Source organism: Channa argus, chromosome 10 (assembly GCF_033026475.1).
Source record: "Channa argus isolate prfri chromosome 10, Channa argus male v1.0, whole genome shotgun sequence".
In the NCBI taxonomy this organism is placed as follows: Eukaryota; Metazoa; Chordata; class Actinopteri; order Anabantiformes; family Channidae; genus Channa; species Channa argus.
In genome coordinates, this window is record NC_090206.1 from 24,594,863 (window position 1) to 24,878,080 (window position 283,218).

At 40.4% G+C, this 283,218-nt stretch overlaps 6 protein-coding genes across 13 annotated transcripts; 5 read left to right on the plus strand and 1 right to left on the minus strand.

Moving 5' to 3' along the window:
* The first annotated feature begins 1,492 nt into the window (after positions 1-1,492).
* slc26a2 (solute carrier family 26 member 2) lies at positions 1,493-10,124 on the plus strand. The gene is made up of 5 exons (XM_067519065.1): positions 1,493-1,627; positions 3,070-3,690; positions 3,871-4,161; positions 4,413-4,861; positions 5,840-10,124. Exons 2-5 carry the CDS (start codon positions 3,079-3,081, stop codon positions 6,672-6,674), a joined length of 2,187 nt encoding a protein of 728 aa, XP_067375166.1. The 5' UTR covers positions 1,493-1,627; positions 3,070-3,078; the 3' UTR covers positions 6,675-10,124.
* A 30,564-nt stretch (positions 10,125-40,688) lies between these two features.
* On the minus strand, positions 40,689-180,276 carry htr4 (5-hydroxytryptamine receptor 4). 7 transcript variants are annotated; one of them, XM_067519284.1, is made up of 9 exons: positions 179,773-180,276; positions 141,909-141,987; positions 139,605-139,697; positions 114,212-114,325; positions 108,355-108,555; positions 95,481-95,634; positions 87,523-88,130; positions 71,937-72,036; positions 40,689-48,438 (listed from the first exon to the last, which is right to left on the minus strand). In XM_067519284.1, exons 2-8 carry the CDS (start codon positions 141,962-141,964, stop codon positions 71,973-71,975), a joined length of 1,290 nt encoding a protein of 429 aa, XP_067375385.1. In that variant the 5' UTR covers positions 141,965-141,987; positions 179,773-180,276; the 3' UTR covers positions 40,689-48,438; positions 71,937-71,972. The 7 variants fall into 7 exon arrangements, with proteins under 7 accessions (XP_067375385.1, XP_067375392.1, XP_067375391.1 ...); XM_067519291.1 differs by lacking the exon at positions 71,937-72,036 and having other exon boundaries at positions 40,690-48,438; positions 179,773-179,864; XM_067519290.1 differs by lacking the exons at positions 71,937-72,036; positions 179,773-180,276 and adding an exon at positions 153,746-153,860 and having other exon boundaries at positions 40,690-48,438.
* A 60,221-nt stretch (positions 180,277-240,497) lies between these two features.
* lman2 (lectin, mannose-binding 2) lies at positions 240,498-249,061 on the plus strand. 2 transcript variants are annotated; one of them, XM_067518959.1, is made up of 8 exons: positions 240,498-240,904; positions 242,509-242,627; positions 244,006-244,123; positions 244,772-244,851; positions 245,540-245,701; positions 245,905-246,019; positions 246,684-246,803; positions 246,959-249,061. In XM_067518959.1, exons 1-8 carry the CDS (start codon positions 240,736-240,738, stop codon positions 247,117-247,119), a joined length of 1,044 nt encoding a protein of 347 aa, XP_067375060.1. In that variant the 5' UTR covers positions 240,498-240,735; the 3' UTR covers positions 247,120-249,061. The 2 variants fall into 2 exon arrangements, with proteins under 2 accessions (XP_067375060.1, XP_067375059.1); XM_067518958.1 differs by lacking the exon at positions 244,772-244,851 and adding an exon at positions 244,637-244,719 and having other exon boundaries at positions 240,499-240,904.
* A 6,248-nt stretch (positions 249,062-255,309) lies between these two features.
* LOC137134567 (kelch-like protein 10) lies at positions 255,310-257,494 on the plus strand. Its single transcript, XM_067519492.1, has 4 exons — positions 255,310-255,741; positions 255,863-256,480; positions 256,740-256,889; positions 257,066-257,494. Exons 1-4 carry the CDS (start codon positions 255,313-255,315, stop codon positions 257,492-257,494), a joined length of 1,626 nt encoding a protein of 541 aa, XP_067375593.1. The 5' UTR covers positions 255,310-255,312.
* Positions 257,495-266,208: 8,714 nt separating this feature from the next.
* Positions 266,209-270,794, plus strand: LOC137134213 (kelch-like protein 10). Its single transcript, XM_067518810.1, has 6 exons — positions 266,209-266,222; positions 267,112-267,234; positions 267,554-268,037; positions 268,971-269,588; positions 270,091-270,240; positions 270,417-270,794. Exons 1-6 carry the CDS (start codon positions 266,209-266,211, stop codon positions 270,792-270,794), a joined length of 1,767 nt encoding a protein of 588 aa, XP_067374911.1.
* Positions 270,795-277,097: 6,303 nt separating this feature from the next.
* On the plus strand, positions 277,098-280,230 carry LOC137134568 (kelch-like protein 10). Its single transcript, XM_067519493.1, has 5 exons — positions 277,098-277,237; positions 277,512-277,995; positions 278,578-279,195; positions 279,422-279,571; positions 279,862-280,230. Exons 1-5 carry the CDS (start codon positions 277,098-277,100, stop codon positions 280,228-280,230), a joined length of 1,761 nt encoding a protein of 586 aa, XP_067375594.1.
* The last annotated feature ends 2,988 nt before the right edge of the window (positions 280,231-283,218 follow it).

Sequence of the window (283,218 nt, forward strand, 5' to 3'; positions counted from 1 at the left end):
ACCGACATGCTTTTTTCTTCAAAAGGTATTTTGTCATGGCCTATAAATCTATACTACTTTAGCTTTAAAATGTTTATCAAGCCATGCGTATGACCTGACTGAAATCTGCCTTTGTTTCTGGCCATTAATTCGGCCTGCTGGTAGTGATAACTGCAGATTAGCGAGAATATATTTTTCCAATGCCAAAAGCCCTACTTTACATAAGAATTCATCACCGCTGTTCCAGATGACATCCAACCCCCACTGACCTAATGATTATTGTAATTAAAGGTGAGTGAGTTTACCTGTTTATGTTCTTGTATTGTCACCGGCCAAGCGTTCAATCCTTCTATCTTGCTAACCAACTCGGCAGGTGTCTGTGAAAAGAGAAGGGATTACCAGGATGGTTTTAAATGGTCATGTGTGGACATAAGCCTGCATCCAATTACAATACTGAGATTACAATCCCTCCCATTGTTCAGCGACACAACCACTGTCTCGCTCTAAGATATAATTAACATTTAAGAGGTTTACTGCAAAGTCGTGAAATTAATATGTATATGTAATACAACCCCAATTCCAAAAAAGTTGGGACAATGTGTAAAACATAAGTGCAGCTGGCCAACACTCACATTTTCCAGTGTCAGACTGGAAATTAATAGATAATATTTAGAAAAGTCTAAATATACTTTTTTTTTTTTTTTCAATTGTGACCATGGCAGCTTGTATTGTCAACAGGTCTTCATGTGGGACAACTTACATTCACCTTAGATGCTCTGAAACATCATCATATCTTGAGGATCTTTATTATAGGTTATCCACAGCTCTTCCCACTTGAATTTTCTATAGCTCATTCTATGTCATATGTCTACATATTCTGGTGATGAACCTTTACACAACTTTTAAGGAATCTCAGAGAGAATAACAAACTGTATACCACTGCTGCAAATATCATAAAATACCGTACAGCTGATCTTAACAGTTTATGTTTTCACGTGTGGTGTCATTTTTTTAAACGCCAATCACCGGCATGAAGCATATCAGCATGGGCAATGTGGATGCTCCACAATAGGATATAATTTTTTATCTTTTGGACAGTTATTGTGGTTATTAATTATAAATTAAATGATTAACTTAGACTTTAATACATGGGGGTTGAGAATAGCTAGTTATTCACTAGCTGTGAATTGTAAACTAAAGAAAACTGTAAAATAAACACATATGGATGTTTTCCATAGTTCTGCTTTTCAAGTGTTGCAAAGGTTTAGGAGTTTAGGCTTTTAGTTTTGGATTCAGTCAGTCATGAATATGGAAAACTGTGATATTTAGCTGTTGCACAGCTTGGACTCAAATATGACACTGTAAATAATCCCCTTGTTGTGTTACTGTAATAGTCTTATTTCTATAGATATCATTTTCATAATTAGTGTCATCATCATAAGTCCTATTTTTGCTACAACGTGATACATTTTCCTACACAGCTCAGCTTTGTTTCGACAGATCATGTGACGTGGCCGCACGTTTCGTGAAACGTCATCACGCACGGAACAACAGGCTTGTGTAAAAGAAATATGAAGCGGAAAGAAAGTTCACTATCGGAAGACGAGCTCGGATCGGATGTTTTTAACAGCGACTGCTTGGCGCTCAGGTCAGTAACTTAAGTTGTTAAATTTACATTTGGTGGTTTGTACGTCTGCGACAGACACAACTTAACTTACGGAACTAAAGTGTCAAGTCGTGTCCACGTTGACACTTCGGTACAATGTTTCCCATTCACAGCTCCCCGGAGAGAGTTAGCTGGTCGGACTGTTCTGGACACATTTACTGAAATAAGAATTTGTTATCGCTAAAATGTTTCCAAGCAGAAGTTGTTGTTTTTTTTTGACCCCCTCACACGAATGGGACGCTTGACACCAACTGCGCTTCCAGTTACCGGCATATTGCGTGTCTGCATAACCAATAATCTCGTTAACTCGTTGAGAAAAAGAACAAGGTTCCCGTAATCCCATTAACGCTGTTATTTGGAGAATGCATAAATACCACTAATTGGTTTGCAGGGAAGTAATTGTTAATGCCAGAGCCACATGACGCGTTCTCAGTTGGTGTCCCATTATAAACTTTTTTTTTTTTTTTAATGTCCTGAGTATAAGATCTATAGCGTTAAACATGATCAACCCGGTTAAAAAAGTATGATAAAACGTTTGTTTTGGCTTTGGTTGTTAAAAATGATTTAACAACCAAAGCATGATTAATTTAAAAGGTGTCAGAAATTCACTATAAGTAAAGATCCAGTCAGTCAGCAGCTCAAACCTGGTCACAGTATATATATTGACCTGAGTGGTCAAAGGTGCGCATGTGGTAATAACTTTTATTTTAGTACTGATACTTACTAAAGGAACAGAGCTAGTGTCTCCTTAATTGTCACAGTGAATTGCAGAATTAAAAAGTCTTCATCTTTTTTTGTGATGTAAGATGAGGATGAGGAACTTTGGCTCAGCAAAAAGTCACGAATATGAACATTAATCATTCAGTAGTTCTTCACAGCCACACTACAAGTGTTATATGTAGTGAGCTGCCAATTTTAAAGTTTCGCAAGAAAAAGTATATTCACTTTTAAATCCCACGGGCTGCTTTTTTTATGGATAATAATGAGAGAATAATATAAGTAAACAATAACAGGATTTTCTGCATGATCTTAGATAAAAATCAGATCAGATCACATTTTAAGTCACAAGTACAAACCGTGTTTAATTGGTGTGTTCAGTTAAGGCAGTGATAAAATTGCGTGTTAACATTCAAAGGGTTGGTGGAAAAAAAAAAAGGGAAACCTTTTATTTAATAACTAGTTGAATAACCTTTGGCAGCAATAAGCTCAAACGTTGTAGCTGCAGATTAGCTGCAGATTAGACCTGCACAACGTTCAGGAGGTATGATTCTTCCTGTCAGATCCTGTCAGATCAATGCCTTTTTCCAGCAGTACTTTAAATGTTTATTGGCTTTGACTGAATAAAGCACCAAACCTAGTACCTGGGTTAATATACTGTACATTTTAGATTATGTAAACTTAATTTTTGTTCTACCACACCACAGGTCTCAACCATGAATCATGGCAATGACTGCTATGGAGCGACTGAAGAAGGAGCAGAGAGTGGCCAGCAGCAGCCACTCATTCTGGAAAGAGTTCCAAAAGACGCAGGAAAAAGCTGGCAGACTGTGGCGTCACATCGGCTGAAGAAACACTGCTTGTGCACACCGGCGGAGGCAAAATCCAGAATACTAGGCTTCTTTCCAATCCTTAAATGGCTACCACACTACAGGCTCAGGGACTGGCTTCTAGGCGACGCAATGTCAGGACTGATTGTTGGAACACTGTTGGTCCCCCAGTCCATAGCCTACTCCTTATTAGCTAGCCAGGACCCCATTTATGGTCTCTATACGTCGTTCTTCTCCTCTATTATTTATGCCTTGCTAGGCACTTCCAGACACATCTCAGTGGGAATTTTTGGGGTGCTCTGTCTGCTTGTGGGCCAAGTTGTGGACAGGGAATTAGCTTTGGCAGGGTTCCTCACAGAAAGCAGTAGCGTCGGAAGTGACAACAGCACTGTCCTGTTTGCTGGCCAGGGGAACGGCAGTCTCGGGCTGGAGTGTGACAGAAGCTGCTATGCGATCACGGTGGCGGCTACACTTACCTTTACTGCCGGAGTTTACCAGGTAAGAGAACAGGAGCAATCTTATGCACTGGACACGCATTATTACTTGCTAGTGTAACCAAGTGCTTTGATTTTTCTCCCCGATGTCAAGTTAAGTATGAGGGCTACTACTTAGGTAGAAAAACACTATAAACTTAATTTGAAACCTGCCAACTTATGCCTGTGTATCTCTTTCTCTCAGGTGCTAATGGGCCTTTTCCAGGTAGGCTTCATCTCAGTCTACCTCTCCGACTCCCTTCTCAGTGGCTTCGCTACAGGAGCCTCCCTGACAATCCTCACTTCCCAGATCAAGTACCTTCTGGGTCTGAAGATCCCCAGGCCCCAGGGCTGGTTTACTCTATTCAAGACCTGGTCCAGCCTGCTCATCAACCTGGCAGATACTAACATTTGTGACTTGGTGACCAGTTTGGTGTGTTTGCTGATACTAATTCCTACCAAGGAATTTAACGAGCGCTTCAAAGCCAAGCTGAAGGTAAATAACGCTAAATTAGTGATGGAACGTTCACAACATTTCACAAAATATAATGGTTCTGGGGTCATGGTTTTTGGTTTGGTTCAGTAGGCTTCCTCAAGTCACATTGGCCTCTAAATTCTATTCTACCCTGAAGTCCATGGACTTTGTGCCCTTTTTGTATGTCAAACATTTGAATTGTATACATGAACAGATGACCTAAACTATGCAGTCCTTCTGTGTAATGTGTGTTTGGTCTTGTCCTTACCTAGGCACCAATTCCCTTTGAGCTCTTTGTGGTGATAATTGCAACTCTGGCTTCTCACTTCGGCCACTTCAACACCGAGTATGGATCAGGTGTGGCTGGTGACATCCCCACAGGCTTTCTCCCTCCCCGGTTGCCCGCGTGGTCCCTTATCCCCAACGTGGCTGTTGACGCCTTCTCCATCGCTATTGTGGGATTTGCCATCACGGTCTCGCTGTCTGAATTGTTTGCCAAGAAGCATGGCTACACAGTGGATGCAAACCAGGAGATGTATGCCATTGGCTTCTGCAACATCTTGCCGTCTTTTTTCCTTTGTTTCTCCACCAGCGCAGCTTTAACTAAGACTCTTGTTAAGGAGTCAACAGGGTGCCACACTCAGATGTCCGGGCTGGTCAGTGCCGTCGTCCTGCTGCTGGTGCTTCTGGTCATCTCTCCACTCTTCTATTCCCTTCAGAAGTAAGCATACCAGAATTTTGATTAGCAATCAATGTAATAAACCTTGTCACTCACTTCAACTGCATATTAATCTTGAAATTAGTGAGCAATTTCTCAATTCTGATCGCTGGAACAACAACCTACATGCTCTCCAAAGATGATTGTTCGTATTTTCTAACTAATATCAACTTTCCAACATAACAGAGTCTTTATTCAGTCCCAACCAAGGCTAACTCTAGGTCAACATTTAAGGCTAACCAAAAATCAAGATTAGAATTCCACCACACAACCAGCTTACCCACTTACACATCAACACATTATTATGGCAACTCGATTTAATTTAGTTTCAAGTAGAACTTTATCCATTTAAGGCTTAAAATAAGGTTCAAACATATACAACTTGAAAGATTTAAGAAATTTCATTGTGGTTTATAGTTTAACATCTGCTTGTTGTTCTTGTGATTGAGCATGAAAAGAAATTTCAAGGGTAGACAAACAATGACAGATAACCTTATGGTTATAGTTCAGGGTTAATGCTGACCAGGCTGGACTAGTTTGAATACCTTTAGACAAAAACATTTAATGAAAAAAAAAAATAAAAAAAAAAGAGCTTTGATTTCCATTCTGTTTTTAAGAATAAATTATGGAATGAGAACTCACCAAATACAAACATTTTATGATAAAAAAGGATTTTTAAAAACAAACTCAATGTCAAGCCACAAAGATTGGGAGACGTTTGAAGACTTGAGTAAACCTTGATAACGGTTCATTGATTAGCATTTGAGCTGACGACTGGTAATGATTTGCATCTGGACTGTTGGTGTCCTCAGTTCTTCAATGATCATATAGTATGTCATCAATACAGTCAATCATCAGCCAGGGACAGATTTTTTTTCTTTGCTCCTTATTGTGTAATTATTTCTCCTTCTTTTCGCTCAGTCTCTTTTCCTCAGGAAGCATGTTTGACCCTTGACCCCTTTCCCCTTTTTTTTGTTCCAGGTGTGTGCTGGCCGCCATCATCGTGGTCAACCTCCGTGGTGCTCTACGAAAGTTCACAGACATTCCCAGAATGTGGCGTGTCAGTCGTGTTGATACCTCCATCTGGTTGATAACCATGGCAAGCTCAGCAATGGTCAACACAGAGCTAGGTCTCCTTGTAGGGGTTTTGGTGTCAGTCTTCTGCATCCTGGGGCGAACCCAGCAAGTCCAGGTCCTGGAGCTGGGTCGGGCCACAACGAGGGAGCATTACGAAGACCTGTTGTCTTACCACGGACTTGAAACACATCCTGGGTTGGCTGTTTTCAGGTATGAGGCTCCAATTTATTACGCCAATCAGAGCTTGTTCAAAAAATCTCTCTACAAGTGTGTAGGACTTGACCCTGTGAAGGAGAAATCAATGCGCATAAAGTTCAAGAAGAAGAGCAAACAACAGAAAGAGGTCACTGGATGCTCAAATATGAATTCAGATAAAGAGGATGCACATAAAGAAGAAGAAATTGAAGCTACTGCCAATGTCACTTTGATGCTCAATGAAAAAGCCTCCCGCAGCTTGCACAGCATAGTGATAGACTGCAGTGCTGTCGTGTTTCTAGATACCGCTGGAGTGAACGCTCTGAAAGAGGTTCGAAGAGATTATGAAGAACTTGGGGTCAGGGTTGTTCTGGCTCACTGTAATATCTCAGTACTGGACATTCTGGACAGAGGGGGATATTACCCAGACAAAAAACAAGGGGGTACAGTAGACAACAAAATGATATTCTTTACCATTGCAGACGCTGTCCACTACACCCAAAGCCTCTCTGCTCCCAATGGAGATTGTGACACCAAACAATAAAAAAGCCCATTTGTCTATCTATCTATATTATGTAGTGCTTTGATCCCATGTACGTGGAAGTGTTACAGTAATCAAGAAGTTGCTGTATGTATGATAGCTGTAGAACAGTTAGCAAATGACTTTTTAAAAAGGTGAAATTGGTTACATTTCAGGATGTATTTAAGTAGTGTCAATTATTTTTTTTATAATTAATAGATAAGCTTTGATCGATCAAACACCAGTAGATATGCTGTATACATTTTGCAGCCTTCAGATATCCAAACGGCAGTGCCTTTGTCAATGTAGTGCCTATACTGTACACATTTATATGCTGTGAATCTTTTTATACTGCATCAGGTATTTTGACATTTGAATGTCACCTTTTACTATTGCAACGGGATTAAGAACCATTAACTCATACAATCTTCTCATTAACAATGGTTTTTAAGTTACGACCAAGATTATGTTGTTGTTGTTTTTTCCCATTCAAATAACCTGGTGGGCCAGTACTGAATGTAGTACTTTATTGGAATAGTTCAGGGTATTCCAAGCTGGTCTTGACTTTTTTTTTAAATACATCTGACTGAGACTCTTGGTTGCTTAAAGTTTTCCAGCTTTTCACAGTTTCCTAAAGTTTCCACCGAAAACAAGACCACACTGTACGAAATGAGGACCACATTGCACAGCCCTCGATCTGTGGAAGTAATGCACTTCAAAGTTCATCTAAGACTTATAACACTTCATTGATCACACTAGTTAAATAGAGTCTGCTTATTTAAAAATGTATCTTTTAAAAGATACATTTAACTTTTTTTTTTTTCTCCTTTTCTTCAGCCTGATAGTCCTTTGACTGCTATGGCGCAAGGATATTGGAAGTTGTGCTTTGGGATTACTGGTTACGCATTTGTGTTTAGAATATTTTCCTTATAATCTGCCGTTTTCATGTAGGTGTACTTTGGTTCATGCATTGTGTGCCTCCTCATGTGAAGTCCAACAAAACTTGCCTTGGACTGCAATTCTTATTCATTCTGTAACAGCAAGAAAGAGAGGGGGAAAAAAAAGCCAGTAGATCATGTGACTGCTGCAGTTCAGGAGAACAATTCATAATTGTTGTAGGTAAGTGCTGTCACTGAAGTCTCATGAGTCTTAGATGGACTTTAAAAGTGTAAACACATGTCCCTGGCATCAGTTTGGGTAGAAAACATTCTGGTACACGATGTAATGCAGGAAAACATCTAGTAACCCAGAGGCAAAGTCATTGGCATAAAAATTACTCAAGTTTCTCGGAAAATCCTAAACCTTCCTTTACAGTTGCACTTTGTGCTCACTTCACATTTGCCAAGTGGCCACTGGATCTATACACTTCCTTTTATAAGAATTTCCAACCATTCACTTTTTGTACGTGGGTTGTAGATTTAATTTTAAAACTGATAAAACTGGTATTCTTGCAGTGCAAGTTATTAGATTTCTTTCCTAATTTATTAAAAATCAAAACCTGAAATGTCATTTACAAAAGTATTCAGTTGTTCTCTACGCATATAAATTTGTTTATCATAACTGAATGTTAAGCATATCCAGGTGAACTTCGGTTGGACTCCAGATGAATCCTAATAATAGACCAACAGGATGCATCTGACCACAGTAAAGTGGAACCAAATTTGAAAGTCTGAATACATTTGTTGAGTTTTAATAAATTAGCAAAACTGCACTCGCATTGTGAACAACTTTGAGTATAGAATGTTGTGCAAACATGACCATTTTATCTTTTTTTTTTTTTTGTGGTGACATACTGACAGTTTAATTAAGTCAAAGAAAATGTCTAATCAAAACAGGAAACTCAGGGTTGACAATATTCAGAAGCCAAAGTGTGATTGCTGTCAGCAGAAAAGACAGACGCTTTTTGTCTAAGGTAGCATTCGCCTTTGCTGGAGGGTGTATGAGGTTTGGGAGGGGTGGTCTTGAAATCAGGTTGATGGTATTCACCAGAATGAATTGCAGATTATTTGGAGTGAATTTAGTATTTTAGTGCCGGGCAAATACTATCACAGGGGATTGAACCAAGTCGTCTGAGTCAAGGACGGTTCAGATATACTGCATCGCACAGTCCTCACTAAAGTCATTGATATTCTAATGAAGAGTGGAAGAAACGTGCGTTAAAAAGAGAACAGTCATTACAAGGCATTGAGGCGAAACTTAAGTTTGTCTTCACACAAAAATGATAGATGTGGGGGATAAACTAGCTGGATTCTGACGTGTTGTTTCTGTTACCAAACTTCAAATATCCAATATTATTAGCCTATTTAGAGACGATAGCACTTATCAAAACAGTTAGTTCCCTGCTGCTACTATAATACTGTAGTTTTTTGCAATATAGCTTTTTTTTTCCTTTTACCAAAAGTTTAACCAGTGCTTAGTTATATTATAAACAATGATACTTGAAGATTGGAGGGTTTTTTATCGTGAAGTTAAACTGAATGCTACTGTTCATGGGACCTGAACAGTTTGTCCACTTGATACTGTCCCAGACATCCCCCAGCTTATTAAGCACTACTTGCTGGTTGGAGCCTTTCTAATTTAATTATCCTATAATTAATACAGTGCATCCAGAAACGTTGCATATCAACGTACTTCCATATATAAAATTTACCTGCCAAATGTGCAGGTATGTTTTATGTTACTGCTGAATATTTGCTTGTGTTTTTATGTTCTTCAACAAACACAGTTTTTTTGGTTTACTATCACACAATGTCCTGTAGAAACATTATTCTGTGCAACAGAAAGTTATCACTTTCTGTAAGTTTTGTTTTTCCATAAACAGTCATTTAATCCTATACACACACACAAGGTTTGTACTCCAGTGAACCTAATCTGAACCTTATCTGGATCATTGCTAAACCTGGGATTGTTGTGGGTTAAAGATCGTTCTTTCAGACCCATTTCCCTTTCACTCTTGCCCAATCCCAATGAAATTGTTGATTTAAGGGTAAAATTGGCAAAATGAGCATCCGACGTACATTCAGTCATTATGACAGCAACTCTCTTCATGTGTAATCAATCCATAGTACAAAAGGTGAAGCAGACTTGTTGCTAATTATTAACACATTTTGCAAGTGTGTCATATTTATTTAACAGGTGTCAGAAATGAATGAATTGGTCTTTAAGACTTGTTTTTGGGACACAATAGAACTTGTTTTAGGTTAGCAGTTAAAAAAAAAAATCCTTAAATCTTCGCTGATATAAAACAGCTAACAGACATATTTTTATTTGCATTTATTTTCAGTTTGGAACTTAATCTTTTGTAGTTTAATAGTCTTTAACGGAGACAGCGGCCGTCCATGTTTCTGATATGAAATGTATAATGCTTTAAATTTAAAAAAAGACTTTATTGAAGGAAAAGTGAATACTTTTCTGTGCATGTTTTACATTGTATCAGTGCCTTCTCATGTCATTCTTATTAAACTCTTTACTCTACACAGCACAGAATTGAATTCATTTTTCTCTTGGCTCTTTTTTATATCTTACTTATCTTTTTGTGAAAAAGTTCTTTCACTGTCTTCCCATTTCAGTACTTGTGTTGTCCTCTACTTAACAAACATGTTTTCACACTGTAATAAAAGCTCTGCAGTACAAAAGGGATCAAACAACAAGTGACAATTTATCCACAAGAAAATTGTAAATGTGGGCGTAACGTTTCCTCTGTTGTAACCCATCTGTGTCACAGTTAAGGCTACACAGGGCTTATGTTAGTCAGTTTAGACACTGCCATACGTGATCAGTTTCTAGACCAAACGAATACAATAATCCATGCATGCATCCAGTATCTTTCACCACTTATCCTGTTTATAAGTGGTGAAAGATCCATCTCACATAGGGACCCTGCCAAACTACGATGAAGAGATTCCTAACCCTGTTGATGATACACGAAGATGCCACAATCCATTACACTATACGAGCAAAACAGCCTATAGTCATAACCTTTTTTAAAAATGAAAACAGTGTGTTTCTAAAATTCGATGCAAAACTAAGAATTAATTTGAAATTCTTTAGAGTTGGCATACGTTCTTTTCTAATACAACCACAGCAGTTAAGACAAGATCTTATCAACAGTGATTATACAGGGAGTGAACAGGCATGTCTTGGTTTGCTGTCCTGCTTAAGGACACTTGATGGATGCAGTCTGCCTGTTAAGCGGTCGGTCCTACCCATCAGTCTGATAGCACAGGCTCAGGACCAGCGGTATGCTACCCAAGCCATGACGTTGCTTACGAAGGTATTTAACAATAATGTTAAGTTATCTAGCTACTAAACAGCCCTGTATCTTGAAAATATGTCTCTGCTGTGTTTCAACTGACTGACATTGTGACTCAAACAGGGCTTAAAAAACGCTTCAACTTCAGCAGCAGAAGCAGCACTTTATATGGGGTCCAAAACGATACAAGTTGCAGGAGATAATAACCATAATAATATAGATTGTGATCGTACTTGGTTAGTTGTGATTGGCCTATTGGAGATGGGTATGTGAATGTTGGCCTATGACATCAGTGCAGTCAAAGTTGGAGCAATGTCAGAAATCTGATGATAAAAACACTCATTCACACATTCACCCACACACATATTTAGGGACATGCAAACAGAGAAATGAAAGACGGAGCAAAAATCCCACATACCTCCACAGTCTCACATGGGCTAATGCGCAGCAAGTGATCAATCAACAGAACAAATCCTAGAATAATTCAGTTTATTACGCTTATAGCTCTTCCCCTTTTACTTTATTTTTCTTTTTATTAGATTTTCTTTTCTGCTCAATCTGTGGACAAAAAAAGTGGGCAACACATACAAAGTCCTATTCAGTCTATTTGAACTGAAGCGACAAACAGGAAAAGCTTTTGTCATAGCATAGAAATGTTTCAGAAGACTTAGCCATTTTCATTTTGTTGGTGCTTCCATTTATAGTGACATCAGTAACAAAACACTGTATTGTTTATATCAACTTTGACCATTTTCATTAAAAGTTCAGCACTCTAAGAGTTGGATGCAACTTCAACCTATGACCATTTTCCTGGCCTTAACCCCACAATCTGTTCGCAATGGGGCAGTGAAAATAGAGCCACTAAAACAGTTGGAATTAGCCCTTTTGGATGCTGTCAATGACAGTGGTTACTTAAGCTACTATGGCTCAGCACCCAAAATAAGTCACAGTCTGCGTTTTGCTGGTTGGTCACCATGTGACAACTGCAGCCGAGGTCTCATTTATGTCCTGAGCAGAAAGAAACCTTGATGTGGAGTCTTTATATCGTCTGAATGCCATTAACTACAGCCACTAAGTCCTGAAAATGTGCAAGTGGTAGGATATTTGAGAAGATGTGAAAGAAATTTCACATCAGAAGTATCAGGGAGGCCAAGTGAACACCACGCTTTTAGTGTTGGTAAAAGTATCAGCCAGGGGTGATACACCACAGGTCCTGTCTGTGTGTGAGAGTAAGGCAGTATTTCAATGTCCTTTTCAGCTGTGATGGTAAACAAAAGCGATCCAGGTACGATATGAAAATGAAACATCTTAAGTTGAGACACTTGAGCAATTTAAACTAAAAATAATAATACACGGAAAACAACAATCTCTATGTGTCAGTAAACAAAACAGTGTTTAAAATTTTTTGATTTAAATTTTGAGAGCATCAACACAACTCAAGTTATTAGAGCCACACAAATTCTCACAACCCAAATAAATATACCTAAATAAATAATGTGGGCCAAGCCCAAGATCAGCACAAAGTAAATTAGACTATTACATACAGTAAAATAATACTAATAACTTACAATAATATTGGCGTTCAGAACTTTGTTTGGCCATTGCACATGATAAACAGTAATCAACATGCATTGTTGCCTGGAATAAAAAAGTAAACCAGCATCTATTTTAAAGTGCAACAACTAAAACAGACCAACAGTAAAAGGGCAGAAGTAACAGTCATATATAACATAGTTTACATTACACTTACTTTGTGATATTATGGGTCTTTGGAATAAAACAAAGTACTCCATCAAAAACCTAACTCAGCTGTAGAAATGGAGGCAGGATTGTTCAAATTAGCAAATGATTGTCACAATAAATATTCTAATAAATGTGGCAAAGAGGGAGACTGCAAGTAACACAGGTGAGTTAGCAATAAACGACTCAGATCCATAATCCACTTCCACAGTAGTCCAACATAATTACCAATGTGCCTTAATAACTAATGTTATTTATAAAGCAGTAACACACTAATTAGAGGCCTATAAAATACACACTAAACTTAACAAATGGAAACCTAACATCATTTAGCAGATCTCTGCACAACAACAACACACCTCCCTCCCTGCTATAATCAGACAAAACGGGTCTGGTGTAACAGAGGAGGATGTTTCAATAGATATATTTTGTTCTCATATTGATAGAGAACATCTGATTTATCTACCCAATAGTTGTATATTATTGGCACGGCTACTTCTATTTTTTTATGTGTATGCAGAAGTCACATGCTTCTCAAAACACTTATATCAGTGGGCTTTCTGTTATACTCCTCTTCAAACTATAAAACCCTGCTACAATTCAAAGTAGTAACTAATTTTATTACAAACATTACTAGCAGAAACATTTCTGTGCAGAACAGGGATTTTTGACTGGAAAAGATGGAAGAAAAAATGTTTGTGGAATTGATCATCCTACATTCTGTGAGACAGCAGCTTGAAACAGCACGACTTTTCTTTACCCGCCAAAACAAAACCTAGGCCAGGCTTAAGTGGTGATCTGTGTTTTACAGACTAATATAAAGTCTCTCCACAATATCATTAACGCAAGAGCTTGTTCCATTCAAGTTAGAGGAATGTGGAGCAACCTACATTTAGCAATTCAACTGCAAAATAAGTAACACAATTAGCAGAGCTCCCAGCTCAGCACCATGATCGTGGTCGAGGTTTTGTCACTGGCTCATCAGTGGGTACAGTTATCATACTTCCTACTAGCTGGGACGCATTGACGTATAAACAAGGAAATTCAATTCAATTCAACTTTATTTATATAGCGCCAATTTACAACAAAGTCATCTCAAGGCACTTTACAGAATAAAGTCCAGACTACACAAGTATGTAGAAGCAACCCAACAAATCCCCCTTGAGCAAGCCCTAGGCAACAGTGGAGAGGAAAAACTCCCTTTAATGGGAGAAACCTCCAGCAGAACCAGGCTCAGGGTGGGCGGCCATCTGCCTTGACCGGTTGGGGTGAGTGGAAAGTGGAGAAAGAAAAGAAAAGAGCAACGAAAAGCAACAACGAAAAGCAACAACAAAACAACAAAAAAGCAACAACAAAACAACAAAAAGCAACAACAAAAAGCAACAACAAAACAACAAGAAAAGCAACAACAAAACAACAAAAAAGCAACAACAAAGCATCGTGCAGGTTGTAGGATATAGAATTAATGGTATACAGTAGTGACAAGTAAATGTATAGAGAAAAGCTAGTTCAGGTTGAGTGAGCAGTTTAACTATAAGCTTTATCAAAAAGGAAGGTTTTAAGCCTAGTCTTAAAAGTAGAGAGGGTGTCTGCTCCCCGAATTTGGATTGGAAGCTGGTTCCACAGGAGAGGAGCTTGATAGCTAAAGGCTCTGCCTCCCATTCTACTTTTGCAAACTCTGGGAACCACAAGTAGGCCTGTATTTTGGGATCTAAGTGGTCTAATCGGGCGATACAGAACTATGAGATCTTTTAAATATGATGGAGCTTGACCATTAAGAGCTTTGTATGTAAGGAGGAGGGTTTTGAACTCTATTCTAGATTTTATGGGAAGCCAATGAAGAGAAGCTAGTGAAGGTGAAATATGATCTCTCTTTCCTAATCCAGTCAGCACTCTTGCTGCAGCATTTTGGATTAATTGAAGGCTTTTTAGAGAGTTATTAGGACACCCCAGAAGTAGGGAATTACAGTAGTCCAACCTAGAAGTAACAAATGCATGGACCAGTTTTTCGGCATCACTTTGAGACAGGATGCTTCTAATTTTAGCAATGTTCCGTAGGTGGAAGAAGGCTGTTCTAGAGATTTGTCTTATATGTGACGTAAATGCCAAATCCTGGTCAAAAATAACTCCAAGGTTCCTCACCGCAGTACTGGAGGCCAAAGTTATGTCATCTAAAGTAACTATATTGTTAGACAGCATATTTCTCATGTTTTTAGGCCCAAAGAGAATAATTTCAGTTTTGTCTGAATTTAGAAGTAGGAAATTGTAGGACATCCAGGTCTTTATGTCTTTTAGACATGCTTCAAGTTTGACTAATTGGTTAGTATCTTCTGGTTTCACAGATAAATAGAGCTGGGTATCATCTGCATAGCAGTGGAAGTTTATGGAATGTTTCCTAATAATTTTGCCTAAAGGTGACATGTACAGATTAAAAAGTATTGGTCCTAACACAGAGCCCTGTGGAACTCCATAGCTAACTTTGGTGCATAAAGAAGAGTCATCATTAACATGAACAAGTTGGAATCTGTCTGACAGATAAGATTTAAACCAATGTAATGTGGTTCCTTTAATCCCAAATCTATGTTCTAGTCTCTGTAATAAAATGTTGTGGTCAATGGTGTCAAATGCGGCACTAAGGTCTAGTAAGACGAGTACGGACACAAGTCCATTATCTGAAGCGAGGAGAAGATCATTGGAGACTTTTACCAGTGCTGTTTCTGTACTGTGATGAACTCTAAATCCTGACTGAAAGTCTTCATACAAATTATTCCTGTAAAGGTGATCACATAATTGTTTTGCAACTACTTTTTCCAGGATTTTAGAAATAAACGGGAGATTTGATATTGGTCTATAGTTGGCTAAATCACCTGGATCAAGACAGGGTTTTTTAAGTAATGGTTTGATTACAGCAACTTTATAAGCCTTTGGTACATAGCCAGTTTCTAAAGATAGGTTAATCAAATCTAATATGAATGTGTCTATTAAAGGTAGAACATCTTTAAGCAATTTGGTTGGAACAGGGTCTAAAAGACATGTTGTTAGTTTTGAGGAGGCGATAGTTGAACTTAGCTCAGTGAGATCTATGGGTGAAAAACAGTCTAAGATGGATTGGGGCCTTATTGAGGATTCTAGAGCTGTTGTACATGAAGATCTATCTGTAATATTTGTAGGGAGGATCTGGTGAACCTTTTCCCTAATGGCTGCAATTTTATCAGTAAAGAAAGTCATAAAGTCATTGCTGCTCAAAGTTAAGGGAATAGTAGGCTCAACAGAACTATGGCTCTTAGTCAGCCTGGCTACAGTGCTGAACAGAAACCGGGGGTTGTTCTTGTTTTCCTCTATTAGTGCGGAATAATATGCTGTTCTGGCATCACGGAGAGCTTTTTTGTACACTTTTAAACTGTTTTTCCAGGCTAACCGGGATTCTTCTAAATTAGTGGAACCACTTCCTCTCTAATTTTCGTGACGCCTGCTTTAAGCTGTGCATTTGTGAATTGTACCATGGAGGTCGCCTCCTCTGATTCACTGCCTTCTTTTTCAGAGGGGCAACTGTATCTAGTATCATACGCAATGAGGCTGCAGAATCGTCAACTAAGTAATCAATTTGTACAGGAGTAAGATGGCTACTCACCATAGTATTGACACATGGTGGTGAAAAAGATGAAGAAATAATTTCTTTAAATGTATTCACAGCATTTTCAGATAAACATCTGCTGTAGTGGAATTTTTTCCTAACTGCTGTATAGTCCGTTATTGTAAATTCAAATGTTATTAGAAAATGGTCAGACAAAAGAGAGTTATGAGGAAATACTATTAAATTATCAGTTTCAATGCCATATGTAAGTACAAGGTCTAATGTGTGACTAAAACAGTGAGTGGGTTTATTTACATTTTGGGAAAAACCAATTGAATCTAGTAATGAATTAAACGCAGTGCTCAGGCAATTACTGTCAGCATCTACATGGATGTTAAAGTCACCCACTATAATGACTTTATCTGTACTAAGCACTAAATCAGATAGAAAATCAGAAAATTCAATCAAAAACTCTGAATAAGGGACTGGAGGACGGTACACGAGAACAAATAATAGTGGTTTTTGAGTTTTCCAGTTTGCGTGTGAAAGGCTAAGAGTAAGACTCTCAAATGAGTTATAACTATGTTTAGGTCTAGGAATTATTGATAAGCTAGAGTGAAATATTGCTGCTACTCCTCCACCTCGGCCTGTGCATCTAGGAACATGATAATTAATATGACTTGGGGGGGTTGACTCATTTAAACTGACATATTCTTCCTGCTGCAACCAGGTTTCAGTGAGACAAAATAAATCAATTTGATGATCATTTATTAAGTCATTTACTAACAGAGATTTAGAAGAGAGAGATCTAATATTTAATAATCCACATTTAATAGTTTTGGGTTTTGGTTCAGTATGAGCATTAGTCTTAACTTGTATTAGATTTTTATGATTAACTCCCCTTGTGTTCATTTTTGGTTTAAAAAGTTTAATTGGTCGTGGAGCAGACATAGTCTCTATAGGGCAAATAGCAGTGTGGTTAAGATCATAACATTCAGCAAAATAATAATATTCCCTGTGTGAAAAATTAGAGTCCATAAGAGCTGCATTTTGTCTGTTGGTAACGTCAGATTCTATAAATATCTCGGACTGTTTATACCTGTGGATGTTGTCGGGTGTTGGAGCGGAGGATGCAGGAGAGGTCAGCACATCAGAGCCACAGGTGTTTTCAATGGTCAGTCAGTCTCCGGAGACTGAGATGCTGTGGACAATGTTCTCAGTCAACATCCGTGATCCCAGAAAGTTCGGGTGCAGTCCATCTTGCTTGAAGTACTGAGGACGATCCCAGAAAAGATTGAAATTGTCTACGTAGAAGACTCCGTGTGCGGAGACTTGTGGTTGAAGCCATGTGTGCAGGCTGAGGAGTCTGGAGAACCAGCCAACACCGCGACCCAGCGTGGGAATTGGGCCGGAAATGAAGAACCGTCTGTCGTGGAAACTCTCCAGTGAGTTGAAAAATGACACGAAGTCACGTTTCAGCAACTCAGACTGTTGGCGTTTGGTGTCATTTGTGCCAACGTGTATCACTACTTTTGTTGCTGTAGGATGTCTTTCAATCAGGTTTGAAATGTGCGTAAACACGTCGATTTCCGTACTTGAATGCGATTACTGATGAACATTACAAGGTGAAGCACAGTCTTTAAATGTCCTGTCTGCTGTGTGACGCTTGGTAAATGTGTGGAGGAGATTAGAGTTTAGCTCCTCATCCTCGTACCACTTTCACACTGATTAAATAATAAAGAAACAACTGTGTTATGTTTATATTGTGTTTCCTTATGTGCACATATCATAAAGAGATAAAGATTCACAGGCATCTCTGTAGGCAGGGAGGGAATGTCTCAGTCATACAACAGGTTTCAAACATGCCATAAGGCAAGTTAACTAAATTAGATGAAATGAAGAAAAACTAATATTGAAGAAAATCTAAGATTTTACTGGATTTTTGTTATGTCTGTGTTTCAGCTGCCTCATTTATTGTCGCGCTGCACACTAACTAAAGCAGGGACTTTATTTTGCCACCAGGGGACAGCATTGACCAGGAAACTGGAGAGTAGAGCACTTTCTAAATCGGGCACATACATTGAGAGACATTCTGATAACGCATGCAGTGTTAAGTGTTCCCACACAGGGACGACTACATCCACAGAAACACTGCAGGGTGGCTGTTTTAATTAAAATCTTAGATCATGTTTGAACATTGTTAATGGTTTTTTTTATCCTAATCCGTTTTAACGCAATTTGCACAGCCCTTTGTGTCTTGTTTAAGAAATGAGATTAAGTGATCCACAGCTTTTAAGGTGGGCTTTGAGGAGATAAATTGCATGATTAGGGTTTTTTTTGAGACAATATATCTGCTCACCTTTTCATTGAGAAAATCAGCAGAACCAGTGTAACGTGTCAGACGTTTTGCTCTCAATTGTTCTCTGTTTGGGTGCATGTAAAGTTATTTAGGTAAGAAAACAGATGGAGGGGGGGAGAAGACCCTGTTGCACGCAAGCAGTTAGGAAAAAGCGAGGTGATTATAGTCTGTTTCATGTTGCCTCTTACAAATTACGTTTGCTGGAGAATGGCACCTGTGCTGATTGGTACCGGGTGGAAAACTCCTGTCCCGGATGGGGGGGGAGCAAAATTGCACTTGAGCTCACATCCAGTTTGCATATATTATTGCCATTTGCATTATTATTGTCATATCCCAGGTTGACCTGCTTAATCAATACTGGGGGAAAAAAAAGTCTATAAATAAATAAAGATAAATCAATCACTGTTCCGGAGGTGATATGAAAATTATTCTAGTGTGATGCAAACTTAAAAATAAATAATAATAATAATAAAAAAGGACAAACTGCTCATTCCACTACTGCTCAACAGCTGTTCCGAGATTGATAGTCATTTGCTGTGAGAACAAAATGTTTCATCTTATCACAGAGCCTCCATTGTCTGTACTAAAAGGCAAACAAGGCGGACAGAGACAGAGGAGGAAAGAAAGACAAGCTCATGGATAAACCATTTGTCATCCTGAGGGATACGGTTTCAAGTTGTCAAAATCCCAATGTTCTGTGAAGGGACAATTCTATGTTTTGCTGAGGTTTTGACAAGGGAAACCAACAAGCATTTTATGTTTGCTGTTAAAAAACTGGGCTCTCAGATGTAGCTGACAGCATTGTCTATATACCCTGGAACAAAGCATCTGTCTTCAATGATGACATGATAAAATATACATATGAAAATTCTCTCTCTGTCTCGCTTTCTATATATCTATAGATATCTCTTTAAATCACTGAAAGTGTGGTAACATAATGTTGATCAGCTCAGAATATGATTTTTGTGAAGGTGAGTTTCTGATCTAACATTGCTTGACTTAATGCAGTAGAGGAAAATAACTGAAAGGGGAGTTCTAACCCAATTTATATGCAAATAATTGTTACTGCCTGGATTGACCTACTCAGAACACCAGACAAGTGGGTTTGCTTTCACAGCATCAGCACAGTTCACTTGATGTCAGACAATGTAAGAAAAGCTGTCAATCACTGACGTGTGCACCGATTTGCCTTTCAAAAACTTTGCTGTTATTCTGTTTATGTTCTGGGAAAAACTGTCGTGTCCTAACTGGGTCACGTTGGTTTGATAATGGGTCGGTTACCCAAACCCCACAACAGTGGCCAAGAGCAATAAATATGTGCCAGTGTTTTGAGATTTTAGGTATTGTATGTGCTACTACCACAGTACAGTGGAAGCAAATTAGTTTTCATTTGTGCAGCTTGTCTTTAAAAAAGCAAACAAAAAAAAGAACCTCTTGATCTGAACAATCTGCCATTTTTATGGAGACAGGAAATAATCCCAAGTGCTCACAAAGAGAAGCTTGTGGATCATCCAGACAAACAGGGGCACTGCTTTTGCAAAGAAATGCTTAATTTGAAATTGAATTTTAAAAGTCTCAGAAAAGCAAGACATGGTGACCAACATGAGTAGTTTGCAAACTGAAACTAACTGTATGTACCAGTGTGATAGTTTAAGTGCACTGTGCAGATTCTTCTGCAGATATGCAAACCGCTCAGCGGACAAGTAAAAAGTGTATACTATTCAAAGGGGTGTTGGCGGAATACGTTAAGGATATTTGAGCTTCTAAGACAAAGAAAAGGTGGCAGCTGACCTTAGGAGACCACTCCAGTCGCCAGGATCATTATCTGACAAAGCTACTTTCTTTGCCCTCAGCAATCTGCTTTTATAATCAGCATAAATCTTTTGCTCCCTAATAACACATCTTACTCTAATCGTTCTGACACACACACACCTCAAAATGAAGGTCCTCCACTGTTAATTTTATTCATTGGGTGGCACGCTCAACTTTTTCTTCGATTCTTTTTGTGCAAACACCTCAACTGAAGTGGATGAAAAAGGATTCAAAGTGTTTTCTTTTTGCTGGAGTCAAAGCAAAAGCAAAAAGCAGAGGACTATTACCACAACACTACTGAAGGAAAAGAGGGCAGAAGCAGCAAGGACCATAAGGATAAGAGTGGCCTAAAGTACTGATTAGTTTTATGCTACACTACTTTGCATAGACAAACATTGTCTTCTTATAAAATTGTATTGCTGGACTCTTAACATGGCTTCAGTGTTTTGCTGGGTCAACTTTAATGCAATTGCTGATCTGCAGCACAACATTTTTTTCCTAATTTTCCTTCATCCATCTTTGAACGGTTTGATAGAGACATACTGTTTAGTTTCATTGTCCTGCCTGAAATAATATTAACAGAAGCTTGGCTGTCTGTCATTTGTCCAACTATGCAATTTTAGTGTAGAATTCAAGTTTGTGTGCTGACTATTAGATTATCTACCAACTGATAATTGACCTGTTAACTAATAGCTTCATTTAAAATAGAAAAGAACCGGGGACTTTGACAGAATGTTGTAATAGGCAGGAGTCAAGGGAAGGAAAAACCATTTACAGTAAATCCTCACTTATTATCTGTGCTTATCAGATTCCATTTGCTGCCATCCAGCACAACACATTTCTCTTATAGAACTGAATATTTCAAGCATTATTTCAGCATTCACTTTCTCCTGGCATTACTGAGGCCAACCACACTAGACTAACTGACTGTGCTGTGCCTAGTGTTTTGCATCCCTCTGATGTCCAACTAAAAAATGTGCTAATACAACTTGACCACTTTTCATGCATTGAGCCCTCATTTGTGAGGACAATCTCCCAATAATTAACATCGCAAATCAAGAGGTGTCCACTGTGCCCATTATTAATTCTGAGCCATGAACGGGCTCGCTGAAGTTGCCTACAGGGAGCTGCTAGGGACACTCGGTACTGCAGCAAGCAGATGGCATGGGGGAGGCTGAGGGCAGCGACACACACTTGCATGCCCGATGACCCCACTGACACCCATTGTGACACAAAAACGCTTTGCTTCATCCACCGACTGAAAATTAATGGATGAGTGGATAGACAAGAGATATCACACAGACGCACACACGCTATCAGTTGGCCAGCTGAGGCTCAGAGCACATATCAGCCAAAGAATGATGGGCAGTGTGTGTCAGCTTGGCTTTCTGTAGATGCCTGTGGGACACCACAGAGGTAGTAAAAAGGGCCCAACTTCATTTATTGCACTCATTAGACCAGCCAGGGAATGTGTTGTGTTTGCTGATTAAAGATCCACTCATCTCACGCAGGTATCCATGGAGATGTGACTGATGTGGTTTTACTTTAAATAATAAAACAGAAAGTCATACTTGTCCAGAATAAGTAATTCATAGTGAAGAGACCCTGTGTTCTCCTGAGAATAAAGTCTAAATCATCTAAATGGAGATAAATGTGTTTCATTATTATGCAATCAAATAATAAGACATTCAAGAGCAAAACTTTAAACAGGTGCAATGAAAAAACTGTTAGAAAATAACAAATTGAGACCAAAACTAATTGAAATCAAATCTTCTTTCAGTTCACGTTACCACTCAGTGGGAGGGCTGGGGGGTAATACTGCGTCTCCATTGGCCACTCAAGGCTGCGATGACCGCTACGCCGATCCAATTGCTTTGGCTGGAGCTGTCCGACCGCTAAGGTTTCCAATTCCTCCGTGTTCCAGGGCGTCATCAACGCTAACAAATAGACCCAGACACGGCAAGGTGAACATATCTTTAGGAGAGTTCATAGAAAATACATCAATTGCTTGTGAAAACCACATCTAAAGCAGTAAAAGCAGAGTCTGTCAAAGAGGTAAAAGGTCATTGATCAAGAGGTCTGCTGTTCACTTTCTACATGTAGTGTCTCAATTACATGTGGATAATAAAAAGTTTTAACCTGATCTTATTTGTTCTTACTTGTTAGGACTCTGGATTTAGAGTTCGTCAAGTCTGGCTGTCATCTGATGTGTCATCATAAATGCACATGCCTTATATTGTCCACATGTAATTGAGACACTACATGTAGAAATTGAACAGCAGACATATTGATCGACGCAGTAATAACCCCCAGCCCTCCCACTGAGTTGTAACTTGAACTGCAAAAGTTTTTGGATCGCAAACGAGAAAACTGTGAACAGAGAGAGGAAAGCTTGGAGGAGAGAGCGCAAAAGTGGGAAACCACAGACAAAAGAAAATGTTTTATATGACTTTGTTTACAAAAAGGTTTATTTTAATTAGTTTTAGTTTCGATTGGTCATTTTGTTTTTTGATTGCAGTACTAAAGTTTTGCTCTCAACTGTCTGTTATTTGATTAAATAATACATTTTCTGCACTGTTTGTTTTCTGAATGCCTATATTAAAGAAAAACAAAAAACGTATCTTGCGTTCCATCTATCCATCGCCAGCCTGCTTCTCTTGTCTAGGGTTGCAGGGTGTTGTAGCCAGTCCCAGCAGTCATTATCCAAAAAGGCAGGATACGCTCACGACAAGCCGACAGTTGATCACAGGGCTGACACATACAGACACTCACAGCCATTCAATATTGCAGGTTTATTACTCATATAAATTATTTTTAACTGATTTAACTGAAGTTTTTAATTCTGTATAACGGACATGGGGGCATCTCACTATCAGAAATCACTGGGACCACTGTGGGCTGAGTGGGATTTTTTTAAACTTGGCAAACATCTACAAAGCTCAGTATTTGTTTGCTACAATTCCCTTTTCCTTGATAATTGACAGTAAAGAAAATATGACGTGGACGTCACACAGTGTGAACTGTTAGGGGACGTAGCTCTGGCTTTCTGCTGGTGACTTTGAGTGACAGCATTACAACTGTAGGTCAGCAATAATAAAGATATACAGGTGACGCATTTCAACCACTGCAGCCGGCAATGGGAAACAGACCACACTGATCACAAGGTGGCCCTGCGTCCGCCAGCAGTTAACATGGTGTGATGTCATTTCACATTCCCTGGTACTTACCTGGACCCCAGGTAAGGTCAGCACAAAAACACTGCAGCTCACCTTTTTAGTCTTCTACCACCGGGTTTGTCCACCAGCGCACATCACACAGCCATAAAGCTGAACGTCTACATTGTCCTCTGAGTTCACTGTGAAGGAAAAGGATGTTTTAAGACGGGAAAAGGTTCAATCATTTCATTGTCATATTGAGAGAACATCGGATTAATCTATTCCCAGTTGTTTTATATGATTAATATGGCTACTAATTAGTTTTTAAGTGTATACAGACATCACACGCTTCTCAAAACTCATGTATCGGTGGACTTTCTCTTATGCTCCTCTTGAAAATATATAACACCTGCTGCACTTTAAAGTAGAAACTCATTTTATCACAAACATTACTAGCAGAACCATTTGTGTGCAGAACAGGAATTTGGGGGAAAAACGTTCCAATGACTGGAGAAGATGGTAGACAGCAAAAAACCCCAAAAACCTTATGGGTTATAGGCACCATAGTGTTAGCTTCAATAAAACTCAATTTTGAAGTTATGTCAATAGCGGAAGTTAGCGCCCACAATAGTCCGTGACAGGTGACGTTGGTCCTCAGGAGTCGTCCTGGGTCAAGGCTAACGTTAGCTAGCATTAGCCGTTAGCCTTCGTTAACGTGAACCTGCAGGCATCTACAATAAAAGCACAGTCATCTTACTTCTTACTTGTTGTAGCATTAAGGTGGAGCAGCTCAGCCGCTGCTGAGCCTCCAGCTCCGTGCAGGACGGACTCTCTCCGCAAATCCAGAATCCACAGCAGACTTTGTGCCCCAAACAAAAACTAGTCCCGTCTTAACTGCTGATGTGTGTTTTACAGACTAGCTCCATTCAAGTTAAAGAATTGTGGAGCAGCCGACAATTAGCAATTCAACAGCAAAATAAGTCAAACAATTAGCAGAGCGCCATGTTGTTGGGTCACTGATTGAAGTACTGACACACTTTAGATGATCGCGGGTCGGATTTTAATTTTTTTTTTTTTCTCTCGCTCGCTCATCAGTGGAGTCTGTAGACGCAGTCATCTTACGTCCTACAAGCTGGAACGCAACACGCAATGCGTCGTTTACGTAAAGTGTGTTATTTTACGGAAATTCGTATTTAAATGCGCGCGCGCACGATTTACGTTGATGCGCCTCGATGCACAGACAAAGACAGAAGGCCACACAAGATCAAACGCGTTCACCTGCTCAAAGATCTGACAAAGTGGCGCGAACAATTTTTACAGTTTGACGAGAAGGACGCTGTCAACTCATCCCAACGTAACAACGCTGACCAAACAGCTGAACACCTGTCTTCATGTCACACCATGAAGGGAAACAACAGGTACTGATGCTGGGGCCTGGGCAGCTCTTACAGTGGCAAATGCCAAATAACAAACCACACACCAAACAAATAATCACACAAAGATAAAAAAAAAAAAAAAAAAGTAAATCCACCACAAGATCACTGGTGATCTGTAAGTAAAAATGCATTACTGTACAATATGCTTCCCGATATTAGACAAGACAAGATGGAAATGTGTTCGTGGTTGAAAAGGGGGGCAAAAAAAAGACAAAAATAAAAGGATCAGGGAGCGAACCTGAGTCTCTTTGACCATCAGTAGTGATGAGAATGAATTGGGAAGAGAGGTACTGTAAGCTGTCGGCCATTCATATAATACAGTAAAAGGAAAACTCAGTCCATAAATACTACAATGGAAAATGCTGTTTCTTCCATCTTTGGCCAAATGAGAAAAACTGAAGCTTACGTCTAATTGCCAGTAACAGGAATCAGTAGTTTCACTTCCTAAACGTAAGAACACCTGCTGTAATTAAACTTCCTGCAACTGCTTTTCATTTGAAGCAGTCAAAAGGTAAAACTGTTTCACAGGAATGGCTAAAAAGTAAAAGCATCAGGAACTGAATCTGACTAACTGAATCGTTATTTTCAGTGTCTCCTCTCCCCCCTGTTTTCATTGGGTTACCTTCATTCTATTTTCTCGACTCAGCAGGAAAAGCACATTTACGACACAACCGCTTTCATAACAACATCAAAAAAGAGTTTTACCGGGGGGGGGGGGGGGGGGGGGGTGGCACATTTCCAAATGTCCAAGTGCATCTTATATTTTCCCAGTAAAGTTCTAAAAGCTGGAGTTATGGAGGCTGCCTCGGAGGTGAGTCAAGTGTTTTTTTACTTTTTTACTCTCCATCTGCAGGCTGAATCAGTGACTGTCACACCCAGTGGCAAAAGCTCCCTCTTCCAGCGGTGGCTTCAGGAGGACTGAGGTGTGAAGTGTGACTGCTCCTATTCTTGAGGATGTAAACAAAACAGGTTAAAAAACAGACAGCGGGAACATTTGATCCGACTGTGGCTCAGTTGGTAGAGTGATAGTCTATGAACCACAGGGTCAGGGGTTGCTCGCTGGTCCCTCCTGGCTACATGAGTAGAGTAAATAGAGTAAATTTAGTCATAGAGTTAGATAAATAGCTAGCAGGCAAACAAGATGGGCTTTTACTGAAGAGGTTACAAAGAGGACAAGAAGTCAGAGGGTGTGTCATGTTTAACGGTCTGCTTAAGATCACTGTAGGCACTTTGTTGTTATAAGGCCCAAAAGAATGTACTAGATAGTGGGTCCTGGGGTCACAAGATCTACAAGATGGTGCAATAAAAGGATTTTATGCTTCACAGCTGGCATGAACAGAACCTGAAAAGGTGCAAAAATAGTGACTGTCAACTGCGTGCACCTGGTTCCTTCATTCGTGATTTGTGAGGGTGGCTCCTTTCTTGGGTTTGAGTATAAATAGACGGGGTCAGAAGAAGACACCCACATCCAAATACAAAAATAAAAATACAATTCTTCTGATATTAAATGTTTAAGCATACTATCTTCACAAAGATAAAAAACTTTACATTTCTGAATTAATAAAACAAATTTTCCAAAATCTTTTTTCTGAAAACCTTTGACTTGATGAAATCAAAGAGTTGACTCCTGGGTAAACTGTGAAGTGTCCTTGGGCAGGACATTAAACCCCAAGGTGCCCTGGTGGGTCAGGAGAGCAATTTCATCATCAGTGTGTGTGTGTGTGTGTGTGTGTGTGTGTGTGTTTGAGAGAGGGAAGCAACATTGTAAAGCGTTACATAAGTAGACGATTTGCCATTAAACATCAGTGGGTATTTAATTCCAGGACAAATATCACACTACATTCTGGGGGACTATACTCATGTGCTGTACATGATTGGTCCTTTTCTCCCGTTGGGTTTTCAGATTAATGACACTTCCATCAACACGGACACAAGGGCAGGTGGGAATACACTGACTTTTTAATTTGATGAGTGGTCCGAGCGAGCGGGTAGAATATTAGAGCAGTAAGGACGGCAAAATTAATTTATCAAACAAGTGCCGAGTGAGGAAACTGAGGCTATTTGTTGTACTTCACATATGTCCCCGCTGAACAAAAACCTGAGGGAAGTGGAGTGTTTACTGTACAGAAATCCACTTCACTGGCCACACAGCTGACAAAGAGCTGGTGCGTGGTTCATTTCCAACAATTTATAAAATTCAGTATTGCCAATAAACCCCAGTCATGTGCTCACAGGGCATCAAGAACTGATTTTTCATGAAGAGGTAGCTGCAGTTCTTTATTTGCTCTCATAGTAAAAGGTCAGCAATAACTCAACGGCAAATTCTATACAATATTACCTAAACCAATAAATGTAACAGTCCAGATATATTTTGAGGAAATATCCGTTCTATATTTTTAAACATGACACAAAATATTAGGAGGAATGTTGAGAGGAATGAGAAATTGATTTTTACCAAACAGTTTAAGTTCTAGTGTTCACTGATGATGATGACAATCACAGAAGGCAAATGTAGGTACAAAGCCTATAAAAAATATTCAACAATTTGAGATTTTTTTTTGTTTATTTGTTTTACAACATTAAATCTTGGTCAAATTGTCTTTTGAAAACCAATAACCAAAGAGTTTTTAATGACAAAGTGAAAACAAATCTCTTCAAATTAATCTAAATGAAATAAAAATGTAAAACAAAAATTTGTATTCGCCCCATTTTCACTTAAATCAAGGTGTTAGCTCCAGGCCAACTCTAAAAAATATACTTACAATAAATCTTTTGTTGTTCACCCTTCAGAGCAAACCTGGTGGGGAAAAAGATATATACGACCTCCTCATATGTCTTTGCATTGTTCCTACAAGAACACATTACACCATAAGTCTCTTATAAATGGAGTTACTGTCAGAAAAAAGAAAAACAGACCAAAAAGAAAGACAAAGCAAAGATTTAGGATGAAACCCTGGATGGAGAGTCACAGACACCACAGTGGTTAAAATAAGATTGAGAAATATTTATGTTGGCAAGAGAATCTTTAACTTTAGCAGAACAGAGCTTTGAGCCTGCTTTACTGTTGTCATCACGTATCCTAAAAGACGTCCAGACCACAGCCATCGTTTCACCTCCACCTCTCTACTCAACCAACGTGGGGTCAAACGCAGGATCGAGTGCAGTATCTGAGAAGTTTTCCAAGTGTGAGTACACAAGGGCATAATCAGACTCAATACCCAGTGCTGGTATGGGTATTAGGATAATCTGTGAAACTTCATCATTGCAGCATATTCTGCACTTAAGATAAAGCTCACTGTGTAATGCTTTAATGATTTAAATTTGAAATCTCAAATTCTCATGAGCTAAGCCTCCACAGACACTGGTACCAATGTCCAGGGAAAAAAAAAAAAACCAACCAACATCACAAGTCAAACTAAGCAGAGAGGAGCATTCACACGTAGTGATGCCCGAACTCATTTCTACACATTTATAAACTCACTCCTGACACACATTACCAATCAGGCACACAGACACATTCTTCTGCACTGAGACGAGCGCCAATGTCTTCTCCTGTCAACGTGAATGACAAGGACGCTAAGCGTGTGGATGAAAACAGCGACAGCTGCACTCAGCAATTACCTGAAACATCGACAAGAACCCATTTACTGAGACGTCCCACTGGAATGTCCTATTATTCCCCCTGTCAGAGTATGTGCTACTGGGACTCCCCGTTACTGTATGTGTTCAGGCATCAGGGGAAGACACACACACACACACACACACACACACACACTGGCCTAAGATGAAAACAGTAAATTACAACGTGTCATCAGTGGCTACAGAATGTGACCTATCATCAGAAACACACATACCTGCACACACAGTCTGGTGGCAGGAATATCTGAACCTGACATCACCTGCAGAAACTTTCGTCCGTGTGACAAAATCAAGGCAAAAACTTTTTGTATCGTGAGACCAAAACTTTGCAAAAGAGCTAATTCTAAGAAATATTGATGTTATACACCGGGAGGGACTCAGGCATAAGCAATACAGATGCATCACAATGTCATCTCCATTTTAAAAAAAAAAGAATGTGATACGTCTTTGTGAGCGATTGAGCGAGCAAGTAATTAGCTGTGGGCTATTTATTAAAGCATGGATTTACACCATGAGAAGTGGATCCCGGATCTGCACACGTTGCACAATAATTCCTATGAAAGTTGCTAAGTGACACAGCTAACTCCTTCTTCTGGATTCTTCCAGCCATAAAACTACTCTCACAATCCTCAACCCTCAGTTTTTTGGGGCTCATGAAGCGAAGGTTCGCAGTCCTGGCCCTCAAAGACCCCTGTCCTGCTTGTCTTCCAACTATTCCTGCACTACTGCGGATCATATGGATCAGCCCTTCAGTCAGGAGCTGGAATATACCAATTCACTTTGTCTTCTCTCAGTCCATCGTCATCAAAAATGGTTCCTTATAGCTTCCAATTGACTGAACACTCCTGATCCAGGTAATCAGCAGTGGGTGTTGGGGGAAAAAAAAAAATTGCCTTTTCTTCTGAAATAACTCATCACATTTTTTTTTGTCTGTAACTCCTGTCATATGGTCCGATTATAGCCGGTGCATAGCTCACCCATCCACTGTACATTCATGAAAAGCAGCGATATGAAGAATGGCAACTAGCGAGGCTTTTATGGGGAAACTGTGAAATCACAAACATTGATTTAGGCCACGTGAGCTCCTCTCGACGTGAGAAGCGAAGAGACCAAAACTCGATGACAAGCTGACTTTGATCTAGTTTAAGTGAACATAATGCTCACCAGGGAGAACTCATACAAAGTACACACAGTCAAAGGAGCTCATTCAAACCACTGGTGTTCTTAAAAACATGTCATACCCTCCTGTAAAATGACTGAACTAAATGGCGGCCGTGCTCTTAAGTCCTTTTCCTTTCATTTGTGCTGACTGTGTAAGATCAACGCCACTCGCGGTGGCTTTGTGTTGGGATATTCATCAGGAAATCAAATGAGCCCAAGCTCCGTATAGAAGACACATTTAATCGGTTATTATTTGGTCAGGAGAGAAGTGAGACAGCAAAAGCACAAGTGCTAATTACCATAAACAATAAAGGAAAAAACCCCTCACTCTTTTTTTTTTTTAGTTTCTGCTTGTGTTTGGGCCGACTGAGGATGCTCCCTTACAATTTCCAGTTAACACAATATCGTTGAAGGACCACAGAAGACAGTAGCCTGACACCCTGTTAGAGTGTGACCTGAGGACACTTCACCTCCACCTCTGCTGTGCTGTGGACTTCTGAGATAATCTGCCGAAATGCAGCACAGAATTGAGATGGCAGCGAGCAAAGGAAGCCCCACTGCCCGCTTAATAGTGACCAACATCCTCTTTTATGCGGAGGAATGTGATTACACGCTCCTCTGGCGTTTGCTTCCGTTCAGCTTGTGCAGACTTACACATCTTGCAGATTGCCACCTCTCAAATTCTACTTTTACTTATGCAGCATTTCTGAAGTTGCTAACCGAAAACCGAACCCAGAAACCTACGGAATCTGCTGCACCTTCATGAGCACAGTAACGAAAACAGCCAGGGTTAATATTGCTCAGACAATGACAAGTGATGGCTCGACGTCCCTCTACTCAACTCATGTAAACACCACAGAAAAATTAGGTTAAGTCTAATATGCAAAACGACAAGATCCAGAGACTGGCTTCGGTACGACTCCAAAACCTCTAACCTGGCAAGATGTCAGGTAACCAAAACTCCCCACAGTAAACAAGCTACTTTAAATGTCAATGTTAGTTCTGTTTACAAGCCCCAGGATGATTGTAATTAGACAATTTAAACTGTAACAAACCAAAAACATGCAACAAAGTAAACCTTTCCACTGTTCCACAATTGGAGGAACTGGGATTGCATGCTGGGAAACATTTGACATTAGAGGACAATAACTTCAAATGCCTAATACAGAGGATTCAATTTTCAGTTCACCCTTGTGCGTCATCAGCTTTAATCTAGCAGGGGGCAACAGCTATCTCAGTCTGACAACCACCCCTCACCCCTTCCTGTCTTTCTATCTGCGCTGCATTCATCTTCTCTCTTTCTGATTCGTCCTCCCGTTCCCGTCTTCCACCTCTGGCCTTTCAGATCTAGCAGATTTTCTCCTCCCCTCTATGTCATCCCTTTCCTCTCCTCTTACTGACTGACAGATTCTTTTTTTTCTATTTTCCTCCGAAAATGTGAAGTTGGGGAGGCTTCTCTACTGTGTGGCACAGCATGCCCACAAAATAATCACAAATACATGTTAATTTTAAACCGGCAAGTCCCATCTGAGCTAATCTCCTGGCATTTTGTTTTAATCGCCCTGTTTTCTTCCTGTCACTTCAGCTCTAGACTCGTTTTTCTGCTGAGGACTCAGGGTTTTTTGCAACCCTATTCTAGTGATGTAGCTACTGTGAGTGAGTCTGGATTAACGCCCAAAATACAGATGAATCTTGCTCAAATGAAATGCAAGGTTGAAAACGGAGCTGTACACAAACAGTTTGTCTGGAAAAAAAGTGACAACAACAGTACAAGTTGTACTGGTGTTAATACCCTGGTCTCTACCGGTGAAATGAGCCACAGCCAATCCAAATGGTTTCTCTCAGAGCTGGGCAGACGTCAACCAGCGCCAATTCAACATGAAGCAGGGTTTTAAATTCTATTCTAGATTTAATGTAAAGAGAAGTGAAGGTGAAATATGATCTCTCTTGCTAATTCCAGTCATTTTGGATTACTTGCAGACTTTTTTCAGGTAGTTACTGGGGCATCCTGAAAGTAGGGAATTACAGTAGTCCAACCTAGAGGTAAATGCATGGACTAGTTTTTCGGCATCACTTTGAGACAGGATGCTCCTAACTTTGGCAATGTTCCGTAGTTGGAAGGAGGCTGTTCTAGAGATTTGTTTTATATGTAATTCAAAGGACAGATCCTGGTCAAAAATCACTCAAAGGTTCCTTGCAGTAGTAATTGAGGCCAGACTTATGCCATCTAGAGTAACAATATGGTTGGACATCATATTAAACACACAAACTAAACCCAAAATATGATGATATGATGGCCAGGTGTTGCAGTTGATCATGATGTGATTCACTCTACTGGTACCTGCATTGTCCGCTATGTAAAAGGTCAAGATTACAGCCACATAATTAGAAGAGCTAGAACTTGAAACTGTAAAGTATCTTCTTTCTTCCTTCAAGCACAAATTTTAAAAGTTGTTTGCCTGAAAAAAAGCTACAGTGGATTTGAGTTCACTGTGTTTTGGGTGTAGAAACTTTTAGAGCTATGGTTTATAGTTTATGGATGTGGAGTGTGGAGATGTCTTACTGAAAAGTTATGGATGCAAATGTTTCACCAACTACGTTATGATCTTCAGTTTACCTCCATGGTTTCTTAAAAACATAGTATCTAATATAGTTTATGTGCTCACGCAGTCACGTCAGAACTGCTAGGCTGCTCCTAATGTGTACTGATCCCCAAACACATTTGATAATTTAATGTGCTTAAGGACTACGCTATGATTTAGAGAGAAAAATATATGCTCTTCATTTTTGCCCAAATGCTGTCGGCTTGTGAGTTACTGTCTTTTCTCTCCTGTGTAACTGCGACTGCAAAATAAAACCAGTGGAAAAAAATACCAGACATTTCTGAAATCTCTACACGGCAGATCATCCACAAGACTGCAGAGTGGCTGAAGCACTTGTGTTCATTCTCAGGAGAGCGAATTCAGGCGTTTTGGCAACTCCCGCACAGAGAAAACATTGGTCTTTTCAGTCAAACCGGACGAATGCCACCAGAGGAAAGCAATGCACCTTGTAAGGTTTTTAATATTTGTGAATGCACCATAATAAAAACCTTAAAAACAACCATTGACTCCGTAAAAGTTAATTAACCAACACTATTCTGACCATTTGAAGAAAAGTCTTTTCTCTGCTGCTCGACAACACTGCAAACAGTACAGAATGAAAATGTGTGAGGGTTAAAAAAAAAATAATACTAAAAGACAATAATCGTGATTTTGTTAACAGCTTATGTGATGAAAAAGCAGGTAAGGAACTTCATTAAACTACTCATCTCAAAGTGTTTTCAGTCGAGACGATAGAAAATACAGAAAAGCCTCCTAAGTCAAAGCATCGTCAGTGCTGAATAGTAAAGTGGAGGTGACGGATGGTTTGTGGTGGGGGTGACACACACCTGACAACTGTCATGCTTGAGAAAAGAGGCCTTTTTACCCGACGTGGGTTCTCATTCCGAGAGATGAAGCGCTAACCCCACCTCTCGTAGGTGGGGTTATTGGGTAGGAATTCTGTACTGCTGCTACTATTCTCACTTCACTGGTGTAGTTAGCCGATGCTCAGCAGGAAACGTTTTCAGACCTTTACTTACCGCCACACCCTTCTTCGGCTGTTTGACGCCGCAGGGGATGTGTTTTTGTGTGCAGAAAACATTGGAGAAATGGAGCACTGACGTTGCACACTCTCCTATTAGTCACCACGTCACACGGTGCTTTGTTTTCCCCGTTTGCCAATCGCGACCAGCAGCCCTTCAATGTCTGACATGCAGTGCATGGAACAATAGTGTGAGTCTCTCCTTTTTTTTCCCCTCAGTATCTATTATTAAATGTTCCCCTGCCTCCTCAAACGAGGACAATTACGGAGGAGCTGAAAATGGACATTGTGAGTGAAAATCTATTTAACTTGCTGGGCAAGAAATGAAAAGACTTCATGCAGATGAAGGAATAATGGCCCACTGTCAGTCTGTGTGAGTGATTAGCAGAAAATGGGAGGCAGAGTATGAAAAATGCCTCTGCTGCTAGCGCTCACGTGAAGCTGTGGTAGCTGCTTCCATGCATTGTTTTGTTAGGGGAAACGGAGGATGTTTGCATCTCCTTGAAAAGGACTTTACACGTGGTCCGATCAGCAGCTGAGTGTGTCTGTACAAGTTTTCGTCCTGTCTTGCTGCCTGCTTGTGCACGACTCCGATACCAGAGACTGGCAATCGAAAACCACATTAGTCTGCGTAATTGATTTCAGCCACTACACACCTGTTGCGGAAGAGCCATCGCATTTTAGCCCAGACAGAGATGATAATCACTTCCAAAGCTGATTTGGTCCAGTTTACGCTGGTGGACTAATCTGTTTGTCTCAATGTGTGTCTGACTGGTTGTTTGGCTCAATGTGCGTCAGGATTTCTCTTTTTTTTCCTCATTAAACACGGTGGATGGTCAGAGGTCGATGTGTTTGGAGAAAATAAATACATTGTGGAATTGATTCCTATTCACTGCCACCGATTTAAAGAGGTGATATTACTTTAAATGTACATAGAGTTGGATTTAAAGTCTAAGCATGTGATTTGAGGAGCCATCGAGCCGTAAAATGAACCAGTGTCTGTTTACGGAAAACTTTGAGCTAAGTTCACTGTGAGTGCAAACTCACACCATGTTTCTTCCGTTACTGTCGCCACTTCACTGCTACTAGAACCTGTACGTTCAGGTAAGTGAAAGTGGAATCTGTTTAGTGGCTTGTCCTCTTTCCCTGCATCCCAACTTCTCTTTGAATTCAAAAAGCCGTTTACCATTTGTAAATTCTTTTTTTTTTTACCGTGAATTCTTTTCCATTGTAAAAAAGATTGTGGACTCTCCTTTTATTGAATGATTGTAACTGATGATTGTAAATGTGGCTCGGCTTAAAAAGATAATAGGGATAATCTCTGGGTGTTTGAGTGCAACAAGGTAGATTTTTACTGCACATCTAATTAATTTCAATTCTTGTCATCCAACTGGAGTTTTAACGTCTCATGAGCATATTCTACTAATAATATTCTAGCTTTGGTTTATTTAAGGCATTTTTACTCTCACTATTCTCCCATGGGATCAGTGAAGTCTTCTCTTTTTGTATTTATGATATTTTTTCTTATTCCTTTAGGATGTGGATGCAAAATGAAACACACTACTTTTCCTGACATTACTCGATGATGAGGTAGATTTCAAGACAATAAAAGGATCACACACTTACTGACCACTTAGTTTAAGGGAAAACACGGAACTAGAGCAGGTTCTTTTCATCACCGTGGCTATTTAAGCAGAAATACATAAATTCCACTCAAACTAATAGTTTTCCAATCTGGTCTCAATAGAAATTTGAATATTTATTCACTGGTTGCACATTATTCAGAGTCACATTCCTTTTGAGGCCAATTTGACTTTTTATTCCCCCCAATAGTCCTTTTACTGCTGCAGCACAGGCACATAAACGTTGTGCAAGGGTCTGTTGTTGTTGTTCTGGGAACCAACTTCCTTCACACTATACAGAGTTACACAAATAAGATTAAATTATATTTGTGACGACGGCAGAGAAATATTCCGTTTCTGTCGTTTTTCCCTCGGCCTTGTACAGACAAATGTTAGTTTATGTCAGGGTGTGTGTTATGGTGGCCAAGAGAAATTAGGATACTGGTTGTGCAGCTATCTTTATTCATTTACCATGATTCTACTTTTATTGTGTGTTCTGCACTTTTCATTCACAGCGGAGAGGTGAAGGGGCGAGTGCAAGCCGGTTGGAACGGGTGGAGAAAAGTGTGAGGTGTGTGTTCAGAGACCAGAGATGGTCGGCTGAAAGGAAAAGAAGCGGCTACACAAAGGCTAAATGATACCTAGGAAGATCCTTAGACTAAAGCCAGAACAGCATGAACACACTGTGCCACTGACGGCTCCTGTTCCAAGGGTCGAGTTTCTGGATGGCATCTGGAAACGCCACACAACTAACACAAATCCGGAGAAGTGAGCTTTTATTAACCTTCTGTCAGACTTTCGGTGCCGTGCATGACGTCAGAGTCAGTTACTGATTCAATTCCACGTGGAGACACACAGGTCAAGATCTGCTAAACTATTGTTAAAGTTTCCACCAGCTGCTGCAAAGTATCTTCAGCTGCATTTGTCATCAGTTCGCATTTGGCGTCAGAGAGAAGTCTCCTGAAAGTCTCCCGGATCCCGTCATTGGGAGATTATTTCATATTGTACCCAAATTATTCCAAATATTTCAATAGATAATGACAAGTTCGGGCCTTAAAACCCCACATTCTCTTTACTCGGTGTGAAAGCTTCATGCTGTGGCTTAACTTCAAGCTGGGATGTTGGAGCATCACGAATTAGCTCGACGTCTGTTCCCCTGACAGATTGTCACGCCACAGACAGGGAACCGTCAGAGAGCTGTTCTCAAAGTAGACGGATTTTCTCTCCCTAATTGAATTGACTCGATGTGTGGGCTGACTGCTTCGCTAATTTCATTATCTTTGTCTGCCCATTTTGTCTTTATGCGTCTGTTTTTCTTTCTTTATCAGTTATGCCACTTTGTCTTTTGAATTTCCAGGTGCTGCACTGCTTTGGAATACAGACATGCTGGCAAAAGGAAAAACAACACATTTCAATTAGCAAAAGATTTAGTTAGCAAACAGGAAAAAAGAGCAGTAAAGCAATTCATTGTATCAGTGAACTTATATACAGTAGATACATACATATGCATATAGATTGAATTATTTTGAGACATTTTCCAATTTGAAACATTCATTTCTAAATCAGGTTTTCTGAAAATCAGCTTGCAAAGACTGGAACTTCTCTGATGTCACTTCTCAGCAGCCTCAGATCTCCAGGTTTTCTCTTCTGATGTGATTAATGGGATTTATTTGGTTAGATTCAATAATTGCATTATTTTGTATTTTACACATTTTGGTCTGGCACATGTATAAAATAATTTAAATATTTCCAGTTATGATGATGCTGAAACATGTCTAGACCTCTACTCGTATCTTTTTGCCTTTTCTTTATGGCTATTTTGTGGACAGGGGTTTTTAGGGATCATATCAGAGGAATTCAGTAACTTTTTCTCTTTTGGCATCAGTCAATCAAAGTCAGATTAATCAGAAGCTGAGCTGCTGTTTGCCCCGATAGGAAACATTAGAAGTACATTTAATTCTTAAGCGTTAAAAATCCCACACCTGTGCAATGAAAGATACTTTATGTTTGTCAGCACATGTCTGGGAGCCACAGCACAATACCTGTGTATCTATGCTTTGAAAAGTGATAGATGCTGGTGCCTGGATGATTTGTATTTCTCTTGAGGATATTTATCCTACGGGTCTGACTCTCTGCTGATGCTCGGCAGAAATGATGGACTGAGCTGAATCCACAACATGCTGCCAAAGCAAAGTGAACCGAACTCTCTAAGCCATAAATTTACAGCTGAGGTTCAGTCAGGAGTCGCATGACACAAGTCAAATGATGAGGAATATTTGTACGTGGTCATTGTTTGTGAGTCAATTTGAACACAGTTACCAATAACTTTTAATTTCTCCTTTTCTCGCTCCACCGTCCCTGCTGGCCTGCAGTCTGCAGCCTCACATCGACTCTCAATGACAAACAGAAAAACAGGAAGAAGAAGTCGAACCAAATTCATTTCACAGAGCTGCCGGCTGTGTGTGTGTGTGTGTGTGTGTGTGTGTGTGTGTCTGTGCTGTAGTTCTCAGATGCTTTCGGCTGGCTGGCAGTCGCTCTGGCATGAAACTGCAAAAACTAACATGCAAAAATGAATCTCAGTATTATTTTGTGTATCTTAACTCAACGTTTGTATAACAGACATTTTACTTTTGTCAATTTCAACATATTGTAATGCAGCCTGCTGTCAGGAGATCTTGGTGGATTTGTTCTGTTTTCCTGAAATGAAAAGATGCTTCCAAGAGTCGTTTCATTTTTCTCTCTTTATTTTATTCCAACCAACACACTGTCAGGGACATCTAGATGCCAATTTGCAATCAGGGATTTATCTTAAGACAGTAAAGACTTCACCAGTGAAAAGTAAAGTCACCTGACTCGAGTCTATTGCGTAAAATCTCCAGCTGTTAGGGAAACTGGTTTTGATACTTACCACATGGTGGACACAGTAGTTCAAAGCATTGCTCAGTGTTTTGTGTGTTTATTAGGAAGAAGAACTGCTTAGTCCTGCAGTTTGGACTGATTTACATCCATAGAAGTGCAGCCTGGTCGGCTCTGATTGTTTCATTTCTTTATGTGACTGGGGACTGAACTGGATGCAAAACTGGGACGATGAGTATTTGCATATTTTAAGAATCAGGGATAATGTTGCAGTTTCTTTTTCATCGCTGCCAGACTTACTAATATGCTAATATACTCTGAATAGTAAGTAAACAGATATTTTATATTACAATACTTTATCTCTGTGATTGCAATGTGTAATGTGTGTTGTTCCGACATTTTTCGGCTTAAAATGTTTCCACTGGACACATTCGGCTGCATATTTTCACCCTTCAATCTAAAGAAGTGATACGTTTCTCTTCAAACCAATGCAGCCATCTTGACCAACCCGCTTTGTCTTACTTTTCAGGTCTGCTTTATGAGACGTATAACTCCTAATCGAGGCCTATGATTGTGCATGTGCTAAATCTATTTTCTGTCCACATGGCACCACCTTCATTGGGCTCATCTGCCCGGACTATGACTCTGCACACTGGTGGGAATTTGACCTTGTGGTGACCTGGTGTGGACAAAACAACAAGGTTTATTCATATAAAACAGTGAAAATGCTTGTGTATTTTGATGCCCATCCCCCTGTGTGTCTCCCCTGTTGAGTCCCTCAACATCCTGGGCACCACAATCACCCAGGACCCCCGATGGGAGCAGACCATCAACTCCCTAACAAGGGAGGCACAGCAGAGGATGCAATTTCTGAGGCCGTTCAAGTTCAACCTGCCATCACTGGGTCAAACGTGACCTGCTCCATCACCATCTGGTACAAAGGCTTCATTGCCAAGAATAGAAATGGACTTGCACCCCTGACCCTTCTTATCCTGGACAGAAACCCACAGAATAAAGCCAAAAAATGTCCCATCACACAAAACGTTTCCTCCCAACTGCTTGAACAATGGCCCAGATCCCCCACTGTCAGACATTCTGGCCCCAGAGGCCACCTGATCAGAGGCGCTCTGTGTCAGCAGGCAAGGCAGAGAGATGCTTGGGGCCCCAAGGCAAGGAAAGGGGCCCCCGAGGGCTGACAAATGTTTACCAATGTACAGCACTGACTGCACGCAAAGTCCGCAATGACACTACAGGTCACAGAACTTCCACTGGTATCACATGGTTTCTTTTGTTTACTTTGACAGATACCTGAACTCATGTTAGATAAGTAAGTTAGTGTGTAATAAGCTTTACTGGAGTCCGAGTCGGGACAGAAGAAGTCCGCTTGTTAGCTTAGCACGCAGGCTGCAAGTAATCAGCGAACTCAGACAATACTTTTTCTGTTGGTAACTGATGAAAGCTGTGTCCGACTAAGCTGACTGTCAAGCTATGAACTCTAAGTTATGAAATTTAGATGCAAAGAAGTTTGGACAGTGTGAAATAAATCACTGTTACTGTGCTATGTGCAGTGTTGTGTGGTGTGTATTTCATTGTATTTTCCATATCTTAAGCATAACGTTTTTTTGATTCATACATTTTTGCCTAAGGCCCAAAAAGACTAAGAACGCTAAGACCACCTCTGCACCTGATGTACCATGCTTTTTTTTTCCCAATGTAAGTCCCAGGGCACATCTCTATACTCTATATTTGACTTTCTTTTTTAATTTGTAAATTATCACTGATTTTTGCCTTTAGTCACCAAGAAAACATCTCTGTATGTGTAAACCTACCTGGCAAAACTAGTATAATGAAACCAGAAATTAGCCATAACTCAACATAATCAACAGATTACCCAATGTTTAGTGGGAGGAAGAAACCTTCCTCCTTCAGACTATTGGACACCTTGTGGATTAGCTTTGGCCCACTGTTGCTCAGTTAGCCAAAAAAACCTATTACTCTAATATCAATTTTACTCACCATGCAATCATAGATACAGTAATGAGGCTGGGAGGCTACTCACACTTGTGAAATATGAAACAAACCTTGGAGTTCTGGCGGCGTGGGGCAGACACTGTATTGAACTGCTCACCTTTGAGTCATTTCAGCTTCATCGCTTGCCGGTCGGCCTCGTTAATCACCTGAATGTTCGGTCTTTCAGATATGTTTGACGGCCGTTTGCAGTTTGAGCAACGTCAGTGTCCCACACGGCCGCTGTCCATTATAGATCCATTATAAACTATACTGAGCTAGTTTTCAGCACTGAAGGAGTATTTTAGTATTTGTGGCCAGACGTCTCAACAGAGCCACTGCAGAATATTTGAATATGACTCGTTTTTTTCTTGCCTTTTTTTAGAAATGGATTGCAGGAAGTAACGCTCCCGTTATCTATTTTGAGGATGTGGTTGTTTGAATAAACTTCATTGAATAGACAAATCCAACCAGACTGTGGGAGCTTCACTCTGTAGCTGGTTCAATGCATTTAGTATGAGTTAACACACACACACAAAAACAAGATTAATAAAAATGCACAGTGACAACTTGCAACATCCAACCAGGGACTTTAGTTGCATGCTGTCCTTCGTCTCTATCTGCCAGTTATTAGTCATCTCACTACACCCTCTTGTCTAATGAAGTATATAAAAACATTTAATCTGATTCATCTGATCTGACATTTTCTGTATTTTATTTGCAGCCCTAAACATAAACTGTGTTCACAGAGCAAGTATCCAAAGTGGTCAGAATGTAATACTCTCTACGTTCATCGCGTTATCATCATGTTGTTTCTATTTCTGAAGGCCTCCAAGTTGTCAATGCTTCAGATACGAAAGAGCTCAGTGCGAACGCAGACGTCGTTTGTTGAAGTGAGCTCTTTATCTCACTCCTCGGGTTTTCAGGCCAAACTGACATGTGCCCTGTTATCCAAGTCGCAGAGAAAGTCAACACCGGGATTATCAACATCTCTTTAATCTTTAATTAGCCTTTATCAGAACTGTCACATAGCAACAGAAAAAAGTCGTAGACATTTCAGCTCCCCGAAAGAGAAGCTTTTATGTTCTTTAATACATGAAAATACCCATTTTGTTCTGTCAAAATAAATACTGAAGAGTTTTATAAAAGTTCTTTTTTTGTCTCCTTTGGACAGCTTGTGGGACTTTTCTCTATATATGCACATTCATGCTGTAAGCCGCAAACGTAAATGAGATGGGAGGGATACAGAGCAGATGTGACGAGAAAATTCAGGAAGTTGCATAAAGCAGCCATTGTCTAAATCCTGCTTTTTTTATGGTAACACAGTTCGTTCTTTAACGATAAGGAGCCAAACTGGTGCTGGATCACGGAACGACCCTCTCCACCATAAGTCACCACACTATTCATTGCAACTTTTGACAGCTGGAAATGCAGCAAAATCCCTTTTCTGCACTTATCTACAAAGCTGCAAAGTAAGGCTCAGACAGTGGCTGCATCAGACATTTAATAAGGCAGGTAAGATGTTTAAAGTATGTCCAAGGGACATTTTCATTGCAAATGAAAAGGCAAAGAGGCTGCGCTGAGAACCGAAATATTACCTTTGAGGGTACATGACTTATATAATCCAGCATTTGAAAAAAAAACTAAACAAAGAACAAACAAAACTCAAAACTATTTGTTCACAAATAAACAGGAACTGGAACTTGTGATTTGGTGGATAAACTCTGACTTTCGACTCTTTTGGACATTTGACACAGGCTGTGTGGTTTGTGTGGAGGAGGTTTTTTTTAAAGGCTACAATTCCTGTTCAAGGTGAAGAGGAAATGAACAGATTCTTAATGGAATAAAATGAAACCATAATTACTGACTTCTGCAGGAGGATGGAAGATAACCTTCATCAATTACCGTGTGACCCTGGTGCTGAAGAAGCTCCGTGGGCTTCTAGAAAGTTAGTAAATTACATACTGTAAATACGGCAGTGATGTTTTCTAGCTCTAAATGATGCAGAGAGTTTGCTTTCTTCAGTGTGACGCTTATCTTCTTCCTCCTGTACCCATAAGAAGTTATATTGTCTGATTTGCTGATTTCTTTCAAGTTTCAAGTTTGGGTGTGAGGAAAAGCTTCATTTCAGTTTCTGTTTTGATTTGTTTCTGATACGTTTCTGCTAAAATTCTCTAGGACAAACGGACAGACAAAGGCCGAATTTTAGAAATTGCACAATTCTTTTTCTCTACTCAAAAATCCGACACCACGCTGAACATTATCATTTCAATGAATGGAAGGATCTATTGCAGGATGGCTGTATCATACTACGTTAGGTTTACATGCAACTAATGTATCTACCTTGTTATCTTGTTACATCTCAGGGACGACCTGTCGCACCTCTTTCTCCTGGCTAGTTTTAGGATTAACATATCAGACAAAACAGAAGCCAAAATGAGGCTGAAATGAGAATCACAAAAGATCAGTAACATTTTCCTCTGGGTTCAGTCACTAACGTAAAAGTGCAGTTGCAGTCCTGAGGCACTGCTTTCTGGTCTTTTACAGATGTAGAAAGATGAAGAATTTGGTCTCTGTGTGTCTCTTTGATGATTAGTTAGCGTAATAAAAAAAGTACGGCTTTGAAATTTTGATTGTGAGGGACTGTCACCACAACCTGATGTTCTTTTCAGCCATATTATTTAATGGTTAAAGCATTTTTTTTATGTGGGAAAGACCACCCAGTAAGGTTTTTATGGTCTCGAAAAGCTGACCAGGTGCCGGACGGAGACCTTTTTTGTTGGCCACAGCTCAACTTCAACACTCTGAGTTCACCACCACATGGAAATATCGGGCTCGAATGAACTAATGAGATTGGGGCAGTGTGTTCACCGACTCTGTCTCCTAAAAATTACACAAAAATTTTTTAGATGCGATGTAGTTTTTGAATACGAAAACTTTGAATAATAATAACAAAAATTTGGAAACTGTACTTATACTAATGGAAAGTGAGTTGCAAGGAGATTGTTGCATTTTCTTAAATTACACCAGCCCTCAACGCACCTCTGACTCTGACCAGCTGCTTCAACCTACGACCCTGTAGTGACACAAACTGGACATTGTACTGCAGGATCACATATTATGGCAGAAAACAAAACTGGATATTTTGCTAAAGATCGGATATTGTGACGAACATAAACGGTGACATTTTAATCAAAAAATTCAGTATCAAGTCAGCATTTATGTTACATGTCAACATAATCTCATTATGTTCACGGGAAACGTAATTGCGTTTGAAGTTTAGTTGTTGTAGGAATCTACTTTTTAGGAGACTCTGTTGGTTTTAACTCTAATCCAAATTCATGCAGGACAAATCCTCTATCTGAAGAATAGTTTCTCTTTTTTTACGTCTCCTTGATTCCATTTACTTGAAATAGCTACGACCTCAACAATCTCTCAAATGGACTCCGACTTGAACTTATTGTGTCCTTTTTTTCCCCCCCGTGATGTGTTTGGTGCGCCTCCAAAAATAGTCATCCCTGCATTCTTTGGCTCGTTAAATTTCATGGTATGGAGAGATTGAGTTTTCTAAATGTGGACTGTTGAGGAGCATCCCACACAGCACACACACACACACGCACACACATCACAATGGACACACACACACACTGCCTGACATTAAGCTTCCACAGATGTCATGGAAACTGCAGTAATGAAAGTGGGCAGTATTGAACAGCAATCAAAAGAACAAATAGGTAGAATATAGAAAAAAAAACAACAACACAGCACCACAAAGTTGATCATGGACAAACCTTAAACAGATGTTTACTTACTTTTAAGGAAAGTTGTGGGTTTAAAGATCCTAAGAAGATTGATGTGAATCCACAAGCTGTCAGGACTCAAAATGCCTCTGTGGAATTGTGCATTATTTAGTTTATACTCTGCAGTCTTTGTTCCCAGCCTCGTGTGGCCTCACGCTGCAGAATAAGCTAATGTTAGGGAAAGACAGTGCCAGGACACGTGAACCGCAAAGATCTGGTTTTTGTATTCCGAAAAATACCCGATTATTCTGCTCCGTTAATGATGCCAGAAAAAAACTAAAAAGGAAAGTTGACAATGTGAGTTTGAGTAATTGATCCAACTGGAAATGAAGAAACAGACCAGTGGTGTGTTTGTGTCATTTGTTGAGGAAGGAAAATCTAATTAACTCTCATCAGTAAATTTTACTTTTTAAGTTTCAGATCCGTTTGTTAGAAATCCCACAAATATTTGAAAGGAGCCAATAAAATAAAACAATACAATTTAGGTTAAACCTCTGTTAAATCCAAATGAACGTGTTCCGGTCCAAATGACACGCAATAAAAATTTTAAAGTTTATTTTCTTAGAATAATAAATTACATTGTTTTTCCACTCATCGTACTTTTCCAACAAAGTTAAATCTTGAAGCGGCCAAATAGATAATTTCAGGTTTTTAGTTTTAGTTCTGTGGCTTTAATGAAATCATAATGAAGAACTTAGAGCCGATGAATATCTACAGCATAAAGGTCATTTTTAAGAAAAATAAGCAGGTTTTTTTTTGGATTCTGTGAGTTTTAGCTCCTGCCTCTTTAAGTATGCCCCTCCCACCTAAGTCCACTGTGCTGTATAGACATGTTTTTGGCAATTAAATATTCTAAATTAACAATTAATATTCAAAAAATGAACTGTTGACCTTTTTAAGGGATTCTTCCTTAAATCACTAAAAAGTGCCACTGCTTTAGTTATGGAAGATGTCACATGAGCAAACAAACAAACAAAACTAATCAAAAAGAAAGTGATGCTTGGAAATGTCTCTAATTTCAACACAACACGGAAAATGCATTCCTAAAGCGATGTTTCCCATCATGCATTTCTCCCGCAGCACAGACAACTCGTCACTTGGCTGCCATCATATCCTCAAATAAATAATGCAGCAGTACCACACAGTATGGTGTGTGTGTGCTGGGGTCTCCTCTGCACCAACACACCTCCTCTGTTCTGTGTCCTCAACACTTCCAAAAGTGCAGAGGAGAAGAAAATCATCAGAACCAATAAATGGTGCCTCGTGCGCTTTTCTACCTATTGTGACCCAAAGCTCTTTACACTGCTTCTCATTCAGCCATTCACACTCACACCGATGGGGGAGCTGCTATGCAGCTGGCCAACAGTCACCAGGAGCAACTAAGTTGGGGTTCAGTGTCTTGTTCATGGACATTTTGACTCTACCTCCTATGCCACAGTCGCCCATAACAGCACATGACACTGGGAAAATGGGACCTTGGGATTTTGATCAACTGAGGAGTGACCCCAGTCTGTGCTCAAAGTGGCCGTTTCCTCATGTGACAAGAAAGTAAATTGTACCGTTGCCCTTCTACTGCCTCAAACCTGGTGGGATTTCTGGGAACAGAACCACCGTTCCGTCCTCTCACACTGCTTACAGGGCCAGTTGCGATCCTTCCCCCCCATGCGCAAATCTCCATGAGCATCTGCCATCGTCTAATCTGTGCCCATTGCTTCACTGTGTCTATGGCCACATTTTGGCAAAGCGAAATGATTGTTTGGAACATACTGACGGACAGCAGAGGAGTGGATTATGCGGCAGGAGTGGTTGGAGAAAATTCTGTTGACATTTTGATGCTCATAATCCACCGCCAATCACCATTAAAATCAACATAATCCAAACTGACCCCAGCGACTGTTGATCATCAAGTATGAAACAATACAAACTTTCTTTTTTTTTTTTTTTTAACTGTACAGCAGGAGGGTGATACTCTACAGATTTCAGATACACTATCAACTAAAACCTTATGCATTTTCATTGTTAGGTCAAGGACACGGTAAGCAGTTGGCTGCGGATGAAAAATGTGACCTTGACTGAGATTTTTTAAGCATTTTTAATTCGCTGACTCAGATGCTTTTTGACTTTAGATTTTGATGCCAGCGAATCGGTGCCCAGCAGTGATTTCATCTGATTTTTTTTTTTTTAAGAAGATTTGCTCCCGTTTCTCTCCCTGCTTCAGGTCTGGAAAACTTGTCTCCTGTTTATCTACACTTTGTAGCTGTTCTCTAGTATTTATGTTGGTCATTTGTCAAACTTTCAGAAAAACACCATTGTTTTACGCTGAATTGATAATGCACTGTTGATCATATTATAGTTGTTTACTAAGGTCTAAAAAGTGAGTTTATTATAAAGGATAAAATGTCCTCGGGTTTATTTTGACACTGAAAATTGCCAAAAGTTTGAGATGCATGGTTTCTGCATATTATTGTTTGTACAGTGCTGTGAAACTGTCCGAACCTACTTTTAAACGAAAATGATTTTTTTTTTTTGCAAAGTGGTGATAAGCCTGTGAAAAAAAAAAGGATTCAACACTTTTGTTATATCCAAAAAAACCCCAAAAAACCCAAAACTACCACACTGAGTTTGTATGATGTTAAAAACATCATAAAAACACTGCAACACGCGTCACAAAATCTGGAGCCTAAAATCAGACATGTTAAGCTGCAACAATCACAAAAATGTCAGATGTATTAAGGAGGGTCTGACTATTATACACCGATTCGGTTTGTACCAACTCCCCAGAAATAATGTGGTTTATTCCAATATCATCACTAGCTACAGTATCATTGTGCCTGTGCCTGATAACAAAAAGTGCTGTAATCCCAAAACAATTAGATAAAAAAGGCTAAAAAGGCTTGAGGTGATGCAGTATTGGTGATAATTATTGAATAGGAATAAACCACACATTTATAAGCGTCCTGCCTCTGTCCTATAATGTGATGTGTTGTACAACCACCCTTATGGTTTTTGTAGCGTTTTCATCGGGGTTTTTTTGCTTTTATCCTCAATCAAATGTTTTTCTTCACTGCTATGCGATCAAATAACAAAAGAACGTTTAGAAAGACAGAAATCCCAATCAACCCACTTTTCTTCCCTACTTCTGACATCTAACAGAGCAAACTTCCACCAGTCAGGCAGTAAAATGTCAGGCGTGATAAGTATCATATGATTCTCTTTCACTTGTCCTCACAACACAGTGTAGAAGCGGCAGAAGCGTTAATTAATACTTTGTAGCGTTTGACTAGTAGTCAATCATGCAGCGAGACTGAGCCTTTGGGGACCAGTCAGTGGCTTTTATGCTGTGAGTCAAAAGTACTGGAGGATTCATTGTGGGAGTGTTTGGAAAAAGAACGAAAAAGCATTATGAGTAGAAAAACAGTTGCAGCGTTTTCACAAATCTAAAAAAAAAACTGTGGTACCTTATTTAGTGTGGTCTGTGAAGTGCGTGCAGAAGATGCTGGATGGCGTATTGATATGCAGTGGAACCAACGTAGCATGAGATGAAGGGAAAGAGGAGGCTTTACACAAGATCACACAAGACGGCAGGCACACACACACACACACACACACACTTCCATGGAAACACATGCAGACACTCACAACAAAAACCTTCACGTGTTATGACACGTACTCACACACATACTGCCCCAACACCAACTCAGTGCCTGTGCAGCTTTCACATACTGAGATTCTCTCCCCTCCTCATTGCAGGGGAACTTGAAAAAGGAAACGATAATTCAGTCTGAGCCTCTCCGGGTGATGAACACAGTGTGTGAGCGAGCAGCCACTGCAATGAAGCACTTTGACACGTTCAAGGATTGAACAAAAGCTGCCTTGCAGCCCCATTTTCCTTTCGGCTTAGGGAGGATTTAGCAAAGCAGGGAAGTTTGAACCTGGGAGACAAACAGGTTCCTCTGCTTGGCATCAAGGCTAAGATGGATGATGCTTAATAGGTGATGCTTAGCAAAGAAATATTGTTCTGAACTCGGACTCTTTTAATGTATAACACTTGAAAGCTCATTTTTTCCAGCCTATTATTCTTTGAAACTCTTTCAGTTTGTGTACTGGAAAACAACGGGGAGCATCATTTAATAATCAGAAATATACCCACGTATAACAAATAGCTTTGGCAACATATTTCACTTCCACGATTGCCTCAACACAGTCATTGATCACACGTTGTGCTGTGACAATCTCTTGCAGCTCGACTGAAGCCGCCGGTTTCCCACAAGACGACCTGGACTTAACACAGAGCGACTAGTGGGCCTGCTGGTGGGATCACCGCCGCATTCTGGCTCTAGTTCAGCGCAGGTGAGCCAGCTCAGTGTTATGTGGCCCTGCAGAATGGAGAACTTGCAGGAATTCGAGACAGAACGGCGGATTCATTCCACTGCCCGCCACCTTAAGGGACCCCAGGTGAAGTTTTGGCTGAACACCAGATACACCCCTGGCATTGTCGCGCTCCTCGCCCTGCATCCCTAAATGGGGCTCTGGATGTTTGGAGCTCTGTCAGATTTGTAGCAGATCTGTGCTGGATTTCAGTTCAGGCTGTGTGAAGGCGGCTCCTTCTGTGACGGTGGGAGGGCCGAGGCCATTGGTGGTGGGACTGAGGAGCCGCTGTTGGTCACAAACACGACTCGTGGGACTCTATGTCTGTGTGCAGAGACTTCTTCTCTTGCGTAGTGTGGTTCCCGTTCTGAAGCACAGAATACCTGAGACACAGACAGAGATTATTTCACATTTTATAGATGCATTGCACGAGTTTTCACTTTCACTACTGACAAAGTATTGAGGCTAAAGGCACAGAGGGGGATGAACGGAAGAAAACACTACCTAATTGGAGGGTTAAGCCATTTTCAGAAGAGTACCAAAACTTTTGGGATGCATCGTCTACAGTGGTAGCAGGAAAGCAACACAACTCTTGGAGGATCCGCAGGATAAGACTGAGATTGGAACATTTGGCTACAACCTTCAAAATGTTCGTATTATCCTGCTGTGACTCCTTCTTCTTATTCTTCTTTATAAAACTAGTGTTTAAACCAGTGTATGAATCTCATATTGAACTCTGATTTCTCTGGACAGGTCCTCCTCAGATTTCTTTGGCCCAGGAGATCAGAACTGCAGCTGCTGTAATACTGTGCGGTAGATCCAGGTCTCACCAGACACCAGACACTTGCACACAGAGACAAAGCTCGAAAGGTTCGACATGGTCAAAGCCGCTGTGGTAGGACAATCTGGGCTCCGCCTACCTGTCCCCCGATGCAGATGGTGACACAGTTTCCACCAGACTCTCGTCCAAACAACAAAGCTGGGAAGTTGTTGCAGTTGCCCTAAACTGACGGAACCACGAGCAGCAAATGAGCCACAAGTCTAATGAAGTATTTACTACTACAATCAGCAAATCAAAAGCTCCACGATGGCCGTAACTACAAATCAGACCTTGTGCTCTCCTCCCGATCTAGTCTTTGCCAAACTGTTTATAAGGGATATTTTAACAAAGTCTCTTCACTTTCTCCTGATGGAAAGCGAGTCATTTCTCAACATAGCCTGATCCCTGTTTACTGGAAAAGTGGTCATGCAGTCTGGGGGTCTGGAGAGGTTGTCAAAGCTGCCTGTAGTTTGACTCCCTTAGGAGACATCTGACTAAACATGCTCAAATTAGAAATACATATGTTCACTAAACTGATCCTGTCTTGAATTCTAATCCAAGACACTTTTTACGATGTGATGAGAATCCGAAAAGGCCTGTGTTCATATTTTCATTTTAAGGCCGTTGTGTGGTTTAGTCATCAGCTAAAGTTACAGATCTGACTATAACAGAAGATTACGCATAATTGAGAGCTTAATAATATTATCTATGATGGAGATACTGCAAATTAACAGCTGTGTTGCATTTTCTCTCCGAGGAACCATCTGCATTTACACTAATTTAAAGGTCTGTGGTGTAATAGAATAACATTTGTGGCAAAACAATCTCAACTCCAAGGGGCCACTTACTAACAAGGTGTTTAAGCTGTACCCCATGAGGAAGTGGATGGATGGGCACAGGCTCTGGGGGCAAAGAGATCAGGGGGCCCTGTGGCCTGAGACGTGTCCCAAACAAACTGGCAAACAAGAAATGACCACACAGTTAAAAAAACAACCTAAATACACAGAAAAAACAAAAGAGTAAAGATGAAAACAATAAATAAAAAAATAATAATAATAAAAAAAAATTGATATAATTTCTTGGAGCTGTAATGGAGCAATACAGCTGTTGATTTAATTTCCCTCTGACTTCACATTTAAAATGACCGTGTGTTACGTGACCTGATGACTGAGAAGGTCTGCGAAGGTCAGTGTGTTTCACACAGGAAAAACCATTCAGGTCCAAACTTTTGCAATTTTAGGAGAATATGATTTTCCTCAAGGGATTTACAAAATTCTCATACAGTACTTGAACCCAATAAAACATTTATAAAGCAAAGACCTCCATCATAGTCATTGAACTTTTGGAGATTTTGGGGGGAAACTGAACATAAAAACTCGAATGCCAATAATCAATATGTATCTGCAGAGCAACAGCCGGCACAGCTGCTTTACAGAACATGAGACACATTTGTTAAAGGCAACTGTGCTGACATCCACAACTGGTCTCACTCGTGTTGACTCTAGGCCTCACTGCGTACGAAGGATGAGAATGTGCTGGTTTAAACGTCTACATGCCTGTGCATGAGTGATGTGCACATCTCGAGTAGACGCCACACAAAGGCTTCTCCGTGGGCTAAAACCATTACAAGCTGTTTACACAAACACCCTGACCAGACACATCCTGCTGCCAAACTGGCCGTGAAATCCGACTTCCAGATGGCCTCAAACATTCAGGGCTATTTCAGAAGGAAGTGGGCTACAGATTATTGCCTGGAGCAGAATCCACAACTGCTGCCACGGTGTGACGTAAAACCCTCAGACGACCTCGCTGCATCGCTGCTCGGCTGTTTGGTGTCTGGAGGCCTGCTGCTGGGGGTAGTTATGCACAACTTTTAACTGAGCTTGCGTTGAGCCCGGTGATGTTATCAGTCATGGACAGTAAGTCTCTAAAGGGTTTGAGCTAATTAAATATCAGTTTGACTCAGATCTACTGTTTCATATGATTTGCAGTCTTACATTCTTGTTGCTTTGCTGTCTTAATCTGTATTGTGTTACTGTCACTGTGTTGTCACATAAGGTGAAGGAATAAATGCTCAGTGGGTTCACCGGGACATTTTAGTGGCACCTTAGGTTTTAAAAAGTGCAGCAATGAGCATTCACCACAGTTTGTTTCAGCTATACGATTCTGAAAACATTTATTTAATAAAAGGTTATTTATTTAATAACCTTTTATTTGATTTTTTTTGGAAAACCAGCTCCACCTCCTGAGCCACAGCCACCCCCTGTGCTGCTGCTTTGGATCCTTAGTATTCTCATTAACTTGCTATTTAAACTTTTTTTTATTCATTTGTGCTGTTAAACATAAAGGCAAAAACGATAACAGAGCCCTAAACTTTAAGTTGTGAATTAACATCTACTTGACTCTTTCAAATACATAATATTGTAGGACAAATTATTTACTCAAGCGTATTACTCATGTGTTAAGTAAATGTTATTTAAAAAAAACAATACATTTTACTATGTATTGTTTATTTATGCTTCTTTAATTCAATTTGTAAGCCTGGTTCGAAATCATCCACATAAATACGATGTCACTTACTTAACATACAGTATATACAGGTTAAGCCTGGAAATCATCTAGAAATTAATAAAAGATTATTTTAATACATCAGAGCTTATTTATTGAGTGCATATTTTTACAAATATGTATTAATAAAAATTAAACATGAAAAATGTTAAAGTACATGGAGCCAGACCATCAGCATCAGAATGCATTCCTGTATAACCTTTAGTAAGTACATCAGAATAAATATGAAATGTGATAAGCTGTGAACATGCAGTATAAAAGTGTAAGAGCATCATTATACAAACTATAAAGAGCCAGCTGAAGTTGTGTACGAGAGAAAAGGATGTAACTAATGATCTTAGTTGAAGTCTCATTAAAAGCCCAACATCATGCATATGCATCTTTAGTGACGGAAACAAAGAACAGGGCGACAACTGGAAGACTCGCTGATGCATGAGCGACGTTATCGCACAGAAAGTTGCACAGAAATCTGCCAACCGTTCGTTCTGTGTTCATTCAGAGCATTTTTATATTTGGATCAAATGAAATTTTGGAGCTGGACATGTGGCTGTATCCATCCTGTGTTTATTTCTGGTTTTGTTTGCACACAGCTGAGCCAACAGACCAACTGGCAGGGCGGGATGCAGGATGGAGATTTGTTTAATGAGGCCAGGGGAGAGAGAGAGACAGAAGGCTCGGATTACAAGCAGACTAAACATTTCTACATATTTTGGGCAGCAATGTGGCGAACATCCATCCTAACGAGGTGCCCTTTAGTAAGATTTTGAATGTGCTGTTGCTCTTCTGATGGAGAGGCGGTGGTCACGGTTGGGGTCCGATTCTCGAACACAGCTCATGTGGAGCTTTTCTGCAGAACGATTTCAAATGTTGGACACATCTAGCAGAATGTGAACGTAGGCTTCTAAAGAAAGATAAACACCACAAATGGTTGAAATGCTGAATCCACATGGTCTGGAAATAGATGAAGACTCACAAACATCACACGAGCATCTGACTGAAAACAGCGTGTCACTCCAAATGTAGCCATCTGGGGTAAAACGCTGAAATTACGAGTCCGGGTTTAAAGTTACTCCTCAAAGATTATGGGCTAGAATAGTATTAAAAGAGCTTTGTTCCTAAAAAAACAATGTAAACTTGATTAGAAAATGCTTAGTGTGAGTCATGCCTGGATTACTGAAGAGGCCTAAGGGGCCCCAGCTCGGGGGCCCCAGCTCGGGGGCCCCGGCACTACACCGTCTGAAGTTATTGTTCATATTTGTTACTGTTCAAAGTGCTCAGTGAAAAGATACAGAATTATTATACCGAGATGAACAACCACCAAAATTGACTCATAAATGACAAGCAATCAGAAAATGTGTCCCAAAACTGATACTGAAGGACTAAAGTAGACACACACAATGCAAATGCCCTAAATCAGACACATCACCAAATCACACACAACCTCGAAAAACAGGTGAAAAACAGATGCATAAAAACAAAGTTTACCCTGAAACTTTAACGACACTGACTTTACTGTACTCTGACTAAACTGCATCACCACGACAATTAACCTCCGCAAATGAGCACCGTTCTGATGCAGTCTGCAGTTTGTCCTCTGCTTCGTTTAGCAAGTGTACGGATGAGATTTACATTGAGTGGGAACAAAATAAGATGCCAAAGCCCCACAAAGGTTAATGCACAGGTTAATACAGTGGACAGAGAACAACGGGAGACAACCTTTGTGATTAACTCCACACAGAATACAGAGTATAGTGCAGAGAAAGTTGGCCTTCAAAGGGCTGAACTGAAGAAAGAAAAACTGCTTTGGATTTTTAAGGCAATGAGGCTTGTTTTCACTCTGATCGTGTACAATTTCTTAAACGCCTCAAATGCCTAAGAATACTTTTTTTTTTGCTCAAAGCAAATTTTTAAGTGTCAAAATTTATTTATTTTTTTACTTATTGTGGTTTTGCACTTTGACAAATATTCTTTGAGGCGCATTTGAGTGTTTTATCCCAACACGAGTACACAACTTAAAAATGATGGTCACCTGCTGGATCAGGAAAACTATTTGTTTTTAACTTATTTTTAATTAAACACCAACATGTGGCTGTATTTGACATATCTGTCTTATGTCAATGTGATATACTTCTACTAAAGGGGCATTTTAATGCTACAGCATATTGACGATGATAATTTAAATAACAGCATTTGGTGTGAAGGAACTTGGCTGATTTCCAGACCTCATCCCCCATCCCCAACACCGTCAGGATGAAGTGGAACCCCGACCTCAGTGTTGGCCCTCGCTAATGCCTTGTGGCCGAATGGGTGCAAATCTCTGGATCTGGGATCTGAAATCTGACAAAGATTTCTCTTGTACGGTGGCCTGTAGTTGACAAGTACAACGTTTTTGTACAAGATTTTTTAGTTTTGCACCTACGAGCTGCCATAGATTAACAGTGGGTAAGATTTTTGTTTGGAAAAGAGATTCTCCCCTGATGATATGTAACTCAAGCTACTTGGGGTTTTTAGTACTTGTACTGATTGTACTGACGCCTTCACTGATATTGAACTTGCTTCCTTTGGTTCTAGTTTGGATAGTACATGTAAGTGAATGCCATTAAACTTCCGCCTCCAAATGACATCACTTAGAGGAACCTGCAGTTCAGATTATGTTATGTCTTTGTCCGTACTACGGAGGTTGTAATCATGGTCATCCTGCTTTTCCTAAACTCCCCCAGATGACATCATTTGAACTCCTAATGATGAAAAACTCCTCCAGGTGATGTCAACTGGAGTTTTTCAGCTAGAAGAAGAAAAATAGTTTAATATAGGGATGTTTAAAATCATTGATGTACATTTAAAGAATCCACAGAGAGCAAGTTGAAAATGTGTGAAGTTGCCCAAAATACAAAGTGCAGACTCCTTGTGATCATTGTGCAGTTTGTGATATTGGGTATTCAGGCATTGGTGGATGTAGTCCTTCCATTTCCTCTAATTGCATACTCATCATTGCTCTCGCTCTCTCTCGCTCCACCTCTGATGATCCCACCCAGAGTCTTTCTGTCTGAAGTATGCTAACTGATCATCACAATCAGGAAACCTCTCTCTTTCGTCCTTTCTGTAATGAGGCAGGGGCCTGTTTCTGTCCAAGTCACCTCCTACCAAGACATGTGGTCAGTTTAAGCCAGAAGCCACTTGAGGCAAAAACACCCAAGTAGCAAACACGAGCTCACAACCCACTGTGATGCTGATGAGAGAAGAGGCGGGAGCGGGTGTGAACGAAGGATGGATGATAAATAAAAATTGGATGAATACAGCAGACAAACATTTGAAAAGAAAAGAGATTACACAGCACTGGGATCACTCGAATGAAAGGAAGCAAAGAGAATTTCATGCAAAAATTATTCAAAGTTTACACCCGCGAGAGACATTTACTCGTAACTCAGCAACAATAAAGTTACAGTTTGGTAAGTTTAGAGTTTTTCCAAGAAAAAATGAAGAAGACCATTATAATAAATGGCCATAAATGTGCACTATTCTGACATCGAAGGAAGATTTGTTTGCAACCAGAAAGTCCAAAATGTGCACAGGTAGGCAAGAGCATCAGGACTCTTATTGAAAAACCAATAACAGTGGGTGGGTGTCATCACCTCAGCAATCTTTTCTCTTATGGGGTGGTCGGGAAGACGAAAGGAAAAAAGAGAAGAGATGGCAAAAAGGAGGAGGGCACAGAAAATACTTTAATTCAAAGTTCAGAAAGATTTAATGTTCGAGACCTTTGGACCTTTGGGATGAGTTTGTAAAGTTAGGAAAGTCAGGATGCGCAACCGCAGCTCTTCTATAATAATGTAGTGAAAATAAGGCAGTAAGTAGTTCAGGCACAAAAGCCAAGACGTTCTGACTGCACAAGGGCAAAATGTTGGCCGCCCCAGTGCAGGAATTTACAACGATCAGCTTAAGGTTTACGTCATTCTGAAGGAATCAGAAAGGTGGCCTTTCATGGGATTATATCTTAAAAGCTTGTTTTCTTCTTCTCCCCGCTCCATGAATCTGCTCAGAAGACATGTCAGAAAGCATTATGGGGAGCTAAGAGATTTTCAGCCAGGGCCCAAGGAAACCCAGCCTCCACCAGGAGAAACAGTGAAATGCTGAATGCGGCTGCACGGAACCCTGTGGTTTCCACGGCGATGAAACCCCATAAACGCTTTGTACGTGGTCAGGGGGGATGGAGGCGACAGGTTTAACGAGTAACTGGTGTGAAGCGAGCAAATGAGTGAGCAGCTGTAATGAGTGAATAGCTGCATCAACTCATGTTTCCAAAGTCATATTAAACAGAGTTGCTCCTGCAGCCCCAAGTTTTTACAGCCACCACCACTATTTCAGCTTTGACTGGCACTTTTCTCAATGGCATCATCTGTGGTTTGATGGCATCCAACCGGAGGATGAGCACAACCAGTTTGTTAGAGGGTCATAGGGTGACGGGCAAGAGGCAGGGTCCAGTCTCCAGTCCAGGGACATACACAAAGAGACAACCATTCACACTCACACCTACGGAAAATTAAGAATCACCAATTAACCTAACGTGTTTTGGACTGTGGGAGGAAAAAGAAAATCCACACAGACATGGAGAGAACAGGCATGAACTCCGCACGGAGAAGCCAACGTTGACCAGGGCGCAAACCTGCAACTTCTAGCTGTGACGCATCAGCGCTAACCACTGTGCTTTAGTGCATGTGATACGGTGACACAAGACATTATTGGATTATAGGCGCTCTGGCCCCAGGTCACCAGGGGGACCCCCGAGGGCTGATTAAAGCTAAACCTTGTACAGCACTGGCTAGGTGCAAAGTGGTAAGTGGAGCAGATAATAACGATTAAATATAAAACTAAACAGCGTTAGCTAAACGCTGCTAGTGTAGCTGTAATTGTGGTGAAGAGACAGTTGGTATCACATGGTTTCTTTCGTTCACTTTGACATTTAACATGAGCTAACATGGCTAACTAAGTTAGCAGAGCAGCCTAATGTGTCCAGCTTAGCCACCGGAAGTCAACTTGTTAGCTTAGCTAGCGGGTTGCAAATAATCAACTAACTCGGACAAGACTTTTTCTGTTGGTAACTGATGAAAGCTGTGTCCGACTAAGCTGACTGTTAAACTATGAATGCTAAGTTATGAAATTTAGATGAAGAAAATTTAACAAGTGTACTATAATTCACTAAGGTGTATTGTGCTATGTGCAGTGTGGTGTGTATTTTATTGTATTTACCATATCTTAAGCATAGAGGTTTTATGATGCACACATTTTTGACTGGGGCCCCAAATGACTCTAGGGTCAGTCCATTTTTCTCAGCACTTCCACTCCACATTCTCAGCTCTTAGTGGATTCAGGGTCTCTCTCCTGGGGGAAGGCCTCTGTTTTACAGGCATCACAGATTCTCACAAAAAAACGAGACGATCCACTTCTGCCCATCGCCACGGAAAAGGCAAACAACTTGACAAGGCGAAAGATTTATTTATTATTTCAAATACCAGCGAACATGCAGATGATGTTAAAAACCTGGCTAAGGTTGAGTCCACGCACTGCCCTCGTAAACCTCCAACTTGCAAATCACACATGCAAAAAGCTGTAGAATGACAGCTGCCAGGTTCGGGAGACCTGCACCCTCCACTAAGCTCAGCAGAGGAAGATTGAAATTGATGCAAATATCCTCTGACGCAGTACGAGCGACATCCGGGCGAGAGATAATCACAATCATCTTGATTCCAGTGTAAACCAAAGCATAGAGTTGTTTACTATTCCGCAGCACTACGTGAAGGAATTTTAAACACCATAGAGGAAAAGCTGTCACAGTCTCCAGCTTCTCCACAAAGTGAATCTAACAAGGTAACATGACACTAAAGAGTGTCGGAGTTGGTCTGATGGTGGCAGATACATCAGAAAGTCCAGTCAGAGCGAACCTACGGATTCATTTTGTTCTGTACAGAATGACAAAAGAGGGAAAATACAGAGCAGCTCAGAGTCCAGCACACTGTCGACAGAACAATTCCTCTGATCTGGCCTTGCATATCACAACTTCAGCTCCTCTGCCGATCAGCGTGTAGAACGGCACGATCTTCTCCGTCACTCCTATCAGCTTCCTTCGTAAGGCTCTAATGACGCCGGCTCCCCTGCCAAGCCGCGTGGGATTCGCTCGCTTTTCAAAGCCTGAATGGCTGCCTCCCTTCACTTTTCTGCCACACTGATACCATCTGCAATTTCATGCTTAGCTCCAGAGAAGGACATGGGGAGGAAGGTGGGGGTCCATCATAACAGCCGCACCGGCCTGTCTGGGTTCATACCCGGGCACTGCGTCTGAGTACGTAGGTATCAAGATGGACGCCTTGATCCAACCTGTTACTTCGTGTGTTTTCCCTTTCTTCTTTCTTGATAAGAGGTTTTGAGTTGTGTGGACTGTGGGGTCTCAATGTGACTCAACTCTTCAACTGAACAACTTGAGTGCAACAAATGTGATGGACCCGGAGCTGTCGCTGTGAGAAAACAGCTTAATGGAAAATGTTCCCCTTTACTGATAACGGAGACACATCCAACACGATTGCCAGAAAGAAAATCGTGCGTTTTATATGTGAGCACGGGCAGCTATTATATTCTTTAACACACCTACAGCAAAACCCTCATCTCTGATTAACTTCTTCTCTGTTCAGCTTCCCAATCGTCCATTTTTCGACACAAGCATCATATCATCGCGGAAACTTTGCGGGGGACAGCTGCAAATTCCTGACCAACACCTATCTGCATAACTCAAAACCGTTCAACAGCATCACACACTGCAACCTCTAAAATCATAATTCCGATGCGTTTTCCATGAAAGCAGAGGTGAACTGCTAAGTGCCACGTACAACACTGTTGTGGAACACAATCAAAAGTAATGGAATGAAAAACGCTTTCGTGGGAATAACAGAGAGGAAGAAAAATCACAGAACTAGAAGCTGTTGCATCCAGTTCCTGTTTTATTGAGAACACTGACTACATTAAGGTTTATTCTCACCGGAACTGCTTTTACTGCTCCGTTTGACTCAGAACATTTAAATTGGCTTTAACCTCGACACAACCACTGAGGCATGAGGGTGAAGTGGGCAAGCAGGCAGGTGTGAGGGGCGATGAACACAACACACACATGCATATGAGTGTGTGTACCGTGCAGGGTGGACATACACTGAAGCGTGGAAGATGAATCCTTAAGCATGATTGTTTCTCTCAAAATATAAAATTTAGAGCAACTTAAGCTTCAAGGTAAAGGGGCAATGGTGTGTGTGTGTGTGTGTGTGTGTGTTCAGGAATGAGATCAGTGTACTGCTGGCTTTCAGTAGATAAAAGGTTTGATTATTTCTGGATGACTGATGCCTGTAACGCAACATTCCTCCAGTAAGTGCTTACATGATGGGCATGAAAAGAAATCTCTAGTGTGTGTGTGTGTGTGTGTGTGTGTGTGTGTGTGTGTGTGTTCTTTGTGCTGTAATAGCATTCATGTACATATTCGGGCCTTTTCAAGGTGATATACACAGCTGTGTGAAGGCATTGAATCTCCTATTTCTCAGGGATGAATCAGAAGAAATAAACTCCCACACGGTTGTTATTAATAAATCTCAAAATGAATGTTTGACGTTCGTTTCAGACACAGTGTAGCTTCTCATAATGCACAGACATGTTGATTCCTGGCTTATCATCTGTTTGTTACATCATGTGGGCAGCACGGTGGAGGAGTGGTTAGTGTTGCCACCTGACGACTCGAAGGCAGCCTTACTGGGTGGAGTTTGCATCCTTTCCCCGTGCTTGCGTGGGTTTCCTCCGGGTGATGCGGTTTCCTCCCACAGTCCAAAGACAACTGGTGACTATAAATTGCCTGTAGGTGTAAATGTGAGTATAAATGGTTGTCTGTCTGTGTAAGTCTCTCTCTGTGACTTGTCCAGAGTGTACGCTGCCTCTCGCCGCCCAATGAGACCTGGGATGGGCTTAAGCCCACCTGAGACCCTAAAGAGAGTAGGTGGGAAGAAATATTTGAGGGATAGCTGGATGTTTCGTTCATCAAACAATGTATCACCCTCGGTTTCCACTGTGACTGAGGACGACACATCCTTACTCCTCTCAAACCTTCCTAACACCTCCTCTCTGGACTCCATCCCTAACGCTATCCTTCAAGCGGCTCCACCCACACTTAACCCAGCTGTTACATAAAAAACATTAATACATCTCTCACAACAGGCACCTTCCCCACCACATTTAAACAGACTTAGATGACCCTCAACTCGAGCCCATGCTCAGACCTGTCCATCTTCTTTCAATTCTGGCCAAGACCCTTGAGCAAACGGTCTTCGATCAAATATCAGACCCTCTTTCTCTGAGCAACCTCCCTGATTTCAACCAGTCTAGCTACAGGAGTGGTCATATAACCACCATTTTATCATAATCCCACTCAGTCTACCTGCAACTGTTGACACTGTGAACCACCAGATCCTCCAAGCCCAGGTGCAATGTGCCATTCTGGATGTTCCTTTATGATAGATCTTTGCAGGGGCAGGTCTGCTGGAGGGCTCAGTTTACAATCCCATTCTTTGTCCACCTGCACCACATTCCTGGGTTGTAGAATCAACTCACACAGCTTTTCCTATCTTTGCTATGCTGATGACACGCTACCATTCTTGTCCTTTCCATCAGATGACTCCAGTCTCATCACACATTTCTGTGAGATGTCTCTGACATCTCTGCTTAGATTCACTCCAAGAAATATACAAGAAAACACCAAATTTAGACCTGTAAAACATTTGTGTTAGTAATGAATTGTGATCATTTTCTAGACACATCTTAACATATTCCCAAATACTTTGATTTACTCTTTTTACTTGAACATGGCTGCATTTGGTGTTCGTTATTTCATGTTGGTTTGGTTGTCTGGGCACATGAGATCCTCCTATACTGATAACAGAGGCTTTCCTAACTGTCTGGTGGGAGAACATTCACATTGATGGTCTATTAGCTAAACTGCCCACAAGAAAATTGTACAGACTTTAAATAGTCTGGTTGTGGCCAACATGAACAGCTGAGAGGGTCAAGCAGGGCCAGGAGCACTGCTGAAGTCACTTCAACTGTGATAATTTGCAGTGATGGACAGTATATTAGGATCCAAATTAGTGGCTGGAGCCTATACCAACTGTCATTGGGTGGGAGAATGAGAATGAGGAAACCGGAGTACATGGATGAAACCTACACAAGCACTGGGAGAACAAGCAAGCTCCACATAGAAAGGTTGCAGCTGGCTGGTGGATGTGAACCAGGGACCTTTTAGCTTTGAGGAAGTAGCAGTAACCACTCCACCACCGTACCTCGGTGTATTATAACGATTGTTGAACTGAGTGATGGTTGATTGGAAGAAGCAGTTTTTGTGTCTGACCATCATGCGCACACTGAGCTGACAAAGGGAAGGAATTGGAAATGTAGGTGTCTAGGATGTGATGGGTCTGCAGTGGTTTTTCTCTGCCCTTTTCAAGACTAGAGTTTCACAGGTCCTGGATAATCAGCTGGTTGGCACCGATAATCTTTCTTGCAGTTCTGACTGTCCGGTGTAGTCTCTGCTCATCTCGTTCGGTGGCTGAACTAAACCTCCTCCTGAAGTCTACGTCATTTCATCTCCACAGTTGTGGCCTATGCGAATTTCAGGAGATTGGAGGAGCACGTGTACATTTTTAACTTTTATTTCTGCCACATCATGTCTACCTACTACAATGCCTTGCAAACTTATACATAAGCCTTGAAATTTTCCATATTTTCTTACACCACAAATGTAAATTTTGGGATTTTATGTGTTAGACTAACAGTAAGTGGTACATAATTGTAAAGTGGAAGGAGTGTGGCGTTCATTTGTATTCAGCCTCCCCTGAGTCAATACTTTGTAAAACCACATTTTGCTGCAATTACAGTTGCAAGTCTTTTGGGGTATGTCTCTACTTCCTTTGCACATCTAGACTCTGTCACCACTCCTGTCTCTGAAGCAACGACCATCTCGGCAGAGCAGGTGAGGAGACACCTATGCAGGCTTTGCCCCACAAAGGCTGCGGGTCCTAATGGAGTCAGTCCAAGAGTAATGAAAGCCTGTGCCCCACAGCTATATGGCATCAACCTGAGCCTGCAGCTGGACAGGGTGCCTGTGGGATGGAAAAAACCATGCCTGGTGCCAGTACCTAAAGTGGCCGGCCCCAGTGTCTCCAGTGACAACAGACCTGTGGCTTTAACATCCCACATCATAAAAGTGTTGGAGAGACTGGTCCTGGACCTGGAAACCATCTCTTGACCACTTCCAGTTTGCTCATCAGCCTCAACTGGGGGTGGAGGATGCCCCCATCCACCTGCTACACTGCATCTACACCCACCTCGACAAGCCTGGGGGGTCTGTAAAGATTATGTTCTTTGACTTCTGCAGTGCTTTTAATGCAATCCAGCCTGTCCTGCTGGGGGAGAAATTAAATAACAATTGATACCCCCATGGTTGCCTGGAGTTTGGTACAGTCATATCTCCTTTTCTCTTCACCCTGAAAACCTCTGACTTCAGGTACAAATCAGAGTCCTACCACCTTCAGAAGTTTTCTGATCACTTTGCGGTAGTTGGATGTATCCAGGGTGGAGATGTCAAGGAGTATCTATCAGTAATGGAAAGTTTTGTCAAATGGTGTGAGCGCAATCATCTCCAGCTCAACATCAGTTAAACAAAGGAACTGATGGTGGGACTTCCTGAAGTCCCGGACTCTCTCCATACGGGGAAAGGGACTGGAAGTAGAGTCCACCTGGACAATAAACTGGACTGGTCAGTTAATGCACCGTAATTGTACAGGAAAACACCAACCAGGCTGTATTTTCTAAGGAGACTAAGTCCTTCTACATCTGCTGCGGATGTTTTGAGTCCATGGTAGCCAGCTTCATCTTCTATGCTGTGGTTTGCTGAGGCAGCAAAATGAAGGTGGCAGACAGCAACAGACTGGACAAACTGATGAGGAGGGCTGGTTCTGTTCTGGGGGAGAAGCTGGACCCTCTGAGAATGTTGTCCAAACTCCTCTCAATCCTGGACAATCCCTCCCACCCACTCCACTGCATGCTGGCTGCACAGAACAACACAGGAGATTATTTCTCCCAGTGGCCATTAAACTGTTCAACTCATTCCCCTTCTGTAAAAAGGAGGGGGACTAACTGGTTCATATGGACAATTAGTATCGTTTCATTTATTTTTACTCCACTAGCTGAGTTTTTTCTTAATTATTGATCAATAGTTGTAGTCTGTGTTTATTGTCTTGGTTTGGTGGAAGTTCTTTTCCTCTCTTCTACTTTTCATATGGAGAGCAGCTGCAACTGAACTACTGTTCCAAGATTCAATATAAACGTCTTCTGAAGTCACAAATGTATCCGCACGGGGGCATTTAGTTAAAGTTTAATCCTGTGTGACCACTGCCTGAAACATTAGGTCATCAGTCACCACTGTGAGAAGTGACAACAAAGTGCCAACTGTGTTTAGCCGAATCTTACATATGGATTTACTGATGGACTGTGCCAATGTGATATCGCCCAGACCTGCCGATGTGTGTGCATCCACGCTCTGTGTGGGAAGATAAGAGCTGAGCTGATGCTGTCTGTGAACCAAATTTCAGATTTATATTGCAACTTCTATCCGCAGAGTTCACGTATTCAATTCTACACGTTGAAAAAAAAAAAAAAGAGAGAAGCCTTTAGGAGCATCAGTCTAAACCACATGGACATGTGCTGTCAATGCCCCTGCTGTGTGAATGAAACTTATCAGTCTTGTTGACCTGTTAGTGCGGATGTAAGAGTGTTAATCAGTACATCTGTTCCAACTTTGCAGCAAGATATGCTGGGAGCCATTAGTAAAATAAAAATGCGCATAGGTTGTTTAGTTGTAAACCCTAAAGCAGTAATTAAGGACTATAATAGTTCACAAAACATTGGGTGTATATGTATTTGCAAAAATGGCATTTTTGAAATTAAATGCATTTTAAATTAAATTCATAGTGCACAGTGTGGGACAGAAGTACTTTCTGAAGCGACTACATAACTCATTCTGATAAGCATCAAAATTCATCCTGCATTGGTTTGGCTAAACAATACAAGCTGGAGTTCCATTTACACGGATTTTCTGGGGCTTGTTACTGAGCCACACAGTTGTAATTGGCAAATGGAATTCCCTCAGTTGTCATGGAGATGATCACCAAATAAACAGAAACAAGTGGGTGCATCTCCGGGACAACTGAACAGATTCCAACTGCTGAGGAAGACAATGTGACAGGAATTAACTCCACTAAGTCACAATCTACGACTGCGTTCACAAACAATGTCTTCGATGTTCTTGCAGCTTTTTCACTAAAAGTGTTTGAAGTGTGCATGTTTCTTTTTTACTGCCCACATTCTAAATACAAATAATTACAACTGTATGTGCAAAGCATGAGTGAAAGACACCCAGGTGCAACGCTGTCTCCTGAAAACTCTACTTCTAGAGGATATACTGACACTTAATGGAAAGTAATAAATAAGTTAATACCAAACATTTCATTAAGATGATGATTTAGGATCATTACTAGTTAACTATGCACCCTTATGATCATGCTTAAGAATTTTAAATGAAAAAAAAAAAAAAGTTTCTCAAACCTGAACTAAATTGTTCATGCAACTTTCACATTTTAATCAAATATATTGGGAACTTAATGGTGCATCACAGCACTAATTTGTTCAATCATTTGCATTTTTTGGCATGTCACCTCTCGCAGTGGTAGAAACATGTGACATCCAAATAATCTGTTTTTGTTTGCATCCCCTTTGAACTGGCAGTACAGATCAAACTGGAAGGGACAGATTTATTTGGATATTTAGGAATGTGTACCATAGTCATCAATGCCCCCACAATCCACATCTAAGCACAGCTCGATATTTTTTTTTCCTCTGCAATTTTCACTCAATTTAGATCTCTGCGTGAGATGCTGGGGCAGCGAGGGGCTACATAAGTGGTTTGGATGGGGGAGTGTGGAAAATGTCCTGCAAGGCTGAGCCTACTACCTGCAAGTAAGGAAAATTATGCCTATGCAGCGAGTCCCAGGAGAAGAGGGGAAATACCATCATATTTACACGACGCACCGAAAGAAGAAAATAAACTGGCCACCATCGACAGACAAGGGGTAACCATGAGTGGAACCTCAGAGAGACAGAATGTGTGTGTGTGTGTGTGCATATTTGTGTTTGAGAATCAAAGAAAAAGAGTTTTTTTTTCCCGTCTCACATCATACAACCAGAAGCAATCATAAATCATATAAACGAAACACCATATTTGCACTTTATTAGAGGCAACAGAGGACACGACCTGAAGTTGTTTCATTTCCAATCAGTAGAGTAGTTCCATCCACACTGGTTGCAACATTACCTATAGCAACACTCAATATTGCTGCCAAGATGCCTCTGTAAAAAAACAAAAAAGGAATAAAAATAAAATAAAAAAATGTTGCAGACGGACTTTCAAAGTCGTGACCAGTGACACTGTAGTTGTGGTTGTTGTAAACAGGTTTTGTCAGGAGAGAAGCCCCGAAATACCAACTGTGCAATGTGGGAAGAAGTTGCTTCAAAGCACGAACTTGGGTGAGAGTAGGTGATGGTGATGACACATCAGGCTGCTAATTGTTGTAAAGAAAACTGATCACATGTTAAGAAGTTTAAAGGGAGTGGAAGCTCTGAATCTGTGAAATCGTGTGTGTAAAGCTCACTGTCAATATCTGAAGAATATTTGTGGTCACAGAAAAAAAACGGCATAGAAATAACGCAATCGGTGGCAATTTCTACCAACATTTAAGCTCTTATTTCAGCACTAATCAAGAAAATGACCAGATGTGTACAATAGTAGGAGGAAGATGTAAAGAGAATTGTTTTAGCTTTTGAGTTATGACATGTTCACACAGTTATCTCCTGTAAATCGTCCTGTCCGCTAATAGTAGACGTGCACATGCAGAGACGACGTTACGCCATTTTAAAAGAAAACATCCAATTTAAGCCAAAGCTTTGTTGAGACCTTCACTATTTTTTTTACTATTATTTCTTCTCGGGATTCACAGCAAACTCAGTGCACATGCAGGTCAGAATCAACCTGGTAAACTGAGCATTCATCCTTCTCTTTGTCGCATCGCTTAGTTTCAAAAATACATTAGCCGTGTTTCAGCTTGGTTTGATCATTTAAAGTGCGCATTCAACCTACAAATACTCAAATACTAAAGTTTTTGCCATGAAAATAAACCGTTTAGACACCAGATCGGTTTAGAACCTCTGAAAACGTTACATATAAAATGTTTGAGGCTTTCGTAATGAGCTTAACTTTTAAAAAATGTGACATTTTAGTATACACACTACGCTGGGTCATTACACCTTTATACACATGAATACATAGTGGTTTTGAGCCATATATGGATTCTGAATACTGAACGTATGTGTGTGTGTGTGGACAGAGACAGGCGAAGGCACAAACAGAGGAGATGCTGAAGTTATCGAGGCAGCAGCCCACACAGTGACTCAATGCAATTAGGAAGTGAAAATCCTTCCTGATCAGTTTAATGTGGTTCCTGACTGAGGGCACCTTTGTTCCTTGTGTGTTTCTGCGCCCAGTTCTCCCTCCGCATTCAAGTCGAGGTGCATTTGAGCTTTTTGAAAAGCAACAGCACTGCACAGAAGATCGGTCCGTCAACGTGGCCAGTTAAAGGTCAACAGTGGGCCGCTCGACCTCCAGGAACTACGTCATAGCAATGCATGATTTTACGACTTTGATATTTTTAACTTTACTGCAGACAAACACCATCTCTGCCAAGTAGTAGCTGTACACAGCCTCCTGTCACACACTACATTGACCTAAAGTAACTGGGAACGTTATTAGGCCAAATATATAAAGTTGAACTTTGTGGATTAGATTCAAAGATTCAATCATTAGCCATAACCACAACTCCAGCCATCAAACGTCCTGCATGTGTGATAAAACAAGCCACAATCATGTCGCTTAGCTGTGGAAATGCTTCGGCTCCACCACGGCTCACTACACAGAAATCATCAGCCAAACACACAGAGGGACAGTACAATCTCAGAAATATGGGAGCAGCCCATCTGATTTATGGATCTAAAGCTGCTATTACAAATATCAACAACAACGATCGCTGACATATATACATTCACGTGGCCGGGTGCTGAATAATGAGTACAGCTATTACTGCAAGGGTACAAGTAAGTACCCAGTGGGAAGGGTACCGCCCCAGTGACAAACCTTTGTACCCCTAAAGGTACAAAACTGTCACTCATGTTCAGAGATGGCTGACCATGAAGAACTAATATACACCCAGGCAATATTTTGTCTTTTATAAGCACAACATGACCACTTGAGCGGCTTTCTGATATTATACTCTTACTTTAAAAAAATAAAAAACTAAACATTTGCTTGACATTGTCAAAGTGCAGTTGACAAATCCATCAGGTTTATCCTGGCCACAGCTTCATGCCATTGAATAACAGAACAGGACAACTTCTGCACCATAAACTGCCTGAAGTTGGAGTGATTGCAGACTTTAAGAGCTCCTACTGTATATGACAGTGTCGTATTCATTTTTGGCACATTTCAAAGTAAGGAAAAATAAAACCCAGAGTCCGACTGAGACAACGTTTGAGGCTTTCACATCTCAATATTATCACTGTCACACACTTGAAAAAAGTACAGAACTATTCATTCAGCCACTTAGTCCTTCAAATTGTTCCTTAACAGCAGCGTTGATGGAGACAAGAAGTGTCACACGTTGTTTTTATTACTGCATCGTTGCATCGAAGGAAATTTAAATTGTCAAGATTGTTTCCTTTGCAGGCAAGAGTGTCCCCGCTGACTTCAATGTTCAACCTAATTGACAACGTCTTTATGGAAAAAGAAGAAAGATGAGAAGAGTCCTTCAGGAGGATTCGCTCCCCGGCGGCGGCACTGCTGGATTGTGAGTTGATGGTTATTTGAGTGCATACAGCAGTACCATTTAAAGAGCTATGACAACGTTCACACTTATAGCTCTGAAAATGGCGCTGCAGTCTGCAACAAACCAAGGAGTCCAAGTCCCTTTCTGCTCTTTGTCTCTATGTTATCGCAACTTCTCTGCCCGAGAGACATATTTAGCATGTGTCTGATTGGTACCATGAGGGGCTCAGTCTGGAGCTCGGGAGTCCACATCTGCACGAGACAAAATGAAAATCACAACGGAAAGAAAACCAGCCGTGGAGCAGTGGAAAATGTCAGCGACAGGTTGGCCAACATCGAGAACATTTCATTTTGCATGTCAGCAGAAAGTCTGCGGCAAAGAAAAGCTGTGCGATTGTCAAATTTTAAGAGAAACAATTGTGTGTCTTTTAAATTATACCATCTGTGTACGTGTACACACACACACACACAGAGTCATACTATGCCAAGGCTTAAATAATGAGAGTTCCTTTCTCAATATACATGTGGTAAAACAAATCACATATATAAAATCAATTTGAAGCATTTTATAGTTCTTTGAACTATAAACTGTGACCTACACAACAACCTTTCAGTGAGTAGCCTCCCTCACATCCTTTTCATTATCCTTTATTCGTTCTCTCCACACCAAAGCATTTCTTCTGCTGATTGTTGGAAATAAAGTTCATTGGGGAAAAAAATTAGCTGGTAAAACTTGCTTGTCGCTCGCTAGCAGCGGCCGTTAATACTATTACTATTATTATGTGTATTGTTACAATGAGTCATTTATCCAAGGTGACTTATAAGTAACACACACACATCAAGTGCTTCTTAGGGTTCAGTGTACATGTGGCGAGGAGGAACTGGGAATCGAACTGCCAGTCGTGAGGTTTGAAGAACCAATGCGATAACGCCACAGTTCTGTGTTACTGATGAGATTTCAGCATATTTATATTCGCTGGCTTGAGTGTTTCCATTTTCTGCTACTCTAACTTCACCACATTTTAAGCAGATATTACACTTTCACTGCACCACATGCTTTAAAACACGACTTAAACAGTGTACGCTGCTTCAGCTTTGCTCAAATGCTAAGGGGAGTTTAATAAAACTATCAGCCACTCGATCTTCATCATCACCGTCTTCAGCAAAGCACTAATGTGTTAAAATGTTTTTTTATTGGTTTCACACAGTTTTTACATCCTTTTTCATCCTTTTTTTAATTTAGCGTCCTACAACTGTGTCAAACTAAAGGAAAACACACACATTCCCAACTGATACCTGCAAAATGATGAATGCCTGATGTATATGTGTGCAAACCCAATCAGTCCGTATCCATCTATAAAAGATGCTCCTCTGTGTTGCGGTCAGTGTGATGTAGATGAGAAGCTGTGGCTTAACTGACAGGAGCAAATGGACTAAATGTAAAAACATATTTCAAGTCTTCATTGGGATTTTTTGAGATGTTTGTTTAACTTTTTTGTATTTACATGGAACGACATGGAAAAAGAATAAAATGTGATGCAGTATGATTAAAAGAAGTTGGATGAATCAAATAACTTTATAGTCACTGATGTTAAATTAGTCATTCTGTATTTGCACTAAGAGTAGTTTTTGTAAGAGTACTTTTACTTTCAGTAGAACTTTTACTTGTAACAAGGAACATCTACACTGTGGTATTGATACTTTTACTCAGGTTTATAATATTCTTACGCTACTGTGCCTGTGTTAAAACCAGTATTATGTTTTGAATATGAACATACAGTGTGCGTCTGTGTGTATGTAGCAGCCCCGCTAATCGCTAACCCCTCTGGGAGAAAAACTGTCGAGGAGCAATGAAATTAGATCTGAGAAGCCCGGCAGCAGCAACGAGTGGACCAGACAGCAGCAGATCGGCATGAGAGGACCGTGGAGAGATGATTAAAACAATGGTCTCCGTGCGAACCCTCTGAAACCTGCAGTTTCTATATCCAGCCTCTTCTGTGCAGAGGACACAGAAACTTGATGCTCCGAGTCAAAGATCAAACAGCTTTCAAGCTCGTCCCTTCCGGGGTCCCCACTTTCAGCCAGATGCCCTTTCTGCCACGACACTCCCATTTTATCAGGGCTCGGGACCAGCACCACCCTTGGTGGTTGCGCGGACCTGATGAGGTGGATTCTCTTTTGTTCTCCATGACCATTTGGGGTCAAACTCTCTTGTCTGCACTTTTAAACAAAGCACATTAGAATCGTGCACTTGCAACGTGGAGTCAGCTCTTTATTGACTGTTGGCTTCATTCTGCAAAAACGTTTTTTAAATGATCCTCTGCAAATGAGAGCACAAACTACATAGAAACAAATGCAAATGTAATGACACAGAAAGGCAGAGCATCGAGTGTTTTAAGCAGATGCCAGCAGACCTGAGATAAATCTAATCAATTTGAAACTGAGCTTGTGTTTCATGCTTCATTAATTCATGTGTGTTGTTTTAAAAAGTTTCTGGGAAATGTTAACGCTGCCATTTAGTGAAGAAGATTAGAAAAAGAAGTGGGAGCTTGGCACTGATTTCTGCAGCTTTTCCCCTGAGGGAATACGTGGTGTTGCCAGTTCTTTACTTCAACATTGTTACGTGCTCCTTCAGTTTGTTTATGTAAAAAGCTTCAGATTTGACTCATCCTTGCCTCTGTGCTCAGTGTAGGTCAATGAAATTGCTGTCTTCATATAAAACATCACTTATATGTGGTTGAGTAATAAAAACCAAACTATTTAAATGTACATGCTGCTTGAAAGACTGAACATACAGTTTATATGTATATATCATACATAGCGTACTGCAAACAGAAATCTAATGTCTGAGCTGTCAAGTCATTTTTAACATTGTCTGTGTTTCTGTCCTGTAAACTATCATGAGATCAGGGTCAGTATTTACAAGTAGCTTCAGAGCTCAGCCGCATTCATGACAGGAGAGACGACCTTTAAAAGCTGCTCTCTGATTTATAGAGTTACAGTTGCAGAAAAGTTGAAAATGTGTTTGAAAAGAAAAAAAGTCACCTCCTGCAACTTTATGGTTATTTTCACCCGAACAAGTAAGAAGACTTTGTTATTGTCTTTTTCGGAAGCCAAAGAAGATTAACAGCTGGGTCTCACACACACACACACACACACACACAGAGGCACAGCTATAAAACTAAATGATAAGAGAGAAGAAGATAAAAGGAAAATTGAAAAGAATCAAAATAAGACAGAGACAACAGGTCGGTGAAAGAGGAAAGAGAGAAAGAAATACGAGAGACATTAAAAAGCAGGAAGAAAGAAAATGGAAAAAGATTTAAAAAGGTAAAACACACACGTGGAGGATGGAGATCTTTGATCAGCATCACTTATCTTGGAGGATACACACCACGCTCACAGACAAAACACACATTTCTAAACCCTTTTTTGTGAGCACTTAATAATCAAAACTACAAGATTAACCTCCAACCTCAGTATGAGCTGCTGTACAACAAAAATTCTGACTTTAACTTTAAAACCAAACCTGAGATTAACTAAACCTACAAAACAGTTGGAACTGAACAAACTAGTTTCTGCACATGTGAACATTTGCATCCTATTGCTCTTGTGTATTTAACACAAACATTATTCATTTCAGAACAACCTGTAATTTAATATTTTTTGGAATCTTCATCTACAGTAGTTTCTTGGGGTTTGCATGGATCCACCGAAACAAAGAGGCCTTAAGGAAACTAACGGTGCCTCTATGCAACTGTTCAGCCTCACATGGTTCTTTTGCCTTTAAGCTAAAGGTGTCGATGTTTCGCCTGCAGCAGTTTCATTCTTCTTACTTTTCATATGTGTTTTGCATAGCAAAATTGTTTTAAGGTTAAGTCAGTTAACTGTAGCGCAGGTCTCTGCAGAAGTTCACAAGTGATTTAATCAGATGTGCAGACCTCAGAAATTAGGACAGTAAGGGCTGACTGCAGAGCAGCAAGCATCCTCATCTCACAAATTACAGCCCAAAAACAATTCTTCAAACCACTGAAATACAATGCTAATGTGACTGAATGAGACAGATTGTCCTTCCCTACCACTGCGGCAGTAATGTTTTCAGGAGAGTGTAATGGGCCTGGTCAGACACTGCCAGACAGATGTGAGGTTGAAAGACTGACTGAAAAATCCAGGATCGAGGAGCTAAGCAGTACTTACTTTACAGAGATTTGAACTAAATAAAATGTTGAAATGTTATAAGTTGTCACATTCTGATCATGTTTGTTATAAAAACGTCAGGACCCATAATGGTTGGTGTTAGATTCATTCATTCCTGGTAGACAATTAATGATTTGTCAAAGATTTGTCATTGCAAAGCAAACATTAAGGAAAATAATCACACTCTTTATATTTATGTAAATTAAATATTTCTTGATGGCACCTTCGCCAACAGCTGAGCTCTGTGTGTGAGGAGGTGTGTGCGTGAGTGCAAGAGGCAGAAGACTCACTTGCCAGAGTCTGGAGATGCCCTAGACATACAGCAGCTAGACAGGCACTGGCCTGGTGTTGCAGAACCAGAGCAGCAGCTTGGAGGCAGAGGAGCAGCCACTGGAGAAACAGGAGGAGGAGGAAAAAAGTAAAGGAGGGGAGAAAGAAAGAAGAGCAGCATGTAATAATTAGGCGTTAAGCAGACACGTGAAATAAAAGCAAACGGATGGAGTGAAGATGAGTGAAGAAGAGCGTGATAAAAATCAAATGTGGTGTGTGGAAGTAGAGAGGACGAAGCAATGGGGAAGAAAGAGGAAGGATGGAAAAAAGGAACAGAACGTGTGAATAAGCAGAAAAACAGCAGTGAAAGTCAAAAGAAGGACAGGAAATGCAAAAATGGCTCAAAATAAAGGAACCAAGGAAGAAAACGCAGTGAAAGAAAGTAATAAAATGGGAAGAGAGCAGGAGGGAGGAAGGAAGAGAGAAAGGGAAAAACAAGGTTAGTTTACACCCAGATGACCCATCAGACAGCAGGACAGGTCATGATTGTGTGTGTGAGAGCGAGCGGAAGAGTCTTTTATCTTCATATATGGTGATTATTCACATCATATTTCGAAAACTGGGAGCATCAGCATTCATACAATCATTCATATATACTGAGGTCATTAAGCTACAAATCTTCAATGCTGCATTTTCTTAACATTTGCACATTGAAAGTAACTGACTCCCTTTGGTGGTAATATTTTCCCAACAAAACATTTCTATGCATCGGTTGGAGTTCTGGTACCTTGTAGATGTGACATTCGGCCGTAGCTCCTGTTCTCTGAGAACATTTATGAGTCAAAAACCTTTATGGCATTTTCAAAGGCTTCAGCACCATGAGCCAGTAGGTAGTGCTCCATATGCTGGTAGGCTCAGTAGGTTGTCGTCGTGCAATCTTTGGTGCCACGTTAGTGCAGCCCCCAAAAGCAAAAGAGTCATCCACCAAAACCTCCTTCCTACAAAGTGAATTACATCACCAATACAGCCTGTAAAATTTACTACGGCTGTTAGATGTGGCAGGGTGACCGACCAAATCATAACTATGCACCAGTGATGACTGATGATTCCTCATTCCTCAAATTGGCTGGTTGTGGAGCAAGAAACACTTTCTAAGCAGCTGCTAGTGGACAAGGAAGCAAGAAGGAAGGCAAATTATTTTATGGCTCTCTTAGTTTGTTAAAAAATCCTTAGCATAAAACCGATAGATATGCAATGAGGTGCTGCATTATTGCTGACAGGTTTAAAAAAATAAACAAAAAAACAAGCCATATTTAAATGTGTTGAATGTTTTTCCTAAAAGCTGCAAATTTCCTTCACACCCAGAAAAAACAATGTAATTAAATGCTACTTTGTCAAGTTTGAAAAACCATATGGCTTGAATTTGTAGACTTGTGTCAAAGGTTCAGTACTGGTGAGCTACATACGGTCTTGACTTTCCAAGATACGGCAGTGCTCCCCCCCCCCCCCACACACACACACACACGCGCACACACACACAATTATCATGAAATCAGTTTGCAGCTTGATCATTACTGTGAAATTTTGAACACATCTGACATTTAACTGGCTCAAATCGACCCAAATCTGTCTGACATGTGGACATAATGAGCCCAGAAACTGAAGAACACCCCCGCAGCCTTTAGCAGGAAGCAATAAAGTCAGAACCTGTTAGTGGACACAAATTACGGACTTTGTGGTCAGAAGCTGTGCTACCACAATTTCAAATAAATAATCCTGTGAGGATGAACTAAATGTGTGACGGACACTCACTACACGTTAAATGCAAAATGAACAATAACTGTACCCGATGTGGGTATTTCATCAGGTGGGTCTGACACGGGCCCCTTCTTACATAGTGCTTCCCATGTTTTCTTATTTTGTTATCACAAAGACAAAGGAAATGTGCTCAGGGGGCTGATCTCCTTTCATTTTAAGATATCGTGATAGAAAAAAAAGCTGTCAGGTGACACCAACTTCCAGGATGGGTCATTTCACGGTTCAGGAAAGATATTACTAACTGTTTGCTGTGTGTTGGACACCAACACTGTCTCCTAAAAAATTACTTTCCGTTTTTTTTTTTGCCGTAAATATCCCGTTTTGTTTTAATATCTAATATGTGATCCTGCAGTACAATGTCCAGTGTGTTTGACTACAGGATTAGTAAAGTGGGCCGGTGTAATAAAGGTGTAATAAAATGTGCTATTTTACACAAAATGTCGCTTTTACACACATCCACAATCTTTGCTGTTGGACCCGGCAACTGAAAAAGCCAACCACTGTGCTGCCACATGAGTCAGAACACTGCACAGCGCGGAGAAACGACGGTCACCATCACTCAAAGGCAGGAAGCCACAGTGTTTCGTTTGAAAAGCCCTGCACTGGACCCCAGGTTCTGAATACGGAGGAGGTAGGATGCAGCACAGATGCAAACAGGAAATGTCGTAAACAATTTCAAAATGCAGATTAATTTATAACGGACAGTTCAAGTCATCTAAATATTATATTATATTGTGGGCTGTGTGTTATTGCACAGGGGGGTTTTTGGTGTTGGTCCCTTTTATACACTGTGTTTTGTTGTGTTGATTTGTTGAACGCTTGCTTTGCACACGTGCTGCTATGGAAACCATTAAAAACTATAATAAATCAGCAGCTGTTCCCAAAACGTTTGTGGCACACAATTAATAATGAGTGTTGTCTGTCACGGTCTGTGTTCTGATCAAAAAAAGCTCTTTTGTAAAGTTTTCTTCAGGTTCAGGCGAATGAGACGCATCTGTTTTGGGTCACACACAGTGTTTACAGAATGACGTCTAGGTCCTATTTATTTATTTCTTTTTGGATACGTTTTTGGAATTCTTTCTGTTTTCTGCTTTAAAATATTTGGAAGCGGAGCCACACAGTGAGCATGTGTGAAGCGTTAGCTGCAGTTGTTTGTTGTGAGCTCGCGGTTTAATGTAGCTGACAGCATCACGGCGGCATTTAACCCCACGGCCCGAAAACACCACTTCCTGTTAGGATTTTCTCCATTCGACTCTGTTTATATCTGCAGGACAGTTCAGTCCACACACACACACACACAGATGTAGAAACAAATATAGAATGAAAATGCAAATGAATACACATATCTCTTCCTCTAAGAGTGAACCCATGCAGCACACACACACACACACAAGTGCGCACAGTGTGTGGTTCCCAGAGTTTGCAAAAGTAGAATGGGAGGCAGAGCCTTTAGCTATCAAGCTCCTCTCCTGTGGAACCAGCTTCCAATCCAAATTCGGGGAGCAGACACCCTCTCTACTTTTAAGACTAGGCTTAAAACCTTCCTTTTTGATAAAGCTTATAGTTAAACTGCTCACTCAACCTGAACTAGCTTTTCTCTATACATTTACTTGTCACTACTGTATACCATTAATTCTATATCCTACAACCTGCACGATGCTTTGTTGTTGCTTTTTTGTTGTTTTGTTGTTGCTTTTCTTGTTGTTTTGTTGTTGCTTTTTGTTGTTGCTTTTTGTTGTTTTGTTGTTGCTTTTTTGTTGTTTTGTTGTTGCTTTTCGTTGTTGCTTTTCGTTGCTCTTTTCTTTTCTTTCTCCACTTTCCACTCACCCCAACCGGTCAAGGCAGATGGCCGCCCACCCTGAGCCTGGTTCTGCTGGAGGTTTCTCCCATTAAAGGGAGTTTTTCCTCTCCACTGTTGCCTAGGGCTTGCTCAAGGGGGATTTGTTGGGTTGCTTCTACATACTTGTGTAGTCTGGACTTTATTCTGTAAAGTGCCTTGAGATGACTTTGTTGTAAATTGGCGCTATATAAATAAAGTTGAATTGAATTGAATTGAATTGAATTGTGTGTGGGATTGCTTCAGGTCAGTTATAGTGGTGCCACACAAAGAGAAACCACATACACACAAACACACACACTAAACACTGGTGGCAACGTCATGTAGAAGTGAAACGGAGGAGAAGGAAAAAAAGAAAGTCCGAGGCTGCTTTTGTGCAGCTGAAATCACAGTATAGTCTCAGGCCTCTGCTCACGTGTCGTGTGTCTGCTAGTTTGACTTTTCCTTGTCTGCACAGTGTCCATCTACTGGGACGAAGGTGCTGAAAAGGACATTAAAAGATGTTAATGGCGAGTTAACCCTATGCCTCCCGATTTAATATCCTGCTACGTTTTCTGCAAACGGAGGACAGAAGGTGAAGACAGTTTGACGGGTTGGTTTTTTGTGGGGACAGTGTGTCCTATGCTGTAGAGAATTATGGACACTACTGCCAGATCACATGCTACTAGTACTACAGAGAATACATGTGTCATTGTGCATGTGAGCTTTTCCACTGGTGATTAATCCACTAGAAGGCTTTTATTGTGAAGCAGCAACAGGAAGTGTAAACCTGTCTGCTGTTTCAGTGTCGGTGAGTGAAGGTAGACGCAGCCAAAGTAGCTGGTTAGCTGGAAAAGCTGAGATTTATTTTGTTGTATTATAATGGCTGATAGATGCCTCAAATCTGTTTCCAGACTCCTCTTTAGCTTTTCGTACTAAACCGCCCTCCTGATGTTAAACAGATTAATTGGGATTTTCTTTGGGTATTTCCCCCCTAATTATTTCACAATAAATATGTTTCGTTTAAACAGGTTGAGGTGTTTAGCCCATAACATTTGTTGTAAAACTGCCTCAACGTTTTCAGATTTCTGCGGAAAACTTATGCACGTGGATCAACTTTGGACTAGAGTCACATTCAGGTTCAATAGGGGTCAAAATGATTTTTATTAAATCAGTAATTCAGACGGATAACTAGATAAAACTCACTTTAGAGTATATTTTGTGCCTAAAATAAAATTTACATCATTTACTTTGTTTTTCAACTTGGGTAAAGACAAACATGGACAGTTTGAAATTTGACATGATCATTTCTTTACGCACTTTTACTTGAAAATAGACTTTGAATGTTCTTCTGTTGCCTCTGTGTACCTGACGTTCTTATAGTGACCGATGTGAAAGAACAAAAAAAACCCCACAACAAGTGATGAGTGTTATTCTGATTTTCACGCCATCTCAGTAAAAGTGTGTCATACTCCCATGACAGCAGTTCTTCAGGTTCCATAGGCTCTGCTGAATACTACTTTACAACACAGCTGTACTACATTACATCCAATATCTCCTAACGAATGTGATGTTTTCATCTGGAGTTTCTGGAGTCTGCTGCCATAACTTAAAACACATCCAGGACAGAAATGTGCTCCGTGTGTGTGTTTGCTTTAGTTGACCCGCTGCACTTCTCTTATTGACCTTTCAAGTGATGCATGAAGCTGCTGTGTGTATTGGTGCTGCAGCATCTTGACGTCTTCAGACTGAATAACACACCGGCATAGCGTATGTATGTATGTGAAGCATACGCACGTGTCCAAACATGTATGCGTGTGTGTCTGGCCCATTCTCTCCTGCAGCCTCCCGCATATAGAACAAGCAGAACAGCAGGAGGCTGAGTAGCAGCTGTGTATTTTCAGCCAATGCTAATAGTCTCTGCTGGAGGGACCTCAGTGAATAATGAGGTGGGGCTCCTGTTTGTTCTGCCACTGCAAACCTGGCCTGCTGAGTGTGATAATATTTTTCCATCCCTATAAGACCTTAAGGCCATTTGTTGGCCTGAAACGTCTAAAGACGCACAGGGAGATAATCAACTTTTGATGTTTGGGGCCGTAATCAGAACCGCAGACTGTATATAAAGACGGACCAAATTGTGCACAGTAGTGTTGAGGGGGTGTGTCGCAGGCTTGCTGGACACAAGGTGCAGCCCCCAGTCTGTTTCTGGAGACCTTGTTGTGATTTTAACCTTGTTGCTTCATTAAGTTTAGGTATTTTATTTTTTTTATGCCAGTAATTTCTAATTTAGCTCAGCATCTGCAGATTGTCTTTAGCTACTGTGCATCAACATTAAAACTGAAGCGTCCTAAATCCCCATCAGTGTCAGATATCTCCTAAGTTCTGACGATGCACAGGAGCAGACAATCTAACGCACACATGGACTGAAAAACACATGAAGATTTACAGGCTCTACAGCATATTTTCCAAACAGTAGCACACAACAACAGCGTCAGTGTGTCTCCTAGCAACGCTGGCTCTTGGTGTCAATCAACAGTTGCCATGGGAAACACGAAAAAGCCCTAAAACTGTTTCACCCTCCTGTAAAATGTAATAAGATGCGCAATAAAGTGCAGCGTTGATGATTTTCCTATTTCCTCAGACAAACAGAGAGAAATCAAACTTCACCACATCTTTAAATGGCACTGATTTAAAAGCACCGTTAAACTCACTTTACTGCCGTGTGTGTCTAACCTCTTCTGGCTTTTATTGCAGACCATGTGAAATCGCCACGGGGGCTCGCGGGAAGAGGCTGCAGCTCCGTGTTTGCTCAGCTTTCCTGCAGCACAGCAGCATGTCACAAATGATGGACACGACCAAATAAGGGACGGCTTTAAAACTCTCATTACACTGAAATCCTTTCCAGCTCATTTTCACCTCCACTCTATTGTTTTCTTTAATCTTTTTTGTCTTCTCCGCTCTTCTCCTCCCCTTACATCACTTGTCCTCGTTCCTTCCCTTTTGTCTCTCCTCGTGTGTCCTTTCGTCATGTCCCCACTTCTTCTCTTCCCCTTCCTTACCGCATGCTTCATCTTCCTTCATCTTGTTTGCTTCTTCCTCTCATCTCTTGCCCCCTTGAAGTCTTATTTTCACTGCTGTAATCTTTCATTTTATTTCCTCTCATTTCCTTTCTTGTCTTTCCCTTTTCTCTGCTTCTTTCTTCACCTTCTTGTCACACATCCTTACCGTTTATTTTTTCTATCCTTTCATTCTTCTGCCTCTCCTCTTATACTCTCTCCCCTCTTTCCTCATCTACAGTTTTTCTCATTTGCTTAGACACCTGTGTCCAATCTAAAGTCACATCTTCCAAACGGCAGCAGACGGATCGAAACACATGCTGTTTGCCCAAAGTGTTCTCAAACTAACAAAGCATTTTAAAAAAAAGGCAACAAAAGGTAAATTTGTCCTCAGATAACTTGTGGTCAAACTTTCTTCCTATCAATCATACGGCTGTTAATATCCCCAAAATCCCAAGGGGATTTTACAAAGAAACAAACCCTGCTGTACTATAACCACCTGGCCTGAAGAAATGTTGTAAAACAAGCCTTTTAAAAAGAATGTTAAATGGTCAAAGTTCACTTTTCTTCCTATCGGCACTCAAAGCGCTTTACACTGTTTCTCATTCACCCATTCACACTCACAATCACACACACACCGATGGGGGAGCTGCTATGCAGATGGCCAACGCTCACTGGGAGCAACTAAGTTGGGGTTCAGTGTCCTGCTCAAGGTCACTTCGACATGTGACCGGAGGAGCCGGGGAACAACTGTGAGATTGGTGGACACCCGCTCCACCTTCCTGCGCCAAAGTCGCCCCAATACTCAACATCACACTTGAATGTAAATAGCAACACAAAGGAGCAGCCATTCATAGATGGGTAAAGACTGATGGGGGCTGCACACATGTACTGTACATCAGAGCAGCACAGCGGTGGAGCGGGTAGCGCTGCAGTCCAAACACACGCATGTTAGGTCAATCGGAGACTCTAAATTGCCCACAGGTGTGAATGTGAGTGTGAATAGTCTGTCTGTGTATGTCTTTCTGTGTCGGAAACCTGTCCAGGGTGGACCCCACATTCATCCATAAAACTCTATTTCCTTTACTCGTTTTACTTGTCTTTCTCTCATAACCTTCATATTCTATCCATCTGTCTTTTCTCTCCTCATGTCCTCACTGTCCCACTTCTTCTTCTACCTCCTCTTTTCCCATTTTCACATTCCATTCCTTTCATCCCGTCCTTTCTCATTTCTTCAATAATGTTGGTTCCCAGACAGACCAGCTTCAGATATATGACCCTGATGAGACTATAAACACTGAGCGGTCTCGGAGTTGGTCTGTGTGTGTTTGTGTGTGTGTGTGTGTGTGTGTGTGTGTTTGGACATAATGCAGTGTGTTCATATGCCTTCGAATGGCAGCCTGATGTCATGCTTTGCTTGGCCACCGTTACCAGGCCGATACATCATATTCAACCTGTGTATAAATCAAACCGCTGCTCTTCACATTCAGGGTTTTGTTCTTCTTGCTAGAGACAGAGCAGTTTACAAATATTATGTTGTGTGTCACTTTGTCTTTTAAATGGTCATTAATTATACACAAATACTGTTTTATTACAACAAATTGCATCAATTCTGTGTTGCTTTTATGCATCTTCACCTTTGTATGAAGGCTTTCATTTATTCATACGTTAAATACAGATCAGTGAAAGAGGCTCATAAATGGTGATCAGGTCGCATCCGCTTGTTGACAGACGAAACGAATCATCTACAATCACCTGAAAAAGACCCTCACTTACATTTGACTGATTACACTTTCAAATCTTTTTTTTTTTTGCATTTACCCCCAGTTGCAGCTGCACAAAAAAGATCAACAATAAGCCTCATCACCATTTGTGGCAGAAAACCTCAGTGACACAAATGAGTCATCACCTTTTCCCTTCAGGCAAAACTGAAAACTTTGTGCAGCTAATGATTAGCTCTGAAACAAAAGGCCACAGCAAGTCAAATAGGAACAAACTCCAATCTGTGTAAATTGAGTGAACAGGGTGGATGTTCTTTAACTGGAATGCTGAGGCTTGATACTGCTTGTCCTTGTACGGCCATTCAGAAGAAGTTAATTGATGTAACGTATGTGTAGTTGTCTTTTGTGTACAGGCACACACTCACACACACAGGTGAGATGTCCCTGATGCAGTAAAAGATCACCGGTGAGACGGTTCTGTTTGACCCATAGAAGGTGAATGAAGAGAGCTCAGCTGTCGTACATCTCTCGGACAGAGGACAAGGCCTGAACCCCACAGTGAGATGAATGTGAGACGCACATGCATTAAAACACTCCCTGGGTCTCGCTCCTGAGCCCTTCTAGTACTTCACCAGTCAAAGAGGCAGAAGGCTGAGCTGACATTCCCCTGGCATTTTAAATCCATTACCTGAGCTGTGATTTTTCCACCACTGCTGAACCTCTCCACTACATCTGTCAGGCTGAAAGGCCCCGCTGTACTAGGTGGTGGGATAAAAGTTATTTAAGACGGGGTCCTGCCCTTAAAGTCCCCGGGGTGGATGCAGGATGGATCACAGAAGTAGCTAGACTCCTTTCTGCTTTCATAAGGCACCACTAATGCTGGGGACACACCTGAAGACTGTCAACGACTGGACGGTTCACACACAAAGACTTAAAGCAGCAACAATTTCGTGCTGGATCTAAAGACTGGTATCTTTACACAGCGGACACTTAATGATTGTCAGCACAGACTGAGCCAGACTGACACTGAGCAGGACCATCCAGGTCTGACTCAGTCTTTGGGAGCTAATCACATTCAGAATCAGCTGTTCAGCTGTTTAATGTGTCCCCGTCTTCACTGCTGCTCTGTTTGAAGCATCCATGAAATCCTGTCACTGCTTCTCTGCTTTGATGCATTTCTTTCAGACTGTGTTTCAGACAGCAATGGATTAGTCCTAAGGTTTTTTTTTCTGGATTTTTCTTTAGTTACAGACAAGAATTTAACTGGAGTTTGCAATGAAAAAAAAAAGAAACGAACAATTTCAGGAAGGATGTTTTGCTCTTGATATTTCTAGGTGCTCTACACCAAACCACAGTGAAATTTAAGAGAGTAAAGTCACAAGGGAAAGGCAAATTTTCTTTTTCTCCTATTACTTTTATTTAAAAGAGGAGCTTCATTGGACATTTGTTTGGTCAGACTAAGTCTGAAAGCTGTGATCAAACAAAAGTGTGAGAAGAGCAGGGAAATTATCCGTCATTATCATTTTCTACGCTCATTTATAATCAGAGCATCATCCAAAGAGAGACTGGATCACAATCAGATCCTCAAAAGCTTTGCCCAAAATGCTGGGCATAAACAAACATCCTTTTCAGGGACTTTTACCATCATCTTTGTCAAACAGCTGGACAAAGAAAGAGTGGCAGTTGCCATCGGAACAGTGGCTGAATTCATTGTACTGTAAAAGCTGAAGTAATTTGAACCATCAGTTGTTATTGAATGTGCTGTGTTTGCACCAAAAATGATGACTTTTTTTTTTTTGTCCTTTTGGTTTATCCCGTGAGTTCAGGGTCGCCACAGTGGATCATTGTCCGCATGTTGATTTGGCACAGTTTTTACGCCGGATGCCCTTCCTGGCCCAACCCTCCCCAATTTCTACTGGGCTGTTAGGGGTTCAGTGTCTTGCCCAGGGACACTTCGACATATAGCCAGGGCCGGGGATCGAACCACTCACCCTGTGGTCCGTGGAATACTAATTTGATAAAACTCCCATCACCCTGACGGCTCGAGCCCTCACAAACAAACCTACACATTCACTTTTTCCGTCTCCTTTGTTAGCAGCACAATTATAACCTTGCTGGCTTCTTTCTTCTACTTCAGTGTTTTTATTTTCTGCAATAAATTTAGCTTCAAAAAATGATAAACACTGCAACATCTGCAAAAGCTGTTTTTACTTTAAATGTACATAATTTACTTATATATAATTTTACCCTAATACTTTTGCACCTATTTACAATATTTTAAGTGCATGGGTTTTACCTGTAATAGAGTATTTGCTACTTTTACCTAACAAAGCAACAGAAGATGTGTAAGAGTCTCCTGGAATGACTGATGGGATAAATAAAGGTCAGACAGGTTAAAGACTGATTACAACAACTCTGGGAGGGTTGGGATGGGGAAAACCTGCTGCTCTACTTGCCTTAGATCAATGAAGTCATAATCATTGTCGGGATCAATACATCCGTTCCATCACAGAGACATTCATCTGCGTCTGCATCAACAGATCTTCACACATCTCAAGCGTGTTTATTTAAAATTGCAGCCGACTGGATCTTAATTACAGTGTTTGGGGTTTAATTCAGCTTCCTACAATACCAAACTTAAAACTTTCCAGCCTCCTTTCATTCCCTACCAGTGACTGTACACTGATCTTATTGCTACAACATATTCAAAATGATTACTGATGAATAGCTTAATAAAAGGGTCCAGACGCCCCAAGGTCTGAGAGATCAGACAGCTACTAATGGATCCACGATTATTTCAAAAAGACAAAAACAAAGCACCACAAAAAGAGACAAAACAATTGCTGTAACACAAAATGATGATAGAAATAGAAAATGATCAAAAAGAAACACAAAGCCTTGTGGTTTTGTGTTTCTTTTAGTCCGGGGGTTGTACTGCATACAGCGGGGTGGTCGACCTTTTACCTCTACATGCCCAGGGATCTTCAAAACACTGGAATTAAACAAAAGCTGATGTGAGAAGCACGTTGTGGCCAAAAGCCGATTATTTGCTGGATCCTTCGCTGTTTGATTGTCCTGATTGTGTATGAAAGCTAAGACTTTGGGGACATTCAAATTAAAAGGAATTAAAAGATCCAAACATCCCAGCCACTCACAGAGACACAAACAAAGTGCCAGCTACCGTCTGGTTAGCTCTAATGTCCTGTTTGGAGTGCAAAAATGAAATGGAGGAAATGGTTTAAACCCGTTTAATTTATCTCTAAACAAACTAAGAAGAAAGCTTGTTCAATTCTGCCAAACTTAACTGCTAAAACATCTGGGTTGGAATGTGTGGAAGCATTTTCTAAGTGACATATTTTGTACAGCAAATACGTGCCTCCAAGTACTTAAACATGGTCATTAGAAAATGTTTTTTTGCAGCATATTGTATATATATAAAGAACTCGTAGCACCAATATTCTGTTCATGTGCTCTGAGATGGTTTCTGTGCATTGCGATGTTTGTCGTTCATTAGTGCACAGCTGCACACACTCTCTCTCGCACTGTGTAAAACTTTCTATTTCTATGTGGAAATTTGACTTATGTGACCTTCCTTTAAAAGATTGGGCTGAATCTCCAACCCTGTTGTCGACAAGCACTGAACCGATCCACTACAGTAAGTGTGTGAGTGGAAAAGTGTGTCCACAATAAACACGGACAAGCTGAAGTATATGTGAAGATGAGAACAGTCTACATTCAGTCTCCAGCTCTCCAGGGACAACAGAGCAGACAAATGGGCGGCTTCCTGTCTACAGTCACAAACCAGGAGTTGGTTTGACAGGCGAGTGCATGGAAACATTAAATCTATTAGTTTTGTGTGGTACAAAGCACAAAATTATATTCATATTTACCCCCAGATACATCACCAAGTTATAACCCTCACCTCAGCAGGGGAACTGTAACTTCTAATACGTCCCATTATGCTCAGGAATGACTTGTTGAAAAGCCGCGACGTGCATAGCAGCTAATGTTGGTAAAATGAATGTGCGATTGATTGAAAACTGCCACTGGTGCCTAACAGATATTTTCCTGCAGAGAACTTCGCTGACTGCAGTTCTCCAGCCTCAAGTCTGAGTCACGACACGATTATTTCTTGTTATTTTGCTGAAACCCACCATATGAAAGGCTCACCAACTTGTACGAAAAGCTATTACAAACAGCTGACTGGTTTTCAGGGTATTATAATTATTTTCTCACAATCAACAGTGAGGTTGCTCTTGCTGAGGTTTTTTCCATTTTTTCCATGTTAACAGGTTCTTTTTGGGGAACTTTCCCCTGATTTGATGGCCAAGATTAATTTATTTATTTCTAAATTTGGGAATTAGGTCATATTAATTCAAGCCGATTTGAACTGAAGCCTATGAAACTGGTGTTAAATCTGATCTACCCAGCAGCTTTTTAACCTAAAAGGGGCAGAAAAAAAAAAAATGAACAGTGAATCCTCGTGCTGCCAGCTGGTACGGGGTTAACGTCAAATCACATTCATCATAGTATAGTTAGTAGTATGTGGTGAAATGAAGGGTTAAGATCCCCGACAACCTCTTAAAATATTACAAATCACAGGTGGTCTCCTGCATTTACTTTTCCTGTGAAGACTGTAATTTAATTTCAGTACTACTCACTCACTCTGGGTAAAATAATGAGCGTATAGATGACTTCCATATGGGCAGGCTCACATTAATAGCTTGCTTGCAATCCCCACTCACATCTGTGTGGAACTGGTCTAGAAATGTCAGAGGGGGAATTGAAAATGATGCATCTGCTGCAGACAGAATGGACATTAATTGATCAGGGCTTCTGCGGGGGAATAAACACACACATTGATTGCTTACAATAAGCTCCAGCTCCATAATGACTCAGTCAAGTCACTCAGATAAATTGTTCCTGTAGCGGAAAGCGCGTCTCAAAGGAACTGAAATGTTGCCGTGCAAGAGGATGATGTTTCATGCAGTATCCTTACAAGCATTTTAAATACGTCTTTTATTGTGTTTCTATATAAGAATATTTGTGTCAGATGTTTTTCGCAGAAGCAGAAAAAAAAAAGACGTGATGACTGAAACAAAATAATCCAGACTGCGAAAGTGTAACTGAATCTGGGATTTCCAACAACCATTAGCCTTTATAAAAAAAAGTTAAATAATTCCAATCATGAATAACTTCGACAACAACAACACCATGTCTCAGTTAGGTCTTATTTGAAGATCTGTAAAGACTTAGGTTCTGCTCTCTCTTAGAGAAACCTGTGAAGGGACATAGAGTAATTTCTGACCTTTATCAAATGCACTGGAGGGGGAAAAAAATGAACATTGTAAACTGAAGTGTGATGAAGTTACTGAAGTTACTCTTTAGACACCGTTTGTCACAGATTGGTGAACCTCTGGTCATCTTCACATTCGAGAAGCTCTGCCTCTCTGAAATGCTCCTTTCATACCCAGTAATGTTTCTGACCTCTTGCCATTGTTAGTTGTCAAATACTTTGTAGTAATTACTTTTCCAGCCTTTTGTTGCCCCCTTTCCTACTTTTTTGAGAAGTGGTGGTGCCATCAAATTCAAACTGAGCTACTATTTTCCATGAAATGGTAAAATGTCTCAGTTTCAATATCTGATATGTTGTTCATGTTCTTCTTCTTCTTCTCCTTTCAGCTGTTCCGTTTCAGGGGTCGCCACAGTGAATCATGTGTCTCCATCTAACTCTGTCCTCTGCATCCTCTTCTCTCTCACTACATCCATAAATGTCCTCTTTGGTCTTCCTCTAGACCTCCTGCCTGGCAGCTCCGACCTCAGCGACCTTCTACCAATATATTCTCAGTTTCTCCTCTGAACATGTCCAAACCACCTCAATCTGGCCTCTCTGACTTTATCTCCAACACATCTAACATGAGCTGTCCCTCTGATGTATGTTCTACTATGAATAAAATATGGGTTTGATGAGATTTTTATTTACGTTTCATAAATCGTCCCACCTTTTTTTTTTTTTTAATTGGGGTTGTAATAAAAAAAAAAACTTCTATGCCTGAAAGGTGAAAGGACAGGGGCTTAAAACAGAAAGTTCTCTTTGATAGAAAATAAAGAAATATACGTGTATAGAGTATATATGATGTTATGTCTTTATGACATTTCATTACTTGTGATCCATTTTACAACATCAATTGACCATTGTGCTTTCTACCTTGACTATTTAATAAAAGAACGAAATGTATTGCAATACATGAATACATTTATGACACGGTGCTCCGACATAAAAGGGCAAACTGATACATTTATTTAATGCAATGTCTCCACAGGTCACCCAGCATATGGCTAATAAAGTGGCCTATTTGTCTCTAATGTGTGGAAGTGACTAAAGAGTTTGTGTCATTTTCAGGCCAAGGAAAACGAGCTCTAGTGACATATGGAGACGCTTTTATGCTTTTATGTGATTCACATAAAATATCACATATAATGATTGTGTGAGCACTAAACTCCAGGATTAAATTCTTCTATCAAGACATGTGGGCAAAGGATGTGAAATACATGCAGATTAAATGGTAAATGGGGACACCATGTTAAATGTCGCGCTCTTATCACAATCAAACATGCAAGAAGTCGGGAGATTAATGACTCCAGACGCTGCGTTCAAAAGCGATCTCTAACACACATGAAAACAAATAATTTTTTTAATCACGATGTGCTGTTGCCACTTGCCATTTGACCTTGGTGAGCACTGCTCGGATAATGTCTGTATTAATTAGTGTAGACACAGCAGATAAAGGATGATGCATCTCGGTGTATTAGAAAGATTATTACTGTGACTAATTGACACCACATTCCAGAGTGTTCGGTTTATTTCTTATCATAACAATGATTTAAGCTTTGATGGTTAATATTTTTATACCCTCAGTATTTGGATCAAGAACCTACTGAATATAATGGTTTGAGTTTCAGTATGATGCAGCTGTTATTTTAAAAAGTTACTATGAGGAAATATGCTGTTGCGTCAGACTTTGCATTAGCAGATATCAAATATTAAAGGACTCGAATCAAGGGCCAAAAACATGTCTGGGAAATATTTAGCAACGGATTAATTTTGCTTTTATTTTCTTAAGTACTGTTGTGCAATTTTACGCTTGACAACCTGAAAGCAAACGGCATAAATGAAGTTGTTCAGAGAACTTACTTGAGTACATGTGTTGAGCCGTTGATCTGCGTGGCTGTACATGGAGCGCCGGAGCCCAGGATGGACGGCCTGCGATACCTCTTCCTCCCACAGCACAGAATGATGAGGAAGGCACGGCGGAAGGACTTGTTGAGAAAGGCGTAGAGGATGGGGTTTAGCATGGAGTTGATGTAGCCCAGCCACAGGCAGGCTGCCCACAGCTTATCTGGAACTGTGTAGTTTATAAAGGGGTCCACCACATTGGTTACGAAGAAGGGCGCCCAGCAGAGGCAGAAACAGCCCATAATAATGCACAGAGTCTTGGCTGCCTTAGTTTCTGTTCGCATACGGTGGTTTCGTTGATGGTCGGCAGAGTCCGATGTTGCGCCGGCGCCGAGTCCGGCACCAGAGGCGCCTGGCGCACTAGTTCCCGCTCCTCCTGCCCGCTGCAACATGCTGATCTGCAGCGCGTGCGCACGGGCCGTGACGTAGATCCTCTGGTAGGCCAGCACCATTAGGATCAGGGGGATGTAGAAAGCCACCACAGAGCAGGTGAGGGCGTACGGCTTGTTGACCATGAAGACGCAGGATGTGGAGTTGCTGCCCTCGCTGTGGCGCCTCTGTTCAATCTGGTGTAAGAAGTCACAGCGGTTAGTTAGACAAGCATGGGAAGACTCTGAGGCATCACTGTCACTGTACTTCATCCATTGTCACGCTGCAGTGAAACATTTGTACATCATAACCATATTTTTAAAAGCTTATTTACTGTGTTTCTAACTTATTACCAACTAAACAACACGCTGAGAAATCAGCTACCACAGAACTAATCTGAGCACAGTCACGTGTCCAAATATATGTGGCATCGTTACCTGACAGGTAAAAGCCACAAAAAGGCTTTGGGCTGACAAACATGAATCAGTATAACGGCTCGTGTTAAGTTTAATTAAATTAAAATGAAAAATGCACTCACTCTAAAACCGTGTGGTCATTCACAGACGACGCACACACACCAATATAAGTGTAAGAATTGACAGTTTATACTGTAGTAGTAAGTCCCCAAATAACCAGAGGCTGTCTGTCCTACTACGCCAAGAAATTGCTCCAGATTTCACAACAACCCACTTAAAATCCCACGCTCTATTCAGCCGAGTAAAAGGGGAACACAGCTCCCGAGGGAGCAGGAAGCTCTGCGTCTCACTATTAATCACAGTGAAAGTACTTTCCCCGTTTTTCCCCCCCCCCTCTGCCATCATCTTATCTCTGTGGGAACCTAGGGCTCAGATCTGTGAGATAAATAATAAAGACATCGATGCATATCGCTGCAGGACGACCACACTCCCTCCTGAGGAAAAGGGTTTTTTATGAATGGGCAGGTCTGTTCAGTGTTTCCACCTGCATTAAAGTGATTTACTTTAATGCCCACAATGAAAAAAGATAAAAATATCATTTTTTTTATCCAAGTTTAGAGTTGCCACAGTGCATCTTGGAACTTATTCCATCTAAATGATTTCACTTACAGCTTCTTTATGACTATTGAGGTGTAGAAGGAGGTGTTGTATTTTCAGCTTTTACATGAACACACAGTGACCTTTCAAAGTTTGTGAACTCACATATCAGTTCACAACAAGATAAATTAAACAAATAAGACAAACAGCTTCAATTTATTCATTTAATCCTTAAATATTTGTTTCTGGCAAAAGTATGTGAGCCTGTACTTTAAGTACTTGGTCAGTCTAAAGAAAAAAAAAATGCACTTGACATACTATACTAAGCAATAACTGCTGAAGGAATAACTTCAACTAAACATTGAGCTGTTGGGCCCCAGTTCACGCAATGTAGAATTTCTTTAAACAACTCATAGAATTCATTGCTCCTTCAGTGATGGCAAGTAATCCTGGTCCACAGGCAGTAACGCAGGTGTAGATTCATATTAATATGATTACTAGCTCTAATTATGCTGCCAGAGGCTTAGACTGCTGGGAAATGCAACCACAGGGGGCATTGATTGGCAAAACCCAGTGTCTTCTTGTGCCAGTCCGAAGTCTGGATAAATGCAGAGGGTTGTGTCAGGAAGGGCATCCGACGTAAAACACGTGCCAAATTAAACATGCGAATCATGACTTCCATAGCGGATTGGTCGGGGCCCGGGTTAACAACGACCGCCACCGGTGCTGTTGACCTACGGGGTGCCGGTGAAAATTGGGCTACTGTTGGTCAATGAAGGAGGAGGAAGGTTCGTAGGTTCGTAGGCAGAGAAAGAAGGGGAAAGCCAATAGTGTAGGACTGACAGTAGGGACTTGCCAGGGGAGGCTAGAGAATTGGTTGACATGATGCAGAGAAGGAAGGTGGATGTACTGTGTGTCCAGGAGACCAGTTGGAAAGGTAGCAAGGCTAGAAGCTTAGGAGCAGGGTCCAAGTTGTTTTAGATAGGAAGAGAAATGGAGTAGGAGTTATCCTGACAGGTTGATGAGTCAGAAGTTGGAAATTTAAGGCCTAATATTTAATGTTGTGAGTGGCTATGTCCCACAGGTAGGATGCGAGTTAGAAGAGAAGGAGATATACTGGGGTGAGTTAGATGAAGTGATGCAGAGCATCTCCAGAGGTGAGAGAGTGGTGATTGGTGCAGATTTTAAATGGACATGTAGAACGGAACAGAGGTGATGAGAATGTCATGGGCAGGTTTGGTCTTCAGGACAGGGACACAGAAGGACAGGTGGTGGTAGACTTTGCAAAGAGGATGGAAATGGCTGTAGTGAACACTTTCTTCCAGAAGAGGCAGGAACATAGGGTGACGTATAAGAGCGGAGGGGGAAGCACTCAGGTGGACGACATCTTCTGTAGACGTTGTAATCTGAAAGAGATCAGTGACTGTAAAGTGTTGGTAGGGGAGAGTGTAGCCAGACAACACAGGAAGGTCGTGTGTAAAATAACTCTGGTGGCGAGGAAGATGAAGAGTACAAAGGCAGAGCAGAGGAGGAAGCCCTGGAAGTTGAAAAAGGTAGAATGTTGTGTAGTTTTCAAGGAGGAGATGTGACAGACTCTGTGTGGTTTGGAGGTGCTTCCAGATGACTGGACCACTACAGCTAATCAGGGATTAGGGAGACAGGTAGGAGGGTACTCGGTGTGTCATCTGGAAAGAGGAAAGTGGACAAGTAGACTTGGTGGTGAAAGAGGAAGTTCAGGAGTGTAGACAGGGAAAGAGATTAGCTAAGAAGAAGTGGGACACTGAGAGGACTGAAGAGAGTAGACAGGAGGACAGGGAGATGCAGCGTAAGGTGAAAGTAGAGGTGACAAAGGTCAAACAAAGAGCATATGAGGACTTGTATGTTATGTTGGACACTAAAGAGGGAGAGGTGGATTTGAGACAAAGAGATAGAGATGGGAAGGATGTGCAGCAGGTTAGTGTGATTAAAGATAAGGATGGAAATGTATTGACAGGTGCCAGGAGTGTGATGGGAAGATGGAAGGAGAACTTTGAAGAGTTGATGAACGAGGAAAATTACAGAACAAAGAGTAGAAGCTGTGACTGGTGTGGAGCAGGAAGTAGCAAAGATTAGTAAGAGTGAAGTGAGGAGGACGTTGAAGAGGATGAAGAGTGGAAAGGCAGTTGGTCCTGATGACATACCTGTGGAGGTATGGAAGTGTCTACGAGAGGTGGCAGTAGAGTTTCTGACTAGTTTGTTTAACAAGATCTTGGAGAGTGAGAGGATGCTGAGGACTGGAGGAGAAGTGTACTGGTACCAATTTTTAAGAACAAGGGAGATGTGCAGAGCTGTGGCAACTACAGAGGAATAAAGCTGATGAGTCAAACAATGAAGTTGTGGGAAAGAGTAGTGGAAGCTCGGCTGAGGGCAGAGGTGAGTATTTGTGAGCAGCAATATGGTTTCATGGCTAGAAAGAGTCCAACAGATGCAGTATGAGTATTGTATGAGGACGTCTGGAGCGGCAGAGAAGTATGTTAGAGTGGTGCAGGACATGTATGAGAACTGTAAGACCGTGGTGAGGTGCTGTAGGTGTGACAGAGGAGTTCAAGGTGGAGGTGGGTCTGCATCAAGGATCAGCCCCTTCACATCTCTCTGCTGCCCTTGCATTTAAATGCCACCACTGCATGACATTCACTTTGTGTCTTCTTTCTCCCATAGTTGTGCTTCTCCTCCTCCATCCCCCCCCTCTGAGCCTGGTGGGTTTCTCCCATTAAAGGGAGTGTTTTTGTCTACTGTTGCCTGTGGCTTGGTCTGGATTTGTTGAGTTTCCTCTACATATCTGTATAGTCTTGACGTTATGATGTTTTATTTTTAAAAGTGTGCTAACATGTTTTACTTTGGTCTCTTTCGTCCACGGAACATTCTTCCAACAGCCTTTTGGTTTATCCACGTGGTCTTGAACAAAGTGTAGATGGGCACCATGATGAGCCATGAACATCAGTTTTCCAATGTGCTCCTGATGTTAGACTCATGAACATTAATATTATCCCCTTGGAATGGAGGCCTTTAGTTACCTAGACCTCACATTGAGGTTCTTGGTGACCTCCTGGAGTATACCACAACTTGTTCTTGATGTGACCTTTGTTGGTCTGCCTCTCTTGGGAAAGGGTTGCAGTGGTGTTGAATACTGGAGTCTCCAGCCTAAACTCTTCAGTAATTTCTTTTAATACCAGCCTGGTGAGCATCACCAACTCCTCTAAAGTCTTAGAATTACATAATAAAACAGTTTGGTGAGTCAATCTTTGGAGGTCTTTCCAAAATCTGGAAGTTGAGTCACTTCGACCGGTCTTGTTCCTACTTAGCTGGAAACGTTTTACTACTCACCTAAGTAGCTTCTTCAGTCTGAGGAACAGGAGATGTACTTATATCTTCCGGGAAGATGTTCAAAAACCTCACCATGAGCCAGTCCTGGTCAGTGATTTGTAACATTGCTCAGTCTAACACAACCACATCTATTAAAGGTAATGAGACAGTTTGGGTAAAACCTCAGTTCTTCATTGGCATCAACTGTAAGCGACCAACTCTAAAAATAAAATCTCAAGTTAAACAGACCACAAACAGACTTCGGAACTTGAGTTACGTTATTAATTGGGCCCCCTGACCAATCAGACAATCAGAGTTATTTTGTGCTTGTTTCCAGTCTGGAGCCGCATTTTGAGCCAGAACTGACTGGATACTGTGAATATTTAACAGCTTTAATTGGACCCAGAGAGAGACACTAACGCTGCCGCCACTGCTCTGCACTAACTCTAGGCTCTAGTTGCGTGTGTGTGTGTGTGTGTGTGTGTGTGTGTGTGTGCTAGGAAGCAAGGAGGGACAGACGAGTGCAATACTGTTGCCAAAAATGAGCCACTTCTGGCATTTATTTGATGAAACTCTGTTTTTCAGACGAGGGAAACATTAATAGTGACTAAAGTGTCTTCACATGCTTCTCTGAGTACTTAAAATATTTTATTTAAGAATATGCACAAAGTTGCCCCTTGAAAATCAACTGTCCGTTTCGCATAATTTTTGTGTTGTCGAGACCTTTTTTCCTCTCAGTTGTTTAAATTAAAAGCTCTTGGGACAAAGTGTCAGTAAAGGCTAAAGCAGCAGTGAAACTTTATTTATAAAGCACTTTAACACAACCACAGCTGAATAAAGTGCTGTACACAAACACTATAAAACAATACTTAAAACAATACCATTTTATAATAAAAAAATAAAAAATAAAACAAGAGAACACAACCAGGAACAGGTGCTTTCCTGTTTGTGTTCCCCATATAACAGAGGAGCCAAAGAAGATTTAGAACCAGCACGTTCACACATATAGTTCTGTCAGACAAATAGTACTTAAGCCATTTCAGAGCAGTAACACGAGTACCCACTAAGCGAGTAGCTGAGACACTAACATATTGTGGTCTACTGTATCAAAGGTGATGGTCAGATCAAGCAGAACAATAATCATAAAATCACCAGGAAGATGTCATTAAGGACCCTTAGTAGTGCTGACTCTGCGCTTTGCAGGGTTTTAAAGACCGGACTTTAGGTTTTGAAAGACCTCCAAAGCATTTTGCTCGTCCAAAAAAAAAAGACTTTAACTGCACATAAACTACTTTTTCTAAAAAATGTTTGAAATGAAAGGCAGCTTGGAGATGGGCCTAAAATTGGCCGACACAGTGTGACTGAGGCCAGGTTTCTTAAGCAATGGTTGCGCTACTGCAAAACGTACAGGTACGACACCAGAAAAACAGACTGCTGTTAATAATGGCCAAAACCAACTGCCCCACACTGGGGAAAAAACTCTTAAAGAAAATGAGGAGGGACAGCATCTCAAGGGGAGCCAGGGGGCTTAATCTGGCCAATCACTTCCTCCAAAAATGAGAGAGTCACAGGCTCAAACTTATCAAACACAGCCAGGCAAAGGACACAGCCAGAGGGGTCAGAGGCAGGAGCTGAGATTGTGGTAACAACCTTCTTAATGAAAAAGTGCAGGAATTGCAAATCTCAGCAGATGCTTTCAAACAGACCGTGGAGGATTTAGAAGAGTCAATTGTCTTAAGTAACACACGTGGGTTCGGACTCATTAGAGACCATAATAAAAGGTATTGTCTTTTGGCCTAACGGTATTCTGATAATGACGCCGGCAGTCCTTTTGAAATGAGACCTGAAATGAGCTTTGTGGCTCAGGTCTAGCCTTAGGCTACATGGTTGTTTAATGAGGCCACAGAGTCCAGCATGGCGCAACAGGAGGAGTGAAACTAGGAGCTAAGCTCCTCCGTATCAGCAACAGAGCTGGTCGAAAGCAGCAGAAAACTGACCAGCAGTGGAAGAGTTAAATATCCCCAAAAGCTGAGCAGGAGCGCATGATCTAACTGCTGCGCAGGAAAAACCAGCATCAGATAAAATGGGCATGTGATCAGAAAAGACATTGATACAGATTTCTAAGTACAGACAAACCATGAGAGAGAACAAGACCTAATATATGACCTTGTTTGTGTGTGGGATCACACAGGCATTGCACCAAATGAAAAGAGTCAATAAAAGCTAAAAAGTCTCTCACCAGCGGTTAATCAGGGCAACACTCATGTATATTAAAATCATCGACAATGAGGGCAGGATCATAATTAGGCATAATTCCAGCCAAGAGTCATGGGGGGTTGGTAGATTGGGGTCAGAGTGACCCAGCTCAAAGCTGGAAAGAATGAAGATTTAAAATCATTTTTACAAACAGACCCTATGTCTCCTCCACAGTCTGACGTCCACAGGGAGTCAAAGTAGGAGCATCCAGTCGGTAAAAGTTCGACAAGAGCGCTCACCAGCACCAATCCTGTTTGGTCCCGAAGAAGCATCCTCCATTTACGCGGATTCACCATGCTCATCAGCTGACCACTGTGTTTACCGCGGCGACTGAGACACTTGGGCCTGTAACAGGTGATTCGGAAGCCCCGACAAGAGCAGGGTTTTCTGTGGGTTAACCATCTGGGTTAGTAACTCTTGTCAGAAATGAAAAGTAGTGGACCTTAAATGAAATTTCTAAGTCCTGTATGAACCTTCAAGCTGTATTTTTTTTCCCTAATCCAATCAGGTTTCTTATTTAAGGTCATTCTGACCCCAAATTGTGACTTCAAAGTGAATCTTATTTTTTTTTTTCTGTTACTTCTTGCATTTTATTTGACATTAACCAAACCTCAGTCTAGAACCTACTTTACATTTTTATAGTGAAATAAAAACAGCTGTGGCTGTGGTGTCAGTGACTTCTGTCTCTGTGGCTGGCATGTTGATGCTGTTCCCATAGCAACGCATGAAGCATCGCTTCCTTCTTGTAAACAATGCTCCTCAAGACTGCAATTTGCTTTTCAGTGCATGTGGGTTTATAATGTTGGTGTAAAACATGTTATGTTCAACTTTTTATACTATTTCTTACACCAGCCATCAAAATACCAACCCTGGGTTTTCATTAAATCCTTTCCCGTGTCCACACACACACACACACACAAACAGTACGGTTCTCACCAGGTGATCAATGCCTATGCTGTTCCAGCCCTGCATGATGGGCAGGAAAGAGATGAAGGTGGGAATGACCCAGCAGCCTCCGATCATCAGAGCCACTCTCATTGGCGTCATTTTGTTCCGGTAGACCAGAGGCTGGCAGCAGATAGCGTAGTACCTAAGGAGCGATGAGAGAAAGGAGATTAAATAAGGTCAAGGCCAATAATTCCATCAGTTTATCTGTACAACACAGGCAGACGGCAGGTGACATATTGCCAAAGGATTCAAACGGTGCTTTCATTCATATTTCTACTATAGTAACAGGTTAACATCGTCCATTCGTTGTTATTCTGTATGTCATTGCATATCTGCTGTAACCAGGCAAACAGTTGTTGTTACATATTGACAGTAGGATTAGACTAATACATAATACAAAACGTTTTGTCGTTATTGTCATACCTTCTCTTTTCCTTTTATTGTCAGGTTTGTTGGCCAGACAAGAATGTGTTTGCTAGTTTCTGCAGAAATATGCTAACCAACAATCACTAAACACTTTCAAAAAATCTCATTTTTTTATTGTCTCTGTGTCTTTTCCTGTGTTACGTCATCACCCACTCTCTCATTCAGTCCCGGCCTCCCTTCACTCCTTTGTTGCCTCCTTTTCTCCATTTAGCTCTGCTTTGACTTAAACATCTTACTAAACTTTCCATTTGTACGCCTGCCCCTCCTTTATAAATCAGCAAGTCTTTCCGATCTCTTCATCTATAAACCTCATTAGTGAGGGAAGAAAAGGAGGACGCTCAGCGTATGTCTCTCACTCATCTGTGCCAACAGCCTGATTTCTTCTTCTTAGATCTATTAAATTGTCAGTTTGCCCTGAGACAGGACGTGTTTGTCAGCTGCAGTGGCCCTTACGGTGACTTGTCCTACAATCGACCGCTGAAGACAGTGTGTACAGGGACTGTCCTATACATAATTAGATTTGGAAAAAAAAAACAGGAGCAAAACTGAATGCGCTGCATGTGATTGTCAGAATGGGCAATAGTTTGTGGCCAAAAATCCCTTTGGTTCCAATTAAAGGGAAATATTCATGATGTAGCATTAATTACAGCTACTTCATACAATGTGCTTGCAACTTTGTGTCATCAGTCAGGAAAAACATTTCCCATTTTAACATGGCAATGACCCCTGTACAAAAAGACATATTATAAATACACTGTTGATAACAACTGTCGCAGTCTCGTCCGGATGCAGAAGTGGGATAATTATTAGGTTCTTAATTAACAATCCTCATCTGAAAACTGAGAACTTGCTTCGTTGGGTTCTAGTTTGCGCAATACATGCACATAGTAAATGCCATTAAACTTCCCTTTGAATTCACTATATTGAAATATTTCTCAACTTTTAGCTGAAAAATGCCTCTGGATGACTTGAATCCTTCAGTTCAGATTAGGTCGTCTTGTTGCTCAACTTCCTCAACTAAAGCCAACTAGAGAAAGTTGAAATTTGTTGAAGTCGCCCTTTGAGTTCCAGTACCACAAAATTCTACTCAAGTACTGCACTTCAGTAAACGTGCTGGACATAGATAGTGTCAAAGTTGACTGAAGTAAGGGTGTAGGTAGGTCTCAAAAAGACAATTAATGAGCTTAGTCCAAATCTAAATACTGGATTAATCATAAAATAACAATAGTTAAATAAATCTGTTACATAATTCTCTATAATGCAGTTGCAGCCCTGCTACACCTAAAAGTCTAATTCCCAAACTCATCCACTCCATGGAAGCTACATTACACATTTTTATACCCTTCCCTCATCCTCTGACGGTTGACTGAGCACTGTGCTCTGCTGCGGCAGTATTAAAACTTAATCCAGTTTATCCCATCGTCACTCACTGTGGATATTCTGCTGCCTCCACTGCTATGATCCTTCCTCATTACCGACTGGCAGTGCGTGGCATTTCACAGCCATCAGTACTTTGGAGTGTATGCTGTCTGTGGTCCACATGTGCTGTGACATTAAAAAGAAAAAGGTCAATAGACCCTTTTCTCTATCTGAATTCCCAAAATAGTTTGTGTTGAAAGGTTGAAGATTGATTCTTTAAGTGTTGGAGGTGGAGGACTCAATGAAGCCCCCCCCCCTCAGTGTCCTACACAAGTACGACTTCTTCTTTTGTGTCCACATGTATACACACACTTGCACAGTTTGTGTGCGCACTCATAAAGAAGCAGAAGTATCCATCCATAGATGGACACACGCATTGAAAAGGGGTCATGGCAGCATTTCCTGAGCATCAGCATGGTTTCCGTCTGATCAGTTCCGGAGCCAAACCCAGAGTATGTTGCATTCAACTCCCCAATACATGTTATGATTATGAACCAAAAACAGCTTTATATTAATTCTTTTCTAATTCATTTTTGCTGTTCGAATAAATCCGTTTCCAAATAATGCAAATGGTTTGTTTTTATTTCCAACACAACCTTCAAAGTATATTAAGTGTGTTGACACTCTGACATGTAGCCAGGATGGACCGGGGATCGAACCACTGAACCCTGTAGTTCCTGGACGACTGGCTTAGCAACAGCCACCGTGTAGCTCAGTTAAAAATGGCCAAATTGTACAAAAGTAAGTATTTCTAAAAACTTTTGGTTTATTTACACTTCCAACAACTTCTTTGTCCTACAAAGGGGCTTTAATACAAACTTCTTACCCTCCGTATGAAATCATTTGAAATATTCCTTTATTTCTCTTTATATCAACAATTTGTAAAAGCTGCCTGGATCTTATTGAAAATTTTGCCTTAAGCCCATCTTTGCCAAGCGAAACAGCTTCTGCCGCCATCTTTGCTTGCAAAAAAAGGTTCCTTTGGATTCCATTGGGTCAAGCAGAGCAGTGAGTCATAAATATAATATGAAAGTGGGTGGGTGCGACTAGTGTACATGTGGGTATCCAGACGCCAGTCAACTTTGCTGCTTGGTTTTTTTTTCTGGAAATTTCTTGAATTTATTTTAACAAGTTTAAAAGTGTTAATTTGGTTTAGTCAATAAAATCACAGTATAACTGATGTAGTGTTACTTTAGCGTCAAGATTAAGCCCTGAATTTTAAAAAAGGAGGTGCAGCCCGCACCAAAGACTCAAGCTTCAAGTGTTTGAGACATTTGAGGCACATTGCCTTCATCAGTAGAAAAGTTTACCACTGCATCATTACGACTTATTTTGAAGTTATTTTCTTTGTTTTGAATCTTATTTTACAAATGAGTGGATAAAAAAAAAAAAGAGAAATAACACGTGTGAGAAATCAAACGTCTATATTTTGAGCTCTTTAATCTCTACTACAGACAAGAAGGTGTGTTAAGAAATACATCAACACCACCTATCATCAAAATGCTTGGCTGGTTGGTTGGTATTTAAATGTCAGTGGAGCCACTGGAGAAGACCAATTTCATGGAAGCTATCTGGAGCCAACCTAACGTGATTAAGTACCTGGTCACACCAAACAGAAGCGCTGGGTCTCAGTGTGAAGAACTATGAATTACTGCCTAAGGCACTTTGCTGACCCACGTGGAGTAATTCATCAGCCTTAGAAAAGCTGGGATTTCATCTTTTTCTATTGACAGTACTGTTTCTTTACGCTACAATGACAATTTCTTCTCAGACAGTAGAATTAGAACACTGTTCGTACTCCAAATAAAAATGCATCATGTAAAGTCTCTACTGCTAATGTGCATCAATAATAAGGTGTAAGCATCTCAATTGCTTTTCCTAATTTAGAACAATAATCAAATTACCAAAAGTAATTTTGCCAAGAGAGAATTTTTGGGGCCAAATGCAGGGCAGTGCATATATATATATATATATATATATATATATGATACGTTTAAAAATTAGGACGTCAAGTTGCAGTTATGTTTCATTAAAAAAAATAAGGATTCCAACCAGGCTGATCCTTCTTTTTCCTTCAGATTTTATCTGATTTGAAACACACCGTTTGTGATAATACATTGCTTATTTTATATTTACTTGGATGTGCATTTCTTCCTATTAGCATCGTTACTGCAAATAACCCAGGTTTTATTACACATTTCCAACATTGACAATTGACAACATCCGTAATCACGTGCGTGATCCGGCACAAAGCCGAGAGCATGCGATGTATCTGTATGTATCCGTTTCCTGGCTGTCACTTTATCTCGGCTGTGTGTGCAGGGTAGCAGCTTCACTGAACCCCTTTGTGTTGGAGCATCCTTGTGGAGCGTCTTGTATTTTTGGCCTTTGTTGATTTCCATTCCGCTCCTTCAAGCCTTTTCCAGTTTACAATGAATGAATATGAATGAATGCTGCAGCTGTCAGCTTATTTTCAATATTCTTCATTTTTGCCCTTGTTTTCTTCATTTCCCCATCTTGTCTCTTGGTATCCCGCTCTTTTCCCCGACTCATACACATTCTTGTGTTATCTACCAAAGCAGCAGGAAACACTGGAGGCAACAGATGCTGGCAACAGTGTTTCCACATTTTTGTCGGTTTCAGCAGCGACTGTGAGATAAATACAAAATCTACGTGTGTAGCCAGAATCGTTTTGTTGAGAAGAAAGGCCACACGAAGCTAAGACTGTGATGAGGGAACAGGAGTGGTCACAGAAAGTCACAGAAGACAGTTTGACATGTCACTGTAGAAACAGCACAGGTGGAAACAATGAAATGGCTCAATTCCATTTAGCTGTGTTGATCTCAGCGTCCAGGTGGTTTGTGCATGCTGGCTCACTTTCATGCCGTCTTGACTTTCTGGACACAACATGGTAATTAATGACACTTGTGTTGCTTCACTGAGAGACACGTACACGGATGCCTGGTCCGGAGCCTGCAGCAAAGCTCAGAGATTTAGAACCAACATTTTGCAACATGTGCGCTGCTTCGAATCACACAAACCAAGCAATCAAAATACAGTGCAGTGACTCATCCTGCATTCATTATGCAAAAAGCACCTCTCCGATTGCACCGTAGGGTCTGACATTGATTGCAGTTTTATTAATGGGAGTTTGACAAGCAGTACATGTAGCTATTCCAGTCTGAAGGTGCGTTTAAAGTCTACTGTAGAATTATTGTAAAAAACAATTTCAACTGAGGTGATGGTCAGTCAGTCTCTGAATGAATAATATTTTCAACAATCCCCAGACAGACAGCAAAGCAGCAATGCTTCATCTCTACCTATGGGGAGTGTCCATCCATCTGTAACCTGCATTATTTTATTCATATGTGCAGAATATAATGTAAGAAGTTTCCCCACGATTCCAATGGAGATCTCACAAATCTGCAAATCATTGTTTTTTTTACATTTTTTGAACATTTTTTGCATTTTGAAGGAAGAAATGTGTCATCTAATGAAGCAATTTGTCTGACTTTATCTTTTGCAGCACAGCCAAAGGTCCATATGGCACATACGAAACTAGGCAGATATTAGATGTCAATTGAAAGGCTTAATTGTTGGTTTTATTGATCTTATTGAGATTATTGGCTGAAAATTTAAAACAAGCCTTTAATGCTCCGGTGTAATAAAAAAAAAAACAACCTAAAATTCTGTCTTCCTAGTAGGACATAAGATGAATTGGACAAAGTGAAGCAAGTCAAAATCTGAATTCTGAATTCTTAACAGGTTATTCACATATATGAAATGTTATTTTACATTTTAATAATAATAATTGAACACATTTTAGAAGATTAAAAATAATACATTAGAATAATTTGGTGACTCATTCATCATGAGGTCGGACTTGTTCTTTCTGTGATTCAATCTCCAGCACAGTCGCTCGCTGTCAATGTGCATGTGGAGAGAGAGGAAAAAAAAAAAAATACTAGGTGCTTGGAAATGGGTCTTTCAAAAAGAACGTTAAGCAACAGTCTTTGGCAGACGACAGAAGATCTCTGGCTGAATATCCTCAAGAGCTGACTGAGCCAAACTTATTTAAATACTCACTTTGCTGCTCTGAAGGAAAAAAGATGGCTGTCACCACCACAAACATGACCAATCGTTAAGTGTCCTGACACAAGCTGTCTGACATATTTTCGTCCTCCACGTTCACGTGCACGTCGCGCTGTGTTCCTTCCTGTAGCTCGTCGTCAACAGCTCGACACAGCCTTCGCTTTTCAGCATCACTGCAACAGTTTCCACACACTGAACACAGTGAAATAAATGCAGTGACATGAAATGAGGGAACATTTGGTTGCTCTAAAAAAATGTGTTTGTCATTTAGTTTTTTTCTCTTCCGAATGGTTCGGTGTTTTCATTGTTTCCTTGTGTGTTTATGCTCTTTCCTTATAATCTGCTGTGCTGACACGTGTTTCCTCTCAGAGATTCAGAATATGTTGGAGAAAAGTGTGGCTTCCTCTGCTGGTCAGTTATTTTCTTCATTTTGCTCTAATAAAATCGCATTCGTAGCTGGAAGCTACAAATGACATCCACAAGCCCTCCGTATCTTCCCCTCACCTCTTCCATGAAAAGCATAAACACCAGAAACCAGCTTCTTATGCAGCCGTCAAAAAGTTTGAGTTGTAAAAGCCGATCGCTCTCCTTTGTGTCAAAAAGCAATGTAACAGCTTCCCCGCCATCCAATTACCCACTTAGTGGTGGTATTGATTTTTAGTGGTAAACAGATTAACTCCTCAAAAAGAACAAAGTGTTGATTCGCTGGTGTAAAAACAACACTCACGGCTACGACAGAAGCAAACTCAGATGTGTCATTAGGAGGTAATGACACATCTGCCATAGTAGCAAGTCAAGAGAGTAATGCTACATTTAGCAAATAACAGCCTGGTCTCTTGTCAGTTGTTGCATTTCTAGATATTCTATGCAATTTGAAAAGTGAAGGCTCACACCAACATGTTGCTGCCCCACTGAGACTTTTTCACTTTATATTCTACGTCATTGCTGTAGGTGTCAAATATTGAAGCATCATATATCGGAAACGGGAACCCTAAGCTTCAGCATGTAACACCCAAGGGACTGGACAAAGCGGTGCTTTTTGACCCCTCTGGAGTGAAAACGGGCTGCTCACACAGACATAGGTGGGCTGCAACATTTGGGGCCACTATGCTTCAAAATAACTTTACTCAAAGAGGCAAAGTGTCAGACTGGCAATGATTATGCTGCACAGTTTGTCACATAAAGCTGTTCACTGATTGGCTGGCTGTTTGGACAAAAGGGGACAGCAGACATAAGACTAATGGGCACAGGACAATTCCTGTGTGGTAAAAGCTGCACACATACAGGGCTTCAAGTCCTGTTAGTGATCCCTTGTGTACTTTGTTCAAGGCATATTGATTCTTTAGCAAACCCATAAAAATGACAATGTCCTCTAAAATATTTTTGATGTAGTGAGAAATGCATCTTCATACTTCATCAGCACTGATTAATATTAATAATAATATTTATATAGAGTCGTTTGAAAACACAATCTTAACTTCTCGATAAAAGAAGTGTTTGTGCTGGTGTATTTGACGATGCTTTGTCCGTCTCTGCACGTGCTGCTTGCAGTTTGTATTGACATGTTATAGTTTCTCTTCAGAACCTGAACGGCAGCAGGCCTGGGCTTCTGAACCCATCAGCTGTCAAAACCAGAACTACCAAAAGCTGTCTGGAGGCCAGCGCTTCAGTTCCAACTCCAGCTGCCCCACAGAGGTGAGGAGACCAGTGACAAGCTTGTCACAGTGTGATAAAATCCTGAAATTTCGACGTGAAAGGTCGACTGACCTCTGTGGTTCCTCAAAGCTACATCGTGCTTGAGAGCGTTCACAGCTTTTCCAGCCTGATATAAGCAGAGATTCTTTGTCTTGTTAATGGACATCTTCAGGGTATAAAATCAATAAGGGAGGGGGCTCTTTGTTCAGTATCTCTGCTCTGCCTTTCCCAAAAGGTCAGGCATTAAAGCTCAAAGGCATCTTCAAGGCGGCTGGGAGTAAACTAACTTCTTTTTTTTTTTTTTTATCTATGCAGCTGCCTCTTTATCCTCAGCTCAGTGCATAATGTCCTCTGCAAAAGTAATGGACCCATAAAGCAAATTCATATGCGTTTTAGTGCACTGCAGACAGCTGGGTTTAACATAAATAAATCAGATGAAAGCTCCCAAAAGTTCATTTTGGAAGAGATATGATTATGGTACAAATCATTTGATCTTCAAACCAAATGTCAATGTAAAGCAAAAACAGATTAATTTGATTTGCTGTCCCAACACTTTTGGAGGCTACTGTACATGTTCAGGAGAAATAAATGTGGTTTTCCGTCGATTAGTACGACTCGACTCTACTCACCATTTTTGCTTTTCTATCAGACCAAAGTGGTGGATATTACCTAGCACCAAGAACTTTTTCAGTGTCACCTCCACTGAGGCCTGAAGCTTTCAGAAGTGATACCCAACGGTGGCGTGAAAACAGTGCAGACTACTTATGGGTCAAAGACAGGAATCACTACCACTGCGTCTCATTGTCTTATTTCTTAAACTCTTTTTCTGCAGCCTTTCATTGTGATGCTTTCATTTTTAAACAAACAAAGAAAAAAAAAAGCTTAAACCAAGAATAAAGAACATTCCCTCCATTTGCCATTGTTTCGGTGCATGTGTATGAGGTCACTCACGGTGATGCAGCGCTGCTCTGACGACCAGCTACGTCGAGGGTTCTCAAAAAACTACAAGCAGTGACGACAGCACACACGTACTTCCTCATTAAATCAACCACATGCATTAATAAAGTGCACAACGTGTCGAACCCTGGTCTCCTCTGGAAAAGTCCTGTGTCTTGTTGTACAATTCACCACCCTACAAAACTTTCAGTTTATAATCTACATCATTCCTTTAAGCGTCAAATATTGAAGAGTTGTACTACATTGAAAGCTGCGAGCGTCAATCCCTGATGCTAACGTGTATCCTAAACATTACCATGTTAGGCAAAGGGACCAAACAAAGCAGTGCTTTATGATATGTCAGAAATAAGAACAGGCCGAGTCATCTCCGAGCTGAGATAAGGTCGCAGAGATGTGGTGGCCAAATGCCAAAACAGCCAGAGGTAGTAAACACTAGTTTACAATGCTGAAGCTTTTACTGGTTTGCTGGCCTGAGAAATTACCAGGGTCCACATTTTTTGTTTGGCTTTTGTTTCTTTTGTTAACCCTTCCATCTTTGTGTGCAAGTCCCTCTGTTAGTCCTCAGAGCAATTCTCTTTCTAACCTTTTCAGGCTCATGATGCAACTTTTAGAAGTCTAGTCTTTCCTTATTTCTCCCTGCGCCTTGAAGTGCCCACGAGCATGACAGTTGTGTATGCAGCGTCGCTGGTACACAGCTTCTGCTGACCTCTTGAGCTACTCTTTACGTAAGGTTTCTGTTTGGTGCTTAAGGCTTCTCAAACGTCTGGTTTGTTCATGGGATATCCAGCAAGTCAAGAATTTCCTCTCAAATAAAATCTAAAGTACTGTTGCATCAGCCAGTGCAACGTCTAACAAAACCACTTCTTTGCACCGTCAGGTGATTGTTGCTGGCTCCTCAGCTTAAAGTCGTGTTGGCAGATCTAAAACCAAACCATGAGTCAAAAACAGCCTCAGAGGTTAAACTAATGCTCTAGCACTGAGCCACCAGGACCCCTTTTGATCTACAGCTATAAAAATTATAAAAATGTATAAAGTTCTATTAAAACACACTCAAAGTTTCAGCCAAAACCGATTATCTTTGTAGAAACTTTTTAATTAAGCTAGTACTTTTTAATTATTAAAATTGAATTATGATCCGTTTTTAACATTTGCGCAAGTAAAGGAAACTTAAATTTCACCATGAAAATTTGAGCAGCGATAAAGTGTCCAAATAGATGTTGAAATTATAAAAATATTACGCTGCATATTTGGAATGGGACAAAATCTTTAGATTATATTATAAAATATGTATAATATGTGTAGTGAATAGTCCCTTAAGGACCCACAACTACTGGTTGATTAAAATTTTAAAAATGTCCACTGCATGACAACATGTTTCTGTTGTCTCTCCTCTACAAATCTAAAGTTCCTTATTTGTGTGTTACTGTGAGAGCATGTATCTAACTCTGGCAGACTCCTAAACCAAGAGGTAATGGTTCAGGAGTAATGATAATAAAGTGGGATTACCAACAAATCCAATGCGAATCGTGCCGTAATTGTTTTAATCCATCTTTGTTTTTGAGCAGCATAAAAGTATTTATGTGGGAGTGTGTGTGTGTGTGTGTGTGTACACTGGGATATTCTGCGGAACACACACACACACACAAAATTAATCTGGGCTTTCTACACTTTGGGGATTCGCTTACATTTGGCTGCAGCTGAGTGACAGTTTCATTAATTCTCCTTCTCATTTTGCAGTTTTACCAAAAGGAGAAACTTTGAGGCTGTCAAAGTTTGTCACTTGTTAAAAAAACGCACAAACATGACGGGATTCTCCAACCTGCAATTACAACTTGATGGTTTACACACTTCACTTTCAGTTAACTGAAAGAAAAACCCTGAGTCAGTGATACAGATACTTAAAGCTACTTAATGCTCTTTTCATTACGTGATCTACCACATTTCTAACACTAGCTAGAAATGTTTCCCTCATCTATGAAACAGCTGCAGGTTAATCTCTTCTTATTAGGGCAAATAATTTTATGTCAGCTGCAAAAAGCCATCTAAGTTTGAAAGAATGAAAAGATTCTGAATAGTAGTGGACAATTGTGCCAGATGTCATTCAAATTCCCTCGATGCGTTTCTGAGATTCACCACTGAAGAGAATGGGACACACATGTGATCTTTGACCACAAAAATCTAATCAGTTCAGCACTGAGAGCACGTCAACGGTGGTTGCTGAGTAACAAGCAGCAAAAATGCACCAAGCTGGTGAGTTAAATATTGGAATCCAGCAGCACAGTGAGCAAAAGTAAAACTGAACAAACGTGATTTTCGAAATACAGCAACAGTACACAGTACAACTCACAACTGATTTCTTCAACCAGGTTTACTAACCCAGAGCGGGATAATGCCAAATGCACAGACATGCAGACATTCCTTGAGTACACTGACATTTTTCACTTTAACTTTGTAGATTCTTGACATAGTGTATATCATAGCATCCGCTTATTTAGAGACCGAGCAATGACCTTTATCAGCACTAAGCAGTCAGGCAAAGGCAACGATTCATTCAGAAAACATCCCCATCAACACTGAGAGCAGGATTCAGTCAGGTGCAGGAGAATGACACAGTCTGAGGCAGATGTGCTATGATTCACTGGGGGACGGGGAACCTGGGGGTAATGAAGGCTAATTGCCTCACTGGACTGTAAATCGGTAACAGAAGTTGTGCTGTTTTGGGATGTGATGGCTGCAGAGTGCAAGGCTTCTCCAGGCAGATACTTAGAGCAAGGAAATTTCCTTTTTCACGTTTAGTCCGCTTTGCTTTTTTCTTTTGTATTGTTTGGAAAATGCTCTCGTGTTTACTCCATCAGCGTCATGCATTAAAACACATACGAACACACACTGAACGAGAACATTCGAAATATATCGTGCATTCAACCTTTGTTCTTACGGTACAAGATACAGCGAGAGATTGTGCAGGTTTTGCAGGTTTTCTAACCTTGGGCACATCATTACTAAATGAAAAACAGAAGAAGCAGATCACAACATTCTCTCAGCATCCAGCTGGGGTGACTCACGAAGACGCCCCACCCCTGAATCACATTAGCAGCCTTCGGGCTAGTGTTGGTCCTAAAGTGATCAAATCCTGGTGCATCACATGTCTCCCTCGTGTAAGAGTTAATCCAATGCCAGAATTAATATTTTCAATCTTTTGTGTCTCTCTGTCATCGCAAACCTTTATAAAAAGCAAGAATGAAGAGTGTTATGAAGTCTTGCCAAACTCAAAACGGCTTATAACAGGACTGTGTTTCCTCAGTAACACTGCAGCTTTATCTCACCTTTATAATGTTGTTGATAATTAATTACTAATTATCTATACTGCTGAGATACACACGGCGACAGAAGCTTGGAAGCTGTGAGACCTGAAAACACAAGCCTGGAGTCCTGTGTGCTGACCACTCGGATACAAATTCTACATTGATATAGACACAGACCGTACATCAGGGAGCATGAAGGAGTCATTTTTATGGTGCTTTCTTGCAGTTTGTATCGTTTATGTCCACTGCCATACTGAAAGTTGTCCGCTGGTTTATAAAAGTCAAAGTAATTTTTTCTTCTATTAGTGCGGCTGCAGAGGCAATAAAAATAACTGTACCAGTCTATATCTCACAAAGTCCATGGTATCAGGATGGAAGTCATCTCACTGCAGTTATTATCAGAGCCCTCAAAATGAAGGACATTGCTTTAATCAGATAACATCACATTGTGCGACTGTGTGTGTTCAAACATGCATCAAGAGATTGTCTGTGTCAGTCACGTTCTCACCTAGTTGAAATACTCTGGTTTGGGTGAAGGATGGGGTCTGGTGGGTGGACATGGTGTGGAATGCACAAAAGAAATCAGTGTGTTGTTTACATCGCAGCGAAACATGATAGAAACATCATCTCCCTCACGCGCTGTGAATTCTCTTAACAATTAGCTGCTCTGTTCGGACATTACATGGACTCTGTGGAGCTCAGAGTGTTGATCACCGGTGTCTGTTTAGTCTATTTAATATCCAGGCCAACTACTTCAGACAAGACCGTCACACTGAAACAACCGATATTGATCACATAAATCCAAGCTATGCCCCTTCGCTGTGCAGTGAAATAAAGATGAAGTATTTACTGGGAGGTGACTCTTTCACAAAACACAGCACATCAAGTCAAATAGAAAGTGAAAAATGGACCTGTACCGCTACTCCAAATCAAACCAGCACACGTGCACATATACCACCAGAGCCTCTTACCGGTCCAGGGCGATGCAACACAGGTGTAGTATGGACGCTGTCGTCAGCAGAACATCTAGCGACGTCCGGACCAGGCAAAAGGTCTCGCCGTAGATCCAGTGCTGGTGGACCAGCTCGATGGCACCAAATGGCATTACCAGCACAGATACGAGCAGGTCGGCAAAAGCCAGAGACACGATGAAGTAGTTGGTCTTGATTTTCCTGATGGGGGGAGGGGACACAAGATTAAAGATTTAGTTATACTTTTGTTAAAAAATTATTTAGCACTGCCGTTTCTCACGAAAGGTGGTTGAGAAACGTAGAATTGATAAAGAATGATTATGAAATGCATGTATCTCTATGAAAAGCTAAATAGACGTAATTACTGTAAATCCTCTAAAACAGAAAACCTATTTTGGCTCAGTATATCTGGGTCTTTCAGTAGAATAAGTTATAATAGCAAATGAATCCAATTTGTTGAACACATAATGTTCTTTGATGGCAAAAAGCCCCTTTCATACCTTTGTTTTTTACTGGTATATTTATTTTATGGACATTCAGTTGTTACATCTTACTTTCTGTAAAATGTAGTGCTGTCAACAGAAATTTCTTTTATTGCCACCAGTTAATTGTGGTGCCATTAACACAGGTTCTCTTATGATGAAGTGTTGCTTCACCTTTAATCTTTTATTTGTGCGCATTGTTTGCTGTCCTATGGCCTCGTACTCGTATTTCTTACTGCCCCCGTTTCCAATTTCTGTATCATCATTGTCTTTGCTTAATAGACCTTTTTATCAACTTTTAACTTTCAGGCATCTGTAAAAGCACATTGAATCGCATTAATCTGTGATATAAAAAGTGAAATATAAATTCCGTTAAGATTGATAAACTGATTTTGTTTGTTGAGAGCTTGACGGTGCAATTTTCAAGTGCAAATGAAATGAATTGCTGAGTGAAGAGACAAATTAGCTAAACGAGCATCAGGAAAACAGTACTGTTATTTCTGCCCACATTATCCCATTTAGTTTAGTTTGTGTTAATCATAGCGAGTTACTTGCTAATTGGAATCAATACTTTTAAACAATATCTGCATGTTTGGCTAAACATTTCAACGGATTTATCCCATAACTTAATAAGTGAGCATGTTTTCTTGTGGAGTTCTCTGGCAGCTTCCACACTCCAACCTCTATAATCTCTTTTCTTCCTAAACTCACTCACAGCTTAATGTCACGACTATTATTTATTTAATGTGCATTTTATATTTACATGAATAGAGGTACTGAGGCTATGTGACTTTGCCGTGGTAGAAATGAGTTATGGAATTTTTACTCAGATGTTAATTAGGTTCACCAGGTTATTATCATCGATACTATGAATTCACTCCCCTGTTAATAAGAGTATTAACACACCAGCAGTGTAGACTGACGCAAGAAGTTATTCATTATGTTCCATTGCAACATATTTTGTGAATCACACAATATTAAATGTTTGTAGTTTTAAAGCATGTATATTATATTCTTTACAGCTCCTTGAGGTAAAGCCTTCGGGGGAAAACTGACTTTGTACATTTAAAGTTCCCATAACCATCAAAGGCAAACAGAGGATCACAGAAAGGGGTTTAGATAAGTCACGGAAATCAAACGGTGTTTCCATTAGACACAAAACCACACGAGAACAGGAGACACACAACAACAGTGAAACAGAAGATAAGGAAACACTTTCACTAAAGTTGGAGAGCAAAGTCAGGCAGAGCCGCTGACTTGTGAAAGTGAAAAAGTTGAGCAAAGAAATCAAAAGCTCAGCCTTCAAATATAAGGAACAAAGATGAAGCCAGAAAGAGATTAAAGTAGATTCATTCTGCAAATAGGTAAAACACAGGGACATAAAAAGACTCACAGATCGAATCCACTTGATTGCTGTGACTAACAAGCTGCTGAATCTTTAGCCTTTTCTCTGTGATGAAAGCTGATTTTCTTTATCTAAGCAACACAGCTTTCGCAGATTTCACAGGGTTGAGCTGCCTTTACAAAGTATTGCAGAGCTTAAAAAAAAAAAGAAAGTCCACAATAAATGAGACCAAAGACATGTACAAATGGCAGCAACAGATCCAGCAGGAGAAGCTGGACAGAAGATGGTCCATATTGTTCTTCGCAGTAGGCTTCTTGCTAATAAGCAATTGTAGGCCTGTCGGTCCTACAACACATCCTGACTTTGCTTTTGCTAGTCCACCCATTCTCCCTAGAGGTGGGAAGTTCCTTCTTGGATCTGAAGGTCTCAGGACAGAGGGTGTTGTCGTGGAGCAGATTGTAAAGCCTACTGTAGCAAAGTGGGGCAGTAGATCAGGTGCTAGAGCCATCTACAAACCACAGGGTGAGTGGTTCCAATGCAGAGCCTCCTGGCTACATGTTGAAGCAGAACACGGAACCCGCTGGTTGTTAATAGTGTCTGCTATGGAGGAAAATGACTTGTTGTAATTGTTGTTCTAATTGTAACGTGGTTGCGTTATGGTCGGTAAGGCAGCTGTTCACCAACAACAGGGTCAGCGGTTTAAATCCCAGGCCCTCCTTACTACATGTCGCAGTGTCTCTGGGCGAGACTTTGGGTGGGTGAGGTGAGCACCTAGCATGGCAGCCAGTGCCATCGGTGTGTGAGTGTGTGTGTGTGAATGAGAAGCAACATTGTAAAGCACCTAAGATAAAAGCGTCTTTCAAAGTTTCATCTTTGACGTTAGTAATATAGTAATTTGTGTTGAGTTCATTTCATAATAATGATCAATCGGCTTTGATGCTGATGTGAATTGCTTTTGTGCATGAAAAATGAAAAGTTGACTTGAGGTGACAGGACCACACACACAGAGAGACAACCATTCACGCTCACATTCACGTATCAATAATTAACCTAACGGCATGTCTTAGGAGGGTTGGAGGATTCTGAGGAACACACACACACACACACACACACACAGGGAGAACATGAAGGCCACAAGCACCAGATTTATTCTGAATGCACTAGTTTTACTACATAATTACTTTGTGTTGAATGAGTCATGAGCCTCTTAAGATAATAATGTGAATGTAAGCATATACAATGCATCCGTCACCATTGCACATTGCATTTCTATGCACACAGCTTTGTGTTTGACAAAGACCAGAGCTGCTGTGAATGAAAACCACCCAGCCGTTAAGTCGAAGGCTCAGTATTTGTAACCCGTCGACCTGAGCCCTCACCTGAGCCGTTGACTCATCAGTCAGTCAAACTGTTGGAAAAAAGAGATACTAACGGCTTTTCACCCTCTTGGAGTAATTAGGTTTTGCTTCATCCGGTTGGTGTGAGTTGATCAACTTTGCATTCAGGGATGAAACACAGCAGTCGGTCAGTCCGCCGGCCTCCTCCCTGTGCAGAGTGCATGGTCTGCTGTCTATAAATAGCCTCAGTAAGACCGGATTACTGTGAGAGTTTTCCCATCTCGCTGTCACTAACCCAAACAGCCCCTTAAGACTGGCTGTCAGTGCTGGAAGCATCGGCTCTGCCCACCAAGCGTGGGATAAGTACCCATAATGCACATCTCCAAAACACCACTGCATATATGAATAACGCATACACGCGTCCCGTGAATGCATAATCACAGCGATTGTATACACATTCACTGTTCACACACACACACACACACACGGTTAAGTTGGCTGCAATTCAAAACGGTTTACACACTACAGTATTAACACTGCCAGAGAGGGTGATGTCATGTTTGGTTAGTCTGACATAATGTGTTTGTCTTAAAGTGCTAAAAATAAATAAACTTTATTAAAAGATTAACAGACACACAATGTGGGGTTAGACATTAGAGATGCATTAAATACTGTATTTTATTTCAATTATATGCACAGACACACGGTAGTAGTTCACACAGCAAGAAAGAAAATTAAAAACCCTGCTTTGTTTATGGGCTTTATGGTTAGAAACACCATGTTTTTCTTTATGAAATACTTGATGTAATCACAGTAGCAGAGGACACTGAAATGGCTGAAATGTACTTTGGATTTTTGTGGCTGAATTCGTCTCTTTCAACTACAAAGATTTCAGGGCCGAAAATCAATTGGCACCAGGGAAATAACAGGAAAACTACGCCGCCGAGTTAGAAGTTTGGATTTGATAAAATGCTGCCTGAAGCAGCAGATGCCTTCGTGGTGCAATGGGAAACTTTTCGTAATTCACTTCAAAACCACAATAAGTCGATTTGTGCCTTAGAACTTGGTCAACTTATTTTGACCTGATCTTTTTTGGTGTAGAAAAATGGGATAATGCTCACACGGTCAGGTCCAAAGACAGTACAATGGTGTCTGCTTTACACACTCGCCGAGGCCCAGTTACACATCATTTTTGATTTATTCATAATTTAAATAAATATCTTTTACCGAGTAGCATGTTTTATACACAATATCAGCAACTGAATGAGAAAATAGGTTTAATAGTTGAGGTTTCATTTAGAGCAGCACGACTGCTTGTAGAGCTGCTTCACATCCAGTGTAAACACACCATGTGGCAGCGTGTGCGTCTGTGTGTCTTGTTCACAAACTTGACACAGGGAAAGAAAGCAGAGGTGGTTAGTGATGGTGGCCGTGTTTGTGTGGTGGTTGTTGACGAGCGGTTTAGCCCCCTGTGAGTCACCTTCTGCTGGTGTCGACTCCGACTGTGTTTGTGTGCATGGCAGTGTGTGAAATGCCTCTAAGCTTGTGTAGCATCTGTCCTTTCTCGCAGGCAGGAGAGAATTTACTTTGGGATATTTTTTTTTTTTTTTTCCCTGACTGCAACACTACTTTCTGTATAATAGACTTTTAACCCCATTTTGTTGCCTCCACCAGAGATCTGTAGCTGTTTCCAGTCTAAACAAACTCTGCAGTGAGGAATAGGAGAGAGATTGGCCTCAATTTCTCTTCCGTAGCAGGAAATAGAATTCAGTCCAAGGCCATTGTGATAACTGCTATGCTGCACACTGAGGCTCTATATACTTCATGGCAGCATCCAGCATTTCATTTGGCTACAAGCACATACATCAGTCACAGTAACAACACTTGGCGATGCTAATGTTGTGGTGGACAGGAAACTGGGACGCTGTGATGCACTGTCTGCTCTGTCTTCTCTGATGCATGGCAGCACTACGTGTCTCCCAAAATGCATTTCACATGGCGAGCTGAGTAATCAGTTACACTACGTCGTGTTGGTCGTTAGTGGGGTAGTTGGAGCTTCGGGTCATTCATCGTCACGGACGTCATTACCCGTTGGACACTTCTGTAGAGCAGGTGTGTGTCTTGTCCCTGTGTTTGTTCTGGTGCGTGACTTCTCGCACACTGGAAATGAAGGAGGTTGATGTGCGTGTGGCAATTTGTCACATCTCTTTCCCCGTGGGTTGTAAGACAGCGAGGCAGGGACGACCAAAGACGACACAAGGGGACAAGAGAATGAAAAGGTGAAGCGACAAGATGAAGATTGAAGCACTGCGGTGACAGCCGCTCCCACAGGACCTGCCGTCCTCAGTGTGACCTGCCAGATCTGCTTGTGTAGCTGCTTCTTCGCACGCACTGTTGCCGTTTGTCATCTAGCGACACACTGCACACACAGATACCTCTTTGCTTACTCTTTGTGTATGTTCATGTCTTTTTATGTGGATATGTTACGTTTATAGCTCTCGCTCTTCTTCTCAGGCACCGTTTCTCTTGCAAAACTCTTTTCTACCTTTGTCTGGTGTAAAAAAACACCATCATTGCCGACGCACTAAGACATTTACTAAGGTAATAGTGGGATGGACAATAAGACAGGGTTAGAAGTCATGAGTGTGTCTTTGTATGTACAGTGGTGAAAAGGAAAGAAAGCCCAGTCCCACCTGAGTTGTCTGTCCTTGCAGACAGCCACCATGACCAGCAGGTTTCCCAGGATGCTCATCAGCATGACCAGAGACAGGAAGCAGATCAGAGCCATCCGCGTTGGCATGCTGTCGCTATGGAAACGCCAAAAAGATAGAGCAACAATTAGTTCAGCTCTACAGATAAGAGGGACAAACACAGATGAAAAACTTACAAAGTTACATTTGCTCAATTAAATTAATCCATTACTGCAGATTGTTTGTCAGCCACTGGCAGTAAAACCTCGAGTAAGTGAACATCCAGTCTACATCCGTGTGCAAAATGATTCTCTTCTACTCTATGAACCTACAGTGTCATGCTGCTGTTTTCTGGAGGGTTTTCAGTGAAATGATGACAAACCAGTTCACAGGTTTGGTGTCTATGGTTCATTCAATATTCAGGTGCCAGAGACAAATATTTTTACACATCAGAGCAACAAGCCAGATTTGATTTATTTTGCTGTTATTTTGCTTTCTTAAGCCAGAACACGATCTTTCTCCAACCCTAACTAAGTGCTGTGAGAGTCTAAACACAACCCTAAAAACATGTAATAATGTTTGAGGCAGTCATACAATCCGGAGGATTTACTGCGACATCCGGTGGTTTAGTGCGAGAACATTTCGCTGATATTGTACGTTCGATATCAACAAATGTACGTTAATGTCCACATATCCTCTTGATGTAAAAAAGTAATCCAGTTGCAATTATGTTCCCCATTCAAAAACATATTTCCTTTTGCATGTATAGAAATGTAAGTTTAAGGAAACATGGTTGGAATATGACCTTTTCTTAACTCTACAAATTCTATTTTGATAGACAGAACTAAATAAAGAAAATATTTCTGATTGTATTTCGTTGATACGATTCAAACTACATGTAAGAGTTGACAAGTTTTCTTGCTTAAGATTCTGAATTGAACATTTTCTCAGTGTGGGAAAAAAAAATGATCGCCCACAACATCCATTACAAGATCAGAGCCTAGATGCTGAACAACCAAACCAATCAGTCCTCACATAATGATTCAGAAAAGACAACAAGAATTGTTTTTACATCTGTTAGAGATATTGGCAGCGATCGGGGCAACTGCATAGCCTCTGAGTGTGTGCAGAATAAATATGATTTCTGATATTTTTATTCTGATTCATATGGAAGATACAGCCACCTGCATCATGCAACAATTCAAAACTCATAGTTTCCAAATCTTTGACAATGCTTTCATAATTTTTCTCAACCTCTGAGAAAGTCAGACTTTATGGCAGGTGTTGTATTTTCGCTCCTACTCAGGACGTGTGCAGTAGCCTTGGCATAGCTTTAAGGTGCAGCATGACCTAAGAATCACAGGCCTCGGACTGAGTTGTATGGGTTCGAAGTCCTATCAGACTGATGTTTAATCCCACGTTTGACACTGACCGTGTATTACAGTAGTACAGTAGTCTCTCACATTTAAAGACAGGTAGATCACAGAAACACACCATCTCCAATGACAATTACACAGCAGCAGTGAGAAATTCTTACGAGTAAATTTTATTTTCCTGTGAATTTGTCCGCCGACAAAAATCACATATTCGAACGCAGTTTATTTGTAGCATTTATGTTCTGTCCATGTTATCTGCAATATGCTAATACGCGCCTCTGTGATACACTGCTGGATTCAGCTGTGCCTCGTCCCTATCTGCCAAATTATTTTACTCTCACCATCCGAGGTTCAAAGGCAAAGTGATAGTGTGCAAATGAGGTTGCTGCTTTGATCAGTGGTGCCAACACACTAATCAGATCAAATGGGAACACTGACAGCTTCTCAACAGAAACATCATTACCAGAAAAAAAAAAAAAAGCTCAACGGGCCTCAGTAACACCACACTAATCTTCTTTCATCTTGAATTTGTCAGCTACACGAACTGACCTTTCTCCTAAATGAAACGTTGATATGCATGTAATTGTTGCAGCCACTACCTTTTAAAGTGCTCAGGGTCGTGACGGGCAGCATACAAATGTAGTCTTTCATACGAGAGCCTTGCCTCCTTCTGGATTTGACATGGGATGCAGAAGCTACAGACAGCAGTGCTTTGGCTTTCAGCTTTTAAATACGCACACTTACTTATAATTAGTTGCCTGTCAACTTCAGCTTTGTAATCTGCTGGTATCTGCTTCCAGATCCTTTAAGGACAATTAAGATCAATGGGAAAGTATTTGAGACTCCAACATTAATACATGTGAGCTGCAGAGCGTAGGCACAGTGCTCGACTGAGCTCTGATGCTCAGTTTCATGTTAATGTCGATTCCCAGACCTGGGCAGCCAATCTTCCAGTCACAGATTTACTCTTCTACCTTCGACCTTTTAGATTTGATGATTTTCAAAAGAAAAATGTGTCCAGTTCAAATTTTAGTTAAATTGGGTTTTTCGACAAGTAGGTTTTTTCAACATTTGTAAGTGAATCCCAAAAGGTCCCATAAAGGTCAGGGCCCATGAAACCAAGCAGTAGCATCAAAAAGAGAGAGAGCGAGCCTGAGAAAGAAGTTGGAACCTTCCCACACAACGCTGTCTCGTAAAAATTATGAGATAATATTTTTGTAGCGAACTTAATGACTTAATCACTATGTTCCGATGCAAAGTGTTTTGCAGATAACACAAACGGTGCTTTTATGAAAGGAAAAGAAGCTGCCAGGAGGTGGGTGAGGAGGGTGAGGAGGGTGGGGAGGGTGGGGAGGGTGGTGTGTGCACAAGCCACTGGACTGTCAAGCCAAAGACCCAAGTTTGGTTTTGGCAAAAAATACGACTTCAGTGTTAGAGAAGGGAGAGAAAGATCATGGATGTGTTTAAAAGGGATAAAACACATTCTGTGTAAGATCCCAGTTACATTTTCCTGTGTTACACCAGACCTAGAACTTCCTCTGACTCTAACCAGCTGCTGACACCTAAACACAACCATAAAATACTTTAATAAGACTGCAGTCAGTTTGGTTGTATAGGAACTTAATTTTTAGGAGACGGGGTTGCTCCACACACCTGGTTACTTGGCACATAGACTGGGCAGGATTGTTTTATAGCGAATTGCAGGGGATTCACAGCTTTTGGGGATTATTGTAAAAAACAAAACAGAACAGTGGTGCAATGAAAATCAAGTTTAAATTACTCTTTAAATAATGTTTTCACATCTCTGCACGAATAAATCATGTTTAACTCTTCCTACTTTTATGTCAATAAAAATAAATCAGTGAGCACAAGTGTGGGGTTTTCTTTTTGTCAGTTTTCTATCCCGACTTAAGGGGAGTTCGTTCCACAGTCCGGGATCAGGACAGAGCCCAATCACTGGGTGTCCTTAGTAAGCGTATAACATAAAATCTCTAAAAGTAAAAAGGCTCAGCAGTAACCATCGTGCTCATCTCTGCCAGCTGAAGTTTACCATAGTATCCAAAGGGTATAAAGAGGGGTGGGTTCACAATGTGGCTCAATACATGACAGATAAGCACTTTTTCCATTTTCAAATTTGTGCATTACATTTTAAATACATTTTCTATAAACGTATCCGTTTATTGTGGTTTGCTCTTAAATCCTACACAATGTCTTTGTGAGGCCTGCGGGAGATGCAGAAATGCAGAGCCAGAGGTGAAAGGAAAGAAGTGAGTGAAAAACAAGAGTGTGTTGATATCAGGGAGACATGAACTTTGACCTGCAGCTAAGCTGAACTTGTGGCGGGCCCTCAGTGAGCTGCAGCCTCCATTAGGCACTCAGAGATGGATGAGGGGGGACTGAGGTAATACCTACACCACACAAGAAGCTTTAAAGCTGCAACTTGTTACTAGACAGCTGGTTTCTTTTACCCCCCATTGGAGAACAGGAATTTTCAAGGTTTTTATTGAATGAAGTCTGATCACACTTCATTCACCTGCACATTGTCTTCGAATACCCTGAGCACCTCAGACGGTCTAGAGAGGGGCTTTAGCGGCTCCACATCCAGTGGCTGAACTGACTGCTAATGTGCTGCTGTTTGGAATTTTCTGTTTCCCACCCCTGATGACTGACTGACAGGAGCCTTGGTGGACCACACCAATGGAGGAGCTGATGCTGCAGGCAGGTGTTCACTGTGCGAGGCAGTGTAACGAATCACATGTCCGACAATACACTTGAGTATAAGATTCAGCACAAACATATGCTCCCAAACTTTTCTATTCAAAACAGTACAGAAGTGTGTTTGTGCTCCCATCAAGTTCTCAACTCTCCGGTCTAACTGATATATACCAAGAATCTACAAAAAAAAAGCCACAGATGCCAAACTAACTAAATACTGTTTTTATGATTCCCTATTAAACATCTTTGCACAAACAGATGGTGCAGAACAACAAATGTAAAAAAAATACATTAAAGGATCATTACAAACACAAAATAAAGAAAAAGAAAACCAGCTCAGATGTGCAACATCCTGTGCTGAAACACAATTTATGTGTGGTCGGGCAAAACAGCGTCAGGACGGGTCTAGTTTCAGGTGAGAGACACTGACTATGTCCTTTCCGGTCGGAGTGAGAGCCAGGCTAAGGCGAAACAGCCACCAGGACAGTCACAGCTGATGATTCCACATATTGCACAGACAGTTTGTTGTGAGCGGTGACTGCTGCGCCAAACTGTAATGGCAAGGTGAAAACACTTTGCACAGAAGCAACATAAAAGTGAATCACTGTAACTTTGTTTTTTAGGCGCATACAAAAGCATAAAATGTGTGCAATAAACAAATAATAAATAACAGGATAAAATAACGAACAGATAAAATAATGAAATAATGTCAACTCAGACTGGTCAACTCAAAGGCCAATGAAAGCAAGTAGGTTTTAAGACGGGATTTAAAAACAGGTAAGGATGAGGCCTGTCTAATGTGCAAGGGCAACTCGTTCCATAGTTTTGGAGCAGCCACTGCAAAAGGTCGGTCTCCTCTGAGCTTAGGTTTCGTTATTGGTTCACTCAGAAGCAGCAGGTTAGCTGATCTAAGCGAACGTCCTGGAACGTATGGATACAGAAGCTCAGAGAGGTGCATTAAACTTTTAAAAACAAATAGAAATAGAAGAAATTGCACAGGCAGCCAGTGAAGTCAAGATAAAATGGGAGAAATGTCCTCATATTTTCCATTGCCGGTTAAAAGACGCGCTGCAGCATTTTGGACAAGCTGCAGTTGAGAGATTGACGACTGACAATACGCCAAGATAAAGTCCATTGTGAGAGTATAGAGTATTATGTCTTTTAGTTTCACCAGCTGGTCCAGCTTGACCTTTATTTTGCCTGTAAGAATTAGCAAAGCATTCTCCATGGCCATGAGACTTGGCTTTGACTGTCTGGATCAATTTCTCCTTCCATTATTGGCTGAGTAGTGTTTAGCCAGCGTAGAGACGGTTTCTTACTAATGTAGATCTCCGGAGTAAGATCTCCTCTACACTGAGCATCACTGGCTCATCAAGCTTGACAGAAGCTTGATTGACAGTTGCTTGATTGTCAAATAATCCTTTTGTATGAGAAGGGGAACGGTTTGCCATGTTACCATGGCACACACATGTTCACATGTTATTTTACAAGGGAGGGAAGGTTGGGCAGGGAAGAGTGGATTGTAGCTTTGAATGTTATCCTGAGAGTTCTGTTCTTCTGTGAGTTGGAGCTGCAAATATTCAAATACACACGAGCAAAATCAGTTATCGCTATAGGGGGGAAAAGAGCAGGATTAATTTCAGAACTTCATAAACTTAGTCATTGTAATTCAGATCAAATATACCATATTATAACCTCTGAATCTGAAAGAGAAGTTTTAATTTCATTTTAATGAATATAAAGTTAGGTGAATGGATGTTTCTTGCTGAAATGCACCATATTAATGGACACTGTTGGTCTTTTTCTAAGTCAATCAAAGTTTCAACAATCCCAATACAGTTGAGTCAATGAAGTGTCTCTCTTCACACATAATGGCTGTGAATCTGCAATCTGGATTCTTCCGTGCTGTAAACCTCCATTGTTTTTCAAAAATCGAATTAAAAGCACATCACACGTCACACAGACAGTGCTCCACTAGGCAACACGTTCTTCATCCAAAAATTACTTTTTACATGTTGTCTAAATTATCTAAATCACCGTAATTCAGTAGCTGTACGAGAGCATGTGAATAGAAACATCTCATTTTTGGCTTGGAACTGTTTGGACAGGGTTGCAGCTGACTTTGCTTTTAATTCAAATGAGCTGGAACTGGATACTCAGGATCCTTCATATGCTTCAAGTCTAGATGGAAAAGCGGTGGATTTATGGAGCTGTATCCATGCTCTCTTTGCCCTTCTGACATACTATCAGTCACTAGGTAATTGGATACTATCTGCCAGCTTGTTACGTCACTAAACCAAACTAACCCCAAAAGAAAAACATCTCCTCATCCCAGCATGTCCAGCCTCCAACATCCAAGCCAGTTCCCTTTTGTTTGTGCTCACAAATCATGTCCACGCTGAACTCTACCATCAAATCCCACGTGGGGGTGAAGGTCTTATCAACACAGAGGGCCTCAAACGTTGCATTGTTTATTATAAAAACCGCACATTTTGGCCGCTGCCGAAGGCCTCGGTGGGGAATCCTTAATTGCAAACAATAGCTGTCTGGACACTGGCCTTCCCTCTCAGCAGGCAAAAACAAGCCTGCTATTATGCAGGCTGGCAACAGAGGTGCCGAGCGCCATCCAATCTAGTACTGAACACTGGGTCTGGGTGTCATAAACAAGGAAAGATAAAGAGAGGACTGGGTCACAACAGGTCCTTCTACTGTACGAGGCCACAGTAAAAGTGGAAGCTGAGGCCAAAACGAGAGAAGAATTATGCGTAGAAGCTCAGGACTAAAAGTATTGCCCTGAAAAGATCAGGGGACAGTTACTTATAACTTAAAACATTTGTTACACATGACTTTTTACTTTGGTCACATTTTTCAGTTTCTTAACCCACCTCCCCCCCAGAAAATGTATGAAATTCATTACTTGTGTAACAACTCAATATGATACTAAAATACTATAATTATTAACCTTCTCTCAGTGCTTAGCAAATGCCAGCAGAGGATGATCCCAGGGCAGAAAAAAGGCAAAGGTAAATGTACTGGGTGGATGAACTGCACCAGGCTGCTTTGACATCATTAATACTAAGCTACATGACCTTGTTAATACTTGCTTACAAGTGTTTGGTGATATAGTGTGAAGGCTTCCAGCAGTCACAGTATCTGTTATTCTAAGTTTTTATTAGTATTATGACTAGTAGCCTAGCCTTTCAGCTACAAAACATTTTTTTTATTTTCAGGTTTTTGATATATTTTATACTTTATACTTCTTTTTTTTTAGCAATTTTCTCTCATTCAAATGAACAGACGTTCTTCAGCTACAGTGGCCACTTATAACATCACATATACCAAAGTCAGTTTGACACTTTCAAAATAAAAGCCTTTTTGATACTCGATTCTTAATTGTTTGCTTTTAGAGGGTAAAATGAGTTTGTGGTGAAGTCGACCTACATTCGACACGCACACACACAAGGGAAACACACTTGATATGATATTCAGCTTCCTTCAGCTTTGCAAAATCCTACTTTGGGTTTGTGAGTAAGTGCTTCCTATTGACTCTCTGTTGCCGACCGAGTGTATGACTAAGGATTGGGAGTCTTGTTATTGACCCATGAAAAATCACGATTATCACAAACTCTTGCTCACTACCAGGCCTGCGTCTGTGATACAGACCAAGACCACTTCATCTTCCCCAGTGGACATTTCCCTACGCTATCTTCAAGTTGCCCACCCTCGCTGCATCTCAAGTATACTGCTCTGCCAGAACCATACTTCCCCCCCAACTGGAGTTCAGCACCACCTAGCGAGTCGGAGGAGTCACTACATCTCCATCCTGTTTCGCCAACTATTTTATAATTAAACCCTATTTAAACTGAGCAGCTGTGTCAAGAGCCTTATTGCGTCCAACCGTAAAACTGGTACCGTACAACATGTTCAACACAGCTCAGTATTCAGCTTTTTAATATCTATACCTAAAATATTCAGCTTTTTTCAAGCAATTTTTCTTCTTTCAGATGAACGGAGAGACTCTTCAGCTCCTCCTAAGCTTTGTCCTGTTCCAGCTTTAACTAGTCGGGGATGCTTCAGCCTAGAGAAACCATTCAAACTTTCATCAAGTTACCAGACATTCAGCTGTCAGCTTTGTATTCTGCTTTTTAATATCTTAACAGTTTTTGAATAATTTATTTTTAGCCCTAAAGCAGTCAGTGCATTTTGCTTTTGGAAATGCTTTTCCTAGTAGTGTGTTGCTTTCTCACTGATGTAGTAGTGTCATTGGCTTATTTGTTGCTACTTGACTGTTTTAAGTTAGTGTCACTCAAAAACAATAAGGAAAATTAGTTTGTTATGTCTCTTGATGAAAACGAGTAAGAAGTGCAAAGTCTTGATAACTAAGTAAAGTCAACTAAATAATGTAAATTAGAAGAGCTACTGGATTTTACAGCGATGAATATTCTAAAACCACAATTTCCTGTCCATCCATCCCTCTTTCCTCAGTAGCACAGCCAGCCACCATCTGGCATATGATAAAGTAATGGAGCCAGCTCTTTTGTCTCACACTAGCCAGTCTGTCGCTTACAATGTTCGTCATACTACGAGCTATGAAGGCAGCAAACCAGTTGCTGGAACTGTCACAAACACTTAAAGGGTCTCTCGAGCTCATTCGCTGCCAGCGCTTTCCAAAGAGATTGTGTTTCAAACATTCTCGCTGCTTTTCTCAAAGCGCTGCCTCGTGCTGTGCAGCCTCCTTCTCAGAGTTCAGGTAAAGATAACAGAGCCTAATTGTAACAAAACTCCAGTTTGACCTGCGAGCTCAGCCCAGAAACGGAAACCTGCCGTTCAGAGGAAAGGTTAAGCTGTGGCAGCAGCCGCGGTTGTTTGTTTAAAGAATGCTTGTCATGGCAAAGAAAATAATCATAGGTGATTGAAAAAACACAGGTCACTGCCAGAGAAACGGAGAGGAGCAGTTTGAAGGTGGGCACCTTCGCTGAGAACAACACTGCAGTGAAATGTGATTGACATGGAGGACAGCGTGTCATTTCAGATTCAGCGCTTAAATGGTTACAAACAATCTTTTATTTATTGATACTGGAGTAGAGTACGAATTTCTGGTTGATGGTTTATTTAAAAAAAAAAAAAAAAAAAAAAAAAAAGATTACTTCCAGGTGTCAAGTTGATCGGCAGCTCCGTCTGAAAGTTTATTTTTCTGTGTCGCTTAGAGGGAAAAGGGGTAAATTTTCTCAATGACGTGAGTTTTGATGGGTGCAGATAAGGTAAAACCTAGCAACGTGTGTACTGGCTAAAATGTTAATCAAAATGGAGGATTTTCAAACTAATTTTTAGTTTAAACAGTACAAAGATTACATATGTAATATTAGAAATGAGGAAAATAATTTATACCGCCAACATTTTCCCAAAAAAAGTTGGAACAGGGGCAAAAAAAATACTAATAAAGGTGTAAAATAAACATCTTTTGGATCACGTCAAATTAGGTCAACTGACCGCAGTTTACCATCGTGTTTGGGTGTAGCAAAAAAAATGTAAAATAAAATAAATGGGGTTTAGTGGCTCGGTTGGTAGAGAAAAAATGTTTCTATTGTAGATTTTGTGGGAAGCCAATGGAGAGATGATCTCTATTACTGGGGCATCCCGACAGTGGGGAATTACAGCAGTCCGATCTAGAAGTAAAAACTAGTTTTTCGGCATCCCTTAGACAGGATGCTCTTAATTTTGTGGATTTGTTTTATATGTGAGGTAAAACACAAATCCTGGTCAAAAATAACTCCAGTTCCTTATAGTGGTACCGGAAGTACCTTAAAAGTTAGAAGAACTTAAAATAATAATATAAGAACGTTTGTCAACTTAAAACTGGGAATTTTATCATCTCCATAATATCATTTGTAATATTAGGGAATCGGCAGCAATCTATATATAGAGGCAACAATTTTTTAAAAACTGTTTAGTTTTTAGAGCGGATACCATAGGAATTTATTTCTGCTCGTTATCACTTAATGATAGTTAGTGCCACCAATAAAGACGCTGTCTCTAATGCATTGATATATTGTCCAGCGTCAAAATTTTTTAGCTGACATTTCGGACGCTAAGAGTTGTCTCTCATCATCACAGCTGTTTGAATTTTCTCATCTCTAACATGGGGAGCATTGCCAACAACCTATATAGTAAGTTGGGGGGGGATTTCAGAAACAGCCCTGTTCAAGTGTTGTACACTTTTTTCTTTTTAGCTGTGTAAACTAATTTGTAAGTGTACCTCACATAATTACAGTTGAAAGTACAAATGCAATTTAAAGTTCATATTCATATTTTTTTTATTCAAGGGAATCTGTTTATCAACCCAATTACCCTACAGATTGTGTTTTTCTACATAAAGTCCAATTAATGACCAACAATGATTGTTGTCAAAGCAGTGAAACAAAATGAAACATTTGGAAGATGATATGTAAAAACTAATGAAATAAAAGCATTAAAAAGTCAAGTTTACTTGTACGGTCGTTACAGGTATTTTTCAAAAGGCCTCCTGGACCTAATGACTTGATAAAAAGCCCAAACACAAAACCATTCCACAAAATGAAACAAGGAAGGAAAGCAAAAGGTGACGTTCCGACTTGACCTGACATTTACCAGGATACATTAGCTGGATATTTTTGGTCGCAGTGAACGTTTATAAAAGCCAAATGTTGATCCGATTGTTTATGTAGCTAAATGAAGCTTATTAAAGCTTGCTCTGTGCAGCCATAATCATAATTGTAAATGTCAGGTTTGTATAACTCCCTCCACGCCCCCTGGAGCTCATAACCTGTAGCAGAATTAGGCTGTAGTCTGGGGCTCAAGGCGGATCAGCCATCGATGTTTGCCTCAAAATGCGTCATTTTCACTTTCCAATACAAAGTTGAGGCAGTTTATGCAAATGTGATGCTGTAATGTAAAGAGGTCGAATACACACAAAGAAGGAAAATCTGACAGGTGGAAGAAATCCTAAAATTAAAGGAAACCATTATTCAGGCTCCTCTTAAGCAAAAGCTGCTCTATTCGGGCTTTTATTTCTTAACTCCACTCTGCAGCAGCAGTGTGCTCTCACATACATCTGTGTGTGAGATTCAAACACATATCACTGATGTCGCTATAGTGATTTCTTATTCTCAATCATTCTCAATATCCATTTTTAATAAAAGCATTAATTTACAGTAAATTCAGTCTATGTAAATAGAAACTAGTGCTGCAGCAGAATAGAGCATCCAACAAGAGACATAAATTCTGGAGCGATCCTGATGGAAACCTCCACTCACATTCGTAAACATCAGTTATGTCGTTTTTTTAACTGAGTGACTCGTGTACACACTCAGAAAAAGTTTAAAACTTTTAAATCTCGTGAAGCAGTTTTGCAGTGGCTGGATGCAAGATCTCCGAATTTATAGTCGTCCTAGCAAAAGTATCTTGGCACAGCTCTTAAGCTTAACACGATGCCTGTAGGTGTTAATGTGAGTGTCAAAGGTCAGTCAGTATTTGTCCTACTCAGAGCTTAAACGTAAACCGGCTTCATTTAGAAACAAACACTGCTAACAAGCTAATCACTCACAGCTTCATGCTTCAAATGAATCACTCACAGCTTCATGCTTCAAATGAATCCAAATGGATTCAGTTGAAAACAGCAGGAATTCAATCCGATATTTTCCATATATCGTATATACAATTTTCCATATATACAAGTTGCTTTAGCTCTTTTAGGTGCAGTTTTACCAATGACTGGGGATTAGCTCCAGTTTTTACTGCTTTGCACAAAGACACGACTGTCCATCATTGGATTCTATGAAGGTAAGACGTGAGTGGACTGGAAAAGGGGCAAGACGTCTGTGGAGATTGAGATTGTCCACAACGGGAATTAAGTTGGGTGTCAAACCCAATTTTTAATTGCTTTTCATTGCTGAAGACACAAAACCTGCACCACCACATTTTGTTCTGGGAATGACTATGGATTCTTGGAGTGTGGGGGTTGTCACTTGTCCAAATTACAACTCAGGGGATTGTTTAACAAAGTGGCAGGTGATTGACAAGAGCTTTTACTTTACTGAACCACAAACGTCAACTCTGCGCTGCTTGGTAAACTGTGCTTGAGCTTTGATTGATGAAGTCAAACTGGACAGACATAAAAAAAGAGTCTGAGGAGACTGCAAAATGAAATCACTGTCCGAATAAATATGACTATGAAGTTCAGACTTGAGATGTGTTCACTCATAATAGTCTCGCTTCCCCCCCCAAGCTATGAAAACTACTTATGGCAGTGTTTTTATCAAAACCACACAAGCAGAAAAAGACCAGTTCAGGCTGGTAAAAGTCATTGGGACACATGAGACGATTATCCAAACCTGAAGTGGTGACCCCGTCTCTCTGAATGGAACAGTTAATGATTTGTGACAAATAAGGAAGGACAGTGAGTTGATACTCACTGTCCTGAAATAAAACAAATGCACCGGAGATGATTCGCAGTAGAAAAGGACGTCAGAGTCTAATATTCAGTGCGATAAAAAGTCATTAAAGTGTGCGTTGGTGTGAAGGAGGATGCACATTAAACATGCATTCATGCTCACATAGCCCAGATACAACAGAGCTCGAGTCGAATAACGTCAAACAAAACCACAGTTTTTCTTCTCCGGTGTTCATTAAAAAGTACATGCAGGAACTGAACTGTGAATTCTCCTCGTTTGTATCTTTTTTTTTCAAAGTTATTTTTCATTGAACGAAAGTGCAGGTTTGCTGATTCACAGCTCCTCCTCTGTCTCCACACACAGAACGAGCGCGTGGGTAAGATGCTGCAAACTGCAAAGCACCTTGAATAAAAGTGAAATTCATCCATTTGCCACTTAACCTACTAGAAAAGTCTTTACTATCAAAAACCTCAAATCACAACTGCGTCTAGGTTATTGCTCATAAGAGTCACAGGGCTAACTTGGTCATGTGGCCATTTTTAATTTATGCTGTTTTTCTGACTGATGTGTTTTTACAGCACAGAGGAAGAAGCAAATGCAGTCTGCATACTGACAGACATTAACAGGAGTAGAAGCAGTCAGCCATCGTTAGTCACAGAGTCTCCATGGGATTGTTGAAAATATGATTCATTTAGACAACGAGCAACTTAATCGTTTAAAGCCTACGAAACTGTGGTCGGTGAAGAAGAGCATTTGATTTAATGTGCTGTACGTTGTCACGGCTGTGGAACAAAAGCAAAGGGCTTTTGCTTTGTACCGAATGCACAGGCTTGAGAAAGTTTTAGTGATATTTCTCATCTCAGCAAGAAAACAAATACGGGTCTTTGTGGTCAACGTGCTGAAGCAACACTGCAAACTGCAAACAGCACGGTCGCTGCACTCACAGATGGCGGTGTAGTCAAACTGCTGGGAGACAGAGCCGACTTTGGGGGAAAAAAACAAAACAGAAATCAAGTTAATCACTTGCTTCAAGCACAAGTCTGACGTTGGTTAAACTGTGTTTATTATGAAATTAGCTGCTCGGCCCTGAGCCAATGTTACAAGTGATACCAGCTTTAAAATACCTTAGTTTGAAGCTATAAAAACAAACGGCATCTCAGTGTCCATTCATGTCATTGGGAAGTTTTTAATGCTCATTACAGGCTCCAGCAGGATCTAATCTAATCTGAAAACCTGATCTTTAATTAACCTGCACAGTTCTCCTCTCTGAAATTCTTATTTAGCTCTGCCACCGACAGGTAGTTCTAGCACCTCGTATCAGAGGATATACTGGGATGGGGGTTGGTAAATGTCACGCATTCATCTTGAAATATGTAACAAATAATCACGTTCGGGCTTTTTTCTAATCACTTCGCCTCCAGTGGCTGATTCGGAGAGATTGAAAACGAACGAGTAAATCAACAGTTCTAAATTCAGTCTACAGGAAACACGCAGCAGCTCTTTCCCTTTTTGCAGCCCAGGGTCACTGACTAAATCCTTGTGCGTGACAGAACAATGTGAGGCATCAGACAGCCGTTAGTGTTAATGTGAGCTAATAAGTGCTGCGAGTCATTTGAAGCTAATTGTCTTCATTACAATTTCCCCAGAGGCACGAGGCAGGATTCTGGCAGCTTCCCGCGCACACACACACACACACACACACACACGCTGAATTCAAAGAAACACGCGACAGACCAGTCAGTATGAGCTCAGCTTCATCTAATTACTTTACATCAGTTTCACTTGTCCTACATCCATTTCCCCTCCAATTATCATTCACTTATTGGTCTCATCCTGGTGTCAGCTTTGCCCATAATGCAGCAGGGGAAATCTGGAAATGGGTTGCACCTGGGGCAGAGTCTGGTGCCGAGCTGCAGCGTGACCCGCCCCATCCCCATTAGACAAAGCCATGCTTCAGAGGTGAGGTGAGATGACGGAGATCTCTGTACATGGAAATTACTCTGTCATTCTGAAGTCGGAATTGCCCTTTTTCTTCATGAATAAGGTGAATAAGGAACAAGTCGCCAAATCCTGCAACATTTACGCTCTCATTACGTTTTTTGTCTCATCAGGCACCAAACTGGCGTTGGATGTAATACTATATTCTAAAGCAGGAATTTGCTTTTTGCAATCAGAACAATTAATTCAACAGATCCCCATAGAGTTCAGCACAAACACCTCTCAGTGTTCTGGTGAATAGGCAACATCTAAGACATTTTTTTAAGGCAGTCTGCTTAAGGAGGAGGGTGGTGTCGATGGGTGGGTGACAAAGCAGATGAGTATCAACTGGATGCCAGCAGTTTGTGTCCAATTTCAAACTGAGAGGGGATTTTACAGATTATTCCTAAAACCTATCGCTGACATTTTTAACCTAAACCTAACCAGGTAGAGTTGGAGCCAAAACCAAAGAAGTTCAATTACAGTTCTGTTTTAATTTTTACTAAACATCAACAACAATCTGGTACCATAGAGCTTGATAAGAACCTACTGAACCTACCAGGGTATAGCAGCCTGTTTACTGAACCATGATTATTTGCTGATAAGAACTGATTCAGCTCACTGAAAGGTGTGTGTGTGTGTGTGTGTGTGTGTGTGTGTGTGTGTGTGTGTGTGTGTGTGTGTGTGTGTGTTAGGACGAGGGAAAGAATGCACTGCACTTACATAGAGGTTTCGTACTTTAATGGACAAAGTGTTTCCTCTCATTTTCACGCACACACACACACACACAATCTGCTTTACCTCTGAGCTACAGCTTCCCCCCCAACATTAATGTCCTTCTCATATCATAATAGTAAGCAGTAGAATAACCATTTTTTTTACTCAGTTAAAAAGGAAAACTGTCTCATTTTTCTCATTTATAGGTTGGTTTAATGCAAGTTTAATTTTGGCATCAAGCTGAGCCTGTGCACACTCCAAGTGACAGTGGGAACAACACTAGAAATTATGATTAAATTCAAAACCCTTCAAAAAAAAAAAAAAAACAATTTTAAAAAAATCATCTGAAATTGTCTACTCACAGACAGACTATTTCTTTTTTCTTTTTATAAATAACGCAACACATCCATCTCTTCAAGGCTCCTGGGGAAATTCAAGCTGGTGACGACAACAGTCAGGCACCAGTTTGAGTTGCCTGGCAACATCTTTTGACCAACTGTCAATTAGTCTGCTTTTGTTTAGTCGCCATCGCACCAGAAGAGAGATGCTCACAGAACAGCCTGGTGATTACAGTCACACAGAAAAACACACTTTCCCCTTTTTCTGTTACTGTTGGCAAGATGCTTAATCAGTGCCAGTGATGTGCAGGTCCAGTTTTCAAAATGAGCCACATCTTTTACTGCAGCTCCAAAACTGCTAAAGCTTGTAGTAGTTCTCAACCAATTTCTCATTTTCCATTTACGGCTTCTGAATAAGTAAATGGCTGCAATTATATCAGAGCATAACTTTTTTTTTACAGCTTGAAATGTCTGTTTTTACAGCAGCTTTTCCTAAAAAACTATGATGGATGTTACAACGTTCTTAGTTCGACTACGTTTACGCTGGGTTTTGGCTGAATGGAGTAGTAACTGCTATTAGTATTTTTTATTTTTGTCCTTTCGGTTTACTGTGCGAGTTCAGTTCGCCACAGAGGATCATTTGTCCGCGTGTTGATTTGGCACAATTATTTATGTTGGATACCCTTCCTGATGCGACCCTCCCCTATTTCTATGATTCATACCAGTGAATTTCACGTTTGTTGCCACTATTTTTGCAAACAGATATTGGAGCAGCAGCAATCCAACACCCAAAGAACATTACAAAATGAAAAACACGCCAGTAACTGAAATTGGTGTCTTTGGTTGATCTTGCTTCACTTGGATTTGGGTATATTGTGTTGGAGTAAAGTCTCCTGCCTTGAGGATGGACGTCCGCCAAAGTGCTTAAGATCTGGGATGAGTGTGATATTGAGCGCGTATATAGCTAAAGGGATTCCCATACTGGATTCACTGAGCTAATGTGAGTCACAGACACTATGAAAGAGTAAAGACACAGTTTAGACAAACCATTGGCCACGATCTGACTGACACAGACAGCATGGAGACAACAAACACACATGATGGAGAGAAGAAGAGGTGGAACCACATTTGTAGATTTTATGCCTCATTCTGTGTTATTTCATTTTCCGGCCTCAGAGGAGCCAAAATTCACTGTAGGCAGGAAGATTAACAGTCAGACTAACAGGAAAATGACTTTTGAACAATTTCTTTTCATTTGGACTTTCAATAGCAAGGTCATGGATTTTTTATTTCCGGTGGACCCAAAGAATTCATCTGCTTTTCAGCACCTGCCCTGTTTCACATTTATTCATGTCGACATATTGGCCTCCAAGGCCTCTGTTGTTTAGTGGGTGAGGAGTCCTCAAGGAAACATTAAGGAAGGATGTGTTAACCATTTACTTTCCTACAATCTATTGTCCTGGAATATACAAAAGAAAAATCACCTATGCACCTCTGTGCAAACTTAAAGCCCAAGCATGTAACATCAGTAATTTATTATCTTCGAGTAGTATTGTGTTTCTCATGTTTTGCACAGATTTGAGCCAAAATAAATCATCACAATAATTTAGCAACACTCATCCAACTTCTGAGCAATGTTTTTCAATCCTCATACATTTTTTTTTTTTTTTTAGGGAGTCTGAACCAAAAAATAATCTGTATCCGTCGTGGAAAAACATGAATGTAGTCTTTTTCGCTGGGATAACAATTTCCTCAAAACCAAAAATGGCGACATTTTGAGGACGGATCCAGCCACGGGGACTAGTCTGGACTGCTGGCAAATGATTAGGTGGTGAGCTTTTCGCGTCTTCGTCTGCGTAAGCTGCTACCACGCAGTGAACACAAAGTTTAGATCTAGAGGAATAACTGAATTTGGAAAATTACACAGTGGCTTTAGAGACATGGCACATCTCCTCACAGCGTGCAGTAGCTGAGCTTTAGCAGTAATCAATGGAAACTGCTACACCACCTACAGAGACCACACATCCCTACTGCTGAGCCACGGCGTCAATGTGGGAACTTCTCATCCCTCTGACTGAGAAACCGTCGGACTTAAAGCAAAAAGAAATTCTGAGCGACACAAGGCAACAAATCAGCCTTTAAAGTTGTAATCATTCATCTCTCATCTGTGTGAGACAGTTTTCAAAGTTCTGACTCAGCCCGCAGAAGCCCAGGCATATTCCATAACCCAAAAGACAATGACACTGCATTTTGGTATCTGATCTCATGGTGTGGCCATGTCTGTTTTTAATGCAGTGCTGGTTTTCTGTTTTCTTCTCAATATTTTAATGATTTTATGAGCTGGAGATATTACCCTCACATTTTTGCAGTTTTTTGCTGAGAACATTTTGTTCAGGTGATGCTAATGGACGGGTGCAGATGCAGTGAACCGCAGCCATCTGCTCCATGTAAATTCAAACAAAACTATAAACCCGTAAGACCAGGTCCTATAAAACTAAATCCTCTGCTGCTCACATTTGTGCCTGGACCCGTGAGACTGATGACTGGTCAGCATCAGACCAGAACACCTTCGGACTGTAAGACCTCATTTATCAATTTCAGGTCAATAACCAGATTCCTCCTTCCATGAAAGAACAGCTTCAATTTGCCTTTCAGATGTATCTATTCATCAGCTACACACTCTTATCCCTCAGGGTCACAAGGGGGCTGGCACTGATCCCGGCTGACACGAAGAGAGGCATGGTCCTGCAAAGGTCTATCAAAGCACACGCATAACCAAGCAGTCACAAGAATTTTAAAAGCTACTGGTCCCCTACAGTTTGTGTCTTCAGACATTTTGAAGCAACACTGCGTCATGCAAACTCCACTCTGGGTGTTTTTTTATACAGCGATTTGTAAATCTATCAGAATAGGTTGATTTAGCACTAAGGTGATGTGATTCATCCCCACCCTGCTTCTCATACACACTCTAAACACCTCAGTCATTGGTAAACTGTATACGGTTCACACAAGGCCTTTTCCCACTGCCAGAGATGATCGTAAAAGGCTGCTGACAAAGTTTAGCCTTGTGGGGATGTATTGTCAGAAAAAAATTAGCCCTTTTCCACAGAATTTCATTGGCGTAGCAGAAGAAGCACACGTGTTACTGATATTAATCATGGCTGCATTCTGTCTAGGTGTCCACTTCCAATTGCCCTGCAATTTGTTGATTCAGGCTCACCCTCATTACTCATGGCACAGAGTCAGCATTAACATAATTAGTTACACCTGTGCTTTCCCTCTTAGGAAAAGTGAGGACTGAAAATATTGACCATGAAAAAAAGGGCGTATGGCTCTAACAGCGACGAACATCATTGTTCTGCTTAGGGGTCTTAGCCTTGTTTTCTCAATTTTAGGCTCGTATGCGTTTCTGCAACCAAGTAAACTTTGGAGAACTCTCTCTACGTAGTTTGTCTTTACCCTGTCAGACGACCCACTGACCTGAATAAGTGGCCCCTCTCCACATAGGGAGGAAGGCCTCCATCGAAATCGGAGCCCTTTTGGCACCAGGCAACAAAATGGCATCTACCATCACTTACAATGGTACCAAAATAGTTCCACGCTATTTTTTTGAGCTAAACCCTCAGAAACACTGTATTGATACTGGGCAAACACCGCAATTTGGTTAAGGTTAGGCACAAAGACATGAGGGTTAGGTGTAGACACTACATAAGGATGGTTAGGGTTCGTAAAAAAGTCAGTTGCCCTATATCATGACTTAATGTCTCACCACATGTCTCCTTCCGTCTCCAACAGAAACTGTTGATGGTCTAACTACTCAACACGTTCTCATCCCACAGCGACAGATAATGACGATTCCTTTGCGGTCAAATTGTGCCACTTCTTGACATCCTTTACCTTTTGGCATTGCTTCTGGAGCATCACCATTTGACGCCCCAGGAATGACTTTATACACACATAAAAGCAACTTCAGGGTAAGGTTATGTTAAGAGACAACATGGGTCAGGGTTAGGCATAAAAACTTCAGTGTAATGTTAAGTTGCCAGATTAATTCCATAAAAAACAAACTCCTACAAACAGTGACGTCACACACGTACTTCCGTACTAAAGTAACCGTGGCACAACCGTGTTACAATTATGATGAAAGTGCGCAACGTCTCGCACTAGAGACGAACCCCTGTCTCCTGTGGAAAAGTACTTTGTCTTGTTCTACCATCCACCACCACCCTGTCCACCTCCCTATGACACTTTTTGACTTTATATACTAGGTCATTGGTGTAGGCGTCAAATATTCAAGCGTTAAGGTTGAAGTGATGGTTGTTTGCTATTGAAACAAACGACCACCTTTACCGTATTTTACCGGACGACAATCATTTCCTGCACTATTTCCTCCCTGAAAACCACTCTGGGTTTTTCCAGTATATGTCTAAATGTTCAGGACACAGCAGTGACGCACCCAGCCACGCTTGTAAAACAGTGATGTGCCTTTTTGTAAGTTTAATTGTTTTAGGGCTGCACAAATCCACACCTTAAAACACAGCTTGTGTCAAAATGACTGGCAAGGATTTAACTGTCCGAAACAGCAAGAGTTGTTCGTACAGTACAGTCCATATTAGATAAGAACATCAACACATCCTATTAGCTCCTCTATGATTTTTTTAAGTGTCCAAAAATAACACTGAGTGCTTGATCCATTATTAAGCCCCTGGATGAATCATAACAAGTCATGGTTTGTCGCAGTGGCTCAAATGTTTTACATACATCTGGTACAGAAACATAAAAAAAGAGAGATTATCTAAAAATGGAGCAAGTATAATATAAAGAGACAGCAAATGCACCATGGTCAGATGACAGAAGGAGAGGACGAGGACAGACAACAGACTTCATCACCATTTTAAGCCCCGTGGAGCCATAAGTAGTCGAGCGGTTTGATACATGATAGTCAGCACTGTCATATGATCAGAGAGGACATGATTTTTATATAAACGTATGGCGCCTGTCTACTCTTTCATCGCAGTTCATCTAACAAAAGTGTCAGTTTTCTGGAAAGGATATCCAGAGGAGACATAATCCTCCGCTGCGCTGGCTTGTAAATGGCCTCAAAAATCACTTTTTCTACAGTCGAAACTCCTGCAGGAAAATGTAACAGTCATAAAGACTGATAACGAAAACACATTTCAGCTAAATGCTCGCGTTCTTTTGACAGTTTACAGGCACCGCTGATGCATTTACTGATGATGTTTCTATGCCACATCCTTTTTATTTAACGTTCCGCAGACCCGACCCCGAGGATTCTCACGTCCTCCTGGTCTCTTTGCATGTAATTTGACAAGGTTTTCCCTGGTACAGTAGACAGAACATACCTATTCACATCTACCAAATAATCATTAGAAGGTAAACTTGTCTGTTCTTTAATCACCTTGTGAGGATCATCAGTGACATGAAACATGACCTCCCATGATACACACAAGTACAGAACACCACGTGGAAAAGCACCTGACTGATGTCAGCTGCTGGAAGTAAACTGGTTAAAAAGAGCCACATTTATTATTAAAACGAACAACAAATGCCCCACAAATTCATTTTCTGGCCATTTCTAAATACATTATGCAAAATGTAATTGAAAACATTTGTTTTAGTTGATGTGGAGTCACCGGATGTGCGGTTTAAAAGATGATTGAAACGATTTTTCTCCCCGAAATTTACCAGCCGCCTGCTGGCAGAAGTCTCCAGGATCAAATGTCCTCAAGCAAAAAACTCAGCGCTGGCTCCTGGGGCCTGTGGCTGCCCACTGCTCCCCCCCCCCCCCCAGGGTGGCTGGGTTAAGTGCAGGGCATTGTAACATGTAGGTATGGGAACATGAACATGATGTGTACTCAATGATGGACAGAAAGCTACTATTCTATTAATTTCCCCACGTTCTTTTTTACATTGTGTGGTTTTTTTGGACATGTGGTGTCTGCTTTTGGTCATTTGGCATCTTTTTGTGATCCCTGTGCTTCTCTTTATGGTCATTTTGACTCTTTCAATTGAGCTCCGGTAAACGAGAAAATATTTGGTTTAAATATTTAGTTCCGCATGGCCTGTGGGTCTCCCGCTGCTGTAAAATCCCCTCCCCTGATCTAATTCCTTCCACACGGTGAAGCAGCTTCTGAAGCTGTAATCAGCAGTGTGGAGACGAACACCAGAACACAGAAAAAGCCAAAGCAAACAGCAAGTGTTTCCTCGTCCTCCTCCAGATCATTAAGCTAAACTCTCAGCTGTAACTGTCAACGTGTGTGTGGCTAAGAGTGTGCGTTTGTGTGTGCTCATGTCGTTCTATGGTTCCTCACATGTTCACAATTCCAAAAGCCTGTTTGTATGTTAAGGCTTCAGATTAAGGCTTGATACCATGGAATGCAGTATGACAGTGAGCGTCCTCACAGCCATCGCCAACAAGTGTGCATGTCAATAAGATCAGAAACACCCTCCTTAGCACGAGCCCTCAGCATGTGTATATCAAAGAGAACAAGGCTGCGTGAAAACACTGGACAGACTTTAGCTCAGGGGCACTTGTCAGCACAAATCAGCTAATTGTTCTGCACCTCAAGCTGAAACATGACATTTGTTTCAGTAAAGATGCTCGCCGAGAAACATTCTCCCTGCCCCCTTTCTCATGTTTGATCTTTTCTTTTCCTGTTCCTTTTTGTCTTTTTTCTTGTGCGTTACAACTCAGGCCAGTCAATTACAAAGTTGGTTTTACGAATGGAATTTTCCACCTACTGTATGGATGTTTGCATATTTATCAAACAGGATGGAGTGTGATAAAATCAAATGATTTGTCCACACGTTCTCATCCCACAGCATGAGATATTGACGTCAAATTGTGCCGCTTCAGGCAAAATTGAAGTCATAGTATTTCACCCAAAAATCTCAAAAATATGATGTCCAACCATATTGTTACTCCAGATGGGATAACTCTGCCCTTCAGTACTATTGCATGTTATTATAGTTATTTTTGACCAGGATTTGTCCTATACCTCAAATATAAAGCATTTGAGCATCCTGTCTCAAAGTGATGCCGAAAAACTGGTCCATGCTTTTGTTACTTCTAGGTTGGACTACTGTAATTCCCTACTTTCAGGATGTCCCAGTAACTCCCTGAAGAGCCTGCAATTAATCCAAAATGCTGCAGCAAGAGTGCTGACTGGAACTAGCAAGAGAGATCATATTTCACCTTCACTAGCTTCTCTCCATTGGCTTCCCATTAAATGTAGAATAGAATTTAAAACCCTGCTTCTTACATATAAAGCTCTGAATGGTCAGGCTCCATCATATTTAGAAGACCTCATAGCACCATATCATCCCAGTAGACCACTTCGCTCTCAGAATGCAGGCCTACTTGTGGTCCCAGAATTTCCAAAGGTAGAAGGGGAGGTAGAGCCTTTAGCTATCAAGCTCCTCTCCTGTGGAACCAGCTCCCAGTTCAGATTCAGGAAGCAGACACCCTCTATACTTTAAGTCTAGGCTCAAAACCTTCCCTCTAAAAAATCTTATAGTTAGTTATAGTTATGCTGCTATAGGTTAGACTGCTGGGGGACCCACCCCCCAATGCACTGAGTATAGAAATAAAGTTGAATTGAATATTAAACAAAATGCTACACACAGTGACAACAGCACACATGTACTTCCTTAGTATAGTAACCACATGAGCCACGTTGATAATGATAATTTCCCAAATTATTGTATTAATTCCATTTGCCCTCTTATTGTATAACATGTCATTAAGTCTTGGTACAAACTAACGTCAAACGTTCTGGCTAAAAGATAATGCAGTATAATCACTGTAGTGATTATATCTCACTGTACTGAGGAAACAGAATTTTTGAATTTTTGAATCTTTTCATCATGTGACTTTTTAAAAATCATCTTTGGTGAGAGATTCACAGTAACTCTCAAAAGAAATAATTGGGGATTTTTCACCCGATGCCAGGTCATAATTAAGTTTCAGGAGATGACTTACATCCCTGTTGTCTGATAAAAAGGAAACTTCTAAAAGTAAGTTGTAAGAGATCAAACGATCAAAGACTGGTCAAAAGTTTCTTTAGTTGAACCTAACTAGACCTGAACTGATACCAGCCCATTCAATCAGAGAGAAGACTTTCTGAATGGCTGGTGAAATTCAAAGGACCTGCAGAGAAAATCCTCTTTCATATCAGATGCAGTCATTTGATGTATAGCTAAAAAATGTCAGTGCAAATGTAACCAAATTCAGTCTAAAATGATTTTGCTATGAGCCTCAGTTCATTCATGCGCTCGAATCTCCTTCCTAAAATACACGGGACACGACCTTGTCTTTGTGCTGTGGGGAATTGTTTTTAGAAAAAAATCACAAGATGCATGAAAAAGTGCACTGATGGACCATTGTGTCCTCAACATGTGTCATTTTCTGAAAGGAAAAGATCAAAGAACAGCAAGAGGTGCCGGAGGCTGAACCGACAGGTGCCCACAAGTGCCATCAGTGACAGGTGGGATCCATCACCATGTGAAGCGTGAACGGAGGTTGTTTGGAAAAAATATAAAATGGAGCATTTAACCCCTCCAATGTGTTTGGACACACACACACACACACACCTCCTGTGATTCCATCAGGAAAAATAAAAGGTTCACAGGCTTGAAAGACGTCAGCTTCATCGCTGGTGATTTTGACGAATTCGATTGATTTCACTTAACAGATATGATCCTGCCTGAGTTGAATGGAAGCCCAGGTGTCTTTAGTTTCTGTGTGCGTTTGTGTGCGTGTGTGTGTGTGCGCACACATCTTTCCTTAGTTTTTTTATCACCCACACACATTTATTTTATATGAATGGAGGAATTCTTATTGAGATTACGTAAGCAGTTGCTGAATGAATTATTCAGTGAATGGTGACAATAGTGCACGGTGTTGCCTGCCAACTCTGCAACACCGCCACTAAAAGACATGAGTGGCTCTTGAATGGAGCGATAGATAAACTGTAGAATAGACTGTCTTGTAGATTGTCTTGTAGCTGCTGTCAGTGCTGCAGTGAGGAATCAGTGTGTCACATTTATCTGGTGTCTTAAGGTGATGGATTCTTGAATGGAATGAAAGAAAAATTAAGGCTAAAGAGTTTATTCACTCCCAAATAAATAAAATATGTAGAATGGTTGATATTACTGGAGAACAGACAAGAAGATTTTGTGTTAGTTGCAACAGTTAAAATGTTTTGCAGTGATGGAAGAGATAAAATCCATATTTAACAAAGACTATATTCAAGTGTAACTGAAGATTATTAAATCAAATGTGCATCTTCCAAAATGTGTCTTTTTAGCACAATATCCCCTGTGAAATTTCAACTAAATACACTCAACCTTGGAACATAAACACTCACCAATGAGCCTCTGACTTAGAAAAACAAAACTGAACTGGTCATTGGCAGCAGATCAGGTCGACACGGACCAGGACCAATAATTTAGCAGTCTTTAAGAAACCACCAAACTTTCGATTTCGTTGGTTCAGGGAGAGAGCAGGTCTCTTCCTAAGGACCTGAGGCGATTGAATGCACCTCAAACACTTGCACTGCAAATATGAGTGCGTTCTTTAAAAAGGGTTTTCATACAAAGTGATGGGGACCTGATGCTAAAGAATGAACCTGGGGCTACAGAAAAGTGACATTTAACTTTTTTTGTGTTATTATTATTTTTTTTTTTTACAGGTTAATGGTATGAAAAATGATAAAGTAACTCATAACCAGCTGTATAGACTGTATAATGTTTGATAACTTAGAAGAATGAATGAACAGTCGTACAAATGTTCTGTAACAGAAAGGTGGAAAAAGCAGGTCACCTCTGCCTGCTTGTGCTGTTTGGTGTCATGCTGCCTGTCTGAACCTTCCTGTGAAATGCAGTCATCCAGAAAACAGGATCCGTCACCGGACACCTGAGGTAGTGAGGAGAGGGAAGGTAAACAGCAACGAGAGAAGGAAAAGTGATTCTGAGGAGGGGAAGGAGAAAGGTCTGACACACCGCACCGTATTGACTTTTGGCTCAAACGCGCTGGCCTGTTCCGGGATGATCGCGTTTGGTGGTTCCATCAAAGTCCCTGACATGAGCTATTACATCACAGAAGGTTTTTTAACATGCATTATATGACATGCAGCTTGGAGGGACCTATAGTGTGACAATGGATGGATATTTGCAGCCATATTTCAGGCCTTTTATTTCAGGCCATATTTCAGAAGACATTCAGGGTCTTGTGCAAGGACGTGAAGTGATGCTTGCTGTTGAAACTTACGCAATGTCATTTACATCTTTTTGTCATCATCCACCAGTGGAACTACTGACCATTTGTCTATTAGCCAAGTGTGTCTAGAGAAAGACATCAGATTGTTAAGTAATGCTACTTGTACAGACTTTTTTTTTGGGTTGGGACAGTTGTACATTGAGATTTACTGTGATAAAAGCTGCAAGTGCAGGAAGATTGTGTTTTGATTGCAGGATTAATGTTACAGCTCGAACTGGAACCACTGCAGAAATTTCGGCTTCTGCTTTAAGTGAAACCCAAATAATGGCTAGACTGGTACTTTAGTTTCAATTCAATGAAGACCCTCCAAGCAAAAGCATTTTTTGAGCTTTACGTAGCTGCCGCGATGAATGCTTCCGATACTATAACAAAAATTATAATGATACTTTCTACGTAAAAATAAAAACTGGCGGTATAAAATGTATTGGGATCAGTTGTTGAAGTGTTGAGGTATGTTTGTGCTCTTGGCTTCAGCTCTTATCTCTTTCTTATTTTACAAAGAGACTAGCTGTTGCCAAGGTAACAACAAATGGGAATCCAAATAAAGAAACAAAGCACAGGTTTTGACCTTAGGCCTTCCTCTGACAGACAGCAGGGGAGAGCAAAATGTCCACTATAGAAAGACATTTCATTCTCTTTTCTTTTTCAAACCGTACTGCTGTATTTTTTATTTTTTTTGTTCTGCGCATTGGTTTGTCGGCCTGTGAGTCAAAGCAAGCAGCCTGAAAAGTCATCCATCTACTGTCCACCATCACAGTGAGGGTTTTAAAGTGATTTAAATATCTGTTACCCACAGGCGGAAGAATGTGAGTGGAGGAGGCTATTAAAATAAGTTTTTACATTCCAAAGCATCAAAAAAAAAATTGTAATAAAAAACCTCTCAATAGTTTCAGCTGTTTTTATCAAACCAACAAGCCTGAGGCCAAGACATCCAGTGAGCCATCTCTCATCTCCTCAGCTGCACTGAAAATCTGAAGATGAAAATGCCCTTCAAGGAACAAGGGCACTCAATTCATTTTCTGCAGACTTCTGAAACTAGTTTATTACACAGAAGTGCAGCCATGTCTCCTAATGCTCCAGATGAACAGAAGATGAGTTAAAAAAAAAAAAACCCAGTGGCTTTGTGGAGTTAAATGCTGTCACGTAATCTGTTTGGGATTTAATAAATTCTGTATTATGGTCTGTATGATGCATTGCACTGTTCCTAAACAGTAATTCAAAAATAGGAAAAATGTGAATACTATTAGGAGAAAGAAGTATGTGTTCCTATAACTTTGTGGGGAAAATAAATGAATCACATGAAAAGCGTCTCCAGTGTGGGTGTTACAAGAACAATAATACTCAATTAAAAGGAAGGAAACTAAATGACGCGAGTTATTTAAGGTTTAAAAGGTTGATCAATTTTAATAATAGTAATTATTATTAAGCTTTATGTAACTTTTTAAAAATATGTAAACCCGCAGAACAGCACTGGCAGTAGAAGCATGTTTACTTCTAAAGGAGGAACAAATGCTGAGCTCTGTGCATCACATGCTGTACTGTATCTTGCTGGCATCTAAGAAACGCCATGGGCTTTGAGACGGGATTGATAGATTCAATTCCACATGTTGCATATTGTAGTCTTGATGATAGTTTTTAAATTTGTCACGTCAAGCCTTTATCATTAAAATGAAAAGGTTTCAGGCTGCCTTTGTTGGCAAATGCCAGTCACAGCACGGTGCAAAATTTTAGAAAGAACGGAAACATGCTGCGCTGCCAACCATAAATTAGCATTTGATTAAATGAACTTTGACAAACTTTCTCAGAAGTGAATGTTTTTTAAACCGCAAACAATTATTCTGCTCTCACCTCTCACTGACAAGCTCCTCCATCACCGGCATCTGGCCTGCAGCACTGACATTCATGTGACCATAAATGCAGAGAGTCCCTGCAGACAGAAGATCACAATTAACAAATTCACATAATTACATATAATTGGCTGACATTTTAACGTGAATATATTAAACTGAAGAACAATTCTCAAAGTCAGTCATTTCCTTTGACATTTGACCAGACGCAATTGACCTGAAACTGTGAGCTGCAACATACAGCATTTAGAAGAAAAAAAGCTGGGATTTAGTTAAGCTCGACTACTTCGAATTTTTTAGGCTGACAAAATATTTACATTAGAAAATGCCTCTCTTTTTTTTTTTTTTTAACCATCCAGACTTGTAATCATCTGAAGGACAGAGGAAAAACGTTGCTGCTGTCGGCACTGTGAAATAAACAGCCTTCAGCTTATTTTCACTACTGCAACTGCAACAACCGTTCAATTGTAAGTGCTTTAAAATGTAACAGACAATTCTGGATGCCCAACCAGAAGAAAGAGTGCATCATCGCACCATGTAACTGTGCACAAATACAATGTGGAATTCTGCACAATGCGCTCCCCACTGTGCAGGATTCCGTGAAAACACTGGTGGAACCAAGGTTGGCAGTTGAGGGAAGGTAAACGCACACAGTTGTGCTGGCAGGAGGTAGAAAGGATGGACAGTGAAGGTCAGCCTGAAGATTTAGCCCCTGAATTAGCAAACGCCACTATGCTTCAGCCATATGGGCATCTGCCAGGACGGATTCATCGTGGGGACATTTACACCAGGCCCATTTCTATAAAATCTACATTATAAATTGTAACAAAGGTCAAAGCCCCAGATTATAAACGGAGCTTTTTGCGTTAAGCGGCATAAATCTGTTATTTTGATGTCGAACAGAATGAGTAACAAATGAGGCCTGTTGTGGAAGAACAGGGGGAAGAATAAAGTTCCTGCTTTAATAGTAATATTTACATGAAGTTAACCCAGTTCTGTTCTACGCAGAATTAAGCTGGTGGACATAATCTTACACCGTATTCGGTCCGTCTCTCTCACGCTGATGCACAGGACCATTAAAACCTGTCACGATTTAAGCACAGACTTATATTGCAGCGTGATATGCTGGATTACAGTTCAGCAGGGGGTCTTTGTTATAGTAAGATGCTTTTCATAATTCTGCTTTTTAGTCTCACAACATGCTTTGCAGCTATTTTCACTCTCCGTTTGTCCAGGTACAAAGCATTAACATGAGCTAACATTAAAACCTCTGATTTGTACAGATAGAGAGATTGAACAACAGTAAATATTTCTGTTCTCCTGTCGCTAGAAGCGGTTCGGTGATTCAACTTGCTAATAGAAAGAGATCAGACCCAGAGGCCAAATTGGAAATTGCTTTGGATATTCAATTGACAAACGTGTAAAAAAAAGCGTGCACACATACTGAGCACATTTCATTCGTGTACACTTTGAGTTGAGCTGATATTGACTGTATGTATTTGGATCAGATGGACACCAGATTAAAAAGCACCTCAGTAAAGCATATTAAATTCATGGCACTGCGTATTAAATCTATAGGTCTATAATCTGCAGATTCCACCATGGCAGAGTCACAACTAATCCTTTATAGTTTCCCCATCTCTTCTGAAACATCCGGAAAGCCGTTTGCCAGCTGAAACCTTCTGGTCTTTGAACGGGACAAGAAACAGAACGTGTTGGATGCAGCAGTGCTGTATAGGTTACTACTAACTACTAATTATCAGAAAAACCGAGCAGACAGAACGAGTCTTCAGAGTGATAAGAAAACGCTCTCCCTTGCTGTCTGTCAGAGAAGAAAAGAACCCACATTTTTTTCAGAACTAATTTGAAATGTTAAAGTAAAAAATTAGGAAACAAAGGAAATAAAAAAAAATCTGATTTTGGTTTTGAACCAATAATACAACCAACAAACCAAGAGTGACTTTTTTCTAATTAAATTACAATTAGTTTACAAGACAGAAAATGCTAATTACTGCTAGTCACAAGAAACAGAGAACAACGCTGTTATTTTTACAAAATTGTCTGAGCTTTTTTCGTTATATTAAATCTTCAGTTAAATCAAAACTTTTAAAAAAATAGTTTAAGATACCAACATCTTTGTCCATGTCTGTATTTAAGAGCATGTCCATGTAGGATAAAGTCAGGTGGGCGACAAAACACAGGACCAAAGACACCACTTGCTTTCTTACAACATTTACTTCAGTCAGCGTTGTTTCGCTATTCTAACCCAAACCATTATGTCTTCCCAACCCAAACCGACTCATTTTGTGCCTGAACCAAACAAAGTGCACGATAATGACGTACTGAGCCTGCTGGCATCACCTAGTGCATACGGATGTCAGGAACTGATAATGGTTATAAAAGGGTTTTGTAGCTTCTGCAGTAGGTGGACAATGCTAACAATTTAGCCACCCACTGCTAAAAGAGTGTGCTGATAACAAGCCTCAACGTCTTTCCAGCCGTTCAGTTGTGTGGTGTAGCCACATTTCCATCCTAAACCTTATTGCACCAGCATGAACGTATTCGGACGTTTGAGCCGTTTTGCTGCAGATTCCAGGACATTTATTGTTCGTGGTATGACATTTTTCATGCCGGGGTATCAAACTGGAGAACCCCGGGTCAGAACACGATGAGCATGAATGTATAGGAATGCATAGGGCAAAACAACAGCTCACATGGTGCCAGAACTGTTGCGGATTTTCCCCCACCCTCTTCCAGTGTAATCGAGCATCCATGAATCCAGAACTGATTATTATATCATCAAAGGAGTGAATTGCCTCCTTGTTGCTCCCTTAAAGTCGCACCGGGCCTGCTGACTTTGTTCTATAATAGACACAGTCAGGGAGGTGAGGCGAGATGAACGCATGACCGAGCTAATGGGCGAGGACGCAGAGACGCTTTACTGGAGTCCGTCAGCTCTCATCCAATCACGCAGCGAGGAGGGGAGGAGAAATACAAGGGAAACAATGACTGTGTGAGAAACCGATGGAGGAGCTTGACACAGGGAGAAAAACAATGGCAGGACTGGAAGCAGAAGATGAAATACTGGCAGAGAGAGAAGCATGTTGGAGCAAATTGCTGCGTTTTCAGGCACCGTTTCCTTGTTTGATGACTCAGGCGAACAGATGCGAGAGAACATAAAACAACCGAGTGAGAAAACCCCAGGTGAACTCACACTCCGATAATAAGATGCTCGGCCTTTTTTTTTTGCTGTCGATGCAAAGCAGGCCATGGCAACAAGCAAAGGCAGGGACCAGAAAAGCCACATCGGTTTATAGCTGGCAGGCTGTTCAAGCTGTGGGCGGGACATCGCCGGTGGACACAAATATTCTGTTAAGAGGTTTATTAATGGCAGCATGAATAGGAGTCTGAGCTCCAGCTGCATCAAAAGTGCTTCATAACAGTTTAACTTTACAGTCCTGAACCCAGAGTGCAGCTGTTAATCCAGGCAACATGCAAGAAGCTAAACACAGCCACTGATGATATGAGAAAGGGTCAATGCTTGTGTTAATACGTTTGGACCCTTACGGAGCTGGAGTCTGTTTACATTGGGTCTGGGTCTCCCTGTTAAAGAAGTAGCTGAGAGAACATTCCTGCTCGCAGACGGAATCTCATAAAATATTTAAAGTTCAGCCACCAGCTGCCAGTTCCCTTTCCAAGTGTCTGAATGGAGTCGTGGCAGAATGTTCCTGTGTTAATGTGGCGTCTCCACCTTGGGACGACGTTAACCCCGGTCGGCCCTACACCACCCGTTAAATGGCTCGACAAAAATAAAATAATTCAGGGAGCTGAAGAGAGACTCTGAGCAATGTTTGCTTGTGAGCTGGTTTCATTCTTTTTTACTGGTTAGGATTTTGCACATGACAACGTTTCCAAAAACGTTGGGACAAAATTGTGATAATCTATAAGTCATTTAATTATTTTGAAGATCTGTTTTAATTTTGAGCTTCTTTTACGAACATAATTATAGTGTTTGTGTGTTGGACTCTGAGTGCATCCAAAATATGGGTCACCTACTTTACAACTTAGCACCAAAGCTGCTGCAGAGTCTGATGAATTATCACCATCTAATGAACTAGGCACAAGTCCAAAATACTACCAAGCAAGCATTCATTTATGTTACAGTCCTAATGTTGGTTATTGTGCTAAAATGTCATCCAGGCTGCTTTAACTGAATAACCACAGGTGCAACACCTGGATGCTCCACTGCAGCTGCATCCTTTTTGTCAACAAGATTGAACCATTGAACTAGTCTCTTAGGATGGATGATGCTGCAGCAAATCTTTTGCTGTAGTTGACTGCAAAATCCAGCAGCGTGTTGGTACAGGACTACACAGGTAACGTCTTTTCCTTTTGTCTGTTTCATTTCAGGAGCCGCCACAGCAAATCATGTGTCTCCATCTAACTCTGTCCTCTGCATCCTCTTGTCTCACTACATCCATAAATGTCCTCTTTGTTCTTCCTCTAGACCTCCTGCCTGGCAGCTCCAACCTCAGCATCCTTCTACTGATATATTCACAGTTTCTCCTCTGAACATGTCCAAACCACCTCAATCTGGCCTCTCTGACTTTATCTCCGAAACATCTAACATGAGCCATTTGTTTCACATTTCATTAGAGAGATTCTTCTCTGCAAAGTTTAAGAGAGGAAACAGAGAAATAATAAACAGAAAAAATGAAATTTGTCACCATTTAAAGATTTTTTTTTTTTTTAAATGTAACAAGAGGGACGCAAACTAGTGTGAGACAGAAAATATGAATGACTACAAACAACTGCAGACGGACTGACAGGGATGTTGTGGGGGTGGAGGACTCCTCTGTTTGTTGCTGAACTCTGTGGTGGTTCAGGTCTCCCGGGATTCAGCCAACAGTCTGCAGTGAATGAAGGGGGGGCTAATCTTCAAAGTAAGAGTCTATGTGTAGGAGATACTATGTTCTACATCTCATGTTAATCTTTTGACATAAAAAGATTGAAATGTTCAAAACGCGGATGCCTTCTTTTAGATTTCCCCTTTTCCCTTAAATGAATACATAAGCCAATAAACCATAACAACAACACACTTTGAAATTGACTCTTTAGTCTGCGTTGTACCAAAATGCTGCAGCAAAATTAGATTGTCTGGTTGATTCAGCCTATGTTTAGCTTCTAGTGAGGTCAAACCAGAGTCTGCACAATCATTCAATTTATTGACCCCAGCACAGAAAAATTTGTGAAGCTCCTTAACATGTGACGTTGCCTTTTCCTTATCTATGTGCGTCTGCTGCACAGTTGTGGTGACTAGTTAGCACGACTGAATTTTAGGCTCAGCGACATGTAGTGACTTTAGAGAGACGTACTGCACTGTAGGTAGAGGAGCAGTATATTCTAGTGGAGAGCATTTTCAAAGTAATAATAATAATAATAATATGGTAAATTCTATTGGACACAACACCGTTCAATTGATGTGATGCTGTTGCAGCCAGCAACAAACACCGAAGCCATTAGGAAACAATTTTAAAAAATCCAGTTACAGTTTAAATTGTGTGAAGACTTATCTGCCATATTTATTATGTCTGAGAGGCAAAATACACACACACACACACACACACACACACACACACACGCACAGACTTTCAGCTGGCTGCATATCTGCTAATGCCCATCCACTTGGGAAACACACTGGATGGGTTCACTAGGCTTTAACACAACTGCTGCTTGAACTAATGGTTTTACCACACGGAGATGGTGGCATCACGCCAGGCTGCAACAGCAGCAGCTGCAACTAACCATTGACATTTGTGGCCACCGCTCATGTTATTTCCATACTTGTGGGGACGCAAACACTATGTTGACCACCACAATAATGCTAATGTTGCACATGGACACAATGCATTAGCCTGTGGACAGATAAAGAAGTCTTTAAAAATAAATGCCCATTCTCTTGTCACAGCTTTTCTCATGTGAGGACCTCCTGCTTTTTTCCTGTTCTACATTTTTAGAATCCAATGTTTTTTGGGTTCAGGACTGTTGCTCAAACAAAACAAGTCATTTAAGGATGTCCCTGTGCACTCATGGCAAACTGGGATCACTATGGTCTAGTACTATTTGCAGCATTGCGTCCTTCATACGCAGGTACACACAAACTGTGTAATGTGTCCTTTTCATGTAGGATGACACAAAAATGTGTGTGGTTGTACTCAGCAAATCTACATGGGAACGAACGAACGCACGCACTTCAGTCAGACAGACAGATGTACTGGAACTAATTAGCAGAGTATGTAAAACCAGACCACACAAATCTAGAATGCACCCAGCAAGCGCATACCTTTAGCTAAGGCTGAATACTTCTCAATTCATAGTTTTAATGCATGTAAATTCACACTATGTGAGGAAATCGTCATCAGGTTCTACATACATGGAACAGCAATGCAATGCACTCGTTTCATCTCCCAAGTTCCTACTGTCGAGTTTATTTGTGAAGACAATCATAATTTAGTCTGATTCATGATCTCACATGACGCAGTCCAGCTATTCTGCTGCAGAACACACCAAGAGAGAAATAAACACACATCCCACAACGTGAAGATGCCGTAAATAAAAAAGGTGTAAATCAAGAATTAACAGCAAGAAAAATAAATAAAAGGACTTTTTGTGAATTTCTTATACAAATCGCTGAAAACAGACTGAACGAGAGACGAGGAAAAACAAATGTATTTCCTGAGAAACTTCTCAGTCACATCAGAAAACATTAACCAGCCGGAGGGAGAGGCTCCGAGTCATAAATCACATCATGAAGTCTTCTCGCTGGTAGGATCATAACCACAGGAAAGAAAAAAACAAAACAAACAAGTGCCATTTAGCTACACATTACATTACGTGTCGTCTTGAATGATCAGCGAGTGTTGCTGGGTTGTGGATCAATTAGCAGCTTGACTATGATTAATATTTATTTCCATTTGGTTTGAAAAATGAATAGTTTGGGTTCTTCCCCATTAAATATAACATGGAGTCTTCAGTGTTGGATTTAATAGCATACAATAGCAAACAGCTTGTTTCTCTTTTGTTGTCCTCCTGATTCCTTCCAGCCTTCCGAATATCTTGTTAGTGTGCTGCATCATTCCTAAAATAATCACGTTTGTACCTCAAACACACTAAGCCGACATGATCACTGAGTGTCACTTTGTCTTAAAACAATGAGGCACCATCATTCAGAACTAATCACCTTTTCACGAGTCGCTGAGGTCTCACAGCATATGGTCACAAAACACAAAATAAGGTTTTAGTGTGCGATTGTGGGGATAAGTTACCTTGTGTGTGTTAGAAAACTTCAGTCAAAGGATAATAACGCTGGACTGTGGTGAGAACGGCGTGAGAAGTCGTGAGCATCTTTGATCAAAAATTCAAGCTTTAAAACCCATTAGAATTCAGTTAATCTCAATTCAAATGTCAATGCAATTATCAATTAAGGAGTCAAGTAATCCTTTAAAAGGTCATTAGCAGTTTTTAAATAATAATTTAATTTAGATTTGCTGTTTTAAATGTCACAGTTTATGCAACATGTCATACTCATGGTTTTATTTCGTTAAGATTTTACACTTCCCATTTCCTTAACTGAGGTGAAGTTATTACTTCCATCTCTTCTGTTTCCCACGGCCCCCCTCATCCCTAGTATACATATACACCCCCCTACTCACCATGACCAGTTACCACATCGTCTTCACAACTCGTGCTTAGGACACTGCCTCTTGCTCACCTGGCCTCATTCTCTGACCTGCCCGCCATCATGGTGATGATACGAACATCAGCACACAATTACCACAAAGAGGCTCACAGCTGCACAAAGATGCTAAACCCCTCGAAAGTGATGTCCAAAACATGACAGCAAACTGACCAGAAATGAGCACAATATGCCTGGAAACAGAAAACGATCAGAGATTTTTATAGGAAAAGCCTGAAATGAATTAATGATTTTAATAAAATTATCAGAAAAGAAAACTTTAGTTTACCACAATTTCCACTATTCCTGAACTTAAAAAAAAAAACTAATCGTGTCCATCATCTACATCCTCTGAATCCAGTTATCTTCATCTCCCGTGCTGACCAAACCGCATGCTTTTACATTTCCTCGCAGCAGCAGGAGGAACAATTCATAGTGAAGCGGCACGACTGAGACGTGGCGCAGCTCAGGTACTTTCATGCGCAACAGGTGTCAGACTGCATTAATGAGGTGAGTCATATGACATTTAGACCATGGCAATGACTCCTTTTTATTATTACCGCACTCCACTGTTCTCTCATGCATTTTTCAGCATTGTGCAGCAGGCAAACTACCACAACAGAGGTGATAAGGTGACACATAACACATTTAAAACATATGTTCACAGCATTAGCACCGGAACATCCTATCACACTAATAGACTCTTAAGTTAAAAACCCATCCAGGCCACCATTTAAAGGGAAGACGAAAAAAGGAGGATTCGGGCTAAACATGCAGAAGCAAAAACCAAACGCACACTGTTCCGAGCTTTACAGTGATCAGCAATGTGGGTTTCTAACGGTCCAACTCCATCTGAACCGTATCAGCATTAATGCGCCATAAACTGTGAACCTTTGAGGAGGAGTCCACACTGTGCGAAAGCGGAGCTGGTAAACACACCTGAGCTTCACTACAACAATTATAATTCCTCTTTATAATCATTTAAACAGCCATTCATGATAATTAACTCTTAGTGAGCTGCACATATTCAGTGGCAATACTTTCCTTTGGCAATTACAGGGCTGTTAGAATGTGTAGAGTGTTGTTACATTTAAAGTTGATACATTTATTGCTAGATTTGCATTTTATAGGCATTAGGGCTCCACGGTATTGGAGGAAACCTACACTTCACTTTTTTTTTCTGACCCTTAAATTTCAAATTTAAATGATTTACTAGCACCATGTGCACTGGGATCACGCATTATTTACAGAGAACATTAAATATGTTTAGGCCTTTTTCTGCATCAAGGCCAGTAGCTTTAAAACTGATGTCTGTTTGCCTGCAGTATCTCTACTGTGCTACATTAGAAACACTTTATTTTACAAACACTGCCATTGTGTACAAATTGTTTGCCGATAGTAAAACTTCTCAGAAGTACAATAGAAACCGTATTAATCATTGTCGGGCTTTGAAATTGTGTAAAAAAAGTTTTCAGACATTTTATGTGAATTGAAAGCTTAATCCTCCTTTGGCTAAAGCAGCCTGCATAAATACAACCCTCTACAAAAACAAAGGCGTTTTCACAGCTGACGTTCTGAACCACTGCTTTTAATAGAATTTGTGCACATTTGATCCGGATGGTTTCACGTTGCAATTTTGTGATCATTTTGGACGAAATTGCATCTCCCCACACTTTACATTGGCCTGTAGAGGTGTGTGCATCCGACTACAGCGTAGATGTCGTCATTCTTAAGTTGATTATTTCTTCCTGAGACCAGATTGAAATTTAATATCTCATCTCCTCTTCTCCCTTAATGCACCTGTAGCCAGTCTGTAATTCTGTTGAGGTCCTTTATCTTTTCATGTTGGTTAAAGTGGTGGTGATAGTCTGACTCAACTTGCTATAACTGATCCTGAGGCTCGGATTTAGCTCAAAAATTGACCTAGAGAATCTAGAGAGTGTTGTCGGTATCCCAGAATAAATGCTTATTATGATCCTAACACTGGCAGCACAGTGCAGGAGTGGTTAGCCTGGTTCGCCTGACAGCGAGAAGGTCCCCAGTTCGAATCCCTAACCATGCAAACTCCACACAGAGTCTTTCTGTGTGGAGTTTGCATCTTCTCCCCACGTTTGCTTGGGTTTCCTCCGGGTACTCTCTGCGTCTCTGTGTTGGCCCCCTGATAAACTGGAGACCTGTCCAGGCTGGACCCCGCCTGTCACTCTGTGACAGCTGGGAGAGGATCCAGCCCCCCATGACCCTGAACAGGATAAAATATTACAGATAACACTTTAACACTATAAAACCTAGTAAATAAATGTAAGAAATTCAAGATCAAAGCTCGGGAAATTGTGGGAAACCTTTTTCAGTCCCAGTTATGCACGTCACCGATGGAGTCAAACTCCATCCAGCTAAGGATCCACCTGTTAGTTTTCTACTCACCAGTAGTCGTGGCCTTTAGGGTTTCTTTTTATTCCCCACCTGTATCTTAGCTTGTTTACACTTTGCTGGTGTGAGGTTTACTAGAAAAATCCTAACAAAAACTAGATATGAAGCACTTTAATTCAGTTCAGTTAATGTCAAGTCAAGTCAAGTGGCTTTTATTGTCATTTCTACTATACACAGTGGTACACAGTACAAACGAGATAACGTTCCTCCAAGAACCAAGGTGCTACAAACAACACAAGCTATAATAAAGTGCATCGAGTGCAACCAAGTGCAAACAGTGCAGACGAAAAAACAGTACAGACGGACAGTGTAGACAGACAACACAAGTAACACAGGACAGGACACAAGACACAAGACCCAAGACAGTGCCGACCAGTAAACCTACTGTATACTATTGTAACTGTTCAGGTAATGAGGTAAAATATGAAAACACGTCCACAGAGGAATCATCCTCAAACCTTGACCATTAATTCTGCTACTTTACACTCGACAAGAAGGAGCTAAACTTGGTTAATTACCATTCAGGGTTAGGGGGCTAAACGCTGAATTAAATATTTTTACAGCTCTGTTTCCCCGAGGGGAGTCTGTCTCCACACCAGCTGCCATCCTGCCATAAATTCCTCCCTTATGTGCTAATCCACTCTATTATCCATCCGCCCCTGTGTTCTAAGGGGTCTCCAAATAATCCATCATCATTCAACTTTCCCTTTTTGCTGTGTTTTAGGGAGCTATATAAATGACCCTTTAGACATTTGGACACACTTGCTCCTGAGTTCCCTTCCTAGTGCAGACACACGTTTGAATCCGTTTGAGTTCATCTGACAGCGGTAATTAAATTTGCCTGCCTGTTGGCAAGGGGCAATCCACTCGCCAACAATGAGGCGTAATTCTTCCCTGTGACAGAGTGGAGCCCTGCTGAATCAAGGTGAGCGTCTTTTGCCTCTGCTCTGGCAGTGGGGTCGGCTTTTTATAGAGGGCCCACATTTCTGTACAGCTTGATGAATTTTCCAGTTTAATTTAAAAGATCATTTGAAGCTTGATGGGAGTCTTGGGCCCCTTTGTCTCAGTAGCAAGATGGATGCTTGTCCCTTAGTTCTTATGCTGTATTTAGCCTCGGTAAGCTGCTGTTCATTCTGTATGATCTCTACGCATGGAGCACTGCAAGCTTCATCCTATTTGCTCAGCTAATAATAATTAAATCCTGTGGTCTCCACTCTTGAAGCCCACCCAGACTCTTGCTCTTTTCATTTGAATGCTCCATCCAATCTGCTGTTCCAGGTTCATTAGCCATCAATGAAATGCTTGTGTGTGACAGTGGAAAGGGATGATGTGTGTGTGTGTGTGTGTGTGTGGGGGGGGGGGGGGGGGGGTAATCAAAAAAAGAAGCAAAGACGAACAATATTGACTTTCAAATGAGATATTCAAGCTTGCGTCTCATCATGCTATTGATTCCTAATATCAGCTGACACCGGATGGTATTTCATGAGCATTTGCACTGTTAAATGTCAGTACATGCTCAGTTCAAGGCCTTTGACTGAGTATAAACCCTGAACCGCAGAGCAATGAGAGGAAAGACAAAGTACTTAAAGGTGAATCCCTTTACCCACTGTGATTTCCCTGGTTAACAATGTGTATCTAGATTTCTTTTCTATTGGTTACATTACAATTTTACTGACCTGTTTCATTGCCGAGTCCAACAAACAAATCAAGCACAAAGAAGTCTTGAGATAATCCCCACGTTTTATCCAAATATCTCAAGCATTCTGTGAAGCGAAACCAAAGGGAGTGTGACTGGAACGGCTGTTAAGTGTCCTTTGCACTGTAAAAGTGCATGTGCTGGCAACCACAGCTAATACAGGGAATCACAGACAAACCAGGAAGCAGCTCTGCAGGATTAAATGGATGGTTTGGATGTTTGAGAACTGTCGGTTTGGCTCTTCATTCTCACTTCCCCAAATGGGATTTCGTAATTTGGATGAACTCTTGTCTAACCCTACTCCAGAAGCATGTTGTTTCAGCAGGAAATGCATCAAAGCAAATTATGAGCATACTCTAAAAACACTTGGCACATTATTACACTACATTCTTTGCACCATTGCACCTCAGATATTGCCTCCTGACACTTATGACTTTGAGAAGTTAGTTTTTAATATTTAAAGTTAACCAATTGTTCTGAAACATTGTCTGATCAAGAACTTATTTTATTTATATTCAAATGTTAATCAGAGGAAACCCCCTTTGTGGTGCCTCATCTCATTTGAAGGTGTCCTCAACAGAGAACACAAAATAATATACATACTTTTCATAATAATAAAAATAAAACCAAAAATGTATACTGGAATACTGTGTATGTCTGAGAGCGTCTGATGATCTACATGGAAGCAGAAATTGTCTAAAACATAAAGGACATCTAAAATAAAGCAAAATGTGACCTATGAAAATGTCATCTTGGGTCAAGTGCAACCAGTTAATGTCGAAGTTAATGATAAAGACAACCCCCCCCCCAAAAAATGTTATGGAAAATTATGCTTAATGAATGAAAGATTTTGAAGGTGTTTTGGTTTGTCATTTCAGATTAATCAATGACAGGTCATCAATACATAAAAGACCTGTTGATTCATCAATCATAAAAAATTATCTTTAGCTGCAGCCTTAACACAGGTGCTATTCTTGGGTAAAGAGAAACCCAAGTAAACACTTAATAAAGTCAGTAAATAGCCTGAGCCCAAAAAAACTGAGTGCAGGCAAAAATGTCATCTGGTATTTTGTTCCAATATTGGTTTGAACTGAATGTCAGAACACTCAATAACACAAGCAATCAGCACTGGTCCCTTGCACTGTGAGTAGTCATTAAAAACTGACCTTTCATACTGACTGACTGTCCTGTCTGTCTGTCTGCCTGTCTCAATGTGGACGTCCCCAGGAACTTTCTGAGTTCACTCGTGGTGATTTCAGCAGGAAAAGCCATAAACTCTTGCTGGAGTGTCCAAAGAGCACCGGGAGAGACGGTGACTCACAACAGTATAAACTCACTGAAGTCCCACACACACACACACACACACACAGAGATTGTAAAGTATATGGCCTCTCACACACACAAAAAAACAACATCAAGCTAGTGATATAAATGTCAGTACAGCAACTGCTTAAAAGCAAAGTTGGTACGAACTTTAAAATAGGAAAAGTGAGGAGCAGATGGAGGTAATTTAACAGAACACTCCTGAAATTCAGAATGTTGTAATAAGCCAGTTTGCACAAATCTCAAGTTCAAATGCAAACAGTTTTATGAACTTGATCTAAAGCAACGGCCTCGCCTCTGTTCATTCTGCCCTGTAGGTTTCAAAGGTCAGTAAGAGACTTTACTCACATGTGAACCTCCTGGTGGCGCTAGAGAAAGGTCAACAGTTATTAATCTTCAAATTTGTGGATTTCTGCCTCCAGCTAATATGAATGTTACAATGTCAAAAAGTAACAAAAAAGGCTGCAACATTGGAATATTTCCATTTTACATGAGTCCTTTAGAAGGTTGAAGCCTTAGATTTGGCTTCAGATAAACCTTGCAACACATTTTTGCACAGATTGAGTCTTTTGGATCCATCTCTTAAAGGCCTGTGTGAACAGGTGTAACAGTTACAGCAACAAAACAAAACCAGTGTCGATGCCCATGTGAGTTAATTGTTTTTTTTCAGGGTTCAAACACCTTTTAAAAAGTCCTTTTTTTTAAGCTCCAGATGATTTTCGATTCAGGAAATCTGAAAAACATTTCATGGAATTCATGTCCAGTTAATCTATTTCCCAAACTAGATCCATAAGAAGCACGTTGAGGCCACGTTGTTTTTCCATTTTAACTGAACCTGTTATTTTCCTCATTTATTAACTGCACTGCACCTGCCTCATGTGCCTCTACATGCCAGCATGACCAATGAAATTAGCTATTAGCACAGATTTGAATCATTTTAGAGGGATGAGCAGGACAAGATTCCATATTACCATTGTGCCATGTTTTATTAGATGGCAGCGAAAAGCAAGTCAAACGCTAATACGCCTCACGAGCAGCACTGATAACAGATAAATGAGAAATACTTAAATTACAGAGTCTTGGGATGTTTTTCATTATGTCAGGGATTTGTGTCATTAGTCACAATGAGAAAAAGGGAACTCGTCAGCATTTGAGCCAGTTCTCCACTGGCAATTTCCTAATGCTAAAAATGGATCCATTTGGTTAATGTGAGATTAAATTGAGTTCATTTTTATATTAGAACTTGTTTTCATGTGGTAACTGAAGGGCTTGGAGAAAGACACCATGAAATGCCACTGTACGATACAGTACGCTCAGCAAAAGCATTGACACAACTTCCAGAGGAGTCGATTAAACACTGAACCAAAGGGGCCACACAGCCAACAACACACAGATGCAACTATTTATCGCAGCTGTGAACAATGCAGCATCTTGTCTCATGCATTATTTAACACAAGCCTTTTTTTTTATGACCTAACACACAACAATTCCATGCGTTATCACAATCAACCCTTTCATTCAGGTCTTCTGGGGCAAAGTCCAAGGCCAAAACTGCTTTTCTAACCTCTTAACATCCCAATACTGGCGTCTGCCATATTGAATAATACTACAAATATGAGAATTAACATTCAACAGCCACTGCACATGGCCCATTTTCCCCTTGTCTGCAGTTTTTTTACTTCCAGCATTAAAGTAATAAATGACATGTAGGACTGGTTTTAAACTAAACTTGTGCAATGAGATGTGTTGAAAGAACTTCCAGTTCCCTGTGGTGCGACTGCCAACTGGCAAACACTCTCTTCCTATAGTAAGTTAAACATTTGGAAAAAGATGCACACGTGACGCAATGCTTCTGTTCACCAATCGAACTAAAAGAAAAGATCTCGCCGCGTGTCCACTGTGCCATTAATCTCATGGTCAGTTTGTGGTGAGAGGTGTTGAGAGTTTACAGGTCACAGACAAGTTCAGACAATCATCGTAGCTGCTCGTTAACAACAGCGGAAACTGCTACCTGAATATTTTCTCGGGCTAAACAGCCACAGATAAGAACCCGACAGCAAACACAGCAGTGGAAAATTCTGCTGTGCACTTTGGCACAATTAATCCACCTTCACTGCTCATCCACACAGAGGAGGCCTCACTGTAGTTGTCTCATGAGCAGTCGTGAAAGCACATAAATGAGGAAGTATGGACCTAATTAAAAACTCTTTGGCTCCGTTTCATTATGTTAGACCTTCGTGTCAGTCGTCACAAAGAGAGAAATTCGTTCTCTGTACAGTTTCTTAATGCTAAAAAAAAGGTTCTATGTGGTTCCATTATATTTTTAAAAATACATATTTTTTTAAATTCTTCATCAAGTAGTTTTCTGGTAGTAACTGATGAAGCACAGTGACTGCAGTTATTTGAAGTTTTAATAACACAGTATTGTATATTTTACTATTAGAATTTCACTGACAGTAGGTGTAAAACTTTCTTCACATACATTTTATTTAATAGCATAAAAAACTATGTGTCACTGATTTAAAACTGTCTGAGGACAATGTGATGAATTTTAGCCTCTTAGCATATGATTATAGACATTATAAGAGGAAAAACCCTGGCTAGCTCCTTTTTAAATTAGTAGTGCTGAGCAGTTTCATATACATACAAACTGTCGCACACTTGTACAGAGTCTATGATTGGTTTTATTTTTACCTGTTTTATTCTTAGAGGGACTGACCATTGTGGAGGTCTGTCCAACGTGAGGAGAGACGACGCCGATTGGCTGTGCATTTCCTTCCTATTTGTGCTTCTAACTTTAGAACACAAACATTTTTTCCAAATCTTACTCTTTAACAGGGCAAACTTTCATTACACAACGATTGAGACATGTGCCACTAATGATATGTTTACAAAAAGACACTCGAGATGCAGAAACTAGGTTCGAAAACGTGTTAGAATAATCGTAGTGGTTACTGTCGGCTGATTCAAGTTAAGCTATTAAGCCAAACATCGCTTCAAACGTCACTTACAGAGGTTTTTTCTGGTGGTGCTGTAATTGGTGGAGCAACATTGCGAACAGTTCATTTACGCACAGAAATGATCCTGTTACAGAAGAAGGTTGTAGGACAATTAACAACTTGGAACAGTTGATAAATAGAGAACCAAGAAAATTTTGACTTAGCCATTTTAAAACTTTGAACAACATATTGTGCATTAATATGAAGCTGGATTTGTAAAACATGTCTGAACAATTTATAAGTTGATGCCTTTTCTACTATCCGGATTATGTACAATAACACATAAAATAAAGGCTCACTTATAAAAAAAACTGTAATAAATTCTGCCCAGAATATCAAGACTATAAATTAGTTATAAATTACGTTCAATGTTTGTTTTATCCAGACTGTGAGGATGTTGTTTCGTCAATGACAGTGGGATCTGAATAAACACAAAAACAACTAATTTGTAGTAGTCAGATGTGATAAACATTTAGATTTGTTATCATCAAGAAGCTGAGAAAATATGTTTTTGGAGGCATTAAAAACATTTCTTCATCATATCATCTACTAGAATCTGCAAAGGAGGAAATAACATGTGAATGTGTGTGTTATTGTGCGTTTCCAAACCCTTGATTCTTCTCCTTCACACAGTGACTGAGTCCTCCCCATCTTCTGTGACATGAAGAAACTCAACCGTAGCAGGTTCTACAAGATTCTTGGATGAATTACTGCCAGTTAGAAACAGTAGAACTGGCTGGTAACAGCAAGTGTTCAAAATCGTAATTAGGGTTTTTCCTGTACTTTGCATGAATTTAATTGCTAAAAGTTATTAATTACTCTATTTTTGAAGGCATCTACTCTGAAAGCTGAAACCTTTACACAGTACTGTGCACGTGTTTAGGTGTGTGTGTGTGTCCAAGCATTCCCATGCATGACGTATTTCAGTCAGCCCAGTGCAATTATGTAACAGTCAACCACAAAATGCAAAAATAAGACATGTACAGTGTTTGTGTGCAAACAAATATGCAGTGATATCTGTGGTTGTGTGCTTCTTTGTAGAGAAGGTTTTTTATTCCTCCGTGTTCTCTGTGTGATTTTCCACTTGTGGCTGTTTACACCTTTTTATTGCAGTGTCATAATCCTGGTAGTCTTAAGCAAGCAATTCCTGGCACAGTGGCCCCACCGACTTGATAAGGTGAGCTGACCTCACGGTGAGAGAGAGTTTCATAAACCATCTACCTACAGAGCGACTATCTGCTATCTAGAATGACTCCTTTATTCTGCTGAAATTCTGGAACAATAAAAATATAAAAATGTTCTGTGGCTCTCTTCACCTTTGCCAGGAAAGCTTTAATTAGAAACAACATTGCAAGGGAGTGAACACATCGAGTTGAGAAACACAGCTACTCATATTTCCATGTGATAAGTTGATCATCAACTGATCTTGACCCCAGAGTGGCCTTGGTGCTTAACACATTCACAGAAGAGTCTTTTCATAAGCTGAAACTCACTTCTTTAGATGATTAAGACCCACTGCAGAAATGCTCATCGTAAGTTTACCGAGTCAGGAATTATCTTAAGATGCTTGAGTAACTGAATCCTTTTACTACATGTTAAAAAAAAAAAAAAAAAAGAGGTGTTGCTTCTACAGAGAGCTCTAAAGAGCCTCCATCTGCTTTCACTGTTTCACAGCACATAACTTTACTGGTTGGGTTCATCGTTTCTGCTTGCAGGAGCTCCGTTTCCAGGAACACCAGGCAGCTGCTTTTCGTTAAAGCTCGAACAAATGCACTGGACATTAACGGTCCTGCACCACAAAGACACACTTAGCAGTGAGCTGGTTAGAATCTAGACATCTAGCAGGTGCTAACTATTATAAAAGATGGAAAATGAACATGATGAACAATGACCTGAAACTAACCAAAGGATGCTCAAAATGACCAAGACCTTACAGAACATCTGCAAGCATTCAAAACCCCACATTAGTAAATTGAACTAATACAACAAACCAGCAACATAAATACACAAACCCTGCTACACACTGTGTTTAGTATATGAATAAACAGGTCTTTTTTTTCCCCCTCTGTCTAATGCAGAAATCGTCCAGGATGTGTAGCCTCCGATGACATACTTGTACAAAATGACTATATTAAAAAAAAAAAAAAAAAGGACAGTCCATGTTGGAATGAGGCACAGCATAAAAACAATAACTATCATTTTTGTTTCTGGTTATCATGTTACTACAAAATAAATGTTTACAGATGTGCTGCCATGGGTCAAACATTAATGTGCCATCAGCGGAACCAGAGAAGTTTGCAGGATGGATAAGTCTTTAAAGTAGACAAGTCAACACAGCGAGTGCTCGGCTGAGAAAAGGAATCATTACGTCAGATCTTCACAAGTGCACTGGCTGGGGTGGCAGGCTGACTCATGCCAGTGGGTCAGTAACGAGACACTGCTCACTGGGCCTTGAATTGGACGCACGCTCTGTGATGCAAAGCTCACGTATTAGGATGCATCTCCACCCTCTGACCCCTGTGGGCTGGTACTGCTGAAATAATGGGGCCGCAGTTTTCTTTTAGTGATATTCTCTAGGATGTTGGAGAGATTATTTACGCCTCTGAGGAAACATTGCATCCTCACCACTTAAAGCAAATATCACCCTCAGAAGCTCTCACGCTGTTTTGTTCATCCTATTCCAGGTCTTTTGCTTGGATGAAATGGTGTAATTTATCTCTTTATTACAGACACCCTAAACCTGCTTTTAGCCGTTTAAAATCCTCCCATCAATTACTTGCATTCAAGCAATACACAAGACCAAAGAACGTGTTTCAATGTGTTGCGCCGAGATTCCCGTTTTTCCAAGGAGGCAAAAAAGATTCAGTACAATACTAACAAAATGAGAAGTGGTGGTAGAAAAATGAGCAAAGCTTCAAGTTTGGAACACGCAAGCTGTGTCACATTAGGGACTAATCAGGGGATCTCATAAGATTTACAATTACAAAGTCACTTCAAAAGAGTTTAGATGTTCATCTGTCCACAGTTTTGCAAATTGTCTATAAATGCAGATGATTGAGTTCTGTGAACAAGCCCAAAGACGCAATGGAGAATGCTCAATAAGGAAAGAGACGACGAGGAATCACTGGATCTGATTAACCCGTCTGTTCAGGAGTCTGAGTCTCCGCCATGCTACTAGAAACACGTTCTGTGGACGGATTTTACATGACGAAGACGGGTCTAGCATGAATTATTATCGTCTTAAAAGCAAAAATTATAACCTGTGTTTACATTTCTTACACGTGTGGTTGCACGCTGCAGCACGATGGTGGAGTGGTTAGTGCTGCAGCCTCACAGCTTGGTTGGCTTTCCTCTGGGTACCTCCAGGGTCCTTCAGCAGTCCAAAGACATGCGCATTAGGTTAATTGGAGACTGTAAATTGCCTGCTTGTGTGAATGGATGTCTGTTTATGTATTAGTAGCCTAGAGATAGGGGGGGTCAGGGCGGTCGTCTGCCAGTTAACCCAACAGAGATCCTAAGATATGAGCAGTTGGTATCTCGGTGTGATTTAGCGGAATATCAAATCTGAAAATTTTAAGTTCCCCCGTGATAATCCGCCACAATGCAGAGAGGGTCCACATAATAAAACATGGCATTTGGATATTTTCCAAGAGCGCAGACTCTATTGATGTCCCATCATGAACTCGACTGTTACAAGCACAGTGCTGAGCAGGCTGACAGCTGGCAGATGTTGTTAGTGCAACTCACGCTAAGATCGATGAGTAAGTCGGAGGTGACACCTGTATGTAGTATGCGTGTCTTTCCTGAAAGAGGTGAATCCTTGAGGACATCCGTGTACAAGCTGATTTAAATGGGATACAAATGCACCAACTCCTGTAGGCGCATGTTCAAATAGCAGGCTTTGTGTAATACAATGGAAAGAAATATATTTGAAAGGCCCAATGCTTTGCTTTATAAAATGCTCACATAAAACTGGCCATATTCCATCGAATGTAATAAACACCTTTTCATGTACATCATGAAATAAAACCTTTTATTTTTTTCATAGGGAAGCTGGTGGATCAGTGGCAGAGCAAATCCCAACCCACCAGGTGTGGCCCGCCCAGCCGCTAAGGGCCACCCGGGTGCCGGTCCAGAGCCTGGATAAAGATGGGAGGGTCGCAGCAGTAAAAACTCGTGTCAAATCAACACGCGGAACACGTTCGCTGTGGCCACGTCTGAAGGGACAAGCTGAAAGCCATCGATCATTTCAATTTCCTGACACACACGTACAACATGGGTAAATGTTGCATTTGCAGCCACAAACTGCTTTTTGATCTATAACCAAAGTTCGTTTACCATCAAACATAATTACCTGAGAGTTGACGTGAACATACAAAACAGTGTTTCTAGCTCGTGTTTTATAAGACTGTATTCACACACGTTTGCCTCACAGCAGCTAACTGACCTATTAATTATGAATCATTTGCAATAATAACAGTCTTTAGCCACCTTCAGCCTGTTCCACAGTTTATCTAGGACCAAATTACTCACTATAGCATGCTGATGTCAACATTTACTTAATTTCAAATTATAATCCTTGTACAAGTGCTTTTCCATTACAGACTACAGCCCTGTACACGTAGCCAAACTATCTCAGGGCTGGATGTAGAGACTTCACAGACTTATCACACATGTGGGAAATTTTGAGTCACGAACCCCCAAGTGCATGAAGATTTGTGCAAGTGCAAGACTTGTTTTTTTCCCCCACTAAATCAAACAGAGGGAGTCATTTCAAGTATTGTAACATTACAAGACCAGACGCAGCAGTTGTGCCTATATACTCTGCCTTGAACATAAACCCCTTTTCATTCATACCCCTTGAACTTTTGTCCACATTTTCTCACTTTACAACTGCAAACATAAATGTACTTTATAGGGATTTTATGTGATAGACCAACACAAAGTGAAAGGAAAATGACAAATGGTTAACAAATCAATATCGGAAAAGTTTGAAATCATTTTCGAATCTGCCACTTCCTCATCTCTCCTTCAACCCATTTCTGCTCTACCAGACTGAGAGATGTCCGACAGCGACACAAGACAACAGGGAAAAGAATATTACCCAATGTTCCTCACATAAAAAAAACTGTGTATTCCATTACTGCATATTTTAATAAGCTTGGTTTTTCAGCTGCTTGCACACTGGTAATTGGTCAAACAAGAGGTTGTGGCAAAGTGCACCAGTATTTCTCTTTCTACCTTTAATGGAAAGTGGTTTGAGACAACAGATGCACTCGAATCTATTCTGCTAGATACGACATAAGTGTGCATCAGGTGCACTTGACTCAACTTGTCAGATAAAGGTCCCTTCAGCTATACAGTAGCTCACTGTGCTGAAAGACGACGTGTCGTCTATTCACGTAGACATTTGTCTCCATTCTGGAAATGTACTTTTGTTTTCCAAATGATACGAATTACGGTTGATTATAATTGATTGGCTGTTGTTGGATCCCACAGCGTTATAAATCTCAATCAGTTAATGACAAAAGTAATGGCATTAATCAGGTTACAGGAACTTTTTTTAACCATTTTACAAAAGGTAATTGTTGTTTAACATGCCAAATACTCGCTGCTATTTCTCTGCTTTTACCATATGTCTACAAGCTAACAATATTCAATATTCCTATTTTGGGGGGGATTATTACACTTCTGATATAAACTGTGTATTTATTAAAGTTGTGTTTATTTATTCAAGTGCTATTCTAGTCATAACAGTTTACTGCTTAATGGCAAATCTGTTCATAAACAGTAACAAATTATTTTACTACTTCATTAATTAGTAAACCACTGCAATTGATCAAAATACACAAAGGAAATATCGATCCTTTTTTAACCAAACGTCCCTCAGGTCACAAATGTCCCACTGTTCAATCACAAGATGAATTTACCAGATAGTCAGCAGCTAATATATCAGTAACTAAGTTTTTCCACGAACCCAGTGTGATGGTGAAAATGTCCTTTTTAGTCATTTCCTATTGGAGCACAGCTAAAAAATAATCCCTCCCACTGAGCTTTTCAATTTGATCTACGTACAGCAGCATGCAGGTGGGACAAAAACCATCTACCATCTAATGGATGTTTTTCTTCTGACTGAAATAGTGCACGTATTAAAACTTTATTTACTTTGAATTCAACTGGAGCCTCTTAAGGGAAACAGAATGGAGTCTGCATTAATCTGGATAATTAGTTCAGCAGTTGAGAGCGAACCGAGGAGAATCTGAGTGTCTGTCCAGACTTCTGTTTGGTTGTGTTCAGCTTTCCAAGAATAAGAAACTGACGAATATCAAAGGAGATTCATTCATTTTGTACTCCGTCTGAGCAAACATACATTTTCCAGGCTTTCCATGTCATTATTTTCACCGCCGGAACAGTCTTTTTAGTGTAAATTAATGTGTGATCTTATGTGGTCAGGGAAAAATGCATGTTACTGCAGGCATTAACACACATGGAATGAATTGCAATTAAAAATGTACAAGCTCACATTGAGAAAGGATTTCAGCCTGGTGGAAAAAAATAAACTGCACTTTTACAGGGCCCAGTGGCTCAGTGGTAGAGCATTGGGTTGGGATGCAGAGGACCACAGGTTCAGATTTGCCCAGCCACCAAGGGCCTTAAAAAAGACACACATTCCAATATGATCAGTCTGTTTATGTATTTGTATTTGTACGTGCTATGAGCTTAAGCATCACACTGTTTAGCTCCTCTGAACACTGATCTACCTGCTGCAGAGCTTCCTCCATAAGTCCAAATGAGTGACAGTTTAAACTAAAGACGTAAGACTAAATGCATGCTGGGATTTCAGACTGTGTGTGTGTGTGTGCTTCCTTCAGAGAGCCTGGTCCTCAGGTCTTAACGGTGCCATCTCAGCTTGCTGTTATTGACTTCCCAGACAGCCCTGCCAGGATAAACTGATGACTTCACACCAACCTCCCAACGTAAGGTAAATACTCCGACACTTTGTAGATGGGCGTTCATGGCCTGATGGTGAAGTGTCAGCTCCAGCAATCTTGTGCTGTCTGTCCCCCCTCCTTTCTAGAGTCCTACAGTACAGAGAGAGTCAAGCTCTCCTCAGGCTAATTCTCCCCTCTAGTCTCAGATCCCTCCCTCACTTTTCATGTGAGAGCAGATAATTGGATGTGGGTGGTGACTGTTCGCCCTGTTCTCAGATGAAGTGCTAGTCCAGCTGGTGCATCCAGGCACATGCATTGCCCTTCCAGGCAAAGTGCACTGGCTCTGCACACAACTAGGACACCAAACATTTACTGTCTCTTCTCTCCAACATACTTTCCATTCACCTCTTACCCTTTTGCAGTTTGCCTACTTTTACCCCTTTTTTCCTTTTGCAAAATTCTCTGAAGTCTGTAATTACCCTATTATATTTGTCCTTTTCATTTTCCTCTGCACGGCCTGTAATGTGCACAACTCGTCCTATCAAAAAGAGAGAAACAAAACAAGAAAGACAGCGATACTTTGAGACAGGATGCTCCTAATTTTGGCAATGTTCCGTAGGTGGAAGAAGGCTGTTCTAGAGATTTGTTTTATATGTGAGGTAAAGGACAAATCCTGGTCAAAAATACCTCCAAGGCTGCTTGCAGTAGTACTGGAGGCCAGACTTATGCCATCTACATCTACAATATGGTTGGACATCATATTTCTGAGCTTTTGGGGCCCAAATACTATGACTTCAGTTTTGTCTGAGTTTAGGAGTAAACAATTTTGGGACATCCAGGTCTTTATGTCTTGTAGGCATCCTTGAAGCTCGATTAATAGATTTTATTAATGTGGTTCCATAGATATAACTGGGTATCATCAGCATAGCAATGGAAATTTATGAAGATTTTTCTAATAATGTTGCCTTAGGGGGGAGGAGGGGTGAATGTAGAATGAAGCCAGGAGACACATAGTGCACTGATCCACTGATTTGTCTGCCTCGCAAACATCACCTTATTTTTTCCAAACGTTATTCAAACTAAGCACATTTTTCATTATTTAGTTACTGCTGCCATTTATTCCCAGCTGCCAGGACTCAGCAGTTCCCTTCTGCAGCTAAAAATTCTTCAGTTACTTTCCAAGGAGGAGGCGCTTTGAAATTTAGGCAAACCTATATGGGCCTGAGTTTATTGCGGGAAATACAGACGACCTGATACTCATGTTTTTTTTGGAAAGGCTAGGCTCTTCTTTTTTTAAATTATTGCATCTTTGCCACAGTCGAATACTGGATTATTTATACATTTGTGTTCTCAAAATCTAATTTTATACACAAAACACTGCAACAATTTCATTCAGTGCAAATTATCTAAATCTTCACAATGTTTTAATCAACCTTTAAAATCTTATGATTGAAAGTATGGTGAAAACAAACTTTAAAAGTACTATATGCTGCAAATAGTACAGCTTGCTCACAACTCACTAATGCCTCTATTGTTGTGATTGTTTTACAATCTGGCAAGCGGCGGCATCACTGATGGAAAATATACAATTCTAATATACATTCCTGATTAAAAGTTGACTTTATTAACCTGATTCCTCATGTTCACCTGGGGAGATAATTACTGAGCATATCATTAATGCCCGTCACCTTCCAGCTGATGGACATAATCAAAGTCATCCATTAGAGGGCAGGGAGATAAGCAAGCGGTCAGTTAATAAAGTTAATGAAGAATCTCCAGTTGCTTACTGACCTACTGGTATAGGTCATGTGATTTCACATGCTCGTTAGTAGGTACTTCTTTAACATCCGAGATAAACATTAAAGACACTTTTTCCTGTCAATCTATCTGCTGTTGTACTTTGGCTCCGGCCACAAGAAGAACTGTTTGGTTAAAGTCAAGGACTTTTGTTTTTTAGCTGTTAGTTAAAAAGAAAAAGGCTCAGCAGAGACTGTTGACATTAAAATATACCCTTATGAAAATGCTTCAACATTTAAGAGTCCTTGTGTTTTATCGAGTGAATAAATGCAAAAAAGTGGGTTTACAATGAGCATAAAGGCATCTGCTTGTTCATATCTCTGAATACATGATTCAGACTTTTGAGTGTGTTTCTAGCTGCACTGGGGATCGTGAAGCCACTAAAGAAGAAACCAAAAGCAACAACATATATGCTGCTTTCTATTGGGGCAGTACCAAGTTTTACAGCTTTAGAATTTCTAAAAACAAGAATAAATGCTGGTCCTCGATAGAATATGATTCTGATATCAATATGCAGAAAAATCCCAATTAGATGTGTTGTGTGTGTAAATGGAAAACTACAACTAAATAAATCAGATGAGAGCAACACATCTCACTAGATAATGCAAATCAGGATAAACCCTCCAGTCATTCTCTAAAATCATCAGTCCTGCACAAGTGAATCTTTGTTTTTAACTTTTATTCGCACTGAAAACAACCGTTTTCAATGAGAATCCACTGATTGATTGACTGTCTTTAGAGAAACATGCACCAGCCTCTGCTGCAGCATCACTAATGGAGACTTGGAAGAGCTGCTTATCACCAGCTGACCAGCTGCTGCGTCAACAAAAGAGCAGTTAATAAACTCACTGGTGTCAACTACCTGATACACTGTCAATGCATAAAAACACAACCGAGATAGCTCACAGACACACACTATACATGCAAACAGTCATAAAGACTTAGAGGTGCAGGGACACGTGCAGACTCATCTGCATCAACCCAATAAGACCGATGATCAACATATTCGCATGTTTGAAGTTGTAAACATATATGTAGTGTACAGGAAAACAAATATATCTGGATATGTTTGGTGTGTAAACTCATACAAAGACACACATAAGCACACACACACACTTTTCCTGCACTTGCGGTGTGTTTACTCATCAGGGGCTCCCACCGCAATCATATCACTCAGCTACATCTCACTCCCTCCACTGAGTTTCCTGAAGATTTACATGTTTATCTCCCCAAGAGATGGCACAAGGTACGAAGAAAAGTAGCGTTTCCAGTTTGTGCAGCCTCTAATGACTGTGTGCATCAGCACTCGTGTGTGCGTGTACAATGTTGAAAGACAATGTCAAACAAATTCTGCTACTTGCTTTTGCAAACAACAGTATTTCACCACAGTTCTCTATGTGCAAAATGGTCATAAAGCAGCAGATGTCCAACATTGGCTATTTTCCGTCATAATAGACAAACTGGAGTTGTTGGCAGCCCATTTACAGGCAAAAGATTCTTTGGGGCTGTAGCTTCCAAAATATTATAAGATTGAAGTGGTGGCACTTTACCCCTCAGCATCAAGGTCCCTCCTGGCTACGTGTCGAAGTGTCTTTGAGCAAGACACTGAACCCCAAGCTGCTTCTGGTGGGTCAGGTGAGCACTTTGCATGGCAGCCACCACCAGCAGTTTGTGTGTGTGTGTGTGTGTGTGTGTGTGTGTGTGTGTGTGTGTGTGTGTGTGTGTGTGTGTGTGTGTGTGTGTGTGCGTAAATGAGAAACAAGATTGTAAAGCGCTTTGGATAAAAGTGCTATTGAGGCAGATTAACCATCCATTATCTTAACCACTCATCCTGTTCGGAAAGTGGGGGGGGGGGCTGGAGCTTATCCACCCTGGGTCCACCCTGGACTGGTCTCCAGTTTATCTCAGGGCAAACACAGACAGACAACCATTCACACTCACACTCACCCCTATGGGCAATTTAAAGCCCCCAGGTGGCAAATAATTCACCACAGTTCTCTTTGTGCAAAATGGTCAAAAATGAGCAGGTGTCCAACGTTGGCTATTTTCTGACATAACAGACAAACTGGACTAACAACCGCTGGGAGAACATTTTTTCTACATTTCTGTCTTTGTCTTGAGCTTTGGCTCTGTCTCCCAGCTGGTTTCTGTTCTGATTCTTTCAAAAAGGCAAAACACTTTTTCCACAAATGCAGCTTCGTGTTTCGGAGAAATACCTCACCCCCCGATTCCAAGAAAGTTGACTAATATAGAAAAGAGATATGTTTAAAAGTCTGCTTCGGTATTTGGCACCTTCCTCTCCCTTTCTCTACCAGTAAGAGCCCCACTGTGTGCTGGTTGAACCAGTTGGATATAAACAGCTCTCAGGGAGGCTTTTTAACACAGGCCTAAGTTTCTCATTAAAAGTCCAGTCTACAAAATGTGTCAATCAACTTTTCTAAATAAAAATCCAGAAACTCAGACATGGTGTTGGTCCTGCCACACATTCTCTTTGGCACTGGTCAAACATGGATGTAAAACAAACAGCTCAGCACTTGACTCCTGGTCTCTTTAAAGTGTCTGGGTAAACAGTTGGTCCAGTGTAGACCAAATATGTCCAACACTACTCAGAAAGAACGTTTCCTTTAGTAAAACTGTTGCTTTATGAGTAAAAAGTAACATGTTAAATTTACTGCTAGAAGCAACTAGAACAGTAGGTTACTCCGAACAAGCCACAAAGGTCAAACAGGCATGAACCACTTTGACAGAGGATCCTAAGCCATCTGAGTCTTTATTAGCCACTAAAGGCTCCAGTAGCTCAAACATATGTGATATAACAGTGAAAAACAGATACAAAATACACAAAACCAGACAAAGATTCCAAAACTAAATGTATAAACTGTAATAATAAATCATATCCATCGTTTTCTATTATTTGTAACTGCGAACCCTGTTCAGAGTTGCTGGAGCATATCCCAGCTGCCACTGGGTGAGGGGCAGGGTCCAGCCTGTACAGCTCTCCAGTGGTTTTCAGACATAGACAGACAACCACTAACACTCACATTCACACCTACAGGTGATTTAGACTCACCAGGTAACCCAACACGCATGTCCTGGGACTGTGGGAGGAAACCGGTGGAAACTCCAAAGGCACAAGGAGAACATTCAAACTCCACACAGTAAGGCTGCAGCTGGCAGGTGGATTCAAACCGGGGACCTTCTAGTTGTGAGGCGACAAAGCAAACCACTCTACCACCGTGCTGCCCCAAATAATACAGAATGAAAAAAAGACGACCCATTTTCATGTTTAGCACACGAGTGATCTTAACAATTAGAGGTGAACTTCTACTAGCAGCCTTAAACTCCCAGCACAGTGCTGGCAAAGTCCAGTTTAAACTCATGAAAAGTAAAGCTGAGCCCAACAAGCTCAAGAGTCTAAGGCATCTTCTAATGAATGCTGTGCCAACCTCATTTCTCTGGCTTCACCCTCAGGCCAAGCAACACAGTTTTGCTCCCATAGTGGTAAAGGTCTAAAAATAGCAAAGTCTTCTCTCTATTTTCCGTCCAACAGTGGTGTGAGTGCACGTCCAAATCCAAACAGGGTAAAGTCATGAGAGTTTCTTTACATTTTCCTAAAAGAAAAAGCATCACATTCTGATTAACAAGCCTCTGTGGTTCAGTGACAACAGCCAATTATTACAACTAAGAAAACATCTTTGCACATTTTTGTACAAATAGTTGATAAGATTTCTGACTCGTGGAGCATTTCACAGCTGCAACATTTATTTTTATCAGCTACAGAATTTTCAGGTGGCAGTTTGGGCTTTTTCTTGCTGCTTTTTTCCAGCATTTTTTCACCTCTGTGCTTCCTTTCTGCTCCGCTTGGCTTTTGGGGTCTGATGTGAGAAGCTTGTTAGAGTCAAAGTTGAGATGGACTCCTCCTCCCCTGGGTGAGTATCTCTGCTTAAATGGAGGGGGATCATGGATCGTTGCTCGTGTCACATCATCGTCTTACAGTGCATTTTCCGTGTGAGTGAACACAACGGCTCTCAAGCATGACTTTATGAAAGATGTCAGACACTCAGGTCTTCTCTTTGTGGCTCAAAACCTACAAGACATTTCACCTTTTCAGAATGGATTTGTTGACTGTGGGTGAGCAGCCTCTAAATAATCAACTGAGGGGTAGCCAGAGGGGTTTGCGTTTATTATTCAGCATCTGAGCCAGAAACAAAGTGACAAATCATAATCAAACCGACGTCCAGACCCGTCACTATTAGGATTCCCTTCATCGGATATAGCGTTTTTATGGTTTACCACGGTGCGGGGGCCTGGTGGCTCTATCCAGGTGGAGTATCAAGGTTGGGATGAAAATGGCTGGGGTGTTAAATTCCACCCCACCAGGTGTGGCGCCACCTAGCCATCATGGGCCAAGCTGGTACAGATCCCAAGTCCGGATGAAATCGGAGGGTTGTGGCAGGAAGGGCATCCGGTATAAAAACAGAAAATCAATGTGCGGAACACATTCTCCTGTGGTAACCACTGAAGGGACAAGGTGGTGCTGGGCAGTATTGCAGTTAAACTATTACACTGGTTATAATTTTAGACACAACTGGAATTTTTCAAGTACTGCAATACTGTCACATCACTCGTATCTCTGAATACTTTGTATATGTAAACACACATACACACACATTTCTGGGAGTAGAATACACAACGTCCAGACATGCAGAAAAACAAATACTGTGATCTACTGTAAAAGTGTCTTGATAAACACATGAATACAGATTTTGGATCATATCACCCAGTACTACCTGAATAGACAGGAAAAACTGAGAAGATGATGCATTTGTGAATTTAGCCTGAATCTCAGTGTCCTCACTGGAAGATAGAAAGGCTGTGACTAATTATTATCTTAGTTAATAATTTTCTTTATTAAGTGATTTTAGTCCAGAAAATGTTAGAAATCACAATTTCATAATTTTGTACAACCACCTTACTTTAATAAAGAAATAAATAAAAGATTGTCCTCATCTGACCTATTTTTTTAAGTCGACAACCCTTCCACCGTCACACAAGTGGACAGAAAAAAAGATCTGTTCTAAGTCTCTAAAAACTGCTCTAGCTCTACAGCTCTACAGCTTCCTGCTTTAATAACAAGACTACTTAAAGAAGCAGAACAACAAAAACCCACACAGCTAAAGAGGAACAGGGCAAGAAAAGGATAGTTTACGTAATTGTCACAACAGCAAAACACCCTGCAGATAACGTGCAGAAATGCAACCAAAAAATGCTAAATCAATAGTCAGGGACAAGCAAATACTGAGACAAAACATGGAACGCTGCCTGTGTTTCAGCTTGAAGAAAGTGCCTGAGTCTTATTGGAGGTGAAGGTCGACTTCACCAGCCTGCAGCCTGCAGCCTGCATGGATAAAATATGAAGGAGGACATTTGCTTTCCTCACATTTGGGAACTTAGCTGATGCTCACATCTGGCATGACTTACCGTCTGACAACCAGCTCACACACACACACACACACACACACACACAGGACTTTAACTCCAATAACACAAACCTTACAAGCCTGTGCAGCTAACGAAGCATTAGCAGCAATGCACTGGTGCAGAGTTTCCCAATTGTTCATCTTTCAGTTGATACAAGAGGAGGCTGCTCACGAGGTAGAAATATGATTTAGTGAATTAAGTTCAGAGAAAAAGTGGTAAACGATCTAATGAACAATTTATTTCGCTGCAAACAAAAAGTGTAAAACATTAATTGTCCACTGTGCTTTTGGTTTGCAATGTTTCAGAAAGCGGTGAAATACTGAAATTTAGTCAGATTCACTACCTTTACAGAACATATAACCCGCATCAAAGCCACACGACAATTGTTCCTTTTATAAACGTTTTGTGATGTCACAGCGAAACAATGCAAAGTCATTGTACCATATATCATATTTGTTGTGGGCTAAAATGACGCCTGAAACAATACGAACGCTGCTGAAAAGGGGACCCAAAGAGATTTGAGGAGGATATAACATTGCATATTTTCGGGCGACTGTGGCTCAAGCTTAGTTGCTCCTGGTGAGTGTTGGCCATCTACATAGCAGCTCCCCCATCGGTGTGTGAGTGTGTGTGCGAATAGGTGAATGAGAAGCAGTGTAAAGCGTTCAAGCTTGTAAAGATGGTTTAAAAATAAAACCGAAAGCTTGAACTGCCACCTGCCTTTAACCTTTGTTGAATTAACTTTTATGTCCGCGGTCATAATGTCTACTTCCACTTTGTGGCGCTTTTCGAAGGTGGGAGGCCAATTCATGGTTTCTACATGGTTTAAATGGTACATGGTACATGGTTGGAATAAAGCACACACACACTTATTTATGCCATAGTTTATGTCACGCAGACCTTTTGGACATACAGGCGCTTGAAAGCATGAACTGCCCTTAAAAGTCTGCCGAATGCACTTAAGGTCTGGCATCGTGTCTCCTCTGGAGGAGTTTCAGTTTTTCAGGTTTCGATCTTCATTTTTGACATTTGGGATGTGTTTTGTGTGTTGTGTGTGTGTGTGTGTGTGTGTGTGTGTGTAACACAACAGATAAACTTCAGTTTCAATCAATACAGCTGACGACAGGAGCTACAGAACAGCCTTCACCTGATGCACACGTTATACATTTAACTCTGATTCACTGTGCGTCTTTGTGCACAAAGCCTGTGTCTTTCACATTGGGAACATGTTGTACTATTCACACACACACAACTGACAAATACTGTGGGAAATGTCTGTAACAAACTAAAACCCATGTATTTATAGGGTTGCATCATTTTCTAACCTGCTTTTTATGAAACTTGGTTTTCTTTGGCTGATGAAAATTTGTCTCTGCTCAAACACAATCTGTCTCTGTTCCTCCGACTGCCTGAGGGGAAACACCAAAAATAAATACTTTCTCCGAACCAGCGTCTCTCCACCGTCTCTCTCGCTGTGTGTGTCTCCTGTCGTCCACTGTCACTCTCTTGCGCACACATCCATACTCTTCATGACCTCTCATTACCCTCAGCTCCTCTCCAAACTACCACAATCACCACAATATGAAGGTAAAATAACTTTGGAAAAAAGCAAATTTCAGGTAATGTTCTAGTTACTATATATACATATAAATGTATCGGCATTGGGGCATCCTTAATAAAAATAACCAACAAGACCTTAACAGTTAATCACAAAGTATGTTGTTTGCCATCGAGAGAAATTCATGCCTTACAATATCTTTTAGCGATTAGCTGACCTCACACTGACACTAGCAGTAAATGCAGAGCATCTCCAACAACCTTGGCAGAGTGCAGGAGATTTTATTTTAGCTGGAACTTGTTAACTCAGCAGCAAATGGACCTTGGGGCTTAAAAAGCCCAGAGCTGAAGAAGAAGAAGAAGAAGAAGAAGAAGAAGAAGAAGAAGAAGAAGAAGAAGAAGAAGAACTGCTTAATGGGTTTTCGGACTGTAAATCCTCCAGAAGTATTTCAGTAGAGCCCCAGATTAAACAGTTAAACCTCAAATTATGCACAATGTGGCCTTTTTAAATAATTTATTAAACAAAAGAGTCCAACATTTAATGCTTCCACCTTCTGCACTAATGATCTGCTGCTCATCTTAACACTGACACTGAACAAGACAATTTGGAGACATTCAGCTTGTGCCACAGGAAATTGTGCCAAGTCCTGTTACATAATGCATCAGAAGAAGCGCTGCTCACACTATCTTTGACCCGACTCCCCTCCATTGACCCGTCTGTTTTTTCAAAGACAATTCCTTGTTTAATCTCACCCTACTATCTTTATAGTGTGACGCAGAAAGTTAGACATCAAAGTGGACCAGCTTGCTGTGCGCACACACACACACACACACACAGTGATGCAGACGCTGATGCTGATAAACTTCCTCTATTTTTTTAACCCTCGTCATCACTGATTCATCCCAAACTGTCTGAAACCTGTGCAGGATTTAGAGCCTCGGTGTGTGTTTAGCTGAACATTCATTCAGAAACCGATCTGACAGCGAAGTTCGTCAGGGGCTGGAAGTAATTACCTCTATTCAGCAGCTAGATGAACGCGACAGGCTGAGTGGATCAGAATCCGATGCTGCTCAACAATGTTCAGATGATTTCTAGCCCAGCACTGATTAACATGTTTGAATTATTGTGTCTGAGTGTGTCCACTTTGTACAGAATTCAGCTGCAAGTGTAGTGACGTACTGACTTGATAAGTATCAAAAACAGATTTATTAAATTCTCACATGATACTTGGTCTGACTACTTCGTTCTTTGCGGTTCGATCTGGTGTTCAACGTAATCCTTATACTGTCCCTGGGGTCTTTTTTCCACCTGTGGATGGCTTTCATTTGCAGCAGGCTGCATCTTTTTAGTTCATTTCCAAGTCCGAAGTAAATCATATTTGTATGAATCAATCAATCCAAACTTCATTTATATAGCATCATATAAGACAATATATGCTAATGTCTCACAATTTTTATTGTCGGTACTAAAACAGCAACAAGTTGGTCTTTGATTACTCATCTTTAAGGAGACAAACTTTCACATCCTGACTGTCTCAAAGGGGTCTTTCTATTTTCTCTTGTTTTCCCTCCTTCGTGCCATCTCTAGTGTTCAAGTGCTGTCTGGTCTTTTGATCACACTAAGCAGCAGTCAGAGAAAATATGTGTGTTCTCGTGTGCGCAAGCCATCTCATGTGCAGTCATGTGAAAATCTTGCAATTCCATGACTTTATTATATTCAAGATTTCAGCTGACTGGACACGTGATCTCTTATTACTTCATGGCTTCTGAATGGAACATTTAAAGGATGAGGTCAAACGGAGATCCAGCCTGCTTCTGACCCTACGTCCACGTGATTTTAGATGCATGTTTACAGTAACTGGGGATCACTAATCCTTTTTCTCCAGTTCTATACTCTAAGTTCTTTCTAGTGTTCAAATTTTTTCAACTAATCAGCTTTCAATTAAGTCCTGAAAATTATTGATTCCACTGCTTCGATGAGACAACAGCACCTGATACATAATTGGAAATGACATTTGGGGACAGACAAATGGCTTGTTTATGACAATGGGTTACAAATATACACTGCCTGCTTCTAAACAAGTGTGAGACAGGCCAATAACTACATACACCTGCTGCTTATGTGAGATCAGACAGCTCCAACAAAGACGTTCGACTTTTTCGAAATGTTTGTGGATGCCAGGCCTGTTAGACTAAGGCCTGGACCAATGCTTTGTCAAAACTTATCCACTCAAGCCCAACATGTTTGCCTTAACATCCAACTTCTGCTGAATTTAAAAACACCTGCCTAATATCTACTACTTCCTGCAGAGGTTGGTAATTCTCCTTCTTTGTCTACAACCAGATGCTCCTGGCTTATGTTCTTACACATCCCTGCAAGACACGGATGATGGATAGCACACCAAGTAGTGTGGCCCAGAAAAGCCTGGTCAGCATTGTGTTTGCCCAACACAAAATCAATAATGCAGAATATTGGCAAATGTACATAATTTGTAGAACACTGACTTGGCTGTTGTCTGCTTCTGCAACCAAGTCATAACGTTAAGCATATTACAGACAAGTACAAACATTTCTGAGGACCCTTGTCTCACGGCTTAACATCTCTAAAAGTCATTACTTACTTTGAGACTGTTATTTTGAATCCCATGGTCCACTTTTGTAATGCAGTGTGTGCAGCCCTGGTCATCAGGACTCTGAATGTACATAAAGACAAAGTGCTAAATGTCAGCACACTGAGTTAGACAATGCTGCATGTCCGGTTGTTCTGTACTTTGTGTCCCAGTCTATGTTGTCAAACTCCTTGATACCAGGATCAATTTTAGATTGTTGTACTGACTAAATGTATCTTATATGTACATGCACAGTGGTTGCAGGAACAGCAGGGTGTTACAGGACAGAAACAATCTGTGCAGTGTCCCAGTGTAAACACCACATCTGTCTTTGAATCAGTGTGGAGATTGTAGAGATATATATATATATATATATATATATATATATATATATATAAAAAAGCATTCAAACTTCAGCTCTCTATAGATGTACATTAGTAATAATCAGTGCCTCACTCTGCAGCTTTGTGAAGCTTTCAATCAATTTCCCCTCATTGTTGTGGCATCCTCATCCATTAAGTTAGAGTCCAACCACATTTACCAACCCTCTAAAACACAAATACTTCCAGCAGACACTCCACATGCTCAGCAAGAAACACTGTTGAGGTGGAAAATAAATAAACTGAGCATTTTGCAAAGCAGAAAGGGACAGATATTATTCACCAAAGCTGTTGGAACAAATTACAGCTAAAATAATAATAAATAAATAATAAAATAAATAAATAAATAAATTTAAAAATTCGGGTTGCAAGTGATGCTCAGTTCAGCTGTAAGCCAGAAGTGACATCTTTAGTTTTTGTTTCATCAAGCCAACATTATAAAATCTACCATATATGACAAAGAAAATCTTAAAATCCTCAAATAAGGGGAAGCTTCTCCAGTTCCTTAAATATGTTCCCATTAAGTCACATCTTTAGGAGTGTAGTCCAATGTCCTCTCCACTTAAACTACTCCCGGGTGATCATGAGACATTCCCCAGCCTACACCAAGGACCTCGTCTCAGGGTTTCCCCAAATGAAGAGTTTCCACACCTGATTTTGTCTCACAATTCCTGACGCACTGACAAAAAAAAACATGTTTGATTCAAATTAATGTTTGATTGACAATCGGTTATAGCAGTTATGTTTTCTGCAAAACATCTGATCGGTTTTACATAAAAGAGATTTGTAAACTTGGGTTAAAATAAAAAAAGGATTAATGACTTTGTTCACACCTTGTGCCTCTGCAGTAAAACAGACTTTCTGTATTCCCTATTTCACAACCCACTGCTGACAAATCCTCAGTCCTCATGCAAATACTGGGATATAAATATAAGCATTAACACATGCATGTTTCCAAGCAATCCCTGTTTGACACTCTGGAACCCACACGCTCATTAACATTGTATACAGAACTCTTAAAAAAAAAAAAAAAACTAAGCAATAAAAGTTGATATAATTACAAGCACATCTGGAGAAGAGAGTCTCCTTATTAAAGTGTGGGCGGAGAGATTCGCATCCACAACCCAATTAAAGTAAAATGGGAGACTGTCTGCTGCTGCTCAGCAACTATTTATTTATTTCTTAGATATTTAAAAAAATAACAATAAAAAAAAAACACGTGATGTTTTCTTGAAGCCCCTGTGAGAACATGAAGTGTTTTGTTCCAGAGCAAAGAGAAGGACGTGCATTAGAGCCAGTCTGAGGAGCCCGACACCCACACCAATGCATGACTTACACCTGAAGTGATTTGCATTGATTTTAAAATTGCAAATTCTCTGGCTGCGCTCCAATCGGCTTCTTTATCTACATGCTGTGAGTGGTCGTGGGCGAGCTGGAGAGACTGACGTGTAACGGATACAGCTGTGATCTCCCGATCATCGCATCAGTCAGAACGCCACATTTTATCTGCACCTTTGATCGGGAGCGTGCCGATTCCCCCTCATTTCTGATCCATAAATATTACATAACCATAATAAAAGGTCTTGAAAGTGAGTTAAAAGTAAATGAACAAGTGCAGAGTTTCAATTACGAAAAGGCATGAAGAGATTCTACAACTGGCTGCCAACTTAATGGAATGAACGCCTACTATATTTTACAGCATATTAATGTTTTACAAGTGGGTCTAGTGTGTGTCTGTGTGTTGAGACAGAAAAAAAAAAGCAAGACAAATATTAGAGGAATGTGGTATTAGAGTGTAACCTCTACAATGTAGCAGCCGGAAAAAAAATCAACGAGATTTTGACCATAAGCCCTTTCCCAACATTTCAAAATCATCCATCCATTATCTTAACATCTTATCCACCTCAGGGCTTTTTGGTGGGAGGGGGAGGGGGGCTGGAGCCAATCCCAGCTCTCATGCTCTCATTGGACAAGAGGCAGGTGTCCAGTCTGTCTCAGGGCCAACAGACAACCATTCACACTCCAACTCACACCTGCAGTGGATCTAGAGCCACCAATTAACCCGACATGCAGGTCTTTAGACTGTGGGAGGAAACTCGGGTAGATTTCCCCAATCTGCCATGTTTCATTTGCATTGTGTTGTTTCATAAAAGAAAGCATTGACAGTGGAAACCTCATTTTAGAATTCAGGATTCAGTGCTCAATGGAAACTGCTTCACTGTAATTTCTGTCACAGAGCAACTTGGAGAAACCCACAGAAAATACAACATCAGAATTAGAGTAGCAGGAATTTAGACAAACGAGGCAAAAATGCATAAAAACGCATCAATTAAGTCAAGTTAGTTGCTGTATTTTACTAAACACAATTTCTAAGCAAACACTGATTCCCCATCATTACAGGATCCAGCCGCTGGACGCTCACTGAACTAAAACTCTGCCACACACCTCCTGGATGTTATGAATTAAACCAACAAAAAAAGGAAAATCCACATCAGGACGCTTAGATTTAAGGCGGGTTTTCTATACCTGGATGTCAAATCACACAACAAAGTGATACAGAGCAAAAAGAACAACTTTGTGATTATTTAACCGCGTGTGGTGAAACAGGACGTGCAAATAAACTCACCACAACAGAACAGAACAGAGCATTTTGGGAACTAACTCCAATAATTATTTCATGCGCAATTATTGTAAATGCGTATCCGGTGGATGGATTTTACGGTGCTGTGCCAATATTCTTTGTCCATTTTAAACATTTTTACATTCAAATGCTTGAAACCACAAGCTGAACAAGTGACACCACAAGCTGACTTGTCCTTTCAGAAACTGGTTTGTATCTGCAGAGGTCAAAACCGCTCACACTGGAGACAAACGCGCAGGAAACGCGTACAGCAGGAGAAGGATCGGAATAAAAGCGGATTGAACTCACCATTTCGCTGTGGAGACGCCGGGTGCTGAGAGCATGTCACGACACTAAGTCCCCATGAACCGAAATCACGTTGTTCTTCAGTCCGAGGGAAACTAAATACTGAACCTCAGAAAAGATAAAGTACAGCAGCGGGGGGGCTGCGGCTGACGCTCAACGATAAGATGTGTCCGTGCGCAAACGGCAGCGAGGGGCGACGAAGTGCGCGCCTGCACACGCACACCGGGCAGAGGACAGTGGTGAGGAAGCGACCCAAGTGGGGAAGTGATGAAACCTCGTGCAGAAGCAGCACAAGTGGCTCGTGGACAGTTCAGGAGAGCCCGCAGATGTTGAGACAGCGCAGGCTCTGACCGGACTGAGCGGAGTCGGCAGCGGAGATGTCGCGTTATGCTGCTCTGCCTGAACTCACAGCGGACACTAACCCGCTCTGGTCTAGTCCCTCCTCTTTAGCCCTGAACTGGAGGAAAAACCCCTCCATCTCCATCTCACTCTCTCTCTCTCTCACCCTCCCTGTCAGTGCGTGTATGTATAACGATGGTCTGTGATGTTTGTGCGCCCCGCATTTTGAGATGTGTGATTTCATGAGTCACAGGGACAGACAGGTTTTTCTTTTTTTTAAATCTTATTTGTGGTCCTAAAAATATTTTCAGTGGCATTGATGCAGTGCAGCTTTTCCTTAACTTTAACCTGTGCACATGAAATCACGTGACTCTGTGTCTTTGTTAATCCATAGGCTACTGATCACAGCCAACGAGTGCTTTGAAAAGGATTGTGGCAATTTTATTTTAACAGGTGAATCAACACCTGGAGATGGAGCAGAGTTGGGTGTGTGCGCGCATCACACAAAGGCTCTAAGGACTTACTTTGAAAAAAAAAAGAGAAAGATGACCAGAAGCGAAACAAACAAATACATCAATGGAAAGAACCAAAATGACCCAAAAAGAAATTAATCCTAAAAATGGCCAAATGCAATTAAAAATAGGTCAAACAATTAAAGAAACAGGAAGGAAAAGTCAAATGATGGCCTCATTCAGAGTTATTTTGTCTCTGTCTGCGCTCAGGTCCTTCCTTCCATCCATGTATGGGCATGTGTGAAAAACCGGGTCCTCCAAACACAAGAGCACAACTCAACTAGTATTACTCAGTTCGTAATGTAAGAAAACGAATTATGACTTCGTTCGTATCCTTTAGTAGTTTTTGGCCATGCAGAAACGATTTCCACCTGGCAACTCACAGACGGTGTGGACTCGTATTTGTCACAGCAGAAGTATTAAAAGGCTTCTGGATGATCTGATGGTTTAGGGGTTACGACGCAATGTCTGTGATTCCAGCTTTTTCTACATCTCTCCCTCTCATTGTGTTTTCCACTATCAGGGTAAAGTTAGAGTAATCAACAGACTGTATTTTCTCTATACAATGTTCCCAACAAAAAGTGGTGAAAGCAAAATCAGTTGATAACCTACAGTAAACGTGACGCTGCTTTGGAGCCTTTTTTACTTTTGGTAATCGGCTAAATTGTCCCCATGATGAATTCAGGTAAGTTTGACTGTATTTTCACAGTCTTGCAATGAGAGTTGCATTTGATTTTCACCTCCATATGAAGTGAACACCACTGTGTCTAATATCCAATTATTTTATAACAAGGCCAACTTTGGCCTCAAACTTTAACTCTGACAGCGAACTCTGTGCCAGAACCTGAAGAGTTAGACAGGCTTGCTGTCGTTTTTCTGTATTTTTGTTCAGGTGAATGTATGAAACATGATATTAACATTACCAGGAGCTCGTAAAACTGTCACCGCTTCAGGTGAGGAACACGCTGCAGGTGAGCTGAGTGTTTTCTCCCTCATATTATAAGAAAGAAGTCAGAGCCTGACTCATCCATCAGTCTGTCCTTTGTCCTGCCTCCATTCTTTTATCTTTTTCTCATTTCTATATCGCTTGAACTATAATGATCAAATCTCAATCTCGGGGGTTTTGGTCGTCCTCCTTGTTCCTCACTCTCTCCCTTCGTATGGGTCTTTTATCCAGGCCAGCTGGTAATGAATGTGTCACCTTAGTTCTGCCTTGGGCCATTCAGTGCCATTTGGAATGTTAATACGTCCGTAGTCTTCATTTCCTCAACTTTTTTCAGATTTAGTCAGAGACATTCAGTGTAACTAAAAAGAAGTATAAATACATGCAGTTGGGAAAATGTCGTGTCAGCCCCAGACATCACAATGGATTCATGACATTCAATATTCTCTCAAAATATCAGATTAAAAAGTCCATTACGTTGAGATTTTGTATGTAAAACTATACGTTTCCGTTTAATAAAAACTGCATCAGTGCTGTCCAATGCATGATACTGGACAGATGGTCCAAGGACGGTCTTTTGTCCCGCCCACGATTTATTCATCAGAGAGCAAAAAACGGAGGAGAATTAGCAACAGAACAGTGAAGAGGCTACAAACCTCCTCTCACTCTGAGTCACAGTCTGGTTTATTTAACAAATATGTCCACATATAAGAAATTCAACTTGGCATGTGCTCTCAGCAGACATGGACATGAAATGAATATTAGAGGTTCCAGAGCAAGATGTCCAGCAGTATTGTAGTGCATAAGTAAGGTTAATGATATGCCAGTCTTCTGTATCAAAACATGCAGCCTGACTGGTCTTTGGCTCTGTGCACTAGGTTTGTAGGCTTTTACACAGATGCTTCTATACGTGCATCAACGTTGCAGGACTTGTTGATTTGACAGTCTTTTCAAACGATTTCCTACATGCTCAGACATCCTGTCTTAGCTCTTAGTATGTATAACACATAGCTTGTTGACTTTGTAACGTTCAGTATTTGTCAACTAAAAATGCAAAGTCTACATCACAGGTTGTCGGCAGGTACAATGTAAACGCACGCTTCGAGTTGATTGCAGTAATAAAGCATGAAAATTATTCCACGTCAAACTCTACAGATCACTTCTTCATACAAGCTTCTCGAAAAGCATCAAAAACCAATCTGCGAGTCTTTAGCAGTTGGTTCATGGGATCAGTCAAGAGGAGCCTTGAGACATGAACGCAGCCTGACACCTACGTAAGTGAATTCAAACGCCAATAAGAAAATGTTCTTTTACTGGTTGTGTTCCTACAAAAAAGGATTTCTAGACTTGAGCTACTGGTGTTTAAGTGCTCTTTACAAATTGGACCTTATCTTTTAACCTCTTTCATTTGATTTTAATGATTTAAAGAAGAGCCTTTGCTCCTGTTAAAAGCTATTGTGATAAACCAATAAAACATTAAATAGCTTATACATTTTTATGTGATTAAAAGATGCATTTAATCTATCACAAATGGAGAATCATACACAACAGTAACTGGTTTTTCATCTTTACTCTTCCTTAAAACAACATTTATTCTGTTTAACATAAAATAAATCTGCAAAAGTTCCAAAGCTTGTTTCAGTCTTGTGGCTTGTTTAAAATGTTTGTTATTTTTTTTGTCCTTTCAGTTTATCCTGTGAGTTCAGGGTCGCCACAGCGGTTCATTGTCCACATGTTGATTTGGTACAGTTTTTACGCCGCATGCCCTTCCTGACACAACCCTCCCCAATTTGGGGACGGTTGGACCGCTTGGACCAGCACTGCACAGCTGGGGAGGGGCTTTTCAGGGTTCAGTGTCTCCCCCAGAGTCACTTCGACATATAGCCAGAACTGGGGATCGAACCGCTGACCCTGTGGTCCGACTGCCTTTACCAACTGAGCTACAGCCGCCCCGGCTTGTTAAAAATGTATGATGCTGCAGAATTCACTTCATCCAGCTGTACAGTTTAAAAGATATAGTGCAATAGAAAGACTGATTAGTTGGGAAATTCTGTGTGGCCTTGGTGAAATATGGAACCTCAATAACAATCATACTTTTGAGAACATAAAAATTATGGCCAGTAATCATCATTGCAACATATCCTATTTTAACTAAAATAAAATTTTTCAAAACTATCAACTATGAACCTGAAACCCTGACACTGGCCCTAATTGCACTAATAAAGTGTGTTTATTTTTACTGGGTGGAAAAAAGTATACACACACACACACACACACACACACACACACTGTGTAAATGTATATTGAGGCTTTTTGGAAAATGTACCGTGATTATTTTATTCTCTCACATTGCTCGCTGAAACCACACTGCTGAACAGAAGTATTTTATAGATTATTATAAAGCAGGCTGCTTCTCTCCATTTGATCGTCCAGTACATCATGACATACATTAGTGCTAAAGTTTAAAGGATTTGTTGTTGTTTGTTGTGGCAGCCAGAAAAATAAGTCCTACACAATTCATGATATACAAATGAAAAGCTGGGTCAGTCCCCACGTACACATCCTGTCCTAATACTTGAAATACTTCAAACACTCTTTATATCAAAGTGACTTACTTCCATTCGTTCTTCTCTTCTCTTCCCCTCTGGTAGAGCCATGAAAACAATGGTGGGGTCTTTATCGGTTTGCCTGTAATCCATTCTGCTCAAGCATTTCTTGTTTGTTTGTGTGTGTGTGTGTGTGTGTGTGTGTGTGTGTGTGTGTGTGTGTGTGTGTGTGTGTGTGTGTGTGTGAGAGACATAGGCTTGTTTTACACAGACAGTATTTACTGTTCTTCTTCTGAGTTCACAGGGGAAAAAAAATCTGTTTCCTTAAGGTCAGAGAGTTCCCCTCACAGCTTTGTTTGGAATTGTTTGACTTTGGAGGCTTTTCCAATCAAATTAAACTGCAAATTATGCCTCTAATCAGATCAACCTGTAGCTGTTATTACAATGTTTGCATTTGCTCATTCACCAAAAGAGTTTCAGCAGGAGTTCAGCTGTATTTATAGGCCACAGTGGCTCCTAGTTACACCACGTTTAAAAGGGGTTGGGACTTAATTGTAGTTCTAAATAAATATGTTTTTCTGAAACCTCTCAGTCAAACTTCTTTTCATGTCAACATCTGCTTCTTAAAGTGTGGACATGTAATCACACAAATGGTGAATTAACACACTTGACCAAATTCTATGTGTGTGTTTATGTTGCGCTTCCCCACTAATGGTTTAGTCCAAACCAACGACCAAACCACCTGTGAGTGCTGTGGTTGAGAATAATGAAGCAGGAAAACGAGGCCTGAATTGAAATATAGCTGTATGGTTGCTCACCAGGTGTGTAAAAGTTGTGTAGTTGTGCTCACGTTAGCATGGAAACGTGCCAATGTTTTAGCATGGTGTTGGTGTTAGCTAGTAATTAGTTTTGAACATGGAAAGTTAGATAGTAACCTAGTTAACTATGCTTGTGTTGGCCTGAATAATAACGCAGTTTGCTACAATTCATCGCAGTGAACAGTGTTAGCATGAAAGGTAACTGCTAGATATTTATACTAAACCTTACGATTACAATAAGTGTTAGGGAAACGGTTTCTGCACTATCATGGTGGCTTGGTACCAATAACAACTGTATTAGTGACCAATAAAAGTGGTTGGTTGTGTTGACCTTTGTATTTATTTAAAGGTTTTGAGCGGTGTAGGACGTGTGGGGACCTTCTGCTCACATTCAGCTTGTTTAGTTCAGGCCTTAGCAGCCGGTAAACGGGGCTCCGCTTGGATATATCGCAGCGGATTTTATCCCAACTACTCCAATACTGGATGCATTACAAATTCAAATAATAGGGCAGAAAACAGACAGCTCATTGTAATTGATCAGTATTTTTTTTTTTTTTTCAGCTTGTGCAGAAATAGTCTTTAAAGCCAAGGTAATAAGTTGGTTCTCAAACTGTGCTTCAGTGAGACGTTTTCCTTTTATTCACCACGTGCATTAACAGCAGAGGCTTATGAGGCGAATGTAGCAGCACAACACCTGATGCAGCTAAAAGTGCAGTAGCTCCTCCTCATCATTCAGTGTGAGAGCAGGTGTAGCTGGGTTATATTTATGACTGAATACAGTCCATTTTGGCTGACTGCTAGATCAATGTTCTTCTGTGTTAGAAGTGATTGAAGGTGATATTTAAGGCACCAAGAAAAGGTAAATGTTCCAGTCTCAATGCACATTTATTTTTAGTTATCACTTCAGTTTCAAGAGCCACTTCTTCGTACGTGTGCTTGTGTAGCGCTGAGAAAAGCCAACAGTGAGGGGAAAGTGCTCGGTGCACTTTTAGAGGAACGAACCCGCTAATGATGTAAAAAATATACAACTTCGCATGGTACATTTCTCAATCCTGGCCTTTTGATTATTATTGTGAGCAGTCTAAGGAGATGACACCATTAATTACAGGTGCAGTTCATAACAACACAATGGTGCCTGAAGATGCACAACACCAGAATGCAGGCACTGGTTGACCTACTGTACATGGACGGGGTCATCATCAGAATAATAGCAGTTGCTGTTGGCATGGATTCACAAGTGTTTAACGGGGGAGGGGGTGCAAAAACAAATGTCTTTTTTAGTTGTTCATATTTATGTGATTTCGTTTTTTTCAATTGTTTGATCAAATATTTTACACATTCTTGCCACATCTTTTACCAATAGTTTGGATATACTGTATTTTACTAAAATTGCTTACAAATAATCTTTTGGATATTTGTACATCTTCTGTTTTCACAGATTTACCTACTTTTGTTTGACCATTTTATGAATTTTAACATACAATTTTGCAAATATATTTTCTGATAATTTCAGTCATTTTACCAATACGTTCAAAATGTTTTAGGTTTTTTAAAATAATTTTTACAGTTTTCAATTTTTATACTAATATTTCTAGATAACTTAACATCCTTAAGTTAACCATCATAAATTACTGTATAGGCTGTATTTTCCAAAGAGCTTATACATGCTACAAACCACATCGCTGTTATTTATGACAAACATCATGAGCAAGAAATGTTAAGAGTCGGCTCTTTGGATATTGTTCATAATGAGCAGCGTCCACAAGTTAAGTCTGTGTGCTAGCAGAAAGGTCAGCTAGGAAATGAGTAATATTTTCAGAGGGATGACATGAGCGTATTGATTGAACCATATTAATGACCCACAGCCTTTTGTACACTGTTGTAGAGACTGTATTTTGTTTTGTATGTTGTTTAATACGAAACAAATTGAAATGTCTTCTATTCCATGGAGGACTTTGGTAAAAAAGTGACTATGAATTATCATCACATTGCATGACTTAGTAACTGTTGCTAATGCAAGTATTTAGACAATATTGTTTAACTATAACACATATTTAATTCATCTTCATGTTACTTTCCACTGCCCCATTCCTATCTACCGTATATGTGGCCACTGCTGCTGCTCAAAATAAAATTAATATTTATGATTTGGCTGTGACTTGTCTGATGCAGACCATGAATGAAGCCCTTTCTTTGATCCATATCAGTGAGATGACTTCACACACTATAAAGCTGAGTCACATCTAATTCCCAGCACCTGAACCTGGCGTCATTAGAAAACTCTTTTTTGGGGTTGTGAATCCTGCGAAATGACCAAAATGAGGAGATGGCTGAATGAGTCCTGCTCATAGTTGAGCTTCATGCAGACTGAAGAATATTTTAGAAGACAGTTTTCATCTAAGGTTGATTCTCTTTCTTATAAATGTAGATATTATCAAAATAATGTTGTTGGAGGTGGAAAAACGTTATGAATCACTTTGCAGACGTCCAGATTTATTAAAGGCACTGGCTGCAGATAACAATTTCAAAGTACCGACTAGATGATCAATGCTCATCCTCAGCCAGACATTGTCAACCTTCCTGAAAGTTACTGTTTGTAACCATTTCTGGGGCATAATTTAGCTCCAAAAAAAAAAAAAATTCTTTAAAAAAAGAAAAGAAAATAGTGTTTACAAAAATGTTTTGTTGTGACCCAGAAGTTGAAACCACTTGAGTTGAGTTTCCACAGTACTTTGGCACATAAACGGTCTGTCAGTGGATGATGGTGCATGGTGGTTTTCTAAATAAAAAGATAGATGCTGAAAACATCATATCCAGTACAGTAATTTGTAGCCATATCTATGAATGTGAGTGAGGCCAGCAGAGATTCTGTGAAGGTGGCACACTGCTGTCAGAGATAACGAGCTTAGACAGGACCATCCTTGATTATTTCCGCAGAGGCCAGTATATCTTATTCTTTAATTATCTCTCCAATTCCTTTCTTTTGCCTGTTCGGTTTTCTGCTCTTCTTTTTTCTCCCATATTGTAGTGTTCTCAGTATTTACTAATTTGCCAATAACTTTTCTCTCTATTTTTGTACTATAATTTCATTGTACTCTTTCATTTGGCTCACAGTTAAATTTTACAAACATAGTTTTAAAAATTGATAATAATAATAATAATAAAAATAGAGTATAACTTGAGAAAGGCAGATGACTTGTAGCATCATGTTTGGTGGAGGACAGTCTAAAACAAGTCACCCAAGGATAAAAATCACAAAATCAAATTGCTAAAGTGACCTTTGTAAGCTGCTTAATACGAACCTCGACCTCTAGCAGTCATTGTGCCGTATAAATAAGTATTAAATGCCTGTAATAATGGTCTGTAGTTAAGCAATGTTCTAGGGATTGATGTTTTATTCTCAGATATGAAATCCATCAGTAAATAACCCACTCATGCTCTTTTGGGATTTTATGGGTGTTTGAAAAAGGTGGTGGCTAAAGGGGACGAACAAAGTTGTCAGAAAATGGTGAGTCATCTAGTCACTCAACTGTCTTTGTAGATTGTTTGAGTTTATAACTCAGGATCACTATCTATATTGGATCACTGTATGATGAAAGGCCTTCGTAGAAGAGGTAACTGACAAATTGGAAGTTTATTCAGGGGGTTGTTTAAGTCATGCAACCATGGAGTAGTTTATTTATAGCCTAACAGCGTTTTACATCCAGTGATTGCAATTAAGTTAAAAAAAAAATCATAAAAGTGGTGATTATCTGTCACTATTATTTTGATGAACAAAACATGACAAATCATACATATTTGTTTGTCACTCAGGTTTTTTTTTCCTATAATAATCTAGCTGCCAATAGAAAACTCCCTTTGACATTTTGTCAAGGGAACTGAGAAGATGCTAACATCTGGGTTGGCCTACATACAAGTGTCGTCCCCACGGCTCTTTTATTATGGTGGGAGGAATGCAGGAACTCTGCCGACGTAAAATGAAATAACATTCTGATTAGAGAATTAGGTCGTTAATATTTGCAAGATGAAACAAAATTCATCAGGGGGCCCGGTGGTTCAATGCATCGAGCAATGGGTTGAGATGCAGAAGGCCTCAGGATCGAATCCCAACCCGCTGGCTGTGGCCCTGCCCCACCATCAATCAGCTAGATTATTGATCTGTAAACAGAATTAATCAAATATCTACTTTAGGATAAATAGATAGTTGTTACCCTTGCTGTGGCCACCCAAGCAGCCCCCCACCAGTTTTCTATTTTGCCTCAGTTATATAAAGTATGGTTGATTCTTTGCTGCAACTGGAAGCTACTATGCAAACTGTTCCGTGACAGTGGTTTTCAGTGTTTTGATGCAGTGCCGCAAAAGTCAATCGAGTTGGGAACCTCGTCTTGGTACCTCTGATTCTTTGGGATGCTCCTTTTTACCCAGTTATGATGCTGAACGTTTGCCAACTAACCTACTGTAAGTATAGTAAAGTATAAATGTTCCATCACATAAGTTGTTGTAGCTCCTTTTTAAATTGTATATTACAATTTATAATAAAAGTCTAAAATGTGAGGGTTAAAAGTAGCAACATTGTCATTGACTTGGTCAACAAGAGAAAGTAATTTAGAATATTTTCCTAAATATAAATTGAATGATTTGGTAGTTGATTGATTTCTATCAATGGTAACATGCCTAAAGTTATGATCACATTTTCTAAAGATGAAATTTTGGACTCCTGCACAGTCCTGCCTTTACCTGTTGAGTCACATTCTTGTGCCTTGTTATCTGACAGCAGTGTTTGTACCAGTCTCTTTCCAGCTGCTGCTTACCTCAGTCAGTAATGAGCAGATTAAAGCTGCGAGGTCATGAGTCATTTTCACTTTTCTGCCAAGCAAGAATGTTGTTGTGTAGAAAGTCATGTGTGCTTCATGCTGACTGATGGATTTCAAGCACAACACTTTGCCCCAAAGTGGACACGCCGAACATTCTCCTAATATCCATTTTGAAGATTGTCCTTCAACCTGAAAAGCTTCAGTCTGCTTTAAAAACACACCTGTTTCAGCCCACAGCTGTCACTATTTCTGGGTAATAAGAGCCAATTTTATGGTGAGTCATGGCTTTAAATTTCAGCAACACTTTAAAAAGAAGCAGCTTCTTAACTTTTTATTTTATTTTAATAGTGAAATAAATCACCATGTTGGAATAAAACTATTAATTTTACTCTTTCAGGGCTGAAAGCAGTGTGTTCAACCGAAACACCTTGTAAACCACATTCAGCATATTTCTGCTGTTCTGCAATTGAAATTCGTTGAACGTCCAGCATCTGACAACTATAACTGCTGACCCCACTGCTGCCTTTTACCACAGGCTCTCGGCGTTACCTTGTTTGACAGGATAGCCATTTTATAAATGTGCAGTCAGTCACTCATATAGTATGAGGAAGGGGGGCGGGGCAGGGGGGTCACCAGTTATTTTCAGTGTTTCCACAGCGACATCCTACACAGACTTAATCCTGTCCAGACTTGTTTGCCCAGGGTCTTGCCCTTCAGGCTACATAGAAATTGTCCTTTGTTACTGAAAGATGTCAGGGCTAGATGTAGTCTGAAATGTGCCTTTTACTGAATAAGCCAACAACAATATTTATCTACAATAGAATAAAGAAATAAGTTGAGCTCGCTGGTCAAGGCAGATGTCGCCGAGAGTGCGAATGGACTGTCTTGGTGTTCACATTACTGCTGATGTGGCCCAAAATTGATTTGTTCTCTCTCTGAGTACTCTGGTTCCCTCCCACAGTGCCAGGACATGCATGTTAGATTCATTGGTGACCCTAAATTGCCCATTGATGTGAGCATGAATGGTTGTCTGTCTATTTCTCTGTGTTGGCTCTTAGATAGACTGGGGACCTGTCCAGGGTAGATCCTGCCTCTTGTCCAGTGACAGCTGGGATAGGTTTCCCCCCTCAACCATGAAGAGGATAAGAGGCTAAGATAGTGGATGGATGGATGGATGGAGGTGTGGATCAGCCAAATCAGTAATGTTTTATATTACAGCCCACAACTTACAGGGTAACTGACTGTGTACTTATTAGTACAGTGTATGTCCACAGTAACTATGGATACATATGTTTTAAACTTGTTTATTTCTCCCTCCAAAATCAAATCCCTCACCCGTATATACACGGATGCTCTACAAATTTAGAGCATCCAGCCAACACACACTTGTTTTCCATTCATTCTATTTGCCGGAAAGTTGGAGATGCAATTAACCAAGCTACCTTAACAAATATTAGCAAGTTTTAATTAAAATGAGGATATTTACTATGGATTCACATCCCTTCTGCAGGCGCTAAACAGTCGAGTTTCCATTTACTTGGATTTACTAGACCACACCAGGGTTTTGTGCTGTGTTGGGCTCATACAGAACTTATTTTACAGCATTCCTGTTTAGAGGTGTGAGATTTAGGAGGAGGGGAAGGAAACTGCTGCACATAATCAATCACGTCAGGCAAAGCACTTCAGCAGAGGAAACTGCATCCACAATGTAATGTTGTAAAAAAAAACAGTATTATATCAGCAGCAGGGAAAACATGGGCCAGATTGAAACGGTCGGGGAGAAAGGAAATATGAGGAATAAGTCGTCAGAATCCCTAATAAAACACTTACGTCACAGCAGTAAAGAATAATAGTGCAAACTAACACTGCGCCTATTCTCACATCCTTCCATCTATCCAGTAGATTCCAAGAACAGCATCTGAGGTCTCAGGCCTGAAGTGTGCAGTCCTAGGAACAGCTAAGATACTGTGCAGGGCCCTCGAGCTCCCAGACCTCCGGTAGAGAACAAGAGTTTAAAGGAAGGAATAAGCCCCTCCCCAAAAAAAGAAGAGACATCCAGCTAATGATGGCCTACTAAGTGTCTTTGGTAAACAGAGATCCTTATCTCTATAATATATAAAATGGATACATACAAAATAGGAATAACTGAGGCAAAATGCATTCGTATCACAAACAGAAAGTGAGGAAAAACAGCAGTGATATGAAATTATAGACTCTAGCATTTCAGTCTCAGCAGCAGGAAGGAATTGACAACGTATTGTGGAAGTTTTGCTCTCACTTAATTGATTCTCAATTAATATCGAAGGGTCATTGAGTTTCCCATTGTTCCACATGGGCAAACTCAGCACAGCCTGTTATGCGAAGCAAAGGTAATGTGTTAGTATTCTCTCTCACACACACACACACACACACACACACACACACACACACACACACACACACACACACACACACACCATCTCTACAGCCTCACACATCTGCTCCCGTAAGCAAACACCCTCTTTTCACCCTCTGTCTACATTGTGTTGTAATGTTGTTGGATATTAGTCTCACAGCAGTTGCTGTCATCATCAGCAGCAGCAGCAATGCTGAATACCTTGCCACATGTCTGCTCGCTGTAATTAAAACGGTCATCAGTCCTCTTCTTATAGGCAGCTTTAGCCCTCTTGATGCCCTCTTTAAGGATATGTCGGGCTGCGCTGTACTATTTTCTGTCACCTGATGTGAATGCTACATTTCATTGGTTCGGCAGGTTTTGGACGTCTCTGGTCATCCATGGCATCCTGTTTGGAAAAATACAGATGTGCCTCTTGGTGGTAACACTTTTAATACAGGTTCGAATAAGCGGAGAACAGTGGTGGTAAAAGTCTCCAAATCGGGATCAAGAAAGATGCTCCAGTCTTGCAGTTGTCCACATACCAGGTAACCACAGTTTTGTGGTGGGCTTTAGCTTTCCAATAAAGGGGCTATATGCTGGGGCATCTGTAATGTTGGGATAAACTAAGTGCAGAGTATTAGCCAGTATTATTAACATGTTGTTTGAATTTAGGAAGCATGCTCTTCAGGTTTGCATCGTTAAAGTTCCCAGCAGCTAGGAAGACCCCCTTGTGTTAACCAGTTTAACTGTAGATTTATTCTGTCTTTATTATTTTATTTTGTATATAAGTTTCTCCACATGGTGGCCTGGTGGCTCAATGGGTTGGCATTCAGAACGCCGCGGGATCAAATCCCGAGCATGGATAAAATGGTTTCAGCAGGAAGGGTATCCAGCATGTAAACTTATCGTGTGGAAACGTGTTCCACTGTGGCCGAAAGCCATTGATCTTTTTTCTTTCTCCACACACACCAAAACCAGTTCTAACTGCTTGTTCCAGTGGTACTTGTGCTGGAGCTATTGTATTGAAGTTGTGTACACATCACATTTTGCTGTGTAGGTGCAGACTGCTCAGAGGGTTGAGCAGTGTCGGAGCTCTTTGTTGTGTCGTCAGTTGCGTACAAGACAACCGCGACAAGTAGATTGAGTGATCAGACAACAGTCCTTCTGGTTGGTTGTTTACATATGGAATTAGTGTCTTTCACTTCCCATTGTCTGAGATGCATCTAAAAACAAGTTTAAACAGGTTCTTAGTCTTCACCTGATGAATGCATATTTAGTTGATGTCCACCATCAGACTTTAGCTTCTACATGTTCCATTTTCTGATGGAGCTAAATTCTACTTTAGTCTCCTGCACGGAGACTAAATATGTTTTGATGTAGGTTTATCTGCGGTGCGGGTTTGTTACTTGTACCTGTATTTAAATGTCTCTTGTGAGGCCAGAAGTCTATTTATCTGTGTATCTACACTGTGTGAGTATCGTGCTTGTGTTTTGGTATGTGTGTGTTTAGCGGCTGGACAATTGCACACAAATTATAATTAGCTCTTTAATCTGAGTCTCTGAGCAGAAACAAGGGGGATTTGAAAGAGCTCAGCGGTTCCCTGCTGTTCCTTGTTGCTGGGAGAACTGTCTCATGTTTCCCATTAGTCGATTCAGTAGCTGTTGGAGATTTAGTTGTAGTAAATAGTGAGGGAATGTATCTGACAGCAATGCAATGATTTAAGAGAAAAAAGCTGTTTTTTTTTTTTTTTCTTGCACCAAGTTTGTGTTTATTTTTGATCTGTTGTCATGTGATCAGTGAGCTTTCGACTATGAAAATGATTGAACAAACAGCAGGCAAAGGTGAAACCAGGAGAAATGGAATAAATTTACTGGGATAAACACAAGCTCAAGTGTAAAAGTGAAACCTACAATGTGAACCTGTTAGATACAGAGCATTAATCTGTGTGTGTGAATCATTGTGAAAGTTTTTGTGCTGCCATAAATATCACTAATATCACTGACACAAAATGAAACTGATTCATACATGTCTGAAATCCTAATTTACTCCAGAATAAGCTGTTACCAGTTGGGGGAATAGTGAAAGATGAAGTGAGTTAAAAAAATAGTTAAAAATAATTACTTAACTTAAAATATGCAAAATTACCCCAAGTTGATTTTTTTTATTATTTTTTTAAATCCCAAAGAGAGTCCAAAATGCACAGGTCGGGCTGAGACGGCCTGTTACAGTTGTTCTCCTTTTCTTTTAATTTAGTCTTCTTTCATAATTGTAGTGTAGTATTTTAGTATAGTAAAGTATCTATTTTGTTATATAAAGCTTAGACTCTCTGATCATGCGGTTGGAGGCAGTTTATAACCTTTGTTTTTATCATAGCAGAACTTTTTCTGCTTCAAGCTATGACCAGTGGGCAACAGTCACATGGGGCTCATTTGTTTACAGTCGGGAACAGCTGATCAGGCTGCAGCAGACTGGCACCGTGAGTTTAAGTTTGGTTCGGACTTTAGCAAAGGCTGCAGGTCCTGACAGTCAGCACCAGGGTACTGAAAGCCTGCACCCCACAGCTATATGGCATCCTTCAGCACATCTTCACCCTGAGCCTTTAGCTGGAGATGGTGCCTGTGGGATGGATACATTATGCCTGGTGCCAGTACCTAAAGTGGCCCGCCCCAGTGTCCTCAGCCCGCCCCAGTGTCCTCAGCCCGCCCTAGTGTCCTCAACCCGCCCCTAGTGTCCTCAGCGACTACAGACCGATGGCTCTAAAATCCTATATCATGAAAGTGTTGGGGAGACTGGTCGTGGACTTCCTCTGGCCCCTATACCCTCCTGGACAAGCCTTGGGGGTCTGTAAAGATTATGTTCTTTGACTTCTCAAGTGCTTCACAATCCAGCCTGTCTTGCTGGGGGACAAATTAAAGAAGACGCTTGTTGACACCCCCCATGGTTGCCTGGAGTTTGGACTACCTCACCGACCGACCCCAGTATGTCCATCTGCAGACCTGTGTGTCTGACAATGTGATCTGCAGCACAGATGTTCCCCAAAGTACAGTCCTATCGCCCTTTCTCTTCACCCTTTAAACCTCTGACTTCAGGTACAAATCAGAGTCCTGCCACCTTCAGAAGTTTTCTGACGACTTTGCGCTTGTTGGATGTATCCAGGGTGGAAATGTCAAGGAGTTTCGATCAGTAGTGGACAGTTTTGTCAACTGGTGTGAGCACAATCATCTCCAGCTCAACATCAGAAAAACAAAGGACCACTCCCACTCCACTCCACTCCCTCTCTCCATACGGGGAGAGGGAGTGGAAGTAGTTTTGGAGTACAAATACCTGGGTGTCCACCTGGACATTAAACTGGATGTAGAGGAGTGTGTCTACAGGGCCCATTTTATCTTCATGTCTGACGCATATTGTTAAGTAATATTACAGCAAGTTATAGCAATAACGGAAGGTAAGTTTAGTTGTAATGCTGATAATGAATTAGAGCTCACTGAATGAAGTGAACAGTTAGTTTTGCTCAGCAAATATATTTAAATGTTAAGTTCAGTCAGTCATTTGTACAGGGGGTAATTGATTTGGTACATATCACTGATATCAGTAAAGCAAGAATGAAAACAGATTTTTATAAGCAAAATCCTCCAGTAAACAAATGAAGGAAAAACTATTAGTTTAAACACATTAAAATAAAAACAGAGGCCTTCATTTGCCAAAGGTCTGGAATAACCTGAGGCATTATTGTTTGGCACTTTAATTGCTCTCTTTTTAATCATTTACTGCTCTTCTGTCCCTTTATTACTGATGAGTGATGTAATTTCTAATTTGGCGTAGGAACTTTCTGCCTCCCACCTTTCTGGTCCATTAATGCGCCGGCAATTAAATAAAAACGATGCACATTAGCAAAATTAGAACCGTTAAAAGACAACTTCAGAACTCATCACACACAGAGTTAAATGACACGGGATACAAGTATTAAAATCATATTCAAGTAAGATCAATTAACACGTGAAAATAACTGATTGCTTGCTGTCATCTACCATCATGTTTGTGTATCGTGCGTCAATATCATCCCATTTAGCTACAATACAAGTTAAGTTAATTAGTCATTTCCCGTTTTAGCTGTAGCTATTCAGCTCATTACTTGTTTCCCTGCTGCTTCTCACAGGCTGTTGTTCTGATTTTTTTTTTTTTTTTCTAGTCAAAAGTAGATCAGGATCAGATCTTGATTACCAAGATCTGATTCTCTGTGTATGTTACACTGCAGGCTTTAGTGCATTTTGTGCAGTCAAACTGAGCTGCGTGTTCTGTCTCCACAAATCCTAACATTGGTTTGGTTACATGAGAACCAAGTGAGTGCAGTTTTTAAAAAAAACTGTAAAACTCTTTTCAATGAGCTTGAAAGTTGATTGCTCGATAGTCAATAGGTTTTTGTGATATTTAGCTCTTGGCTAAAGCAGCAAAGTCTGACATATGATTTGGAAAATGTGTACTTGAAATGTAAATGAAGAAACCTTATCTATTCCACGTTCCCCTTTCTTCTATATTTGTTGTCTGTGGCTGGTCATCATTTCTTTATGCTTTCTCACTAGGGGTAAGTTTACTTATTTGTCAGCATTTAATTCAGGAAGTAAATGCAAAAAGGACTTGAAAAGCCAGTGAAAGAACTTGTTACTGACATGTCGCTGCAGTGTTGACGTTTGAGTTATGCAACAGTAACTAGCCAGCTATGGTGATGTCAAGATCTAAAAACTGAGAACATTATAAATGGCATTTAATTGAAATACATTTGCTTTGATGCAAAACAGTTTGTTGGCAAAACACATCTCGCTTTTCATTGTACTATTAGATTTTAACAAGCAGCAGCCAAATTTTAATCATTACATGTTTTAGTCCCAGCACTGGTACTAAGCTGGTATTGTCTACATTTACAGTCAATGTTGAAGCACTTCTGCAAACCTTAAAAGTTTTAGTGTGATTTTTCGAAACACTTCAAACTCAAGTCCTCTTCACGGATGCCCTTAATCAGGACTGGGTTCTTAATTCACTCTCTAAGGCCTCTCAAATGTACAGGCCAGTAAAATGTTCTCACTATACTGTACATCGATTGTAGAGAGTGAGTTGGACGGGAAGACGCTTTGTCTCTAGTAGTTAGGACCCAGGTCATGAGAAACCTGTTGCTGTTAGTCCATGCTTTGACATACAGTATATTGTTTAGCCAACATCTACGACAGCAGTTCTCACATGATTAAATGCAGCTATTTCTAATCCACATCCTCATTACAATGTGTCCCTGGAAACAGACCCTTAATTACACTGTGTGAGGCTTTAGAGCTCTGAACAAAACATCTCACCCTGAAAGGAGGACAGCAGAGTTCTAAGTTCAAGCTGCTTCATCTGATGTGACGTGCAATTATCTTCAATAGGAAAGTTTGAAGGACATTCATCTTTTCACAGCACTTGTAAACATGTTGAGATTTTCTGTAAACAATTGTTTTGAAATGTGGTTGACAGTGACTCGGAGATCAGACTAATGACGAACCTAATGGAACGTTTGGATGAGGAGTCACTGCTATGCTATTACCATCTGCATCCTACTGATATGAAAGAATAGCGCAGACAGATTAGTGCACAATGACTCATAGACTAGAAAATGTTTAAATTCCGTCATCAGTAACTTTACAGCAATTAAAAATGAAGGTAGCGAGGTTCAAAGCCTCAATGCACAGGGAAGAACATACTGAAAATATAGTGCTTTTAAAATATTATTTCACTGTACTGCAAAAATAAAATGAAAACAGAAACATCTTTCTTAAATTGCAAATGGTTCTGATTATGTAAGAAACATCCGTGTGTAAGACGTTTTTAAAGGACGCTAAAATGTTGGCTGGCAGCAGGGACTTCCAAAGTCAAAATGGTGTGAACATAAAAGAGTAATGTGAGCGGTGGTTTAATCCATTTGGATCTTGTCCGAGGATCTCAGGATGCTCTATCGTCATCAATTAAACCTAAAAACTGGGAGTGATGTCATCAGATTATCACACAAAGGATATACACTGATAAATGAGTATATGTTGCTAAATTGTATATAAGCCAGTTAGAAAAAATGTTACTTTACAGTGCAACCTGAAAGTATTTCCAGTGCTTAACTTTTTAACTCTTAGTATTACAGTATTATTACTAAACATAGTTATAACTCATTTGAGAGCCTTTACTCTTTCACACCCAAACTGGAAAACTCAAAAAAACACTATTATTTGCTATCATGTACCGTCCTCCAGTTCCTTATTCAGAGTTTTTGATTTTGATCAAATCAAATCTGATTTAGTGCTTAGTACAGATAAAGTCATTATAGTGGGTGACTTTAACATTCATGTAGATGCTGACAGTAACTGCCTGAGCACTGCGTTTAATTCATTATTAGATTCAATTGGTTTTTCCCAAAATGTAAATAAACCCACTCACTGTTTTAGTCACACGTTAGACCTTGTCCTTACGTATGGAATTGAAACTGATAATTTAATAGTATTTCCTCATAACGCTCTTCTGTCTGACCATTTTCTAATAACATTTGAATTTACATCAATTAACTATACAGCAGTTAGGAAAAAAAATCCACTACAGCAGATACTTAAGTGAAGAAGCTATGAAGAAAATTTAAAGAAATGCTTCTTTCATCATTTGCTTCACCATATGTCAAACCAATGGAGAACAGCCACCTTCATGTTACTCCTGCACAAGTTGATTATCATGTTGACAATTCTCCAACCTGATTACGTACAATACGCGATAGTGTTGCCCCTCTGAAAAAAAAGGCAGTAAACCAGAAGAGGTGATCTTCGTGGTATAGTTCACAAACACGCAACTTAAAACGGGCAACACGAAAGTTAGAAAGGAAGTTGCGTTCCAGAAATTTAGAAGATCTCATTTAGCCTGGAAAAACAGTTTCAAAATGTACAAAAAGGCTCAGTTCATCATTAATACGTTGAAGGGATGGAAAAATGTTTATGCTCTCGTTGTTTGGACAGTGATTGAAATATTGCATGCACTCAAGTTGACCTGATCTAATGTGAATCAAAATAAACCAGCTAAAAAATCACACTTGATGTGCATAGCACGCTGAAATGAACATTGAAGACCGCAGTGAGAAGCAGAAGACACGCTTTAGTAAACAAAGCATCTGCTGAAGGGGGAGAAAAGTGTTAGCCACTGCCTGTGGATAGCTGCAAGGTGAGAAACAGAAAACCACGTGAGTGGAAACTTAGATGCACACATGTAAAAGCATATCAATGACATATTAACTGAACAAAAAACACATGAGTGGGTGAATGATTAAAAAACAGGGTGGACAGTGTGGTAAAAACTGTATAGAAATTGAAGAGAATTTGCCAGTGAGTGGCAATGGGAGTGAAGAGAAGCCAGTAGAGGAGCAGCGAGTTAGAGTTGAGGCTTTTTTTACTTTCTTAGTTTTTTGTTCAGGACTAAGAATTAGAGAACAACCCTTCTGAAGACTGCACTGTTGACGGTAACTATAATTTTTTTTGATTGCTGATATTCTTCAATAAACTTTTGAAAGACTCCACTGCCTTGGGCTCATCTCTTCTCAGGTAAGAACCTTTGAAAATGTACAACCTCAGATAGAAAAAGACATCAAGATTATAAACCCCAAGAGGGGGCACAAAGTTGAGCCTAGTTTTCCCTTAACTCTGAGCACCAATGACTACATGACTTTCTTTATGAATAAAATTGTAGATATCAGAGAGAGAATTCACCAGATCCTCCCCCCAAATATTACAGATAGATCTTCACGTACAGCAGTGCTAGAATCATCAGTAAGGCCCCAATCCCTGTTAAACTGAGCTAACTTCAACTATAACCTCATCTAAACTAACAACCTGTCTGCTAGACCCTATTCCAACTAAGCTGCTCAAGGAAGCTTTACCCTTAATAGATACGTTCATATTAGATATCATCAATCTATCTTTAGAAACAGGCTATGTACCACAGGCCTATAAGGTAGCTGTAATTAAACCATTACTTAAAAAACCCTGTCTTGACCCAGGTGTTTTAGCCAAAACAGACCAATATCTAATCTCCCCTTTATTTCTAAAATAATTGAAAAAGTAGTCGCAAAACAATTATGTGATCACCTTCATAGGAATAATTTGTATGAAGACTTTCAGTCAGGATTTAGAGTTCATCATAGTACAGAAAAGCACTGGTAAAAGTCACCAACGATCTTCTCCTGGCCTCAGATAATGGACTAGTCTCTATACTTGTTAGAGCTTAGTGCTGCATTTGATACCATTGATCATAACATTTTATTACAGAGACTGGAACATGAAAGTGGAATTACAGGAACTGCACTAGGTTGGTTTAAATCTTATCTATCAGATTCCAATTTGTTCACGATGAATCCTCCATGCACACAAAGGTTAGCTATGGAGTTCCACAAGGCTCTGTGTTAGGACCAATACTTTTTACTTTATATACAGTGTGTCTCCTTTAGGCAACATTATTAGAAATCACTCCATAAATTTTACATCTATGGAACCAGATGATAAAAATCAGTTGATGAAGATTCATCATCAGATCAGTTGATGACAATTTCTAACTTCTTAACTCAGAAAAAACTGAAGTCATAGTATTTGGGCCCCAAAATCTCAGAAATTTGATGTGCAACCATATTGTTACTCTAGATGGCATAAGTCTGGCCTCCAGTACTACCGCAAGGAACCTTGGAGTTATTTTTGACCAGGATTAGTCCTTTACCTCACATATAAAACAAATCTCTAGAACAGCCTTCTTCCACCAAAATTAGGAGCATCTTGTCTCAAAGTGATGCTGAAAAACTAGTCAAGGCATTTGTTACTTCCAGAACATTCCAGAAGAACAAACATCTCTGCAGCACTCCATCAATCAGGCCTGTATGGCAGAGCAGCCATTCGGAAACCAGTTCTCAATAAAAGGCACGTGAGAACCCACCTGAAGGACTCTCAGACCATGAGAAACAAAATTCTGTGGTCTGATGAAACAAACATTGAATTCTTTGGCCTGAATGCCAAGTGTCATGTCTGGAGGAAACCAGTCGCCGCTCACCACCTGGCCAAAACCATCCCTACAGTAAAGCCTGGTGGTGGCAGCATCAGGCCGTGGGGATGTTTTTCAGCACCAGGAACTGGGAAACTAGTCAGGATCGAGGGAAAGGTGAATGCAGCAATGTACAGAGACATCCTTGATGAAAACCTGTTCGAGGGCTCTGGACCTCAAACTGGGCCGACAGTTGATCTTTTAAAAGGACAACGACCCTAAGCACACAGCCAAGATAACAAAGGAGAGGCTACGGGACAACTCTGTGAATGTCTTTGAGTGGCCCTGCCAGAGCTCAGACTTAAACCCGATTGAACATCTCTGGAGAGATCTGAAAATGGTTGTGCACCGATCCATCCAACCTGATGGAGCTTGAGAGGCACTGCAAAGAAGAACAGGAGAAACTGCCCAAAAATTAGGTGGTCTGCTTCTAGCATCATACTTAAAAAGACTCGAGGCTGTAATTGGTGCTAAAGGTGCTTCAACAAAGTATTATGCAAAGGTGGTGAACCTGGGAAAGTGACTTATTTAGACTTCTATTATTTTATGGTTTTATTTAAAATGAAACAGCATCTCCCAGTTGACAGTATCTCCTTTCGTTCTTTCACCCAGCTGCTTGTTTCTGTTGTTTCTGGTTATGTGTATAGTTGGCAGAGAAATGGGTGTTCTCCAACAGAAATGTATCCCCTAACACAATTTAAGAAACCAGCTCTTCGGTTTACATGACTATTTAGAAATCAGCTTTCCCAAGAAAGCTGTAACCTGCTTACTTAAGTCCATGTAAATGCAGTCAATGATAAAAATGAAGAAGTGCAATTTAATGTTTTCGTTACCTCGTTTGAATCTGGAATCTGAAATGTAGCTCAGTTGGCAAGGTAGTCGTCCGCAGACCGCAGGGTCAGTGGTTCAATCATCAGTCCCGGCTATATGTCAAAGTGTCTCTGGGCAAGACACTAAACCCTCAATAGCCCTTTCCCCTCCCCAGTTGTGCAGTGCCCGTCCAAGCCCGGTAGAAGTTGGGGAGGGTTGCGTCAGGAAGGGCATCCAGCATAAAAAACTCCCAATTCAAAATACGGACAATGATCCGCTGTGGCGACGATGAAGTCACGGGTTAAGCTGAAAGGACCAAAACAAAAACAGAAAGACTTTGTTTGAATCTGCCATCTGAAGTCTCAGTTTGAGTATTTTTTTTTTTCTGTTCTTTAATCATTCATTTTTATAGTTGATTGGTTTGTCTGAGCACCATTAGTGAGAAGGGTAGGTGTAATATACAGCACTGTAGCTTAAGCCTCTTTGGTCTGTGTTTTATTAATGGAACCGAATAAAGTAAACACTTGAAATGTGTTAAACTTTGAATTACAAGCACTTTATTGTAGGAGGACTTGTTGTATTGAAAGTTGTTTTTTTTTTTCAGTGTTTTTAATCGTCCTTGATGGACTGACTGAAAACCACACAGAAAAACACATCAAGGTGATTAATATATTTATTATTTGCTAAAATGCTAATAAAACATAATTGAAGGCTGAGTGCTGTATAACCTGCAATGTACTTTAAAAATGTACTTTAAAATCAGCTGTTTTGTTCTGTTCAACAAACTTTAATTATTTTTTATTCTGCCGTTATCATCTGTGGTTTAAACTGCAGCTCTGGTGCAACCAGCTGTAAATCTGAACACTTTGATTTATTGTGGTGCATGAATAGAAAACATTAGACTTGACACTGCTCAGGAACTGTTTTTCTTTGTTTAGTTTTTTTTTTCTTAATTGTAATTTATTCTTCAAGTCTTGCCAGCTGATAAGCCAAAAAAAAAAAAAGTATTTCCCAGGGCTAAAAGCAGTTCTGTCTTCGTGCATCAAGTGAAAACTTTCTCTCTCCCACTTTCTCTCTCTTCTGCAAAAATAGGATGGGGGGGGGGGGGGGGGGGCTGGCAGTACCATTTTTTTCACCCTTATTTCTGTGTGTATGTATGTGTGTGTGTATATATTCTGTTCTTGGTGGCTATGACCTCTTTGTTTTGTTGAGTTTTTTTGGGGGGGGGGTTCCACTTTCTCTTCAACCTTGTTTCCTTGCCATTTAATTTACTGTGGACGTATTATCAAACTACCGTAACATAGAAGAAAAAGGAAGAAATCTACTGTTTGCTGCCTCAGTTCACATGGATACTTGCTTTGCAAAACCTATGACTCATGACGAATTTGGATCAATCCTATAACCCTGTAGTTATTGTGCCTGTTTGTAATTCTTTGCTGTCAGTGCAACCAAACTATGATGATTCCCCGGTCCTAGTCTGAAAGGCTTGTGTTGTGGAGTAAGGATTAAATGTTGGAGTGCAGAATATGCATGTTGGGAAGTTATCGATGCCTTAACAACATAGTTCAAAGGCTACAGCCTTATGGCTTAAAGCCATAGCATCCAGTTTGCGCTCAGTTCAACATGGGCCTGTAGCCCATTCAGTCCTCCAATCTGCATGGCCAGGAGATGGAGTAGGGTGAGGGTGGGTGATGACCCAATAGCAAGAAGTCCTCAACTTTAATGCCCAAACAGGTTTTTGTACCCTCCTACAACTCAATGAACCATTTGTTGAAAGTGGCTGATAGTTATTTTTGGCTGTTTAGTCTTGGTTTTGCTACATGACAATGAGCGATGGAACATGTGTCCTGTCTGGTCATTTACAGCAGTGTCAGGAGACAGTACAGCAGGTTGTGTCACTTTAATCAACTGAACTTACTTTTAGTGCCTCAGCTACAAACACTTGACATTGTGCTGCATCGCAGGGGCCGAGCTAGATTTATTTGTTTTTACTGGGGTGGCCAAACTGGTGCACATGCTCCAAATGGGGTGGCACATTTGGAAAATTATTTAAAAAGGTTTTAGACTCCTTAAGTTAATAAACTGTATGTTATAGGCTAATCGTTTGTCAGTAGAGTTTGTTTGGCGTCAGAAATGTCAAATACGTCACCTTTTCTACTACTTTCTTACTTTTTATTCCAAAAGGTCATAAAAATTGGATAAGGAAAAGGTAAAAATCTATCCTTTCCATTGATAATCTGCTTGGTTGCAACTGCAATCAAATTCTATGGTGATAAAATATATGTAACCCCCTTAAATGTACATAATAATAATTAATAGTGATGTTACCTATTTACTAATAATAGTGATTTATTTCAGCTTACGATTTGCTCAGTTCTCCTGGTGCTGAAAGTTCTACAGCAGGTAGCTACCCTTTGTCACGATCACATTATGGGCGTGGCCAATGCCACCTGGGGCCACGCCTCTGGCCCCGCCCCTACTGCGTGTCTCTACCATCTGTTTCCGTTTTTTCCTTAGGATTGTAAAAGTTTCCAACCTGCCAGGCTTTTTTACTGTGGTGCTCTGGGCTCAGTGACACAGCTAGAATTAAAAAAAAAAAAGAAGAGCAGTGAGCCGACCAACAAAATCAGATTCCACTTCAGACCTATTTGCTAAATGTCTTTAAAATGCTCAGACAATTAGAGCCAAGTGAACATTCAGACAAAGCTAATTCCAATGAAACAAGCTCCTGTAATGCTCCTTGCATTGGGGTTCACTAAAGGGACAGTTGGTACAGACTTACTATTTCTTCTACTTTTCCTCACCAGCATTTTACTTTACCTTTCCTCTGTATAATTGCACCCACCCCTGACCACAGCATTTCAAAGCCTCTAGTCTTTCAGCTATTACAGCCAGCCCATTTAATCACCCTCTCTTATCCCAGTTACACAAATATTTTCATCCTTAGGAGCAATAACTTTCTCTGAGGAACAGGGGGGAAGGTATCCACCTTTGACAAAGGCCAGAGTTCCACATGTGATTGAGTGTTGGTAAGAGGAGACTTCCAGTCAGAGTCCTTTTCCTTCTTTACTGGAGCAGCTGAACTTGGTTTGACTCGTTCCAAAAGTTCAGAAGATTTTCAACAAGTCTGATTGCTGCCGAAGTATTTTGGTGGCTAAATGCCTTCACAAACACCATCTGTGCCGTGTAGGTGGCACATGGCAGGAAGTTGAATTGTTACATTTATCATTTTCCCATTTTTCTGCTCGGGGAGAAGCTGATTGGAGCATGTAATGACTCCGATTTACATACTGTTGCTACAAGACGCAGTGTGACTCTTCTAATAGACTCCTATCTTTACTTTTCACTCAGTCTGCTTATTTATTTCATACTATTTGGCCTCTTCTGTTTGCATTTGATTTTTTGCTTTAAATAAATAGTATAATGTAATCAGTCAGAGTTGTAGAACTGCAAAAACAAATGCAAAAGCAACATGTTTTGCTCTTGTCCTTTTTGGGTTTTTGTGGTTAGTTTATTCTTGTAGGTTTGGGAAAAAAGCTGTTTATCAGCATCTGAAACAAAGTGCTTGTGATGCCTTCAGAGCAGGGGCAGGAAACGCTGGTCCTCGACTGTTTTGCTTCATGCCATGTTAACACTCTGGGGACACGGGCCCCTGCCTTTCTGTCAGGCTGGTGTCCCCACAGCGGGTCAGTCTTGCGGCCGTGGGTCAGTAGAGGAGTATCATCTTACCTTTGGTACAACTGTACTCTAGCAGTTAACCATTTTAAGATTACTTAACAATGAGCCACTGGAAAACTATGTATTTATTGTTATCAGTTTTCCAAATACTTTTGTTTGCAATTTTATTTTCATTTGTCCAGATATGGTCTTTCATATCATATCTTTCATATCGTCTCATTACATCTGTATTAAATGTGGACAGTTCTAAAAAACGTTTTGGTCCAACACACTGTACGATATGCAGGCAACACATTCCAGCTACTGTCGTACACACAGGTAAACAGAGCTCATAGATTAAAGATGACACCGATGTTCCCCTGAAGCTACCACAGCATGATGTAGCTTCACATTCTTTTATACCATTTACATTTTAGTAAATAAACTGTTGACTTTTATTGTAGACTTTTTCTTTTTTTTTTTTTTGGAATAAAATAAGCTCTTATTTTTTCTTGGAGCTAAACATGAACTGACAGAATCCCCTCTGGTATTGGATCAAATGCGATGGAAGGAAATCAGCCTCCACCAGCTATATGTAAAACAATGCTCATTTATAGATAATACGTCCTACCGTGTACAATAAATATGTATTCAACATTTGTCAACAGCTGCAAAATAAGAGTGGACCTCCCATAAATTGCTGTTTATTCACTCCTGTTTCACTGTATTCAGACTCAGTCTGTCCTTGGTGTGGCACCAGAAACATGCGGTGCCACACTAGCTTTCGTGTCACTACACAGAGCGATTGTGTGTCTGTGGTGTAATAATGAACCGACTGATGCTTAAACATGTCTAATTCTTGAACATTATTCTTGTTTTTAAGTCTCACAAAATCTAATTATTAAAATAAACGTGTTGAGCTCCGTGAGACATCTGTTACACCATGACCCTCATTTCCTCATTTCACCTTCTCTTTAGTCGGCTGTGTCACACTGAGCTCCGTTACACTGGAAGCCCGTCTGTGTGGTGTGATTCAGGTATGAAGATAAACATTTTCAGACAGCACATTCCTTTTTTTTCTCAGTGAAAAGTTCGGCGTGCTTATTTTTATTGAACATCCGGTCCAGGTTTGTATTTTACACAGAGCCAGGTTATCTTTGAGGAATCGGGAAAAGACAGTGTACAGATGTAAAACAGGCATGTGAAGTATTTCTTAAAAGCTTATATTGGAACTGCAATTAATTAAGTCTGAAGCATTATAAAAGCTCCGTTAGACTCGAGCCTCACTCGTGAATCAAGACAGAAGATCACTGAAATTTTTTTCTTCTAAAACGCTCTTTCCTGAGATACTTGTCAAAATGTAATGGGTGTTATTTAAAACCGAGAAATTATGATGGAGACAGTTCTCCCAAACAAAACCTCCATTAAGTGCAAACTTTCCTTTCCTTTCTTTTAAAGTAACACACATATTACAAAGACCAAAACAAATGCGAAGTCAAAATATTTAATGTATCTGAAGATTGAATCATGTCAACTGGACTTCGTTCTTCTTCTGACTAAGAAGAAAATCCAGGGTTTGTCAGAATAACGCAGTGTCTTACTTTTGAGCCGAATTTGCTAATAAAAAACAATCAAGTCAAGTCCTAACTCCACATCTGGATCAAGCTAATTTGGCTGGATATCCAAACTTTAGAGTTGTGATTTTAGATAGTTTGAGGTCAGAGAAACCAAGATGAGGGACTGTTACACCCTGAATCAAACCGTGGCCGAGATCCCTGTCACAGTGAATTCAGTCCTTAACAACAATGCTCATGGCTTCAACAGAGAACATTCTGGCTCACATTCAAAGCAGAAATGTCCTTGGTTAAAACACACTGCATGCTGGAGTCAAAGTATCGCTGAATGTCATCACACAAGTTCAAAGATTCCAGTAAAGACAAACGACAAACTCCTGCCGCCCTCTGTGAGCCGGTTTGGTGCTTAGTGACAACACAAAATGTTTCTTTCACCTCCTATCAACAAAAGCAACTGTCTGTCACAACTCATCCCAAGTGCAAAATCACAAGGTATCAAATGTGCCTCCACTAATTACACTGATTAATGCTCAACTTGTGTTGACAATGTGTAATTATACATCAGATATTTTTTTTACAAACTACAGTGACGTGGAGAAATGTGACAGTGACGGTTTCTGTTTCCTACACTGGCAACAAAGGGAACAAAATGGTGTCAAGGCAAATAATCCTCTGTTTCTTCACACTTTAGCTTTTGAACTCAGCTTTGGGGTTTGGGAGACGTTTGTAAAGTCTGCTTCATTGTGCTCAAACTCACAGTTAAATGAATGTGCCAAACCAAAGCTAGGAGTCTGGTTAGTCAGGTTATGAGATAGATTAGGCCAGGGATCTCAAGTCTGGTCCTGAAGGCCCCTTCCCCTGCTTGTTGTCCACCTCTCCCTGCTCTACTCACTGCAGATTACCTGGATCAGGTGTCTTCGGTTATTCAGAAGCTGGAAGATACCATCTTAGATTGGGGTGGGTTAAGGGAAGATAAGGCAAATTAGTGTCATCCGACTTAGGCCTGATTGAACATATCTGAGCCACGTAACCAGCAGTGGGTTGGATGTCTTGCAGGCAAAACACATTTAAAACAAGGAGGTAATTTGGACCAAAGAGCTCATTTTTCTTTGTCTCAACTTTGTTCACATCACTGGTTTATCTAGACTTTGCATTGTTTAACAGACATCAACTTGTTTTTGATGAGGTCCCACTCGAAGTTTCTCTGTTGACCCAGTTTGTGCACAATGGAAAGGCATTCTGTGTGTGTGTGTGTGTGTGTGTGTGTGTGTTACAAATAACAGGGTGGCTAACATTTGTACATTCATTCAATGAAATTAAATAATAACATTGCATTAGCATTTCATAAGGGGGCCTGGTGGAACAGTTCGGTAACCTTAGTGCCCGTCCTGATAAAAATATGGATAAAAAGAGCCTGGTTCTGCCGGAGGTTTCTTCCGTTAAAGGGAGTTTTTCCTCTCCACTGTTGCCTTGCTTAGGGGGGAAATTGTTGGGTTTTTGCTATTCTGTGTTAAGCTCCCTGAGATGACTTTGTCGTGAATCGGCGCTGCATAAATAATGTTGAATTGAACTGAAAATCAACATGCGGAACATAAAGCCGAAGCCGTTGTTTATTCCACTAACATTTGATGACATTTTAACTGTTACATAAAAATTAGCAAATAATATTTTAGTTTTTTTTTTAACTGTGACCCTAAGTTCAGACAAAAGTATCGCATGAACACCAGGTATTAAAAGTGTTTAAGAAATGTTGTACTATTGTTGCACATTGTGCCATTTTTTTTTCCATCACACTTCGGGCGACATAGAGTTGTCTTTTATCCAGTAGCTGCTAAATGCTGCACAGACATGTTCACCAGTGAGCTGTTCATTTTATCCAGCAGCCATTTGATGCAGGGCAGGTTGTCAGTGCTGACTTTTCTAGTAAAAATTGCAATTTTTCTCAAACATACCAATTACTGAGTGTCTGGCTTTTTTTAGCTGATTGTTAGCATGACTCTCTAATGTCTGTAATCTTGCATCAGTGACATGGAACTATGAGTAGCTGCTGCCTGCAGGACCTATAATGCATTTGTGTTTTTATTGTGGCAGAGCGGCGAGGTTTGTGTCTCTGTGTGTGTTTATCTTTGCATGTGAGTCTGTGTGTCCGCACACAATATTCGTGGTGTATAGTCACAACAATGTCTATGAATCAACTGGTGCACGCAAGTGGAGTTTGGGACCCAGGTTTGTGTCGCACTTTATTTTATGCCTGCAGCAGTCAGCTGTGCAGTGGTTCTACATACTGTGCCAACCTTCACTTTCCTGTGCTGTGTGCGTTTTTCAAAAAGGTACCGACACACTGGATTAACATTGTTATATTAGTTTAGTGAAAACTTAAATCCTGCTGCTCCCAACGAAAGTTAATCTGTTCTGTAATTCAGCCACAAATTTCACAAATTTTGAGAAGCTGTTGCTTGTAGATAATTTCACTGAGCGGTTATTGCTGGATGTTCCGCGCGTTGATTTGACGTGTGTTTTAACGCCGGATTTCCTTCCTGCTCTTCCCAAGCCGCCCGCTGCCTCCCGCGTTCTGCAGCGGGTTCCAGCCCCATGCTCTACCACTGAGCCACCAGGCCCCCTTAAAGATATTAGTGGGGTTCGAACCCATTGGATTTCCTAACCACTCGGCCATCGCAGCCTATTTTTTTCCATAAATATTGATAATTGCCTAATTATCAAATGATGCTCTGCTGACTGTATATGTATGTGGAACTCAGCAGCCTGTCAGTCCTGCGTAGCTCAGCTGGCTCTGCTGTCTCTTCACATTGGTGCTGAGCAGATGGGAAAAGAGCAGGGTGTGAATGTCTCTTTAATATGATGTGCTAATAACACTGAATGTCAGGGTTGAATGAACGTTCTCCCCCGTGGGCTTCAGCTGAAGAAGGACTTATTGGCTGTCCTCATAAATAAAGTCATCTTCTCATAACCCCACAGCATCTGGGCAAATAGCAGCACAGCCCCTAGTTCTTCCTTTTCCCCATTTCACCTCTTGGCGACGTTTAGTTTTGCATTGCCCCTGGTATAGTTTCTTTAAACATTTTGACAAAGTATAATTTACAAATTTGCTGCTAATTTGCTGCCTGTTAATATAAGTAGTTTTGAACTTGTGAGGTTTGGATGGGCTTCACAGTCAAAATGGCTAAAACTCAGCATATAGTCAACTCATTTAACTGTGTTTGCATTTTACCCTCTTTGACTAATTCTGTAAATATTCAGAAGATGCTCTTGCAGTTATTTTGGTTTCTCTTTTCATTTGATTTTGCTGTTTCACCATAATCTCATTTATGAAGTGCAGACATAAACTGAAAGTCTCGTGCTGTGTGGGTTTGTCAATAAAAGCACTTCATATTACATTTGGATGTTTGTAATAAAACAATACTCATTTGTAGAAGAAACCAGACTTTTCTAGCTGAAATGTACAGTATTCAGAGTTAAACTAAGCCTTGAACTGTTCTTGACTACAGGGAGCAAGCCATTCAATTATTTACATACTCACCATTTTTTTTAATACAACCTTTACCTTTTTAAAAGCTCTATATACCAATGATGTATGAAATTTGTATTAAAGTAACAATAAACATGTGACCAAACAGGTCATAATCTGAATAATAATCTGAACATATAAAAAATGTTTCTTGTAAATGGAAGCATTCAATAAAAATACTTCCCAAATGAGCTACGATATACTTTGCTAAACAATGGGATTTCTCTGACCAGCCAGTGGTACAAAGTGTTTAGTTTTCCTTTTTTTTAGACTTAGTGTTTGTTTTAATAATTCATCAAGTAAATTAGCCTGAAAATGGAAAATTTAAAAAGTAGCATGGCGCCAAGTTACGGCTGGAATAGCACCACAGGGTGAATCATTGGTGTAATAGTGTAAGGCCAGGAGCAGAAAAGGAGTAATGAAGGAACATTTCACCACAAAAATGCTATAACATGTGTTTTCATACCTTCAAATAGTCAAATATATATAATTCTCATCATTAGAATGAGATAACACCTGCGGTCACAGTTTTAATTAAGTGTAATTAGTTCCCTGTATTTGAATTTCTTCATTTGTCAGCTCGGACAGATAAGGATCAACTTTTCATCCAGTGACCATAGCGACCATCAATTTTTGTTAGTGGAAATTTTTGGTTTCCAGTGGCAGTGGGAAGTCCTGTGTGTGTGTGTATATGTGTGTGTGTGTGTGTGTGTCTGTTTCTGTGTGAATGAGAAGCAACTTTGTAAAGCACTTTGCATAAAAGCACTAAATAAGCAGCAGACTGTTTACTGTCTGCTTTGCTGGGCAGACAGACAATAAGAGAACTAAGCAGACAGTCGTGGTTTGAGCACCAACTCTCAGCTTTGATATTTACCGAAAGTGACTCTGAGGTAACTTCATTACACACACACACCCCTTCACAATCCTGTCTTTGAGAGGACAGAGGGAGTTTCAGGGGTCCGTTTGTCTGTCTGAGTCAGGGTCAGACGTCAGTCACTCTTCAGGGATTTGTAAAATATCAATTTGAATCTTGTCGCTAAAAATATATTGACTTCTGAACCTGATGAGACACATGCACAGAGTACAATAAAGCTTTTGTTAGGCCTCTGCTAAATGTCAGCCTTTCAGAAAACACACTTATTTCACCTGATTGCACGAGCATTTCTGGCAACATTCCCCAATGATTTATGAGGTTTGATGAGGCTGACAGATTGATAGTATCAACACCTAGAGCTGCAGAGAGAGAGAGAGGTGGGTGAAGAAAAAGAACTGAAAAAGAAGCTACAGAGGAGGGACCGAATGAAAGATGCTGTGTACTTTAAAGAAGTAAATGAAAAGGAAAGAGGCAGATGGCTGGGTTTGGAAAAAATGAAGAGAAAGGAGGCGACAAAGACGGTGAAAAAAGAAGAAAAAGAAAGGCAGAGATAATGGCTCTTATGAGACAGAATTAAAAGCCAAGTGCACAAAGTGCTGTGCAGTAACTAGCTTGTATTACTTACTGCTCACTGTTTAACGCGCTGTTATCATTACTATGTCTCGTAAGTAAGTACCTGCTTCACGTGTTAGCAGACTCATTAGTCATTATCACTGAATAATATTGTCTGCTACACTCTTTTGGTTAGATGTAGGCACAGAAATAGGATTATAGGGTTAGGAAAAGGTCATAGTGTGGGTTCAAATATTTCAAAACTGACGAAAGTCACAACAATTACTAAAGCAAAAGAATAAAAATGTCAAACAGGAGTCGCCCGATCCAACAAAGACTTTGTCGACCAAGCTTCACATCAACAGATGACACTCTGGTGCCTGTAATCTTTACCACGGCCAGTAGTTGTCATCAATTTCCCACAAAGCTTTGTTACAATGAGTAGGCGAGTAGTGTAGGGCGACAAACTCGCCCTTCAGTGGCAGAGTAACCACACCCAGCAGTGACTCCACTGGAAGGGTCAGAAAAGGGGAGGGAGGGGACGGTTTGACGAGCACGTCTGATGGATTTTAGGGGCTGCACTTGATTTAAGTCAAGGGACAACACCAGGATCAGGACGCTGTTGCGTCTAATTTAACCATTTTCCTAAACCTGTATCTCACAGGTGGACTTTGTTGAAACATTACGACCGGTTACGTTTTGCGTGTTTATTTGTCAGGTAATCTGTCCAACTTTCTGCTACAGCCTGATTATTGCTGTGATGGTAATACTGCTCACTGATTTGTAGCGGCAATATCAACATACTTAAACACAAAAAGAAAAGGACATGACATGACTCCAGTAAGTAACAATTGAAATCAGATGTAAAACACAGTTACACTCTCCATCCATTTGACTCCGTTCCAGTGATTTGTGACTAAGCCATGAAATGACTTTCCATCTTTGGTTCTATGTAGCAAAGGTGTTCAGCTCTTTGCATAAAACTCTCAATTAAAGTAATATTGTGTTGCTTTGATGCAAGTATCATCACTTTTAGCCCCTGTGCTCTGTCAGACTTTTTAGCACTCCTCAGCGTTCATTACAAATTCCATCAGCCTCAGTTCCCCCAACAGGCAAAGCTCAACTAAGCCGGGTGCATTTCCCCAGAATAATAACCAACCCTTCTAATTATTGTGTCAGCACGGCTGTCGAGTAGTGGAGTGCATTTTAGTGGCGATACATGTAATTTTTCATTAATACGCAACGGAAATAAGAGTTAGGCTGGAGAGTCCAGGGAAATAATCCACTAAACTTTCTTCCTCATTTTTTTTCTTGTCTTCAGCTCTGCTTGTCTCCGTCCTGTCCCTCCTCTCTTCTCCTCCTTCTTTACATTGAAATGGAAGAATATTTCAGTAGGTTGCAAATGCTGGGATGGTTGTCGGGGCTGCACATTTGGCATCGTGATGATAACCGGCTCTCATTCTGGCCCATGTGCGAGACAAGATATCTATCATAACATAGAATAATACAATTATAAATAATACGTTTGTATATGCACTTTTTAAATTGCCTAATGTTTTGGCCCCTATTTTAAAATGAAGAGCTGTATATTGCATCCTCAAGTCCTGCTACTACAACAACAAAGAAAGTTTGTCTGATTGCAGTGACTGTAATACGTCTCCGTTGGTCATTTTTTCTGCTGCTGGTACAAACAAACCACAGAGACATATTTTACAGAAAAACAGGCAGCTGTACCTCAGCTGGCACAGCAGTCATCCATGATCCAGAGGGTCAGTGGTTTGACTCCTGGTCCCTCCAGGAATTGTGTGGCAAGTTCTGCAAGACACTGAGCTCCAAGCTGCTCCCAGTGGTTCAGGCAAACAGCTTACAGTGCATGTGAGTGTGTCTGTGTGTGCGTGCGCATAAGTGGGTGATTGAGAAACAACACGGTTGAGCACTTGGGATAAAGGTGCTAAATCAGCTACTGACAATTTACCAGGGACACATTTTATTGCCTTTGGGCAGGAGTGTGACACTGCTAGTCTTTTCCCAATTTTTGTAAAGAGTGACATTTGTGAAGGAAAAATCCTGATCAACTACCTTTGTCTTCAGCTCAGTGGATCTGTATAGATCTGGGCTTTGGGAGCTAACGGCCTGCGGTGATGTGTAGTGACTGGAGAGAAACGGGAGTCAAATTTAAGTTGTTGTGACAGCAAACATCTGCTGTCCTGTTGCTGAGCAAAACTGAATCCCTGTCAACTCCAGAGGTTCTGCTCCACTCGAAACACTTTTCAGCTGCCAGCAGGTTGAATAAAGTTCAAAGTCTTTTCCTATATTCAATGTAAAGACGAACGAGCGGTTGCCCTGCAGAGATCTGCACAGCCATCAGCCAGGTTTTCATCTTCCCAGTCCCTGCAGAACAGGAGCTGTTGTTGTCATTACGGAGAGAGACGTCTGTGTTGTTAACATCTGCATGGATTTATTCAATTTTCTGCAAATACTGGTTCATTGCATCTGCGTAGTTAATGAACCCATTCTGCTGCAGTCCAGATACACAGGTCACACATCACATTACATTAGCGTAGTCCAGTAAGTGCAATTGCTCCGTGATATAAACTTCTACAGCAGTGGACTTCAGCCACTGTGAAAATGTACAGGCTCCACCAATAATGCAGCATTGAAAGGGCAGAGTTTGTGCAGATGTGGCTGCTGGTGGATGTTTTAATCGTGTGCTTTCTGAACCTCAGCTACACTTTCGCCTTTACCAGCAGTGTCTGGAGGGAAATCATGTTTCTTACTTTCTGCTATTAGAAATGTCAAGCAGTTAGAGCTGGACTAAGTCAATAGAGTTTGAGAGAAAATTCGGGTGAAGATAACGAACAAGTTTATGCTACATGATCCTTCTGTGGCAGTGAGCACTGAGGATCAAAGCGTTATATGTGCTGAACCTTGGATTGTTTGTTTGCTTCTTTTGTCCAACTGGCTCCTCTGAACCGTGGACATTACAAGAACTGTTTCTCTCTCAGGAGGGCTGCTGCTTTCATCTCTGATTGGAATTGCTGCACACAGTGTTTGTCCTACAATGTACACAGCAGCTCTGTTAAACTGTGCATGATCTACAAAGCCCGTTTGTAGAAAAGTGGCGATGGGCGTTTCAAATGACGAATGACGAATGTTTTTATTCAAATATTTTGGGACAGCGGCGCGCTACCCACCGTGTGGCATTGCCTCTTTGTGCTTGATGTCGGTTCCTTAACAGCGGCCTCCTTAGTCCTAGGGTTCCCCTCGTTATGCACCCAACACCTCCAGCGGGTGTCAGGTCTGCACTGTAGAAGGCCCGTTTACCACTTGCACTCTTTTACTACTGTGCCATGCTGTTGTTAAACCTGCAGAATGTCATTTGACAGTGTGTTGCTGGAAAAAGCAAATCCCTCCCGGACACGACGTGGATTGCGGTGATTTCTGTTCCTGGAGAACCAGGCCTGTTTTCGATGCAGTGCTGCCCGAGAGCCAGTTTTGACCTTCAGCCTTGCGCACAGAGATTGCTGCTGATTCTCTGAATCTTGTGATGGTATTTTATACTGTAGATGGTGGGATGTTCAACGTCTTTGCAGTTTCATGTTGAGAAACATTTTTTTGAAATGGTTTTACGTACATTCGAGAAGCTCTGCCGACTCTGAAATGCTCCTTTTTTTACCCAGTCAAGTTTCCGACATCTTGCCAATTAACCTACTTACAGTAGTTGTCAAATGCTCCTCCATTTGTTTCTTGATTTGCAGATTTACTTTTTAAGCCTTTTGTTGCCCCTGTTCCAACTTTTTTGAGATGTGTTGCTGCCATCAAATTCAAAATTAGCTAATATTTTCAATGAAATGGTAAAATTTAGCAGTTTCAACATCTGATATGTTGTTTATGTTCTATTGTGAATAAAATATGGGTTGATGAGATTTGCAAATCATTGCGTTCAGTTTTTATTTACATTTTACATCTTATTTTCATTCCCAACTAATTTTGAATTGGGGTTGTACAACTTAAGCCGATGCTGCTTTAGTTCTTAGATTTTATGTTTGTATGAATAACAACTTCTCCAGTCTCCTAAAACTACATGTATAAAATGAGAAAACTTGCATTTGAGTGTAATCTCAACATCATCCTCCTTATTTGCATTATCCTGCAAATAAAGCTGCCGTCAAACAGAGCAATTACGAACCAGCACTCTTGCCTACACATTTGTGAATCCACGTGCGGATTTACACATAGACAAAAAAAATAACAGGAACCAAGAAGATCAAATCAAATACCTGCTGTGGTACACGGTATAAATATGTGTCATCTTTTGTAAGAGTCCACACAGAGAGACTGGTCCATCACGACCTGAATATGAGGCATAACTTTTCTACAAAAGCAATACTGCAGCTATTCAAGGCACGAAAAGGAAATGACTTTCATTTTAAGAAACAGCATGTTCCTTATCAGCTCAGTGCTCCTTTATGAGGCTATTCGACACTTTCCACCAGGCAAAAATAACAGATTCAACCTTAAAGTTGAGAGATCCGGGATAAAATGATCATCTGTTCCTTCACCAGTGACTGGCTCTTTCACATTGTGGAGCCATGCAGGCTAGATTGGGTTATCACACCAGTGTTAGGTTCACATTGTCACTAATACAAATTCAGAGCTCGTTTGGGGGAAGATGTCACAGAAAAATTCAAAGTCAGAAACCCATTTCTTGTCTTTCTCTGTATGCCCTAACTTTTGTTACTTATTACGGCAACTATCACAACATGTTTTACCGAATATGTGTTAATCCACAGCAAAAAATAGTTTAAAAATAAGTGGAGGCAGATGTGAGTCCAATCATATAACACAACTGTGCAATATTTCATTTTAAGTTCACCAAATCACCGAGGAAGTGATATGTCAAAGTTCATACAGATCTCCACTAAAAACAAGTGTCCAAAAGATGATTTATTGCTGCACCGAGAGATAACAACTCTTAAACCTGCACCAACGGCAACAAGGTTTTCTGTTGATGGTGGTTGTAGCTCATAGCTCATATTTCTATTCCCAGAAGTACAATATGTACATTTGGAACTCGAGCTAGTGCTACCATGCGATTCAAAACCAATGCCAAGATCTTTGAGCATCACAAAATGTACAGATCCAGCAGAAATAAGTGACTTTCTTGGACAGATCAAAAGGACGAGCCGCATGAAGAAGTCTTTGTCAGCATCTCTTCAGTTTGCAGCTACAGTGTGTGAGGCTGTCGAGTCGATGCCTCCTGTGGCTCTGCACTGCTGCCAGTGCTGTTCAGTGTTTGCTTCTATGGCTTTTCGGTGAGGATCACCCTCCTAACCAATCAGAGAATCTCAGCAACTTCTGCTTAGCGTGACGTATTCGATCATGACTAATACCTGACCAGTGGTGGCAGAGCAGAGATTTAGGTTTTTCAGCCTTCCAACTACAAAGTTTTACCGATTTCTGCTTGATCAGTATGTTTTGCAGCTTCATATTTATTTGAATGTGAATACCTGAAGGTAGAAGAGCGTAGCAGAGCAGGGAGAGGGACGTCTGCCTGGAGCTGAGAGGATTGATTTCCCGTCTGATGCTGGCACAAGCTGAAGTCGTACGTTTAACTGTGGTTCACCCATTATGGTTGTCTCAATCATGTAATAATGTAAAAGTCTCCAGGGGTAACAACCCATTCTTTGTCTGTCTACATGATTAAATAAACCTAATATTTATTTTTCCACATTTTTTCTGGAAAGTGGAGCCTGACTGCCAAAGCACTTCAGCCAGAATGTGGTAAAAAGTCAAATTTCTCCCAGTAGCTTCATTTATTTCTCCACTGCTTTACCTCTGGATGGATGACATCCGTTCCCTCCTGTGTTTACTCCAAACACCATCCTTTTCGAAGTAAGTAAGCCGTGCTTTATTTTGGGGCCATTTTTCTTTATTTGAGCGGCCGTAGAGATGAGAGGAATACAGAGCCGCTGATAAACAGGAGGAAGCAGAGCTACCAAACTACCAGCAAGCTTTTCACTGGTTACGTGTGTCTCAGCTGTAAAGTGGCCTAGAGTTGGGTTTTGATCAATGATCAGCTGATGTCAGATTGGCTTTAAGAAAGTACAGCAGACCTGGTTTTGTAGCACCAAACTGAATTAAATTAATAAACTATCAGCAGTGGGGGGAAAGTAACAAAGTACTTAAGTACATTTTCCTGTATTTTTACTTAAGTAGATTTAATTATGGCGACTTTCACTTTTACTCCACTACATCTAAGAGCAAATGTCAAAGGTTTTTACTCCACTACATTTCTAATCAAAGTTTTGTTACTACACACATTACATGATACACCACTTGTCACAGTGTCAGTTTCTGTTTCCATGATCTTATTTAAAAGACAAATTAACAGTACTCAAAGTGAGCGGAGTAATTTTTCTCAAACTTAAAACCTCTTCTTCTCACTCGACATGAATAGTTTGAGAATAAAACTGAAAAAGCATCAGATCATATAGCTAATCAGCTTCACCCCATCATTTAAGTCTTTTACCATTAAGTAGTTAATGTCCCCACAAACATGAAGTAAGTCTGGTCCACAGAAGAGGACAGAGAAACACTGAACTTAGTCCATAACTTAATAATCCATTTACAATAAGTAATGGATGAATGGATAAATGTTTTCTTATCAGTATTTTTAGTCCCGATGACGTGAATGCTGTCTTGTTTCCATTTTATGAAGCATTTTGTTTTGTCTGCACTAACACACAGTCTGTTTCCTGCTTTTAAATATATTGTTCCATCATCCCATTAGGTATTTATATTTTTACTGAAGTACTCCACAGTCATTTTTGGCAAAACCCTGTAGTAGAGGTTATTTTTAGCACCAGTCATCCTAACATGAAGGGACAGTTAGTCTGAGGAGGACAGACAGAGACACTGACCTGACGACGTCAGCCTCCCTTGTTCCTGACGATGTCACCTCCCCTCAAGGCCGAGATGCCTCCCGTAGTATCGTGGGCCTCCAGGAGACCAAAACATCCAATCTGATCTCACAGCACTCAGAAAGGAGCTGGATGACAAAATGATGAGACATAAACAAGACTGACCTCAAAAAGACCTCAGGAGGAAGCACTTTTAGAAATGCTTCAGTGTGCAGCTGCTGTTTTATTGTAACACAGTGAACAGGCGAATCCAGGTCAGATCTGTCCCTCTAGGAATTTCTGATGTTGGGATTTCAACAATCAAATCAGTGAATTCTGCACGAGCATCGTACACGTCCCTTTTTTTTACATCTGTTGTGTAATTTTAGCCATTTTAGGCCACAACACTCACAAACGCACTGGTGGAACTGACAAAGGCACGACGCCTTTATTATTTCATGAAGCTGCAGGAACATTTTTAGCCCTAAGGTGGTTTTTGTGTTTTCCAGTTTGCATTTAAATAACAATGATTTTGCACTTTATTTCTTTTTATTTTAAACCCTCACTGGCTCACGAGAGTCCTACATGAAACTAAAAACTCCATAAATAATGTGATGTAATATGATTTTAAGACCCAGCTTTACCTAACCCTGAATCCTTCCCCATAGCTTCCTATGAGTAAGTTGGCATTTATCTGTCGATTACCAGGACTTTACAATAAAAAAAAATAAAAAAAATTCTTATTATAAAACTTGTATTTCTACCTACGTTAGTGTTTCTAAGGATCTCTGAAGAATACTGGTGTCTCTTCATGTACTGTTTTACTTGCCAACTACTCAATTTCCTAAAATTCTCTTTAAAAAAATCAATGATATCCAGCTATCAGTGTTGGATGAAGTACTCAAAAACTGTACTTATGTAAAAATACAAATGCAAAAACCAAAATGTACTTATAGTAAAGAAACACCAAGACCTCACGTAGCCCTGCTTTACATCGGCCCCTTTCTGTGCACATGGCACCAATCGATCCCACCGATCCGATTTGAAGGCGCATTTTACAATGGATTCTGTAGCTTTATGTCTGGAAATAGACCCTTTGCCTGGGGGTCTTCGCATGTGTGCACCCCTGTGCAGTGAATGCAGAATTCTGTCGACAGGCCTCCGCACAACATGGCAAAGAGTAAAATTACTGATTACCGGCTCACTACACTGCTGATATGTCAAATAAGCCTTTTAATTGAGGCTGTGGATGGGGGGGAGGGGGACTAACAGCCTGCCTGCATCTGCTTTAAATTATGTGTAACGCAACTATGTAGAAAATACATTTAGAAAATAATTTCTAAATACAAGCAAAATTTCAGGAAATTATCTGGAAAATACAGGAGCTAGAAAATAAAGCATCTTCCTCTGTTTGTGCCCAGGGGCCTGTTTTTCTCATTATCCATTCATGCACATAGTGTCCAGGCCTGTGCTGGCAAACTGTTTTATAAGTTTTATTTCAACTTTAACAAAGCAGCTGCAAACTTTACTGATGAGTCCTCCTGCCTGTTTCCATTTACTATAAATACAAGCTCCCAACTGTGGAAAACGATTCACATCAGCCTCCTAGTGGTATTTGTAAGTAGGGCAAGTGGATTTTTTTTCTCCAGACAATTTCAGACTCCCACTTGAGTGTAATTGCAGGAGGGTGTTTAACGCACACTGTTGTCTGCAGTTTGCTGTAATGAAAATAAAGAAATAGCATTTATCATGTGTGTAAAAAGTGAGAAGTATGGTTAACGCTTCATTTTAAAGCTGCTTCCAAACAGTTATTCTACATTTTCCTACTAATTGCATGCGGCAGCCGTTAGACAAAATAAATCTCGGTAAAGATTCACAACAGTCTGCAGAGACGACAGTGTTTTGGGTTCAACCACCTGCTCCACTTCTACAGCAGCTTTCCTCTAACCATAATGCACTTCTCCACTCGAAACAAGAGTGAGAAAAGAGAAAAGATCAGATTGCAGCTGCACAGGACTGGATAGTCAGGTGAGGCCCCACAGTTTAGTTTTTCAGCCCAATGAGCAAAGAGGTAGTCTTTGAAGAATTTTACTCTTGTTCTCTCCTGAGAAAAGAGGGAGAGGGTAACCGCACAAGACAGCACTCGGTTGTGATGCAAACCCGATAAATAAAAGTTTCACATCTATAATAGCGCAGAGTGCTAGTATTTACAAGTCTCATCAACCCATATTTATGTTCTATTGTGACTAAAACAACATATCAGAAGTTGAAAATGGAAAATATTAGCTCACTTTGAACTTGATGGCAGCAACACATATAAAAAAAAGTTGGAACAGGGGCAACAAAAGGCTGGAAAAGTAATTACTGCAAATAAAAGACAAATAATTTAGCATTTGGCCACTAATTAGGTTAATTAGGTCAGTAACATGACCGGGGATAAACGGAGCAGAGAGAGGCAGAGCTTCACCAATCTGTGACAAACTGTGTCTAAAAACTGTAACAAACTATTTCAGAACATTTTCCTCAACTTAAAATTTCGAAGACTTTGAAAATCGCTCTGTCGACTGTAATATCATCAAAAGAATCAGAGAATCAGGAGGAATCTCAGTGAACAAGGCTGAAGGTCAAAACTGGATCCGCGTGATCTTTGGCCCCCTCAGGCAGCACTGCATCAAAAACAGGCCTGATCCTCTACTGGACATCACTGCATGGGCTCAGGAACAGAAATCACTGCAATCCACGCCGACTAAAGAGGAGAAGGACCATCCAGCTTGTATGAGGGGGCATTAGTGGGCAGCTTACACATCTGGAAAGGCACCATCAGTGCTGAAAAGTGCATTGATGTCTCAGAACAACATATGCTCCCGTCCAGACGTCTCTTTCAGGCCTTGCATATTTCAGCAAGACAATGCTAAAGCACATCCTGCATCCATCACAACAGCAGGGCAGGAGGTTCTAAACTGGCCTGGCTGCAGTCAAGGCCCAGGACTGTTGAGCAGCTAGAATCCTGCAGAATCAGACCCCTGTTCCAGCTTTTTTGAGATGTGTTGCTGCCATTAATCTCAAAATATTATCATTGAAATGGTAAAATGTGTCAACATCTGATATGTTGTATCAGATATGTTGCATTCTGCTTTTCTTTACGTTTTACATATCGTCCCAACTTTTGTGGAACTGTTGTTGTAGTTCAGTCCAGTACAGTCAGGCAGTGAGGATGCAACAAGTCCCACAATGCTCGGCTCTATCTTCTCCATGACAGTCCAGTACACCGGCTTTTACTCATGGTCATAAGTCTGAGGCCTTCTGCTGTTTTCTGACAGAGCACAATGACCCAGACCTATTGTATTGCAATGGCACTGTAGCACATATATTATCTGCAAAAAGGCTCATATCTAAGAAGCCAAAGGCTTTTTATACATTTTAGCTCCTTTCTGTTTCTGAAAGCTTTATGGTCTGAGTAGTTTCAATTTCAAGAGTCTTTAATTGTATTTCAGCCCAGAGCAAGAAAGGAACAATTTATGCTTCATTCAGCACATCAGACATTTTTAGTCTCAGCTTTCAGAACATAGAATAGTGTTAACAACATTGGGGGCCACAGCTAAACCATGTGCACACAGCACCTTCAATACAAGCTTTTATGTGTTTTATGTTCCACAGAAACAGCAGCACATAAGAAAAGACACTGAGGACTGGCATTCATGTCCCTGGAGGGATTGTGGATTTGCAGGTTAGTGGAGGTCCTGGACAATTTAACACAGCTGGGAAAATTTGTTGTTGTGTGAATGAGGTTTTTATGCCCAGCTGGCTTCAACACAGAAGTGTCTGAACACACGGTAATGGGCTACATGATGAAAAGTTAAATCATAGGTGGAAAAAGGCCGAGCGCTGTGGTTTTCTTTGCTGGCGCTGTCAAAGTGTAAAAGTGTCGATTCTTGTCGTGACTGCCCTCGGTGTGGTGTAGCCAGGTGTGCGGCTTTGCAACGAGCTGCTTGCTTTAATCAGAGCTTAATTACGCGGGGTCCAATCGGCCGTCCACGGGGACAGCTACCAAGACGGATGTGAAGCGCTTACACTCAATTAAGCAACACTCATTGGCATTGCCACTTAAAGACTTTGCCATTGTGGAGCTGCCACCATTACCACATGCTTCAACTGCTGTTCAACTTTAGCTCCATCGCCAAGAGGAGCAACTTGCCAACATCAGGTTGCAGTAGTCTCCTTTCAGGCAGCAGGAGATTAAAGAACACTTATTACCAACCAGATGGAGGCAAAGTGAAGGAGTGAGCTTGAGCTTTGAATAAAGGGTTTTATTTCCAGGCTCCATCTGTGTATTGGTGATAAGATTTGTGGCTTGTATCTTTCATTTACTGAGATTCAACAGTGCTTTTAATTGTACATTTCTCTTTATAAATAGAAACCTAAAGACTTTTTTAAAAAATCTCATCACACATTAATTAAAGATATAATGTGTAGAAATATGTTCCAAACCAACAGTTTACTTAATAATGTTTCTTGCATCTAAACACATTACGCTGTGGCGACTCCGGAAGGTACAAGCCGACAGCCGTTGATTGACAGTTGCCTTTTAGTTTAGGACGGCGATAAGATTCACGCGTCACCTACAAATGTGAATTTGAACGATCAACATTACAGAGACAAGATCTGACTAAAACTTCAGAGCTTTTAATGCAAACATAACCTTCAGTAAATCATTTCAGTGCCAAAACCAAACGTCCAAACTGAACGTTAAACATTATCAGATTTGTCTATTCTCAGTGATTTATACACAGCAACACATCATCCTGCTTGATCACAACAGAAAACACTGTTGTTGTTGTTGAGGGTGGTGATGCATGTTTTATTTCACTGAGTAATGTAGAAGACTTTTGTCCTCCCTCCTACCACGTTCAGTGCCCCCGAGTGTTGGCGGAAATTGAACAGTCAAAATTTCAGCACCAATACTTTTCCTGAAGGCCCGAACTCATAAGCATTTCTAAGGTCGATGTTTGTTGCATGCAGCACTGCACTAAAAAGAGAAAAGCGTTCATAATAAAACCAACACCTGCAAACTGCCTTTTAGTGGAGAATTGAGTTCTTATTAGAATAAGATTTAAACAATTAAAGACCAAACTTTGTGGTATAATACACAACAGGTGAAGGGAAGGAATGAAAAATGTTTCCATAATGTTTTATCATCATTAAACCTAAGTGGCCGTAACTTTTCAAAGCACCTCACACATCTGCACAAATGCTTAATCCAGCATTAGCCATCAATCTGTGTTCACAGAGCTGACAACAACAGGCAGATGGCAGATGGTTATTCATAGCAGCAGCACTTTCACCTACAGCAAGTGTTTTCCAAAAGCTGCAGCTCAGAAATGCAACCAATCTTTGCAGCTTTTTGAAAATGAGGCCTGCTGCCTGCTGTGTTCTCTGCCACATCTCTATAATACTGTACTGTACACAGCGTTACACAGTGTATCATATTACACTGCTACTGAGATGTTTACTGTCTTATAGCTTCATGTCAATACATCTTAAACTTGACTTCGAACAAAATATTGACTGATATACATTTTCTGCTATTTTGAAAAATAGCAGGTCAAACAAAACTAGAATGGGCATTTCCTGCAGAAAATGCGTGTGATTGCTGAAAGCCAGCCGCTGCACCTGCTGCAGTCATCGCCGAATCTGCAGCTCTGAACGTTGTAGAAGCGACAGGCAACACTGTAGCATGTGTAGTTTTTTAGAATATTGAACAACTAGTGAAAGCACATGAAACAATGAAGAAGTTTTCAATTGCTATTCACCAACTGTCCAGCAGATGGCAGCCTGTCCAAAGAAATCAACTGTTGCCATCTTGCCCTCTCAACACTAATGAAGTTCTGAGGATAAAATACCAAAAAAAAAAAAAAAACACCCACAATAGCACCCCACAGTGGAGAAACGTTTAACTCGCGTGTTTAGGGCAGTGTCCTGCACATATTTGTAAAGTTTCATTCAAGTCAGTCATTGCATTAGCTTAAAAAAAAAAGATCGAAACAGTTGCAGTACCGCGAACGGCACGTGGTAGTACTAAAGGCCCTGTACAATATAGAAGTGAAATCAGAAAGAAAAAAAAATTTTTTTTGAGTTAAAAAACGAGTTAAATAACTGACCACACGGTGGCGCTAGAGAGCCAATACTGTAACATGTGAAGCATTTCATCATGGGGCAGCATGGGTCAAAGTTTCATAACAATATCACGTGTAGTTTCCGAGATACAGCCATGTGAAGATTTGCTCTCATAGACGGCAAAAAACAAATCATACAAATATTCATAATAATTATTGTACATCAGCTGTCAGCCCACAGAGTAATACATCAACTCTCCTAACTGTACTTAACATATTACAGTTGCAACCATGTTTCTATCTGTAAGCGTGTAGGACTAGTTGCATGTCAAAACAACTAACATAAACATGCTGGTAACTGACCACACGGTGGCGCTAGAGAGCCCACGATGAAACATGTGAAGCACTTCATCATGGGACAGTAGTAATCAAGGTTTCATAACGATATCACGTCGTTAGTCATTGCTTTCAGCAATCACACTAATGACAGTTTTTAGCTTAGTTGCACTAGTTTTTCTCATAAGGGACATTTGCTTGCTTTACAAAGTATTGACATCCCTTTACTTTTTGGACATTTCACCATATAGTGAATGTATTTTTTTTAATCAATTAACACACTAATAACTAATAAAATGAATAGTTTAGACTCATATTAAACACGGTCGGAGAAAATCCACCAGTAACTACAGAGGAGGGACTTAGTGTGCTGCTAGAAATTGGTACTGACAGTTGATCTTTTTTCCAATCAGCAGCCAACCTGATGGGTCAGATACAAATCACCGGGGCAATTTTCTCTCAGAGTGCATTCTTAATTGTGATTAAATGATAATTAGGGTCAACGCTGCACTTGATTTTTTAGTCATTTTCTATAGTAGAAATCCAATCTGACCGGCAGCCATCTTCATTTCCCTCAATGAGGTTAATTAGCATGTATTGGCACATCTCAAAGGACAAGTGAACACTTTTATCCATCTCGGAAGCAGCTAATGACATATGTACATATGTACATATGTTTTATGACAACAGACTATAAGAGCCACCTGGAGGCCATGAATAATGCAATATTGTATCTAAACTAAAATGTAAAATATACATACATCAACAACATCCACCATCTCCCATTTTTGTGCAAATGCAAAGTTTACACAAGGATGTATAATTAGGTCTTTTTGAAGGAATTGGTTTGCTTGGTTTTATCAAATAAGTCAGATTGTTGTTCAATTAACTACAACTCAGACATTTAAAGTTGTAGGAAATTTCACATTAGTTGGCTCAACTTACATAGGCTTAAGATACAGTACACAGTAGTACATGTAACTTTAAATTATTATGTTGTTTAAAATAGTAATTCTGAGTACTGCTACTGAGTTATGAGTACGCCTAAAGAAAGTTTTCAAGTATTGTACACTAAATTGTAAAACGTTTGCATGCTTTTTGTAAAAGTAAGATCAACTAATCAGTGGTTTTACAGTGTACAGATTTACTAAAGTGTAATAAATACAGACGTGCTGTAATAGAGTTTTCATTAAAGTGGTAAATCCTACAAATCCTATTACAACTTAAATAAGCATGCGCGTTGTTTGTCCCTGCCCTGGCTTACAACTCGCAGATGCTTTTGAAGAAAGAGCGCCCCCAAGGTAGCAGGTAGCTGTTGTAACTGCACTTCGGACACTCAGTATCACTATGGCAGCTGCTGTAACACCATTTTTCTCTCTAAACTGTGAAAACACTGAACGTGAGAAATCACGTTTGCTTAGCAAAATTAGTACTTGTGTGGATAACACAAAGGTCAGCAATCCCTATTAACATTTTAATTGCTCCTCAGCGTTACGATTTGGGTTCACACAAAACACGTCAGTGTGGTTTCAGTGCATTTCATCTACATGTAAATGTGTACCAGCTGCTGCAGATGCACAGACAAACTATAATAACAGGACACGCCAATCAGCCACAGGTCAGCAGCCGCCTTCTCGTGGCTGCTGTTCTGCTACATGTCGTCTGAAAACATCATGAAGACTTGAAGTTTCACGCTGCTTTCTTGTTTGGCAAAGTGAACCCTGTTGCACCTCATTACCCCGCCTTCTCCCCCCGCTGAGGTTTGTCCTACTCAAACGAGGAGCAGTGGTGTAGACGGCGTCTGTGCGCGGAGGAAATTTGAATATGTGATAGACACACCTAGCTGGAGACATGCAGTCTGTCTGACTAAAATAACTCCACATAGTCGGGGTCTCCTGTGAGATAAATGTTTTGACGGGTAAACAATATTATCCGAGAGGGAGCAGTTTTGAGGAGGAGGAGGAGGAGGAGGAACCACTGAACTTATAATTTGAATGTCTCAGTTCCATCTCTTTTTGTTTTGAGTTTGACTGTAGTGAATGTATGTGTGTGGTCTATAAGCCATAGCAGTATGTATAAAGGATGCTGAGGATGGAGAACTCCAACCGTTTCATACATTTGTTGACAGTACATCTTACTTTAAAATAAATATATATGATTTTATGAAATTGTGACCATAATTAAATTTTCCATTACCATAAGGAGGATCTTTTTATTATTATTATCTTTTACTATTTTATATTTGGCTGTGAAATGTGTAAAGACCGCGTGTTTGTTTTCTGCCAGAGCAGCTCAGGTTGTGTTAAAATATCCATATCGATAATATGCACGATAGGTTATGTTTAGGCATAAACCTAAAACCTAAACCTAAAGCTACGGCATGTCACTTTTAAAAATATTATTTATTTTTAGTAGAGACGTGTAGAGACTCTCAGAACAGCCCTGGCAGCAGTGCCGTGATTCCCTTCTAAAGATGTTTGAGTGAGGCTCATCTTCCTGACCAATCAGAGAAGGTTGAACCCTGGGCTTCACATACTGACCCGGTAACCGGCACATTTGTTTAAAGCACCACTGGCTTTGACACGGTGTCAGTTTGTGACCTCCAAGTCTCGTGCTACAGCTACACTGTTATTTCTCATTCAGGAAAATCATAAAATCAGCTGATATATTTTGAAGGGGTGGGGTAATGGGTCAACCTAATTTACGTAATCGAGAACATAAATACATGGCTGTGTCTAGTGGTGAGCAAAAAAAAGTATTTAAAGCCGAGAACAAACAACATGGTATTTTGTGTGCTCTTCTCATAGTTTTATTAATTTTGCTGTTTAATTGCTGAATGTAAATTGCACCACAGGCCTTTAACTTGAATGGAGCAAGTTTTGTAATGATGTCGTAGAGGGACTTAATACTGGTCTGTAAAACACAGATCAACAGTTAGGACTGGCCTAGGTTTTGTTTGGGTATTAAATTCCCGCAGTGCACAATCTGACATGTTTGTTTGTTTGAAGAGAAAATGATTGAATAAAATTTTGAATTATAGACCATTAAATTATTAGTCGTAAAAAGTATTTTTAGTAAATTCATTATTATATTAATTGAAAAAGAGCTTAATGGGAAAATAATCAATAGGTCAATCAATTGAAAAAATAATTAACAGATTAATCAACAACAAAAAAAAATTATTGTTAGGTGCAGGACTAATATTTTTAATTAATATCAATACATGCACCTCCAGCTACGGTGGTGGGTTTCTGCTTCTTTTGCTTCAGAGGCATTTAGACCTGTCAACTGCTTGTACAATTCCACAATTCTCCACAATTATGGTTTCTTTTGCAGTAGGTTTGTGTTGTAGTTATTCAATGAACCTTTAAAAGAAAAAGTTCAGAGTGGTTTTAGAAAGCTTGAATGTTGTTGCATATGCTTCTTTATTTCATGCATTTTCTTAAAATCTTAAAAAAGAAAGAAATGAAAAGCAAAAAGAAGCTGGGTTCAAAAAAACAAATCAATTACCTGTATTTCTATTTCTTTCTCTGGTAAGACAGTTTTATCACTGCGTTTGCTGTGAATCGGTAGAGAAGTTCTGACCAAATTTAAACTTTAAGATGACGTGTCACATAAGAACGTGTTTCACCATTCTCCAATGGTCGCGTTCGCACTGACGCTGGGAGATGTTTGTGCCTTCCTGATAAGACAGAGACAGGAATAAAGAGAGGCAGAGGCGGTTCTTCCCTCTGACAGCTAAATTACACAGAGCATAATAGAAATTAATAGCTGACAATTACTCTTCAACACACTGGAAATAACACTCGAGAATGAAATAAAAGAAGTGAAGACTTTAACAAGACTATAGAACTTTAGCTTTGACAGCGAAATTAAATGTTTGACTTGACTGAGTCTGTCTTCACGCATCCTGTTTGTCTTAATCTTTCTGTTCCTTCTCTCCATTATAATACATTTACATTTACATTTAGTCATTTTAGACGCTTTTATCCAAAGCGACTTACAAGTGAGGTACATGGCAGCAAATATCCAAGCAAAGAAAAGTGTTTACTAACCCTAACCCAAGTTCAAGAAAGAGCAGAAAGGAAGTTTTGAGGTTTTTTTCCTTTGTTTTTTTGGAGATGGATAGAATAGATTCAAGTGCATAGGAAGGTTCCTCTCATGCTCCCTGTCAGATCTTTCTCCTCTCGATTTTAAAGCCCAGTGCACGCGCTGGAAGCTGTGATTGTGCACGTTCCAACTTCCTGGAGCCCATAACAAGGTTAACATGGGTTCAAAATGTGGAAACGGTTGTTCCACACTCTTGTGGTTCAGATTAATGTCTATATGTTTTTAAATATATCATTAAAAAGCAAATGAGGGTGTTTGAGGAAACATCAGAGCCTGGAGAACAGTGTCCTCCAGCAGAGGGCAGGACAGAGAAGGACTGATACAAACAAACTCGGTTTGTTAGGTAATGAGAGGACTGGTTTACATGCTTTTAAGGGACCTGGTTGCTGTACAATTTCGTGTTTAGGCAGGAGACATAATCATCTGATTAAAACAAAATATGCAGAGGAAACAACCTTTTTGTTCGACATTGTGTTAGTTTTTCAAGTTTTTGTTGTTTTTCTAACTCCACTCTGACGCTGAGTGCAGCCTTTTGTCCTGCTCTGTAAAAAGCTGATGTAGAAACCTGGTTATAATTTTTCAAAGAATCCTGCTTTTTCACAGTGTCCTGAGCCAAACGGTTAATGTGCAAGCGCCAAAACTGCAGCATCGTGGATTAGAGTCCAGCTAGGGACCTTTGCTGCATCTGTTCTCTCCATTTAGCCATCAAATAAACAGCAAAATCTTTGAAAAGAATTCACCATTGTCCAGGTCAACTCCACCTCAGGAAATCTGGTTTCACTTTTCTACGACAGTTAGGAAATCAGCTACTTACTGTAAGTAAACACACTGAATGTGTTGTTAGTGATCCAATAGATTAGGAACTACACCGCCATCCAACCTGACCTGAGTGGCATTTGCAGTTTACCGTTACATACTGATTATTGTGCTGGAGCTGAGTGGGTAATTAGCTATGCAGCCGAAGACTGACATTAGCAGTGCACGTTCACCACTGCAAATGTTTACGTGGTGGTTCATTGACCAGAGGAAGATGCAGGGCAAGTGTTCGGGACACTTAAACACGAAAGATATTGCGGTTTGTTGTGTAGCAGCAGCCGTGTAGCTCAGCGTGACCATCTGCTCTGCCTCTAATCCAACTTTGCTGCTTTATGCAACACTTTATCGGCTGTAGCAAAACAAGGCCTCCACATACACAGACACATAGACGTACATTCTCAAATTCATGCAAATCCAAAAGACACAACCCACAAAACCAGATTAGTAGCAGAATCTGAATCTACAAAGATAAATGTCTGACTCAAGTATTCGGTAGATGCCTTCTTTACTTAATGGTGCACAGATTGTTGATTCAAAGGTCCACTGGAAATTTGGATTTATTACAACTTGATAATTAACTGGGCCATTAACAACACTGAGGTCATGTGCTTTGTCAGTTTGGATAAAAGGAAAAAGAAAATTGTCGCTTTCTTGTTTAAATAAAAGCTTTAACAGTTTTCCATTAGATACAAAGATGTAAATCTTAGCAAATAGGATCATCACATTTTAAGATTTACAGCGAAAAATAATTGAAAAGTTAAATAACCCGTTTTTATTTTTATCAATACTCCGACTGCTCAAAGTGTTTGCTGTTAGTGGCACATTTCTCAGGGGATGGTCGCAGGGAAAATGACGACGTCCGTATTTTTTTAAATCTTGCAGAGCAGGTCAAAATCAGCAGCAGATGAAAAACATGTAGCAGCACTTTACACAGCTGTAAACACAAAACTAAATTCCATGATGGATTTCAGGATACAAAGGTGCTGATACAGAAAAATCTGACTGCAGCCATTTTGCTTTTGCGTTTCGCCTCTTTCAGTCTTTTTCTTTCCATCAATCAGAGCCTGTGTAATATTATCTAAACATACATAACTATTAGGAAAAAGACAAGTGGAGGCCTGTGAGATGTAATGATACTAGGATGGAGAGACTTGGCATGAACATGAAGAAATCTGTGTGAAAAATGTCACTAGCTATTCATCAACTGGCTGACAGCATCCATATGGTCCAGGAGGATGTAGCTGAATCGTGCTGCCATCAGCACCAAGAACAAGGAGACCGGAGAGGTCTGCGAGAAAAACCTGCTCCAATCGGCCCATTTGAGACTGAGGTGAAAAATTAAACAACAGCGTGGCCTTCACACCAAAGCACAGAGCATCTTCTTCAATCCAAGCTGATGCAGCCTAATGTGAGGATCTGATGAGCTTCTGCAAAATCCAAACCAGGTGAATGATTTTGAAATTAGAGATTTCAGCTAATTTTTCAAACAAGCTCATTTTGAAAATGAACAAATACCTTCTAAAGAGATTTGTTGGTGTAGCCTTCTACAGACACTGGACTTTTAACTGCATCTGCATGTGCTGTGTAAATTGCAATGATTCTTCATTAAAGTAGGACAGTAGAGAGAGGGGAAGATGGAAGATTATCGTGTCTTCTGGGAGTTGCGATGAGTCATGAGAAAGCATAAAAAAAGCACAGGTTAATAAGGAAAAGGGCGAGACACATGAGGCAGGTCTCACAAAGAAAAGCTAGTGAAAGGCTGCTGCCTAATCCAAGTTCCTACATTTTGAGAATGAGATTTTCAGAATTCTCAGCTCCGGCAGCAAACGTGCTTCAATGCATTCATTTCATGTTGCTGTTCATCTGCACCTCATCATACTGTCATCATAAAGACAGCTTTCCATTATTTGGCCTCACTGATATATGTGCTGGGCTCAGTATTAGAAACATGTCAGTATAATGTAATAAAATTCAACAAATTCAGTGTCACCAGATCCCACAAAATACACATTTCAGGTGCCTAAGGAGGACTGATAGCAGGTCTGTGTTCCTGATAGGTTCCTGACAACTTAGTGGACAAAAAAAAAAAAAAAAAATCAAATATGAATGAAAAGAATAATTACTGCTTAACAATGTAGGGGATGCTGTCGGTTTTAATTTGGGAGGAGATAATGTTTTCCAGTCAATATAAAATGCAGGAGAACATTATCAAAACTTCAGTAGCCGGGGAAGAATGTTCCAGGCTCACATACACCACAGTTCCATAACACACATTGTCCCAAGTGTGACTGAAGGATGGTGGAAGTCAACACTAGCATACAGTGCACCAACATCAACCCTCCCTCAATGAAATGACGTGTTTTACATCATCTGTCTACTCCACTGTCTTGGTGGATATATAAAATATGTATAAAAACATATGTTTTTTAAAAAATATGATGAACTAATAAATGCTGATGTATCATTATGTAACCACCTGTCAGCACATAAAGTGTTAAAATCGGCTTCACCTTTACCCAAAGTGACCTGTGACCCTTAGTTTGTATTATATTACTGTACATGTTTGGCCATAATTACCATAGTCATTAATCTTTAAAATTACATAGTTTCTTTACATATTTGTAGTTGATCATTTTTAGGCCAGTGTTTGCACGTTTACTGAGTACTGAGTCTGTGTATTTCTACTACCTACACGTAGAGTATGACATTTTGCTGTGTATGGGGCTGTGGACTGCTCAGAGTTTCCATGCTGATCCTGGTCCTCCATGGCATTATTAAGGCCACCAGGGGTGGTGATGTGAAGCATACAGTGATGTGCAGAGATTTAGCTGAAAGTAAAGATGATCCAGAAAAACTCTAGTTAATAACTAAGTTTATTAATTAAACATAAGAAAAAGTCCCATCAGTGTTTACAGTGACCACAGCTCTCTCTGGTTGCCTCAACAGTTGTTAGTTCTGATCCTGGTAAAGGTGGAGAAGGTCGGTGGAAATGCCAAAAAAAACCAGAATGAATCTGAATGAACTGTGACATTTATCCTTGTTAAATGCTTCGAGCTTGTGACCTTTTTTACTTTGGATTCTAATCAACTCAATCAATGACATAAAAATGCTTCCACAGAGTTTCAAATAACGACTGAATGAAAATCTGCCACATTTACCAGATGTGTGTTCGTGCATAACCCACAGAAAGACTTTGGTGACTCGTGGCCACAATCAGCACAAAGCACAGAAAATAATAACAGAATAAACAAAACATTTGACACACTTTTACATTTGACATGCTTTCGCCAAACACTATAGGCACTTTTAAAATGGAGTATCTTACATGATAATACTTTCCACTTCAGCATTTGTTCTGAAATATTTGTCTCCCACTCACATCACTTGCCCGTCTCCTCCTGTTCTTTGGAATATGAGTAATCAATCATCCGTAGCCTGAAATGACAGCTCCACACATACGTTTCCCAGACACAACCATCCAAGGCTTGTTTTTTAATTAAATGAGACTTTAATATCTTTGCCCAGCTCTGACTCTGAAGGCTTTGCATCCCCGTCGGGCTCGCCGTGGGTAAAATTAGACCATCATCTTAATTTACCAGCTATTGCTTTCATCATGATTAGAGATTTATAATCTCACTTGGAAATCAGATCACGCAGAAGCAATATTCCAATACCTACAGTGAGTCTTCTTCTAGAAGGGGATGATTTTTTTTTTTTACACGAGGAAAACGGTATGAGGCCATCAGTTCACAGGCTTCCAATGAGGTTCTCAAATGGCCAGAATGTGGTGGAGGCCTTTATAATATTTAGGAGCCCAGTTGTTTCTTTTATATAGTGATTGAAATATGACCAAATGAAATAAATTAAACGGAACAATGAGACACGTCTGAGTATAAGCCGTAGTATATTTAAAGCTAAAATATTACATGTGTAAGTAGGAAGGATTAGGACTTGTTTTAATTCCTTTTTATTCTATTACAGTCCAAATCAGTGACAAGGTGTCAAATTCTACAATTAGTTGCCAGTTAATGGACGGCTGCCTTAACAAGTTAGCTAAAGTCTATCTATGTAGTATTTTTTTACCCCCATCCATATGAATAGGGAATATAAAATATAAAAAAGTAGTGTTTTGATGCCCTGGCTGTTTGTTTTGTCTGTTCCCTTGCTCTCAGACAACTCGATGCTCATCTCAGTCGGTACCTTCCCTCTCCTTCTCTTTCCGTGATAGATCCTTCAGCTCCCTGTGTTTGGCGACTCTTTTCTCCCTGCCTCATGTTTCATGCATAAATCCGTCACAAGACATTTCTTGATGCATTCATTAGAATTCAACCATTTGACCTCTCTAAGTTTTTACCATAATTTATGAAGTACAAGGTGCTGATCACTGTCTCAACATGCAGGTGCCAAGCAGCTTATACCGCACATTTTGCCATTTTCTATTAGCCTCATTTTAAAGATTAGGTTTATTTTTACTGTAAAATGCCAAGAATTCTAACTACCCTCAAATGTTGCATGATTTATACAGCAAGAAGACCTTTCACTGCATTCGGAAAAACAGAATGCCATTAAATTGTTAAATGACGTGGTTTGTCTTGCAAGTGTTGTGGCCAGATTTTGGTCTGAGTTTTCCTTGATGAACCAGATAATTATGAGCCCTGTCTATGGTTAGTGTTGAAGTTAAATTTACATAAAAGTTTTTCACCAACTTTAGCAACTTGTGAAGTAATCACACAAAGTGGCTGCTAGTAATTGCAGTAATCATTCGTCCCCTCCATTTGCTGATCAGTGTGAGCTTTAGGTAAGAAATGGCCAAAAACACTTAGAGCCAGATGATTTGTTATAACTACCACCATTTCAGTACCAAGCTCCTTCTTCATGATTGAGGAAAATGTTTTACCCGTAGAGGCGCTCAGTGCCAGCAGGCAAGGCAGGCAACTGCTTGGGGCCCCAGGCCAGTAGGGCCCCCCCTGAGGGCTGACTAAAGTTAACCTGTGTACAGCACTGAGAATGTGCAGACCCCCCTAAGAGACCCCTGTTGTTTTTCCTTGTATGACAATAGTCTCAGTCTCTGCCAGAATCTGAGACCCGCAGAACTGTAGCTGCCCCTTCAGACCCGGTTTACATTAAGTCAAGGGACAAATTCACTTCAGTGTTTACATTACTTGTTCGTGATGTAGCTGAACTTATGTTTAGTTTAAAAACTCTGTGTAATCTGTGTGGTTTTGCGTTTTGTGCAGCACCATGGTCCATGGGTACTGTATATGGTTGGTATGGTAACCTGACCTCCAACTTAAATGTTTAAAAAAAATAGCAGAATGCTACTTTTTTCCCATCCTTATCACCTCTTTGCCAAATGTGGGTACACACACTCACAGGACACGCACACAGGATAAAATAGGTTTTATATTTTTCTTATATGTTTCTTTATTTTCTCTTCAAACACACACATAGGCTGTGTAATTACTGTCAGTAGACCTGAACACTGCCTGCAGGTGACAGTAGGTGTTTAAGTGAGATTAGAATTTGCTGTAATTATCAAACACTCACTGAGAGGTTTGTTCTAAAATAAGACGTCTGCTGGAACAAAAAGGGGCCATCTACTATTTTAAAATGACTGACAGCATAAATGACGGCACACTGAGAAACAGGCCGTATTATTGTGTGCTGTGAATTCAGCTAAAAGCCATCAAGTGTAAGCAGATATCTGAGGAGCAGTATCTGCAGCATCAGTTGAGATTTCAGTGCATTTCAGATTGATGGATGGATGGAAGCATCAGAGGTTTAGTCTCATCACATCTATACCGCTCTCTAACCCTTGGGGTTCTGATTATTGTTTTTCAATGAGAGGTGATAGTGGTCCAGCATGAACAGACTTTCCAAAGCAGTGTTAGAGCCTTCAGGCCTTAGAGAAGATGATGACATGAGCGCGTGTGTATAAATCCACTAAAAACTGAACAGAGAGGTCAAAGAGAGGTGGAGCACATGTGCACCGCGGCTTAAAAGTTCACGTTTCCGTGGATTGAGATCGGATTATAGTTAGTTAGTCTCGATAATGAGCCTTTGTGATGATTCTAGGGAAGCTGAATGTTTTTGTCTCTCAGGTCTTAAGACAATATCATGCTAAATAAATATAACCTGATCTGTCAGACTGTACAACTCACACTTTCATACAGATTCATGCATTCAAAGTGCTTTATGGATGATAGAAAAGTTGAAGAAAGTCGCATCAAACAAGACAATAACAGATAACAGAAACATTGAAAACACTGATAAAAAAATGCCTTCAAAACAAGAAAATGACTAATGAACACAAGATTAAGGATAAAAATAAAATAAAAAAATTGAGATAAAACAAATAAACAATGAATAAAACATGAGAAAACACATAAAGGGAATTTAAAAAAAGGAAAAGATAAAATAACGTCATCATTGCCTCCTCTCATGCACATAGTACACATACTTGAATGTTTTCTACTTGATTTTGTCTGGTGTTGTATATTATGTTCTACATTTTATTACATTATGACTCTAGGCATATTTATTCAGAGTCTTCTTCGTCTGCCGCAGCTCCTGAATTCCCCGCACAGGGATCAATAAAGAGTTGTCTTATCTTATGTTTCAGGGGAAGTGTTGTAAACAACTTTACTACAGCCAAGCTGTTTCACAACTTTTTCAGACATGAAGTCTGTAACATTAGTGGCTTTTTGTCATTCAGAAATACGGTAGGGATTGTCAGACATTCATAGAAAGATAAAAGGAAATAAACTCTTCCCAGGCTGCACCATCTGATGGATCATCACTTTTATACTGCTCCTATTTTATCTTTGATTATAATTGAGATCTAATTTTGAATGAATACATTGATAAATGTGTCTGCAGTGGTTACAGATAGGAACACATGAAAATTAGCCAAACTCATATGACTGTGTGGCTGCTTTACTTGTTTTGGATCAGTGTCCTTCTGTCCTGCCTCTTGCTGCCTGAGTACGCAGTGCAAGGGCAATTCCAAGCATTCAGACTCACTGAACCACGAAGCCATCTGGCTCCATCTGATCCACATCAGAACGGACCAATCTGATGCCATGCACACAGATGTACAATGGTCCAAATCAGACGACAGACCCAAACAACATGTTGAGGTCAGTTCACAGAGAAACGCAGTTCCAGGAGTGGCCTCGGGGAGACAGATGCCAGCTTTTGAGTGGAAGGTCATGACTTAAATCTCCTGATACACTGGGAAAATTCAAACATGTGGATCGCAGAAGGTGGATGATGGAAATTTCCTCCTGTCTAAGAAACAACTAGCATGGTTTCTGTGAGTGAGTGTGGAAATACTAGTTAAAGTCCTGCATTAAAAAAGCTATTAGCTCATAAAATGATTAAAGTACTTTTTATATTTTTGGAATTATATTAATTGGTGCATCCTCGTGTTAATCACTTTAGGCTTTTTTCATGAACATAAATAAATAAAAGGAATATAAATAAACCTCATTTGAGAGAAAGGCAGTTAACATGAGCTCAAGACAAACAAGAGTATCAAGAACAAAGTAAGCAAACAAGTGTTTAGGCAGCACACCAGAGGATTTCCAGGTCACTGCGGCCTTATGTGATGCATGTATTATGAGAAATGAAGGTGAAACAATAAAGCAGCTCCCCTGCTGCTGTCTGGAAGTGTGATATCTGCAGAGTGATGCCATCTGAGGCAAAGTGACGTTCATACAAAAACCTGCCCTACACACAGAGTTCAGCCAGATTCAAGGACCTGTCCAAGCTCCTGCTGGAGAAATCATTCATTTGTTGAATCATTCAACAAGTTTCATATTTTCTGTGTTATAAACACATTGTACAACATCACATTACGGATCGATGTGTTTTGTTGCCTTTTTCGTCTTTTCAGTATGTTTCTTTGAGATGATCATGGCTTAAATCTAATGAAAACCCAAAATTCAGAATCTCAGAAAATTTAAATATTATGAAAAAGTGTAATACGGTAGGCTTATGGTGTCTCACTCTAACCAGATAATTAACTCAAAACACCTGCAAAGGTTTCCTGACGTATTAAATGGTCTCTCAGTCTGGTTCAGAAGGCTACACGATCATGGGGAAGACTGCTGACTTGACAGCATGAGGTAACGTGAGGTCTCTGAGGTCTCTAGAATAATGTGTTTCATGGAGACATGGCCGCAGGACAGCATGCCTCTCACACGCACGCACCTGCGTCACTCATGCAATCCTCACCAAGACCCTCTCCACCTTTACAAAGTATGTGGACACCAGGGTGGATATAACATATAACAAACATTTAGATTCGCCAATTAAACTATGCGTGTTTGGACTGCGGGAGGAACCAAGCACAAGGGGAACATGCAAACTCCATGCAGATAGGCCACAGCCGGCCAGGGATGCAAACCTGTGACCTTCTACCTGTGAGGCAACAACACTAAATACTCCACCACCTTGCTCACTGTAATTAATGGTCAGTAATACTGAATGCTTATGTCAGGCCATGAGTCTGTGCTTGAACTGTTAAATTAAAACAAATCAGAAACTGATAAATTACACTGATCATGTACTGTCCCAATGTGTGTTAAGTGTCCTGCAAAGCTTCAGTTTACCATCACAGAATCACCTTTAAATCACCTGTTCCCACATTATATCTTTACTTAAATCTGAAAGAGTCCCTTGAAAAGATGGTTTGGATGTTTTTTTAGTTTTTTTTGTCCACAAGTTATAGTCTGTATTAAGGCTACTTGGATTTCTCTAAATGAAAAATAGCTGACTAAAGGATGTGTTTCCTGTTTTTTTCTCTACATAAACAAGCCTGTACATGCAAAAGCAGAAATATATGGAACATGTTTTATCACTTTTTTGTTTGTGTTGACAGTTCCTACACACACACACGGGGTTTAATAAATGAGGCCCAGGAGAGGAAACACTGGGCAGAAGAGCCACATGAAAACCACCCTGGTGCACCTGCCGAGGAACAACCAATCACATCTGGACCTTGCTGGTGCTATTGTTGACAGTGCTCAGATATTCATGTGCACAACAGATGTTTTGTTGTCTACAACAGGGACAGGGAGACTCGGTATCCAAGCATGCTTGTGATCCTGGAATGTTTAAATGGGATTGAGAGAACTGCTTTAACTCTCTCATTTCAAATTACTGTGCCTTGGAAACTTTTAATTCCAAAAATGTGTGGATCAATAGTACAATAACTAGCACTTGAATTGGGTCATTATTCACTATTAAGCTATTGAAGCTGTCTGGCAAAGCAGTTTTGTTTCATGTCCCAAAAAAGACAACATGTGAAGCAAAGTAAAGGAGAATATGTGTTCTAGTTTATAGAAAGAAATCTGGATCGAAGCTTAGATTTTATGTCCAAAAGCTCCAAAATGTTGAATCAGTAATTTGTTTGCCTTAAAAAAACATTTGTCCATGAATTATGTCGCCAAATTATGACCTGCACAAGTCAACAGTCTGCCACAAGACTTAATGGAAAACCAATTTTTCCATTACTTTTCGATGTATGCAATATACAGTAATATGTGATATTAATGCTGAATACAGTCTATTATATGGGGTGTCTTTTAAGCCCGTGTGGATGGGGCATCTTAACAAACAAGTATCAAAAAAAATGTTTTTCAGTTTTTTTCACTACTGCTGCTTTAATAATTTAGACAGTGAGACCAATGTACAAAACATTAAAATAAATAAAATAGATGAAAAACTATTATTAATGATAAGAACGCAATAAAGCAAATTAAATATAGCTAAAACATAAAAAAACAGTGATGAATAAAACCTGGTAAAAAATAACAAGAGAATAAAAAGTCAAAGATAATATAAGCATTATACGAAAAAACTACCAGACCAAAGTAAATGTGAATTTATTTTTGTCTTCTGTCGCCATTTAGTGGAAAACATACGAAAAGCAGGTTCGCTGTGATTGGCTTAATTTGTGATGTGCTTGTCGCTGATTGGCCGGTAAAAGGTTCGCCATCTACAAACCTCTTCCGTGCGGAAACAGGTAGAGCTTTACTTTCCACTGTAACTCGATAGTTACAATCTATGTATCAAGTTAGATGTTTTTGGACTGCTGAGATATCAGTCTTTTTTCTTGTACTATTGGAAAAATACGCACAAAAAAATATCGCTCTCCTAGTTTAGAAGGTGTGGTAACAAAGGTAAGATTCATCTGGTTTCTTTCCGGAAGACAATAGAGAAAGGACCGGCTCGATTTATGGAGTTTCGAAGAACAAATTTGTAATGACAGTGTCTCTCCTGGGCTGTTTGAAGAACATGAAACATTTTAAAGCATTATTGAACACAACGCTGGTCTTTCTGATATTTAAACTGTGTCTGGTGTGTTGTGACATAACGGACGGAAATGCAGAACATCTGAAGAGAGAGCATTCGTTAATGAAACCTTACCAAGGTAAGATAGCTAAGTTAGCTCGATAGCTAACCTGACGTTTGTCCACTTCTTGAAAATTTATTGTTTGTAAAGTTTATTTAGCAATACTTGAGACACCTTGGATACTTTATGTGACATACCGTTTACTAGTTATTATTGCATAACAATTTTTTTATACTGACGTGTAAATGCGTTTTTTAAAAAAAGCCCAGTTTGGGCTGTATCACAGAAAAGTTACGACTGCTTGTTGTTTAGGTCAACTTAGAAATTAAACACCACGTGACTCCACATGTTAGTGATATCCCAAAGCATAAGAATATTGTAAATACTGATAAATACACAAGCGATTTCACCATTACCGGTACCATTTAACTTACTGCATGAAAGTGCAGCAAGTTAACGTTAAATCAAACACATCTTCTGACAGCTAGCTAAAAAGCACACAGTACACATACTGTAACATTACACATGATTGAGTAAAACTTCATTAAGACAAAATGACTAGGAGAAAAAAAATATTACCAAGTCAACAACAAAGGATCCAGAGTTTTCTGTTGTATAATAATCATAAAGGCCAGCACATTTGAGGTCTGTCTGGTTTTAAATGTAATCTTAAAATACAATGGTTGTATTTACTTATTATTATTATTATTATTATTATTATTATTATTATTATTATTATTATTATTGGACACTGTCACAACTAAAAACACAAGTTTAGAAGTCATAATTACAGTTTTGTAAGACAGAAAAGTTCAACATTTCTAGGCCTTAGAGTTTATGAGTAAATGGCAGCTGTTCGCCTGCTTTTCCTTCCCTGTCTGCAACTGTGGGAGAAGGTGCAGTCAGGAGAGCAGACTTTTCTATTTCCACTCATCAGTTTGTGTCCAGTAAACTTCTTATAGTTTGCTGCTGGAGCTGTTACATTTAAGTAGGTCAAAGAGTGAATTGCACAGAAATTTAATTTTCTACGGTATAATTTTGTAAAGTATAAGAATTTTGGAGTCAAAGTGTAATGGTTCATCAACATGGTTTCAGGATATGAAAGTGTTTGCTTAGGGTGTGTTGCACAAAAAAGATAAAGTTGAGTGGTGATTGGGTGGCACCTATGATTTGTGTTTCTGCCGCTCTGGACAAAGTGCTTGTACAATTTGTCTCTTTCACCCGCGCAGTTTTTACTTGACTGATAGCTAAGGCTTACGTTTTAGAGGAGCTACTTTCAGTTGGTACTCTGTAGTTCATTCCTGCCTACTTATCCACATAATAAAAGTTTAATTATCTTTCAACAGCTTCTTGGTGGACAACATGATTGCATATGAGCCTCAGTAAATGTGACTTACTTTTACTAGTTGTTCATATTTGCTCACATCAGGCTCTAATTCAAATCTAAAACAGCCAGATGATTTGAAAGTAGATGATGTTTATATAGACAACAGCAGATGTGAATATTTTAGTTGGCCACTTGAAACTCTCCTTTAGCTTAGTCTGGTCACCAACAAAATTAAGATTGATCAAAAGCAGCAGCAAGTTGAATAACTGAAAAACAACTTGATTTCTCAACTCTGTTTAAGCATTGTCCACTCTGCCTGATAATGTCTTATCCTTTTTATCTGTTTGTCTTGCAGGTGTTGGGAGCAGTCCTACCAGTCAGTGGGACTTTTCAGGAAACACGTTAGTAACAAGCTCGTATGTGCGACTTACTCCAGATGAGAGGAGCAAGCAGGGATCCATCTGGAATACTGTGGTGAGGAGAGGCTTACTAATATGGCTCATGTCACCAGTTTGACTTGGCTGTTTAGCTGATGCTAATGTAGCTCTGAGGATTTCAGGTTAGTTTATATGTCCAGTCCAGATTTGCCATTTACAGGAATGATGATCATAAGAGATGTGAATTTACATGCTCAAAGTATTTAAGCAGAATATACTTTTTTTTTTTTTTTTTTTTTTTTACGAATTGCAAATGGTTTCACCCACCATGAAGCATTTACGGTGCCATAGGAGGAAAAAAAGGAATTATTTTCCACTTTGAAAAAAATCAGTTCATTCAATAGAAGAAAATGACTAAAACAGGCCCACATTGTGTCAAGCAAACTATATTTGTTTCTGATTTCATTTCCAATTAAGCAGCAAGCTTTCACACGCACACATGGCTCAACCAGTTTAAACAGGTGGAGAGTGCAGGAAAATTTTTCCAGCTCAACAAGAGTCAACTTTTTTTGGGGGGGGGGTCTTCAACACAAAAACTGTAACAGCCACAGATGGGGTATGGTGATGCCCCAATTGTACTCAATGTATTGCGACTTGTGTGTATTTTGTATGCGGCCGCGTTTCTGTCACAATTACCCCCACATGGAGCAAACATGCATGAAAAGAACATGTACTTTTATTCCAACAAGAGAGAAAACAATCAAACTATTTATGACAAAAAATTTCCTACTGATAATTAGGGCCGGGCAATTTAATTAATCCAATTAATTTGATAGTTTGGTTGAAGTTTTTCTAAAGAAATGTATAAATTGAGAAATCAAGATTAGTTGTTTGTCTGCTGTCAGATTGTAGTATCAGGAGCTCTCCAGAGTTAGGACGGTGAAGTCAGCCATCTCAGTTTCCCCTGAAGAATTTTCTAGTCAACAAGGTGTAATGGTGGCTACAACAAAAACTAACCAAAGAAAGATCATGTGGAGAGAACATTTCACCTCCTCCTTGTCACTTGTTTTTGTGTGAGGACATGTGTGTCAGCAACTCTGCTGTGTTACCTGCATTCGGAGCCCAGTATTATGTAGTTACTATTGGTAGGTATAACTTTTGTGTTCTTTTTATAATGTTTCAGGAGAAAAAGGAGACAGCTTTTCCTAGTGATAGTCTTCAGAATTGATATGCATCATATCGCCATTGTTCCTGGGGAACAGCATGTAGTTTTAATGAATTCATTATTGACCTATGTTTTGTTTTGAGTTCAAATAGACAAGAAAAAATTAATTTTAAATGAAAATCGTTACTTATCCAGTTTGAGGTTTAATTTTTTTGGCCATATTGCCCAGTCCTACTTTGACGTCTTTGATGGAGTTGAGCTGATTTCAATAATAGGCTGTAAAATTCCTTTTTTGCTTTCTGTGATCCAGCCTTGTTACCTGAAGGACTGGGAGATGCATGTGCAGTTCAAAGTCCATGGATCAGGAAAGAAGAATCTCCATGGTGATGGCATTGCTATTTGGTACACAAAGGATAGACTGCATCCAGGTAAAGCTGATTTACGAGCATTTTAGTTTCAACTAAAAGACAGCACAGTGCTGTTTAGGCACATTAGCACTGGTACTACATGAGTCACACGGGCAAAATTGCACACCCCTCGATCTCCAGGCTGCCTCTCACTTTTTAGGTTGGAGCTGGCACAGTCATCACAGTTTTTAGTTCCTCCACTGCTGGAATGATGCAGGGTCAACAATCTCAGGTTCTAACCTTTTTCCACCTTGAACAGGTGCTGGTGATTTTTAGTGAGAATTTTACAACCTATTTGTTTCTTGATTTTGTCCACTTTTTAACCACAAATAGTTTATTTTTCTTTTATTTATTTTGTCTTACCTTTCTCTGAAATGCTTAGAAGCGTTTATGATCTCTGGTCATATTCACTCCATCCGTCAGCTTTTCATGTTGGGACTTTTGCCATCAGAGCTCGCTGTCATCACTGCTGACCATAGAAAATTGTCTTGAGTTGTTTGCTCATGTGTCACCTCATATCTGCCTCCATCCTAGGCCCTGTGTTTGGAAACCAAGATCAGTTTCTTGGCCTGGCTATATTTTTGGATACCTTCCGCAATGACCTCCATGGAATGGATGTAAGTGTCTAGTGTGTGGCGCGAAGCAATTGACCTGCCTGTTTCTTTGCAGGGCCTGTGTTTTCCAACAATGCTGTCTTCCATGGGCTGGCCGTTTTTATAGATACTTACTCTAACGATGATGCGACGGATGTGAGTGGCTGCTCAGGTTTTACTTGTTAGCATGTTGTCTCCGTGCAGTTTTTTGTGTTTCTCTTTTTTGTTTGAACTGGCGTCTTGTCACAACTTCAAGCATGTTAACATCGAACATCCTACAGAATTTCTTTTGCCATAATGTGGTGTTTCCACAGCAAAATGCAAAGTTAATCACAGAATTTGTTGAGCACGATTCCCATGGCAGTAAATACACATCTTCACATCTTTAGAGCTTCTTTTATGACTTAAGCTACATTCACATCGCAGATCAAAGTGTTAATGATTTCAGTTTTATTATTCAACTGAGCCACGTTTGCTGCTCTGCAGTGTACTTCACATGTTAGTAAAACAGATTACATTTGAATTATAAAATTAGTATTTTTCAGTGTTGCAAAGCGGAGAACAGATTATAATACGCAGTATTGACAAAATGGATAAAAAGCTTTGTTCCGTACACTAACTGTAATCTAACCATTAGATTGAATTAGATCAAGCGTATGTACTGAATCCTAAAAAGCAGCCTTCTCATGTACAAAACACGAGTTGAAATGATCTGAAATGTGTCGTGTGCTTGCTCTTCTGTTATCTCGTGTATTCATTTGGCCATCCACTTTATTTAAGTATGTGCATACAATCCCCACAGTAGAGATTATTCTTTCTTGAAGCTGTTCCCTTCTGTCACCAGCGTTCCTTCCCGTACATTTCAGCCATGGTAAACAACGGTTCGGTGAGTTATGACCACGGCAAAGATGGCCGGTCGTCGGAGCTGGGAGGCTGTTCAGCTGAGATTCGGAACAGAGAGCACGACACGTACCTCGCTATTCGTTACTCCAAAGGAAGACTAACTGTATGTACAGAAACAGGTTTTGTTATGTTGTTGTTTCAGGGTTCTCTTGCATTTCAAAATGAATTTGTTGGGTAGGGTGTAATATGCCGTAGTGTTTAGAAAACGTGTTAGAGGTGTGTTCTTTCTTGTTTGCTTAGCTTTAAGCGAAAAGTTATGTGTTGCTTATTTCATTGTATCACTTATACTCAGTCTGTGTCCTGCAGGTGATGGTTGATGTGGAGGACAAGAACGAGTGGAAGGAGTGCATTGACATCGGAGGCGTTCGTCTTCCTACTGGATATTTCTTTGGAGCCTCGGCAGCTACAGGAGATCTGTCTGGTAGGTCAAAGCTGCAAAACTAACTCCACACAGACAACAAAAAAGGTTATGACCACTACACCGTGATCAGCAAGTTCTCATTTCTGCAGTCACAAAATTGTGAACTGGTTGATACTATAGTTTAAGAAAATCCAGCAATAATTAATCTTTACACTAGAAGATATTATCATGTTATTTGCTTTATTTATATGTTATCAGTAATTGAATCTCATAAATGTAATATTTTTTAACCAAGTAGCTCTCGATAAATAAGGTGTCTGTGTTCTATTATTAATTCATAATTAAGATCTGACTTTTTAGGTGCAACATACAAGAGGAGTTAAAATGGCCAAACAAACTTGATTGAGGCACTATGTACATACAGTATTATGCCTTCAAATATGTTTTTACCTAACAAGAAATTATCTCCTCACTTTTTCTGAACTTGTCCATTTTCATCAAGTCCCTCTTTTTTTTTTTAACACGATTTAGTTTAGTTTTTATGAAGTCTTCCTTTGAAATCCCTCCAAACAAAAAAGAATTGTGTACCTTATCTTCTGATGTCAAACCTACAACTGATCATATACATTTAACTGCAGTTCTGGAAATGATTAATTCCTCACTGCTTTACTGTGCAAATATCGTATATGAAAACTCATTTTCATTTTAAACTCTTTTTCTTCAGATAACCATGACATCATCTCCATGAAGCTCTACCAGCTGATGGTCGAACACACATCTGAGGAAGACAACCTGGACTGGACAAAGATTGAACCCAGCGTCAGCCTCCTTAAGTCCCCTAAAGGTAAATTAAATGTCGATGCCAGAAATGGTTCTATTGGGTTTGTGCTTATTTCTTAAATATAGGTTATCACATGCATGAGGAAATAAGAAAAGTGTTGTGCAAATAACCACAAATTTACCATAAAAATTAATATGGACTTTGTTCTTCCTTTACAGACAACATTGACGATCCTACTGGCAACTTCCGTGGAACGTCCCTGACAGGCTGGAAGGTGTTCCTTCTTCTGCTGTGTGCTCTGTTGGGAATTGTAGTGTGTGCTGTGGTGGGAGCTGTGGTTTTCCAGAAGAGACAGGAGAGGAACAAGAGGTTTTATTGAAAAAGAAAATGATAATAATGAAAAAGAACCTTATCAGAGAGGTGTTGAGAAATGAACTGTTTCCAGGTAACAGTTTGAGCACATTCAATGTGAATTTTTTTTTTTTTTTTTTTTTTTTTTTTTTTTTTTTTAAGATTGTACAAATGTATATCTTTGAAGCACTGTGCGAGGAGTGAGTTTCGGTTACGTGTGATATTGGGGAGAGGGAGCAGATCTAGTGGTGACCAACAAGAGTAACCATCATAAAGGCTGTTTTTGTTGCGTGTTTGCATTCAATCATTGCAGGGTTATTGTAGGCTATCAGTCATTTACAAACATAAAATTCTCTATGAATTCTGCACATTTTGAAGATTTTGTTTACACCTGCGTAGTGCATAAACGGGTGTCTCCTGCCTCTTTCAGCATTTCTTACACTGATGAGATGCTACAAAATGGTGAACCTCCTGTTGTCCAGGGTGTTTCTTTATTATCAGTGTATTCATTAAAGAAAACAAGTAGCTCCACAGACCAATCCGATTAAAAGCTTGGGTGAGATTTTTTAGTTAAAAACATTAAGTTATTGTGTCAACCAGGGGCTGTGTTTCAGTGCTGAAATGTTAATTTTGCTTCTATGTTATTGTTGCTCTTCATTCTGACATGTAGAAAATCCACTTTTGTCCCATTTTAGCTAAAACAAAAACAATTGAGTTGCAAATAGCTGTCAATAGGTTTTCCAACAAAGAACATGCATCTCAAAGTAAAAGTATGCAAATATTTTATCTAATTAAAATTCGACATACAAAGAGATTCAACTTGGTCCACCAAGAAATATCGTAGCTAACCTCCTCAGTCTGGTTATGAATTTTTTTATTCCTTCATAGACAACTTCACACCTTGGACTATCTGACCCCAAGGCCGGCGATATACTTGCATCTGCGTGTGCAACATAGTGACTTTAATTACTGTTGATTTCGAGCGTCACTTATGCAGCTAGTCAGAAATTAACGCTGTGCATAAGCGAAATGCAATCCTGGTTATGTTCAGTAGGTCAGTATCAAATGATTCAACAAAACCACTTACAATCATTACAACAGTTAGAACAAGGTTCAAGAGAAATTACTGAACCTGTCCTCAACTACCTGCATCCACATACCTGTCATCAATGTCATTGCCGTTTTCTCTGCCATGATCTGTAACACATTGCATCAGTACAGCATTTAAATTTAGAATAGATTAATCGCATCTCGCAAAGAATTAAACTACTTTACACCACCTCTCCATTGTTTAATACAGCAAACTAAACCTGAAAAACCGTTAAGAAGAACAAGTCAAGAATAAACTGAACAACCTAATTGTTATGATGTTGTTTTTTTGGTCTTTTTTGTTTGTTTGTTTTTTCCCTGTCGGGGCAAACGAGCAGCATTTTAGGATTCTATCCAGAATATGTCATTGTCATATGTCATTTTTATTAAACGCTTGTTTCCTGTTAATGTTGCTAAATTACAACTAAACTGGTATCGTTCAGTTCTGCATAACAAATATTTGAATCGTTTTTTGCTACACAAAACTGGTGTGATTGATAAATGAGAGCAGTGTTAATTGTAAACTTTCTCTGACTTGGAGAAGCAAATCTATTGATATTCTGTGGATGGATTGTTGAAATTTACACTGGCAGTTCTGTCTTTAATATCATTTGGTGTCTCTTTCAGCTTTCATTTTCCTAATGTTCCTTTTCTTTACCTACATTGTTTAACAAAGATTCAAAAAGATTAATTAGGTGTTTGTTACTTGTAATCCCATAACGACTGAAATGGAGATTGTCTTTTTTTTTTACCCTTCGGCTTGAACAATTTTATCTCTAGTTCTTGAAGTTGTTCTGTATTTGTTTCTGCCCTGTCAAGTCTTCGATTACTCCTAAAACCACTTCTTTCATCAAAAATGTATTAAAATGAAAAGGAAACAGTCTGGTTATGAACTGTGCTATATTGACAATTTTTAATGCTACTTAGTAACATTGGTATAATGAGAAATTGTCAGAACTCCGGAGTGTTATTAAGCGGTACATAAGAAGGAAGCATTTTTCAGGCCTACAATGCAACTGTTTGTTGGATTGTGTGAAATCGCTAACTGTCCTTGAAAAGACAACACCGTGATAATCACATAAACATGCTGTATGAGGATTTTAGTGTTTGTATGGACTTGTTTTGGAAAATTGTTGTGGAAATTCCGTCAGACAGATGTTTAGCTGGCAGGACAGATGCAAATCTGCCGAGAGTTGACACGTTTGCACGTTTAAATCTGCCAACGTAAGGGTAAACAGCAAAAGGCTGAATGTGCATGGAAGACGAGAGATAAATGTGGACCAAAGAAAGAAACAAAATGAAGGAAAGAAAACACTTACAATAACAGATGACATTAGAAGTTAAAAGGAAGGGATAAGTATGAAGTTGACATTACTAAATTTACTGTAGCTAGGCTTCATTTGAAATTTCACAATTTAAATGGTGTAATTGAAAAAACAAAAACAAATATATATATATATACAACATGTACCTTTTGTATCATAACCAAAACATATACAGGTGAGTGTTGCATTAACCTCCTCTCAGTGACTACAGACCTGAAATAACAAATGTTCACCTGTTCTGCCAGGAGGAGAGAAAATGGCCGATTTGATAAAAGGCCTCCGTGGGTGGAGCAGACGTCATTAAAACCAACACAGTTAATGTGTGTGTCTACACACATACACATTGCCCACACAATTTGGGCTGTTAAGGAGTCCTACTACTGTGTCCTGAAAGCAGTTCAGGACTGTGGTGCAGTATTATTATGCTGTGAGTGTGTGTAATTTTGAGTCATTGTTTCAGCTGTTTTGTGCCTGTTAAGACAGAGTCACTTTAAATTAACTTTATTTTATAAAGTCATCTCAAGGCACTTTTAAGAATAAAGGGAAGAAAATACAAATATGTAAAGAAAACAATTTTCCTTTGAACAAGCTCAAGGCAGCTGTGTATTTACCTTCAATCCTTGCATCCAATTCTTGACAATCATCATTTGAATCCGGTTATTACTGTTCAGTCATTCATTGCACAGCATGTAAATATCTTTTTTTTTTTTTTACTTTTGGTTTATGTTATTTTATTTTTGGTGACTATAGATGTCTTTTGCTTTTGTTCATTGTTCTTCTTCTGGGTCTGTTCTTGTCTTTCTTATAGAGCATAGAGCAGCAGTAATAATGCCAAGAAATTTTAAGATTGCTAAAGTTTTTTTGAATTTTGAACTATGAAACATGAATATTTTCAGTGGAATCTGCTGCAAATCCAGTACAAATTATTTACAAGATCACAGACAATCTGTAAAAAAGGAGAATTCAAAGCAATAGCCTCACCAACTCCCAAAAAATCAAATGAAAGCCAAAGAAAATATAGTCTTAAATTTTTTTCAAATTTGTGCAGTGACTGGGTTTCTCTAGTATTCATTTTATCCAGAAGCAACAGTAGCAAAAGCATTTTAAAATTTTAAGACTCTTCATAATTTACCCTTGATTTACAATAGTTCTGCAGAAGCTGCATGTCACTAGTTTATAGACTATATTAAAGCTAAGTATACATTTTTTTAAAGACAGAAATCTCAAAGTAATTTTGCCGTCTGAGCTGATTAACAATATAAATTTAAAAAGAACTTAGTCTTGTGTGGAAATATAGGTTGTTAAAAGATACATTTTAAAATGTCTTGCATGGGCCAACAAAGCACAGGGAACTATTTCAGTTCCTGTGTAAACCTACACTGCTATTGCTGTTGTTGAAATCAACCATGTGATGCTCCCGCACGCTTCCTTAAAGTCTTATGATATGTAATGTCATCCTAACGAATTTCTGAAGCAAAACATTTTTGATTTTTTACACACCCTAAGAGTTTAGTGCTGACACCGGGCCCGGACATCTTTGTGCCTAATTACAACATATGGAGTCTTTCAACAAGTAAATCCTGGGTTGTATAACCGCACTGTAACAAATTGCTGTAAACTCTACATTGAGATTATACTGTAACGGCCGTGTATTTTAATAATCTAGCATATTACTGTAAGCAGCAATGCATTGTCGGGGCAGGGAACAGTTGAATTTACACTGGACCATGGGACAGGCTCAAAGCTGTTTCTAATTCTGTTGTTATGCCACTTTGTGCCTATTTAGGTTTTAGATTATGTGCTCAGACTGTCGAAATTTGCTCCGACATTTTCTGAGATGCGAGGAGCTGGCTGCTGACTGTGATGCTAATCTCAGCAGCTCACAAGCCTGAAGCTGGTCAGTATGTGCTGTTAGCTGAGCTGAGCTGAGCTGAGCTGAGCTTCTAGTGTCAGGTTTCACTCATAGCATTTTTATATTTAAAAGAAAATGGCGGCATTGTTAGTGGTGGCAGCTAAGGTAAGAACATTTGAAGTGCTATTCTGTATATTGTCTCTTGTAACTTTAATTATAATCCAAGTGGCCGTTAGCACTGTTAGCTTGGCTCTTGCTAACGTAAACTGTATTGTGGGTTAACGCTGACGTTACTTTAAGCTGAGGGGTTTTGGCCACATCATATAACATTAAAATCAGCTATTGCTAGTAGAAAAGTTGCTGAAGTTGTCCGTTTGAATGGATGTTGCCACAGTCCTGGCTAATTCAGTCCTGAGAATGCAGCCGACTTTCACAGTGCGAACTCAACCCTAGTATTAAAATGAGATAATTCCATATTTTAAAATGCTAGTGGATTCAACCATTTTTTTGAGACTGTATTGGGCTACATTTAAATATTTGAGGTACGTGTCATTTTGTCAGGTTTACTCTGTCACTGGTTTTGCATTGCTTACAGTTTAAGTAAGTTGGTAAAAACTCCATTAAGGAAAATAAAAGAAAGATTTGCAGAAATTACTGCTGGTTCAACAATATAATAGCGGAAGGAACAAAGCTGTTCTTAAAACGTCTGGTTTTACTCCTTCGTACTAAAAACCAGTATCCACTGATTCGTGGCAAAGGTCCAGTTTCTTGTCCCTCTTGTTCTTGTTCTTGTTCAGTAAGCAGTCTAAGCTATGTATTATACTGATATGTCTTTCTATTATTATGTCTAGATGATTATCAGATTATCAGAATCAGAGTATGCGGTTCAACACTCACAGCTACATCTTCCATAAATATTATACATTGTACATCTGCATGATGGAGGTCTTATAGACAGACTGTTAGATTTGGCTGATTTTGGTGTAGCTTGAGGTACCTAATGAACTGACGAGTGAGTGGTACTGAAGCTCGATGCCCTTTCTGACACAACCCTCCCCAATTTCTACCGGGCTTGGACCAGCACTGCACAGCTGGGGATTAGAATGGGCTGTTAGGGGTTTAGTGTCTTGCCCAGACTGTGTGTAATGTCCTCCGCTCTACCTGGGCCAACATTCTGCCGTACACGCTAATGGAGAAGTTGAAAATTCACTAGAAAGTACCTCAAACTAAAGTTCTGAATATTCAAAAACCGATATATTAGGTAAGATATTAAAAATTGGAAAACAAGACTAATAACTGAAAGTCTTGGGATTTGCTGAAAGCTTGAATGGTCCCTCTGGGCTGAAGTATGCCCGTATAGTTAAAGCTGAAACAGGACAAAACTGAGGAGGAGCTGAAGGGTCTCTCCATTCATTTGAATGAGAGAAAGTTGCTGAAAAAAGCTGAGTGCTTTGAGAAGTATAAAAGATATCAGAACAATAACTAGAAAAAGCATTTCCAAAGAGAAATTGCATCTGATGTCACTGATTATGTCATCAATGTCATCAAAGCTATAATTTTGAAAAGTATAAAAAGCTTATGAACTATAAGATATTTAAAATGCCGTATAAAGTACTAAAGTCCTTTATAAGCTGAATGTTTTGATGTTTGAATAGTGTTTCGAGCTGAAAGTATGCTGCAAAAAATCTACGGTAGACGGAGGTCAGAATAACAATGAAAATAAAGATTAGAATAACATTTACTGTGAATGTTTCAGCTTCATTCACAGATGATCAAAAGATGAGTAAAACATTTACAGTAGCACAGAGAAAAGGTCAGTGGGGAAAAATTTAAAAAACAGTTTGATGTGGAAAGTGCAGATAGATTTCTGCATGGATTATAGAGCAATACAGATTTTTACCATTTAAATAATGCAAGGAATGTCATTTATTTTCTATATTTTGCTATCAAGCTATGTAGAGGCAATTTAGATTCCAGTGAAGACCCTTCTACACAGTGACATGCATTTCTGCTCTTCTCCAGTTTCTTTGTTTCTCCCTATTGAATAAAAAAATCTGAGATTTAACAATCACACTCAGAGGATTGTGTAGTCAAATCACCAGTTAATCACTAATATGCTTCCATGACTTCACACAGGGAAATATTGTCAAAAGAGAGGCACAAAGTATAAAGAAGAAATCTGAAATTTCCGTTTCAGTGCAGAGTAAAATTTGCAAAACAATTTCTCCTGATTGATGCTGAGTTTGAAGGCTCGAGCACATAACAAATTTACTGATGCTTTCTGTAAATATGTTGCAAATGTTCTGCTAAGATGTTTTTATCTTTAAACAAATGTTTTATTTGTATTTAGTCAGGCAGGTTTTTTTTTTTTTTTACTTACTGTAAGTAACTAAAGATTTGGTAATTTTGCAACATTTACACATAGTAAATGTGGCATGTGCCAGAGTTGCATTTGGTGACATATTTCATGAAATTCAGTTGCCTGTGTTTTAAGGGAGCAGGAGGAGTTGAGACAAAGACAGCCATTTGTGGCCAGTTTGAATTAGTATTAGTCAGTGTTGTTTCTATTTGAATCCACAAAATGATTTTCTAACCGAAAGTGTGATTTTCATTGTGCCAAAACCAAACAACACTGTTGTGCACATGCACGATAAGGACTTTCTGAGCCCACTATAAGGTTCCTGCTTACTACCTACAAGCCTAAAAACAACAGATTGAATTGGTTGAGAGGTACAGTCCTGTCTAATTTCAACTCTCAGACGACATACGTTGGGTTAAATATAAAGAAATATATACATGTAGTTTGAAGTAATATTTTTTCCACATAGAGTGATAATTAATTTTAATTAATATTTAAGATTTATAATAATTCATAGAACATAATAAATATAGTATTGTATGTACAATTATTTAGGTTCACTTAGTTTAGTTTATTTAGTAAATATTTTCAGTCTAATGCACCTTAAACAAAGGCCAAATGAGAAATAACACATCTCTACAGAGAAATCAATGTATTTTAAACAGCATTGAAGTTGATGATGTTAAAAACTTACTTCAGCTATAGCTTAATTGTGAAGTTGTTTTTATGTACTAAAAGTTATTTTATCCTCAATAATACATGATGATTTATTAATTAATCTTGCCTCTAAAATAATAATAAATCAATAATAAAAGCTGTCACATAAATGGAGTAAATGTAATTGGTACTGTACCACTGTAAATTTCCTCAGTTGCCTAGTTACCACTGGTCATTGTGATGTAATAAGGTTCCATTCTAGAATCCCAGAGGGAGCTTTGAGTATCTAACTCCTAAACAAACCTGGAGTAAATTCTGTGAGAAATTTGTCAAAACAAGATGTGCAGCCGGGGCAGCTATACCTCGGTATATAATGAACTCCGTCTAGAGGGAAAACTTTGTGATGCCATTGTCAAAGTTGACGATGTTGAATTTCAAATACACAAGATCATCCTCTGTAACTGCAGCCCGTACTTCCGGTAAGTTTATTTCATGATTTCCACTGACTAAGCCGAAACGCTGAGGTTTGTTTCAGTCATTGACTTTAGTCTAAGAAACAACAGTGTCAACAGAACTACACTGATTCATAGAACATTCCTGAAAACAGGTTTGTCACATAGCAATGAACAAAGCAAGAAAAGTTATTAAAAACCTGATGATTAAAAAGAATAACATTTACAAGACAGGCTACATAAAATGTCTGTGTGACTGTATTATTATCAGTAACATGCTGGTGATAACACCACCAGCATTTATCCTGACTGCTTCAGTGTAATCAATGCCGTAACATCTGTCAAATGGAAGTTAATTCCAGTATTATTATCAGTATAAAAAGTAAAACATTCATTTAAAGTCTTCTCCTGTGCCTCTATCCTGACCCTCAGAGCTCTTTTTACCTGCTGGTCAACTGAAGACAGGAAGGTTTATAATGTGTCCAACATGTCTCCTCACATGATGGAGCTCATCATCCAGTTTGCATACACTGGCTCTGTTATGGTGACTGAGGACAATGTACAGGACCTGCTGTTAGCAGCTGATATGCTCAATGTAGTGGAGATTGTGCAAACCTGCTCCAACTTCCTCAGTGAGCACCTCTGCCCAGAGAACTGCGTCAGCATCTGGCAGTTCACAAACATCTGCTTCTGCCCTGAACTGCGGCATCGGGCCCACAGATATATTGTACATCACTTTATGGAGGTGGTTTTCCAAGATGAGTTCCTGCAGCTCTCTGTGCAGGAACTCACTGACATCCTTGAAAGAGATGACCTCAATGTGAAAAAGGAGAGCACCGTGTTTGAGGCCATTCTTCGCTGGATCTCCCACCTACCTGAGGAACGAGAAGGTCACATCGCGGTGCTTTTGTCTAAGGTACAGTCCTGCCACTGCATTTAGTTGGCAACATACTAAACAACAGAGTTGTCTGGATACTTGACTTTACTACGGTACATTAAGTTAAGTTCATAAATTGTGTCCTCTTGTCTCTATGCAGGTCCGGCTTGCCCTGTCAAGTGAGGAGTACATCAAAAACACAGTTATGTCTAATAAGCTTGTGAGTAACAACAACGAGTGTCTGGAAATTGCTAATGATGCCATGCAAACCATAGGCCACATGGTCACAAACACCCCTTTGGAATCCAATCTCTCTTATCGCCTCGCCCGCCCTCGCCTTCCTGATGCCGTCCTGTTGGCCATTGGGGGCTGGAGCGGCATTAATCCAAGTGATGAAGTTGAAGTGTACAATGTTCGTACTGACTGGTGGATCAACACTACAAACAATTTGATGCATCCTCGTGCCTATCACGGTACCGTCTTCCTCAACCAGTACGTCTACTGTGTTGGTGGCTTTGATGGGGTGGAGCATTTCAATACTGTGCACAGGTTTGATCTGAGTACACACACCTGGCACGAGGCGGCACCCATGCACTGCCGTCGTTGCTATGTGAGTGTCACAGTGCTGAATGGGTGGATCTATGCCATGGGAGGCTTTGATGGACAAACTCGACTCCGTACTGCAGAGCGCTACAGGCCTGAAACCAATCAGTGGAGTCTTATTGCACCAATGCTGGAGCAGAGGAGTGACGCCAGCTGCACAACACTCCACAGCAAGGTTAGTGAAGTGATAGAACATCTGGGCACCCATTCAATAATCGCTTCTCAGCTCCTATCAGCCCATAAATATGGTTCAGTAGGCAGCCGTCTGCCTTCTTTATGTATGTTTGGTAGTGTTACACAGTGTATTTGTGATAGGATGGCAAAAACAAACAAATAACTTATATATTAGTATATAAGTCTCAGTATTAGTATTAATAAATTCGTATTTATTAAGTATAAATGATTTCACTTACCGATGCTCATTTTCTCTTAAGATTTACATTTGTGGTGGTTTCAATGGCAACCAGTGCCTGGAGACGGCTGAGTACTACAACCCAGATACCAACCAGTGGACAATGATCACACCAATGAACAGCAGGCGCAGTGGAATTGGAGTCATTGCATATGTAGACCATGTCTACGCAGTGAGTATATGAAACACGGCTGACACCCACGTATCATACAAAGTGTGACGGGACAGATTTGGTCAGCAGTAGTTTTTAGTAGCAGCAGTTTGTTTAATGAAGAACACATACGTGCACTGGGACACTGGCTGCATCTGCTAAACATCTGACTTTTTTCTCTACTTTTCCTCACATAGGTTGGTGGCTTTGATGGAAACAGTCGTCTGCAAAGTGCTGAGGCCTACAATCCCCAGACCAATGCCTGGCAGGCAGCGTCCTCCATGTTGACCCCCCGCAGCAACTTTGGCATTGAGGTGATCGATGACCTTCTCTTTGTTGTTGGGGGCTTCAATGGTGCAACCACCACCTATAATGTTGAATACTACGACGTTAAAATGAATGTGTGGTTTGAGGCCTGTCGTATGGAGATCTACCGTAGTGCCTTAAGTTGCTGTGTGGTTCCCAGATACCCCAACATGACTGAATACACTTTCCCTCGTGTCAGCCTGCCACTTTTTCATTTGGATGAGTTGGATGAGGGGGATGAGGTGGATGAGATGGATGAGGTGGATGAGATGGATGAGATGGAAGAGGAAGAGGCGGAGGAAGCTGTGAATGTCATCTAAAACCTGGGCACTTTTTTCTAGTCTTTCCCACTTTTCCACGTTTTTTTTTTTTGTTAAATTTTGTCAGTTTTCAACAAATGCACTTTTAATAGTTTTTTTCAAGTTAGACGTAATTGCAGGGTAAAAAAAAAGCCTTTACTGTTTGTTTTTTAATGAATCTAACTTAAAACAATCAAGTACAGTAGCAACAAATGACACTACTTAACCAGTGGGAGGCAGCAATTTACAAAAAGCTGCTTAGTCTGCCAGGAAATATTTATGCAGGTATTAACAAGGTCATGAAGGTAAGTATTAATGGGGACAAAGCATCCTGGTGCAATTCATAAACCAAAATGTTATTGACCATTGACTTTTTTCTGCTCTTTGAAAGTCTTTTTCTGACATTTACTAAGGGTGGAGGGAGGATAAAAGTTTTTCGAAAGTGCATTACTGCAAGTAAATGTTTAGTTTACTAAACGACTCAGGTTAGTTGGTCCAACTTAAATAAGTGTGTCCTTTGCACAGTTCTGTAAAGTAAATTGTAGTACATGGTCGCTAACTCTTTACCTCCTTCAGGCTTTTATTTTGTCGTCACTTTCTGTTTGGTCCCATCACGTTCACATCGCATACTAATCACCAGTCATCAGTTTTACCTGCTGTCACTCTCTTGTCTTTACACCACCTCAGTTTCCATACCAAGCTGCCAGATTGTCTGCGATCTCACTGCAAATGTCCAGCCGCTCATACATCCTCGGCTATGAGCATGCTGCATTAACGACCTGATGCTGCTGCCATCTTTTTGTGAGTTTTGTGAGTGACCATTCTCATTATCTCTCTGTTAATGACTTTTTGTATGACGCTAAGGATACCGAGTATTGCTGCATCCACACAGATTTACAGTTTACAGTTAGTCATTTGCTTTTATCCAAAGCGACTTACAAGTGAGGTACAAGGCAGCAAAAATGTAAGTCAAGGAGAAAACTTCAAAGCAAAGTCCTATCAGAAAAGTGTTTACAGTTCATGCAAGAAGGATCAGAAAGACAGTTTTTTTTTGTTGTTTTTTTTTTTTTTTTTATAGATTTAAGTGCATAGGAAGGTGGGGAAGAGTTCTGTTTTCAGCAGTTTTTTGAATATTTGGAGTGAGTTTCTGAGCGTGCAGAGCTTGGTAGCTCGTTCCACCATCGTGGGATCATTGCACTGAAGACGACCACCTGACGTTGTTCTTTGGCAGACCGCACTGGACGTGAATGAGGGAGTTGAGGTAAGCGGGAGCTGTTGAGGTGATCACCCTGTTGGCGGTCTTTTCTTTTTTCTCTTTTCTCTTCATGTGTCTATGTTATCAGGAACCAGGTGTGATTAGGAATTAATTCAGGCCTGATCTATATTGAAGGGATCCTGTCCTTTGTGAACTGCCCACTTTCCAGGACTCTCCATCACTGTCTCTGTGCACCTAGATGAATAACTGTGTCCCAATGGGGAACGGATACCAGCCCTCACTGCGACCCATGTACTCACTATCAGGTCTGCTCTGTATTAGAGATCCAGACCACCACACCTTCCCCTGTAAATTCCCCACCACTGTTTTCAAGCCTCGTGTTGTCAATCATCACCACAGTGACACAGGGTCTCTGCTACTTGTGAGAACATACATTCTCCCCCATATCCACCTTCCTCTCCTCCAGACTCTCCACTTCATTCACGTGAGTAAGTCTTGCTCATTCTATACTCAAAGTCCCATAGTTCATAGCTGACCTAATCACCCAATTATGCTCTCTGAAAGACTGGAGAACACCACCAGCTAGTGAGACAGAGGACCCATTACATCTCTATTCTGCTTTGCCAACTAATTCTCTTATTAAAACTCCTTTAACTGAGTGATTGTGTCTGGCATGTTTTTGGGCCCAACCTTAAAAATAAGCATATTTAAGTAAAAATACATTCCTGTTCCACTTTACTTGGTTTTTCAGTGTAATCAGTTTGCACGCTTCTTTAAAAGGAAGGTTAACTAATCAGAATTTACGGTGCATCAACAAAGTGATGAATAAATTGTGCATTAAACTTTACTGATCTCACATCAGGAAATTCCCTTGTTGAGCAGCTCTGTTGGGGCCCATACAATAAGCACTCAGTGCCATTGTATAAGTCATCTAACACCACAAAGAAATAGCAAAATTAAATTTATTTTTTTCAAAATATAAGTTACATGAAATTAAATAAAAACCTAAATTACTAAACATTCAGATAACAATAAATGTAAACAATTACAAATATGCAAACCAGTTTTCAATATACAGTTAAATAAGTTGGCATAATATAAACTTCTAAATATCATACTACAAAATAAAGAATCTTAAAATGAAAAAGGGATCTTATCCAGGGGACATGGAATCTGAGTCGACAATGTTGTGGAAGTGGACACTCTAAGATGTGGCCAGAAGGTAGTTGGTGCTCTGAAGCTCTGAACATTGTCGGGTTGTCCTGGTTGACGCGCCTCTTCAGTGTTGCATGGAGGACCGGTACAGTGCCTGGGAAGTGGCAAACTGGGATGGTAGTTCCCATTTTTGAAAAGGGTGGTGTGTGCCAATTACTGGGGTATCACAGTACTACTACTAACGGCCTGGTCCCCTCTCTGAAAGAGTTTATTAGACGGAGAGACAATACTTTTAGTACTAGGTCAATATCCAGAGGAGACTGTGAGGTGCAGTTCAATGCAACCGCAAGGGGGCACAAGCCAGTGTCTTCTTGTGCCAGTCCCAAGTCTGGATAAATGCAGAGGGTTGTGGCAGGAAGGGCATCCGACGTAAAACACATGCCAAATCAAACATGCGAATCGTGACAAAGGCTTCCATACCGGATCGGTCGGGGCCCGGGTTAACAACGACCGCCACCGGTGCTGTTGACCTACAGGGTACCGGTGGAAATTGGACTACTGTTGGTCGAAGACGAAGAAGAAGAGGAGGAAGGTGTGTTCGTAGGCAGAGAGAGAAGAGGAAAGCTAAGAATGTAGGACTGACAGTAGGGACTTTGAATGTTGGTACTATGACAGGGAAGGCTAGGGAGTTGATCGACATGATGCAGAGAAGGAAGGTGGACATACTGTGTGTCCAGGAGACCAGGTGGAAAGGTAGCAAGGCTAGAAGCTTAGGAGCAGGGTTCAAGTTGTTTTACCATGGGTCAGATAGTAAGAGAAATGGAGTAGGAGTTATATTGAAAGAGGATTTTGTGAGGAATGTTCTAGAGGTGAAAAGAGTATCAGACAGGTTGATGAGCCTGAAGCTGGAAGTTGAAGGGGTGATGTTCAATGTTGTGAGTGGTTATGCCCCACAGGTAGGATGTGAGTTAGAAGAGAAGGAGAAATTCTGGAGTGAGTTAGATGAAGTGATGCAGAGCATCCCCAGAGGTGAGAGAGTTGTCATTGGTGCAGATTTCAATGGGCATGTAGGTGAAGGGAACAGAGGTGATGAGACTGTTATGGGCAGGTTTGGTGTTCAGGACAGGAACGCAGAAGGTCAGATGGTGGTTGACTTTGCAAAGAGAATGGAAATGGCTGTAGTAAACACTTTCTTTCAGAAGAGGCAGGAACATAGGGTGACGTACAAGAGCGGAGGGAGAAGCACTCAGGTAGACTACATCTTATGTAGACGTTGTAATCTGAAAGAGATCAGTGACTGTAAAGCATTGGTAGGGGAGAGTGTAGCCAGACAACACAGGATGGTGGTGTGCAAAATGATGCTGGTGGTGAGGAAGATAAGGAGGACTAAGGCAGAGCAGAGGACGAAGTGGTGGAAGTTGAAAAAGGAAGAATGTCGTTTAGTTTTCAGGGAGGAGCTGAGACAGACTCTGGGTGGTTTGGAGGTGCTTCCAGATGACTGGACTACTACAGCTAATTTGATCAGGGAGACAGGTAGGAGGGTACTCGGTGTGTCATCTGGAAAGAGGAAAGCGGACAAGGAGACTTGGTGGTGGAACGAGGCAGTTCAGGAGTGTATACAGAGAAAGAGGTTAGCTAAGAAGAAGTGGGACACTGAGAGGACTGAAGAGAGTAGACAGGAGTACAGGGAGATACAGCGTAAGGTGAAGGTAGAGGTGACAAAGGTCAAACAAAGAGCATATGAGGACTTGTATGCTAGGTTGGATACTAAAGAGGGAGAGGTGGATTTGTACAGGTTGGCAAGACAAAGAGATAGAGATAGAAAGGATGTGCAGCAGGTTAGGGTGATTAAAGATAAGGATGGAAATGTATTGACAGGTGCCCGGAGTGTGATGGGAAGATGGAAGGAGAACTTTGAAGAGTTGATGAACGAGGAAAATGAAAGGGAACGAAGAGTAGAAGAGGTGACTGTTGTGAAGCAGGAAGTAGCAAAGATTAGTAAGAGTGAAGTGAGGAGGACATTGAAGAGGATGAAGAGTGGAAAGGCAGTTGGTCCTGATGACATACCTGTGGAGGTATGGAAGTGTCTAGGAGAGGTGGCAGTAGAGTTTTTGACTAGTTTGTTTAACAAGATCTTGGAGAGTGAGAGGATGCCAGAGGACTGGAGGAAAAGTGTACTGGTACCAATTTTTAAGAACAAGGGAGATGCGCAGAGCTGTGGCAACTACAGAGGAATAAAGCTGATGAGTCACACAATGAAGTTGTGGGAAAGAGTAGTGGAAGCTCGGCTAAGGGCAGAGGTGAACATTTGTGAGCAGCAATATGGTTTCATGCCTAGAAAGAGTACAACAGATGCAGTATTTGCTTTGAGGACGCTGATGGAGAAGTACAGAGAGGGTCATAGGGAGTTGCATTGTGTCTTCGTAGATTTAGAAAAAGCGTATGACAGGGTGCCGAGAGAGGAGCTGTGGTATTGTATGAGGACGTCTGGAGTGGCAGAGAAGTATGTTAGAGTGGTGCAGGACATGTATGAGAGCTGTAAGACAGTGGTGAGGTGTGCTGTAGGTGTGACAGAGGAGTTCAAGGTGGAGGTGGGTCTGCATCAAGGATCGGCTTTGAGCCCCTTCTTGTTTGCTCTGGTGATGGACAGACTGACAGATGAGGTTAGACAAGAATCTCCCTGGACTATGATGTTTGCAGATGACATTGTTATTTGTAGTGAGAGCAGGGAGCAGGTGGAGGAAAATCTAGAGAAGTGGAGGTCTGCTCTGGAAAACAGAGGAATGAAGCTTAGCCGCAGTAAGACAGAATACATGTGTGTGAATGAGAGGGACCCAGGTGGAACGGTGAGGTTACAGGGAGCAGAGGTGAAGAAGGTGCAGGACTTTAAGTATTTAGGGTCAACGGTTCAGAGCAACGGTGAGTGTGGAAAAGAGGTGAAGAGGCGAGTGCAGGCAGGTTGGAACGGGTGGAGAAAAGTGTCAGGTGTGTTGTGTGATAAAAGAGTATCAGCGAGAATGAAAGGAAAGGTGTTCAAGACGGTGGTGAGACCAGCAATGTTGTTCGGCTTAGAGACTGTTGCACTGAAGAAAAGACAGGAGGCAGAGCTGGAGGTTGCAGAGCTTAAGATGTTGAGGTTCTCTTTGGGAGTGACGAGGATGGACAGGATCAGGAATGAGTACATCAGAGGGACAGCTCATGTTAGATGTTTTGGAGATAAAGTCAGAGAGGCCAGATTGAGGTGGTTTGGACATGTTCAGAGGAGAAACTGTGAATATATCGGTAGAAGGATGCTGAGGTTGGAGCTGCCAGGCAGGAGGTCTAGAGGAAGACCAAAGAGGAGATTTATGGATGTAGTGAGGGAGGACATATAGTTAGTTGGTGTGAGTGAAGAGGATGCAGAGGACAGAGTTAGATGGAGGCACATGATTCGCTGTGGCGACCCCTGAAAGGGAGCAGCCGAAAGGAAAAGAAGAAGACTGTGAGCTGCAGTTCAGACATCATTAAAGGCTGTTAGATTTGGAATAGTCTTCCAAATATTCTTCGTGATACACACTTGATACACTGCTTCAAAAAACAGCTCAAACATTACTAAAAACCAACCAAGCCTGTAAACATATCTGAAGCCAGATTAGCATTTCTACACTGGACTCTGTTAACTTGCCATATCGTTTGTTTTATTGTTAATAATGTTTTTTTGTCTTTGTATTTTGTTGTTTATACTGCACTTTATCAGTTGGTAAGGGCGTCGTTCACGGACCGCAGGTTCAGTGGTTCGATCCCCGTTCCCGGGTATATGTCGAAGTGTCTCTGGGCAAGACACTGAACTCGTAACAGTCCATTCCCATCCCCAGCTGTGAAGTGCCGGTCCAAACAAAATGAGGACTACAGATGAAAATTAGCTTCTAGCTAAATCTGGCAACAGCGTGTATTTGTGTTCATTAATATTCACTGTCCTACACAAAGCAGAGGCCTGCACACTCCAGAGGACCTCAGTCTCCTCAGAAGGTGGAGGCAACTCTGGCCACTCTAGTACAGGGCATTAATGTTGTGGGACCAGTCCAATTTATGGTTGAAGTAAACACCCAGGTATTTAAACTGTCGGCCCTCTCAATGTTCAAGATATTGGCGGTTCTGCTCATACCAATTCAAGTCCATTATGACTGACCTCATCCCTCTCATCCTCAGTTATCAGAGAATTTCTGGAGATGACAACTGCTGGTGTATGTAAAGTCAGAAGTATAAGGTATAAGGTGACAGATTTGTATTGGTTTTACTCCTTGGCTTATACAGTCTTAAATGGTACAGTGCATCTAGACAGTATTCAGAGCACTTAACTTTTTCCACATTTTGTTGTTACAGCCTTATTATCGTCATTGTTGTTTGAAAAAAATAAAAGAAAATAACAGATACATAAGGATTCATAGCCTTTGAGGCAACACTCAAAATTGAGCTCATGCACCCTGTTTCCATTGCTCATCCTTGAGATGTTTCTACTTAATAGAATCCACCTGTGGGAAATTCAGTTGATTGGACATTATTTGGTAAAGTATATACCTGTCTATATAAGGTTCACAGTTAACAGTGCATGTCAGAGCACAAACCAAACCATGAAGGAATTGTCTGTAGACCTCAGAGACAAGATTGTATTGAGGCAAAGAACCTATGAAGGGTACAGAAATATTTTTGCAGAATGGAAGGTCTCAATGAGCCCAGTGGCCTCCATTATCCATAAATGGAAGAGGTTTGGAACCACCAGGACTCCACCTAGAGCCAGCCAAACTGAGCGATCGAGAGACAAAGGCCTTAGTCAGGGAGGTGACCAATGGACAACTCTGTAAAGGTCCTTGAGCGGCCCAGCCACCAGCCAGGTGTCCCAAGCTTATAGCATCATACACACTCTGAAGGTGAAAAAGATCGGGGGATGGTGGTGGGATCCGTTGGGCTGGAGGTGTGTGATGTGGGCAGAGAAAGGGTGGCAGGGAGAGTGGGGTTGGAATCAAATTTGTTTCAAAACAGATTCAATACATAGGCCAAATGCTGGTCTCCTTCAGCTGTCCCTCTGACTCCACTCTGTCCATGACCAAAGATGGTCTTCAGGCCTCTCAAAATATATACCTCCACTAGCTTCTCTCCATTGGCTTCCAATAAAATCTAGAATAGAATTTAAAACCCTGTTTCTTACATATAAAGCTCTGTACGACCGAGTTCCATCATATATAGAAGACCTCATAGCACCATATCATCCCAGTAGACCACTTTGATCTCAGAATCCAGGCCTACTTGTGGTTCCCAGAATTTCCAAAGGTAAAATGGGAGGTAGAGCCTTTAGCTATCAAGCTCCTCTCCTGTGGAACCAGCTCCCAGTTCAGATTCAGGAAGCAGACACCCTCTCTACTTTTAAGTCCAGGCTTAAAACCTTCCTCTTTAATAAAGCTTATACTTAGTTATAGTTATGATGCTATAGGCTTAGACTGCAGGGGGACCCACCCCCCGATGCACTGAGCTCCTTTCCTCCTCTTGTCCCTCTCTCCTCTCACCCCACAATTGTGACCACTGAATGACATTAACTCTGTGTGTTTTCTCCAGTAGTTGTCTTTGTCCTTCTCTGTCTTCCTCTCTCTGTCCCTTTCTGCAGGTGTCCCCGGACTTTGGAGCATGCAGTATGCAGCTACTGGTCCTACCAACCTGCCCGATGTTTTGTTGTTGCTGTTTGTTGCTCTTTTTCTTTTCTCTCTTCGCTTTCCACTGAACCCAACCGATCAAGGCAGATGGCCGCCCACCCTGAGCCTGGTTCTGCTGGAGGTTTTTTTCCATTAAGGGTAGTTTTTCCTCTCCACTGTTGCTCAGGGCTTGTTCAAGGGGGAATTGTTGGGTTCTCTCTATACATCTTTATAGTCTTAACTTTATTCTGTAAAGTGCCTTGAGATGACTTTCTTGTGAATTGGAACTATATAAATTATTATCATTATTATTATTATTATTATTATTATTATTATTAGTCTTTTCGGCTTATCCCGTGAGTTCAGGGTCCCCACAGCAGATTATTATCCGATCATTGTATTTTATTTACACTGCATGCCCTTCCTGACACAACCCTCCCCAATTTCTACCGGGCTTGGAGCGACACTGCACAGATTTGAATGGGAATGGGCTTTTGGGGGTGTAGTGTCTTGCCCACAGACATTTTGACATATAGGGGATCAAACCACTGACCCTGTGGTCCCTGTGGCCTTACCAACTGAGCTGTAGCCACCCCCAATTGGCACTATATAAATAAAGGTTGTTTTAATTGAAATCATTACAGTGCAGGCGGATTGGAGGAGAGAGCGGAAAGAAGAAGGAAGGGGCCCTTGTCATGTACATGAACAGCAGGTGGTGTCATACTGGTCCCATTACTCTGAAAAAAAGAGTCTGTTGCCCAGACGTTGAACTATTGGCGATGGCCCTCCGTCCTTACTATATGCCCAGAGAGTTCTCACGCCATACTGATCGCCATCTACATTCCTGCCCTGCATGAATTTTATTAAAGTACATCACTGCGTTCAGTCAACAAATTGGGACAAATTTTGTACATTTTTTGAGGCAAAGTCGGAGCAATTCACAGCCTGTTTTCAGCTTATGTGAGTGACTGAATACTGTCGTTGCCTTGGTAACAAAGACAGGTGAATAACGTCATGTGACCCCAGAGCTGTGTCCAAAAACTTTCCCTGACAGATTTTCTCCCACCTGATATACAGTAGACAAACACACAGACACACAGACACACACGCACACACGAAACACACCTTCAAAATAAAAGCCTTTTTGATACATTTTTCAATTTTTTTAGCATGAAAATTGTAAAATGACTTTGTGGTGCAATCTGTGTACAGTGGACACACACATAACTACACACTCACAGAAAGGAAACACACATTTTTGTAGTTCAGCTTTCTGTTTTTTTTTTTTACTTTGCTCGGAAAAACCTTCCAGCACTGAAGCATTTACAGTGCATTTTCTTTTTGGAAATGCTTTTTCTAGTTATTCGTATGTGTCAATAATTTATATAAAAATAAAAACTGTTAAATAAATGGAGTAGAGTAAAAGTAATTTGTACAGTACCAAAGTAAATTTATTGTGTTACCTAGTTACCACTGGTCATTGTGATGTAATAAGGTTCCATTCCAGAATCCCAGAGTGAGCTTTGAGTATGTACCTCCTAAACAAACCTAGAGACAACACTGATTAAAAGTTGTCAAAACATCAAGATGAGTCTCCAGGGCAGCTCTACCTCAGTATATAATGAACTCCGTCTAGAGGGAAAACTTTGTGATGCCATTGTCAAAGTTGAAGATGTGGAATTTCAAATACACAAGATCATCCTCTGTAACTGCAGCCCGTACTTCCGGTAAGTTTATTTCATGATTTCCACTGACTAAGCTGAAACGCTGAGGTTTATTTCAGTCATTGACTTTAGTCTAAGAAACAACAGTGTCAACAGAACTACACTGATTTATGATTCCTGATTCCAGGTTTGTCACATAGCAACGGACAAAGCATGAAAAGTTATTAAAAACCTGATGATTAAAGAATAAAATTTACAAGACAGGCTACATAAAATGTCTACCAATAATACTGTGTGACTGTCCCCACGTAGTATTATTATCAGTATAAAAAGTACAACATTCATTTAAAGTCTTCTCCTGTGCCTCTATCCTGACCCTCAGAGCTCTTTTCACCTGCTGGTCAACTGAAGACAGGAAGGTTTTTAATGTGTCCAACCTGTCTCCTCTAATGATGGAGCTCATCATCCAGTTTGCATACACTGGCTCTGTTATGGTGACTGAGGACAATGTACAGGACCTGCTGTTAGCAGCTAATATGCTCAATGTAGTGGAGATTGTGCAAACCTGCTCCAACTTCCTCAGTGAGCACCTCTGCCCAGAGAACTGCGTCAGCATCTGGCAGTTCACAAACATCTGCTTCTGCCCTGAACTGCGGCATCGGGCCCACAGATATATTGTACATCACTTTATGGAGGTGGTTTTCCAAGATGAGTTCCTGCAGCTCTCTGTGCAGGAACTCACTGACATCCTTGAAAGAGATGACCTCAATGTGAAAAAGGAGAGCACCGTGTTTGAGGCCATTCTTCGCTGGATCTCCCACCTACCTGAGGAACGAGAAGGTCACATCGCGGTGCTTTTGTCTAAGGTACAGTCCTGCCACTGCATTTAGCCTAGATTTACATCTTCAGCATTTTGCTGGTGGTGTTATCCTGACTGCTTCAGTGTGATCAATGCCGTAACATCTGTCAAATGGAAGTTAATTCCAAGACCAGTTCAGCTGAGTTTGGTGATGGTTACACACATGGAGCTTGGTTAATGTGGGAAGATTTACAGTGTTTCCCTTTAGCTCTGGTTTGTGCTCAGACTCAGTTTTTTTTGCAACTATTGTTGATGCTTTTAGCTTTTATCTCATGTAGACAGGCAGGTGAATCTATATGTTATTACAAAATGCTACTTGGGGTTTGGGATGCAGAAGGCAGCGGGTTCCAATCCTACCCCACCAGCTGTGGCCCCACCCTGCCACCAAGAGCGACCATAGTGCCGGTCCTGAGCCCGGATTAAAAAAAGGGAGGGTTGCAGCAGGGAGAGCACATGCCAAATCAACATGCTCCTAAAGGGACAAGCTGAAAGCCGTTGATTTGACTACATGATACCATGTGGTAAATCTGATTCTGGAAACTATAGACAACCCATATTTAACTTTACAGCACTTAGTGTGTTCATCTATGTTCTCTGGTATCACCAACATAATAGTATTGGAACTAAAAGGCTGAGTCTGATCAAGTTCCTCATTGATCTCTCTGTCCGTTGTCAAGTTTGTTTTCAATTGAAGTATTAGTAGGACAAATTGATGACAGACAGACTACTGCATAGTTACTTCTGGTCTTTTTAATGAATTTGTTGATAATAAAAAAAAACAAACACCTAATCTTTCTCATAAAACATTTTAACAATTCTGTGCAACTAATAATCCCGACTTAAAATATTTACAAAATGGCAACAGAGCTGTCTGGATACTTGACTTTACTACGGTACATTAAGTTAAGTTCATAAATTGTGTCCTCTTGTCTCTATGCAGGTCCGGCTTGCCCTGTCCAGTGAGGAGTACGTCAAAAACACTGTTTTGTCTAATAAGCTTGTGAGTAACAACAACGAGTGTCTGGAAATTGCCAATGATGCCATACAAACCATAGGCCACATGGTCAGAAACAGTCCTTTAATATCCGAACTCTCTTATCGCCTTGCCCGCCCTCGCCTTCCTGATGCCGTCCTGTTGGCCATTGGGGGCTGGAGCAGCGGTAATCCAAGCGATGACATTGAAGTGTACAATGTTCGTACTGACTGCTGGGTCAACATCACAAACAATTTGATGCATCCTCGTGCCTATCACGGCGCCGTCTTCCTCAACGAGTACGTCTACTGTGTTGGTGGCTTTGATGGGGTGGAGCATTTCAATACTGTGCACAGGTTTGATCTGAGTACACACACCTGGCACGAGGCGGCACCCATGCACTGCCGTCGTTGCTATGTGAGTGTCACAGTGCTGAATGGGTGGATCTATGCCATGGGAGGCTTTGATGGACAAACTCGACTTCGTAATGCAGAGCGCTACAGGCCTGAAACCAATCAGTGGAGTCTTATTGCACCAATGCAGGAACATAGAAGTGACGCCAGCTGCACAACACTCCACAGCAAGGTTAGTGAAGTGATAGAACATCTGGGCACCCATTCAATAATCACTTCTCAGCTCCTATCAGCCCATAAATATGGTTCAGTAGGCAGCCGTCTGCCTTCTTTATGTATGTTTGGTAGTGTTACACAGTGTATTTGTGATAGGATGGCAAAAACAAACAATTTGTATAAAAAGTATACCTGTCCAACTGGTGATTTAATTTGATCAAATTTAGGAAAAACAACTATTATGCTGCAATATTTTGCTCCACTTTAGAGATAGTAGCAATATTCAAAACCATCATTAGAGAGTTAGAGAGTTAAACAAATTCCTATTTATTATTAAAGTGTAGAAGAAAACCTCTTTTGAATTTAGTAGCCAAGTATACTGACAAAGAAACTGTACTAACTGGGACATTGTAAAATGAAATGCAATGAAATACATGAGTTTTCAAACTCTCTCTAGCAAACTATGTCATGGTCCCAGTGTTTCTGCTTTCACTTACTGTTGCTCATTTTCTCCTAAGATTTACATTTGTGGTGGTTTCAATGGCAACCAGTGCCTGGAGACGGCTGAGTACTACAACCCAGATACCAACCAGTGGACAATGATCACACCAATGAACAGCAGGCGCAGTGGAATTGGAGTCATTGCATATGTAGACCATGTCTACGCAGTGAGTATATGAAACACGGCTGACACCCACGTATCATACAAAGTGTGACGGGACAGATTTGGTCAGCAGTAGTTTTTAGTAGCACCAGTTTGTTTAATGAAGAACACATACGTGCACTGGGACACTGGCTGCATCTGCTAAACATCTGACTTTTTTCTCTACTTTTCCTCACATAGGTTGGTGGCTTTGATGGAAACAATCGTCTGCAAAGTGCTGAGGCCTACAATCCCCAGACCAATGCCTGGCAGGCAGCGTCCTCCATGTTGACCCCCCGCAGCAACTTTGGCATAGAGGTGATCGATGACCTTCTCTTTGTTGTTGGGGGCTTCAATGGTGCAACCACCACATATAAAGTTGAATACTACGATGTTACAATGAATGTGTGGTTTGAGGCCTGTCGTATGGAGATCTACCGTAGTGCCTTAAGTTGCTGTGTGGTTCCCAGACTCCCCAACATGACTGAATACACTTTCCCTCATGCCAGCCTGCCACTTTTTCATTTGGATGAGGTGGATGAGGTGGAAGAGGTGGAGGAGCCTGTAGATACCATCTAACATCTAGTCACTTTTTCCCCACAGTCTTCACACTTTCCACCACGGCAAGACATAAACATAAATTGATTTATTAATTTATTTGTGAATTAAAAGTTTTTGAGAACTTGTAAGTTTTATGTTGTGTAAGCTGATGCTGTGCCCCACCTGCAGAGAGTGGGTTTAATCACATCATTGAAGAAAACAACTTTATAGGACAAAATGTCCTGCAACTATACCAAATTATATACAGAAACAATTACACAATGAAACTGACCAACATATAGTATTTTTCATGTGTGAAATGTCAATTTACAAAATTATAGTTTGTCATGAATTCCTTGAAATTTATTGATTTTGGTGACCTCATGTCCATCCCATTCTGGTGACTGGCAACTCTGTCATTGAGGGTCCATATTTCTTCCATCACAGCCTGTTAAGACTGCTAACCTCTAAGCTGAGGTCTGTTAATCAGTCCAGTCTGTCTCTCACCAAAGAGGACTTTAGTGTTGGAGTCCAGATTAGTTTATTGATGTATGACTGTCCAAACTTCAAAATGTTCAGCTTATAAAAGGACATTGCTCTATAAGACCTAAATATGTTGCACTTTTAAAAGCCAATAATGTCGATGAACTAGCTTTGAAGTTTGCCTAACCACTATGTATGAACTGACATTTTGTTTCGGCTATTTCAGGTAAAGAGTTTAGCTTTTTTCAGCTTTGCTTGGAAGTTACTGTTGAAGAATTCACAGTGCATTTCCCTTTCGGAAAAGCTTATGACCTTACATTTTTTGCACCGATCGACTTTGGCAAGAAAAGCTGGAAACACTGTTCATATTTCAAAATGTTTAGCTCGCTTTGAAGTTTGCCTAACCCTTAAATAGGGAAGTCACATTTTGTTTCAGCTGTTTCAGCAAAAAATGCTTTCAGTACTGAAGCAGTCAGTTCATTCTCTTTGGAAATGCTTTTTCTAGTGATTATCTACACAAAACCAAATAATTAAAACTGAGCGGCAGATCGCTTCACCGAACGCTGTGATATCGTAAGGGACTGGTTTTAGGGTTGGACCTAATAAGGCGCTTGACACAACAGCTCAGTTAAATAAATAATATAAAATATAGACACTTGTCTGAGCTCCGTATAAAGTAGTAGGCAGATAATCATATAGCTCGGTAAAAACGTGTGCATGGCATGAGCTCATGATTATCTTAATACTTCATGGGCAGATAACAGTACCCATAATCCTTACTCATTGATGTGGTCCGCAACAGAGACTCAATAGGAAGCGGTTACTTACAAAACCAGAGTCAGGTCAATAAAGGTAGTGTGGTCTGAACCGTAGATAGCAATGATGCACTTGTTGAACTTGATGAACTTGAAGCACTTGATGAATCTGATGAACTTGATGAAGGCTGGAAAGTCACGGTGAGAATGCAGAAAATCTGGCCGCTTGGTAAGGTGACTGAGGAGTAATGTGAGGGGACCAGGAACAGGAAGTGACTGCAAAATAAAAGCCTGAAGGAGAAAGTAAATTTAGTGATCCTGACAGATATACTTAAAGATATTCAATAAAATGAAGGCAGGGCAGCAATTTTACAACAGAACCGTTTGTGTTTTGAGGAGCATTTCTGGACCTCCGTTATAATAAGCTCCAATGGGAGTTTCAGAGGGCACTCTCTACTCTTCTGGCCAAATACTGAAAGAATCGTAAGTTTTGTCACTATGAAAGAGGACAAAGCCAAAGAGTCTCTCCATTCCTTTGAATGAGTAAAAATTGATAGAAAAGCTGACTTATTTACTTCTTTCTTTGTTTCTTTCAACTTCATTTAACTCATTATTTCAACTTTTACAGTAACACTTTGTTTTCTTTCTTTCCTTTTTGTCGTCTTGTGTCTTTCTTTTATTCTCCATATTTATCTCTTCGTCTTCTGCGTCCGTTCAACATTTTGCTGCACATTTGCAGCTTTGAACCTGCAAACTTGTCAACTTTAGGGAGCTTCTAAACGATCACCTTCTCTAATGCAGCTTAAGGCCGGCACACACGTAACGACTTTACGGTTGATTATGAATGTAATTCAGTCGTGATGATTGGTTGAACCTAGTTGGTCCTAGTCAGCACCAGTCCAGCCTAGTCAGTGCTGACAGTCAGCAGAGATGTTCGTTAAGTGCGTGCCGTCTAAAGATTCTAGTGTTTAATCTTAAGACCCATTGACTGCCATTCATTCCCACAACGATTAGTTTAAACATGTTTAATATTTACGAACGGTATCAGCGACCAATGATGTCACAAAGAAGACAGACCTACAGTAACTACAGCTTTACCTAAACAGCTTTACCGGAACAGCTCTCCTACTTAATTTTTGCGAAAATTGCCTTGTGTAAGTTTGATTTAATCTTTGCACTCAGCCATTAGATTTCTACAATTTCCAGGATTTTTTATGCTGCTATTTCATGCTACAGCTACTTGATGCAAAACTGTGATAAATTGAATGCTTCCCCTACTACTAACCTGTGTTTCCCTGCTACAAAAATAATTCATGTACAGTAATAACAGAGCACTAAGCTGCAACCTGCCAATCATATCCGGCAGGCCACCATCCTGCTCTTAACTTACCTGGTCTACACTTACAAGTAAGCTGGTTCTGGTTATCTGCATCTTTGCCTTTGAGGAAAACATATCATACTCACCTGCTTCTCTCTGTCCTCAGTGTCCGGTCCTCCTCCCTACCACTCAGGATACATCCATACTAAAATCATACTCAGCAACCTTTAGACCATCTTTCATCAAATCAGTTTTTGTTACCAATAAATATTCTTTACCTTCCTCTTGTGTTCTGTGCTTCTGGGTCCTAAATATTAAGCTGTCACAGTACGATCTGGCCAACATGGACCCCGTAGACACTGGAGATTGGAAGGACAGGGAAGAGGGTGCTCTTTCACACCATGACGCTACTCTTGCTGAACTAAGAGTTGATATCCAGCCAACAAATTAGCCGATTATCTCTTTCTCCACCCACCTTCCTTCATCTCTGAGCGTAAGATCAGTCCCTCTGAACGCTACTCTAGTGATTCTGTTAGTTGCCAAGTTTTTTGATTCAGTGTAAACTATTATTTTAATTACAGACCCCCCTCCGTTCCAACTGAATGTTCCAGAGTAGCATATGTAATATATATGTCAATTATATTCAGACCTGCTTCCAGGCTCTATGCCCCCATGTGACAGACTTTACTCACTGCACCTGAACCGGAGGTGATGAAGAGGTACATTCAGGAGTCTCTTGCAGCAGGGCTTATCTGACTTTGCAGGCTTCTCTAGCAGGCGCAGGTTTTTCTGTTTGTTGAGAGGCGAGATGGAGGATTACATGCCTGCACTGACTATCGAGGAAATATCAAGATAACAGTTAAGAATCGCTATCCGCTCCCACCCTTCTTCTCTGCCTCTGAGTTGCTCTAGGGCACAACCATCTTCACCAAACTGGACCTCCGAAATACATACCATCTGGTAGGGATGTGGATGAGTGGAAGTCCACCTTTAAAACACCCATTGGCGATTTCGAGTACCTGGTGATGCCATTTGGACTCACCCCCGCAGTCTTTCAGATTCTGGTCAAAGATATTCTGTGAGACATGACAAACAAGTTTGTTTCCTCCTACCTAGACGATATTCTGACTTTCTCCAATTCTGAGACCGAGCATGTCCAACAAGTCCAAAGGGTACTCCAGCATCTCTTACAGAACAACTTGTCTGTGAGAGCAGGGAAATGTGAAAGGTTGATGCCTTTGACACTGGAGTAGGAGCCGTCCTCTCTCAGTGCTCCAGTTAGGGTCATTGGATCAACCCTTGTGCCTTCTTTTCTCATCGTTTAACCCGGCAGAACAAAATTACGACATTGGAACACTGTGTTCCTAGCAGTCAAGCTGGCCCTTGAAGAGTGGCACCATTGGCTCAAGGGGGCAGAACACCCCTATCTAGGATTGACAGTTCACAATAACCTGGAATACCTGAAAACTGCTAAAAGACTGAACTCCCATAGGGCCTTTTAGGCACTTTTCTTTAATTGATTCAGTTTCACCCTTACCTACCGCCCTGGTACCAAAAACCACTAGATGCTCTCTCTTGACAGTTTGAACCTTCCAATGAGCCAGACACACCTGAGTTCCTGCTACCACCTTCAGTCTGGCTAGGAGTCACCCAATTAGACATCGAGAGAGAGCTGATGCATGGAAAATCACCAAGCTCTGTCGTCTTGTCATCCTGATTGCTTTTTTGTTTCTGATCCCCTTTGATCCAAGGTCCTGCAGTGGTGCCACTCTTCCCATCTGTTTTCTCATCCAGGAGTTGCCCACACCAAATGCATAGTACAGCAAAGATTTGGCTGGCAATCCATGAACCAAGACATCAAGGAATTTCTCTTGCCTGTCCTAGTGCACCCAGCTCAAAACCAGCAATAAACCTTCTAGTGGTCTCCTCCAACTACTTTCCATCCTACAACACCCTTGGTCTCATATCTTTCCGGGGTTTCTGGGTTTCTGGGTTTCATCCCCAGTCTAACTGAGAGGTTAAATCAGGATCTGGACACTGTGCTTCATCTCCTCTGTTCCCTGGACCCCTCCTCCTTGTCGACAAACCTGGTCTGGGTAGAGAATGCCCATAATTCATTACCATCTTATGCTACTGGGTTAACACCTTTTCAAGTGGTCTATGGGTACCAGCCACCTCTGTTCATGAGTCAGGAGAAGGACTCTTTGGTTCCCTCAGCCTAAGCCTCTGCATGCAGTAGCCACCTTGCTTCAAGAGCTCGTCAGGCCCTTCTTCAGATTGTTTACAGCTACAAGTTAAAGGTGGACAAGCATTGCTACTTTTTCATGTTACAGCTTTTTTTTTTTGTCTTTTTGGCTTATCCCGTGAGTTCAGGGTCGCCACAGCAGATCATTGTCCACATGTTGTTTTGGCACAGTTTTTACGCCGGATGCCCTTCCTGACACAACCCTCCTCAATTTCTACCGCGCTTGGTACACCTGGGGATGGGCTGTAGGGGGTTCAGTGTCTTGCCCAGAGACACTTCAACATATAGCCAGGACCGGAGATCAAACCACTGCCCCTGTGATCCATGGACGACTGCCTTACTAGCTGAGCTACAGTCTCCTCCCTTTTTTTTTATTTGTTTTTTTCATGTTACAACTGCATGAGGCAAAATGATTCAGCTTTTTAAAATCAATTAAGCTTCAATTCAGCTTATTTTTTATATCTTTTTTATTTTCATAATCAAACTTTCAGCTTTTTAGCCTTAGTTTAGCCTCAGTTCACCTTTTCAGCTTTTTCTTTTGGAAACGCTTTTTTTAGTTATTATTATTTTTCTGTATGTTGTTTAGCACTTAACTATTTCACTTTACTTTCAGCTAGAAACACTGTTCAGACTAAAACATTCACCTTTTAAAGGGCATTATTGCTTCTATTCAGCTTTTTGATATGTTTCATACTTTTTATAATATTCAGCTTTTTTTCTAGCAATTATTTCCTCATCCAAATGAATGGAGAGAATCTTCAGCTACTCTTCAGCTTGGTCATCTTTCAGCTTTAACTAGTCAGGCATACTTCAGGCTAGAGAGGCCATACATTTTAGCAAATCACAAAAATTTCAGCTATCAGCCTTGTATTTCATTTTTTAATATCTTTTACATTTTCTGAATATTCACAATTTTAGTTTGAGGCACTTGTTAGTGAATTTTCCACTTCTCCATTAGTTTGTATTGCAGAATGTTGGCCCAGGTAGAGTGGAAGACATCACACACAATCAAAGTTCTCAGCTTAAACTTTTATACATTTTTTATCTTCTATTTCTTCTTTTCTTCACTCACCTTTCATCTCAACAAATTATATATTAAAACATAGGTATTTCTGTGTTCTTTCACAAATTATCTTCAAATCACAAACCAGGGCTGTTTTAAAATCTCGGCCCTGCCTTCATTTTATTGATCACTATATAAATGGGTCCCAACCATTTTTAGTATGTTAGCTGTAGCTTAATAGTGGAGCTGCTTTTATGTACTAAAGGTCATTTAATCCTTAACAATACATGGTTATGTATTAATTGATCATATCTGTCAAATAATAATCTACTGTATATATCAATAGTAAAATTGTCAGATAAGTGGAGTAGATTAACAGTAAATTGTACAGTACCAAAATAATTATTCAGTTGCCTAGTTACCGCTGGTCACTTTGATGTAATAAGGTTCCATTCTAGAAGCCCAAAGTGAGCTTTGAGTATGTACTAAATTCTCTGCTTTAGAGGCAACACTAAGAGAAAGTTGTCAAAACATCAAGATGAGCAGCCAGGGCAAGACTACTTCAGTATATAATGAACTCCGTGTAGACGGAAAATTTTGTGATGCCATTATCAAAGTTGAGGATGTTAAATATCAAATACACAAGATCATCCTCTGTAACTGCAGCCCGTACTTCCGGTAAGCAATTTGATGAATGATTATCTATTGAATAAGCATAAACACTGAGCTTTATTTTAGTCAATGACTTGAATCTAAAAAACAACAGAGAGAACACTACACTGATTCATAGAACATTCCTGAAAACAGGTTTGTCACATAGCGATAGACAAGAAAAGTTATTAAAAACCTGATGATAAAAAAGGATAATTTTGCCCCACCCAGTATTATTATCAGTATAAAAAGTACAAGATTCATTTAAAGTCTTCTCCTGTGCCTCTATCCTGACCCTCAGAGCTCTTTTCACCTGCTGGTCAACTGAAGACAGGAAGGTTTTTAATGTGTCCAACCTGTCTCCTCTAATGATGGAGCTCATCATCCAGTTTGCATACACTGGCTCTGTTATGGTGACTGAGGACAATGTACAGGACCTGCTGTTAGCAGCTGATATGCTCAATGTAGTGGAGATTGTGCAAACCTGCTCCAACTTCCTCAGTGAGCACCTCTGCCCAGAGAACTGCATCAACATCTGGCAGTTCACAAACACCTACTTCTGCTCTGAACTGCGGCATCGGGCCCACAACTACATCGTACATCACTTTACAGAGGTGGTTTGCCAAGATGAGTTCCTGCAGTTCTCTGTGCAGGAACTCACTGACATCCTTGAAAGAGATGACCTCAATGTGAAAAAGGAGAGCACCGTGTTTGAGGCCATTCTTCGCTGGATCTCCCACCTACCTGAGGAACGAGAAGGTCACATCGCGGTGCTTTTGTCTAAGGTACAGTCCTGCCACTGCATTTAGCCTAGATTTACATCTTCAGCATTTCGCTGGTGGTGTTATCCTGACTGCTTCAGTGTGATCAATGCCGTAACATCTGTCAAATGGAAGTTAATTCCAAGACCAGTTCAGCTGAGTTTGGTGATGGTTACACACATGGAGCTTGGTTAATGTGGGAAGATTTACAGTGTTTCCCTTTAGCTCTGGTTTGTGCTCAGACTCAGTTTTGTGCCCATTGTAGATGCTTTTAGCTTGACATCATATAGACAAGTAAGTAATTCCATATGTTAGTACATGATGCTACGTGGCAAATCTTATTCTGAAAACTATAGACAACCCATACTTAACTTTACAGCACTCAAGTTTCTTTTTAATTGAAGAACTACAAATTGATGACTGCATAGCTAGTTCTGGTGTTTTAATGAATTTATTGATAATAAAAAAACACCAAACAATTTCACATTTCTGTCTGACTAATAATCATGACTCAAAATATTGATAAAATGGCAACATATTGAACAACAGAGTTGTCTGGGTACTTGACTTTACTACGGTACATTAAGTTAAGTTCATACATTGCAGGTCCGGCTTGCCCTGTCAAGTGAAGAGTACATCAAAAACACTGTTATGTCTAATAAGCTTGTGAGTAACAACAGCGAGTGCCTGGAAATAGCCAATGATGCCATGCAAACCATAAGCCACATGGTCAAAAAAAATGTAATGGAATCCAATCTCTCTTATCGCTTTACCCGCCCTCGCCTTTCTGATGCCGTCTTAGTGGCCATTGGGGGATGGAGCGGCTTTGTACCAAGAGATGACATTGAAGTGTATGATGTCCGCGCTGACTGCTGGATCAACATGACAAACAATTTGATGCATCCTCGTGCCTATCACGGCGCCGTCTTCCTCAACGAGTACGTCTACTGTGTTGGTGGCTTTGATGGGGTGGAGCATTTCAATACTGTGCACAGGTTTGATCTGAGTACACACACCTGGCACGAGGCGGCACCCATGCACTGCCGTCGTTGCTATGTGAGTGTCACAGTGCTGAATGGGTGCATTTTTGCCATGGGAGGCTTTGATGGACAAACTCGACTCCGTACTGCAGAGCGCTACAGGCCTGAAACCAATCAGTGGAGTCTTATTGCACCAATGCTGGAGCAGAGGAGTGACGCCAGCTGCACAACACTTCACAGCAAGGTTGGTGAAGTGATGGAACATCTGGGCACCCATTCAATAATCGCTTCTCAGCTCCTATCAGCCCATAAATATGGTTCAGTAGGCAGCCGTCTGCCTTCTTTATGTATGTTTGGTAGTGTTACACAGTGTATTTGTGATAGGATGGCAAAAACAAACAAATAACTTATATAATAAGTATTTATTAAGTATATGTGATTTCACTTACCGACGCTCATTTTCTCTTGAGATTTACATTTGTGGTGGTTTCAATGGCAACCAGTGCCTGGAGACGGCTGAGTACTACAACCCAGATACCAACCAGTGGACAATGATCACACCAATGAACAGCAGGCGCAGTGGAATTGGAGTCATTGCATATGTAGACCATGTCTACGCAGTGAGTATATGAAACACGGCTGACACCCACGTATCATACAAAGTGTGACGGGACAGATTTGGTCAGCAGTAGTTTTATGCTCATCAAAGTGACTTAGTGGTTTTTCAGCATATTAATAATCAGATTTATGTTCTAACCAGAGCCACATGTACAAATTCAATGTATTAATTTAACTGATTAGTGATTTGAATTCACCATTTATTTATTAATCTGATCACTTTACAACTGCACTGGGACACTGACTCCATCTGCTAAACATCTGACTTTTTTCCCTACTTTTCCTCACAAAGGTTGGTGGTTTTAATGGAAACAATTTCCTGAAAAGTGCTGAGGCCTACAATCCCCAGACCAATGCCTGGCACGCAGCGTCCTCCATGTTGACCCCCCGCAGCAACTTTGGCATTGAGGTGATCGATGACCTTCTCTTTGTTGTTGGGGGCATCATCGGTGCAACCGCCACATATAAAGTTGAATACTACGATGTTACAATGAATGTGTGGTTTGAGGCGTGTCGTTTGAAGATCTTCCGTAGCACCTTAAGTTGCTGTGTGGTTCCCAGACTCCCCAACATGACTGAATACACTTTCCCTCGTGACAGACTGCCGTTTTTTCATTTGCATGAGGTGGAAGAGGAGGAGGAGCCTGTAGATACCTTTTAATACCTGGGCCCTTTTTCCGCAGTCTTTCCCACTTTCGACCCTGGCAAGACCTTAACATAAAGTGATTTATTAATTTCTTTGTGCATCTGAAGCATTTTTATTTCAGGTTGTACATTTATCCTTTTGTCGCATTCTCTGTCTCGATCCACAGCATCCCTTCGATTCCTGGGCTTTTATTTTGACATTGTCACTTCCTCTTCTTTCCTCTGTGTCCCTCACCTGTGAGCACTTTTTTTAGGCAGCCAGATTCTTTTTCATTGCCACAGTGAGTTGACTCTCCAGCATTCTGTCATAACGGTCACTCTGATCTATGTTGCCCTGGTGACCACCTGTGTCTCTCCACTCTGTTTTTGTGCGTTCTCCCTCCCTGCTCTGTTGCCTAATCAGTCACAACTCAGCTCACCTGTTGCCTCCTCTGTATATGCCCCACTCACCTACTTTTTTTCTGCCAGAATGTCTTTCCGTCTTCCGAAAGTATTACTCGCTGTTTGTTTTTTCCCAGTCGCGTAATTTTCCCCCCCCCGAGGAATTGTTTCTCCGTGCCTGGTGTTGGACTTCGAACTCCCCGTGAAGTCCGCTGCATTTTCTTTCTGTAGATCTCCAGCAGTGAGCTAGAGACTTTGTTCCCTTTCGCATAGTGGATTGTTGCATAGTGGACTTTTTTGCAAGACCAAAGACTGGTGTTTCTCTGTATTTTATTTTCTTCTGACACTTTTAGTTCTTACTTTGTATTGTTTTTTGAGTTGTTACTTTGTGCTGTCTTCAGTTCTCCTATCTTTGCGCTCACTCTAGCTCTTGCATCTTCCTTCTGAAGTCATATCTAACGTAAGCACACATTCCTGCAATATTGTGTATTATATGTCAAGACACTTTATTCACCTTCTGCCTTCCCTTCAAGATCTTCACATCAAAATCCGTTACCTCCTGGCTTCCTTCTACAATCCTCACCGCTTCTCCCTGCCATTTCTGTGTTCCCAGTGTGTTATTTCTGTTTCCTCAAACTTTTATGGAATATGGAGTGTTCGTAGGGGCACTAATCTCATCACTTTTGCAGTATGTTTCATACTTTTTCCGAATGTTTTGAGTCTGCCTCAGGGGACCCCCCCCCCAGGACAACCTGTGGCTGCACTGCACTCGGCATCAGCTGTTAGCTCTTAACCGTACCAGACTTCTCTATGCAGGGATGCCAGAGGTTCCTGCAGAAATACAGAGGAAAAGGCGAGGCTTCAGAACAGGCACAAACTAATTTGTGAGAACTAATTTCCCGGGAGCAGTGGAGAGCGGTAAGGAGGGGGGCCAGTAGTGTTTGGCCTTATTACATCCCATGGGGCTTCTCAAATGTGTTTGTGGTGACTGTGGACAGGTAGGACAGGTAGTAGCTGAGCAGAGTGCAGCAGGAACTTGCAGCGGGATCTGAATTACAAGATCACGAGATGCAGGCACAGCTACAGGAAAAACCTGGAGCAACAAATGGAGCAGAACAATGTCCATTACGTGTGGAGAGGACTGAAACACATCTTGGGCAAATGAATTGAACTGCTCTTCAATCGATTTGATTCTACGTAGTCCCCAGCCCCAACCACCTAGGCCCTTCTTCACACCTTTCCAGGCCAGTTGTCTCCTCCCAGTTAAAGCCTCACACCTCAACTCCATATGCAACACTCTTCCCCCCCTCCTATTGTCACAGAGCTGAAGAGAGGCTAGGAAAGTTACAGGGTGGCAGTGGTTCAGTCGGTAAGGAGGCCGCTTACCGACGATAGGGTCAGAGGTTCATGCCCTGCTCTTCCCGACTACATGTCAAAGTGTCCCTGGACAAGACACTGAACCCCCAAGAGCCCATCCACATCCCCAGCTGCAGCACCAGTCCAAAGCCCGGTAGAAATGAGGGAGGGTTCATGGGTTTCCTCCCACAGTCTAAAGTTAGGTTAATTGGTGACTATAAATTGTCTGTAGATGCGAGTGTGAGAGTCTATGTTGACCCCTCACCTGTTCTGGTTACCTGTTACCTGAGTCAATGAAAGCTGAGATAGGCCCCAGGCCCCTGTGAATCCAAACAGAATAGGAAGTTATTATTATTGATTATAATAATAATTATTGGATGGATGGTGGGGGCTTGCTTATTTATTTATTCTCCACTTAATTAATTCTTACATTTTATTATATTAAAATTAATAAATTAATTTTTTTCTTCAAAATTTGTGATATGTGTAGTAGGTATAACACCAAGTTTTATTTCATGTCATTATTACGTTGTAGATCTCACTCAATGCACAGCTTTCTCTGTATAGTATATGCCCCCCCCCCCCCCCCCCCCCCCTTTTGGATAGAGAAGTGAAGTCCTCAAGTGCTAATGGGCCATCGGACTCCCAGACAGGTATATACATACTATTATACTAATACTGAACTTTCTATCCAAATGTTGCCTAAATTTCAACTGAAATTACAGAAAAAAAAAAAATTTCTTTTACATTTTCCATATGCCAGTCAAAGCCTGGTGGAAATTGGGGATGGTTGCGTGAACTAATAAAATAATTTTTTTGTTTGAGGTTTTTCTTTTTGAACAATGTAAAAAAGAATGCTTGAATTGAAAAATCAAAATTAGAGCTTCCACTGTTCTCAGGTGGCAGCATCAGCAGCTCTTTAGAGTTATGACTTTAATGTCAGCTTTTGGGGGTGAGAGTACTTATTTGGTTGGATAAAACAAATTAAAGTCTCTCTTAGCACATCACCGTGGGCTTCTGGTAAATATCTTCCACTATCTTAGCATATTTGAATATTTTATTGACAACGCAATATCAAGAAAATAGACAGCAGATGGATAGTTAATTAAACTGCCACCATACAACACCAATGATAATCTACTGTGTGATGTTTCGGTGCAGATGTGAAGTTTAAGGAACGTTCTGTCAGGACTCAGGTTAAGAGGAAAGACTTTTAGAATTTTATCTGGACTTTTACAGTTTCAGAATGATGCTCTCAAAACTTCTT

Excerpts from the sequence above, each read along its gene's own strand:
- slc26a2 (XM_067519065.1), top strand. The coding sequence starts at position 3,079 with ATGAATCATGGCAATGACTGCTATGGAGCGACTGAAGAAGGAGCAGAG. Across the intron at positions 4,162-4,412 it reads GCTTCAAAGCCAAGCTGAAG|GCACCAATTCCCTTTGAGCT; the intron begins GTAAATAACGCT and ends GTCCTTACCTAG. Across the intron at positions 4,862-5,839 it reads CTCTTCTATTCCCTTCAGAA|GTGTGTGCTGGCCGCCATCA; the intron begins GTAAGCATACCA and ends TTTTTGTTCCAG.
- htr4 (XM_067519291.1), bottom strand. The coding sequence starts at position 141,964 with ATGAATGTCAGTGCTGCAGGCCAGATGCCGGTGATGGAGGAGCTTGTC. Across the intron at positions 114,326-139,604 it reads AACAGCACAAGCAGGCAGAG|CGACAGCATGCCAACGCGGA; the intron begins GTGACCTGCTTT and ends GCGTTTCCATAG. Across the intron at positions 88,131-95,480 it reads GCATAGGCATTGATCACCTG|ATTGAACAGAGGCGCCACAG; the intron begins GTGAGAACCGTA and ends TTCTTACACCAG.
- lman2 (XM_067518958.1), top strand. The coding sequence starts at position 240,736 with ATGACAGTGTCTCTCCTGGGCTGTTTGAAGAACATGAAACATTTTAAA. Across the intron at positions 240,905-242,508 it reads GTTAATGAAACCTTACCAAG|GTGTTGGGAGCAGTCCTACC; the intron begins GTAAGATAGCTA and ends TTTGTCTTGCAG. Across the intron at positions 244,124-244,636 it reads AAAGGATAGACTGCATCCAG|GCCCTGTGTTTGGAAACCAA; the intron begins GTAAAGCTGATT and ends CCTCCATCCTAG.
- LOC137134567 (XM_067519492.1), top strand. The coding sequence starts at position 255,313 with ATGTCTCCTCACATGATGGAGCTCATCATCCAGTTTGCATACACTGGC. Across the intron at positions 255,742-255,862 it reads TCGCGGTGCTTTTGTCTAAG|GTCCGGCTTGCCCTGTCAAG; the intron begins GTACAGTCCTGC and ends GTCTCTATGCAG. Across the intron at positions 256,890-257,065 it reads ATGTAGACCATGTCTACGCA|GTTGGTGGCTTTGATGGAAA; the intron begins GTGAGTATATGA and ends TTCCTCACATAG.
- LOC137134213 (XM_067518810.1), top strand. Across the intron at positions 268,038-268,970 it reads TCGCGGTGCTTTTGTCTAAG|GTCCGGCTTGCCCTGTCCAG; the intron begins GTACAGTCCTGC and ends GTCTCTATGCAG. Across the intron at positions 270,241-270,416 it reads ATGTAGACCATGTCTACGCA|GTTGGTGGCTTTGATGGAAA; the intron begins GTGAGTATATGA and ends TTCCTCACATAG.
- LOC137134568 (XM_067519493.1), top strand. The coding sequence starts at position 277,098 with ATGAGCAGCCAGGGCAAGACTACTTCAGTATATAATGAACTCCGTGTA. Across the intron at positions 277,238-277,511 it reads AACTGCAGCCCGTACTTCCG|AGCTCTTTTCACCTGCTGGT; the intron begins GTAAGCAATTTG and ends CCTGACCCTCAG. Across the intron at positions 279,572-279,861 it reads ATGTAGACCATGTCTACGCA|GTTGGTGGTTTTAATGGAAA; the intron begins GTGAGTATATGA and ends TTCCTCACAAAG.